The sequence below is a fragment of the Protopterus annectens genome, chromosome 3.part1 (assembly GCF_019279795.1).
Source record: "Protopterus annectens isolate FY-2018-M chromosome 3.part1, PAN1.0, whole genome shotgun sequence".
In the NCBI taxonomy this organism is placed as follows: Eukaryota; Metazoa; Chordata; order Ceratodontiformes; family Protopteridae; genus Protopterus; species Protopterus annectens.
In genome coordinates this window covers 250,951,473-251,239,830 of record NC_056732.1, presented here as the reverse complement: position 1 = coordinate 251,239,830, position 288,358 = coordinate 250,951,473, and positions in this window count along the sequence as shown.

Below are 288,358 nucleotides of genomic sequence, written 5' to 3'. Positions count from 1 at the left end.
AATTGATAGTAAATATGACACTCAGAGTATTTAAGACAAGGAGAACATTAAATGAAAGAAGACAGCTTAGAACCTATCTACAACTATTTACAAAATAGATGCCACATTATTTGTTACTACCAATAGTAAGGCCAACTCTTTTCCCCTTTATTTTCTCTTTTCCTTTTCCTTCTCCCCCTTTTTTCTTTTTCTTTTTTCTTCTTCCTTTTCTTTAGAATGGTCTTCATCTATAATTCAGGTATATATTAAGCATAGGTAAAAGTTTTGTCTTTTAGGATAGCGTCTAAGATGTAATGCCATTAGCTTGGAAGCATGACCTTTTGTTAGGGTTTTTAGTTACCAATTTATGAGAGGATATAAGTTTTATTGCCATTATTTTAAAGTTTTCCCAGGATATTTTGGATTTATCCAACCAATTTATTTTGCAATAAAATGTTTAATTAGTGCACAGACTGTAATTAAGGTCCAGGTTGGACTAATTTCAACACAAAAATAGTGGTATACATTGCTGTGTGTGGTACTTGCTCTGCATTCTATGTAGGAAAAAACACCCGTAGGTTATGGGATAGAATGGCAGAATACCTTAGGGATATTAGAAACAGAAAAACCACTAACACATTATATTGTCACAGCGAAATATGAGATCATTTTAACAAATTTTTCTTCATTATCAATAGGGTTAAACACAATGATAGGGGGTGATGAGAAAACTACACTTGAGATTAGGGAGGAACTATGGCAATTGAGATTAAATGCCACAGTGCCCCCGGGTATTAATGATAACTGTTCCATGGCCGGTGTATTGAAACTAAGGGCAACATGCATTTTACACAGTTTTTATATGTATTGTTAATATTTTTATCATATAACAAAGCAAAATAACATAGCCGAAATGAATAAACTGATGGTGAACAGCAATGAAACCAAAACAAGAATGCTAATGGAATAAAACACAACTCAAAGGGGCATAAAAAGTGCTTAAAAATACAGCATTTAATAGACAGTAATCACTTTCACAAATGCTTCATCAGACCATAAAAATAAACAAAAAACTCATCCACAGATCTATATAAAGGAAACATTAATCAGTCATCAGCCAATCAAATTCCTGATATCACCAGACCTGAGATGTGGTCTATCTTGCATTTTTTACACTATGGTGTGCATTCTATATAGGAAAAACAGATAGGGTTCTTAAAGGTAGGATTAGGAAACATCTGTACAACATATGATGTGCCTCTGTCAATAATGCACTTTCAAAACATGTAATTGCTATTAATCTACAGCACGCTTTCAGATTCATGGTCATGGACAGGATACAGCCTAGTCGATATCAGGAATTTTACTGAAACCAGGGAGGTCAAGTGGAGGATCAGACTACAGTCTGATCAAGGGAGTGGATTGAATGAAAAGGTACCCCTTAGACCCATTTTAAAAGGACGAGGACTCAGACGATGATAACAATTTTACATATTTTCTGAAGTGTTTATATTTTTAAATATATATATATATACATATATTTTTTTTTTCATGTTTATACTACATGTTATAAAAGCATTTCGCAATGATTTTTTGTTTTTTAGAAGTATCACTGAATGCTTTTATCCTTGTTATACTTTTTATGGGCACATTTTACTTTAAAGTAATAACTGATGTCTGAATTTGATTGGTTGATGACTGATTAGTGTTTCCTTTTTATAGATCTGTGGATGAGTTTTTTGTATATTTTTATGGTCTGATGAAGCATTTGTGAAAGTGCTTACCATCTATTAAACACTGTACTTTTAAGCACTTTTTATGCACCTTTGAGTTGTACTTTATTCTGTTGGCATTCTTGTTTTGGTTTCATTTTTTAATATTTGATTACTTTTTTGATGTTTTCAAGTATTGTGAATATTTTAATGATGTGATATTATTAGTTTTTGTACAACTGGTTAAGTCTTATAAGTCTGATGGTAGGCAGCCTGTGTAATGTTTCTTTAAAAGTGATTGCTTTGAAGTACTTATTCCTGATTGGTGTCTTGTTACTATATTAAATAGAGTTCATGCCAAGAACAATGACTCTGATGATGCTTGTATGAAACAGGCGAAAGCGTTAAGTCTTGTTGGGAATCGTGTTTTAATAAACATCCACTTCTCTTGGAATTTGACATGGTGGTGACTTTTTTATTTTTTATTTTGTAATTATAATGTGTTTATGCATACCAGTCAGAAATTTACTAGTTATATGTAGAATTGTTGTTTCCCATGAGAAAGTAGTCTTCTCGTATCCCAATTTTTAAGTTTAATTTTAAGGGAACTCCATCATTTATAGATTTTCTTACAGCTCCAAAAGATATGCAATATATCAGCATTTTCCTGGGGACAGAAGGGGCACATTAGGGTTTTTTATATCCAAAGTATTTTAGGACAGCAGGAGTATGGTATGCATTATTATTGATCATGAGCTGCATATATGTTAATTTTTTAAAATGAGTTAAATTTAATGTATTTTGTAGAGCTTGGTATTTTTGGTCTCTAGAGATATTATTATTTTTCTCTTCCCTGTATTTGGAGTAAAGTAGTGAAGATTGGAATTTAATTGCAGATATTAGTTTATAGGCATTGGCGATCCTTTTTGTTTTGTAGGATAGAGTTTTGAGAATTTATTGGGTTACTTTAATGTTTTGTTCCTCTGTTTTTATTTTTGAGAACTTGACATTGAGAAGCAATTTAATTTGTCTAAGCATAGTGTCATATTTGCATGTTACTCCTAAGTGGGATCTTAGATCAGATAAGTTTAAATTATGTAGATGATATATTTGCCAGACCATTATATTTTTAATTTATGGATAATTTGTGAGGACTATCATTTTGTTATTTAATTTCAAGTTTGGGTTAAGGTGTATTGGTTGCAGTAAATCAATTGTGTTTTTGGGTGGAGTGATGATATTAGATTTTGAAAATATTTATTTTATTCTTGATCATGGGATGAATTTTGGCACAACAAATTTTCTTAAGTTGAATGTAGGGAAGGGTTTTTGGGTTAGTATTGAGTGATCTTATTTTATTATACCAGATTTTAATCCAGAGTGGATACCAGTTTTGGCTGTATGGATCATGATTCAAGATTTGAATAATTGTACTAGCACCAATGATATCATAGTAAAGTTTAAAGTAGGGTAATCCTAGACCTCTTTTTTCCTTTGGTAGTACTAGTTTATCATAACAGAGTCTTGTAATTTTAGGGTACTACATGAAGTTTGAGAGGGCTAATTTCATTTTACAAAATATTTTTTTTTTTGGATATTTAGATTTATGGTATTTAGTTGATATAGGACTCTCGGTAAACAATAATTTTGATGATGGCTGCTTTCAATAAAGGAGAAAGGTTTATATTTTTCCACCTAGATATGTCCTGTCTGACTTTTTCCCATGTTTTATGTAAATTAGTTTTCATTAGGTCTTTATGCAAGTGTATAAAGTTAATATCCAAATATTTTATTGAGTGCTTTACTGCGATTGGAATTATAGGGGAATATTGTTCATTATGCTTATAAGTGTTAATAGGGAATATAAAAGATTTCAGGGGGTTAATTTCATAATTAGTTAAGGCTGAGAAGTTTATGAATTTATTATCTAAGTCTGAGTGGACTTATTTCTGGGAGTTATATATATTGTTATATATTTCAACAAATTAGTTTATTATATCTGAGTCATTACTTAACAATTTACCATTGTAGTTTAATTCTGTTATTTTAGGGAGACCGTTTATTATATTTATTAGTCTGGCTAACGTTTTGGAAGGTATCTGGGCCCATTCAGCATAGCTGTATAGTAGTCTAAGTTCAGTAAAAGACTGATTTTGTAGATGTAAGGCATAGAGGGTTTATTTATTTATTCTGTGAATTAAGCAAATTCTCTTCTAGCTCAGGGGAGTATTTGTTTAGTCATTTCGCTTCTACATCTTTTCGTTGTTTTTCCAATTGTGATTTTGCCACTTTTTGTTGTCTTTTAAGGATTGATGCTTTCTGTATGAGTATCCCTCCTTTGTGGCACCCCATTGTATGTCACAGGGCATATAATTTAAGGTTAGGTCTTGTTCTAGTCATTTTAGGATTAAATTTATTTCTTGCACTAAATCTTTCTTATTTGTGAAGTTTGCATTGAATGACAAATTAGAGTAGTTATAGTTTTTGTTTTTTTGTGGTGGTAGTGTTGATACTAGTTGAGATTTCTGAGTGGTCAGATAATGATCTAACGTCAGCTTTGTAGTCTGTATTTGCTCTTGTTAAGGCATCAGAGAGCAAAAAAATAAATAAATAAATTCTTGACCATGTTTTGTGAGATGAAGAGAAATATGTGTATTTATTTGATGAATTATGCTGATATAGTGAGTGGAGGTCAATTAAATCAAAAGTATTAATTAGTTCTTCTAATGCTAGCATAGTTTGGGGTGATTGTTTTCTATTTTTATGAGATCCATCTTTAGAAGGGTTGATGAGGATATTCCATTCTCCACCTATGATATAGTAATGGTTAGGGAATTTTATTAGTAAGTCATAGATGTCAAATATAAAGTGGTGTTAATTTGAGCATGGTCCATATACATTGAGAAGAATTATAGATTTATTGATTTGGGGGTAGGAACTAATAAAGTAGCATAATCTACCATTTATATCTGAAATGGAGTTTGCATTTTCTCCTAAGAAGTATTTTTAATTGTAATTGCAGTCCCTTTGGATGTTGTGTCATTTCCAGCTGTTATGATTTCTTTAATCCAATTTCTTGTTCTGTCTTTGTCCCACTGGTCATTTGTCATATGTGTTTCTTGAAGATAGATAATACTTGATTTATTTTGGTAAATAAGATGCATAAGTACATTCTTCTTTTTATCTTGAAGACCATTTATGTTCCATGAGTCGAGTTTAATCAGTTTGTATAGGCTTTATTATTTAATTTTTATTTTTTTGTGGATTGGAAGAGTTGTGTAGATTATTAAAGTTGGAGTCTAGTGGGGTGAAGCTGTAGATTTGTGTGGCATCTGTTTCTCTTAAGTAAACCTTTGTGCCTAACCACCTATCCCTCTGAGATGAGATAGGATAATATATAGCAATGACATGGTATTTACACTCTAATTTCCTTGCAAGGTTTTTGGTGTGTTGCAGAGGGATGTATATCAACACATTTGTGTCTTCCCAAGTCTCTACAGTCATTGCTTATGTCACACCGATAGCTACCCGTAAAATATGGGATTGTAAGCAGCAGTTAGATCTATTCATCAGAGCATACTTTTTATAGTAATCATTCCAGGTTTTGGTAATTCTAGAGCAACATAAAAACCAGCAAGGAAATCATGAGAAATAACCGTCTTAGATTCCTTCTTTAAAGTGTATAATTCACTATTTGCAAAGGGTATATCAACTCCCTAACATAACCAACATTGAAAAGAGAAAGAAAAAAAGAAGAAAAAACATTATATATTCTGGCTTTGGCTCTGCTGTTTTGTCTTTTGAGATAAGTCAGTCAAACATATAAAGCTGCAGTAGGGCTTCTATCAGTGACAAGACTATAATCCATGACAACCATGTGATGGACTGATAATGGACCCACTATGATACGCATATCCTGTACCCTCTGAAGAGATTTTGCGCAAAACACATTAACTAACCAAAAATCCAATCAGCTAGTAATCTCTTTGGCTGTAAAGATATATTTAAAATCCAAAGGGTGGAAGATCCTCTGAACATCCACTAATTGTATACCTTCCATTATGCCTTTAATTTCTTAAACCACAAAAGGAAATATAATGCATCTAGAGAGTACCATATTCATGTATAGGTGAACTACCATATTTAAGTCACCCCATTAATCAGCAAGTAACACTTTTTATGTACTTCATTAAGTACTTCCTGAAGTCTTTCCACCAAAACTTGGTCATCTTCACTAGGTCCAAAATAATTGACTACAGTCACTAATCTGAATGTGGACTGAAGAATGACCACTATCCAATGGCCTAGAGCGTACTTCACTACCTTATGTATTCCCCGTGTCATCTGGTAATGTATCAGTATGGCCAACCCTCATTGTGGAAGCAGCAATTGGAAAATAATTGTGGCCATTCCCTTTTGTAAAAGACTTTCTCACCTATGTTCTTTTATGTTTTGGTTCCAGTATTGCAATAATATGGGTCTCCATTTTGTGTAACATGGACAAAATGACTTTAGCATTAATACTAGTAGAAATTTCTTTTATGTTGCAAGATATAGATTTAATCATGCTTCTCTGTAAAGCATTAGAGGAGGCTTATCTAGTCTGCACAGTCTCAGAAAATTAGAGTGAATCTGTACAGTACTTGCGCTTGCCTCTTCAACATTGCTAGAGTGTTCAGCACTCATGGCCATTAAGGTAGTAAAACAAAGATTGGATTATAGACTATGGATTACTCAGCCCTCATGCTCACCTACCAAACTGCCATCTTCCACTGTGAAACAAAACAGACTTTTAACAACATTGATACCCAGCTCATTTTAAGTAAACCAATCAAACCTGACCCAGACATTACTGCTGAGAATAACACCTTTACTTTGTTAGGTCATCAGATTTCATAGCATATACCAAGTGCTCAAGGCTTTACCAGCACAGACATGCCACATGTGTTCTTAGTACTCAAGCATTTGACATTATAAGTTATGCCCTCACTATTAAATATAATATGTCCTAATCAGGACATGAGTGTATTACCCAACATGTCTTACATACCGTGTCAATATTAAGTATTTTCAGACCGGGCACACATCCATCCAGAGGCATATACCCAACAAAACCTATAAGTAAGATATGCAGGTCTAAAAGATCAAACAGCACATGTGTGTAACTATAAATAGACCATTGAAAATGCATAGTTATAAGTTTTTATGAATGTAACTAATCAACAGAGAAGCTATTTTATGAACCTTAGGTTTTGCTTAAGTTACTACCTGTAAAATATTTTTTTATTATTGTATTTACTATGGTGCTGCTTACTGCAATGGATTTAAAGTCTTCTTAAGACACTGAGTCTTGCTGGCTGGATTCTGCTGAAATCAAAGTCTGGCTATAATTGCATTCACAGTCTGTTGCATACAGAAGCTTGCAGATTATACACTAATGAGAGAATATACTTTGCAGCATCAACTTAGAGCAGTAACAAATAACTTTTTATAATAAACCACATGGACTAAAGTTACCACTTCAGGTACTGTTCTACTTTACATCTCATATAGTACAGATGATGTGAGAGATATAACAATTACCTCGGGACAAATGTGTCCCTACCAATACCCCTAACATAACTGGATTTAATACAGACTTTATGTATAATTTTAGTTAAACACACACACTCTAGGTTTTGGAAAGATACTGCCTTGATGATGCAAATGCTGACACATCTGTTCTTGTGCAAATACTGATAAGTGTGGAAAAGCCTACTTTTAAGGAAATGCCTTGTGGATAAACTTTCTTAGAAAAGCATATTTTTAAACTTTCTTAGAAAAGCATATTTTTCAAGAAAACGCCTTGTGGATAAACACATGTCCTGTTGTCCATTCTTTAAAGAAAGCAGATTAGTTTTTTTCTGAAATATCCTGTTTTTTTACATTCTTGCCAAGTCTGTAAGAAGTCAGCTTCCTTGATGTGTGTGTAATACACTCATAAGCAAGTTCCTTATTTTTTTAAGCCACAGTCATTTAGTATGGATGCTAATCTCATATTGCTAAACTCTATTTCTACATTTAAGTGCGCTTTATCAAATTCCTTATTTATGTTGCATATTTATAGCAAAGTTACTTTCAACCTTAGTATATTGTTGAGCGCACTCTAAGAATTCCCTCTTTTTTATTTTAAACCAGGGAAATAAATTCAGCATTATTTGATAATACCTTTTCATTATGACAATTAACATCAGTAGCTTGACTAGCTTTTGCTAAGCAGATTTTAATATATGTAAATAATATGCAACCAAACACTACAGTAACAATAAAAGAAATTAAAAATACAGTGATTTTTCCTGTCCATCCTGTAAATAGATTACTAAACCATTCACTCCAATCATCATTCCAGTTTTTTTCTAGTATGTTGAAACACTTGTGCAATCACTTCTAAATGTGCTTTTACAGATTCTGTTTTGTCTGGAATAAATGCACAACATTATTCATAGGTTCATAGGTTCATAGGTTCATACTAGGCTATCTGCCCTAGGGCATTTATAAGCCTAGCCAGAGTGTGTGTGGCTTTCACCACCCCTTAGGATGAGAATACTATACCCATTAGTTTGCTGTGCCTCTGTCCAGCAGTGATACAGAGATGATTCCCGGGGTAAACCTACGATCTCCCATCCACTCGTCAAGATTTCTCTTGAACAGAGTCAGTGAGGGGCTCTGCCTCACATGGACTGGGATTCTGTTCCATAGTGTAGGGAGTCTCTGGGTGATGAATCTGTCCCTCCAGCACGTCCTATTTATATCCGTGTTGAGGTTTAAGTCTCTTGCTCTCGTGGCTCTGGTGGATTTGGATTTTTGAGGTGGAGCATGTCCATTAATTCCGGGTTGGACATGGCCTTGTATGTCAGGCACAGATCACCTCTGAGCAGGCGGTATGCGACTGAATAGAGCTGGAGTTTCTTCAGTCGGGCATCGTATGACATATGTTTGAGCCTTTATCCTTTTGGTGAGGAACATTTGGGGTCTTTCCAACTGCTGCAGGTGTCAGGTAAGGTACATTCGAATGGGGCATTGTACTCAATCATTGGTCTGATAAGTGAAGAGTACAGGGGTACAATGACCTCTCCTGATCTGGATGTGAATCCTTCATGATCAGGTGGGCAATGTAGAAGGTCTTCCTAACCACTTTGGCAATGTGAGTGTCAAAAGAGAGGTTACTGTCAACTTGGGTCCCCAGGTCCCTGATAACTTCTTCCGTGTTTAATGGATTACCACCTATGTGGTAATTAGGGGTTACCTTGTTTTTCCCAAAGGGTATGACTATACATTTTTTGGCATTTAGCTTAAGGCCATGGCTCTGGCACCAGTTATCCATTTCTATGAGACCTCTCTGGAGGATGTCTGCGTCTGATGGAGTGTCAATTATGGTGCCCAGTTTGCAGTCATCTGCAAATTTTGTCAACCACAATCCCCCTATGTTTGCCTGCACTTCAGAAAAATAAATGCCAAACAAGAGGGGGCCCAGGACTGAGCCCTGTGGGACACCGCTCGTGACCAGCTTAGAGTCTGACATGGCACCAGCAACTCTAACCCTGTGTGTTCTGTCCTTGAGCCAGTTTGCAACCCATCTTGTGACATATGGGTTTACATCTAAGCTGGTGAGCTTTTCTATGATGCCCGAGTGGGGTATTGTGTCGAACGCTTTTGCTAGGTCAAGGTAGGCTGTGTGAACTGCCTTACCCTCATCAATGGCCTTAGTGACTGTTTCGAAAAAGTCGACCAAGTTCAAGAGGCAGGATTTGCCCTTGACAAAGCCAAATTGGGTAGGATCTAGTGTCTGTAGGTCCCCAATGTCTTTATTTATGAGTTCCATTATGATCCTCTCCATAGCTTTGCAGACAAGGCTCGTCAAGCTTATGGGGCGGTAATTTCCAGGGTCCGTAGAAGCACCGCCTTTGTGGAGTGGGACTATCTTTGGGTACGTATCCTGTAGTAAGGCTAAGATTAAACAGCAGCCTTATGTGTGGGTTTAGTTCCTCATTGAGTTCGTGTAGCACACAGCCTGGGACACCGTCCGGTCCCATTGATGCTGTGTTTTTTGCTTTAGAGAGAGCAGCTCTCACCTGGGCATCTGAGATGTTTGGGAGGCTAGACTCTGGTGGGATAGATATTTCTCCTTTTGGGGGAGGGAGAAGAAATTTGCACTGAACCTGTCTGCCAGTATGTTGGCAATGTCTGTGGGTTCAGTGATTTTTTTATCATTTTGGACTAATTCTGAGTATATCTGGGAGTTTCCACCCAGGTTGCTAACATAGCTAAAGAAGGCTTTATGATTGTCTTTTGTGTCATTAGCGATTTTTCTCTCAAAGTTGGCCTTGGATGATTTTATGAGTGATCGTAGTTTTTTGCTAGTATTGATCAGAGATGCCTTCCCTTTTAGGGATTTTGCTCTGTCATGTAGTAGCTTTCTCCTCTTGTTGTAGAGTTTGTTTATGGCTGGGGTCCACCAGACCGGGCGCCTGCCTTTGGTGGAAAGGGTCTTGATTTTATTAGGGATTGCTTGATCCATACATTCCTGGAGGTGCTCGTAGAAAGCATTTGTAAGGGTTTCAGCAGCGTGGGTTGTGGTTTCCACTGGCTCGGGGGCCTTGAAGGATACCACTCCAGTCTTAAGAGGTGTGAAGTTTGCTTTTGAGAAGTTCTTCACTGTGGTCTTTTTTGCTGGGGGTGGGGGCGGGATGTGGATCTCCAGTGAGATTAATTTATGGTCTGATCTCACCAATGAGGGATATACTTCTGGTGTGGAGCATTTTGTCCCCATGTTTGTGATGATCAGGTCTAGTATATTTTCTCCTCTTGTGGGAATGGTGACTAGTTGTTCCATAGCATTTGAGTTTATGAACTCAAGGAACCTTTGGGCTAGGGTGTTGGGGCTTGAGTAATGCTCCCAGTCTATGTTTGGGTAGTTGAAGTCACCCAATATGATGGTGTTTGGAGAGACATTCATATTCTCCTATTAAAGCACATGTACCCCCTTGGGATGGTAATATGTAATCTAATGCCATTCGATTTTGCAAAACCATAGCTCGTATAGCTGTCATTTCGACAGTAATGTCAAGGACTGCATTGAAAGAGGCATTTGCCAATACCTCAACTAGTTTAGATAGTTTTCTTAGCTCCCAGATGGCTTTTGCAGCCCCGTACCAAGGGAAAATACCTGCTCCAGAGATTACATCATCTCCTAAATCCATATCTTTCAATTTAATATAATCAAGATTTTGATGATATACATGTGATGTATCTAAGGTGTCTACTGGATTTTCTGGACTTTCAATCACAGGCAAGATATCCCTTTTCTTTTTTGAATTTCTAATGCTTCCTTTCGGTAACTCTTTTACATGGTGCATTGCTGGTACCACTAATCCTATATAACAGGTGCTATCTCATCCCTTTGGTAACCATTTATAAGCATATTTACCACAAATGTAATATAACCCATCTGATAGAGCAACACTGCTGTTCACCAGACTGCCATTTACTTGCCCCATAGTAGGAGTTTTATCATGTACAACTGTAAAGCTTTTATCTGTTTTACTTCGCCAACATGTAATATTGGTTTTACACTCATTTTTATAATTTTGTGAAAAATTAAATACTGCTGTGTCACTTAATATTAACTGACCCTTAATTGGTATTAAAATAGGAAAACCATGAGAAAATACTCCACATATTGGCATGTGGTTGTGAAAATTTATGATTTCAATTGTTTGAATACAATGGCTATTAGCCACTGGAACAGTTCCATTTTGTTGAAAACATGTGATCCCCTGCACTATAGCAGATAACTGTACTCTTACTTTACATAATTGTACATTTATGATTTGATCTCCTGTTTCATTTATTAATACCCTCCAACTACTATGAGAATTTAGTGGAATACGTATTAAAGGCATTACCCCTGTTATTTTTGGTATTAAACTACATACCCAACAATTAGAAATATCCATGCTTTTTGCATACCAATATTGTCTTGCAAAAAAAGTGTTAAAAGATGGTGACCAATCTTGTTCATTTTTCCACATTTCTTTACTCTCTCTCTTATGTAACTTTACAGCTTGATAAACAGGTTGTAAGTATAATTTAATATGAAGCAATACAATAATAGTTAGTATGATAGCTATTATCAATTTAAAAAAACATCTTTTAAATAGAAATTCCATTGCTGAATCATTTTGCCTTTGGTCATCCGAAAATGGATTTCCAAAAGGATGCACTTTAAAGCATGTCAATTTCATTATGGTTTTGTCTGATGGAAATCTACAAGAGAGTACATTTAATCAGATTTACATTACTCACTATTTTTGATCATTCTTAGTTGATCTTTATGTACCAGCATTGTTCTGTTTTGCCTTTTTCCTTTGATTTTGTACACTAATGGTCCAATTTGTTCCACTACTTCAAAAGGGCCTTGCCAATTGCTAGCCCATGGTCCTTCCATTTGGAATGTTTTTACCAATACTTTGGTTCCACAGGGAAGGTTTTCTTCAGCTGGTAATATTGGCACCTTTTTCCTTAGATGGAATGTTTGCTCTCTTGCATTATAGTTACATATACTAGTAAGTTGTTTTAGCCATTCCTGATGTTTGCTGATTTCTAGCATGGGCTTACCATTAGGTAAATCTGGGTCAAATGGTAATTGTATAGGTATTTTATGGCCTGTCATTATTTCATATGGGGAAATACATGTTTTGCTGTTTGGTGTTGCTCGAATACCCATTAAAATACCAGGCAAATGATGTACCCATCAATTGCCCTTTTCCAAGCATGCCTTTTTTAGATGTTCTTTTAACGTCCGATTCATACATTCTACAATGCCATTAGATTGTGGATGGTATGGTACATGAAACCTTTGCTGTATGCCTAACAAATTACACATTTGTTTAATGAGATCACTAATAAACTGTAGGCCATTGTCTGACTCTATGACCCGTGGCCATCCCCAGTGACAGAAAATATTTTTCCATAAGGCTTCTGCTGTTGCCTTTGCTGTCATGGTTTTGGTAGGAATTGCTTCTACCCATTTTGAAAAGATGTCCACTACTACTAGTAGATACCTGTAACTTCCCTTTGTTGCTGGTAATGGACCTGCACAATCTATTTGAACTGTATACCATGGCCCATCTGCTGGCTGTACTCGATGTAACTGAGGCTTTTTGCTTTTAGCATTCACCTGCAAACAGATTAAACAATCTTCTACAATCAGCTTGCAGATCTTTTTTATATTTGGGTTCCAATACTTTTCTTTTACAACTGCCCATAACTTATCAGTTTCTATATGACCCAGTATTTGGTGATTTAACTTGACCAACTGGCGTGCCAACTGAAATGGTACATATGGCAACTGTAACCCTTTGGAAGTGGTGTATACATAGTACTCCTTTGGTGGTATACCTGCTAATCTGCATTGATCAGTTTCTTCTTTTAAGCCCTGTTGTTTTTGTATATTTACAAGGTATTTTTCTATTTACTCTTCATCTAACTCTTTTAAGGCACTAACTTCTACACTGGCATACTCATATTCTGGAAGTTCTTTTCCATTTTGTGCTGCTTGTTTTGCCAAAGTATCAGCTATCACATTTAACCTGCAGTTTCACTGGTTGGCTTTTGATGTGCTTTTACTTTTAAGATGCTGTACTGTCCTTGTTGTTTTGACATTATTATAACTTTATATATGTCTTTTAATACTTCAGCATGCTGTAATGGTTTACCTACACTATCCACAAATCCTCGCCTTACCCAGGTTTCCATATGCAGTCTTAAAGAATTTACTACATAAGCACTATCTGAAAAAATGTTAACAGGATTGTAATACTTTAGCACATACAATACTGCCTCCAGTTCAGTTCTTTGAGCTGACATATGCCCTGGTAACTTGATTAGTTCAGGAGAACCCAGCTGTGGATTCTCTGGAACTATGGCAAATCCCGTCCAGTATCTGCCTTGGTCCCATTGTCTTGCTCCATCCACAAAGATGGATGGCTTAAAGTGATCAAAATCAGATGCTAAAAATTGCACATCAGGTGGCATTATCTTTTCTAAACAGTTATGCTGTATTCCTTCATACTCCATGTGGTTTGACAAATAGTATTTGTCCCCTGTTTGTATAGTAATAGTTTTCATTCCAAAAAGTGCCATCCATTTTGCAAAGACTGCCTGACTAATACCATCTGTAATTTTATTCATTTCAAAATTGTCTATCAGAGCTTTTACTGCTTGATGTGGTGTTTGTACTATAATGCTAGAAAATACGGTCAAATATTCAGTTTGTTTAATACCCCAGTAAATGGCTAATAATTGCTGTATACATGGATGGTAGCCCAGTTCCACTGGAGTCATCTTCCTGATAAAGAAAGTGATTGGGCGTAATGTTTTTTCCATTCTGTTGTCGCTTCCATGTGGCCATTCCTGTAAGTACCACATACAGTGTTTTTTTTTTCCTGCTGCTGCTTGTAGCACAAACGGTAACCTTGGTGTAGGTGCTATTAATTCTGTATCTTGTGCTAGTTTTACTTTTATTTGTGAAAATGCCTCCTCTTTATGAGATCCCCACTCTAAAAAGGTGGAGTTCTTTTGTTCCTGTAACATTTTGTATAGGGGAGCAGCTACGGCTGCATAATCCTCTATAAATTCCCTAGTGTAATTCATGATTCCCATGAATTTATGTAAGTCTGCTATAGTCAATGGCTTTTCCATTGGTAAAATGCCTTGTGCATGTATAGGGCAAGGAGACCTTCCTGTAGGTTTTATAATAGTACCTAGAAACTTGACTTCTTGTGACATAAACTGAAATTTTTCACTTTTAACCTTAAACCCTGCTTGCTGTAGCATATGAACAACTCTCTTAAGAAGCTGTACATGCTCCTCTACTGTTTCTGACTGAATTAAAATATCATCAATGTAATGTATTACTGAATCATCCTTTTCCAAATGTTGCAGAATGGATCCTACTGTCTGATGAAAAATAACTGGACTATTTTGAAACCCTTGTGGTAACCTTGTCATGACATATTGCTGGTTTTTAAATGTAAAGGCAAGTCTTGGCCAATCATTTTCCCTGAGTGGTACTGCAAAAAAGCCATTTGCTAAATCTATTTCTGCAAACCACTTACTTTGTGGCTTAATATGTGCAGCCAACTCTGGGATTCCTGGAATCAAATGTGCTCTAGGAGTAGTATATTGATTAACCTTCCGTAAATCAATAACAAGATGATAACTACCATCTTTTTTCTTAACTGCCCAGATTGGTGAATTTGTAGGACTGTGCATTTTTGTATAATCCCTTCTTTTTCCCATTCTGCAATACATTTTTCCATATGTTCTTCTGCTTCCCTAGGAATAGGATATTGTTTTTGAAAAGGTGGTGTTTAGTCCTGATCACTTCCTACCCCTACTGGGCTTTCTAGTTTCCCACAATCACTGGGACCCTTGGACCACAGATTTGTGAATTGCTGTTGTAAATGCTTCCATACATCCTCACTGCCTGTATTTACTTAGCCTGTAGGTTTGTCAGGTAGAGAGATTGCATAGCAACCTGTACTTTGCTCTTCCTCTCTTTGTTGTTTGTCTCCCATCCACAGAATTTCATTAGGCAAATCAATTACTATGCCCAAAGGCCCTAGACTATCAATACCAATAATGGTATTTGAGCAAGATGGATGCATTAAAAATGCACCCTTCCATGTTTGTCCCTCTTGACATTTTGGCTACTCACTGCATAGCATCCTGTGCCATTAAATGCTAAAATGCAAACCTTTTTTTATAGGATTTGCTGGTAACTGTCTGTGACAGATACTGCTACTCCTGTGTCTATTAAGACATTTTTCCTCAATGACCCCTCTACCAAATATCAATCAGTGGTCGTCCATCTCTACCTTTTTTAAAGGTAGTCAGGAAAAATACCAGAGCGGGGGGGGGGGGGGGCACATCCTTATTGTAAGGAAATCCACTCATCCTCTCCTTTATTATCAAATGCAATATGACACACCTCATGTTTTTTCTTGTCATCTTCCTCTGTGTCTAAATTATTTACATATTTAGGTTTTTTAATCTCTTTTTTAACTGTTGCCTAGCTATTTCTTCTGCCTGTTCTATCGAATGTTTTGGATTTACAGGCAAAATTGTTTGAAAATCTACAGGGCATACTTCCCCTTTTCCTGTATATTGATGGCTCGTATAACTGTCTTTACCAATATTGTAAGGTTTTTGTACATAATCTTGCTTTTCTGACTTTTATTGTAAATGTTGTGCTCTCTTTTTGGAAACATTCCCTGTTCTTCCTTCTTTTTGCACCAGGCTTTGTAATGATCACAATTTTACTTAACATGTCCTATTTTTTTTTTACAAAAGAAACATGTTGGTGTGTCTTTTGCTCATTACCTGTGCTTGATCCTGGTACTACAGACATAGAGGCAGGAACTGGTGGTGCTGATGCAGCTCTTTCTGCTGGTGGTTGATCACACCACCTTTGCCTTCCACTATTTTTTACCTCACCAATTATTTCAAATGGCTCACTATTATCTTCAGATGCGAAGGTATGGTGCGAGTATAATGTCCCATCATCGGCCATAATCCGTCCCCTCATTAGTTTTTGTACAAAATCAGTGAGGGTATCAGAATTTTCTTCATAGATACATTTAATATCCCCTGGAACCCCTTTAACTTGTTCTAAGAAGCAATGTATTAGCTGGTTTTGTATTTCTCTTTTTCCCATGTCTCTTGTCTGTTTTTTGATATATGATTTGAAAGGCAAGCCTAAAATGTTCACTTTGTTTCATTAATTTATCTGTGATAGCAATTTTAAAATTATCTAATAATTTGGCTGTGGGAGGCTGCCCTTGTGTGAATGCCATTAAAATGGCTGTCATACGTCTTACTTTAGTGTTTAACTGATAATCATCTTGTTTTAATTGAATGAAAATTTTAAAACATTTGGGAATGAAAATCCAGAAACATCTAAGTAATGCATCTGTCCAAATATCAGATCCTGCTGTATATGCCACCCATTCTTCAAATGCAAGCAAGTTATAATATATTTTTTTATCATTCCACTGTGGTAAACTCTGTAATAATCTAGACTGTGTATATAAATCTGTAGTGGTTCCCTTTCCTTGTTCTATAATTTGGACTGGTTTTGTGTTTTTTAACTCTTCCTTAAGCTGGAATATCAAAATAGTATTTTGGAGGTTAGTCTCTGTTAATTCATCTAATTCTTCTTCCGTTTCTTTCAGATGCTGTTTAAGGTCTGTCATTTCTACCTGTAATAGTTTAAGGGAGGTATGATACCTGATATTAGATTCATCTGTTGACTGCAGGGCTCCTATACACTTTTGACAGAGATCTTGGATGTCATTTCTGAAATTTTTAAACTGACTTGTTTTTCTTTTAAAAATGTATTAAATTCTTCTGTCAATGTATCATAAACTTTGTTTCTGTCCTCATCTGTATGTGTAGCTTGTACATAATTTTTAAAGGGAGTTACAAGATCTACAGGGGACTCTGTCAATAACAGATTTGACTGCTGTTGTAATTTATAGATTAATATACTGACAGTACATAACTGCTTTACATCTGGATATAATGAAAACTCTTTAGCCTTAGTTAATTCTATATCAGGAACAGATCTGTCTTCACAGTCTAACTTTTTAGCAATATCATGCAATACTTTTTATGGCATAATACACAAAATGCAGTTTCTCTTGAATCACACAATAAACATTTACTATGATATACTTCATTTTTTTGTTGCAAATACCAATCAAATGTTACAATCCACTAACATAATGCCTGTATGTCAACCTGCCCTAATAAGGTTTTATACTTACTAATGTGTTGTATATACCAACATTGCAATTTACTCCATATTTTATCTGGTTGTTCTGTTACATTAAGAGTAAAACTTGATTTACATTTGCTGGAATTCTGTATAAACAGCAACCATGCTAAAAATGTGACACAGAAAAAAGTCTTACCAGTGAGCAAGAAAACAGGTGATCAGGCTGTTATTGCAAATGGCTGGAAATTTTTCAAAGTCACTTGAGAAGCTGATGAAGCACAACAGGCAGTGGACTGCTGTGAAAGTAGATGCCCACCTTATCTTAGAGAATTTATGGCACTGCGACTTTCCTGGACTTCAGGCTCAATCTGGATTCAGACGTCTGAAAAACTTTACTGCTGCAAGCTGCATAAACTGGAGTATTTCTGTTTAAGATTCAGACATATGTACAAATGTTAGTTACTGCAATTTGACTGAAGTAACCATCTGCAGGGCTTACCACTCCCTCTGTGTTCGAATGCAGGCTAGCTTGCCATTGTAAAATTAATTTTTGTTATTGTATTTACTATGGTGCTACTTACTGTGATGGATTTGAAGTCTTCTTAAGACACTCAGTCTTGCTGGCTGGATTCTGCTGAAATCAAAGTCTGGTTATAGTTGCATTCACAGTCTGTTGCAAACAGAAACTTGCAGAATATGCACTGATGAGAGAATATACTTTGCAGCATCAACTTAGAGCAGTAACCAATAACTTTTTATAATAAATCACATGGACTAACGTTGCTGCTTCAGGTACTGTTTTACTTTACTTCTCATATAGTACAGATGATGTGAGAGATATAACATTTACCTCAGAACAAATGTGTCCCTACCAATACTCATAACATAACTGGATTTAATACAGACTTTATATATATTTTTAGTTAAACACACACCCTCTTGATTTTGGAAAGATACTGCCTTGATGATGCAAATGTTGACACATCTATTCTTGTGCAAATGCTGATAAGTGCAGAAAAGCATATTTTTAAGGAAACGCCTTGTGGATAAACTTTCTTAGAAAAGCATATTTTTAAACTTTCTTAGAAAAGCATATTTTTCAAGGAAACACCTTGTGGATAAACACATGTCCTGTTGTCCATTCTTTAAATAAAGCAGATTAGGTTTTTTTCTGATATATACTGTTTTTTTTTACATTCTTGCCAAGTCTGTAAGAAGTCAGCTTCCTTGATGTGTGTGTAATACACTCATAAGCAAGTTCCTTATTTTTTTAAGCCACAGTCATTTATTATGGATGCTTATCACATATTGCTAAACTTTATTTCTACATTTAAGCAAGCTTTATCTTATTCCTCATTTATGTTGCATATTTATAGCAAAGTTACTTTCGACCTTAGTATATTGTTGAGCACACTCTAAAATGGATATTTTATTGACCCCGGTAAATTTACACAATAGAGGGTGTTAAACTATTTTGTTACAGCTTCATATAAGGAGGATAAGGTGTCCAACCTATAAAGAAGAAAGCACTTCAGTAGTCTGGAGGTGTATTATTGCACAGTATATAATTGGATAATGTCTAATGTAATGCTATGCCATGGTCTGGGTATTGATATGGGTCCTTCCAAAACAGTACATCACAACAAATGTTTGCAAACCTGTACATAAGTCCAATGGTGACATTAGCTGATTGATGGCTTAAGATAATTATACAGTTATAGCTGGTTTTGATATGCTTGTTTTAACTGTTGAAAAAGTAGAGTACATACATTCATACTAGGTGACTTCAATTACCCTAATATAGACTGGGAACACTACTCAAGCCCAAACACCCTAGCCCAAAAGTTCCTGGAATTCATAAACTCAAATGCCATGGAACAACTAGTCACCATCCCCACAAGAGGAGATAACATACTTGATCTCATCATCACGAACATGGGAGCACAATGTTCAACACCGGAAGTATACCCCTCACTGGTGAGATCAGATCACAAACTAATCTCGCTGGAGGTCCTCATCCCACCCCCACCTGAAATAAAAAGACCACAGTAAAGAACTTCTCAAAAGCCGACTTCACACTTCTAAAGACTAGTGTGGTCTCCTTTAAGGCCCCCGAGCCGGCGGAAAACAGTACTCAAGCCGCTGAATCACTTACAAATACCTTCTACCAGCACCTGCAGGACTGCATGGATAAGGCAATCCCAAGCAAAACAAAGACTCTTTGTACCAAAGGCAAGCGTCCACTCTGGTGGACCCCAGCCATAAACAAACTCTACAACAAAAGGAGGAAGCTACTACAAGATAGAGCAAAATCCTTAAAAGGTAAGACACCCTTGATCACTATAAGTAAAAAACTAAGAGCTCTCATAAAATCATCCAAAGCAAATTTCGAGAGAAAAATAGCTAAAGACTCAAAAGACAATCATAAGGCCTTCTTTAGCTATGTTAGAAACCTAGGAGGAAACTCCCAGATATGCTCAGAACTAGTTCAAAATGATGTGAAGATTACTGATCCTACAGACATTGCCAACATACTGGCTGACAGGTTCAGTGCAAACTTCTCCCCTCCCCTCAAAGGAGATATCTATACCAAACGATTGCAGCCCCAAACATCTCCAGCGCCCAAGTGAGAACTGCTCTCTCCAAAGCAAAAACACAGCATCCATGGGACCTGATGGTGTCCCGGCTGTGTGCTCCATGAACTCAATGAGGAATTAAACCCACAGCTAGGACAGCTGTTTAATCAAAGTCTTACCTCTGGATACGTACCCAGGGAGTGGCACACTGCAACTGTGGTCCCACTTCACAAAGGCGGTGCCTCCACCGACCCTGGAAATTACCGGCCCATTAGCTTGACAAGCCTTATCTGCAAAGCCATGGAGAGGATCATAATGGACCTCATAAATAAAGACATAGGGAATTTGCAGACTTTGGATCCAACCCAGTTTGGCTTTGTCAAAGGCAGATCATGCCTTTTAAACTTGGTTGACTTTTTCGAAACAGTCACCAAAGCCATTGACGAGGGAAAGGCAGTCCATACAGCCTACCTCGATCTGGCTAAGGCCTTCGATACAATACCCCACTCGGGTATCATTGAAAAACTCATCAGCTTAAATGTTAACCCATACATCACAAGATGGGTTGCAAACTGGCTGAGTGACAGAACCCACAGGGTCAGAGTTGCTGGCGCCATGTCAGACTCAAAGCCTGTCACAAGTGGTGTCCCACAGGGCTCAGTCCTGGGCCCACTCTTGTTTGGCATCTACTTTTCCGAAGTACAAGCAAACACAGGAGGGTTATGGCTGACAAAGTTTGCAGATGACTGCAAACTGGGCCATAGTAGAAAACACATCTGACACAGATATCCTTCAGAAGGGTCTCACAGAAATGGATAACTGGTGCCAGAGCCACGGCCTGAAGTTAAATGCCAAAAAATGCATAGTCATACCCTTTGGGAAAAACAAGGTTACCCCTAGCTACCAAATAGGTGGCAATCCACTGAGCACAGAAGAAATTATCAGGGACCTGGGGACCCAGGTTGATAGTAGTCTGTCATTCGACACCCATGTAGCTAAAGTAGTTAGGAAGACCTTCTACATTGCCCACCTTATCATGAAGGGATTCTCATCTAGATCAAGGGAGGTCATAGTCTCCCTTTACTCATCACTCATCAGACCAATGATTGAGTACAATGCCCCATTCGGGATGTATCTGACCCGACACTTGCAGCAGCTGGAGAGGCCACAAAAGTTCCTCACCAAAAGGATAAAGGGTCTCAAAATCTGTCCTATGCTGCCCGACTGAAAGAACTCCAGCTCTATTCAGTCGCTTACCGCTTGCTCAGAGGTGACCTTTGCCTAACATACAAGGCCATGTCAAACCCAGATTTGATGAATATGCTTCACCTCAAAAAATCTAGATCCATCAGAGCCACAAGGGCGGGAGACTTAAACCTCGACACGGCTATTAATAGGACGTGCTGGAGGGATAGATTCATCACCCAAAGACTCCCTATGCTGTGGAACAAAATCCCGGTACATGTGAGGCAGAGCACCTCGCTGGCCTTGTTCAAGAGAAATCTTGACCAATGGATGGGAGATCGCAGATATACCCCAGGGATTACCTCAGTGGCACTGCTCGACAGAGGCACAGCAAAATAATGGGTATAGTTCCCCATACTAAAGGGGTGGCGTAAGCCACAAAACGATGGGCTAGGCTTGTAAATGCCCTCGGGCAGATAGCCTAGTATGAACCTATGAACCTATGAACCTATGAATTGGTTCTCTGAGGTTTTTATTCTTATGTTCAGCTTGTTCTTGTTTCAGTGCACCTTTGAAGAGGATTTGTGCATAATGGTTTATTGTTTTTCTTATTGTTCAGCAGACATGAAGTTTTACAATGTTCCAATCATTTTTTTCTTTTTTTTCCCTCTCTTTTCCTTGTTTCCTGTCATTCTTTTCTCCCCTTTCTTTTTTTTACTGCTCCTTTCAATGCTGAATGAGTTGTAGAGGAAGAGGTATGTAATGTCATCAATACAGAAGCTTTTTAGGAACTTCTTGGGTCATTGGAATTCCATGATGGCAGGGTTGGGGGTATCTTTCTTTTCCCTTTCTCCTGGTATTTAGTTTTAATGTCATTATTTCCATTTTACATTTATCGAAAGCTGATGCTGAAGGCTCCAAGAGTAAAATCAGTCTTTCATTTATTAGGGACTTTCTTAAAATCTTTGAGAAACGCAGATTTGGCCTCATCTATATTGGAGATGATATTTGTGATCATATGTTGAAAGGACAATAGAGCAGGGTATTTCATTTGAAAGTGCATTTTTTTTCATTTAAGTCGGCACAACAACTAGACAAAGCTTGTCTCTGTTGTTTTATGGAGAGCAGAAGGTCTTGCATTATTGGGTTTTGGTGACCTCTCCAAGTAATGTTTCTTTTCTGTTTAGCAGCTGATAAAATGTTAGAAACATGAGAGGCATATAATATTCTGGCATATATTTGTGGTGGAGTATCAAGGTATTGACTTTTATGAAGAGAGTGATGTGCTCTTTCGATGATGATTTCCTGGACAGTGGTTTTGTTTTCCAGTAGAGTATCAAGGATTTCTTTTAATATGGATAGCAATTGAGTATGATCAAATTTCTCTGGAACACATCAAACTAGTATATTATTTCTTTGACTTTGATCCTCAAGGTTATTTAATTTCTGTTGAATTTCAGTTATAGTGTTGTTGTTAGCTTTCATGTTTCTTTGTATTTCTTCAATTTTACCTTCATTTTCCAGTATTTTTTCTTTGTTTTGTTTTATTTGTGTTACTATTTGGTCTAAGTTGTTTCCAAATGAGGAGAGTTTAACTGAAAAGTTTTGAATTTTTCATTGAAGAGGCTGGAGGGGTGTTTTCAATTCCTCCGTAGAAAACAATGATTCTATTTTGGATCTTAAGGCCAGCTTAGTGGTGTCTTGCTGTGTTTAAGTAGTTTTCTGTCACTTAGAGGTTGTGTCCTTTTCAGGGGAGGCAATTAGTGATAGTTTAGTTTAAATTGTTTGTGCCTCCATTTATTCAGGTTGATTAGACCTTGTCTTTTAAATTGTTTTATTCTTCCTCTTGCTTAGGTCTCGATCTACCGGGAAAGCCAGGAAACACTTGGCTAGTGCTTTCTATTCAGCTACAAACTTTTCAAAGTCTGTTATTAGATGCTGATTGTCAGAAATAACACCATTTGAGCAGTTTGTATTAATTTTTTGGCAAATTATTTGTTTTCTGACTGGTTTTGTCACTCACTGTTGGGTTTAATGGAAAGATTTGTGAAGTTTATTTGATTTTAAATGAAAGCACTTATCAGTTACCTTTATTTTATGTTGTTACTAAAGTACTAAAGTTGGTTTTGCAGTACTTTAGAACCCTTTTTTTGGATAGATAGTATTGTTGGGAGTTTGGAGCAGCACTAAGTATGTGTTCAGTGACCAGCCACAGTCTTAGAAACCCCATTATTCCTTAGAATTACTTTTGTCAGTATGACTGTGAATGTGCACATAGGTAGCAATGTTGCCACACAGTTATCTGCTGTATGCATGTATAGCTGAGGATTCCTATTACAAGAATATATGCTCATTTTTCACACAGAAATGCTTTATTTGATAATGATTATGTCATTTAGATAAAGTATGGCTTTCCTAACAGAACTAGTAAGGTTTTTCTTGTGGTGTGAGGAAGTGAGACAATGTTCTGTATGATGCTGCCTTAGTAAGGCATGTGTTTAAATTTGTGATTGTCAACACATTGTGCATTACTGCCATTCTCACATCACAGTGACAAATGTATAATGTATCACGTGCGTTTGGGTATACCTAGCAGCAGGTAATATTGTTTGAGAAATAGACATATAGCAACTATATTTTAAAGAAATTACAGGCATACATATCCCTTGCAGCAATAACATGATGCCACAACTTCAAGTACCCAAATATCTCACAATTTTAGCAACACTTGTACTGTGGCACTTTCATTCTTCACAATGTCAAGTAGCTTCTGCCTCATAGTTAGGTGTTCAAAAAACCCACTGACTATAAACATTGTGTGTCCTTATGCTGATATTAATGAATGGCATGCATAAGTTTTAGAATGTGTACAGTTACAGTGGGAGGAGCCCAAATTCATTTCAACATAATCATATGATATAATTACATTACATAGATGTGGAGACTCACAGCTGGGTTAAGACTCCCACTATGGCACATATGATTCATACACATGGCCTTAGCTGATGGACTAACATAGCTTAATGCTCAATTCTAGCAAAGGGCAATAGTATATGAATACACTAATGTTACACAAACAACACTGCGTGATGTTATTGTTATTCATTTTTACTTTGGGAAAAGAAATATAAATTAATTTTGTAATTTCCTGACAGTGAAACAGTTGTTTTGTGACTGCCATGGTGTGAGTGCTCCTGCAGCATATGCATTCAGTAATGACTTGCATAGTATATCTATACAGATAGAGTGTGGCTCAGTTCTGGGAGAGCATGTGTACACACCAACTGAAACAGCTTCCTTGGCCAAGAAGCATTGATATTGCACCGCTCACCATTGTGTGAACATTAACATAGTTACCTCCTTGTTATCATTATGAAAAAATAATATTGTACAAGTTCTCATCAAATGTCCATTCTTGCTTCACGCATTCATTTCAGTTATTTGTGACAAGCTCCATTACTATGTCATGTGACACACACAGTCAATTTACAGCATTGTAAAGTGTGTAGTATAATATGCAGGGAGTTGAATCTGGTAGCATCTGCTGTCAGATAACAGTGTCAGACAGGAGTGGATTAGGCAAGGAAAGTATATTTATGACAAACTCAAAGGAACACATTTTTAAGGTATCACCCTCCAAGGTAGAGGTAAGCTTTTCAAGTATATTTGTCATGACACACAAAGTATGCCTATTTCTGTGGTATCAAAGGTTGATATGCATCTTTCTGATATAAGTCCAGGCATGTGCTCGAATCTGGCAAGATGCAACTGTTGAGTTTGTCACTGATTGTTCATAAGCATTATTTAATGTCCAAATAAGAATGTACTACATTACATGTCATCGTCCAAGCATTTATGCATTACTGTAATTCTTTTCTTCACACTGTGCAGCTTTATAAGATATCAGGACTTACATAACATTTCTTACTGTGTGGCATTATGCAAGGGCATCATAAAGTGTGATTGGGCCTGTGTTAGGACACTTTCTTGTGTGCATTTGTTGTTTACATCCTATGGCAATGTTTGCTGTAATTTCTTGTAAACATGTTCAGTGTAATCATGTAGCAGATGCTCTCATTTTACAGAAGGAGACCTTGAACTACTGAACTGTCATCAGATCTGTGTTATTTGTCAGTTGTGAATTTTGAGTGTTATTATATTACTGTTTAAGATGTACATGAATATATGACACGTCTTTGTCTAATACATATTTCAAGGATGTATGCCCCCTTTCTATGGTTGCCAAATGATAACAAATGGCAAAACATGTGCCTTTCTGATGTGCATGACACAACAACTATAGAGCTAATTTCTTCCTATTTATACATAACAAAGTGGAAAATACAGCAGTATGTCAGTTATCACACATACATTCTCTGTATATATATATATATATATATATATATATATATATATATATATATATATATATATATATATATATATATATATATATATATATATATGTGTGTGTGTGTGTGTGTGTGTGTTGTATTCAATAACTGCTATTTATGCAAATAGTCCTACTTGTATCCACTGTCCTAGCTAACTTGTATCTCAACTCAGCATGTTATGAACATTAATATCACATTTACTTCCCTTAGTTACACTGTTGCTTTGTGTCCCTCTCACATCCTTTGTTGCCATGCCTGTTTTTATTGGTGTACACAGTTCAAGAATTGTGAAATGGATTAATTGTTATTACATCAATATAAAATTATTTATATTTAAAATGATTCTTTGTGACATAACCACATTTGACTGCAATATATGAGTACATTTCCCCCTTTTACCCTCCCTTCTTACTTATGCCTGCACTATTACCATTGTATTCTGTGTACATATTCCCCATTTAATGTCCTCTGCATTTTAATTCCTGTACTCTACGTGCCCTTACTTCATATAAACTGTCCTCGCATGCTCACGTAATAGGTTTGCTTATAGGCAAGACGTTTTGTTTACGTTGTGTACTCATTCTTCCCTGCACCTTTTCTGGCAGCCAGCACTTCTGCTGGCCAAAAAAGGGTGCTTATACATGTGTAAGCATGATGAACAGCATGCATGGTCAATGCGCACTGCTGCACGTCATGCTAATGCACTTCAATCATGCAGGCTCCACATACACGATTGTTAATGAAACTTAAGGGTTATCTTTTTGTTTCTTTAAAATACAAGGAGCTATTACAATGCTAATTAGATTCTGGATATAAAAATAGTGCCAAGCACATGGCTGGTACGGATTTTTCTAGACCACATGCTTAAACCATAGGCATTCACAATATTTCAGAAATTTTACTTTTCCATTCCAAAGTTGTCAAATATTTCAGTAAGGCAAATATTTGTCATTTGTTTGAATAATGGTATTATCAAAGAAAAGTATAAACTTTATATGAAAAGTTAGACATTTATAATTTGTTCCAATAATGACAATATAAGAGGTGATTATATAAAATAGCTGTAGGTATGGAGTACCCCTCTCATATGGGATTCATATAAGCTAGCCTTCTGCATAAAACACTAATTTCAGAGAAATACCTACTCTCAGTATTTGAATTTTAGTTTGTGCAAACTCAGATATGTTTAACACTGTATTTAAGGCCTGGACTGGAAGCACCAGCTATTCACCAAAATTGAAACTAGAAGCTTTTGCTCAGATGAATGGCTGCCCAAAATATAATTTCTCTGGAATAGCAACATTAATATTATGTTTAGTTGATTATCCATACTATTGATGAAAAGCTGAATTAGTTAGATGTGGCATTTACCCTTCCTGGTACACATTACTTTGAAGGCAGGGAAGAGGTGGTTACAGGCAAGCCATATCCATCAATTTAGTTGGAAAGTAAAAGCACTGTGCTACTACAGAGAATTAAATTTGTGGCTGAAAAATTATTAAAAATAAACTACCAAACATAATTAGCAATACTGATGTAGGTATATTGAACAGAAATAAGCAATTATGTTTTGAAAAAGATGGTGGATTTATAATGACAACTAATATAGATCTACAGAATTAGTAATTAGTCTCATTCCTCCTGATGCACTGAATTACATTTCCATTACTTACATAAAATGAATGTTCATGAGATAAGAATAACATGCAAACATGGAAAAAAGGACTGGGAGAGATGAAAGCAATGTAAGAGAAATATGAAGTTATGTCAAATGTTCAAAAATAAATTCTGAGTAAGTCTCAGCTAAAGCATGGGTCTGAAATAATAGTTATGAAAAGCCCATGTGCACAAATGTAGTATACTATCTTTAAATCTGCCGCATTAACTTAGTAATTTGCCTACTTAACTATGTTTGTATTACAAATCTAAATATTAAGTTTAGCAGAATGACACATTAAATTGCAGAAATCTAATTTCATATATTACTAAAATGCTATTTGTTTTAACCATATTAAAAACAATTATAACATAATAGGATGACATTTAAACAGGTCCTATGAGCAATGTTCAGGTGCAGAATGTTCCCACCTATAGAATAGTAATTTAGGTTTATTACTGTACACATTTTTCCCATTTCTGACAGGTTTATGTCGATTGAAAATATAATACTACATTATTTTACCATAAACAGCATTTGTTTATACCACAATTTGCTTAAGCATGAGTACTAATATAATCTTGACCATAATATAGCAGAGACAGTCTAACAAGCTCTTTGATGAATAACCATGTGCGTTTTAAAGTATCTAATGACAGACTGAATTATATCTATTAATATAGCAATGCATGGAGAATCATTAGTCCTTCTTAGTTTTGTAAAAATCTGCTGTTCCAATTTAACACACACACACACACACACACACACACACACACACACACACACACACACACACACACACACACACACACACACACACACACACACACACACACACACACACACACACACACACACACACACACACACACTATGCATACATGCACACACAAAATAATAGTCCTCAACCTATTACCTCCAAAATGAGGGGCAAGTGTAGAAATAATCACTGAAGTTCAGGCAAACTGTTTTAAATATTAGTTCTATTAACTTGAAAAGGTGCAGAGTGAGTGGATGTGAATTAACTTGTATTTTAAATAAAATAAGTCTATAACTCAGGTTATTGTTATTTGTTAAGTATAATCCATGACATTTTCTCCCCAAATCATTGCTTTTTGGAGGGATTAAGAGGGTCAGTGCATCAGCATGTTCATCCAAAGACTTAATCATATTTTTAGATGAAAGTAATTAATTAAGATAAACAAAGCTGGATTATCTAAGTAAAATAGGAAGCCTCAGACTTTTCTTGTTTTTTTGTTTTTGTTTTTGAGTGGGAACTAAGTGACGATATAATATTTGCCTAGTTAGCTCTTCTGCATTTACTTTATTTTGACCTACAAGATCTGTATTAACAGGTTGTATACCTAAGTATCAAAAAGGATATTATTTCCCACCATTAAAGTGCTAACGAGACTGAGATCAAGGTAATAAACAACTTGGAGATGCACCCTTTTCTTGATGTTTTATGGTTATACCTGCTTAGCAGCACTATTGTATGTGGTAAGTGAGAAGGGGCATACAGAAGTCATCTTACATGGACCTCTTATTGTGCGATATATAGGATTATGAGTGGTTTTCCAATGCTAAATGCATTATTATGTGCTTGAGACATGGATTCCAAGGAATTCACCTAGAGAGAGAGAGAGAGAAGCTTGAGAGATGAATCTTGGCATCCATGTTGAGAACATATAAAATTTGTTTATCATTGGTTAACCTCTCATAATTCTTTGTAGTGCATAAAGCTTTATCTGCTTCACAAGTTACAATAAAAAACAAAAAAAAAAAACATTAATTGTTTTATGGCTTTCAAAGCTGTAAAACACTATACAAGCGCTTTCAGAAAGGTAGTGTAGCACTGTCTCATATGTTTGCACTCATATTCCATGCCTGTAGATTATCCAGATTTTTGCTAAATGTCCAGATTTTTCTTCATATGTTGGGTGTGTTCCTCATGATGTCTGTGTTTTTTGGACAAATTATTGAGGACTGAAGACACTAAATGATGGTACACATCTAGGTTTCAGACTTTGTACCCTTTAGTAAATCAGGTGAACACACATCCTGTTATTTTAGTAACTTTCTAGGTTTAGGACAGGAAGTTGGGGACATGTTATCAGTGGACAGCAGAATGAAGCAAATCTTTTATTCTGCTGTTGTCATTTGTACTGGCAGATTTTACTGGCTAGATTGGGACCGGATCTTAACAACTTTAACAGGGGGGGTACTTAACATTTGTTAAGGTCAGGTCTTGCACCACTCCAGTGCTTAACTTGTCTTTTACTGAATATCGAAGAGTAATTAGCATGCTCCATTCACTACATAAAATTTATTACAGACTGTACATACAAGAGTATAAAGGATGAAAATGCTGTTACAATTATCCCTGTATGACTACTGATAATGTACCAAATAACTTTCACATGGGACAATTCAGCAGAGAATAACAATCTCCTTAATTGCACAGAAAAACAAATACATGGAATACTAAGAAATCAAGATACAATCTCCTCAAACTACAAGAATCATAGTATTTTATACATTGTTTCTTTAAAAGTAACATTATCATAACAATCATAAGACTGCCACTGACCAAAGAGAATTAAAATTACAACATTAATTTTGCTATTTAAGATCTTCCGACCACTTGTTTATGACACTCTGTATTAGACACGAGCCCTGGATTCCATGCTAGAACTTTCTGCTCAGAATAAATCTTAGACTTTTCTAATATTTTTCCAATCCTGTCAGCACTTGCTAATATTGGACAGGAAGCAAATCAATAGTTACATAATGATGGATACTGAAGATTTCTTTCTGCTATAAAAGCATATTAGAAATGAAATGCCTGCACTAACATTATTCCTGTGTCTGTATTTCTCACCCTTCATGGTACAGTAACTAGTGACCATAGGGTCAAAGTGTATTTATGGTGCCTACATACACGCACACACACACACACACACACACACACACACACACACACATATATATATATATATATATATATATATATATATATTATATCGGCACCACTTTATAAATAGCAGAGGCAAAGGTTATTTTTTCTTTTTCTATATTTAACCCATTAAAACCTGAAAATTCCCCTACATCTTTCAAGGAGTAATTTCAAATTGTCCCCTCTCTTACCAGTGAATTTTGGTACATCACCCAGCTACTTCATTAAATCTGCATGACCTTGTAATAGCATGAAGAATATTTTTTTAGGCAGATAAAATTAAGAGCAGATTTTCTACCTGGTTTACATTTTAATATTAATAGTGTACTCAAGTTATATCCAGTGAGAAAATGAAACATTTTTAAATCAGTATATTGAAAAGTTTGTAGTTATACAATGCATGTTTAAATAACATTGTTTTTCATGGTTATGTGAATGAATGCTTTAAAAGGAATTGGATTTGTGAGTTTCTCTGTTATGAAAAAGTCCTTAGAGTTGGATGGAAGTACTAAGATGAGGTGATAAAAGGTCTTTGGGTGGGATTCAGAAAGGACCACTGCCAGCAGAAATCCATAACATGGGCTGCTTCTGCTGCTGGGGAGCCTTTCTGATTCAGAGACAGGCTAACAGCAGTGATCCTACACAGTGTGTAGGATCACTGCAGTCAGCTGGCTACTTGGCTGTGCTAAATGCTAGGCAGGCATTCCATGGGAGCAGCCTATGCTAATTAGCCATGTGCTTTCCCCTGAATATGCATGCAGTAAGGCATTGATCATCTGAGAGATTCAGAGAATCACTCAACTGTGTAAGTTAGCATGGCCTGATGAGTTAATTAAATCAGCCAAAAGTTTGCATTCATGCATCACTTTCACTGGCTGAGAGCTCATTAGAGATACGTGCTGGAGATTTTAGCAGACAGATAGTGCTGGGAGGTACACATATATGTGTGTGCATGCATGTGTGAGTGGCTGCATTTGTGAGTGTATACAGAGGCAATATTGTCTTAAAGTGAGAGAGAGAGAAAGAGAGAGAGAGAGAGTTTGTGTATGAGTTTTTTTGGGGGGTTGCCATTCTACTAAATTCCCCGACACTAATGAACAAAAACTGCAGTTGTGAGGGAAACACTAGACACGTTGGAATGAATTTTAAATAGTACCCTTAACTCATTTACAAAGTTAATTGAACATAATATGGGCCTGGAGAACACTAAAACCAGGGAATTATTATAAATGTTAGTCTTCATCATTTTAAAAGTTAATAGGACAAGGTTTGGCATTAAATATATATATATATATATATAAAAGAGAGTAGACACCAGGGATAGTCATTACTGTTACCCTCATAAATTAAAAAGTTATATGAGCAACAGGTTTTGCAGCATGAAAGATATCAGGCATATTGGGGGAAAACAGTGAATATCAGGAACACTCTAAGTTACTTGACAAATTTCATAGAGAACCATGTTTGGGAAAACAAAAAAGATATTTGAACTCCATACCCTTTAAGAGAAAACAGTTCATACACAATCTAGAGCCTTATTCACAGACAACCTAGTAGAGGAATAAGTCTTTCATTGAGATATGTATTCTGGGCAGGCTTGTTCAGAAAATGCCTCACAATTTAGGACTCGGTACTCTATTTGATCTTCTATTATAATACAAAGAACTAAAGCTCAGATTTGTTTATGACCTCCTTTCTGTGTCAAGGGTACCTGTCAAAGGCCATGCTCAGGACTTCTGCATTAAGCCAGAAGGAGTACTAGATGATACCTGGCAGAATTTTAGAATCTTGCTCTGAGTAACTTATAAGGTTAATAGAGCTACAGGCTTAGCACCACTATACAGTTTCTGAACAATAAGAATGAAACTATATTGTCTAACTTTATTGACTGATGATAATCATCTATGAATTACAAGGGGCAGGAAATAAATAAGAATCTACTTCTGGGATATTTTGCAATCTAAAAAGAAGTATGGTGGTATGTCCATACATGCTTGTGTGTGTGTGTGTGTGTGTGTGTGTGTGTGTGTGTGTGTGTGTGTGTGTGTGTGTATGTGTGTGGGGGTGCCTGTGCCAACACAATTCACAGACCACCAGAGATTATTTCCACAAGGAAATGTTAATTGGTTTGTTTGTTTGTGTCTTTCAGCTTTTACCGGTTAGGGGTCGCCACAGCGGAATTCCGGTCCACTAATGATTGGTAGTGGATTTTTATGTACCGGGTTACCAGCCCTGATGCACAACCTTCAATGAAGGCCCACCTCATTCACGTATGCCTCCACACAGAAGACGGCCTAGCTGAGAATCGAATGGGAAAACGTCTTGCTATGAGGCGACAACGCTACCGCAGCACCACTAGTAGTAATACCAAGTGATTTAGAGACATGTACATTACCTGATAATGAGGTATTTCCTCATTATGATTAATGTGTCTCAGAACTCCATGTTCTGAGATTATAGAAACAGATCCTTTTTGTTACAGCTCAAGTGCCTTTGGTAGGTTTTCTTATGATTCCCAGGGTTTGTATATGTAAAGAAATATGTTTTCCCTGTCTCTTTCTTTGTTTGGATTACTGGTCATTTGTATTTCATTGGATATGAGTGCCCATTTCTATTTCACTTTTTTTTTAAGTTGAAATTTTTTGTTGGATAATTAAAGCTGGGCAAAAATGCAGCTCATTTTATGAAACCCAGAGTTTTTTGTATCAGGTTCTTCCAATAGTATTATGAATATTTTTAAAGGAGGTGGTAATATTGCTAACCTTGGAGTTATCAGTCCCAAAGATATAAAGACTGTGTTGAGGAAACCAGAAGATCATTTTGACAGTATGGTGGTACATGTCATCCTGAAAATGACTTTTTTCTTGAGTGACAGTATACAAGCTTCAAAGAGGACATTTATAAGCACAAATCTCTGATTGGGGTAATTTAATTTTTTGAATTTTGCATCTAAGTTAAAAGAGCACCTAAGGGACTTCTGATGTGATGTATAAGTTCCTTAATGGTAGAAGTTTACTGTGATTTCTATGCATGTGTGTGTGTACATATATATATATATATATATATATATATATATATATATATATATATATATATATATATATAGGTTCATAGGTTCATAGGTTCATAGGTTTATACTAGGCTATCTGCCCTAAGGCATTTATAAGCCTAGCCCAAATTTTTGTGGCTTACGCCACCCCTTATATGAAAAAATACTGTGCCCATTAGTTTGTTGTGCCTCTGTCCAGCAGTGACACAGAGATGATTCCCGGGGTAAACCTACGATCTCCCATCCACAGGTCTAGATTTCTCTTGAACAGAGTCAGCAAGGTGCTCTGCCTCACATGGACCGGGATTTTATTCCACAGCATAGGGAGTCTCTGAGTGATAAAGCTATCCCTCCAGCACGTCCTATTTATATCCGTGCTAAGGTTTAAGTCGCTTGCTCTAGTGGTTTTGGTGGATTTGGATTTTTTGAGGTGGCGCATGTCCATTAATTCCGGGTTGGACATGGCCTTGTATGTCAGGCACATGTCACCTCTGAGCAGACGGTATACGACTGAATAGTGCTGGAGTTTCTTCAATCTGGCAGCATATGATAGATTTTGGAGTCCCTTTATCTTTTTGGTGAGGAACTTTTGGGGTCTCTCCAATTGCTGCAGATGTCGGGTGAGATACATCCCGAATGGGGCATTGTACTCGATCATTGGTCTGATAAGTGAAGAGTACAGGGGAACAAAGACCTCACTAGATCTGGATGTGAATCCCTTCATGATCAGGTGGGCAATGTAGAAGGTCTTTCTAACCACTTTAGCAACGTGAGTGTCAAAAGAAAGGCCACTGTCAACCTGGGTCCCCAGGTCCCTGATAACCTCTTCTGTGCTTAGTGGATTGCCACCTATATGGTAGCTTGGGGTTACCTTGTTTTTCCCGAAGGGTATGACTATACATTTTTTGGCGTTTACCTTCAGGCCATGGCTCTGGCACCAGCTATCTGTTTCCGTGAGTCCCTTCTGAAGGATATCCGTGTCCGATGCACTTTCCACTATGGCGCCCAGTTTGCAGTCGTCTGCAAACTTTGTCAGCCAAAGTCCTCCCATGTGTGTGTGTGTGTGTGTGTGTGTGTGTGTGTGTGTGTGTATGTATGTGTCTCTCTCTCTCTCTCTCTATATATATATATATATATATATATATATATATATTTTTTTTTTTTATTTTATTTATTTTACACTTGTTTAACAAGGAAGTCTGACTAGACACAGGTCTGTTTTCAGTGGTGGCCTTGGGGAGAAAAGTTCCAGACATTGACACAGTTAAAGGAGAAAATCTCCAGACATTGATACAGTTAAAGGAGATACAACAGTCACATATAGTGAAACATAGTGCAATACATGTTAAAAATACATTAAAATACATTCCAATTGAGCATAGGTAGGTCTGGGGAGAGAAGGTCCCAACACTAATCAAAATACATTCCAATTGAGCATAGGTAGGTCTGGGGAGAGAAGCTCCCAACACTAATCAAGTTCGAATGAGACAGAAATAGTACCAAATAAGAAAACAGCACCATACATGTTCAGCATATATAAGAATATGGATAAAAGTGATTGACAGTGTCTAAATTTCTGGTGGCAAGCTAATACCCATGTATAATTATTGTACAAGTGGGACTTGGGGAGCAATATTTTGGTGTTAGCAGAATCCTAGCAACAGTGCAGTGGTAAGGACTAGCCTGGGGAGTAGCATGAGCAATGCCAATTATTATTGTAGTGGGTTTTGAAAAGCTTTTTAAATTGTGAGGTAGATGTGGTGGAAGTAAAGTGGCAAGGAAGTGAATTTCAGGTTCTGGCAATGGAGATGGCATAGGGAGAGTTACCAGCTTAATTTTTATGTTTGCTGACATTTATATGATTCTGAGAACTAGATCTTAAGTTTCTAGTGGTGGTGTAGGGGTGAATTAGATTCGGAAGTGCAGGGGTTTTGTTGGGAAGGTAGTACAGCTTGTGAGTTGAGAGTTGGTTGAGTAGGAGTAGCTGGGGTAGCTCAAGCCAGTTAAGTTGCTTGAGGGCTAGGCAATGATGGGATCTTTGAGAAGCGTTGGTAGCAAACGTGGCAATTTTGTTGTAGCAGGATTCAAATTTGTTTAGTTCAGTGTGGCGAAGGTTAGTTAAGATAGGGGAGGCATAAAGGAGAATGGATAAGAGGTGAGTCCTTGCTAAGGTGGCTTTGGTAGGTTTAGTAATGAATTGTCTGCTCCTGTATAGGAGACCAAGCTTTTTGTTGACTTTCTTAACTGTTTGGGCTCTGCGTAAGTCAAATCTTAGATTATTATCAATTTCAATACCTAATAGTTTTGTGTGTGTTGTTAGGGTGATTTGTATGTTATCTTTAGATGTTATGGTAAAGTCATTATTTAGTGGGGATCTACCAGGGCTAAAGAGAATGAGTTTGCTTTTTTGGGATTGAGAATAAGTTTTATGTTAGTGCACCATGCTTCTGCTACGGAAAAGTTTTTCTGGGTTATGTGTTTTAGCTCCTGTAGGGTGGGAGAGGCACATATAATAGTGGTATCATCTGCATATTGCACTACTGAGGCAGAGAGTGAGGATGAAGCTATCTGTTTAGTGAACAGTAAGAATAGCAAAGGCCCTAGTATGGACCCTTGTGGGACACCTATGCCTACAGGTAGTAGGGGAGACAGTTGTTCTTGCCATAGAACAGCCTGCTGCCAATTTGATAAGTTGTTATTGTACCAGGATATGGTGGAGGGGCTTATGTTAAGGGAAGATAGAGTTTCTAGCAGCATGCTATGGTTCACCATATCAAAGTTTTTTGATAAGTCTAAAAATATTGAGGATACAAATAGTCCATTATTTCTATGGTAGTTGACAATGTTGGTAAAGGAGAGTAGTGCTGTAGTAGTGTTATGGGAGGGACAGAAGCCATGCTGGGATGTGGATAGTAGGTCATAGTTAAGGAGGTACTGCATTAGTTGGGAATGAACTACTCTTTCTAGTATTTTCAATAGGGGTGATAGAATTGCAATAGAGCGGTAGTTGGTAAGCTCAAGGGACTTACCCCCTTTGTGGAGTGGTATAATATGAGATATTTTCCAGGAGCCAGGTACTTTACATTCTCATATTGACCTATTTATAAGAATGGAAACTGGATAGACTATAGCTTCAGCTGTTATTTAAAAGAAGTCTGCAGGTAGGTTGTCAGCTGCTAGAGTGGTTGGTTTTAATTTTCTGAGGAGTTTTGCAATTGTATTAGAGGGGCCTGAGTCCAGAGAAAAAGTGGAGAAGTTATATGATGTCCTGATGTTGGGAGGGGTCTCTGTAGGTAAGGGGCTAGTAGTAGTATTCTGAGTGTTGGCTAGGGCTTGGACTGTTTCAGTAAAGAATTTGTTAAATTGGGTGGGTATATTGTCATGGATGTTTGGTATTACAGGGGTAGGAGTGGTTGATTTACCTGGGTGCAGTAAGTTATTTATAGCGGCCCAAAAATTTTGATGGCTGTGAGCATATTTTTCTTGTATGCTTGTATGGTAATTAGCTTTGTCACATTTTATTAACTTTTTAGCTTTGTTGCGGAGCTCAAGATAAGTCTGTCTCAAGGTGGGATTTTTTTGTTTGTGCAATTGTGCCCAGGCTTTGTCCCTTTCTTTCATTATGGTTTTAATCTCTTTTGTTAGCCATGTGGTGTGGTTAGCTTTGATTCTAATGGTTCTGGGGGTGCATGGCAGTTTAGGATTTCAAGGAAGGTTGAGTTGAAGTACTGCACAGCATCTTTTAGTGCTAGTTGTCTTAAAGGGGACCATTTGCAGCATTTTAGTGAGTTGATTAGATCTTTAGCTCTGAAGTTCTTTTTATTACTCTTAGGATGGGTTGTTTATTGTGGTGGGATTAATTCCTAATTAAGTAGGTCACTTGATGGTCACTCAGACTGTCAGGAAGACAGCCTGATAGTTGAGTCAATGTGGGGTCTGATAGCAGAATCCAGTCTAAGATGGACTGGTGTTTGGAGGTTTTGTCAACTGTTGTGGGGGCAGTTATAATTTGGTTAAACCCATGGAGGTTAATATGGGTAGTGGGATTTTTGGCTGGAACAGTCAGACCAGTCAATGTTAAAGTCTCCTAAAATTATCGTTTCATGTGGGAGGGAAGATAATAACCAGTTTAGTAGGTTTTCCAGTACGATAGTATTGTTACCTGGTGGGATATATCCACCTGCAGTTATTATTTATTTGTTGGAGTTAACTTTTAATTTGGCTAGAATTAGTTCTATGTCTTTTACTTCTTGGGAACTGCACTCAAATTGTTTGATGGTGAGGTAGTTTTGGAACAGTATAGCAACACCGCCACCTTTTTGTACCAGGTCTGTCTCTACATATAATATTGTACCCAGGGGCAGTAATTTCATTATCGTGGTGTTCAGGTTTGAGCCATGTTTCAGTTAGGACCACAACTTCTGGCTTGTATAGAGCTCATAGGGCATGAAGGTCCTTGGCTTTATTAAGAATACTTCTAGCATTAATATTTAGAAGGAGGAGAGATGAGGATGGTCATTGATATAGAGGATTTAGTTGTTCCAAGGTACCGTGGATCGAATTGTTCGGTCCTGGATTAGGGTGGATGTCCCCACAGCAAGTTAGTTTCTGATGTAGGTATAGATAGAGTTTGTTTAGTTTGTCTAATATTTTAGTTTGTTTCTGGGAGTGTGGAGGGCTAGTATTATATTTAAGAGTATTATATACAGAGGAAAAAGATTGGGTAGAGGAAAGGTATCAAGATGACATATGGTAATGTCTTTCTTTTCTATGACTGCTTGTGGATTCAGTTTGCCATGGTGGTGGGGAGGTGATGTTAAGCTGAGTGTGATAGGAGGAAAGAATTGACAGTAGAAGGAGAGATAAGATAGCTAATGAGGTACATAATACCTTTAGTAGGTGGGTGTGATATATATAGGACATTATGTTGAGTTGTAGGTGTAGTTTGATTGGTAAGGGCGTGATAGTAGTAGCTATCTTAGTCAGATAGGGATGTGTTGGAGCTTTCTAATGTGGGGTATGATGGGTGAAGCTTGATTGGTCAGTGGGGACTGAGAATGTGCTGAGAAAGTGTTTTTTTAACTACAAATGTAATTAATATGGGGTGGGTGGGAATGGGGGTAGGGTAGGGGAGCAAAGTGAGTGAAGCAAATGGAGCGGGACAGCACCTTCCTGTAGGTTCAGCAGTCAACAAGGGAAAAAGAAACAATCAGTGAGGAGGTCAGATACTTCAGCTAAGGGGAGAGTATACCTTATTTAATATGGATTGTGTTGAGCACAAACTAAGCAGAGGAACTTACAGTCACTCTGCTGGGAGCGGGGCTCTGGAGGTGAATGAAAAGAGACTAAGGAAGGGAAGGTTCAGAGAGGGGCTTCTATGTGGAAGACAGAGGCCAAAAGGAGACTAGGTGGGAAGAGCAAGGGGAGAGGGTGGAAACAAATAGGAGGTAGGTAGAGATTTGGGGGCCTGTATCAGTAGGTAGAGATGAGTGTAGAAGGAAAGAGGTAGCAGAGGAAGTGGATGGGTGTATGGTTGTGTGGGTGGAGAGCGATTTAAAGCCTAGAGAGTACAGGTGTATTGAATAGGTGACTGACTTAAAGCCTAGAGAGAGCAGGGGTAGTGGGGTGGGGAAACAGGGAGTGGTATAGCTAACCAGGGGCAGCACTTTAATGAGGCACACAGGATGCACAGAGTTATATACTAGATCCAGTGGGACTAGATTGTTAGGATTACAAAATGCACAGTTTAACATACGTTGTTAATTCCCTGCACTGTTGTTCGATAGGATTTCCACCTAAGGAACTACACTCTTACAGGGAGTATGTGGTCTTCAAACCTGACTGGGGTTAGCACTGTCCTTAAATGTTTGGTGACATGGACCTGAAAAACAAACAGAGAGAGAGAGGATAAGTATGAGATGAATAACAGCAGGATATAGATGCAGCAAGGTAGGAGTATGTTCTAGTAGAGGAATAGGCTAAGTACTGCTATGAATAAAGGAGGAAAAGAGGGGGGAGGAAGAAATTATTAGTACAGAGCAGGAGTATTGTAGGGACAGAGAAATAAAGTAATGAGAGGAGTAGGATGAAGATGTCAGTTTGGGATAGAAGTCTTATGGGGACAGACAGTAGAGAAAGGTAGCAGGTTAGGTGAGCTTAGAGACTAATTAAAGTAAGGAGCTGTCAGCATAGGGAGTAAAATACCAGCATAAGGATTAAAATACAGTTAGTAAAACCATTTAAAATGACATTCAGTAATATGCATTTTATATGTAGTAATTTAGCAAAACAGTAGATCTGACCTGCAGCTCAGTGAAGGCTAGGGTATCACAGTCTTATTGAGGATGTTTAGCAGGTAAAATATAACTTTAACAGTCACCAAGATATATTAAGGCTTTACAGTCTTTTTGCTTACAAACTAATGCCAGGGGACAGCTAACATATAGGCAAGATAACCCCCATGTGCAACCACTTCACAGTTAAATGCAGTCGCTTAATGAAGGCCACTTATACGATCAGTAGACTCTGACTCATAGCAAGCCCTAATGCTGCAGTCTTTACTGACTGCCTCAAGTATCATAAATTGCAAATAACAGGTCTCAGTGTCCACAGAGTCAACTATAATCAGCAAATTAATGTTTCCAAAACCTTGAATCACACTAAGTTAGCTAAAACATTGTAATCTAGGTAGTTAGAGTGGAAAGTGATCTGTAGTCACTGTTGTATGGTAAGCACTAACGGTGCAGTCATTACCGACAGCTCCAAGGATCAAAAAGGCAAAAACCAGTCACTACTGACCTCCTCAAGTATCAGAAAAGGCAACAACAGGTCTCTATGAACTCAAAGTTAGCTATTAATAGCAAATAATGAGCAACTACTTTTCAAAAAACCTTAAATTGTCAACTATTAACAGCAAATAATGAGAAAAAACTGTTCCCAAAAACCTTGTATCTCACTAAGATTAAACAGACAGTGTAAAATAGGCAGTTAGAGAGAAAAAATGCATAACGAGCAGAACACAGTTCACAAAATCTTATACGCTATTGAGATGGCCTAATAATCTTGTTGAATAAGCAGTTTCAGTGAGGAATGCCTTAGAGGCCATGTGCATACTGTTTGCAATGTGGTGAATGCTATTAATTGGTCCTACAAGGCCCAGTCCTTACCAGAAGCCCATAGCTTTGGAAAGTACATTAACAGGGCATAAACTATAACTGTTCACAATTATCATCAGAGCGAGCCAGGATAATGGCTCACTGAAGCCTCTACAGTATATGGCATATGATACAGCCTAATTAAGTATGCTGCATAATAGAACAATGCCAGAAGGCGCTTGAAGAACTCTGAAGCCTCTACAGTGTATGGCGTATGATACAGTCCAGTTAAGTATGCTGTATCATAAAAAAACACCAGAAGGCTGTTGAAGAACTCTAAGCAATTGTAACAACTATGTGGTTGTTTGGCCACTTAAAGCAGTATATACATTTGTAATTGAAAAACATTACATACAAAAGAAGGCAGTTCCCTCCAAAAACATTACATACAGAGAAGCCAGTTCCTTCCAACATTGATAGAGAGATGCCAGAAGGCAAATAACACAGTTCACTCCAAAAACATTACATACAAAGAGGCAGTTCACTCCAGCAATCATAGAAGAAGCTCCAGACTGCAAATAGCACACACTGTGCAATTTAAATGACTATATGGTAGAATGGCAAGTTAAGGCAGTATATACAGTTGTTATTCCAAAAACATTACCTACAAAGAAAGCAGTACAATTCTAGACATGGCTGTACCTGATCAGCTTAACACACCGCCACACTATGGGGCAGGCAGGATGAGAAAGAGATGGCGCTGGAGTCAAAGTGTGTGTTTTAAGAAACACAATGCATTATGGGAGGGGGATGGTGAAGTATTTTCCTTAGAGATGGGATAAGTGGTTAATAGCTGAGCCAGTAGGTGGCAGAGCACCTTCCTGTAGGTTCAGCAGTCAAGAAGGGAAAAAGAAATAATCAGTGAGGAGGTCGGATACTTCAGCTCAGGGCAAAGTATACCTTATTTAATGACCCTAGTTCCTGATATGGATTGTGTTGAGCACAAAACTAAGCAGAGGAACTTACAGTCACTAGGTTGGGAGTGGGGCTCTGAATGTGAATAAAAAGAGACTAAGGAAGGGAAGGGTCAGAGAGGGGATTCTGTGTGGGAGGCAGAGGCCAAAAGGAGACTATGTGGGAAGAGCGGGGGCAGAGGGAGGAAACAAACAGGAGGTAGGTAGAGATATGGGGGCCTGTATCAGTAGGTAGAGATGAGAGTAGAGGGAAAGAGCTAGCATATATAAGTATGTATATGTGTGTATATTTATAACGTATGCATATTTTGATGAAATATAATAAAAGAAAAGATAGCAGCGTTGGCAGCTGAAACTGAAGAATAAAATGAACATATAACAAAGGGGTTGACTTTTCATGGTTTTACTGCAGAATATGACAGGGTATTCACAGCAGCTGAGATGACTATCAAATAAGATGACAATGACTATCAAATAAATAAATAAAATAAGACACTGAAATGAGTTAAGAAAACATATGAAACTATTGTGGCATAATCATTTTGATGGGTCAGTAATTATTTTCATAATCAATAATTCTTTTTCATAAGACCCCTCAAACAATTACCTGGAAAACACCAGTGAGAGAAACAGAGCCAAAATTACAGTTGCTTAGGAGAGGAAGTTCTCCACTACAAAAATGAAGGTAAAATCAATTAGCAGATATGGTTTGGAGACAAAGCCAGGGAGGTGAGATTGCATTGGTTTGGAAATGTGCTGAGGAGGGATGGGGGTATACTGGGAAAAAGATGCTAAGGATGGAGCTGCCAGGTAAGAGAAAAAGAGGATGGCCTAAGTTAAGGTTTATGGATGTGGTGAGAGAGAACATGTAGGTTGTTGGTGTGACAGTACAAGATGCAGAGGAAGGGAAGAAATGGAAACAGATGATCCCCTGTGGTGACCCCTAATGGGAACAGCTGAAAGAGAAAAAGAAGAAGAGAAGCCAAGAGAAGGCTTCAAAGACACAGGACCAGATAGGGAAGGTAACAATGAGCATGCAGTCACAGGGATGTAAGAACTTATGTAAAGATGCCCCAAGAGGTCATCTGCCACAGAATCTAAACAACAAGAAGAAGGGACTACAACTGGCATTCTACCATAAGAACAAAGCAATAATTATACAGAACAGAACAAGTACAACAACAGAAGCCATCATGGATAAAAAGAGCTGTGAGTAAAGTTATTAAATTAAGTACTGTGACTTTTACTGAGTCTGTGCTTAATCTGTTAGAAAATATTTTCTGCTTATTCCCTGTAGGAGTTCAGATGTCAGTGACAATGTATTGAGCTTAAAATTATATTTTTTTAGAGAACTGAATCGTAAATGTTCATTTTATGACAGTGTCATAAAGAGTATGATTTAATCAGGTTAACAAAGAACAGTACTTTCAATGCACCATTGACACTGACATTAACAGTGATAGGGTGGTTATATCAGCAGTATATTAGAGAATGACGTAGGGTCCCAATACAGAAAAAGAGATCATGTCAAGTAAAAAAGGGCTTTATAATGTTAAAGTATAAACAGATTGATTTGTCATACAAAGGATGACAAAACTGGCTCAACTATCATAACAGATTTAGTTCAATATAAAAATAAAGTAAGCATTGTGTTAAATGATAATCCCCAGGATTCATTAAATGTTTTATTCCATGCAGGAACAGTGTAGCTGCTCCTGCATGGAATATGGCCACCAAATGATTCAGCAAACAGCTGCAAATAGAAAAACAGTGGCAGGACAGCTCAAATAAAAGCATGTATTATCAACTTTAGGCATGCCAATGGCCAAATATATGGTAAATCAAGGTATATTTTTTTTGGCTGATCTTAGCCATTTAAACATAGGGCAGCGGTGCACAAATAGGATAGTGCCAAAAAAATGTAAAAACTCAATTTTAGGGGATATTTGCATTTTGCTATATAGTCAATGACATGCAGAATTACCAGGGAACAGTGCTTGTTAAGGAGAAAGGCTCTAGGGTAGTGCAGTAACTATGGACTAAGGCAGTGGTATATGCAAATGAGGGGAAATTTACTGAATCACAAAATATTCTAAGTCCACACACTGCACCTAACCATGTAGGTGCTAGAACAGGAGTGTAGGCAGGAGGATCAGCTAACATGGAAAGGGGGTGTTTCATGCTTGCTGTAAGCACACTGGAGCCCTGGTTTACACTTAGGTAAACCCAGCTATGCAAGGGGGTGTGTCTGAGGCTGTAATGTCTTACACCATGAAATGGAGAGCATATTTACATCCAGGGAGGGCCATTTCTGCTTAAATGTGTTTACCTTAGCTAAACAGGTGTGCACAGCATGCACTGGGACTTAAACAAACAAAAAAAAAAACAGAAATAGCAGCACTGTTCACATTTAGGTAGCAGGTTTGAGCGCCCCACCTCGGGGCTTAAAAGGGCAGAGATGGGAAGGAGTGAAAGGAAAAAAAATGGGAAATAGCATAATACAGCCACTCAAAAGCAAATAAAATAGCTGGCAGGTGGAATGTCTCAAAATCTGCCAATCACACAGGCAACATCTGCAGCACACCACTATAAACTATGCAAACACCTTCCAGTCTGTTTTTTCCCACAAACTCTTCACCATAGGTGTACACATACAGTGGAATTTTAACTGACAAAACTAGGAAAAAATGTTAAGGGCTGCTGTTGCATTGATCTATCAGTATGTGGAAGAGGCTGAGGGCACTCAGGAGGATAATTCTGACAACCAACTTAGACTGAAGAGGAGGAGAAAAGTGTTCAGATCCAGGGAAACCTACCAGGGGTTACATCATCTGGAAATAGTAGAGCATTACAGGGTGGATACGGACACACTTCAGCAACATGTTGAGCTGTGCTGGCCTCGCCTCAGACCCAGAACCAACAGAGGGGACCCCATCCCAGTGGATACCAAGGTATGTGTAGCCTTAAGAATACTAGCTACAGGTACCTTCCAAAGACCAACTGGGGATATCATGGGGGTCTCATAGGTATCTGTGTCCAGGATACTCCATCAGTTCCTGGATGCCATGCGCCCACATGCCACTGAGCACATTCACTTCCCCAGCACCTGTGAGGAGAGGACCAGCAATATGTGTCTCTTCTACCATGTAGCAGAATACTCGGAGATACTGGGTGCCATAGACTGTACGCACATTTACATCAAAGCACCACCCAGTGACCAGGGAAGGGTCTACCTAAATCACAAGGGGTTCCACTCCATCAAATGCCAGGTCATGTGTGATGCCCAGGGCATTATCATGAATGTGTGTGCTGGCAGCCCTGGAAGATATTACTACTCCCACATGTGGCATTCATCACAGCTGCACCAGGCATTTGCCAGTGGGAACATCCCATATCGCCATCTGGTGGGGGATGCTGGCTATGCACTGGAGCTGTGGCTGATGACGCCCATCAGAAATGCACACACACCCACACAAGAATGTCATAATGAGGCACACGCACAAACCAGGATTATTATAGACCATGTGTTTGGGATGCTCAAGTCATGGTTCTGCTGCCTTGACATATCTGTTGGAGCCTTGCAATACTGTACAGCCACATGTGTACACATATTCATTGTATGTGCCATGCTACACAATATGATCATGGGGAAACAGCTGCACCAGGAACAAAATAGGGAAGGGCCACACAGCCCCTCCAGCATTGCCAAGGTCTCCACAGCCACAGAGGGACTCAGACGAGGAACATCCTGAGTCTGCCCCTGTAGGCAGATGAAGGCATGCTCAGTATGCCCTGTCCTTGGCAAAGAGGCAATGCATAGCACTTATACTGATACTGTAGGGCCCAAGGGACTTTTCTCTCTCTTTGACTCGCACACACAGTAAAATGGATGCCAAACACCACACACCCTATACCTTACCATGTATAGGCAGTGTAGTGCATGCATCCAACATAGTCAGCCCTGAAGCACCATCCTCACAACTGCCTCAGGCACAAGGTAAGTCAGTATCCTTAACAATAAATGAATGGAGTAGAATGTACTGATAGCATATCTATGGTATTGATGCAAACATGCAAGGGTATGGAATGGCTTACTGTGATAGCAGCAGACAACTGACAGATCTGTGGGAGAGCAAGAAGTGACTCTGGACATTCTGTGATACTCTGTACAGTCGATAGGCAGGGCTAGGGGTCTAAACATGGGAATGCACTCACTGCAGGCAGTCTTAACCCTGGAAGATGGTGACATGTCTGCACCCACAGAACCCTGGCCCACAGTCATGGGGAGTAACACACTCTTCCCTGATCACTCATCCTATGCAACATCCTGACCCCAAAATGTGGCCATCCAAGCAAAATGAGGGGGGCCATACATATATGTGAGACACACACACTCCTCCAGGCTGGTCAAACAGTCTGACACAAGGCCCTCCAAGTGCAGGCAACCTTTGAGAAGACCCTTATGCAAAGTACTGGTAGCTATAGGCCAAATATCTGACCCAGGACACACACACATATCTTATCCCCTACAAATCTATCTGGAGTCTGCCTGTCACCCTGATCCTGCCCGACTTATATTACCCAACCGTGGACTGGAAATCAGACCATGCCAGAACAGAAATGCACAGAGATTCCACCATTGTAATATATCACCAAGGTGCTGGACTATTTCTACAGCTCCAGCAGTCAACTGGTCTTAGGCACACCTCTCAACAGGTTGGATTGTGCAAGAATATGTAGCATTTGGCCCATAATATTGGTGTGTGCATCATCCATCCTGTATTCCTCTGGTAAATCACTGTGATGATCTGAGGAGGTATGTCATGAGGTACTGAAACAATATATGACAGTGTCAAATGTCATATATGTCAGATGTCTGCTAAAACAAGCCCGGTAACCCTAGCAACCCATAAATTACTGAGAGAAATAGTCACAATCACTGTATGGCCCATTGTCTCCCCATTTTGATAGGCTATCTCCAGATATCCTTCACCAACAGGTTGAGAGGTATGGCTGTAGCACAAAACAAACCAGGCTGGTGTACAGCAATCCCTCAAATGGAGTCCCACATTTACTATAGAAGGTCACACTGGGCATGCTCATACACTAGAGAATTGTCAGTAGGATCTAGGAATTAACAGGCCTTCCCCACCCAGTGCACATCCCATTGCCCTACTTTAGCAGTCCTGAAGATGTCTTTCACCATACAAGTACCTTTTGTCAGGTCTCAGCCTGATAAGCTTTGTGGTGCATGCGATAACTGTGTGACACTATAGTATAAATAACTAGTTAGGTAGAAGTTTTAATCTCACTCCTGGAAAATGTAAAAGTGTGTGTGTGTTTATAAGTTAAAGCTTTTGGGTCCATTCAAACCCAGTACACTTCCCCTTTCCCTACTTTAGCAGTCCTAAAGATGTCAGTCACCTTAGAAGTCCCTTTCGTCAAGCATCAGTCCCCATAAGCTCTATGGCACATGTGATAACTGTGTAACATTATAGTATAAATAACTAGTTAGGTAGAAGTTTTAATCTCCTTCCTGGCAAATGTAAAAGTGTGTCTGTTTATAAGTTAAAGCTTTTGGGTCCATTCAAACTCAGTACAATTCCCCTCCCCCTACTTTAGTATTCCTGCAGATAGCTGTCACCTCAGAAGTCCCTTTCATCAGACCTTAGCCCTATAAGCTCTGTGGTGTGTGTGATAACTGTGTAATACTAAAATACAAATAGCTAGTTAGGTAGGAGTTTTAATCTCAGTTCTGGCAAATGTAAAAGTGTGTGTGTGTGTATTTGTAAGTTAAAGCTTTTGGCTCCATTCCAACCCATTACACTTCCCCTTTCCCTATTTTAGCAGTCCTGCAAATATCAGTCATCTTAGAAGTCCCTTTCATCAGGCTTCAGCCCCATAAGATATGTGACACATGTGATAACTGCGTAACACTGTAGTACAAATAACTAGTTAGGTGGAGTTTTAATCCCTAATACCAGGTCTAGAAAATGTGTGTGTGTGAGTGTGTATATGTATAGTATAAAGCATTTTGTGGCCTCTCTCACCCAATACATCATCCATTCCCATAATTTACAAGGGCTGGTGATGTTCCTCACCTTAGAAGTACCTTTGGACAACCTTCACCCTATTAGCTCCATGGTGCATGCGATAATTGCATAATACTGTAGTAGCAATAAATAGATCTAATCTCAATCCTGGCAAGTGTGTGTAAGAACAGTATATTGTGTGCGGGGGGGGGGGTTGTTGTGTTTGTGTGAGAACCATATCCACTGGGAGGTAGGTTTTGCTACTTTTTGCTGTTACCCACCCAGTACATGTCCACATTACAAGGCCCACAGTTGTCATCCACTGTGGAGAAACCTGTAGACACTCTGGAGCCCTATAAGCATTGTACCATGTGCAATAACTATGTGAAAATATGGAATAGATAACAAGATAGGCAGCCCATCTAATCCTTGGATATCACTCCTCACTCAGGAATCATAAACAACTCACTCAGGTAGGCAGCAACCCCTACATCAGTAGGTGGCCTGCAAACCGGCTCACAGATAGAACCCACAGTGTGAAAGCAGCAGACTCCATGTCAGACTGCTGAACAGTCATGAGTGGAGTCCCACAATTTGTGGACCTGGGTCCCCTCATGTTTGGGATCTACACTTCTGTGGACAAGCCCAATACAAAGGGACCCTGGCTGACAATGTTTGCAGATGACTACAAGGTGGGTGCTATTAGTACCCCCCCCACATGAGGTTGACATCCTTCACAAAGGCCTCTCTTAGACCCATGACTGTTGTCAGAACCCTGGACATAAGCTCAATGCCAGATGATGTGCCGCAGTCCCCTTTGGGTATGACATGGTTCCCATAAAGTAATATATTGATGATAGTCCACTGACCATTGATGTTGGTAAATTTGAAACTTTGAATACAGGTTAACAGTGAGCTCTATGGTGACCACTACAGTAACACTGTCTTCCAAATGTCCTTCCATGTGTCACTTCTACTGACTAAAGGTGTTGAATCCAGCAAGTAAAAAGACAGTGTTTCCCTGAACACTCCCCTCAGTAGGCCAATCGATGTGTACTATGGCCCATTTGCCATGTACCCTACTGGACACCAGAAACAACAGTAGAGGCTGCAAATGTACCTCACAAAGAGGATCTTATGTACTCTATACTTGCCCCATATGGACAGACTCCAACTGCAATGAATCTCTGTCTCATATTGGCTACTTAGGTGCAATCTCTGCCTGACATACACAGCCATGTCTGACCCAAATCTGTCAGGAATGATACATCTGAAGAAATCAATCTGTCCACACAACATGCCACAGATACCGCAACCCCATCCTCACAGTCAACAGGACATGCTGGAGGGACAGGTTCACAACCCAGGGACTGGCCATGCTATGGACTAGATGCCACACACATGTCAAGCCAAGCACATCACTGGCCCTCTTCAAGAGAAATCAAGAGGAGTGGATGGGGAATAGAATACCATCACTCCAGTGACTATACTCAGTAGACACACTGGGGAGTATCACCAGGTGGCATGATGCCAGTGCATTCCCATGGATTAGCCTTGTAAAACCTCCATGGCCATTTGCCACATGCACACCTATGAATCTTTGAACCTATAGATCTCATTACTGTCAAATGTATGCGTGTGCATTAGTGTGTATAAACGTGTTTGTGAGTGTGTAAACATGTAGGTGAAAGACGTTGGTGGCACATCTCACCCAGTACAACTACCATTGCCATACCTTACAAGTGCTGTAGATGTTATTCACTATATAGGTACCTTGGGACACTCCACAACCTATAAGCTCTGTGGTGTGTGCAGTAACTGCATAACACTATAATAACAATAACCACATAGCTAGGGGTTCTAATATGAGTCCTGGTAAAAATGTGTCTGTGTGTGTGTGTGTGTGTGTGTGTGTGTGTGTGTGTGTGTGTGTGTGTGTGTGTGTGTGTGTGTGTGTGTGTGTGTGTGTGTGTGTGTGTGTGTGTGTGTGTGTGTGTGTGTGTGTGTATTACTGTGTGTAAGTGTATATATGTGTAGGTTACAGTATTTTGTAGCCTCTCTCACCCAGTACATCACCCATTGTGATAATTTGTAAAAGATAAGTAGGGGTTCTAATCTCAGTCCTGACAAAATGTGTGTGAGAGAAGAGTATCTTGTGTGGGTGTGCATCGAATTGGTTGCGAGTGTATAGAGTTGTATGTGACACTGTTATGAGTACTCTCACACCCAGTACAGCCACCATTGCCATACCCCACAAGGCCAAGTGATGTTATTCATCTTACAGGTACCTTGTAACACTCATCACACTAGCAGTCCTGTGCCACCTGCAATAACCACATAATAGTGTGGTACCACAACTTGATGGGTAGGTGTTCCAAACACAACACTGACAACTGCGATCCTCTACATGCATGTGTGTGTGTGTGTGTGTGTGTGTGTGTGTGTGTGTGTGTGTGTGTGTGTGTGTGTGAGCAGTATTCTCTGTGTATTTGGTCGACACAGTATCCTCTGGGGTTGAGAGCCTTAGCAATCTGAGGTGTGTTCCACCCACCACACTTACCATTGTTCACTATACAGAGCTGATGTCAACCACCATAGACTGAGATACAACCTCTCAGCCCTATATGTCATGAGGCACATGCAAGAACTGTTACACAGACCAGAGAAATGAGTGCAGATAAAGCTGTATCTCAACAATGACATAGTTGATGTGTTACATCACTGTCATACCCCTCGTTGGTGATGTATTGCTGTTATACAGTTGAAGTAATGCTAGTTTGACAGGGTTTGTATGGATATGGCTGCTCTGTGTGCATTTAAGTCTGATAGTGTTATGTGTTTGACAAAACTCTCAACTGTAGTGCAATCTGCAGATTGGCCAGAGTTTCATCTCTTATATTTGGTGCGCTACTCTCACTTTTTTGGCCTTCGAAATTCAGTAGCATACTCTGATGACTGCAGTCAGTAAATGGTACCATCCATGTGTGCTTATGACTTCATATCCCTCAGGACACATATGTTACAACAACCCTGTTACACCAGCAATTTTCTCAGTTTATAACAGCAATATGTCAATAATACCCCTGTGTTTGTGCCTCTGCCCCCAAGTATGTCAGGCTTTGTCCAGATGTAATGCTGTAAGAGGTAGATAGGTATCATATATCATTATGCAGCGACTTCAATCCTGATATCAACCCAGTGATGTATCAGACTGCCAGACATGTTATGTGTAGGAGACCTTATATATGAAGACAAAGCCTAGATGTTCTGTGGGACTCTATACAGTTGAAAAGACTGCATATTTCTGGCAATTGTTGACAGACTGTCAGGACTGTGTAGCAGTGTATTGTGCGTGTTTTATTTGGACTCTGTAGGGAGGGGGTAGATATAAGTGTTATGGGTCCTTTTCTATCTTACTTTGTATGCTGCTACAGTTTTTGGTGCTCTATCTGCTGTATATGTTTGTAGGAACAGACTGACACATGTCCCATACCACAGTCAGGCATCAGACATCGCTGTGAATTGGGCCAGTTTATGTAGGCGTATTGTGTGAGTGGCAAACATACTGATGATTTTCTTCACACAGTCCATATACTCTACTGTTCATTTGGCTTACCAGTATGCCAGTTTGAATGCAGTGAGATTGGTTATGGGTATGCACTTTCACACTGGTGTCTGTTTGTCAGTGCTGTTACATCCCTGTATTGCCTGATATACTTGCAATTGCATGTGTATTCAACCATAGCAAATTTGGGTTAGTGTTGTGTCAGTCTGCCTGTAGTTTGGACAGTGCTTGGTGACATCCCTAGCAGCTCAGTGTAGTTTCTCTACTGTGATGTTAAGTCCAGATATATATCAGATGTTCTGTTGCCTGGCCCCCATATATGTTGTGTATTTATGACACATCAGTGGGATGATGTGAGGATTTATGTCAGTAACTAGTGAGGAGTAATGTGGTTTTGGACTTGGGTTATTCCAGTCAATATATGTTACAACAGACAGGAGGGTGTTACTGCATCAACTGTGTCACCTTATCTACTGCAGTATTTGGGATATGTTCCCAGGTTAATGGCTTTACCCTCCCACCTTTGTCAGGTCTGGTCCAGACTTATTGCACTAAGGGTTTCTGAGCATACCTCTCAGCTGGCCAGATTGTTTCAGACTGTCCAAGTTTATTGGTAATATTTCTGGTTATTTCTACAGAATCATTATAATAATTTCTGTGGTAAATCACTGTGAGGATCTGAGGATTTCTGACAGTAAATAATGAAATACACTTCAGTTTCAGAATGCACATCCTTCTGAACATGCATGCTGACACAAATCCTGTTACTGTAGCAACATTTTACATTTACAATTGAAGTACATACATTATGTCCCTGGTCTTGGCCCATTGTCCCCCCATGTTGACAGCCTTTGTCCAGAATTCTTGCACTAAGAGGTGGAGAGGTTTTATACACATATATATATATATATATATATATATATATATATATATATATATATATATATATATATATATGTGTGTGTGTGTGTGTGTGTGTGTGTATATATATATATATATATATATATATGTGTGTGTGTGTGTGTGTGTGTGTGTGTGTGTGTGTGTGTGTATATATATATATATATATATATATATATATATATATATATATATGCATACAATATATATATATATATATATATATATATATATATATATATATATATATTCCTTTTCTGATATCTATACATATATTTATATAACAATATATATGTACATATTCTATATCTATTTGTTTTAAATGTATAATGTATATACTTTTTCTGTATGTATATATTTATATATACTACTCATGACTGATTCCACAGTGCTTGTTCCCTACTATTCTATACCTGTACTGAATGATATATTTGAACAAACAGCATTCATTATTGCAGCACAGATGGTGTAGTGGAACATTGCTCTGAATATGGTGTACAGGGTCCTGGGTTAAAGTTTGGCCAGTACTGATTATTTTGTTGCTGGGCAGAACAGTGGCTGATGGAGGCAGGGTGATTAAGGCAGTTTTAAGCAGTTGTAAGTGGGTTTGTGCAATGCCAACAGAAAGTTAAATGGGATACTGCTTAATCTGTGTAGGCATCGCTTAGCATCATTCAAACTCGCTTAATGCCACTTACTGCTGCTTATTGCAGCTTAGTCCACATTATCCCCATGCTAAGTTCTTTAAAAGAAAAGAAAAAAGGGGTGATAGGAAAGTGGTGATAATGGGGGCACACAGAGAGAAAAAATATGAAAGATGGCTAGGGATTGGCGGGACAGGTGTAGGAAAGGTCCATAGCTGTCTATTTCTGATACAGCAAAACCTGTGCATTTGTACAGAATTTGGAGGTGAGTTTGGACACTCAAATCCCTGAGAGTGGGGTCAGGACAGCAGTAATGTATTATTAAGCCTATTAGACAAGCTTACATGTGTTCAGTGAACATGTGTGTGACATGGACAGCTATGCATGGGGTCGACTTTTTTTTGGGAACAGATTGCCCTTTTCTTTTTCTTAATAAGGTAAGAGTGGGATGTTGGGGAAGGACAGTGGGAACATTTGGGTAGGTAAGTTGGGTAGAAAGACAGACAAGACAGCTGACGGGTGGTATACGACACATGTGGGGAGTAAACACCTTGGATGGGGAGGGTGGATGGAAATCAGAAGCACATGAGCCCCCATATGGATACAGTGTGACTGAGGTCCCCACCCATGGGCATTCACCACTGCACCTTCATGGTCCCAAAGGTGGCTGTGCTCAGGGCTGTACAGGAGAGGCAGGCTGACCCTCAAGATGCACCAGGCATCCCTCAAGCCGGTGCAGCTGATCACCGTACTCTGAATGGAGGATGCTGCGCACCAATCGCCGGACTTAACTGAGGGTGATGGTCCCCTGTCTGTGTCCGCTCTCAGTTGAGAACGAGCGCCATCCCCTGAGGTGGTTTCACTCACAGATGGTGCAGGACCAATGGAAGAAGAAGGCCCGGGTTGGGTCCCAGATGTGCTGCTGCCTGGTGCCATGGCCAGATGAGGCAGGACAGGTGGATCCGCCAGGATCTGCCTTCTCAGATGTGCTATGGTGTTTCAGTTTAAAATAAATGGTGGTTGGTCTGAGCATTTTTTATTAACTTTGGAACTTATTTGAACTGTTTTTTGAATTCTAATACTGTTTGCACTTTAATCATTTTTAAGTGTTTTTCAGTTGTTGAACTGTTGAGGGCTACACACTCAAGTGTGATAGCCATTTTTCTGTTTTAAAAGTGTTTGTTTTACTGTATCTGTTTTAATTAAAAAATATCCTATATCTCTACTTATTTCCCACCTTTCTATAGCCAGTAGAGTCTGGTTTTCAGATTTTGCTGAATTCTGGGTTGTTTTGTAGTTTCTGTGCTGCCCAGACCTTAATAAGATAGAAGGAAGCTACTCTGTTCATCAGTGAGAATGGTGAGCTTTGAGCAGTCTATCTGTCACTGGAGGAGTGGTTTCAGCTCAGAATCTGTAGTTTTACTGGCCATTTTGGGCTATTTCTATCCCTTTCATCTTTCTGTTTAAAAACACATGTTTGCACGATTTTGTGTATTGCACAGCACCGTTTAACTAGGGTTAAACTATTCCTGGTGCCAGAACGTCTGCTCTTCTAATTTTCCCTTAAAACTAGTGAGTTTTCTAGTTTTAGCACTCAAAACTGTTTCCTTGTTCTCAGTACTTGTTCAAAACTTGTTGCAAGTACTAAATAATCTACAAATTATTGCAGGACTCAACTTTCCTCACTTGTTAGGAAGAAAACAGTTGTTAGTACTTAAATTAATAAGCACCTATCCAGGCATGTCTAAGGGTCAGCTCCTAGTATTTTCCCTCTCCACCTAATGGATCTGGGCATCCTGGGGTAATGTAGCATTTGCCTCATGTACACTGACAACCCTCTCCTCCTACCACCCAACACTACAACCTGTGAGAGATGCACTTATATAGCCAAACTGGAAGCCAAGTTCTCTCCAGCCAAGACTGTACTAGACAGTCAAGAGGAGAAGGTAAACACCTGCACCACACCACACTCAACACATAGTCCATCAAAGCCTAAATCACCTAAACCCAGTCATAGTAACACAAAACACACACCTACATTCATGGGGGCTCTCAATAAAAATCTGCCCAAACGACAGAGACCTCCAAAGCTGAAATGCAAGCAACCACCACCCCCACTACGACCCAAATGACACATAGCCCACAAAATCAGTGTGCCACTCAAACTCAGCCCATAAGGCAAACAACGTACCCAACACACTAGTCATTGGTGACTCTATAGTCAGGCACACTGATGTCCCACTCATCAGGTTAAACAAGGAAAAAGTTACTTTCAGCTGTCTGTCAGGTGCCAGGATCTACCACATAATGCAAGCACTCAGGTCACTCCACAACAAGTACAAATATGACTCTGTCATTGTCCATGCTGGTGTGAATGACCTGAGATGTACCTCCCTGGACTACATGAAAAGAGACATGAAGGAGCTCTTGTATCATGTAGCCCAGGCAGGTACGATGCTAGCCCTGAGTAGCATCCTGCCATCGTCCAGAATGATACCACAATACAAGGACAAAATGTTTGACTTCAACAATTGGCTAAGCTTCTGGTGTCATTCTAAGGGGATCCAGTGTCTGTCTGCCTGGGACAACATGATCAACAGACCCCAATGCTTTGCCAGAGATGGCCTGCACCTGTCACCCCTGGAATTCTGGATATTGGCTAAGGCTCTTGTCACCCCTATAGTGCCTTTTTTAGGCAAGGTTCAAATGAAAAACTCACCACCGTAGTAGGTATAAAAAAGCAAAATCTGAGGGTAATGCTACTCAATGCTAGTAGTCTAAACCTCAAAATGCACTCACTCAATGCACTCCTTAAAATGGAGAACATGGACATCTGTGCAGTGACAGAGACCTGGTTCAAGGCTCCAGACAGCACCCCTGCATTACCAGGCTATAACTTATACCACACCTTTCGGTCACCTAACCTGGACCGAAACACTAAAGGAGGAGGCGTGTCCATATTCATTAAGGATATCCATACCTCCAGGCTAGTTGCGCAACATAATGCATCCAAAATTATTCAAGTGCAATTAACACTGGGCAATACTGCAGTCCAGGTTGTAGCTTGTTACAGATCCCTTCGCCATGACCCAGGATGCCCACTCCACATTTTTTGATATACTGGGTAATATTAAGGTACAGCCCAATACCTTAATAATGGGTGATTTCAACTACTCCACCATCAACTGGGAAAACTATTCATGTACTAACTCATTTGCTCTACGCTTTCTGGAATTCATAAATTCCAATGCCCTGGATCAGCTTATCCATACCCCCATGAGGGGCAGCAATATCCTGGACCTGGTCATTACTAATATGGGCAACCGATGTTCCATGCCAGAGGCCAACTCCTCGCTGGTCAGATCTGACCACAAGATAATCACACTAGACATCAATATCCTGCCCCCGTTTTCCACCCCCCATTAAGGAAACTACTGTAAAAAACTTATCAAAAGCCAACTTCATGCTTCTTAAGACAGAAGTGGCAAGCTTCATGACACCCATACAGATGTAAAATAGAGGTACGACTGCTGAATCCTATACAAATGCACAGTATAACCATATACACGAGTGCATGGATTGTGCCATCCACAACAGAACCAAGATGCTATCCTCCAAAAAAAGGAAGCCAATCTGGTGGTCCCCTGCCATAAACAAACTCTACAGCAGAAGGAAGAAGCTGTTGCAAAAAAAAAGAGTAAAATCCCTTGATTGCAGGAACTCCCAGGTCAGCCTCAGAAAGAAGGTGAGATCCCTCATAAAATCCTCCAAAGCTAGTTATGAAAATAAAATTGCCACTGATTCTAAAGACAAGCACAAAGCATTCTACAGCTATGCCAAAAATCTCAATGGTGATACTCAGATCTGCTCTGAGCTACAACACAATGGCACTAAATATACAGAACCAACTGATATTGCCAACATCCTGGCAAATAGGATCAGTGCAAACTTCACCCCCTCTCACCCCCAAAAGGGCCCATCACTATACCGGAAGAATGCAAAGCCCCTGTAATCATGGCTGCACAAGTAAAGACCGCACTCTCCAAAGCCAAAAACACAGCATCCATGGGACCTGGCAACATCCCAAGCTGCGTTCTGCATGAACTACAGAACAAACTGGCACTACACCTACGTACCATGTTCAGTCATAGCCTCACTTTAGGCTTTGTGCCTACTGAATGGCACACAGTGACGGTTATCCCACTCCACAAAGGGGGCACCACCATGGACCCCGGGAACTACCGCCTCATTTGCCTGACAAGCCTGGTCTACAAGGCCATGGAATGTATCATCTTGGAGCTTAAAAACAAGGACATAGGTAACCTTCAAACTCTGGACCCCACTCAGTTTGGGTTTGTAAAAGGTAGGTCATGTCTCCTAAACCTGATTGACTTCTTTGAAGCAGTCACCAGAGCAGTGGATGAGGGTAAGCTGGTGCACACAGCCTATCTTGATCTCGCCAAGGCTTTTGACACCATCCCCCACTCTGGAATTATAGATAAACTCACTAGACTGGGCATAAATCCATATGTCACAAGATGGGTGGCCACCTGGCTCACTGACATAACCCACACAGTGAAAGTAGCTGTCTCCAAATCCAACTTCAGACCAGTGTGACAAGTGGAGTGCCACAGGGCTCAGTCCTGGATCCTCTCCTTTTTGATATCTACTTTTCAGAAGTTCAGGCTAATACAGCAGGTCTTTGGCTAATGAAGTTTGCAGATAACTGAAAACTAGGTACCATAATAGAATTGCCTAATGATGTGGACATTCTACAAAGGGGCCTCACTGAGACTGATGCTTGGTGTCCAAATCATAGCCTCAAGCTCAATGCCAAGAAGTGCATTGTCATCCCCTTTGGGGAAAACACTGTACCCATGAACTACCACATAGGTGGTAGGCTACTAAACACCAAAAGTGTGATAAGAGACCTTGGGACACAGGTGGATAGTAGCCTCTCTTTTGATAATCACATCACCACAGTAGTCAGGAAATCCTTTTACGTGGTGCATCTCATCATTGTGCCTCACTGAGACTGATGCTTGGTGTCCAAGTCATAGTCTCAAGCTCAATGCCAAGAAGTGCATTGTCATCCCCTTTTGGAAAAACACTGTACCCATGAACTACCACATAGGTGGTAGGCTACTAAACACCAAAAGTGTGATAAGAGACCTTGGGACACAGGTGGAAAGTAGTCTCTCTTTTGATAATCACATCACCACAGTAGTCAGGAAATCCTTTTACGTGGTGCACCTCATCACAAAAGGGGTTCACTTCCAGAAAAAAAGAGGTCATTGTTCCCCTCCACTTATCCCTCATCAAACCCATTATAGAGTACAATGCCCAGTTTGGCATGTAGCTTGCAAGACATCTACAACAACTAGAAAAGCCACAGAAATACCTCACTAAGAGGATTACCAGCCTCAAACAGATGCTATATGCAGAATGTCTCAAAAACCTCCATCTCTTCTCCATCTCTTATCACCTACTCAGAGGCGACCTCTGCCTAACATACAAAGTCATGTCAAACCTAGATCTCTTGGACATGCTACACTTAAAGAAACCCCAATCCCTCCAAGCCACATGCTCCTGGGACCTAAACCTTGCCACCACAATAAACAGTATATGTTGGAGGGATAGATTTCTGTCCCGGAGACTTCCCATGCTTTGGAACAGACTACCCATTCATGTCAAGCAAAGCTCCTCATTAGCCCTCTTTAAGAAGAATCTCAACAATTAGATGGGAAATAGGAAATTCACCCTGGGGATCACTTCTGTGGCTCTGCTAGACAGGTGGACAGGAAAATAACTTTCTTGGGTGGCAAAAGCCAGGTAACCTTTTTGGCTAGGCTTATATAGACCCCAGGACTGACAGCCTAGTACCTACTTATGAACAACACATTTCAGGATTAGTTATAACAGCAAGCATGGGTGTTCCAATTGACACCATAAAACAGGATTGAAACAGTTGCATAGCAAACAGAACACATGCATATATGGAACCACAGTAGGCATTATAACAGCATGCAAGTTACATTGATAGCAAAAGGCCAACAATTATAGTATTTGAACAGGGAACATTAAAATTCAAAGAGTTCAATATTTGTATAACAATAGGACACATGCTCCAACAGTAGGTTTGGAAATGAACATACCCATTTAATGTGTATCAGGTTGTTATTGTGTCTTTCGGCTTTTCCCGGTTAGGGGTCACCAGAGCGGAACTCCAGTCTGCTAATAATTGGCAGTAGATTTTTACATGCCGAGTTGCCGGCCCTGATGCACAACCTTCAATGAAGGTATGACCATTCATGCATGTCTCCACACAGAAGACGCTGTAGCTGAGAATCAAACAGGACATCATCTTACTGTGAGGCGATCACCACTGTATGCATATTAGGTGGGGGAGAGAGAGAGAGAAGTCAATTCATAACTGTCTAGGCTTCAATTTTCAACAACTGTACAGATCATTACTCTACACATTACTCTCCATGGCTGAACTCACTGTATATCTACCTATGGCCTGGGGTTGGACAGTGGGATTTTTGTACACAGTGTATTGGTTAAGCCTTCTTACAGTTAATATACACATTTCCTTACCTGGCAGACCTGTTGAAGAAATATGTGTTAACACTACCTGACTGTTTCTACACATATTCACATCTTCACAGTTACATATGTGACACTGACAGGAGGGCCCAGAACTCATGCTTTGGGGTTGAGGTACTGACATATTCCACCGGGGTTTCTATCTGTCTCCCTGGTTATTATCAGCAGTGACCACTAGCCGTGGCAGTGTGACACCTGAGGGAAATGTATCGAAACAAAGTGATTGGTGTATGTACTTATCTTGCTGTCATTTGCAGCCTTGAGGTTGGACAGTGAATATGTTGAACACAGATTGTGTTGGTAAATTCTTCTTACAGCTATTACAAACATTTCCTTACATTACAGACCTGTGGAAGTAATTTATGTTAATACTATCTGACTGTTTATACAAATATTCACATATTCTTGTTTGACAATATGCATTTAGCATACTACCACTGCCAGGATTCAAACCATTCCTGTTTGTGCAAAAATGTAAACCACAGATGTGTTTCATCAGATTGAGCTACTAACAAACTGCTGACTCATGTTTGACTTTTGTCTCCCTAGTCATCTCTGGTTTGCACAATCTGACCTTGTAGTTAGACAAATAACCTAGGTAATGACAACTGTACTGCAATTTTCAGACAACAGATATGTGTTAGGTTTTCATTAATAGTTGCATGAAACAGTTATTTTCTCCCAGAAACACAAACCTATGCAGAACTTGTACACATTTATCTTCCCACTACAACATGACAAAGTAAACACAACTGTTTGTGGAGTTTATTTTTATTCACTGTTACAGAGACCTTTCTTCACCAGATGACAGTCCTTTATTCATTGCACACAGTACACAATTTACCTACTAGTTGTTGACAATCTACTAATTTCTATTTATTTACCCTGAATAATGCAAGCTAGATATTTACTCACCAGCCTCCTGGTGCAGATTTAGCAGCCTGCTGGCATGTGCATCTATATCTGCAGCCCTCTCATCTGGAGCTGTACAGGAGATAAATAAACATTTATGCTTACCTATTGATTACATACTCAGGCTGGACTTTGCAGAACACTAATTGATACTGATACTTACACCCTTCAGGGACATTCCATGACTGTGCATCTTGGATCCACTGGTGCAAGAGATCCCTCTTCCTGTGCTTCACATCAGCATAATGGTGCCGGACCTGCTCATCAGTCCGAGGGATACCAGTAGCACTGGTGAGGTCACGTGCAAGGTGGTCCCAAGCTTCTGCTTTGTATTGGGAGCTCTGGTACTGGTCCTGCAGCAGTCTCAGTTGATGGTCTTTTACAAGGAGTCCAACCATTACCCTGGAATCCTGAATGCCCCAACGTTGATCCCGACAATGCACACCCTCACCAAAGCCAGCCATAGTGCCTGCAGTGATCAGCTACAACTGGTTATGGGCTGTATTCCTGCCTGCGAGGTTTAAATAGGGCTGGATTCCCACCCTTTGCTGTGATTGGACAATTTTGAATATGCTGAGCTAAGCTAAGCAATGGGCAAACCCGCTTAGCACAGATAAGCATTGCTTAAAGCGATAGATGTTAAGCACTGCTTACCAGTGTGCAAATCCACTTAGCTGCATTAATTATTGCTAAGCATTCAAATTTAAGCAATGTTTACACCAACTAAGCATAGCTGCACACAGTTTACTGTTGTTCAGCTTTTATTTTATGAACTATCAGGATTGTGGGGTTGATTCTTTCTTAATGACATCTTATGATATGTATGTTTCCCTTCCATAACATCTCCCCATGTGCTTTCATTAATTATATTCTTTTGTGGCTATACTATATGGGAAATTTGTGTTTATATCGGGGTTTCACACCTGTACAACACTGGCACCTTACATTTGGACCTGCTATACCACCCTGGTTAACAAATATATATACTATTCACTACCTATTTATAAAAAAAAAGATACTTTTCATGTTGTTTTCACATATAAAACAGAATAGACTGTATTGGGGCTCAAACCATGAATGACTGCATGGTAAGCAAAAGCTTGAACCACTGCATTATTTCATTTTGACTACTTTGGCTGTATATTTCTATTTAGCTCCTTCGGATGTTAAAGCTATGCTATACACAGCTGCATGATGCACACACCTGCTCAGCTACACTTAAAGTTTAGTGGGGATGGAAAAAATATATATAATTATTTGTTTTATTTTTCTTAATTTAGGGATGTGCACATAACTAGCAGTCATACCTCTCCACCTCTTACAGCATACAGTCTTGTCACAGCCTAACATGATGAGGGGGCAAAGAGGACAGAATTTAAATATTGCTCTTACAAATTAAGAAGTTAATGAATAATAGGTTTTGCATTAGCATGACTTACTTGAAGGATGTGGAGTCTTACACTCAAATGTTTTTCATTATTTAATGACTTCAAGCCTCAGCTCTTTGCCAGGACAGTAGGAGGAATGCACCTGATATATGAGGCACACATTTGGACATTCTGCTGATATCTGTTCAGTTGGGGGCATGCTGACAGTGTCTGTGGACACTGTTTTTGTTTTCAAAGTACCGTATGGCACTTTCTGAATGCAGGGGGCATGTTTACTGTGCGAGCAATGCTCGGATACGCCCCTTGCACTCGTTCACACATAGGGCCTGTGTATTATACAGCAGCGTGCCTTCATCAATATGCAAGATGCAGTGCTGTACTGCATGGACACGATCTGCTCCATGCAGGAATATCGGTATTCCTGCACGGAGTTTAATGAATCCTGGGGGATGGGTTTTATGAAGATGACATTGCTAAGGGTATAATTTTATCTTAGCAGTATATTCATTTAGTGCTGATGGAAATGTTTCATAATGATCTTACCAATACTGATATTTACAATTTTCTTGCAGGAAAATTTCCTAAGTCTGCTATGTACTTTGCTATCCCTAAATTACATAAAAATCCTTTGGATCCCTCATTGCAATAGAAAGTATCCAAGAAATGGGATAAAATTGAAAACAATGGTATTGTTTTATTCTCTGCATTAAATAAAGCTGTATAAAGTACCAGTTCATATACTAAACAATTAAGTGATTTGTTAATAAGATTAAAGAATGTAGAATACACATTAAAAACATGAGGGGATTTAATAAAGCCTACATGGTCTGTTTTACCATGTAGGCATTGCGTCATGCTGCTTATATGAAATTAAGCAGGTTTTAGATTCAGTAAGCAGTGCTGGGTGGCATGTATGCATACGCCAACATGGGAAGTTCCGTGGCATGCAAATCACCTCATAAGCAGGTGAATATCATGCAAATGAGGCAAGTAGAGTAATCCAGCAAGCAGATAGGCAGCTATGCAGATCCTGTGTCAGTGTCTGTAGTGTACGTGGAAAAATTCCATGTACAGGAATGTAGACAAGAAAAAAGAGCTGTAAAAATGTAGATAGATGGACAGAAATGGCATACCACATACAGATATGAGTGAAACTATCCTTTGTGTGTCTGAAAAATTAATAATTTTTTTTTTTTAATAATTTGGTCACGTTTGCAGAGTGTGCTGCAGTGTGCAACCATGCTTTATAAAAAAAAAAATGGAAAAAAACAAAATTAATATTATGTGACAGAAATGTATTACAGGATGCTGCATAGAGTATCTACAGTGGTATACTGGTGCTGCTGCTAATATAGTAGGCTATGAAGAATGTAGTTTCCAGGCTGTGAGCACAGACCCTATGCAAATGTGGTGGAGTTACTGAATAGCATAAAGAGATAATTGTGTCTGCATATCCTCTCTATGTAGGCAGAAAACTATGTTCGTGTTTACAGAGAAGGTAGCTGACAGCAGGGCAGGGTGTGTCCAATGACTTCTAAGCTTATTTCAGCTTAGATGCTCCTGTTTGCATGGCGCGCCACCATGTTGAGTGTATCTTTGGGGGGGGGGGGTGCACTAACTTCTAAGCCTTGTTTTCCTACAGGGCATACGTTTGTGTGGCATGCTGCAGTGCAGAGTTATCGAAAAGGCCATTGACATATTAATTAATCTTAATCCCTGTTTAACTTAAACTAGTGCCATTAAATGATGTTAATGATATACCAGGCAGGTACAATGCATCATAGGTAGCCAATCACACAGTCAGGACCTACAGCAGAGCACTATAAATTATGCATACACCCTACAATCTGATCCCCCCCCCCCAATACTCTGCACCATTGGAGTACAGACTTGGGAATTTTAACTGAGAGAATGCCAGGGGCTGCTGCAGGTCTGCTATATCTGTATATAGTCAGTGCTGTTGCTGCTGCTGACAATAGGCCTAGCCAGAGAAGGAGAAGAGTGTTCAGGCCCAGGGTAACCTTCCAGGTGCTACATGAGCTGGAGATTGTAGAGCACTACAAGGTTTGTATGGACATACTACAAGAACTCACTGAGCTCTGCCACCCTCAACTCAGACCCAAAGCCAACAGATGAAACCCGTCCCAGTGAAACCAAAGGTATGTGAAGCCCTTAGGATACTAGCTACAGATACTTTCCAAAGGGTCTATATTATAACAATGAAGAGGTGTTTAAGCGAATGCCTCTTCGTCGGCACGTAAAGACTGATCACACAAAAGTGTGAACGGTCAAAACAGTGAATTGTTTCCTTGGGAAAGAATTAATTCGCTCAAACACACACACACACACACACACACACACACACACACACACACATACACACACATGCACACTTACAAACATAACTATGTGGGGGGCACCTTAACTAAATATACCAACTCCGACATCGCACTACAGTGGAGAAAGAGGCAACAGTGTAGTTGGCCAACTACACCTTTGCCCTGTAAAGTATTCATTGAATCGATAAAATTCATTTTGATGAATATGTGTCACTCATTTGGTGCTCAATATTACATTTCAACATTGTAATATAGACCCCTTTCCAAAGACCAACTGGGGACATGATGGAGGTCTCACAGGCATCAGCATCTAGTGTATTCCACCAGCTCCTGGATGCCATGTTACCACATGCTGGTGAGAATATATCTTTTCCCCTCACCTCTGAAATGGGAGCCAGCAATATGCAACACTTATACCATGTTACACACTACCCTGAGATACTGGGTGCCATAAAGTGCACTCATGTACACATCAAAGCACCACCTGGTGAAAAGGGTAGAATCTTTGTCAACTGCAAAGGGTACCAGTCCATCAACTGCTAGGTTGTTTGCAATGTTCAGGGATTTATCATGAATGTGAGTGCTGGCAGCCCTGTCAGCTATCATGACGCCAATATCTGCCATGCATCACAGCTGTACCAGATGTTTGCTAGGGGGGACATCCCACACGGCCATTTATTGGAGGATGCTGGCTATGCACTGGAACCGTGGATGATGACACCCATCAGTAATGCATACGCACACATGGAATAATGCCATAATGAGGCACATGCACAAACTAGGAAGATCATAGTGTGTGTGTTTGGGCTTCTAAAGTCATGGCTCTGCTGCCTGGATATATCTGGAGGACCCCTGCATTATACTCCAGCCACATGTGCACAGATATTCACAGTATGTGCCATGCTGCACAATATGATCCTGTGGAAACAGCTGCAGCAGGATCAGCAAAGGGAAGTGATACACAGCCCCTCCTACCAGTGCCTAGGTCACCACAGCAGCACTCACAGGATGACTTGGATGAGGAACCCCCTAATGATGTCCCTGTAGGCAGACATAGGTGTGCCCAGTATGCCCTGGCTTTGGCTAAGTGACAACAAACACCACATTCACTGACAACCTAGGGCCTTAGGCACTGACACCTTACTCCTACTCACATACATATATTAAAATTGTTGATGCCAGGCAAACCACACAACATGTACCTAACCATGTACTGGCTGTGCACTGCTTGCATCACACAGAGTCAGCCCTGAACTACACTTCTGTCAACTGCTGCATTCGCAAGGTAAGTCTCTAACCTACATACTACTTATAAGGATTTATATAATATGGTATCATATGTATGGATCTGTTACAGTTATGCAAGGAAATATAGTGAGCTATGTGGACAGAAGTAACATCCACATGGGACTACAGATACCCAGCACAATATTATGTGTTCCCTAATAATCACTAGGTCTCATGGTTGGAATATTCTCTACATCAGTGAAGAGAGATGTGAAACAGTAGGGTCACATAATATGTGGACTGCTGTCTACCTCAGCAGATCCCATACAACTGCTTTAACAGTAAGTCAGCAATGGTATATCAGCAGACGAGGCAATCTCAGGGCTGTAACATAGAACCAGATTGCATAGTGTATGTCTCCCATAATGCAGGAATAATAATGTACATATGTATGCTATTGATTGTGTGATGAATGATTCCATTCTATCTGGCAGCCTGTGTGGCTCAGTGGACTAGTGAAGTTATCATGGGTGATGGTGCTGATAGTTCGAAAGTTCTGGAAGTAGGTACATCTTTTGCATGTGAGGTATTATTATGTTGGTGTTTTCACAGACTCATACATCTCAACCTCTAAGTGCAAGAAATCAGAATGGGGAGACAAAGGCCCAAAAATAGGGATAGAATTTAAATATTGTTCCTATAAACCTAGAAATTTGCTAGAATAAAAGGATTTGCATTATTACATATTTTCTGAAGGATATAAAGTCTGAAGCTCAAATGTTTGTCCTTATTTAGTGTTATTTAGTGACTTCAATATTCAATAATTTAGCAGAAAACCACAAATGTATGAGAAACAGACCAAGAATATGAGGCAAAAATCTGGACATTCTGCAAAAATCTGTACAGTTGGGAGGTATGCGACTATCAATCCGTGTGTGGTGTAACATTATGAACTTCAGTCACATATTAAGTACAGCAGACAGCTAGGGAAAGCCATGGACATTTTGAGTGAAGTGCAGTACTACAGAAAGAGGGCAGATGTTAATGTCTGTAACACACAAAATCTTGGACTGGAGTACAGGTAGTTGTGGCCTAAAGTTATAAGTACTGGCAGTCCCACTGGACATGTGCATACACTTAGTTAAAATGAGTGTAATTCTATTTTTCCTTTATCAAAATGACCTGTTCTGTATAAATATGTCTATACATACAGGCATATACATATACATATACATTTCCATCTGTCGCTATTTCTCTCTGTCACATACATAGTATATCTATCGCTATGTAGTGTCAAATAGACATAGGTTCATAAGTTCATAGGTAGGTCCTAGGCTATCTGCCCAAAGGCATTTATATGCTTAGCTGGAAAGTGTTGGCTTTCGCCGGCCCCTTAGATCTGTCCAGCAGAGACATTGAAGTGATCCCCAGGGTATACTTTCGGTTTCCCATCAACTCATCAAGGTTTCTCTTGAAGAGGGTTAGTGAGGAGCTCTGCCTAATGTAGATTGGAATTCTGTTTCTGAGTATGGAAGTCTCTGGGACAGGAATATATCCGTCCAGCACATCCTATTTATTGTTGTGGTAAGGTTTAGATCCATCAATTATTTATATGTTTGTGTTTGACATGTTCTTCCCATCTTCAGGATCACAAATAGCAGTTTTTAGAAGATTTAAAGAATACTGGAAACTTCTTGACTTGAATGCATACGCACCACTGGTTAAGGAAAGTAGAGGTAATGGATGCCTGTTAGACCATGAGAAACACTGGCTAACTGAGAACCGAAGTGAGGTTGTTGCACTACTGCAAGACAAGCTGACGTGTGAAGCACAGCCTCGTGATGACTGCTTTGAATTTCTCAAGCTGTCACTGCTCATCCTGTATGACAAACCAAAAGGTGAAGCACTTGCTTTCAGTCTACCTGGTGCATACCATTGTATTTTAGTGTGTTTCATGCATATATGCAAAAAAAAAACATTTTTTTTTGATTTTCTGTTCCATACCCCCTGATTTTATGAGGATTGGTAGGACAAAGAACCATGTAAAATTTAAAGCCTTAAACTCTAAGTTAAGTGACAGGTCAGTGCACTTTAATTCTGAGATTTGTAAATTTTTTTTCCAAATTGCGCCAATAGAAATGAAATATATTCACAAATCAGTACACAAATGGCAAATATCAGTTTCATGCTGCATCTGAAATGTCTGTTTGTAATTCTGAGTAACACAAATGTCAAACAGTTTAGGAAAAAATAAGCCTAGTAAAAATTAACATAGGTAGTAAGCTCAAGTTTACATCAGTTCATTCATAGTACTATCGTGTCTTTTAAGTGGTTCTGTGACTTTCTGCCGATAGCGTCCAATTATCTGATATACCAACTTTCGCTGTTCCTCGTTGTGAGTCAGCACTTGTCAGAAGTCAGTTGTTAATTTGACTGCTTGTTCGGCACAGTCGTGAACAACTCACAAAGCTGTAACAGTTTGTTTCACAATGATAAAGTCAGGCATATCACTCCATGCTGCAGGATCAGCTGTTAGGAAAGATGGGTTTATGTTGACAGCAGTGAACAGATTCATTGATCATTCTGTTGCAAAGTCAGATAAGGTCATGACCTGGAAACTGGCAACAGCTTTTGCATTGACTTTTCTTAGAACTTCCTTACTGGGTGTCTTTTTCAAGGCTTCAATAATGTGCTGTTTCTCTTCATCCCACACTCGATCTGAGAACAAGGACAGTGCTATGAGATCTTCGCTCAAATACTAAAGGTGCCCCTTGAGCTTTTGCAAAGCAGTTTGAGCCATCTGTTTGTCTATGACTGTAAACAACTCTAGTGTCTGCAACAGGCAAAGATCATTGAGTGAAGCATTGCAAGTGTCAGTAGCTGAAAACCATGCCTTAACATACACTGTCACTCTGAAGAGGCAGATTCGGGGAAAAGCCTGAATTTCATGTGCAATTAATCTGAACTGCTCACAGGAGTAGATTTTAAGGCAGTATATGCCTTTTGCCATGCATCTGGCACTATGGTATACACCAGGTGGGCTGAAAGCAAATGCTTCACCATGTGGTTTGTCATAGAGGATAAGCAGTGACAACTTGAGAAATTCAAGGTAGTCATCACGAGGCTGTGCTTCAAACATCAGCTTGTCTCACAGTAGTGCAACAACCTCACTTCAGTTCTCAGCTAGCCAGTGTTTCTCACACTCTAACAGGCATCCATTACCTCTAATTTCCTTAACCAGTGGTGCGTATCCATTCAAGTCAAGAAGTTTCCAGTATTCTTTAAATCTTCTAAAAACTGCTGTTTGTGGTCCTGAAGATGGGAAGAACATATCAAACATGAACGTATAAATAATTTCTAAAATGCGATGTCTGCATGGTAAAAACAAGAGTCTTTTCTCAAATGCTCACTGAATCACTGTGATGGCATTTGTGTGCACACCAGTATTGGCACTGGTAGTATCAAAGCACAAACTGGCTAGCCATTCTGGAACACCTGGCCAGCTATGGAATGTCTGTACCACTGCTTGTCCCATCAGCCCAGCAGTGCTTGATGGAAGTTGGGGTATGTCCAGCAGTGTTTCAGTATTTCGACCTGTAACAACAATTGGCATGTAATCAGCAAATTCTCCATCACCTTGAGGTAACAGCTCCTCATCAAAATGTGCTACAAGGGGTGTTGATGGTTGAAACAGCTTCTTTAGTTTCTCAGCAATGGATTGTCATGCAGCTTGCCTTGCTCTGTGTATTTAACTTTAGGACATGACCAGATTATTTACATCAATGCCAGCTGCTTATAGCATACCACAAAACGACAGACCAGCTCTCTAAGTTGGAACAAAAGTATTTAATCCGCCAGTGACACCAAAAAGTGCCAAAAACAAAGAGTTCATACAAATTCTTAAAAGACTTTAAAGCGCTTTTCGTTTGTCATACCTAAAATCCACAAAGATGAAAAAAATCCCCCCATGAGACCTCTCATTGATGGGCGTGGTTCCCCTACTTATGCCATTTCAAAAGTAGTGGATGTTATCCTGCAAAAATACGTGGCCCTTGAGTCTCAGATTTGTAAAGACTCTTGGTCTTTCTTGTCCAAGATCAATGAGTTAACTTTTAATAGTGACCTTAATTTTTTGACAATCGACGTTAAAGATCTCTATACCTGTATCCCTCATGACATTGCTATGGATTGGGTGGCTGATTTAATGAAAAAGCATGGAGCTTCATCATCTGATATTTCTTTAATTTCTGAAATGCTTGATTTAATTTTAACTAATAATTATTTTATGTACGACAGCAAGTTTTTTCTTCAAAAAATTGGTTTAGCCATGGGCTCTCCATGTGGTGCCAGTGTGGCAAATTTGGTTATGGCCCAATGGGAGTCCCAGTTTGTTTTTTCATCGACTTACAGATCGGATGTCATCATTTATTACACCCGATTTCTTGACGACATCTTTATTCTTTTGAATGGTGACGAATCTTTGGCTACGGAAATTGTTAACTATTTCAATTCTTCCACTAACTTTTTACAGTTTACTTTTACATTTAATGTCAACTCTATTGCCTATTTGGATATTTTGTTAGTTAAAAATTCGAACTTGTGTTGTTTTACTGCTCAGGTTTATAGAAAACCAACTTACTCCAACTCTTTCTTACACTTTTCGAGTTGCCACCCATTCCAACAAAAAAGATCGGTCGTAAAGGGTCAATTAGTGAGGGCCTCACGTATTTGTAGTTTACAACACGACTTTATTAATGAATGCAATCTTTTGAAACACATGTTTCTACATCGTGGCTATCCGGAGCTGTTAGTCAATTCACTTATTGAAGAAGTTAAACTTAAAAGATTATCTAATCAATTTCAACCACTGTTAAACTCAAATCAGTTGTTGATGGATGAAGTACCTTTTGTTGAACAAGGTACTACCCTTCACGAGGTTTCTAGTTTGGATATTGAACAAACTTTCCAGTGTTCATTTATAACAACATTCAATTCTCAATCAAAATCTATTACTGGAATCTTATTAAAAAACTGGGAACTGTTTAGGAGTAACCCATCAATTTTTGTTTTTTTTTTTGGGTTCAAAACCACATTTTGTTTAGTAAGGGCAAAAATATTAAAAACTTTATTGAGAGTGGTAATAAGCCTGTCCCTAGAACAACGGGAATGTTTAAGTGTGAGAACTGTAACTATTGTAGACACATAGATTGTACTAATCAATTTACTATTAATGGTATCCATTACAAGTTGAAATCAAAATTCAACTGTAACAGTAAATTTTTAGTCTACTTAGCCAAATGCTCTGACTGTTTTGCATTTTACATAGGCAAAACTGAGCGTCGGCTCAGGGACAGAGTCTATGAGCATCAATATGCAATGTCTCACAATAAACTTGACAATGCTTTGGCTAAACATCTCCACTCATTTCCTGGACATAAATTGGTCATAGATCAATACACCCAGGATGTAAGAGGTGGCCCTGCTTCGTTCAAACTGGAGGAATTGGAACTGTTGTGGCAGATCAAATTGAACGCTTTCAACTTTCCGGGTTTGAACGAGGCTTGTTCCATCTCTTGCATACTTAAATTGAACAGTTTACATAGATAATTTTTTTAACATTTATATAAAATAATTTTTTATATACACATATCTTTATGTTTAATACAGTATGTTCCTTGATATATAGGTTATTAAGGGTGAATAGATTTTTTTATTTATTCATGATTTATTTACATGGTTTACAACTTAAACAAGGTTTTTAAAATGATGTTTAATTTAATGCTTGTTAGTTTTATTTAGTATGTGTGTATACCTGAGTTTACCTTTTACTTTCTGAGGAAGGTTGTCTATGACAAACAAAAAGCACTTTAAAGTCTTTTAAGAATTTGTATGAACTCTTTGTTTTTGGCACTTTTTGGTGTCACTGGCGGATTAAACACTTTTGTTCCAACTTAGAGAGCTGGTCTGTCGTTTTGTGGTATACTTATTAGTTCTAGTGCCGTTTTTTTTTGCCAGCTGCTTATAGTGTCGGTGCAACAATATGCTCCGGTTGATGAGAAGTTATTTCTGTGTGGTCCAAGCTGGCAACAAAAAGAGGATCATCCACCAGTTGTTATTTTTTGGTTACCAATTCAGGTGATCCTGTATCTACTGTACTCACTTCTTTGACAGGCTGTCTACCAGTTACTAAATTCTGGTAGTATTTTGACATGTTTGCAGCTGCATCATTTTCATGTTCACTACTGTCATCTCCCTCTGTCAGCTCTCCAGTTTCTCTGACTGTTTCTTTCAGCGGTTCTTTATCTTTGCATTTCATTTCTTCCTGTAGTCATTTTTCCTTTCTGTCTATTCATTTTTTAAATTCAATGTCCTCTCCACCAATTATCATTTTTCTGTCTGTACATTGATCTTGTAGAAAATCCCAGTCTTCTTGCGTCTTTATCAACAATTCTGCATCAACATGCTTCACATCAAAAAGCTTCAACAGTGCATTGCTAAAATCTGTTTCTAACTGAGACTGTGTATCTGACTGGTGCGTCTTATTTTTCCTGATTCTAGAATGCTTCTCATGCAGACTTTTGAGTTTTGCCACTGCATTTGGCCTCTCTGTTGTAGTTATGCTAGCTAACTGCCATAACTGCAGAACTTCATCAACAGCATTTGAACAACTCGATGAAAGTGTTAACTTGTTGGTTTAAAGATCATAGAACAGTCTGCGTAAAATGTGAGTTTTGGTTGGAAACTGATTTGAGCATGTTGAAATAGTAAGGGCAGGTAACTGCTGGCCAACAAGCCAGACATCAGTAGCAGCTCTGATTGACTTTCTCACTGAGCTCATGGTTCACCATTAGGGGGACTGGGCTTTATCAATTAACATTAACACTGCCAGCCACATGTGCAGAAACTATATGAATTGATAAATCATAAAAAAGTAAATAAATACAATATTTCACTCTGCACAGTGGGCGGCCACGGTGGTGCAGTGGTTAGCATTGCTGCCTCACAGCAAGAAGTTTTCCGGTTCGATCCTCGGCTGGGGTGCCTTCTGTGTGGAATCTGCATGTCCTCCCTGTGGTCGCATAGGTTTCCTCCGGGTGCTCCGGTTTCCTCCCACATCCCAAAGACATGCTGTAGGTGGATTGAACACTCTAAACTGGCCCTAGGTGTGTGTGTGTGTGTGTGTGTGTGTGTGTGTGTGTGTGTGTGTGTGTGTGTGTGTGTGTGTGTGTGTGTGTGTGTGCCTTCTGTGGAAGGTTAGGCACTGGGCTGGCAACTTGACACTGTAAAACTCCACTGCCAATCATGAGTGGACAGGTGATCCACTGTGGTGACCCCTAACTGGGAAAAGCTGAAAAAAGATTTCACTCTGCACAGTTTAAACAGGAAACAGCATATAATTTTGAACAATGAAAATACAATTAAATAGTGCACAAGGCTTTAAATAAGTAAAGTAGGTTGCAGGAGGTTATGGAAGCTCAAGTAAAACTGCCTGGAGATAGATAAATACAACTCTGGAATGCAATTAGCAGTACTGGAAACAGTGTGATTTTTTACATGCTGTGAGCTATCAATTAACAAAGTCAGACAATTCTAATGTTTTGCATACATACACAACTCACCAAATCTCACATTTTAGAAACCTATGCAAAATGATAAGAGAAAATCAATTTTTTTGAAATACCCTAATATACATAACACATATACATATCATACATACACAGCTACATTTATATATATACATCCCTGTTATATACAGAAATATATGTGTGGATGTCTGTATTGTCCTACATACTCTAATAATGGTAAATAAATTTGCACTATCACACATCCATACAGTTGCTCAAAGGATCCAAACTAAATGTACAACAGTACATAATCCACTTACCTGCAGATCCCTGCGCCTCCTGGATGTCATAAACAGACACAGGTGAGCAGGTGGTATAATGTATAATGTTCTCAATGCACACATGGACAGGGCACATTGTTACTGCCCACAGGTTTGCCTGTCTAACTACAGGCAGCCACACATGGCCATACTGGTAACTGTACATACATAGCTAGGATAATAACAGTTATCTCACTGCTAGTAGATGCAGATAACAGTATGAAGCAATATCACTCTGCAGGACACAGATGCTGTTCAACACAAACCTACTTTGTGTAATCCACAGGTACTTTGCCTGCAATTACATATACAACAGATTTAATCTGTGGCAAATAAAATAAGTACTATGATCTATAGTGTATAACACTAGAGGTAGGGATTCTAATCTCACCCCAGCCCACTTGGTGCATATCTGTCTGTGTGGATATCTCCCTGCAAAGCAATTGACGTGCCCTGATGGGCTATCAATCTGCAATGGTTATGCACTTTTTGGCCTTGTAACTTGCTGCTGGCTTCCAAACTGACCTTTTCTACAAGGCCTCATGATGTCATCCACCTTAATACTACCAGCTGACAGTGTAGTATCAGACTTAAGCTGCTGCATGTGTGATAAGTACTGTGTTCTATAGTGTGTAATACTAAATAGGTAGGGGTTCTAATCCCACTCCAGTCCACTTGGTGCATGTATGTGTATATCCCCCTGCAAAACAACAGACATGCCCTCATGGGCTATCCACCTGTAATGGTTATGCACTTTTTGGCCTTATAACTTAATGATGGATTCCGAACTGCCCTTTTTCTACAAGGCCTGATGATGTCATCCACCTTAAAATTACCAGCTGACAGTATAGTATCAAACTTAAGCTGTGGCATGTGTGATAAGTACTGTGATCTGTAGTGTATAAGACTAGATAGGTAGGGGATATAATCTCACTCCAACCCACTTGGTGCATGTGTATATATCCATGTGGCATAAATATGATAACCTTTGTAATTTAGAAATAGGTAGGGTTTTGCAGTGTTCATTTGTAGTGGGTGATGTGGCCCCCAAAGGACTGACTGCAACAAGGCCCGCTTTTGTCAGCAAGCATAATATGTCCTAAACTGATAGTACTAGCAGACATGAGTTGTGTTGTATGCAACACGTACTGTTATCTGTAGTGTGCATCATTACATAGCTAAGTGTTCGCATCTACATACAGCCAACTTGCACTACATGCATGCCTTGGCATGTTCTATATGCAGTGATTGGAAGTGGTGCTAGCCTCAATGTAGCCATATTTGTGTATGAGTCTGTTAGAGAATTTTACATCATGTTGTGAAACCATAGGATGCTTGAACTTAACTAACATAATGACCATACAACCCTCACAATCATAGACATCTTTATACCCATAGTTACAGGATCAGCACTTATTGCCCCAGTCCAAAAGGGACACAGGCAGATGACCTGTGTTGAGATGTTGGTCAGCCAGCCAATCATACAGATGACATGTGCTGAGGTGTACTGAGGTGGTCTGTGTGCCATTAGGCAGGGTTTTGTTCCAACTGGGTGTTTAAGTCTGCTAGACACATCTCTCCTACAAGCATGTTGTACTAGCATCACATACTATGTTAATGTCCTTATAGTGAGTCATCCATCTACTATGCTTCATACAGATAGGCAACATATGCAATAAAGCAGAGTCACACATTGCCCTGTATGCAAGGCACAGATCATCTCTGAGTAGTCTATATGCCACAGGTGACAATGACACTCATTGCAGATGATCCCCACTGAACACATACTGAGCATGTGAACTGTCCTTGTGAAGGACCATGCTGTTATCTGCAATTGCCACTACTGCTTGGAAAGGTATGTCAACAAATGGCCATTGCACTCAGATATTGGCATGCTGAGGGAAGAGTACATGGAGGTTATGGGTATGTCGCTTACTGGTGACTGTGGCCTCAGCTATGCCATATGAGTCCTGCCATATCACTGTAGAGACATGGTGATCTGAGGCACATTATTTGTAAAACTGTGTGGCCAGGTCTGTGTGCCAGCTTCTTTCACCCCTGAGTATGTATATCACATGTTGCGGCTGATGTGCTGCTTACTAGGTACATAGGTTTAACTGTGGGAAATGATGCTACATATATATTTGCTTGGAGTTTATGGTCATTAGTATGTCAACAGTCATGTCTTCACAATACATTCTTGCAGGATAGTGACATGCCACAGAGACTCTATGAGTTTTCACAATGTGCAGGCATCAGCCAACATTGTTAGCCACAGTCAGTCAGTAGCTGTGTGTATTGTGGTTGAATGGATTCCAAGTAGTAGAAGACCTAGGACTGTGCCCTGTTGAGCATTGCTGCTTACAGATCAGCTATTGGAGGTGGATGTCCCTATGTTGTGTATGTATGTCATCGATGGGCTGCTTAGTGACCCCTAGAGTGACTGTCTTGTGGATGCCTGAGTGCTTTGTAAATGTTTCCTGACTGGGGGACATACTCAGACAGCATGGGTCAGTCTTGGGGGTTTACGCCCTGATGTACCCTCACCCAAGTCCTTGGTCACTGCCTTGGAAATGTCCACCACGGGTAACAGTCATGCTCCCCATGTCACACATCCAAACCGTGTACAGTCAACTGTGTGTTGAACATATATATGTGTGCTGATCAGCTCCATGATGATGCCCCTATGGGCATACAGATATGGATACTTAGATAAAGAGGTGTACAGTGGATGCACCACCTCTGTGTAAGGGTATAACAGTTGTCGTTGTCCACTCAGCTGATGTGCAACCAGTAGTGTCAGTCTGATTGCAAAGATTTCCCAGTGGTGCTAGCAGTGCTTGTTAGATCACATGTGGGATGCTGCCTGGATTGTTAGCATGTGCAATAGATGCTGCGTATCTGCAAATGAGAGGCCAGTTATGAACGCTCTGTAAATATGGAAGTTATAGGACAGATTGTAGGAATGTCATGTGTCACATGCAGTGGGGACAAGGTTGTGTAGTTGACCATACAATGTGGGAGTAACAGTTAGGTTTGAGTACAGACCCATCATATGTGGCATCATGATGTATGAGGTCACTGACAATCTGAGCCTATACTTTGAGGTCACACATGTAACTACACTATGTGTTGTGGTTCTACTTTGTGTGACTGGCTACTTTTGTCACTTACCATGTCTACTAAACATCACAGCAACACTATGTGCTTCTGTAAGTTGAGAAGGTAGTGCCTCCATGTTGTGGGGACCCTCACCCCAACTGTCACAAAGCACTGTCCACCTGTTATTATACAGTCTGCTAGTGGCAATTGTCCACCAGTCAGGTTTGCTTAGCCATGACAAGCCTGCATCGCTCCTGTCACATACAGGCAAGTTCATGAAGTTGTAATGCTGCTGACATAATACATGAGTGTAGAGTTCTGCATACTTGCCTGTCCCATCTGAATGGGGAGGTGCAGTCACACTATGTCAACCATCCCACTGGGGATAATAAATGGCTTTCCTGACATATATGTCTGTATTGTCTGCAAAGGGGAGTATGTGTCAGAAATTCTAAGGAGACTAACCTGTAGCCAGTTCCCATCAAGGAGGTCCTCACATTGGGGGGAGGCTGTACAGGTCACCCATAGTGGTAAACACATGATGCAGTACGTTGGTTCCCCATGGGTGATGTCACCTCACTGCTGCAGGGCATTGTAAGTATGGACCTGGACCATGCTTTGGGCAAGGGAGCCACAGCACAAGTAAGGAGCACAGTGTGTACATATTACAATTCCCTGACATGTATGTTTGTGGTCTGTACAGACACCCTGCATGACTCTTCTTGTAACATGCTGGAAGTAACTATAATACTTATTTGCACAGAAGACAACTAGCATGTAGTGCCAAGCAGAGTCCCCAGATCTCTAAGTTATGTTAGCTGAAATACCATAGTAGGAGTTAGCATGGATCCGAGCACTGACACTGTCATACAGACTCACACTGGACCAAACATTGTTATTTTTGCTCAAAGCCAGATCATGCCTAGCGACTGTAACCAGAGGAGCTCATTGAATGTTACACTATGCAGTTGATGTTGGATATATGTCTCACTCCACCAACCCCGGTCTGACAAGTTGTATGACAATATTAGGCCAGCAGGCCTGGCTGGAAACTGTGTATGTCATATACAGAGTGTTATGTCAGCTGGTGGATAGGTGAGTGTCTGACAGTCATACTTTGGGAAGATAGCATTGGGAGACCTACACTGCAATGATACCAGTCACCAGTGGAGTTCACCATCCTCAATTACTGGCATACCCCATCTACCTATTCCCTCTCTGCAGTGACAGACACTGCTAGTGATCTCTAACTGAGTACATTAGCAGGTGTTTCTATATTGGGAGCTGTCACAGAATACCACACCGAACCAACAATTATCCAGGATGGCCTAAGACACAGACAGTTGTTCTCTGAGTCACTGACAAAGACTAACTGCCAATGACTACACAATACTATCCTGTTGGAAATCATCCACCCATGCAAAATACTGTAGTTTCTGTGCACTACTCACAATTGAGCCATTGTACATGGGCTTATGGACAAATAGAGTAATGTAGCCTTTGACTTTACTGGTCGGTAAGATGTCGGGATGCAGTCAGTGTTGTACAACCTATTCTGATAGGTTTGGGATGTAAATCCCAGACTGTCAATACTGAATGTGGCAGTCATCACACCTATTACTGTGTGCAATGGCACCCTTGCTATGTCACTACACAGATATATTGTACAACTGCAGCAGCCACACAGGTTCCATGGAACACCAATACACAGTGTAGATAACTTCTTCTATGGAGTCTGTGTCATGACTGTACACGTGTAGTCTGTCTCCTAAATGCTTTGGAGGGAATGTTTATGGTACAAACAGGGAGGTGCCAGATCCACTGTGTATTTCCCACATATCCATGACAGGACTAACTATGTCTCACCTGTTCTACAAGCCTGCATTGCTGTGGCATACATAGTACATGCTGGAGAGACAGGTATCTTACACAGACAGTGCACCCTACATGAAACAGGACCCCCATGCATGTGAAATACACATCTGCTGTGGATGGCATAGTGGTGCAGTGGTTGCATTGTCACCTCACAGCAAGAGGTTCTCTGATTCAATTCTTGGCTGGGGTGTTTTCTGTGCAAGTTTGCATGTCCTCTCTGCATTTATGTGGGTTTCCTCCGGGTGTTCTGGTTTCCTCCCACATTACAAAGACATGCATCTGGACCATTTCTCCCTGGACCTCCACTGAAACATGCCTTCATTCAAAGTCAGACTTTCCTGGTAAACAAATGCTAAATAAATACACGTGCAGGTTACAAAATGGGATGCAGAACATAACAATCATAACTGGTGTCGGGCAACTGTCTGTACTGGACACAGAATATTTGTAGATGGGTCATCTCCATCATCACAGCTTGTAGATGTGTGAGGTCACAAAACCCTGGTGACATTTATCAAGGGTAACAAAACTGTTCACTGATTAGAGATGCATGAGAATACTGAATGCTGCCATTGGTCTTGTTAGCCTGTTATACACATATGAACTTATGGAGCCATGCACTCATAGTGCTGTACCTTGCAGAAGACATATTTCTGCTGTGCTGACATGCCACCCTGTGCTGCTTTATTTCCACTGTGCATCCATAGGTTATCCAAACAAACTCCTGAAACAGAAACAGAAACAGGTCTGTGACACACCTGTCATTGTGTAACTATACATTACAACATCATACAACATAAGGTACAAAAAAGTATGCAGTGTACTCATGACAAATGCCAGCATACACTATCTGTCATTAACCACTACAAGTGGCATGATACAACAACACTGCTTTACACAAGTACATGTTAAGTAGTACAGTCACCCTGTGCATCAGACACATGACTTCATTTCCCTGCATCTATGGTGAAGATGACAGGGATGTGGTACATGTAGCATCACTTGCACAGGGTGTTCTGGGGGGGTGTAGGAGGCCTATGTTGACCCAAATGGTTGATGGCATGTGTATGACTCAGGAAGGGAAGCAGGTAAGATGGGCCATGGAAAGATGCCTTTTTGTGTCTGTAGGTGGCCTGCATTTGAGAGTGGTGTGTGAGTGTGTGTGAGTACACAGTCAAGCTCAGTGCTAGCCTTATATGTTTGAATGTTGGACAGCTTTGGACCATACATGGTACAGTTGACAGTTCACTATCTCTGGCTCGGAACACGGGAACTGGTTCTGCCAGGAGTTGCACTGGCACCTCCATGCCTAAGGTCAGAAGTGGTGCTAATACCTGATGGTGACTACTGTCTGCTGGGACTGTGTCCCTCATTAGAATGCCCAGGACCATAAGCCCCTGTCCTGTCATATTGTGATGTGGACAGCACACTCCCCTCTGTAGCTCTGGATATACTGCCACTATGGGAGCGTGATTGTGCACGGCCACATGAAGTCTCAACAGATGGGGTTGCTGACCTACATCCATGAGTCCGATGTTCAACTCCAACCACATATTCCAGCACAGACAATGTGCAGTCCAAGACAGAGTGTCTCAGCCCACTTCTGTCCAGTGTATCAGTGAACCGATCCTGGGTGTCCCCAATGAGGTGGAGGCAGTAATGGATATCAGACTATGCTACACCCCTAACCCTAAGCATACATCTGGTGTTCCATTCAGAACATGCCTGTGCCTCCATGATGGCCTGAAACATGGATCAAGTGATCCCTGATGTGACACTTGCAACTGCTGGTGGACAAACAGCAGGCCTCCTACAAGCACCTATGTCAATCCGCATGTGTGGTATCTTGCCAGCTCTCTAGCTATGGCCAGTGTCTATATTCACTGGAGCCATAATTGCCCCACACTTTCCTGTTCAATGTCCCCACCCTCTGACTGTCTAATATCTGTAGCCTCCAGGGACAGGGTATGTGCGGGCATACTGACTGTGTGCGGTGACAATAAGTGCAGAAGAGGAATGTCAACCTCTGGAACAGATTCATCCCTAGAAACCCCCATCTATGCCACACTGTGGCCACCATCATCATCACAGTCTGAGGAGACACTGACATCAGGTTGTGTAGGTGACAGAGACCAACCCCCCAGTTGTCTGTTATAAGAAAGGAAAAAGCAGTACAATAATACCTGTACTGTTATGCTCTACAGTACTATGTTGTGATATATGTCAGGCTCTATACACTGTTGTCACTATGACAGACCTGTTAAAAACCCAACCTCCTGTAGTATGACATGAGGACAGTACTCTTCCCACTAACAACTGTAGTTACTTGAAAATAACATCTCATTACACTGCAATCTCACCAGCAACATTGAGGTACACTGTTGACATTTGTGTACATTCTGCACAGTTGATAAATATGACACTCTGTAGTTTCCTGATAATACCATCATATCTATCAGTGTAGTCACACCTACAAGGTATAGATATGAGTCTAACATGTGTACAGTCAGAATATATGTGTGTGCAGTTGGCAATCATGCCAACAGTACAGCAATGCAGGCAGCAGGCATGGGATGACAGTCTAGGGATTACAATGTCATAAACCTACATCTATAAAAAAACAATGTCATGCTTACCAGGAGCAGGACCACAGGCTTGGCCATTACCTGATGGACCTGTGAAAAGTTGAGGGAGATGTAATGTTAGTACCACAGCTTGTTCCACCATCACATGTTAATACATCCATATATCTCACATTTAAAGTAGTTACCGTGTTAATTGTTATACTGGTCAAAATCTCAGCATGACAGTCAAACTGCAATGAAACCTTTCTTCCTCTCCCAAAAGCAGACAGACCTGATACCCATGTAAGACTATGTACACCCTGACACACTGAATGCTTGTGTTGCAATGCTGATCAAACTAAGTTTGCCTGCATGCTCCTCTGCAGTCGATACTGCGGCAGCCATATCCACGATGTAGAGTGTGATGGATGCCTGGGAGCTGGCATGTGTACCTAGATTTGCCAAGAATTCCTTAGTGGCTGAGAATGGTTGTTCTACTGCACACCCTCCACCAGTGATGTCATGATCCCTGGCTACATCTCCTGCTCTTCTGCATGCGGCACTGATCATGTCCATTGCATGGTGTTTTACCTGCTCATATGTCCTTCTCTGATGACCAGTGCATTGACATCATGGACAAGGTCAGCCTACAATGCTTCCCACTGTTTTCTGGTGTGCCTACCCCTGGACAATAGGACTTCATGGTGTTGAAGAGTGCTTCCACTTTTAACTCATTCTCTGTATCCATGAAAGTTGCACAGCATCTTGCATACATGTCCCCCCGAAAGACAACAACATAGGAACACATGTCAGGATCAAATATGTGAAAGTACACCATGTAGAGATACAGCAAGGACAGAATGGCTGGGAGTAGCCACTGCTTGATCACAAATATCATATCCCACAGTGTACAAGCATACTAAGCATGTGGCTACAACTAGGATACTGGTGATAGTCAGGTAGTCCCATGTGTGGCATGACAGATACTGCTGTATGTTCATACAGCCAACACTGGAGTCTATTGTAGTGTGTCCCCAAGGGGCAACCCCCCCTGATAATATGTCAAACCAACTGTGCCAAACAAAGAGCAGTGTGCTCTCACAACCACTGTAAAGGGAAAGTTCCACAAGCCCAGTGTTCCACATTGACAATATACAGTCCACCCTTCATGTTTCGCACATCCTCTGTATGTGTAAAAAAATTTTAAATCATTGACATGTCATTATCACACTTTTAAGAAAGGCTTATTTCTGTAATCACTATTCCCTTATGTAAAGTCATAAATTTGCATCCTGATGTAAACAAGATAGTTACATACTTGATGGAGGGCAATATTCCTCTGTTGATTTTCGCTGATAGTTAATAATTTGCATACATGTGGTCTGTGTGAGGAAAGTCTCATATAGAATGGTTCCCTATAGCCAGTGGGTTGCCCTTATTACATGCTTTTCATCAGCAGGTGATTGCCTCTTAACCAATCTGTGGTTCTGAAATGCTAATTGCAGCCAACACAGCTTATTTGCACTATCATCAGCCAATAACATGTATCCGCAGTACAATATATAAGGCCTTTGTGTAGATTACGGGCCCTTTCTGATATGTTATGCTGAACATTACTGGGGTGAAGAGACTACTTCATCACATAGGCTAGGTCTGTAGCAGCAACTTTTACATAGAGATGGGTGTGCTACAGGCTGCAGCTGCTGCTGTAGATAAGAAGCATAGGCAGAGAGTGTGAACACTTTGGAGGACAACAACCTGTTGGAGTAACTGTGGGAGCTGTGTCAGCCTTGTTGTAGAGACAGAGTCAGAGTGAGGCTACCCTTTCCAGTCCAATTAAGGCATGTGTTTAAGGTAAGTATGTTAGGCAACAGTGTCACTAACAAAATACTAGGCTGCATGTTTGTTGTGCCCTTGAGCAACATGGAGGATTGGTGACAATATGTCCACCATTTGGGCAACTTTCAGGCCATGTGTTACAGTCTGGTAGTAATTTGGAGCATGTATGAGGGCAGTCTATGTTACAAGCAGGTACTTCAGATATGTATGTTACGTGTTCAACTGTGCTAATCTGCACTGTGGATTTGAAAGTATTGTGTGGTGCACTCTGATATTAGTGGCCCCCATTTGCAGTACCTGAGTTGAATTTCTTTGTGAATGCATATAAATGCATGACGTGACATTTTATGCACTTATACTTTTGCTATAGGGATAAGTGAAGTGTGTTTATATCTGCAGGCCTGTGACTTCCATCAGTGAAATGCAGACATTTAATTTGATATGCATTGTGTGGATAAAGAGTGCATGACGCAGTCATGATTTGCTGGTCTCACAATACTATAATTCCATTGTTGCACACCATTGGAATTGAACCAAGGACTGCGTGTGGCAAAATATACTGTTGGCAAGGCATTTAACAGACTGAGCTACTGAGTAATTGCTACAGCAGGTGTATTTGCAAGAAATATGTGCACACATACAGGGAGTGACAAACATTTTCTACATCCATTAGTATGTGCACGGCTTTATATGGATGTATTTCTGCACCAGGGTCCCGGTTGAACATGTATTTTGTCATTAATGCCTTAGCAGGTATCTTTCTACATGTTGCTGATAAAAGGGCACATTTAGCAGCTATCACAGGCCTCACATCCATTACTATGTCTTTGGTTTTCTAGTAGGATACTATTGCAACAGAGTCCAAGGTAAACTCCCATTTTTTCCATTACTTTTTAATCAAGTTTGCACAGCACTGTGTGGCATGCAGCTCTGCTGAAACATGCTTAATGACTGTAACTGGCAATTACTATGTTTTGTTTAAACCACCTGCGTTAATTAAGAGTTGTGTGGCATGGCAGGTTAATCCAGTAGTCTGCAGGTGTGAGGGTCTTGAATTTGAAGTATGGGACATGTGTTTATTTTGTAAGTGTGTATTACAATTTTAAAGATACATATAGTCAATGTAGCTCAATGCTAAAAAATATAAAGAAAAGAAAAAAATGGGGAGATAGGAAAGTTGTGAAATGGTGTGCAAGCAGGGGGAAAATATAGTGAAAAACAGGGGTGTGCAGGAAGGGTGTAGGAAAGAACCATTGCTATCCATTTCTTGTGCAGCAACAACTGTGCACTTTGACAGAATTTGTACATGACTTTGAACTTTCACTCCCAGAGAGAGAGGGGTGAGGACAGCATAACTGTGTTGCCAAGCCAATTGGACCAAATTACATGTGTCCAGTGGACATGTGTGCAAAATGGAGAGCTATGTATGGGGCAATATTTTTTGGGGGGGAGAGGTGACCATTTTCTTTTACGGTGAGAGTGGAATGTTGAGGAAGGGACATAGGTATGTGTGGGGAGGTAAGTTGAGTAGGTGAGGATGCATTTGCAGACAGACAAGACAAACAAGACTAGCAGACAGGTGTGGTGTGTGGCACATGAGGGGATGAACACCTTGGATAGAGAGGGTGTTTTGGAATCCAAGTCCCATGTGCCTCCACAAGGCAACAGTGTGACTCACATCCTAACCTATTGGACTGTCTGCCTTGCTCCGTCACTGCCCCGGGGTTGGCAGTGATGGAAGCCTGGCACTGGGGTGAGGCTGCTCCACTAGGTTGGCCAGCATGTCCTCAATCCAGCACAGGTTGTGGTCAAACCCACAGTAGACTATCCTGTGCACCAAAACCGGCAGCTCAACCTAAGTGATGATTTCCTCTCCACCACCGCTCCCAGAGGGAGCCTGGCCCCATTCCGTGGGTTGGAACTACCTGATGCCACAGGTAGTGCAGGGGCAGCAGAGAGGGCACCGCCGGCTGAGTCCCAGATGTGCTGGGACCTGGTGCCATGGCCAGATGAGGCAAGGTAGGCAGATCAGCTGGAACCAACCTACCTTGATGTGCTGTGGTAAATGAGGTATAGCAATAAGTTAAGGTTAGTAACAACCAAACCATTATTAGTATTAACAGAATGGAACATTGTATTTATCAATCCAAATACATATTAATGTGTATTATATGTAACACAACATTAAGTAACATAACAGTCAGTATGTTAACAGCATGCCAGTATGAAGTAAACCATAAGGGCAACAAAACAGTTATTTTAACAAAACATGTTAATATTGACTCATAAAAAAAAAATCACATTTTATGAAAATATAGTTAATTTAACAAAATATGTTTATATTAAATCATAATAATAAATAATAAATAAATGAAGATAAGGGGTGAGTAGAAAGAGCAACATCCTATTACTGACAATGCAGACTATATCCCTGAAAACATTGATAATAAATACTCTATAGGTATGTAGCATCAGTTTTGAGTATAGTGACTGAAATTCTCCTATAGTTGATGTAGTATGTATATACCTCTTAAGCTGTTAACATGGGTCAGTATGGGCCAAGCAATAATAAAGGCAGGTACACAACTACACAGAACTTTCACATAATGTGGACTTATATAACTACTGAGGTGTTTTTTAAGTGGATTTGGCAATACATTGCATTTCACATACTCAATTTTCTGGTAATCCTGTGACAGATGGATTAGGCAGATTTAATTACATTATGAGAAACTGTGACACTTGAGAGGCATGTTTGTCTACAGTACATAAACTAGACATCTGTCATGCCTCAGTTGGCAGACATGGGAATAGAATCCTGCTCATCATTTTATATAGGAAACACTAATTTAAAACTAAAGCAAATAATGTGTTCTCATATAGTGGAGATTAGGAGAGGTATTGATACTAATGCATCATTTAAACATATTCAAATAAAAGGAGATACTCATAAGTTTAAGTTCCGAGTTATTCAGGTAGTAGGTATAACAAAACGTGGAAGTGATATTAAGCTTACTAATGAATTGGAAGAGTATAAGTGGATAGATTTTTTAGAGCATCTGTTAGTCCTGGATTAAATAGTCAGAATAGATTGAAACTTTTTTAAAAATTAAAATATGAATATATTTGATTTTATATTCCTGGGTTGATTATGCATTTCTTTTTTATATGTATACATATATTTATGGACATTATGCTTTTTTATCCATGTTTTTATTTGTCAGACAGTTTTTAGTTTTTTTGTGAGTTCTGTTTGAATGATCATTTGACCTAATTTGTATTTCATTGGTTAACTTGAATTATAAATGAGCTCACAGAGTTGCCATTGAGAAAGACCTTTGCTCGAAAGCTTTGCTGTTCATTTTTTATATTGGTGTCTGAATAAACTCAACGGTGTGTTCCTTAGTTTGTTGCTTTATTCACTGTTGCTTTTAGTGTTAATGAATAGTTCAGTTCTCATACAATTTTTTTTAGCTAACACTATAGTAGACATAACTAGATAGGCAGGAGTCCTCACCCCAATAGTGACAACTGTGCATGTGTGAAAAAATCATATTTTGTGTGGGTTATGCCATTTTTGACTTGTGTACTACCCTTTACACTTCCCCTCACTCTAATTTAGAAGTCATTTTGATGTAATTCACCTTAGAAGTACCTTTGGACAAGATGAAATTGTATAAACTCCGTGGTGTATCTGACAACTGTGTAACACTATAGTACACATAATTAGATATGCAGGAGTTCTCATCCCATTACTGGCAACTGTGGGTGCATATGCATGAGAGAATCATGTACTGCGTGGGTTTTACCATTTTTGACTTATGTACCACCCTTTACACTTCCCCTCACTCCAATTTAGAAGTCCTGTTGATGTCAATCACCTTAGAGGTACCTTTGGACAAGATGAAATTGTATAAGCTTCATGGCATGTCTGACAACTGCATAACACTATAGTAGACATAACTAGATAGGCAGGAGTTTTGATCCCAATACTAGAAAGTAAGTGTGTGTGTGTGTGTGTGTGTGTGTGTGTGTGTGTGTGTGTGTGTGTGTGTGTGTGTGTGTGTGTGTGTGTGTGTGTGTGTGTGTGTGTGTGTGTGTGCCATACATGGCAGGTGGCCACCTCCTGATGCCATTACTTTATATAGTTTGGTAATGGCATCTGTCTCACATGCAGCATGTGAAATCATTGTACAGGCCATACCAGTTCTTTGTACAGATGCGTCTAGAACATCCAGATGTTTGCAACATATTAGTGCTCTGTCTGCCTTAACAATGCCCATGTATGTGATATAGTTGCCAAGTAGGCCACAGTGAGTGTACTGTCACATATGGCACCATCAGGCATCATACCTGACTGACACAGCATACTGATACAATGTTTGCTACCCTCACACTTGTCCAGGCTTGTAGGTATAATACATGAGTCCAGATGCTTGGTTTTACAAGTGAATTGTTCATGTCATGGATCACATTAAAAGTAGGGAAAGGTGTGGACTGACATACTGTGGTCTCAATCAGTATATTTCAGAAACAAATGGCATCTTAACAGGTGTGTGTATACATTTTATATCCACTGTATAGCAGTAATGTTTCACACATGTTCCTACCTTAGTCTGTTTATCCAACACATTTTGCTGGTGTCTGTCCAGACATCTTGCACTGACAGGTTGTGAGGTATGCTACAGGAATGTTACATTCTCTTCAGATAGGCCCCTGTGGTGACCACTGTGATGCAATACAACTAACCCCACCACAAGTTAACTTGCACATAAAGCAATATGGCTATTAGTCATAGTTGTGTGCATGGTAACTTGCATGCCCTCCACATGCCTGGGGTATTTCCAAAGCACAACTGAACAATTCCATACCCACCAGCTTCAGGCTGCTGTCCCATATGCAGACCACATTGACCTATGTAGTTGTGGGACAGAGGTATTGTCAGCAGACTCACATGTGTCCTTGGAAAAGGATGGATGCAGCATGTCTGCTACAACATCAAATACTACACAGTTTGCTGTCCTTCACCATAGATTTGCATTTCTGTGCATTAGAAATCTCCATCCACAACTGCAATCAGGCCTGGCACATGCATGTAGATACTGTACAGATACAAGTATGTCTCATACCGTAGTCTACTACTCCCCACTGGAACCTTACCTGCATGCTCCTTGTCCATTGTGTGTGTGCCACCCACCTCCAGAAAGTGTTTTTTTTTACCCTAGTGTTGTACAGTGATGAGTGGCCCAAGTTTGGCAAGGAGCTCCTCATTTGGTGTTAGCGGGGGCTGCATGGCTGGCCTCCCAACTGTGGCTGTGGGGTCCATGGCTACGGCAGCAGTGCTTTGCCAGGCATGCTGTATGCGGTTGGTGGCATGATGCTTCACCTGCTCATATGTACGTGTGTGTAGGCCTACCTAATTTATCCTGTGGACAGGGTCATCCCACAGGGTGGTCCTCTACTGCAGATGTTGCTGGCTTTGGCCCAGCAGTACTGTGTGATTCTGTATTATGGCTTCCATTATCAGGTTTCATTCCACTGGTAAAAAAGTCTCCCGCTGGTGATGTGACATTGCACCTGGTAGACATTAACAGGGAAACACATCACAGGACCCCATACATTTGGCAACAGTATCTCCATTACCTGCACATGCACCTTGAATACCAGTAGCCAACACTCGCAACCATACCACTAGCTACCACTCACAACCACAGCATACCCCTGTAATCTATCAGCACACTATCAGCTTGCATTGCACTCCTGGTCCTGATGATTCATATTACCCACAGTGAGGGCAAGTTGTTTGCATAATCTGTCATTCCTCATTCAGGTCTGTGCAAATGGATGACATTAGCCATCTTCCATGTGGATGGTGTGCGGATGGTGCTGCGGCTTGATGTGACTACAGTATGTAATAAAGCTGGGAGCATTTGCCTTAGTACATGTAGGATGCAGACAGGGATGATATGATGTCCCATGGATACTTAGATTTGTTGCCTTTCAGTAGGCAATATGTACCTGCTCACGGGTGATGAGGGGTGGGGTGTGGCAGCAGTACATATTCACTTATAGTGATGCTGAGGTGGGGGGGGGATGTTTGCCCTAACCCAAATGGCATCAGGTTGCCTGTAGCTATGCTGTGTGTGTATGTGATCTGATCGGTCACCATTACAGGTTGGGTTGTTATCTTGCCTCCAAGATTGCAGACATATGGGAAGATGGCCTTGTGATTGCCCCTGGTGGATGTTTCCAATTTGTACTCATAGTTGGCCTTACAATAATCCCCCTGTGACCCTATATGCCTGTTCAGACAATGGCTGGCTTGATTCCAGGTCGGTTCCTACCCCTACTTTGGCCTGTACAGTCACTATAGGGACCAAGTATGTGGTTTGTGTAATGCTGCTGTCCAGCAAAGGGGTTTACTCTACATTGGTGGAGGTAGGCATGACAAGTAAGGTATTGCTGAGTCCATACTGCCATGTATGTGTTCAATCAGTTGTTTGTAGTGGGCGTGGCTACAAAGCCTTAACACAGTTGGACACCTCTCCAATTTAGTCATGATAATCATACTTACTCTACTAACCATGGCTGTGTCAGAGCAATGCAACAACCAGTAGCTGTAGAAATGTCACACTTGTGGGTGCACAGTAACTAGGAATGTACACATGTACAACATGTACAGCTGTTTTAACTGACATTTTGTATCTCTTTGTGGACACATACACCTACTCATACTGACATGTGCATAGCTAATACCTTACATACATGTCTATTCTATGTCAGTATGGCACACTAATTTCACACTCTTGCTGTACAGTTATCCCTCTCAACCTGTTACAGCATGAAATCTGTAGGATACCATGCATGCATGGGTGCAATGGGACAAAATCAGTGACAGTGTCTCAATATTGCTGTTACATACTTGAGTCATTCAATAGCACAGTAGCCTTTGCACTGACAGGCATCCCCTGGAGGATGTCCAACAGTCATATGGCAGGAAGAGAGGGGAAAGGCCAGAAGGGTGGCACTGAGGGTAAGACTTGTTAATGTTGTCAGTATGAGTGTTATAGGGACCAGGCTAGCTGATATAATGGCCAAGCGATGGTTGATATATATTGTGTGTGCAAGCGACCACATGGAAGGGGATCATGGCTGGGTGTATGGTAGGCAGGTCACACTTGTGTTATCAAGGTGTGGACTGGAGGTGGAAGGGGGTAGGGCTTTTGCTGAAAGAACAGTATGCCAAGAGTGTTGTGGAGGATGACATAAGTGTCTGATAGAGTGATGCTTCTGAAGCTGTAAGCTGATGGTGTACTGATGACTGTTGTTAGAGCATATGTTATGCAAGTTGGTTGTGCGATGGATGAGAAAGAGAAATGTAACATCAGTTGGATGACATGGTGATGACTATACCCAAGGGTGACTGACTGGACATTGCAGCAGATGTCAATGGGCATGTTGGTGAAAGGAATGGAGGGGATGGGGAATTGATGGGTATGTATGGTATTAAAAGGAGTGGAGATGGTGAGATGGTAGTGGATTTCACCAAAAGGATGGACATGGCTGTGGTGAATACGCACTATAACATGAGGGAGGAGCAGAGGGTGACATACAAGAGTGGAGTAAGATGCACACAGGTGGAAAATATCAATGTAGGAGGGCCAGTTTGAAGGAGATTGGAGACTGTAAAGTGTTGACCAGGGTAAGTGTATTTAGGCAGCAGAGAATGTTGGTATGTGAGATGATGCTGATGATCGAGATGAGGAGTGTGCGGGCAGCGCCAAGGATCAAATGGTATGAATTGGAAAAGCGTGCTTGTAAGGTGGAGTTCAGGGAAGAGTTGAGACAGGCACTGGGTGGAGGTGACAGTCTAACAAATATCTGGTTAAACACAGCAGAGCTGGTAATGGAGACAGCTAGACGGGTGCTTGGGGTGACATGTGGATGGAGGAAGCAGTATAAGGCCACCTGTTGGTGGACTGAGGAAGTACTAGACAGTATACACAGACAGAGGTTGAGGGAGAAGGAGTGGGATTGTCAGAGAGATGAAGAAAGTAGGCAGGAGTATGAGGAGATGATGTGCATATCAAACAGAGAGGTAGCAAAGGATGAGGATGGGCATATGAAGAGTTCTATGATAGGTTGGACACTAAGGAGGGATGACAGGAATTGTACCAATTGGCTGGACGGATGCAGTGAGCTAGGAAAGATGTGCAGCAAATAAGGGTGATAAAGGATAATGAGGTATATGTACTCACAAGCGAGGAGAGTGTGTTGAGAATATGGACAGTGTACTTTGAGAGACTGATGAATGAAGAAAATGAAACAGAGAAGGTTGGATGATGTGGGTATGGTGAATCAGGAAGTGCAATGGCTTAACAAGGAGGATGTACTGGCAAGTCTGTTTGTCCATATTACACACCTGTGAAAGCACGGGGTTGTTTAGGGGAAATGGCAGTGGTGTGCTAACCAGACTGTTAACTGATATCTTGGGAAGTGTGAGGTTGCATGAAGAATGGAGAGAAAGTGCTTGGGTACGGGGTTAAGAATGAGGCTGATGTGCAAAGCTGTGATAACTACAGAGGGATAACATTGCCCAGTCACAGCATGAAGATATGGGTAAGAATAGTGGAATCTAGGTTACACAGGGAGGTGAGGAGTACTGGTCAGCAGTATGGTTTCATGCGTGGAAAGGGCACTACTAATGTGATGTTTGCTCTGAGACTGTTACTGGTGAAATACAGGGAAGGTCAGGAGTTGCTCTGTGTCTCTCTTGCAATAAATGCATACTACTATATGCAGTAAACTAGCTAGGTAGGGGTTAGAATCTCGGTCCTGGCAAATTGAAAAGTGTGTCTGTTTGTGTGTGAGTGTGTGTGTGCTTGTAGGTTAATGATTTTGAGGCCATTCACAGTCAGTCCACTTCTCATTGCCCTACTTTAGCACTGCTGCTGATGTCACAAACCTTGAAAGATCCCTTTGAGCAGCCTCCGACCCTATAAGCTCCGTGGTGCTTGCGATGAATGCGTAATACTATAGTGCAGCACACTAGTTAGATGGGAGTTCTAATTTTGGTCCAAGCAAATGTAAAAGTGTCTGTTTGTATGAGAATGTGTGCTTGTAGAGACATAATTTTGAGGCCATTCCCACTTACTACACTTCCCTTTCTCCTCCTTTAGTACTGCTGCTGATGTCACTCACCTTTAAAGATACCTTTGGATAACTGTTAAGCATATAAGCTCTGTATTGCATCTGATAAATGCATAACACTGTAGCAGCAATAACTCGATAGGTAGGGGTTTGAATCTCATTCCTGGCAAGTGTGTGTCTCTGTCTATTTTTGTGTTGTCAACATTGTGATCCATATCCATTGGGGGGTGGGTTTTACAACACTTTTGTGTGGTCACCCAGTACACTACCAGATGTCCACTGTACAGGGCCACTATTGTGGTAGCTGTGGACACTATGTAGTCCTATAATCAGTTTGTCATGTGAAATAACTATGTGACAGTATGGAGTCCAAAACAAGATATGTGGCCTTTGTAGTCCTGTGACACAGTCCCACACTCAGGCATCATAGGCAAACACGCTCATCTATTCATTAATCCCTATGTCACTAAGTGATCTGCAAACTGGCTCATGGATGGAACCCACAATGTGAAAGCTGTGAACTCCATGTCAGACTGCAAAACAGTCATGAGTGGAGTACCGCAGGGTCTTGTCCTGGGTCTGCTCTTGTTTGTTATATGTGCCTCTGACATCTAGCCCAACATGAATGAACTGTGGCTAACAATGTTTGTAGACAATTGCTAATTGGGGGCTATGTTTACATCCCCAGAATGTGTTTACATCCTGCATAAAGTTGCCACTGACACCTCCAACTGTTGTCAGAATACTGGCCTTAGTGTCAGTGTCAAGAAATATGTCCCAATACCCTGTTGAATCTATTTGCTGTCCACAAATGACCACATCGGTGGGAGTCCAATGGACACAGATGTCCTTGTAGGAGGTGTGCAAACACAGCTTGACAGCAAACTCTCTTCTGACCACCACATTGCCACTGTGAACAGAAAGTCCTTCCATGTGGCACATTGCATAATTAAGGGTGTGTCATCCAGGAATGAAGAGGTCAATGTCTTCCTCTACTCCCACTCATTAGGCCAATCAGCAGGTACAATGACCCATTTGCCATGTAACTGAAGAGACACCTTCAGCAACTGGGTAGGCTGCAAGTGTCTCTCACATGTAGGCTACCAGGCATGTCCGATATGGACAGAGGCCCAAACATCTAAGTGTTCCCAGTCACATCCTGGCTACTTACAGGCAATCCCTGCTTGACTGACAATGCCATGTCTGGCCAGCTGTGTTACAAATGCCACAGTTAGGAAACCCCACATGCAATGGATACCTCAACCGCATTACCACATTCAACAGAACATGCTTGGGGACAGGTTCATAACACAGACACTGGCCAAATTATGCAATATATGTCACATACATGTCAATTGAAGCACCTCACTGGCCCTCTTCAAGAGAAATTCAGATGATTGTATGGTGAATATAACTGTTATCCTGGAGATCACTCACAGGGCAGTATTTGATAGCTGCACTGCTGACAAATGTCAGGTGGCATGATGCCAGGGTTCTCCCATGGGCTAGGCTTGTAATGACTCCATGGCCATTAGTGTGGTACACACATATGTACACATAGACCCTTGACACTCAGTACTGGCAAATATTTGTATGTGCATTACTGTGTATACAACTGTTTGTGAGCATTTAAACCTGCAGGTGACATTACATCGTGGCCCTTCTAGCGACTCCACCTCCCATTGCCATACTTTGCAGTGCTGGTGATGTTATTCACTGTAAGGGTACCTTGTGACACTCTTCACCATATAGGCTCCATGGAGCATGATGTAACTGCATTACACAATACTAACAATGACTACGTAGGTGGGGGTTCCACCCTGAGTCCTGGGAAATGTATGCGTGTGTGTATGTGTGTGCGAGTCTCTGAACGTGAGCATATTTGTATGAGACAGCATTTTGAGGACTTATTCTCCACACACACACTGCACATTGCCATACTGTACAAGGGCTAGTGATGTTGGCCACATTACAGGAGCCATAGAACAGTCATCACCTTACAATCTGTGTTGTGTGCAGTAAATTTGTGCACTGTAGTAGCAATAACTACATAGCCAGGGGTTCTAATCTGAGGAAGGCCAAATCTGTGAACATTTGGTGTGTCAGTACAGTATTCTGTGTTTGAGTGAGTACTATGTTCACTTGGAGGGTGGCTCTTACATTTTAGACAGTGGTGCTCCCACTACATGTCCCAAGGCCCACTGTATGTGGTCTGCTGTCTCCATCAACCTTACAATTATCTAACAACAATCTTCAGACCAATAAGGCCTGTGCTATGTGCATGAGCTATGTAGCAGTATGCCCTTACTGACAAGATAGTCAGGGCTGCTAAACCCAGATCTGTCAAATGTGTCTATGACTGTATACATTTGTCAATGTGTGTATGTCAGCATGTTATACTATGTTGTATCCATTCACACCCAGTACATCCCCCATTGCCATACTGTACAAGGCCTGGTGATGTTGTTCATTTTATAGGAACCTCGGAACATACTTCACCCTACATGTTCTGTAGCATGTGCAATTAAGGCAGAACACATTAATAGCAATAACTACATAGGTAGGGGATCTAATCTCAGTGTTGGCAAGTATGCGTGTGTATGTGAAGGGATCTAATTCAATTCACTGAAAAAACATTTCACAGGAGTTCATTTTACTGAGACCAAATTTACAAAAGCTAAAATTTTGTGGAAATTCATTTCACTAAAACTAGTAGTGGCAGTGTAAATGCCCTTTTCCCCCACTGTACAGTGATACTGGAGTTAGTATATATAGTTGGGGTGGTTGTTGGGGGACAGGCCCCCACACAGAGAGTTGTGTTGTGCATAGCCCCCTGCATAGCATGCTGTTATATTGTCCAGTTTATGTTAAGATGGTAAATGGTTGTTAATCAAACTAGGTGTGGGGCTACACCACCCCACACCCTCTAATGTGGGGGGCTGTGCTCCTCACACCCCCCATAACTATATATACCAGCTCCAGGATTGCACTGCAGTGGGGAAAATGACATACCCTGCCACTACTATTTTTAGTGAAATGAAATTTGGCGTACTAATTATTTTATGATTTGAGGTTTTGGCAATTTGGTCTTGGTGGAATTACATTTGCACAAATGAGTTCTCTGCAAAGTGAAGTACATCCATGTGAACAGTACTCTGTGTGTTGCATCAACACAAAACCCTCTGTGTGTGTTATTCCCAACCTTTTGTGTGTGCCATCCAATACACTTACCATTGTCCACTGTACAACAGCTGCTTACATCAGCCACCATGCACTTACCTGTATATACCCCTCAGACCTATCAGCCATGTGGCACATGCAATAGCTGTTATACAAACCTGTTACTTGTGTTTAGCTGTAACCTGGATATGACACAGTCAATGTGTTACCACACTGCCACACCCCTTGTAGGAAAGGACAGCAGGCCAACATCCTCCTGACACAGAGACACCTAGAACACAAACAGAATACATTATGGAGACCACATTCGGTCAGTGTTTATAACAGCAATAATGCATCATGGCTGGACAGATGCACACTGTGATGTGTAAGCATTAGACATGCCAGCTGACAACACTTTAAACAGCATTACATTGCTAAACTGTAGTACATTCACTCTGCATCGATGGTATGGCTGACAGGTATATGGCACAGGTATCATCATATGCACAGGGTGTGGCGTGAGTTTGCCAGAGGCCTAGGCTGAGCAATTTGGTTGACATCATGTGTGTGGGTTAGGGGTTTGTTTATTCAATGGGCCATGCAGAGGTAGTGTGTGTAAGTATGGAGGTGCCCTAGCTGTGATGGCTGTGTGTGTGTGTGTGTGTGTGTGTGTGTGTGTGTGTGTGTGTGTGTGTGTGTGTGTGTGTGTGTGTGTGTGTATGGATGCACACAATTCCACCATGTGGCTGCCCTATACAGGGGTATGTTGGACAGCTGCGGACCGTACATGGCAGGGTGTACAGTTCACTGTGTCTGGCCACGGACACAGGAACTGTGCCTGCCAGGGGTTCCACTGGTACCACCTGGCCAAAGCCAAAATATGGTACTCTCCTCTGATGACAATTGTCTGCTGGATCTACCTCCCTGTTGGGACCAGCCAGGACCACATGCCCATGGCCTGCTGCATTGTGGTGTAGACAGCACCCCCCTGCAGTGTTGCTGCTGGTAATGCCACTACGGGAGCGGGAGCAAGATGTTGCACAGCCATATAGACCTTCTGGTGTTTGTGGGGATGTCCTACGTCCACATGGCTGATGGTCTACTCCCACCACATGCTCTACTACAGACATCCCACAGTTGAGGATTTCTACTATCTCATCCAACTGGCTATCCATGACCTCTGCATAATAACAGTGGGCATCTGTAAGATCACGGATGTTATCACATACAGCAGGAAGAGTAGCCCCCTGGAGCCTCAGACCATCTCTGATGTAACATTCAATACGTGCCTGTGCCTCCATGATGGTCGAAAACATGCATCTGGTGACACCTGCTGTGGCAGTTGTGGCAGGGCATGATGGGCAGCTGTCTTCCTATGAGCACCCCTGTCCATCTGCCTGTGTGGGACCTCGCTTGTTATCCAGCTATGGCTGGTGTCTACAGACACACTTGCCATAGTCACTACACTTTCCTGTTCCATGCCACTACCTGCCAACTGTCCCTCATCTGTGGGCACTGGTGATGGGGTATGTGTAGGCATTGTGACTTTGTGCGGGGATGGGGTGGAAAAAAGTGGGATACTAACCAATGGCACAGATTCAGCCACTGACAATCCTGTCTGTGCCTCACTCTGCCTATCATCATTGTCAGAGTCTGCAGAGACCCTGACATCAGTTTCCACGTGGGAGGGACCTCCACCCCCATCGCCACCTTTGAGGGGAAGACAATACATGTAAATTAATACCTGTATGTTATGGTTTACTCACACACACACACACACACACACACACACACACACACACTTACAGGTGAGGTGGCACAAGGATATTACACAGACCTCACATTACCCAACAGTTGTCATGCATGATGCATGGCACTCAACATCATGCATTGCAGCCATTCTTAATCCTTGTTGCCAGCAATATAGATCTCTGGGATGCATTAGTTGTGTTAGTAGGAGATATCCCTTCCTCTGGAACAAACTGCACCCATGTACACATTATTGATGTGCATCTGTGTAGCACACTGGCATCTACTGTAGACTATATCTCACAATGGTACAAATCATTGCTGAATGTGTAGATGTCTGGCAGTTATGTTTGCTCTGTTCCTCAAAACCCCTATTCTGTCTGACACATAGCTGGGATGATATGAGGACTGATGTCACTATTTAATGACTGACATTTGATTTGCAGATGTCATCAGCAGCAGTGCATGCATGTGCAATACAATCCAGTTACACCAATGACCTTCAACGCTGAATGTGGATATGAGGAGTGTGCATACCCCTGTTGACATGCCAGCCTCTTCTATGATATAAAATGGGACCACACTACTGCATTTGAAAACATTACATAAACCAAATATGTGACATATGGCATGTGCAATCCAATCAAGAATCAAATAAATGTGTTAGTTGTGAAGATACTGAATGAGATGCATACAATATGGTGGTTGCATAAGTGTGAACACTCTTAAACCAATGGTTTGTTGAAGCATCTGTTAAGTGAACTACAGCAGTCACTATTCTTGGGAATGGATATAGTAGCATGGCACATCTTTACTTGGCATTATTTGGTCTGTCCTCCCTACAAAGGTACCCCAACTCTGTCAGATTGCAAGGACAGCTCTTGTGCACAGCCCTTGGAGGTCACACAGGGGCTTTACTATTGCTGTTGAGTCTGGTTTATGTCTGCCCAAATTCATAACCTTGTATGTGTTCAGATAGAGCCATTCTTATCTAGCTGTGGATGTATGCTTCAGTTCACTGTTGTGTTTGAAGCTGAAGCCCCTCCCTATCCTCAGCCTTATTGCAGATGCTTGATAACTGTGGGCCACACGTATGTGCTATTTTGAAGTGTTCCAAATTTCCTCCACCATGTCTACAGGCCTAGTTTCAGATAATGAACAGCAACCCCAATGCTGTATACTGGCAACAGCAAGCTTCAAACTGGGGATGGCGGGCCTGAGGTGAAGTGAGGTTTTGCTTGTGCACCCGATGCATCTTTATGAATGTCTGTAGGTTTGAACCTTGGACTCATGACACCATTACACATTTCAACACATGCCTTTGGGAGACTTGATGTTATGCTTTTGCTACCTGTACACAGCCCTGGATGGTGTTTCTTGTGGGAAAATGTGTCCTCCTAAGTACCCTACACCATAGGCCACACTGATACAGAATCCAGCCAATTGCTGCCACAGGTTCTACACAGGCATTACCTGCTAGATATTCCTGCAACTCCCTCAGTGTTGCTGCATGTCTCCTGGCAGCCTCCCTGACCAGTTTTCAACATGTTTTGTTATCTGCTTTGGATGGGCTTCTGGTTCTTTTCAACATCACTGTTGTCCCACATGTAATACACCTCTAGATCACTGTCTGGACTGTTTTCCATGGTATATGCAATGGTGAGGTAATGTTTTTTCCCATATTCCTGACTGCTACCTATCAGATATGGGATCCCTTTGATGCTTTGTAAGATGTGTGCAAGCCATGGCTGCTTCTGTTGCAGGCAGCTGAGCAAATGTCATGCACATATGTCTCGGAAAGTAGACCATTATTTGGTGTAACAGTGAGGCCCTGTACTTGATGGCAGGTGTGTAATCAAGTAAAGTGAATGCTGTCAGTACATCACAAGCTGCCTCCACAATATGTTATTTAGAGTCTGTGCACACATATGCATCCAGTGTTTTGTAAGGTTTGTATACCCCATATGTGTTGCCCTAACATATATTTCTATTTTATATGTTAATTGTTCATGTTAGGATCACATTACAGGTCATAAAAGGTGTGGAATTTATTATCATGGTCTGTCGTTGTATATATCAGAAACAATTGCCATCTTAATAGGGGTGTGTACACTGTTGTATCCACTGTGTAAGGGTAATGTTTCATACATGTCCCTACTGTAGCCCATTTGTCCCACAATTTTGTTTGTCTCTGTACACATATCTTGCTCTGACAGTTTCATAGGTAGGTACTAGGCTGTTGGCCCTAGAGCCTATATAAGCCTAGCCAAATGGTACCCTGGCTTTCACCACCCAAGAAAATTATTTTCCTGTGCCCATCGAGCAGAGCCACAGAAGTGATCCCCGTGGTGAATTTCTTATCTCCCATCCAATCATCAAGAATTTTCTTGAAGAGTGCTAATGAGGAGATTTGTTTGATATAGATAGGTAGTTAGGTATACTGCAGGAATTTTACATATCCTTCCGATATGCCCCCATGTTGACCATTGTGATGCACTGCAGTTAACACCAACAAAACTGAACATGTACATTGTGCATTATGGGTAGGTGTGATAAATTTGTGCATGGCAAATAGCATGGCCAGTGTATTGGCAAACCTCAACAAAACAATTCCATACACACCAGCTACAGGCTGCTGCCCCAATTGTATAGAAGAAGGACATAAATAGCTGTGGAAGAGAGGTAATGTCAGTAGCCCCTCATGTGGCATTGTTATGGGGTGGAAGCAGCATTTTAGCACATTAACAGTACAACCCCCAGTACTACAAAATATGCTGGCCATCATCATAGATGTGCACATCTGTGTATTACTAAACACCAGCAACACCTACTATCTTATCTGAAATATGCATGTAGATACTATACAGATACAAATAGATATGCAACAGTGTTCTAGTAATGTGCACTGGGGCCTTACCCGCATGGTCCTCATCCATTGTGTGGGTGAAACTCACCTCATCAATGCTTTCCTCAGGTTCATATGTGATGCATTGGGCAGGTGCCCCAAGGTTGGCGAGGAGATCCTCAGTGGGTGTCAGTGGGGGTCGAATGGCTGATCCCCCACCTTTGGCTAGCCAGTCCCTCACTATGGCAGCAGCCCTTTGACTGGCATGGTGGATGAGGTTGCTGGCACAGTGCAGCACCTGGTCTTATGTTCTGCCCTACAGACCAATATCATTTACCCTGTGGACAAGATTGTTCCACAGGGCTGTCCTCTCCTGCAGATCTTGTGCTCTCCTGCCAAATAGTAAAGTATAATGTTGTATGACTGCTTGTGTGATTATCTCTGTTTCAGCCTCTGTAAATGCTGGAAGACCAGGCTTCTGCATTGCACCTGGAAGACATAAACAGGAAAAAAGGTCACAGGACCTCATACGGTTGTCAAATTGCACATCAACAATGAATATTACTGGCAAATTATCCAAACTACAACATAACCCTCTAATCTATCATGGCTATATCAGCTTGCATTGCACTCCTGGCCCTGAGGTGTCATATTCCTCCCAATGTTGGTCACTTAATTGCATAATCCTCTATTCTCTATTCATTTCTATGTAAAGGGATGACAGTGGCCATCTTCCATGTGGATAGTGTGCGGATGATGGCAAGTCTGTATTTGACTGTAGTGTGTGATGGAGCTGTGAGCACATGCCTGAGTTCATGTAGGAGGCAGACAGTAATGTTATGATGCCCCATGGAGACTTGCTGTTATTGCCATCAGTAGGCAATATGTACATGCTCACCATTGATGAGGGAAGGAATGTAGTTGATGTGTATATCCCCCTATACAAATGGGGTGACCTGTCTGATGCAGGTTGCCTATACCCATAGCATGTGTGTATGAGGTGTGCTTTACCACCAATACAGGGTGATTTGTGTTGCTGCCTCTGAGACTGACAACATATGTGGAGACACTGTTGCAATTGGCCTTGGTGGTGTTGGTATGTCTGATTTGTAGTCATAGTCAGCCTTACAGGGAGTCACCTGTGAACTTACATGCTAGCTCAAATAGAGGTGAACTTGCTTCCAAGTTGTTGCCTACACCTATGTGTCTCTGTACAGCCAATATGGCAACCTATTATGTGGTTTGTGTATTGCTGCTGTCCACCAAAGGGAATTAGTCTACCTTTGTGTACACTGGTTTTACAGGTCAGGTATTGCTGAGTCCATACATCTACAGTGGATATAAAGTGTACACACCCATGTTACAATGCATGGTATTTGTGCAATTGAAACATGACACTACAATAACTCATTTCAAAACAATTCACACCTTTAATGTAACCTAGATCCTGTAAAATTCAATTAGAAACATAACAATCTGTTTTGCAAAACATATGGAAATAATAATCAGTACAATAAGTCAGTTGAATGAGTGTGCACACCTTTAAACTGATATGTTGTGTAAACACCTGTTGAGATGATTACAGCTTTCATTCATATTGGTTTGGACTCTAACATCATGGCACATCTTCACTTGGCAATAGTTTCTCACCTTCCATGAAGCAGTTTTATTTTTTTTAATAGAATTGTACAGGTTATGGGTCACATTCCAGATGAGAAACATTTTGAAATGATTTTCTGTAGTCTCATTGTCATAAAGCACACAAACCTGGCATTCCAACAGGAGTGTGTACACTTTTGATATCCACTGTATATAGGTGTTTACATAGCTGTTAATGGTAGACATGGGCAGAGGGTCAGAACACAGTTGGACACTTCTCTGATTACTACCTGATAATCATGCCTATTCTAGTACCCATATCAGTGTCAGAGCAATGTAACAACCAGTAATTGTACTCATTTATGTCTGTGTATGCACTGACACTATTACACACGTGCAACATGCACAATCTATCTTCCTGACTGCTTGCAACCCATGTTATTAGTTTTGTCCCTTCCAGCTGAACATACACATATATACATGTGCTCAGGGGATACCTGGTATGCATTTCTGTTCTATGGTAGTGTGCCATACTGTATTTACAGTCATGCTGCTCAATCATACTTCTCAACCTGTTATAGCAGGAATTCTGGACAATGGCACACATAAATGGGTAACAAAGGGGGATATCAGTATTGATACTGTATTAATATCGCTGCACTATACATTAGTAAGTTGATTGCACAGTAGGTTTGACATCACCTGGAAGATGTCCAACAGTCATAAGTAGGCTATTATGTTATGATGTCATTGCTCACAGACTTGCCAATGGTTTGGCTGACATAACACAAGTATACGTGTATGTGATTTCAGATATCGGTCACAAATGTGCTTATTGTCCAGTAGAACACTGTACAGTTGAATGTTATTAATTCAATATATCATATGCAGTTCAACACACATGTCTGCAACAGTACTTTAATATGCACATGTCCTATATAGGTCTGTTAGATTTACAAGACAAACATGTATCATACTCATATTCATAGGCAGCATACGGATATGAACAACATCCCATTAACTGACCTAGCAGTGGCACAGTCACTACTGTTTGACAGATACTCCAGTGGTGTTCATATGTGAGCTGTCCTTTTCCAGGGTGAGTCTGGCTCCTGAGGTGTGATCCTACCTCTCAACCTCTTAGAGCATCACATCTGGACAAAGCCTAAAGTGATGAGGGGAAAAATAGGACAGATTTTAAATATTCCTGTTACAAACTTAGGATATTAGTAGAATAATACATTTTAAATTACCATGACTTTCTAGAGGATGTGAAGTCTTAAACTCAAGTTTTTGTCAATACTTAATGACTTCAATCCTCAGCTATTTGCTTGAAAAGTACAGATTTCAGGAGGAGCAGACCAAAAACTATGATGGTAAAATCTGGACTTTCTGTGAAGATCTGCACAGTTGAGAGGAATGGCTGTGATCTCTCCCACTGCAGAGAGTGCCAGATGCTATGGCCATAGCAGTTGTTCAGCAGGACATCAGTACAGCAAGTCTTGTTGGGACATACATTCTTTCAAAATCATATTTTGCATTATTACAGACCAACTACTACTTTCAATTACATGCTTACATGTTTCGCATACCTTTTCTTTTGTTCTTCTCTTTTCTGTTTTCTGTTTTCTCTTTCTCTCTCTCTCTTACCTACAGGGATAGAGCTGGTCTGATTAGGTGGCAGTATGGCTTTTGTAGGTGATGTTTATGACCAAGTGATGGCCTGTGCACCAATTGGTGTTCCCCACTTGCTAACTGCATGCAGAGTAGCTGTGTAGTTCTTCCAATAGCCAATGTCATGGCAACCCACTCCTATAATTGTCTACTTCATGTGGGCATTGTCCCTTTACCCTGGCTCTGTGGAAGACATCCTTGAGGTGTGTGAGCAGCAGTGTTACAGACAACAGGTGGGAATACCTCTTACAACAAGACTTGTGGAAACAGGTCAACTAAATGTTTTTAGAAGGTTCCAGACTTAGGGACAGAATGTGAGTATTGCTGTAAAATGCTTTGAATACTGATAGTTTTTGCAGTGTTTGTGTGTACATGCTAGTTCTACATGGATTTCAGTCTGTCAAAGTTATGTGTCTGCATAGCTCTCAACTGTAGGGCTATCCACATAATGGCCAGAGGTTTGCCTGTTATGTTTATCACTAGTATACTGACCATCTACCACCCAAACTGGCAACTTAGATCTGAAAATAAACTACTACTAAATGTCAACAAACCTAAGCTTTCCGCTGGTCATATGTTATAGTCCTTTGCTGTCTCCAAAGTATGGAATAATCTTCCCCCTGCACTCAGAGCAATCACTAATCCAGTTACCTTTAAAAACTCACTTAAATCTCATCTCAACACACAATGGATATGTTCCTGTACCTCTACCAACAACCCTAAAATCTGACCCCCCCCAACATACTATTTCTGCTTCCCCTATACCACTCTGCCATATATTTCTACTTCTCTCCCTTCCTATCCTTTCTCTATTCTAACTATCACTATTTCAGAATGTCAGCCTTTCTCACTGCCTTTCACCTCTTGAGATCTCTTACTCTCACTTCATTGTATAAAATATACATAGTTGCTATGTCCCAAAATGTCTATTATTATTATCTGTATCATTTATAATGTTGATTATATGATTACTGTACTGTCTTTAAAATTTCTGTAGATTGTAAAACTACAATCCACTCTGCTACAGGCCCCATGAAGGCTCAGTGTCTCTCCAACCTAACACCACTCAAGTATTCAACTGCGGTACCACCTTTAACATTCCTATAAGAAAAGTGCAGTCCGGGTCTGAACTGTCTGCAAACAGCTACAGTTAACTTTGAACCTAACACCACTCTTAAGTATTCAACTGCGGTACCACCTTTAACATTCCTAGAAGAAAAGTGCAGTCTGGGTCTGAACTGTCTGCAAACAGCTACAGTTAACTTTGAACCTAACACCACTCTTAAGTATTCAACTGCAGTACCACCTTTAACATTCCTAGAAGAAAAGTGCAGTCCGGGTCTGAGCTGTCTGCAAACAGCTACAGTTAACTTTGAACCTAACACCATTCTTAAGTATTCAACTGTGGTACCACCTTTAACATTCCTATAAGAAAAGTGCAGTCCGGGTCTGAACTGTCTGCAAACAGCTACAGTTAACTTTGAACCTAACACCACTCTTAAGTATTCAACTGCAGTACCACCTTTAACATTCCTATAAGAAAAGTGCAGTCCGGGTCTGAACTGTCTGCAAACAGCTACAGTTAACTTTGAACCTAACACCATTCTTAAGTATTCAACTGTGGTACCACCTTTAACATTCCTATAAGAAAAGTGCAGTCCGGGTCTGAACTGTCTGCAAACAGCTACAGTTAACTTTGAACCTAACACCATTCTTAAGTATTCAACTGTGGTACCACCGGTCTGAACTGTCTGCAAACAGCTACAGTTAACTTTGAACCAGAAAAGTGCAGTCCGGGTCTGAACTGTCTGCAAACAGCTACAGTTAACTTTGAACCTAACACCACTCTTAAGTATTCAACTGCGGTACCACCTTTAACATTCCTAGAAGAAAAGTGCAGTCCGGGTCTGAACTGTCTGCAAACAGCTACAGTTAACTTTGAACCTAACACCATTCTTAAGTATTCAACTGTGGTACCACCTTTAACATTCCTATAAGAAAAGTGCAGTCCGGGTCTGAACTGTCTGCAAACAGCTACAGTTAACTTTGAACCTAACACCACTCTTAAGTATTCAACTGCAGTACCACCTTTAACATTCCTATAAGAAAAGTGCAGTCCGGGTCTGAACTGTCGGCAAACAACTACAGTTAACTTTGAGTATGTGTCTAACTGTTTGAGCCAATCTTCATTTTCCCCTGGAGAGCACTGTGCTTTGGCTGTAAGCAGCCCCCCCCACCACCACCACCACCACCACCACACACATCTTCCACTTTCTCTTATTCCCTTCTGTTAGCAAATAGTATCCATAACTGATCAATACTGTGTGTTTGTTTATTTAAATTATACCACAGTAGCCTACTGATACAAGGTTATCCTGGTTTTCCACCTGAGAAATTAAGACAAGACTTACAGTTTCAGAGCAGTCCTTGGTCAATTGTGATTGTTCTTAACACATACTTGTCTTGCTTTGGCTCATTAGCAGCAGTACAAAGAACTGCCTGCTCACACCCTTGTTCTCCCCTCCTTCCCTGTTTATTACCTTAAGACAATCCCAGAGTTAATAAATATTACCTGTGGCAGGCACCATTTGTAAAACTACAATCCCCTCTGCTACAGGCCCCATGAAGGCTCAGTGTCTCTCCAGTAAGTGTTTTACAACTGTAAATGCCTATTTATGTTGAATTGTATTAGACATTTTACAACTGTATATGTTTATGTTGAATTGTGTTAGACATCTAATATGTTTTATGCTTTATTTTTGATGTTACTATGGCATGCACCAAGTTGTTACTAGTATAATAGTATGTATGGTCTATTTGCATAGCTGCACCTTGTTCACTGATGTTATTCATGTAATAGTGTTGTGTGTAGACAGCTCATACTAGTGTCTACATTATTTCTATAAGTTTGTGCTGTTACTGGTGGATAGAGTCACATTAGAGAACCACGACAGATTGCTGCTCGCTATATTTTTATCTGTGGCTGCATGACTGTCTGTTTTTTGTTTTCTAATGTTCTTCCAATTGGCTCAGTATCTGCATATACTAAGTAGTGGTTCAGGACATTGCATGTGGTAGCTATTTGCTCAGTGTGTTTTTTGTAATCTTTATAATATATATTTACCATCTCAAAAGTGCTTACTCCTCTCTGTACTCTTCTTTTCTAGACCTAACACCACTCTTAAGTATTCAACTGCGGTACCACCTTTAACATTCCTATAAGAAAAGTGCAGTCTGGGTCTGAACTGTCTGCAAACAGCTACAGTTAACTTTGAGTATGTGTCTAACTGTTTGAGCCAATCTTCATTTTCCCCTGGAGAGCACTGTGCTTTGGCTGTAAGCAGCCCCCCCACCACCACCACCACCACCACCACCACACACATCTTCCACTTTCTCTTATTCCCTTCTGTTAGCAAATAATATCCATAACTGATCAATACTGTGTGTTTGTTTATTTAAATTATACCACAGTAGCCTACTGATACAAGGTTATCCTGGCTTTCCACCTGAGAAATTAAGACAAGACTTAGTCCTTGGTCAATTGTGATTGTTCTTAACACATACTTGTCTTGCTTTGTGATTGTTTCCAGCCCCTCATACAAGAACCTAACAGGGTCTCTATCCGCTTCGCTCCCCGCCCTTATTCCTCCGCCCCAGTGGTCCCACCTTTATTGCACTCAAACCCCTCCCATCTTTCCAATAGCCAACCACAGCGCTAACCCAACACTACCTCCTCCATATTCCCTCTACTATCACACCTCCTCAACTAACATGTACAAGCATACCTTTCCTTTGCTCACTGCATGCACTCTCCTTGCATATCTTACATCCTACCAAAGCTCCATCATTACCCACTCAACCACTACCACTGTGCTACTACTCACACCACCACCCATGTCTCACCCATATTCAGCCCCCCCACCAGCTCAAGAACCATCCCTATGCACCCCCCACATATTCTACCAACTATATTACTCAAACGTAAAGCATCCCTACAACTTAACATAGTAACCCTCCCACCCTACCTATTACCCACAGAGAACAATCATAAAATTTCCCTTATAAACAAACACATTCAAAAACTGAGAAAACTAATAATCTCATGCATATCAAAACTAGCCCTAAGTGGAGACATCCACCCCAACCCTGGCCCTACCATCTCCAACCCCAATCCTCATAATCAGACTAGAAACCACAACTTCTCCCATATTACAGCCAATAGAAAGCCAAGTGACTTCCTTCTACTAAGCCTAAATATTAGAAGTATATCCAACAAAGTCCATGAAATCCATGCCACCATAGACTTATACTCCCCAGATATAGTCGTCCTGACAGAAACCTGGCTAAAACCTCACATTACCAGTGAGCAAATACTCCCTACAGGTTACGGCATACTAAGAGTAGACTGGCTAAACAAAAAAGGAAGTGGTGTAGCTGTAATATTTAAACAACATCTAAACATCCAGATCTTAAAATCATCAGCTCCACAAATAGGCAATCAAGAAATAATATATACCAACCTCAAAATTAACCGAAACAAAACCATCAACATAATTAGATGCTACTTCCCACCTGGCCAAAACATCCCTCCACTAGAAAACCTCCTCAGCTGGTCTACCCACCATCTCCCCCAAGAAACTATCATCTTAGGTGATTTCAATATTGACTGGCAATCCTGTTCTGGCAACAATCCAACCCATCATGTACACCTTCATGGCTTCACCCAACTAGTCCAGTCACCAACAAGGATAAATAAAAACTCCAGCAAGCACTCTACCCTGGATTGGATACTAGTCAGTAAGAACCCCCAGTCATATATAACAGGCTGCTTATCAGATAGCCTCAGTGATCACTCCCCAACATTCCTACTCAAAAAATACCTGTACCAAGCTAAACCTGTCATCTATCATCAAATACGTAAATAAAAAAAACTTTAACCCACTCACATTCATCTCATCCCTCAAAGAATGTAACTGGCATGCTCTAAAGTACCTCACTCTAGATGACGCAGTTGAATCTTTTAATACTACCTTCCTGAACATCCTTAATTACCATGCCCCCATAAGATTTTCCAGAACCAAAGCACAACCCTCCCCATGGCTACAGAAAACCACTAAGTCAGAAAGGAAAAACAGGGATAAAGCCTGGGAGCACTGGCACAAAACCAAAACCCCCGCAGCTAGACAGAAATTCCTAGAACTACGCAATAGAGTCAAAAAGCTAATAAAATGGGACAAATTCCAATACTACCAGTCTGCCCTAGACTCCTCAGAACACAGCCCCAAACAATTCTGGTCCTCCATAAACTCCATCCTCCACCCAGGTAAAGTCAGTACCCCTCCTCCAAACATCCTTCACTCCTCAGAAAATATTGCTACCTCATTCAACACACACTTCACCCAAACCATACTATCACTAGCTAAACAACACAACCCCCCTCCCCTCCAACCCACACCTTCAACTAGTAATCTCCCCACTGCCTTCTCTTTTTCTCCTGTACCTACCTCCAACATAAAAAAACTCTTAACTAAACTTAAACCCACCAAATTAGCAGCAGACAACCTCCCAAGTGAATACCTACAAATCGCAGCTGAAGCTCTGGCCTACCCAGTATCCATCTTGATTAACCAATCTCTGTCAGAAAGTTATGTTCCCACATTGTGGAAAGTCTCACATATAATTCCCCCCCACAAAGGCGGACCCTCTGCAGAACTAACCAATTACCGCCCCATAGCTATTCTCTCTCCACTCTCCAAAATACTAGAGAGATGCATACACTCTCAGGTCTCACACTACCTCCTTACTAACAACCTCCTTTCCAGTACTCAGCATGGTTTCTGACCAAACCATAGCACCACCACTGCCTTAATCTCCTTTACAAACACTATCCTTCAGCATAAAAACAATGGCTATCTCTCCTCTGCTACTTTCCTAGACCTATCTAAAGCATTTGACATGGTCCCACACAAACAACTTATCTCTGTCCTCAATAAATGATCAAATAAATAACAAAATGATCAGCTTTAATAATTGGCTTAATTACTGGTGTCATTCTAAGGGGATCCAATGTCTGTCTGCCTGGGATGACATGCTTGATAAGCCATGCTGCTTTGCAAGGGACGGCTTGCACCTGTCACCCCTGGGCTTCCGGATATTGGCAAAGGCTCTTGCCACCCCCATAGTGCCTTTTTTAGGCAAGGCTCAAATGATAAACCTACCACCCTAGAAAACAAAAATGGAAAAAAACTAAGGGTAATACTGCTCAATGCCAGAAGTCTAAACCTCAAGATGCACGCCCTCAAAGCCCTCCTCAGTATGGAGAACATCGATGTCTGTGCTGTGACTGAAACCTGGTTCAAGGCTCCTGAGAGCACCCCAGCACTATCAGGTTATACCTCATATCATGCGTTCCGGCCCCAAAATCCGGACCGAACCACAAAAGGAGGGGGAGTATCCATATTCATAAAGGATACCCACACCTCCAGGTTAGTGGCAATCGAAGCATCAGAGACCATCCAGGTGCAATTAACCATAGGTAAAACTGCCCTACAGTTTGTAGCATGCTACAGACCACCCTCTCAAACTCAGGAAACCCACACAGCCTTCCTGAAGACACTAGAGAGTATGAATGTCTCTCCAAACACCATCATATTAGGTGACTTCAACTACCCAAACATAGACTGGGAACATTACTCAAGCCCCAACACCCTAGCTCAAAGGTTCCTGGAGTTCATAAACTCAAATGCTATGGAACAACTAGTCACCATTCCCACAAGAGGAGAAAATATACTAGCGCTGATCATCACAAACATGGGGACAAAATGCTCCACACCGGAAGTATATCCCTCATTGGTGAGATCAGACCATAAATTAATCTCACTGGAGATCCACATCCCATCCCCAACCCCAGCAAAAAAGACCACAGTGAAGAACTTCTCAAAAGCAAACTTCACACTTCTTAAGACTGGAGTGGTATCCTTCAAGGCCCCAGAGCCAGTGGAAACCACAACCCACGCTGCTGAAACCCTTACAAATGCCTTCTACGAGCACCTCCAGGAATGTATGGATTAAGCAATCCCTAATAAAATCAAGACCCTTTCCACCAAAGGCAGGCGCCCGGTCTGTTGGACCCCAGCCATAAACAAACTCTACAACAAGAGGAGAAAGCTACTACATGACAGAGCAAAATCCCTAAAAGGGAAGGTATCTCTGATCAATACTAGCAAAAAACTACGATCACTCATAAAATCATCCAAGGCCAACTTTGAGAGAAAAATCGCTAAAGACACAAAAGACAATCATAAGGCCTTCTTTAGCTATGTTAGAAACCTGGGTGGAAACTCCCAGATATGCTCAGAATTAGTCCAAAATTATACAAAAATCACTGAACCCACAGACATTGCCAACATACTGGCAGACAGGTTCAGTGCAAATCCCCCCCCCCCCCCAAAAAGGAGAAATATATATCCCACCAGAGTCTAGCCTCACAAACATCTCAGATGCCCAGGTGAGAGCTGCTCTCTCTAAAGCAAAAAACACAGCATCAATGGGACCGGACGGTGTCCCTGGCTGTGTGCTACACGAACTCAGTGAGGAACTAAACCCACACATAAGGCTGCTGTTTAATCTTAGCCTTACTACAGGATATGTACCCAAAGAATGGCGTACGGCAACTGTGGTCCCACTCCACAAAGGCGGTGCTTCAACGGACCCTGGAAATTACTGCCCCATAAGCTTGACGAGCCTTGTCTGCAAGGCTATGGAGAGGATCATAATAGAACTCATAAATAAAGACATTGGGGACCTACAGACACTGGATCCTACCCAATTTGGCTTTGTCAAGGGCAGATCCTGCCTCTTGAACTTGATCGACTTTTTCGAAACAGTCACTAAGGCCATTGATGAGGGTAAGGCAGTTCACACAGCCTACCTTGACCTAGCAAAAGCGTTCGACATAATACCCCACTCGTGCATCATAGAAAAGCTCACCAGCTTAGATGTAAACCCATATGTCACAAGATGGGTTGCAAACTGGCTCAAGGACAGAACCCACAGGGTTAGAGTTGCTGGTGCCATGTCAGACTCTAAGCCGGTCACGAGCAGTGTCCCACAGGGCTAAGTCCTGGGCCCCCTCTTGTTCGGCATTTATTTTTCTGAAGTGCAGGCAAACATAGGGGGATTGTGGCTGACAAAATTTGCAGATGACTGCAAACTGGGCATCATAATTAACACTCCATCAGACACAGACATCCCCCAGAGAGGTCTCATAGAAATGGATAACTGGTGCCAGAGCCATGGCCTTAAGCTAAATGCCAAAAAATGTATAGTCATACCCTTTGGGAAAAACAAGGTAACCCCTAATTACCACATAGGTGGTAATCCATTAAACACGGAAGAAGTTATCAGGGACCTGGGGACCCAAGTTGACAGTAATCTCTCTTTTGACACTCACATTGCCAAAGTGGTTAGGAAGACCTTCTACATTGCCCACCTGATCATGAAGGGATTCACATCCAGATCAGGAGAGGTCATTGTACCCCTGTACTCTTCACTTATCAGATCAATGATTGAGTACAATGCCCCATTCGGAATGTACCTTACCCGACACCTGCAGCAGTTGGAAAGAACCCATAAGTTCCTCACCAAAAGGATAAAGGGGCTCAAACATATGTCATACGCTGCCTGACTGAAGAAACTCCAGCTCTATTCAGTCACATACCGTCTGCTCAGAGGTGATCTGTGCCTGACATACAAGGCCATGTCCAACCCGGAATTAATGGACATGCTCCACCTCAAAAAATCCAAATCCACCAGAGCCACGAGAGCAAGAGACTTAAACCTCAACACGGATATAAATAGGATGTGCTGGAGGGACAGATTCATCACCCAGAGACTCCCTACACTATAGAACAGAATCCCAGTCCATGTGAGGCAGAGCCCCTCACTGACTCTGTTCAAGAGAAATCTTGACGAGTGGATGGGAGATCGTAGGTTTACCCCAGGAATCATCTCTGTGTCACTGCTGGACAGAGGCACTGCAAACTAATGGGTATAGTATTCTCATCCTAAGGGGTGGTGAAAGCCACACATACTCTGGCTAGGCTTATAAATGCCCTAGGGCAGATAGCCTAGTATGAACCTATGAACCTATGAACCTATAACCTATCCTTCTCACAATCAGTCACCAACTGGTTTCAGAGTTACCTGTCTGACCGCCAACAATCCGTTGTATGGCAGAATGACATATCTCCCCAACTACCTGTCTCCATAGGGGTTCCCCAAGGATCCATCCTTGGACCCCTACTTTTCTCTGTTTACACCAATAATCTAGCCTCTGTCACCAAACATGGCACACTCATCCAATACGCAGATGACTCTACCATCATCTGCTCAGCCCAGTCCCTACCCAAACTGCAAAAAGTCACACAGGAATCTTTTTCCTCTGTTGAAACATGGTTATCCAATGCCCAATTAATACTCAACCCAAACAAAACTAAACTACTCATCTTCCAACCCACCAAACATACTCAAAACAACTCTCACTTTAACATCACAGCAAAAGACAACACCACTATATACCCAACTGAACACACCAAATTGCTAGGAGTGGAAATAGACAATAAACTAAAATTTGACATTCACATATCCATGACCATAAATAAAGTCCACAAAAAACTAGGAGCATTATACAGAAATAAACAATTTCTCACCAAAGCAGCAAAGATTTCAATAGCAAATTCCCACCTTATCTCCACCCTACTTTATGCCTCTCCAGTATATACCAACCTAAGGCAATGTGATCTAAACAAGCTAGAGACCTGCTACAACAAAATCGCAAAGTTCGCCACAGGGGCATCCTACCATAGTCAGCACTGTCTCTCACTTGCTGAACTGGGCTGGCTTGAACTCCCTCACCTCCTTCAGTGGTATCAACTCTCACTCACCCACAAACTAGTAAACCATCCACTAAATGTCCCATCCCTCCAGAATCTACTCCAACCCTATCGCACCACCAGACCACTAAGATCCAGCAACAAAAATCACTTGCAGATCACTAAAGCCAATAACTCTGCTGGTGAAGAACTATTCTCTTGCGCCATAGCCAAATTATGGAACTCACTCCCACCAACAATTACCTCCATACCATCATGCACCAACTTCAAAACTTTATTAAAAGCGCACCTAAAAACATGCTGGCTATGCCCTTGCAACTCCCACTCTAATATCATCCACCCCATCCAACTACTACCTTTCTTTCACCTCCACTAACTACCTTGATGATAGCAAGCTCAGATGCTCATAAGCCTAGTACTTATTATACAGCAGAAACTTCTCATTGTTACATTTGTTAATGCCTGTTATGTACTTCACAGATAAAGATTCTAGTTGTCTACTGATGTACTATGTTCTTCATCTGTAAATATGTTGTAAGTAATTTCTATGTTAAATTGTTAATCACTACGTAATCCAATGCAACTACTGTCTGTTTATTTTACTGTGGAGCTTTTCTCCCCGGGCCTCCGCTGAAAATGGACCCACGTCTAGTCGGACACTCCCGGTCAACAAATTTAAATAAATAAATAAATAAATAAATAAAATATTTAAAGTCCACCAGTATAAGGCTATTGGGTTGTACCTTAATATTTTCCAGGGTTTTTAGGAATGTGGAGTGGTAGTCTTGGGACATGGTGTGGGATGTTTTGCAGGCTACAACATGGATTGCAGTCTTGCCCAGTGTTAGTTGTACCTGATGTATCTCTGATACTCTATTTTGGGCTACTACTCTAGAGGTGTGCATATCCTTTATGAATATCAGGTCACCACCACCTTTAGGACTTCGGTCCAGGTTTTTGGACCAAAAGGTATGGTATGAGGTATAGCCTGATAGCAGAGGGGTGTTCTCTGGAGGCTTAAACCTGGTCTCTGTTGCTGCACAGATGTCAGTGTTCTTCATTATAAGGAGTGGTTCGAGAGAGTGCATTCTGAGATTTAGACATGTGGCGTCGAGTAGCATAATCCTCAGACTGCATTTGCTTGTATTCATTATGGTGGCAATTTTGTCTTTAGGACATTGCATAAAAATGCACTAAGGTGATATTTCTGTTAGTATATGTTAGCAGTAATAGTGTTAGTACAACAACCTTCTCAGCTTATCTACTCACGTAATTTGTGTATGTCTCAATTGTCATGCCTTTACCCCCCCACTTTGTCTGGCTTGTTCCAGAATCATTGCATTAAACGGTTGTGAGCATACCTCTCCACTGCCAGGCTGTTTGCAGACTGTCCAGGTGTTTGACCCACTCTTTGTTTCCATTCCACAGTTTATTTGTATTTGTCTGGGAAATACTGTTATGATCCAAGGATTTATGCCATTGAATAATGGCATACATGTGAGTTCCCATCCTCATATCATTCTGACGGTTCTGCTGATACACACCCTGTAGATCTGTTCAGTTATGACAGCAGTATTCTGATTATGTCCATATATGTGGGCCACTTCCCACCTTTTGTACAGCCTTTGTTCATTACTGTTGCACTAAGAGGTCGATAGGTATGGTTCTGAGGTATGGCTGCACTGCATTAACTATATATATATATATATATATATATATATATATATATATATATATATATATGTGTGTGTGTATATATATATATATATATATATATATATATATATATATCTCCCTCAGTTCATATATTTTATATATATATATATATATATATATATATATATATATATATATATATATATATATATATATATATATATATATATGAACTGATATATATATATATATATATATATATATATATATATATATGTGTATGTATATATATATATATATATATATATATATATATATATATATATATATATATATATATATATATTATAATGTATATGTATATATATATATATATATATATATATATATATATATTTTTTTTTTTTTATGTACACAGATATATCTGTATGCATTGATTTACTTTTCTATCTATACATGTATATCTATACGTATATATTTCACATGTATAGCTATACATATATTATGTATTTATTTGCCCATATGTGTATGCATCTCCATACACATATACATTTGTGTATATATATATATATATATATATATATATATTTTTTTTTTTTTTTTTTTTTTTTACAAATTTTGAGTAATTCTACAGAATCTTTTCCCTGCTGTTGAATGACTCTACTTAATAATATGTTTGATAAACATCCCACATGTCTACAGCTCAGATGGCTTAGTGGTAGATTGCTGTGGCTATAGTGCCCAGGGTCCTGGGTTAAAGACTTGCAGGGGCTGATTAATTTGTTGCTGGTCAGAACAATGGCTGTTGGACACAGAGTGATTAAGGTAGTTTTAAGCAGTTGTAAGCGGGTTTGTGTAGGCTTGCACAGAGCTAACCAATGCTAACTGATGGTGAACCATGCTTACACAGTTATCCCTACAAGTGCTTAATCTGAGTTAGCTTCGCTTAGCACTTCACAACCATGCTTACTCCTGTTTACTGCTGTTTATAACCACTTACACCCATGCTAATTTTTTTAAAAGAAAAGAAAAAAGAGGTGATTGGAAATTGATAAAAAAGGGGGCACGCAGAAGGAAAAACAATATGAAAGATAGCTAGGGATGTGCAGGACAGGGGTAGGGAAGATCTATAGCTATCCATTTTTTCTACAGCAACAGCTGTGCATATATACAGAATTCAGAGGTAAATTTGAATACTCAAACCCCTGAGAGAGGGGTGAGGTCAATAATAATATGCTGTGAAGCCAATTAGACTAGATTACATGTGTCAAATGGACACTTGTGTGAAATGGACAGCTATGTATGGGGCAATATTTTTTTGTGGGAAAAGATTGCCCTTTTTTTTAAGGTGAGAGTGGGATGTTGTGGGAAGGATAGTAGGTATATTTGGGGAGGTAGGTTGGGAAGGGAGACAGACAAGAGAGCAGACAGGGTCAGTATATAACACATGCGTGGGGTAAACACCTTGGATGGGGAGGGGTGGTTGGGAATGGGATGCTCATTAGCCCACAAATGGATACAGTGGCAATGTGGACCCCACTCATGGGCAGTCACCACTGTACCTTCACGCTCTCAAAGGTGACTGCACTGGGGGCTGAGCAGGAGTGGCAGACTGACCATCTAGATGCACCATGCGGCCCTCAAGCTGGAGTAGCAGATCTCCGAACTCCTTTCAAAGCCTGCTACGCACTAATTCCTGGACCTGGCTTCTAGTGACAGGATCCTGTCTATGCCTGCACCCGGGGGAGGGGGGGCAAGCCCCATCCCCTGAGGCAGTTTCACCCAAATGTGGTACAGGACCAGTGGACAAGGAGGTCCCAGGTTGGGTTACAGATGTACTGGGGCCTGGTGCCATGGCCAGTTTAGGCAGGACAGGCGGATCTGCTGGGATCGGCCTTCCCAAATGTGCTATGGTGTTGCAGTTTTACAACATGTGTTGGTTAGTCATGAAAAAACACATTCCAGGATTAGTTATAACAGCATGCTTAGGTATACCCATTAACCCAAAATTGCAGATTTGGAACAGTTGCATAGCAAACAGAATGCATGCATATATGGGACCATAGTGGGCATTATAACGGCATGCAGGTTACATTGATAGCAACAGGCCACCAATGATAGTATTTGAACAGGGAACATTAATAGAAAAATATTTCAATATTTGTAGAACAATAGGACACATGTCCCATCACTAGGTTTAGTGAAAAACATACCCATTGATTTATGTGTTTTTAGATTATTGGTGCAGATAAGGTGGGGGACAGAGAAATGTCAATTAACAACTGTATATGCTTGAAGTGCTCACAACTTTAATGATCATTGTTATAATCATTACTCTACAGGTATTACCTCACTTTACAACAACCTATGGCATTGCGTTGGGCAGTGGTATGTTTGTACATAGTGGATAATTACAGTTTTCTTATAGCTACTTTATACCTTTTCTTACCTGGCAGACCTGTGGAGGACATTTCTGTTAATGCTACTTGACTGTTTCTACCCATATTCACATAGTCAGGGTTATATATGTGCACCCATAACTGCCTTAATTTCTATTGGTCACCCAGGTTGTTAGCAGCAGTGACCAATAGCTGTGACAGCATGACACTTAAGGAACATTTCTTGGGGGAGACTACTTGGTGTATGTACTTATCTTGCTGCCATTTGCAGCCCTGGGGTTGGACAGTGGGTGTTGGATGCAGTATAACTACAGCCTGCTTATAGCTACTTTATACCTTTTTTTCTCTAGCAGACCTTTGGAGGAAATTTCTGTTAACACTACCTGACTGTTTTTACACATATTCACAAAATCCTCGGAGAAATTATGCATACAGCTTACTATCACTCCCAGGATTCGAACCATGTCTGTTTGTGCCAACAATACAACAGATCTGTGTTTCATCAGAACACGCTATTGAGGAACTGCTGTTTCTTTGTTGACTCTTTTCTGTCTAATACTCTCTTGGTTGTACACTCTGAAGTTGTAATTCTGACATTCCACACAATCCGTTCCAATAAATCTCCTCAAAGCACCAGCACACCACAAATCCAATGATGTAGAAACGATAAAAGTTTAATGATTTTACAAATAAACAGTTATTTGTAAAATCATTAAACTTTTATCGTTTCTACATCGTTGGATTTGTGGTGTGCTGGTGCTTTGAGGAGATTTATTGGAACGGATTGTGTGGTTTGCCAGTATTACTTGTTGACTGTTCCAGTGTATTTGGTCAATTCTGACATTCATGCATAGCACATATGTCTTATATAGCACAGTGTAGAAAACACTGGTTAACACATTACTATTCAGATATCAGATCTTGGTGCATGCAATATTTCATGTAGTTAATCTCCTGTTTTATAACTCCACAATCTTTGTCAGATGAGCCTTGGTTGTTTAATGCTTTCAGAGCTATAGTTGTTATGCGTAAACTGTACACATTTCATTTCATACAATACCAGAGTAAACACAACCAGTCTGGGTTTTGACTTTTATTGACAAGTACTTACAATTTTATTGATATATGACCTGGATTTCAGTATTACTCTCCTTCGAGCTTGTTTATTCAGTACAGATCATACCCATTTTAAAATACTGTAAGGTGACATAATACTCAGTTTTATTTATTTGCTCTGAATACTATAAGCTAGATTGTTAGTCATCAGCCTCGCGACACTGCCTTAGCAGCATGCTGGCATGGGCGTCCAAGTTGGCAGCCCTCTCATCTGCAGCTTTACAGGTGATAAGAAAAACATTTATGCATACCTATCCATCACATACACAGGCTGAACTTTGAAAAACAGTTATTGTGACTGATACTTACATGCCTGGAGCATTCCCTGCCTGGGCATCTTGGACCCACTGGTCCAAGAGTTCCCTCTTCCTCATCTTCAAGTCGGCAAAGTGGTGCCAGACCTGCTCACCAGTCTGAGGGATGTCTGAAACTGCATTGTCTGTCATTATTTTCCAGTTTCACTCTTTAATGATTTTCCACTATTTTGCCAGCCATCCATCTCATATGTGGAGTGTACCACACTTATGAGACTAAAATCTGGCATTCTGTGAATATCTGTATGTTTGAGGGGTATGTGTGTGCATTTGCACACATTTCCTGCTTTTGCAGCATGCAGAAGTGCCGTTTAGCTTTAGCAATACAGGGGGTGTGTCTTACAAGCTGTGACATATGCCCTGTATTGTTTCCTCTTGTCATTTTCATTTTCAGTGTCCATGGACACTGACAATTTTTACATGTCAATGTCTGCAGACACTGAATATTGGCATAATATTAGAGCTAAGCTCTAATATTATGCCAGTACAGCATAGAAAGTGCCGTACAGCACTTTCTGAGCCCAGGGGCCGTGGTTAGTGTACGTGCACTGCTCAGATACACCCCCTGTGCTCCTACACGTATCATGTCTGTGTAGAGAGTACAGCAGTGCACCTTCATGAATATGCAAGGCACACTGCTGCTCTACACAAACACAGAACACTCCATGCAAGAGTAGCTTATTCTTGAATAGGTGACAGTCTCATTTCTTTATTTCATAATTCATATCAACCACTGTGTTTGGTACAGAATTCTGGATTCAGTATTTGTATGTGCAGATTCTAAAAACTTTATTTTGTCGATCTGGAATGACCAGCTGAGTGTACATATTTTTGTAGAAGAGGCGTGTGGGAAAATCACCTGCAAAAACAGTTGAGATATTTAAAGGTAAATAGACATTATTAAGTGAATACGCATACTGATAAATTCATAGCATTTTCTCCATTTATGACCTTTGCTGCAAGTCTACCAACATTGAACTGGAACTGTCCCTGTATTTTAGACACCTGTGTATTGAGAAGGCATGTGCATCATTAATTGGCAAAAGCATTTTAATGACAAGTAAAAGCGTTTTCTTATATAGTATGCATCTGACAAGGGATCAAACTTTCAAGCCACTTAGGCTGTCATTTAGAAAATTGGTGAGTGGATTTAGGCAGGTATAGAAGAAGCACACATGACTTGCTACAAGACACACACAAACACACACACACACACACACACACACACACACACACACACACACACACACACACACGTAAAAATTAAACATGCCCATTGTAGACATTTCAAATTGATTACAAAGGGCACACAGACAAAAAGTAGGATTCACAAAGCTTCCGTGTAAGAGTTACAAATCTTACACGGAGGCTGCAGTTAAACGGTGTGATGTCAGCATGCCATGCATATTCATGAGGGCATGCTGACTCACACCCAAGGCTAACACGGTCCGTGTAAGAAAGTAGGGGGAGTGTCCGTAGGGTGAGCCCTGAAAACGGACACGCCCCTGGAAGAGTAACAGTCCCGAAAGTAAACCCCCATGACAGAGTCCGCGTAAATGTCAATAAACACAACACAACACATGCCCCCCACAGACTATAAACATAAAATGTAAAAATGAATATGTTATATTTGTTTTTATAAGTTTTAAAGATGTTTGCCCGTGATTGCGCTCGTTTGCGCGGGCATGCCCGTCACTTAGCCACAGTTAGCAGTCAGTGGAAAAGCATATCAGATCTAAATATGAAAAGTAAGCCAAGAAGCAATAGCGTAGCGGTAGAGACGTCGGCTGAAGAGGAGGCAGTCATGCTTCAAGCCCCCACAACATCAATTTTTATTTTTAGTGAAATAAGCACGAAACAATTCCCTGACATATATGTACATATATAAAATTATTTTTATGTAAAATGTAATGAAAGGGGCCATGTATTATGAAGAAATGTGCGATAATAAAAAAAAAAAAATGTCAGAAGTGCCTATAGCTGAGCTACACTCTAACAAGCTGAGTATATCTGCCCGTAGGTGAGCAGTGGTTTATCAGGTGTAAAATGAGTGCCCGGGGTTAAGCAGCATTTTAACACACTGAAACTGTGTGCCCGTAGCTGAGCTGAGCATAATATGCGTGCTGACAGCCAAACAATACGTAAACCAGCATAACCCGTTTGCGTGGAGCTGCGCATCGCGCCAACAAGCTAACCGGTGGGCAACGTTGAGCAAGCTGTATCAAAACTGCCTTTACACAGACACACCTCCTAGCCTGTGTAGACAGTCGTAAAATATAAAAAGCAATGGCCAGGCTCGAACTCAGGATACCATGCACCATAGTCAAAGTACTGAACCACTAAGCCATGACAGTTGCTCTTAGAAATGCAGTAATAGCATATATGTAGGAATGAATGGAAAGAGAAGCATGACAAAGCAGGTTTTGTGAAGCTGATACATTTCCAAAATGGCCAATAACAGATAAGTGTGGAAAAACGGCATATATAAGCCCCATAGGCGGAAATACACAGCATAACTGATTGTGGAACCGATTTGCAGTCAGGATGGCAGGTGTAGGAGAGGGTAGTTGCTTCTGAGCACAGAGGTGGGGCGTTGAGGAGTCCAAATATATGGTTTGGCTCCTCGTCCACGATCATGAGGTCCAACTCATGCAGGTCCAGGTCCTGTGGGAAGTATACAAGGCTGAGGCATGGGACCGGTTGGCACATGATCTCACCAGTGCCACAGGAATACCAAGGACTGGTGAACAGGTCCGTCACCACCATGTGGACCTGAAGAGACGGAAGTAGGACCAACTGAACCGTTGGATCCAGGAGGCCCGGCAAATGCCCAAAGCCCCACTAGTGAGTAAGTTACATGTAATTATTTATGTAGAAAGTTAACCTAGCTGATATTATGGAGATGTGTATTCCAATATTACTTTATTTATATTACAGCTGCAGGTGCCCGTTCTGCGAATCGTCGAGCCTATGCCGATAGGCTTGTGCGGTTTCACCACCAGGCAGGTTAGTAATTCTCTCCCTGTAACTGTTAAAAAATATAAGTATGACAGCTTGCAAAATAGTGCAGTGTAGTCACCTATTAATATAAAGTGCAAGTAACAGTGTAAGAGAGATTCTGCTAGTACTGTGTGATTACATACGTGTGATGCAGCCTGTAATCCAAAAATAAAAATGAAACGAGTCTGAAATAAAGATGTTCCACCTGTAATATAATAGGACATAACCTGCAGCAGGCTGTAAATTACAGCTACACAAGCTGAGTAAAACACATGTCCCCGTTTAAATTCTGAAACATGACACAAGTGAGACTGTTGGAAAGGATTGTTTTAACCAAGTAAAACATGTCAATAAAGCCTAGAATTAAGTACCATCCTGAATTGTAAAAATAAAACAACTGAGAGTGTGAGAAAGAGGTATGAATCCACCAATAAAGTTGTAATAACTCCTGAATAAAGTATACTGCAGTCAGCACAGAATGAAATGAATGTGACAGGCACAACCAAACAGCGAAATGTGTGTAATAAAGTACTGAAGCTGGAATGTGTGTCCCACAATTTGGATATGTTGCTGTAAGTTTGCAATATGCAGATAGTATGGTTGTATGAAATACCAAACATCCACAGTTGTCTAGAGCCATATAAAGCAAATGTAGCAGGATGCTGTAGCTGAACAGAGCCAGATATGAATGTGCATGAATAAAAATGAAATGCATATTAAGGTAGCAGTAACATTCCTATCACCAACATGCATAGGTTTACACATCGGAAACTGTAGTCAGACCTGTAGTGTGTATATATCTGCAGCTAGTAGAAATGTACAGCATATGTATAGGTATTTGAATGTGTTAATGAAATATTTCTTCACCCTACCCTATAACCACAAATAATCCATTCCACATGAAATGGGTATGTGTCTTTACAATTAACTCCCCTGGACATTTGTCCTGTTGGTTCATACATATTTGCATGTACGTTGATGCATGTGCCCTGTTCATACATCCAAACCTGATGGCCTGTTGCCATCAATCAACCCTGCATGTTGTTGGATTGTGTATTGTTGTTCAAATTATGCATGTGTTATGCTTCCTGTTCAATGGCTTGAATTTATGGGTGTTTGGTTAATGGGAATACTAATGCATGCTGTTACAACTAATTGTGAATGGTATTGTACATTACTAACCCAAACTGTCATAAAATAATGCAAAACATAGGAAGACAGGGAAGGCAGGTTCCAGCGGACCCACCTCTCCCACCTCAGCTGGTAAGTGCAACTGGCAGTAGTGCCCAGGCCGGACCCTCCTCTGGTGGCCCTGTGCCACCTGCGGGTGGAAGTGCTGCAGGGGATGGGGCTCATCCCCCCTCTGCAAGCATGGCCAGAGGAGAACATCCACTCACCCTCCGTAGTGTCCGGACTGTGGTGTGTAGGGAGATCAGGCATGCTGTGCTTGGACCCCTACGCCAGCTTGAGGCACTGGTGGCACAACTCATGGGTGTGCCTGCTGCCCATCCTACACAGCCCCCAGCACAGCCCCGTCCTGGGCAGTGAAGGCTCAGTGTCAACTGCCCATGGGTGGGGATCTCAGTTCCACTGTTGCCATCTGTGGGCTCATGGGCTCGAGATATCTAAACATCCGTCCACGTCAATTGTGTATCCCCCCACATGTGTCATACACCACCCCTGTATGCGTCTTGTTTGTCTTGTCTGTTAACCTCCCCTACCTACCGCCCCAGCTATACCGACTTCCTGTACCTCACATACCACTCTCACCTGAAAAAAAAAAAGGGCACTCTGTACCCACAAAAAAATTATGCCCATACATAGCTGCCCATTTTGCACACATGTCTGCTGGACATGTAAACTGGCAATTGCAATTGGCTGTACAACAAATATTGTTGTCCTCACACCTCTCTCAGGGGTGGAAGGTTTCAAATTTTACACCAAATTGCAAACATATGCACAGCTGTTGCTGATTAAGAAATGGGCAGCTATGGGCCTTTCCTACATCCCTCCTGCAAAACCCGAGCTTGTTTTCCTACTGTCCTACCCTCTTTGTGCCCCCTTTTTCACCACTTTCCTATCTCCCCATTTTCTTTTCTTTAAAAGAAAATAGCGCAGCTGTGCGCGAGAGTAAGCACTTTTAAGCAGTAGTAAGAGGGATTGCGCTTCTGTGTGCTTAGCTAAGCGTGTGTGCGCGAAGCTAAGCGGCAGTGCGCATGCATGACCTCCGCGCAAACCAGCGCTAACCCGCTTACAACTGCTTAAAAGCGCCTTAGTCACTCTGAATGACAAGGCCTGCAGTTTTCTCAGCAGCAAAGTAAAATACCTCTATCAGTCTCGAACCCAGGACCTTGAAAACACTAGTCTGCATGACTTACCACTAAGCCATGACTGCTATACAAGAACATTGTGCTGAAAGAAATATATCATGAAATAGTAGGAATTAATGTAAAGGGAATATAGCATGTCTAGTACACAAAGCATGTCATGTATATTTACTGTCAAATCTAGTGAATTTGTAAAATAGTACTGTGTGAAGAGAAACAGCCATGCTCGTTGGTAGCTAGTAGGTAATAATGTCACAGTAGCATCTGGCAAGCCACACACATACTCAGAGCAGGATAAACACTGCCATAGTTGAATAGTTAAGAGCCCAGACATAGCAACTGTGACTGAGTTAAAGGGATGTCCCTGATGTGAAAACAAATGTCAACTGTGCCCCACTGACACCCTGTGAAATGTACTAACAGTAGGCAGAAAGGTGTTACTACACATGCAATGGTAACTATGAATTACTGAAAGTATGCACCACTTGCACATCACAAATGGTGTAGTAATACATATGCTCGAAATAACCCACAGTCACAACTGCAAAATATCAGAATATTTCATTGGAGTATCCCACTGATATGTACCATTCCATGAGGCTGATAAAAGATGCACCTGAGAGTATCTGAGGCCTGCTCAGCAGCATGATCAAATACCCTTGTAAGGGTCAAGGCCCACACCATGGCCAGACCACACTGCATGCAGTCACACTCTACCACAACAAACACATAGGGAATTGTTGCCCAAACAGGTATAGAAATCATTACAAGCTGTGAATGTAAATGGAAAATAGGAAAGCCATAGCAACACATTACAGTAAAGACACCAAACAGGCATACAAGGAGTGAATGTAAAGGGCAAATACTGAAGCCATAGCAACAGATTGCAAGAGCCACTGCTATATACCAGTTACACCACAATTCCCACAGGAAAGCACACACACCCATATACACAGTATTACTAGTCGTAGGTGTCAGTTTACATACACACGGAGAAGAGGAAACTGGAGGAAGGAATACTCAGCTTACAGTACAACATGCATTGCAGTGTCTACAACACAGCCTGAAATATGAGAGACATACCAACCCTTACACTCACAGAGCAGTGTCCACAGCAAACCAGCATGGTCCCCACCCTGATAATCTGAAAGGGCTACGCCTACCTAACAGACCTTTTTATAGCACTGTCCTGAAATCACAGTGAGAACTGCAATCACTACACAACAGGCTGCATGAAATTAGTAAATGCTGGCTAACAATTGGTGCAGAGACCATCACATGGACATGTGCAGATACCTACAAAAGCATCCTGTACTCCCAGTCCACACATGCAATACTTTCATTGCACCTTCTGGAGGTAGAGACAGAGAGAGAGAAAGACAAAGAGAGAAAGAGAAAGAAAGAAAGAAAAAAAATTTAAAAAAAAGTAACAACAAAACAAACAAGTTGACAGCAGGCCAGCTAACTGAAAGCCTACGCAAACAGCTGCAACGAACACAGGTAATGTAAAGTAGTAATATAATAGTCTACATACTGTGAACCCTCCATATGTGTTATTGGTCTGTATCTATGTATATGAAGATGTGCATAGGGCAGGGGACATACTGCAACTGTCACGGAAGGCTCTACATACATATGTATGTGAAGGTAGCTATCTGCACATAGCAATGTAGGTTGTAGTGCGATGTACAAGTAGGTTGTACAGTAATGGATGTTCATCAGTACGTTAGTGTGTGTATATATATATGTGGAACTAAAAAGGAGTATATATATATATATATATATATATATATATATATATATATATATATATATATATATATATATATCTATGTATATGTATGTATGTATATATATATATATATATATATATATATATATATATATATAATATGCATATATGTATACATAGATAGAGAGGGATGTAGAAATACATAGACATATATAGTTTCACAGTGTCATAGTTTAGTACTAGGCTATCTGCATACAGTGTACAGAATAGATTTAGAAAACTGTGCCTCTGTCTAGTAGTGACACAGTGAAGACCCCCTTACATAATTGAATTAGTTTACTGTGCCTCTGTCTAGTAGTGACACAAAGATGACCCCTGGTGTAAACCTATGATCTCCCATCCACTCGTCAAGAATTCACATGAAGAGAGTCAGTGAGGGGCTCAGCCTAACATGAACTGGGATTCTGTTACAGAGTATGGGAAGCCTCTGAGTTATGAATCTGTCCCTACAGCATGCCCTATTCATATTTGTGCTGAGGTTTAAATCTTTAGCTCTTGTGGTTCTGACGGATTTGGATTTTACGAGGTAGAACATGTCCATCAATTCCTGATTGGACATGGCCTTGTACCTCAGGCACAGATCACCTCTAAGTAGGCGGTATGCTATGGAATAGAGCTGGAGTTTCTTTAGTCTGGCAGCATATGACATTTGTTGGAGACCCTTGATCCTCTTGGTGAGGTACTTATGGGGTCTTTCTAGCTGTTGCAAGTGCCAGGTGAGGTACATACCAAATGGGGCATAGTACACATTCATGGGCCTGATACGAGAGGAGTATAGGGGTACAATGACCTCCTTTGATCTGGATGTGAATCCCTTCATGATAAGGTGGGCAAGGTAGGAAGTCTTTCCAACCACTTTGGCAACGTGAGTGTCAAATGAGAGGTCAGTATCAATTTGTGTCCCCAGGTCTCTGATTACTTTGTCTGTACTCAGTGGGTTACTGTCTATGTGATAATACGTGGATACTTTGTTTTTCCCAAAGGGGATGACTATACATTATTTGGCATTCAGTTTAAGGCCATGACTCCGGCACCAGTTGTCCATTTCAGTGAGGCCTTTCTGTAGGATGTATGTGTCAGCTGGTGTATCGACTATGGTGCCTAGTATGCAGTCATCTTTGAACTTTGTCAGCCACTACCCTCCCACGTTTGCTTCCACATCTGAGAAATAAATGCCGAACATGAGGGGTCCCAGGACAGAGCACTGTGGGACACCACTTGTGACTGGCTCTGAGTCTGACATGGCACCAGTGATTTTGACTTTATGGTTTCTATCCTTTAGCCGGTTTGCAACCCATCTTGTGATATATGGATTTACATTTAAGCTGTTGAGCTTGTCTATGATGCCAGAGTGGGGTATTGTGTCGAAAGCTTTAGCCAAGTCCAGGTAGGCTGTATGAACTGCTGTGCCCTCGTCAGTGGCTCTAGTGACTGTCTTGAAAAGGTCAACCAGGTTCAAAAGGCAGGATCTGCCCTTTACAAAGCCGAACTGGGTGGGGTCAAGTGTCTGTAAGTCCCCAATGTCTCTGTGTATGAGTTTCATACTGAGTCTTTCCATAGCTTTGCAGACCAGGCTGGTTAAGCTTATGGGATGGTAGTTACCAGGGTCTGTAGAGGTGCCTCCTTTGTAGAGTGGGACTACTGTTGCTGTATGCCAGTATTCAGGTACATATGCTGTAGTACGGCTACGGTTAAATAGCATTTTATGTGCGGGTTTAGCTCCTCTTTGAGTTCACGTAGCATGCAACCTGGGATACCACCGGGTCCCATTCATGCTGTGTTTATAGCTTTGCTGAGGGTGGTTCTCAGCTGGACATCTGAGATGACAGGGAGGTTACATTCAGCTGGGATAAGTAATTCCTCTTTTGGGGGTGAGGGCGGGGAGAAATTTGCACTGAACCTGTCTGCCAGAATGTTTGCCATACCTGTGTGTTCAGTGTAGTTTTTGTCACTGTGAACTAACTCTGAACATATCTGAGGATTTCCACCCAGGTTTCTAACATAGCAGAAGAAGGCCTTGTGGTTATCTTTAGTGTCCATAGCGATTTTCCTCTCAAAGTTGGCCTTGCATGTTTGTATGAGAGAATGTAGCTTTCTACTAGTGCTGATCAGAGATGCCTTATCTTTATGGGATTTTGCTCTGTCGTGCAGTAGCTTACTTCTTTTGTTATACAACTTGTTCATGGCTGGGGTCCACCAGACAGGACGCCTGCCCTTGGTGGAGAGGGTCTTGGTTTTATTTGGGATTGCATGATCCATGCATTCTTGGAGATGTCCATAGAAAGCATTTGTGAAGGATTCTGCATTGTGGGATGTGGTTTCCACTGGCCCAGTGGGCTTAAAGGATACCAACTCAGTTTTAAGAAATGTAAAGTCGGCTTTTGAGAGGTTTCTCACTGTAGTCTTTTGTGTTGTGGGTGGAGATGGGATATGTATATCCAGGGTGATTAGTTTGTGGTCAGATGTGACTAGTGAGGGGTATAATTCTGGTGTGTAGCACATTGTCCCCATGTTTGTGATGATCAGGTCTAGTATATTATCTCCCCTTGTGGGAGAGGTGACTAGCTGTTCCATTGCATTTGAATTTATGAATTCCAGGAACCTTTGGGCTAGGGTGTTTGGGCTAGAATAATGCACCCAGTGTATGTTAGGGTAGTTGAAGTCTCCCAATATGATGGTGTTTGGTGGGACATTCATATCCTCCAATGTCTTCAGGAAGGCTGAATGGGCTTCCTGAGATTAAGAGGGTGGTCTGTAACATGCTACCAGTTGTATAGCAGTTTTGCCTATGGTTAGTTGCACCTGGATGGTCTCTGATGCTTCATGTGTTGCCACTAACCTGGAGGTGTGGGTGTCTTTGATGAATATGGACACTCCCCCTCCCTTTTTGTCTTGGCCTGAGTTTTGGGGCCAAAAAGCATGATACGAGGTACAGCATGTACCGCTGGTGTGCTCTCAGGAGCCTTGAACCAGGTTTCACTTACTGCACAGACATCGAGATTGATAGAATATGTACATACAGATATATGTAATACACACATACATATATAGATATATGTAGATACATATACATATACAGACAGATCTGACTGACAACAGATATGTCTGTATATGACTATATCTCTCTCTCTGTCTCACCCCCTCTCACTCTCTCTCTCTCCCTCTGTGTCTCTCTCTCCCTCCCCCTCTCTCCCCACATCTATATGTATATTCTATATCTATATATATATATATATATCTATATTCTATATATATATATATATATATATATATATAAACCTTTTTATTTACACACACATATATATATATATATATATATATATATAGATATATATATATATATATATATATATATATATATATATATATATATATATATATATATATCTATATATGTATATATATATATATATATATATATATATATATATATATATATATATATATATATATATATATATATATATATATGTATACTGAGTGAGGCACATGTGTGCAGATGTATTGCAATAGGTGCCTGGTGACAAAGGCATGGAGTGAACACCAGTGCGGATACTGGAGTACCATACCCCATTCCAAAACACTGACACCAGTAACCACCACATATGTGCATGCCTGCCCACCACTGCATGTGTCAGGGGGGAACAGGGGCAACAAGTGTACAATAGGCTCCCCATTGATATACACAGTGGCACACTAGTCCTGTAATACCTGTACATGGAATGTGTCAGCAGACATGGTGTGTCAGCTATGGGCAAGTAGGTCACTGTACCCCTCTACACCCCACAATGTCCTACATGGTATGTACCTCCCATGACAGCTACAGATATGGAGAAGGACACAGACATATGTAAGTAACTGTGTCAATGCACTCAAACACATTACCTATGCAGAGTGACTGACAAGACCACAGAGCGCACCCAGACTACCAACATAGAGGTTACCACTGCTGGATATACATAGTTAGGTCACAACCATGACAGTTGTCCAGCAACCATGGTAACACCTCCAACATCCACAACCCAAATTACCTGTGTCTGTCGTCCTTGTCACCGCAGTATAGAGCACATGGTGGAGGTACAGGTCCCAACCCACAGATACAATATACCCTGGAGTAAACCACACAGAATTAAGAAGCAAGGCTCCCCATGAGTAGATGTCAGACATACCCCTGCTGAATGTTATGCAGATAGGTAATATGCCATATGAGTCACTCTGTGTAACGGTTTGACAGGAGCAGGTACGATTATATCACATGTGTCACAAGGGGCAGGGTAGCATAACAGTATGCTGCTGTAGGCCCAGGGCCAATAGCATACTACCTACCTAAGACACAATGCACACCCATGAACCCATTGCAAATCAAATATGTGAGGTGGAATGAGTGTGCCAGTGACTGGCTGCATGTTATGTACTGGTGTGATTGCTCACCATGATTGTCTGTCTGTCATGGTAGTGTGTGTCCTTGGTGTGAGGCCAGAGACAGATGTGTGAGGTATTGTGATCAACACATACTACATTGCCATATGTTGTGCTGTGTTACCCTGTATGTGACTGCGGTGTAGGTAGGGTTATGACAAGTAAGAGTAGTGTGCATTACCAGTGAAATATGTAACGTGCATTGCATGCAGTGCATGGGTTGATAATGTTCCCCATACAGTACCTTGATACAAACCCCCAGTGTGAGGTTGTGCATTGGACCTGAACCAGTGTGCTGACTGCTGCAGTATACTAGTCTGTCGTATGGAGTGTGCCAGGTACTGTTGCACAGTTGTCAGCTGAGCACTGATATCTGGTCATTTACATGTGTATCCCCCAACAGACAGACAGATGCTATATATGGGGGTTAAGTTATATCACTACAGTCGAGTATTATGTGTATTATGTGTGCCATAGTTTGCTGACATATATTGCTGACATATTTTCCTTCTCCTTTTCAGGGCTATGGTTCACCAGCAAAACCCTGTGTACTCCGCTGCGGAGGAGGAAGAGATACACCAGAGCCTGGTGCAGGATTTCACAATACTCTTTTCCCACACCAGCCAGAGCCAGCAGGAGAGGGCTGCACTGTGGCAAGACTTGGTCCGCCGGGTAAATGACATAGGCACACATAACCAAACATATGAGCAGGTACGCCATCACTGCAGTGATTTAATTAGAAATGTCCATCAGCGTGCGTCGGATATCCACAGGCAGCAGCTTGCCACAGGTGGTGGGGTGGCTAGACATCCCCCCCCTCACCAGACTGGAGGGACTACTCCTAAGTGTTGTGGCTCCAGCCAAACAGCAACAGCAGCAGCACATGCGTAATGATGGAGGCTGGAGCCACCCAGTAGCAGGACACGGAGCATGCAGGTAACATGCCATGTGTATAGTTGACTGTTCTGTACACTGTTAGTTTATGCATGTGTGAGGTTTGTCTTCGGTTTGTAGCTGTAATCTTGGTAATTCTTGTGCAAGAGTGATATTCTCAATATCAGCAGTAGACCTGTGGAAGCCAACTGTTGCACTACTGAACTGTATCATACTCACAGTATCAATGGCACAGTTGTGCCTACTGACAATAAATATCTCATTTCTGCATGTCCCTCTGGTGTAACAGCAAGGCAGCCTATCCATGTTGGTGAGTGTGTAATAACAATACCTTCAATACTCTTGATACTAATAGTAATAATAGGCTGAAGCAGTAGTGCTATGTGTTTGATTGCAGGTGTGTTTGTGTCTGTGTGTTGATATCTCATATACTGAGGAGTGTGCATGTGTGCATGTGTGCATGCGTGCACGTGCCCTGTGTGCATGTGTGCATGTGCCCTGTGTGCATGTGTGCATGTGCCCTGTGTGCATGTGTGCATGTGTGCATGTGCCCTGTGTGCATGTGTGTATCAGAGGTGACATTGTGTACACATTGTAAACTGTGTTTCCTGTCTTACTCCCACAGGTTCTGGTGCTGCTCTGGTGTTGTGCAGCAGGGAACCTGAATCAGCTGCCGTGGATAGTGATAATGATGATACCTGTGTAATGGCACAGGGAGGTGTGCCAGGGTCCTTCATTGGTCAGCCAATTGACAGTACACAGCTGTCGACCCCATCAATGCACACAGTCATCCTGCCAATACATCCTTTGTCACCAATGTCCCTAGGTGATGGACAGGATACAGTGGGCATTGACCAGGGTAATGTGGTATCGGTGGCACATGCATCCCCACACAGCAGCCATGGCCAGGGTCCTGACATGGTACCACACAGGCAGACGTCCAGGGGTTCTCGTGGGAGCATCCGTGGGCATATCACCCCTGTCAGACCTGCCCACAGAGGTCTTTCAACCTCAGCTATGTTTCGGGCTGTAATGCAGGCACAGTCACGTATGGAACGGTACACCAGACAGGGTCTGAGGGAGCTGAGAGCATGTCGCACAGCTATGAATGACAGTATGCGTGATGTTGCGGTTGCCATCCGTAACTTCACCGAGGTCATTGACAGGCATTGGGGGGACACATTAGATCTGTTCCACAACTACATGTCCATGAGCCAGGGCAATGGTGGACGGTTGAGGCTCGACGTGGCCGTTTGCCAGCAACAGCAGCAGCTGGCAGCCGTCGCGGATGACAACAGGCCTGCAGCCGCTGCCATAGTGCCAGCAGCAGCCCCAGCAATACTGGGTTTGTGCTTTCATCAGACCACCCCAGGAGACCACGTGCACGTGGCTCTGGACAGTCCCAACAGGGACCTGTCTCCAGTCACCAAACACCTGCTTCTGATGACAGTACCCAGTCTGGCTTAGTACCTGATACTGTCCATAGCACCTCTGCCAGGCACAGGTACCATGTCCGTGGCCACAGACAGTGATCCGTATGACCTGGCAGGTACAGTTTGTGGCTGTCCACAAACACCTGCATATGGCAGCCATGAGGTGGGACTGTGTGCATGCATACACACATGCAAATTGATAACACCTAGGGCTACCGCATACATGCACACACTGCATCAACATTGCCCCATCTTGTACTGCTATCCCTCACCAACACACACACACAGACATGTCAATTGGTTGTATCAGTGGCAGACTCAGGCATACCAAGTACACACTCTGTGCATATGATGAAACTGTGCCACCTCCTGCAATCTGTAACATCGGTGCAGGAACAGGTTAACATGGTGCTGATGCACAGGGTGACTACATAGAAGTGTAGTAATAGTATAATGTTGACAACAGTACAGTGTAATGATATAATTGTGGGTATATCCCAGCATGCCTGATGCAGTTACAGTATGAATGTCATTGTGTTGTTTTGTACACCCATAGTAATTACCATAGTGTACTGTCTGCACATCTTTGCATACTGGTGGTGAGGCTGTCAAGAGATGGCCACCTACATAGGTAGCATAGGGGATACGAAAATGTACATATTGATACTCAGTGATGGTCATGTCAACTGCAAGTTGCATTCTGTCCACACTTGACTCTGCAATGAGGATGTTTATATCTGTGCAGTAATACACAACAGGTTCAAGACTCACAAGAGCACACTAGCACTACAAGGTCACACCTCATGCCATGCATGACAGCCCCAAAACACAGAACTAACTATGACAGGAGGGAGAGTCTCCATACATATTAAGGAGACTGTGGTGCCAGAACAGGTAGCATGCATCCTACTAAGTCTGGAACTGCTGAGTGAGGGCTCAGTGTCTGTTATTCGAAATGTGTATTATTACAGGTATGAGCACTTGGGTTTCAGGCCAGTTATTCTACATTACGAAGGTACATGGTCTGTACACTTCTGGGGGGTGGGGCTGGACCCAGCCCGTCTGACCTGTGAATGTCTGGGTACAGGCTTATAGTGCCTGCATATATGCACTGTTACCTACTGGAAGTCGTACACCTTGTTTGTTGTAGCATAGTCTACATACAGGCCTGCTGACTGTAGCTTTGTTTGTATGCATGTTTGCTTGTTATGTCCCTGAAACACTGATTCCACCTAAAATGCAGATTTACAGCACCTCTGTGGATCCCTAGTGACATCTGTATTGCTTACTGTACTGATGTCCATGTCTCACTTGTCAGAACATCACTGTTTGTCCTGTTTGCATGTAAGTTGCCTGTAACACATTGCATATGGCTTACCTCACATTTGCTCAAGACAGCATTTATATAAGCCAGCACTAACAAATCAGGAGCACTACACCCTCACATACTCACCTTGAGTATCTTGTTCCCCATTGGCCCTATGTGTCATTAATTAATATGGGATTCACAATGCTATGGTAGCATGTGCAAAGGTCACCTGTCAATCTACTCTCTGGTCCAGTTGGTGAATCTGTGAGTCATGTGGCAATGTTACAGCTGCCTCATGTACACAGACAACCCTCTCCCCTTCCCATACACTTACAACACATGTGAGAGATGCAACCACATAGCCAAACTGGGGGCTAAGTTGTTTTAACTCAGTACTGGCATACCCTGTCAGGTGGAGTGGGATACTACAGTGAATACAATACCAGTCTCACATAGACCTGCCACGACAGCAATCCAATCACAGAAACACACAGGTACATTCTTGGACTCTCAGAATAGCATCCTGCCTGAGCAGCTGACACCTGCAAAGCAGACACACAAGCAAATGTTACGCCAGAGCAGAGCACGTGCAACACATAGCTCACAAAGCCTGTGTACCAAACAGTCACAGCCCATACGGCTTAACAACACACCTGCTACAGTTGTAATAGGTACCTCTATCGTCAGGTACACTGAGGTCCTGCTCACCAGGCTGAACAAGGTTAAGGTCATGCTGAGATGCCCATCAGGCACTATGATCCACCACATAACACAAGCATACAGGTCACTCTAAGGCATGTACAAATATGACTCAGTCATTGTCTGTGCCAGTGCATATGACCTGTGATGCACCTCCCTGGACTACATGTTAGGGGACATAGAGGGGCTCTCTGAGCTTGTGGCACAGGCTGGTATGACCCTGACCTTGAGTATCATCTTACCCTCACCAAGAATGCTGCCACAATATGTAGACAGGATGATCAGTTTCTACAATTACCGTATGTTTCGGTGACATTCAAAGGGGATCCAATGCCTTTCAGCTTGGGATTACATGCTGGACAAGCCACGTTGCTTTGTGCACCTGTCACCCATGGGCCGTTGTATATTGGCAGAGGCTCTTGCTACACACATAGCGCCTTTGTATGCAAGGCTGACATTACATAGCCACCTACACAGGTATCACACGGGATAGGACACTAATAGTAATGCTACTCAACACCAGCAGTGTAAACCTCAAGATGCATGCAGTGGAAACTGTCCTTAGCATGAGAAACAGCAATATCCATGCAGTAACAGACTCCTGGTACAAGGCTCCCAGGTGCACCCCATCACTGCCAGGTCATACCTCATACCATGCTTGTCGTCCCCTACACATGCATCAAACCAGAACAGGGGGGGGTGTATCCAAAGGCACCTCAGATACACACCCCCCAGGTTGATGGCACAGCACAAAGCATCCGAGCCTATCCATATGTAACTAACAGTGGGTTAGACTGCCTTCAGGTTCAGAGCCTGGCACACACTCCCATACCCAGGAAACCCACTTGGCCTTCCTGACAACACTGGGAATATGACTGTATCTACAAACACCATTATATGGGTGGACTGCAACTACCCAAACATAGAGTGTGAGCATTACTCTAGCTCCAAGACCCTAGCTGAAAGGTTCCTAGCATTCATTCCCTGCATTGCTATGGAACAACTTATTACCACTCCCACAAGAGGTGAAAACATGCTGCACCTGTTCATCACCAACATGTGGACTATATGCTCCAGACCAGTCGTGTATCCCTCGCTGGTAGGATGACACCATCTACAGCACACACTGTATATTCACATACCACATGCAGCCCCTGCACAGAACACCACAGTCATACAGTTGTCTAATGCAAATTCCATGTATTCACATGAGGCAGGCTTCAGACATGGGAACTATTGAAGGTCACAGGTACATATGTGTATGTGGCACACATATACATCATGTGTGCATTGACATTACTGATATAATGTATGTCGTGCAATATTGGAAACAACACCTCACACACATGGCGTTTGTAGGATACAAACCCCTACCTAACTATGTTATGACACTAGTGGGAGACATAGTAGCAGAGCATGCTATTTGCATTACTGGGAAGCTTGCTTTCACCTGCTGTACTTATAGGGTGCTGAAATCATTAGTGCTTAGACAGTGAAATATGCAGCATGAGTTGTGTTGTACTAGTTGCCAAAAGGGACATTTCTTTTACATATGGAATTGCACACACAGTACTCTGCCTCACACACACACACTGCGCACTTGCAGGATTCAACCCCCTACCTAACTATGTTATGACACTTGTCAGAGACGCAGTCATAGAGCGCGCTATTTGCATTACTGGGAGGTTTGCTTTCTCCTGCTGTACTTATAGGGTGCTGACATCATCAGTGTTTAGACAGTGGAATATGCAGCATGTGTTGTGTTGTACTAGTTGCCAAAAGAGACATTTCTCTTACACATGGAATTGCACACACACTACTCCTCTCCACACACACACTGAGCACTTGCAGGATTCAAACCCCTACCTAACTATGTTATGACACTTGTGAGAGACCCTGTAGCAGAGCGCGCTATTTGCATTACTGGGAGGCGTGCTTTCTCCTGCTGTACTTATAGGGTGCTGACATCATCAGTGTTTAGACAGTGGAATATGCAGCATGTGTTGTGTTGTACTAGTTGCCAAAAAGGACATTTCTCTTACACATGGAATTGCACACACACTACTCCCTCCCACACATTCACTGAGCACTTGCAGGATTCAAACCCCGACCTAGCTATGTTATGACATTTGTGAGAAACAGAGTAGCAGAGTGTGCAATTTGCATTACTGGGAAGCTTGCTTTCTCCTGCTCTACTTATAGGGTGCTGACATCATCAGTGTTTAGACAGTGGAATATGCAGCATGTGTTGTATTGTACTAGTTGCCAAAAGGGACATTTCTCTTACACATAGAATTGCACACACACTACTTCCCCCCTATTGTATTGTACTAGTTGCCAAAAGGGACATTTCTCTTACACATAGAATTGCACACACACTACCCCCCCACACACACACACATTCAAACACACACTGAGTACTTGCAGGATTCAAACTCCTACCTAATTATGTTATGACACTTGTGAGAGACACAATAGCAGAGTATGTTATTTGCATTACTGGGAGGCTTGTTTTCTCCTGCTGTACTTATAGGATGCTGACATCATCAGTGTTTAGACAGTGGAATATGCAGCATGTGTTGTGTTGTACTAGTTGCCAAAAGGGACATTTTTCTTACACATGGAATTGCACACCCACTACTCTCTTCCACCCATTCACACACACACTGAGCACTTGCAGGATTCAAACTCCTACCTAGCTATGTTATGATATTTGTGAGAGATGCAGTAGCAGAGTGCACTATTTGCATTAAAAGAGGCTTGCTTTCTCCTGCTGTACTTACAGGGTGCTGACATCATCAGTGTTTAGACAGTGGAATATGCAGCATGAGTTGTATTGTACTAGTTGCCAAAAGGGACATTTCTCTTACACATAGAATTGCACACACACTACTCCCCCCACACACATTTAAATACACACTGAGTACTTGCAGGATTCAAATTCCTACCTAACTATGTTATGATATTTGTGAAAGATGCAGCAGCAGAGTGCGCTATTTGCATTACTGGGAGGCTTGTTTTCTCCTGCTGCACTTATAGGGTGCTGACATCATCAGTCTTTAGACAGTGGAATATACAGCATGTGTTATGTTGTACTACTTGCCAAATAGGGACAGTTCTCTTACACATAGAATTGCACACACACTACTCTCTCCCCCCCATTCATACACACACTGAGCACTTGCAGGATTCAAACTCCTACCTAGCTATGTTATGACATTTGTGAGAGATGCAGTAGCAGAGTGCGCTATTTGCATTACTGGGAGGCTTGCTTTCTCCTGCTGTACTTATAGGGTGCTGACATGATCAGTGTTTAGACAGAGGAATATGCAGCATGTGTTGTATTGTACTAGTTGCCAAAAGGGACATTTCTCTTACACATAGAATTGCTCACACATTACTTCGCCCCCCTGTTGCATTGTACTAGTTGCCAAAAGGGACATTTTTCTTACACATAGAATTGCACACACACTACTCCCACCCCACACATTCAAAAACACACTGAGTACTTGCAGGATTCAAACCCCTACCTAATTATGTTATGACACTTGTGAGAGATGCAATAGCAGAGTATGCGATTTGCATTACTGGGAGGCTTATTTCCTCCTGCTGTACTTATAGGGTGCTGACAACATCAATGTTTAGACAGTGAAATATGCCGCTTGTGTTGTGTTGTACTAGTTGCCAAAAGGGACATTTCTCTTACACATGGAATTGCACACACACTACTCCTTCTCACACATTCACACACACTCACTGAGTACTTGCAGGATTCAACCCCTTACCTAGCTATGTTATGACATTTGTGAGAGATGCAGTAGCAGAGTACACTATTTGCATTACTGGGAGGCTTGCTTTCTCCTGCTGTACTTATAGGGTGCTGACATCATCAGTGTTTAGACAGTGGAATATGCAGCATGTGTTGTATTGTACTAGTTGCCAAAAGGGACATTTCTCTTACACATAGAATTGCACACACATTACTTCGCCCCCCTGTTGCATTGTACTAGTTGCCAAAAGGGACATTTTTCTTACACATAGAATTGCACACACACTACTCCCACCCCACACATTCAAAAACACACTGAGTACTTGCAGGATTCAAACCCCTACCTAATTATGTTATGACACTTGTGAGAGATGCAATAGCAGAGTATGCGATTTGCATTACTGGGAGGCTTATTTCCTCCTGCTGTACTTATAGGGTGCTGACAACATCAGTGTTTAGACAGTGAAATATGCAGCATGTGTTGTGTTGTACTAGTTGCCAAAAGGGACATTTCTCTTACACATGGAATTGCACACACACTACTCCTTCTCACACATTCACACACACTCACTGAGTACTTGCAGGATTCAACCCCTTACCTAGCTATGTTATGACATTTGTGAGAGATGCAGTAGCAGAGTACACTATTTGCATTACTGGGAGGCTTGCTTTCTCCTGCTGTACTTATAGGGTGCTGACATCATCAGTGTTTAGACAGTGGAATATGCAGCATGTGTTGTATTGTACTAGTTGCCAAAAGGGACATTTCTCTTACACATAGAATTGCACACACACACTACTCCCCCCCCTGTTGTGTTGTACTAGTTGCCAAAAGGGACATTTCTCTTGCACATAGAATTGCACACACACTACTCCCCCCACACACACACACATTCAAACACACACTGAGTACTTGCAGAGATTCAAACCCCTTCCTAATTATGTTATGACGCTTGTGAGAGACGCAATAGCAGAGTATGTTATTTGCATTACTGGGAGGCTTGTTTTCTCCTGCTGTACTTATAGGGTGCTGACATCATCAGTGTTTAGACAGTGGAATATGCAGCATGTGTTGTGTTGTATAGTTGCCAAAAGGGACATTTCTCTTACACATGGAATTGCACAAACACTACTCCCTCTCACACATTCACACACACACACTGAGCACTTGCAGGATTCAACGCCTTACCTAGCTATGTTATGACATTTGCGAGAGATGCAGTAGCAGAGTGCACTATTTGCATTATTGGGAGGCTTGCTTTCTCCTGCTGTACTTATAGGGTGCTGACATCATCAGTGTTTAGACAGTGGAATATGCAGCGTGTGTTGTATTGTACTAGTTGCCAAACGGGACATTTCTCTTACACATAGAATTGCACACACACTACTTCTCCCCCCCTGTTATGTTGTACTAGTTGCCAAAAGGGACATTTCTCTTACACATAGAATCGCACACACACTACTCCCCCCCCCCACACATTCAAACACACACTGAGTACTTGCAGGATTCAAATCCCTACCTAATTATGTTATGACACTTGTGAGAGACACAATAGCAGAGTATGTTATTTGCATTACTGGGAGGCTTGATTTCTCCTGCTGTACTTATAGGGTGCTGACATCATCAGTGTTTAGACAGTGGAATATGCAGCATGTGTTGTGTTGTACTAGTTGCCAAAAGGGACATTTCTCTTACACATGGAATATCTTACACACTACTTTCCCCCACACATTCAGCATTTGCAGGATTCAAACCTCTACCTAATTATGTTATGACACTTGTGAGAGACGCAATAGCAGAGTATGCGATTTGCATTACTGGGAGGCTTATTTCCTCCTGCTGTACTTATAGGGTGCTGACAACATCAGTGTTTAGACAGTGAAATATGCAGCATGTGTTGTGTTGTACTAGTTGCCAAAAGGGACATTTCTCTTACACATGGAATTGCACACACACTACTACTTCTCACACATTCACACACACTCACTGAGTACTTGCAGGATTCAACCCCCTACCTAGCTATGTTATGACATTTGTGAGAGATGCAGTAGCAGAGTGCACTATTTGCATTACTGGGAGGCTTGTTTTCTCCTGCTTTACTTATAGGGTGCTGACATCATCAGTGTTTAGACAGTGGAATATGCAGCGTGTGTTGTATTGTACTAGTTGCCAAAAGGGACATTTCTCTTACACATAGAATTGCACACACACTACTCCCCCCCCCTGTTGTGTTGTACTAGTTGCCAAAAGGGACATTTCTCTTACACATAGAATCGCACACACACTACCCCCCCCCCCAACGCATTCAAACACACACTGAGTACTTGCAGGATTCAAACCTCTACCTAATTATGTTAAGACACTTGTGAGAGACGCAATAGCAGAGTATGCGATTTGCATTACTGGGAGGCTTATTTCCTCCTGCTGTACTTATAGGGTGCTGACATCATCAGTGTTTAGACAGTGGAATATGCAGCATGTGTTGTGTTGTACTAGTTGCCAAAAGGGACATTTTTCTTACACATGGAATTGCACAAACACTACTCTCTCCCACCCATTCACACACACACGGAGCACTTGCAGGATTCAAACTCCTACCTAGCTATGTTATGACATTTGTGAGAGATGCAGTAGCAGAGTGCGCTATTTGCATTACTGGGAGGCTTTCTTTCTCCTGCTGTACTTATAGGGTGCTGAAATCATCAGTGTTTAGACAGTGGAATATGCAGCATGTGTTGTATTGTACTATTTGCCAAAATGGTCATTTCTCTTACACATAGAATTGCACACACACTACTCCCCCCCCTCCCGTTGTATTGTACTAGTTGCCAAAAGGGACATTTCTCTTACACATAGAATTGCACACACACTACTCCCCCCCCACACATTCAAACACACACTGAGTACTTGCAGAGATTCAAACCCCTACTTAATTATGTTATGACACTTGTGAGAGATGCAACAGCAGAGTATGTTATTTGCATTACTGGGAGGCTTGTTTTCTCCTGCTGTACTTATAGGGTGCTGACATCATCAGTGTTTGACAGTGGAATATGCAGCATGTGTTGTGTTGTACTAGTTGCCAAAAGGGACATTTCTCTTACACATGGAATTGCACACACACTACTCCCTCTCACACATTCACACACACACTGAGCACTTGCAGGATTCAACCCCCTACCTAGCTATGTTATGACATTTGTGAGAGATGCAGTAGCAGAGTGCACTATTTGCATTACTGGGAGGCTTCTTTTCTCCTGCTGTACTTATAGGGTGCTGACATCATCAGTGTTTAGACAGTGGAATATGCAGCATGTGTTGTATTGTACTAGTTGCCAAAAGGGACATTTCTCTTACACATAGAATTGCACACACACTACTCCCCCCCCCCCCCGTTGTGTTGTACTAGTTGCCAAAAGGGACATTTCTCTTACACATAGAATCGCACACACACTACTCCCCCCCACACATTCAAACACACACTGAGTACTTGCAGTATTCAAATCCCTACCTAATTATGTTATGACACTTGTGAGAGACACAATAGCAGAGTATGTTATTTGCATTACTGGGAGCCTTGTTTTCTCCTGCTGTACTTATAGGGTGCTGACATCATCAGTGTTTAGACAGTGGAATATGCAGCATGTGTTGTGTTGTACTAGTTGCCAAAAGGGACATTTCTCTTACACATGGAGTATCTTTCACACTACCTCCCCCCCCCCCACACATTCAGCATTTGCAGGTTTCAAACCTCTACCTAATTATGTTATGACACTTGTGAGAGACGCAGTAGCAGAGCATGCTATTTGCATTACTGGGAGGCTTGTTTTCTCCTGCTGTACTTATAGGGTGCTGACATCATCAGTGTTTAGACAGTGGAATATGCAGCATGTGTTGTGTTGTACTAGTCGCCAAAACGGACATTTGTCTTACACATGGAATTGCACACACACTACTTCCCCCCCACAGTCACACACACTGAACACTTGCAGTATTCAAACCCCTACCTAACTATACTATGACATTTGTGGAAGACACAGTAGCTGAGCGCGCCATTCAAATTATTGGGTATCATTTGTGCTCCTGACATATGTATAGTGTGCTGACATCATTATGTATGAAGAGGTATGTACATTTTTTACTATCCATCAGTACGGGGGAGAGCATATCTATGCATTAACTTTGCACAGGCACAGTGGCCTACTGTACTGCGGAGGCAGATGCCAAATACACTGTGGATAGCCTTCTGTATTCCCTAGGGACAACAGCCTAGTATTGCACTCTACGGCCATATGTTTACCTGTCAGATGCAAGTATCTGTTTCTCATATACTGTTTGTGGGTCTTTATTGCCATAGCTTTCCCTATCTCTATGAACAACTTGTGTACTGTGGCAGATGTTTGCATGTGAGTGGGATCCAGTGCTTTACTTATGTCTCTGTTGTAATTTCACTGTGTGCACTGGGCAGATTTCTGTACTGTGGGAGGTTCCTGTGTTAACACATACAAATGCCAGATATGTGTGTTCAACTGCTGAACTGTGACATGGCCTAAGTGTGTGAGCATGCCCAGTTCACAGTTTCTATGGCTTCTTGAGTGACACGTCTCATTTATCTAAGTGTGCGAGCATGCCCAGTGTGAACTTTCCTTATGTTGGGATCTGTGGTCCACCACATTTGTGTTTGTGTGTGGACTTCATCTATATTTCACATGTACAGTTGGGTGTTGGACGTCAGGTTGTGTTCTTACTGCCCAACTGCTTTGTGTATGAAACTAACAGGCATTATGCTGTGCCTGCAGGGTTGCCATGGGATAGTTTGCATACAGTTGTCAACATCCTTTCATACTGACCAAACAGTGTATTGTTGTATAGTGTACTGGTTCAGTACTTTCACTGTGGTGGACAGTATCATCGGTTTCAGTCCTATCACTGCTTGTAATATTTATAGTGAGCACACCAGACTGGTTGAGGGCCAGTTGTGCAGATATGACCATGTTGCATTTTGTTCAGATATGGACAGCATAGAACATGATTGTCCGACATTGTTAATGTATTCCACAACTTGTGTGGACAGTAACAAACAATGGCCATGTGCCCTAGGCCATTTGTAATGTTAGTCAGAGAGTGTTTGTCCTTCAACACACATTTACTGGTGTTTTCCATGACATATGTCAAGGTTAGTGTGCTGTGCCTCTGTCTACCCGTGACATACAGGTGATATCCAGGGTACACCTACCATCTCCCATCCAGTCATCATGATTCCTCTGGATGACAGTCAATGAGGGACTCCCTGGATAACCTGTGCTGGGAGTTTAGTCATGAGTGGAGTGAGCTTCTGGGTTATGGACCAATTGGTACAGCATGTCCTGTTTATGTCTGTGCTGGGGTTCAGGCCTGTCATCTGCATAGGTCACCAGCATTCAGATTTTACATGGTGCCAAATGTCCATTGATACCAGCTTGGTCATGGCTCTATACATCAGCACAGATCACCTCCCGCCAGGTGGTATAGCACTGTGTGGAGCTGCAGTTTGTTTAATCAGGCAACACATGGCATCTGTTACAGCTCTGTGATCCTCCTGGTGAGGTATTTGTGGGGTCTTTCCAGTTGATACAGGTGTCTGCTAAGGTACATCCCTCAAGGGCCATTGTACACAATTGTGAGGCTGCTGATGGATGACTGGAGAGGCACATTGACCTACCCTGACCTAGCTGTGCTTACCTTCATGATTAGGTGAGTATATGGTATGTTTCTGTAACCACTACAGACACATGGTTGTCACATGCAGGATATATATCACCTTGTGTCCCCAGGTCTCTTATTGCTCCTGATGTACTTACTGGGTTAACACCTATGTGGTAATTTCTGGCCATGTACTGTGTTTCCACAGGGGATGACTATACACTATTCTGCATTTAGCTTGTTGACATGGCTGTGGCACCACTTGTCTATTTCTATGTGTGCCTTTTGAAGGATGCTTGTGTCAGCTGGAGGGTCCGATATGGTGGGCAGTTTGTAGTCTTCTGCGAACCTGCTCAGACAGAGTCCTTCCATGTTGGCCTGTACCTATGTGACATATATAGCATACATGAGAGGTCCCAGTACCATGCCTTGTGGGATGCCAGTTGTAGCTGGTTTGCAGTCTGACATGGCTGCAGCATGTCTGACCAGGTCAGTTCTGTCCTTGAGCTGGTTTGCAACCCATCTACTTGAATAGGGGTTTATAGTTAGGCTGGTGAGCTTATCTGTACTGACCAACTAGGGTATGTATGGAAGGGTTTAGCAAGGTCCAGATAGGCTGTGAGAACCACATTCCCCACATCAATGGCCTTGGTGCGCGTTTCACATGAGTCAGACATGTTTAAGGGGCAGGATCTGCCCTATGAAAGCCACACTGGGTAGGGTCCAATGTCTGTAGGTACCCAATCTTGTTATTCCTGGGATCCATGATCATCCTCTCCATTACTTTGCCAACCTAGATAGTCAGCATTGAGGGTTGATAGTTTGCAGTATCCATTCAGGCACCACCTTTGTGGTGAGGGACCACTGTTGCTGTACACTGCCCTTTGGGTACATATCCTGTGGTAAGACTGTGAGTGCACAGTAGTGCTATTTGGTGTTCCATTCTTCTTACAGTACTTGTTGGACACAACCCAGGACACCATCTGGTACCATTGATGCTGTGTGGTGTACTTTGTAGATGCTGGCTGTTACCTCAGCATCTGCAATGTCAAGGGGCCAGCACTCTTCTGGGATAGATATTTGGCAGTATGGTGCTGGTGGGGAGTTTGCAAAGAATCTGTTAGGTTGGATGTTGGCAATGTGTGTGGGTTTGGTGTAATGTTTGTGATATTTGAGTACTGCAGAGCACATCTGTGGATTATCACCATGGTTCCTACCATCAGTTAGGGCAGATGTGTGATAATCCTTTGTGTCCTGCACAATTTGTATCATCATAGGTTCATAGGTTCATACTAGGCTATCTGCCCTGACCGTGTTTGAGCATGGACAGACTGTGTGTGAGTTTTGACACCCCTTGCAATGTGCATATTATGCCCATTTAGGGTTTACTTTACTAGATGTGACACAGGGATGGCCCCCAATGTACACCTACTATCTCCCATGCACTTCACCAGATTTCTCTTGTTGAGTATAAGTGTGGAGCTCAGCCTATTATGGACTGGGATTCTGTTCCAGAGTGTAAGGAGCCTCTGGGTTATGGATCTGTCCCTCCAGCACATCCTATTTATCTATGTCTGGAGGTTCAGATATCTCACTGTGGTGTCTCTGCTGGATTTGGGGTTTCTGCAGTGGAGCATGTCCATTCATTCTGAATTGGACATGGCCTTGTACATCAGGCATACATCGCCTCTGACTGGGCAGTATGCTTGTGAATTGGGCTGTGGTTTCTTCAGCCAGGCAGCAGATGACAAATGTTTGGACCCTTTATCCTTTTGGTGTAGTACATTTGGGGTCCTTCTAACTGCTGCAGGTGTAAGGTAAGATACATCCAAACTGGGGCATTGTTTTCACGTATGGGCCTGATAAGGGAAGAGTATGGTGCTGGTGGGGAGTTTGCAAAGAATCTGTTAGGTTGGATGTTGGCAATGTGTGTGGTTTTGGTGTATTGTTTGTGATATTTGAGTACTGCAGAGCACATCTGTGGATTATCACCATGGTTCCTACCATCAGTTAGGACAGATGTGTGATAATCCTTTGTGTCCTGCACAATTTGTATCATCATAGGTTCATACTAGGCTATCTGCCCTGACCGTGTTTGAGCATGGACAGACTGTGTGTGAGTTTTGACACCCCTTGCAATGTGCATATTATGCCCATTTAGGGTTTACTTTACTAGATGTGACACAGGGATGGCCCCCAATGTACACCTACTATCTCCCATGCACTTCACCAGATTTCTCTTGTTGAGTATGAGTGTGGAGCTCAGCCTATCATGGACTGAGATTCTGTTCCAGAGTGTAAGGAGCTTCTGGGTTATGGATCTGTCCCTCCAGCACATCCTATTTAATTATGTCTGGAGGTTCAGATATCTCACTGTGGTGTCTCTGCTGGATTTGGGGTTTCTGCAGTGGAGCATGTCCATTCATTCTGGATTGGACATGGCCTTGTACATCAGGCATACATCGCCTCTGACTGGGCAGTATGCTTGTGAATTGGGCTGTGGTTTCTTCAGCCAGGCAGCAGATGACAAATGTTTGGACCCTTTATCCTCTTGGTGAGGTACATTTGGGGTCCTTCTAACTGCTGCAGGTGTAAGGTAAGGTACATCCGAACTGGGGCATTGTTGTCACGTATGGGCCTGATAAGGGAAGAGTATGGTACTGGTGGGGAGTTTGCAAAGAATCTGTTAGGTTGGATGTTGGCAATGTGTGTGGGTTTGGTGTATTGTTTGTGATATTTGAGTACTGCAGAGCACATCTGTGGATTATCACCATGGTTCCTACCATCAGTTAGGACAGATGTGTGATAATCCTTTGTGTCCTGCACAATTTGTATCATCATAGGTTCATAGGTTCATACTAGGCTATCTGCCCTGACCGTATTTGAGCATGGACAGACTGTGTGTGAGTTTTGACACCCCTTGCAATGTGCATATTATGCCCATTTAGGGTTTACTTTACTAGATGTGACACAGGGATGGCCCCCAATGTACACCTACTATCTCCCATGCACTTCACTAGATTTCTCTTTTTGAGTATGAGTGTGGAGCTCAGCCTATCATGGACTGGAATTCTGTTCCAGAGTGTAAGGAGCCTCTGGGTTATGGATCTGTCCCTCCAGCACATCCTATTTATCTATGTCTGGAGGTTCAGATATCTCACTGTGGTGTCTCTGCTGGATTTGGGGTTTCTGCAGTGGAGCATGTCCATTCATTCTGGATTGGACATGGCCTTGTACATCAGGCATACATCGCCTCTGACTGGGCAGTATGCTTGTGAATTGGGCTGTGGTTTCTTCAGCCAGGCAGCAGATGACAAATGTTTGGACCCTTTATCCTCTTGGTAAGGTACATTTGGGGTCCTTCTAACTGCTGCAGGTGTAAGGTAAGGTACATCCGAACTGGGGCATTGTTGTCACGTATGGGCCTGATAAGGGAAGAGTATGGGGGCACAGTGACCTCTCTTGATCTACATGTGCATCCTTTCATATTAAGGTGGGCAATATAGTAGGTCTTCCTGGCCACCTTGGCAATGTGAGTGTCACATGATGGGTTACCGTCCACTTGTGTCCCTAGGTCCCTGATTACTTCTTCCGTACATAATGGATTGCCACCTATGTCATACTTTGTGTGTGCCTTGTTTCGTATTTGTTGAGACATTCATACTCTGCAGTGTCTTCCGGAAGGCTGGCTGGGGTTCCTGGGTTTGTGAGTGTGGCCTGTAGCAGGCTGCAAACAGGGAGGCAGTTTGAGCCACTGTTACTTGCCCGTGGATAGTCCATGCTGCTTCTTGATGTGGTACCAACCTGGGGGTGTGGTTATCCTTGACAATTACTGATAGCCACACTCCTATTGTAGTGTGTTCCATGTTTTGGAGCTGTAGAGCATGGTATGAGGCATAACCTGGTAGTATTAGGGTGCTCTTCTGGGCCTTGACCCAGGTTTCTGTTACAGAACAGATATTACCATTCTCCATGCTGTGGTGGGTTTGGTCTGCATGCACCTTGCAGGTTAGACTTCTGGTGTTGGGTAGCATTACTTCCAGGTTGTTATCCCTTGTGCTACCTATGGTGGTGGGTTTGTGTTTCCAGCCTTACCTATTCAAGGCACAGTGGGGGTGACAACAGCCTTTGCCAGTATCCACACAGCCAGGTCTGCTGGGTGCATGCCATCCCTAGCAGGTGGGGCATCATGTCTTGCTCAGCATGTCATCCCAGGCTGTCAGCCATTTGTTCCCCCTTGCTAACAGCAATACTTCAGCCAATTATTGTACTTGGTCTTGTTGTCTTCATAGTGTGGCATCATGCTTGGTGAGGGTGAGATGTTAGGCAGAGTCTTCATGTTTGCATATACTAGATGGTGTTACATTGCTTAACACATGGCAATCATGCCTCAGGTGGTGCTGCAGGGCTACCTCTGTCGGATGCACACACTACACTCCCTGTACATGTTTGAGAGCAGGTTGTGTCATGTTAGGCATCCCTGTTACTATATGAGTGAGTCAGAGAGGGGTATCATTCCCAGGGATCCTACTGAGCCTGTGTATGTGCTATACGTTGCCTCTTTGCCAAGGCCAGGGCATACTGGGCATGCCTCCTTCTGCCTACTGGGGCAGGCTCAGGTTGTTCCTCCTCTGAGTCACGCTCTGCCTGTGATGGCCTTGGCAATAGTGGGGGGCTGTTAGTCCCGGCCCTATGCTGGTCCTGCTGCTGTTTTCGCAGAATCATATTATGTAGCATAGTACATACCATGACAATTTGGGTACATGTAGTTGGTGAGTACTGCAAGGCTCCACCAGATGTGTCCAGGCACCGGAACCGTGACTTGAGCAGCCCAAACACATGCTCTATTACACTTCGTGTTTGTGTGCGTGCCTCATTATGGCATTCTTGTTCAGGTGTGTGTGCATTTCTGACGGGTGTCATCAGCCACGGCTTCAGTGCATATCCAGCATCCCCCACTAGGTGACCATGTGGGATGTCCCCACTGGCAAATGTCTGGTACAGCTACGTCAAATGCCAGATATGGGAATCATGGTAGCTCCCAGGGCAGTCAGCACACACATTCATTATTATGCCCTAGGCATCACACATGACCTCGCAGTTGATGGAGGGGAAGCCCTTGCGGTTAATGTAGGCCCTACCCTGCTCACCAGCTGGTGCTTTGATGCGTATGTGCATGCAGTCTATTGCACCCAATACCTCAGGGTATTCCGCTATTTAATGGAAGAGACACATATTGCTGGCCAATACCTCACGGAAATTGGGGAAATATACATGCTCACCGACATGTGCTGACATGGCATCCAGGAACTGGTGCAGTACCCTGGAGGCTGATGCCTGTGATATCCTCATCATATCACCAGTTGGTCTCTGGAAGGTACCTGTTGCTAGTATTCTTTGGCCAACCCATACCTTGGTTCATTGGGATGGGTTCCCCTCTGTTGGTTCTGTGTGTGAGGCGTGGCCTGCACAGCTCAACAATTTGCTGCAGGAGGTCTCTGTCCACTCTATAGCACTCCACTATCACCAGCTCATGTAACCCCTGGTAGGTGACCCTGGGCCTGTACACTCTTCTCCGTCTCCTCACTGTGAGTTGTCTGCCAGCATTTGCATTGTCACCACCCTCAGCAAGTCTCCTATGTCTCCTTATAACAGCTATGGCAGCCCCTAGCATGTTTGGTCTGAGTGCAGCTTTTTCAGTTTTCACTTCTAATAGCTTACTCCTGTCTTGCAGTGTTTCTTGAAAGAAACATACTGCAATGCTGTTTGCAGTGTTTTAAGTGCTGGACTGGGCTAGTATTCTGCCTGTGTAATTGCCTGCTTCTAATTGTTTTCACCTGCTAGCTCTACCAGTATTCCCTGCTTGCTTCCTACTATTTCTTCTGCTTCCTTTTTCCTGTCTGTTTCCTCAGGGGGGAGCAGCGCGCATACCAGCAAAAACACGTTCACAGTGGCTACCACGCGTGCACACATGCTTACACGGACTAGAATCTGCTTATTTGGGTTAAAACGTGCGCACACCAGCGCAAACAGGTTTACAGATCTTTAAACAGGCTCCTACATGCTTACTCTGCCTTACACGCGTGCACTATGTCTTACTCATGCCTCCCAGCGTGCACACACGCACATGCACGCACAGCAAGAAACTTTGGTGTTAGCCACAGTGTACACCTTCCATTTCTTGACTTTCCCATGCTTATCTGTTGACACTCCACTTTCTATGCAGTGTGACTGACATCTTTCCCATACCACTTTGCTCCAATGAGCTTGATTTCTTTCTGACATTCCCCCCTGTGATGTCACCTATCTCCTACTCTGTTACTCCCCCTTATCTAACTCTTACACTACACGGAATGTTCTCATTTGCTTTGTGACAGTGTGATTCACTATCCTACCACTCATTTACATAGGATTGCCTACTAATGCTTAGTTACGTGTCTTACACTCAGCTTCCCCCCTTAGCAACCACTAAACGGTGGCCATGTTGTTTTCGGTCTGCTAGTCCCTGCATTGCAAATCCATGCATTGCATAAAACCCACATTTGTGGGTTTCAAACCTTTATTTTTATGTCTTATTTAGCGCAGCCCATTTGCGCGTGGCTCCGCTGTGTTTAAACCTCACCGATCGCCGAAAAAAAAATTATTTTATTTCATGTTTGCCTCAGTTTACCGTGCCAATGGCCACATATTTGGCCATTGGCATGCTGCCTGATACATATGCACACTTTATTTGGAGCTGTCATGGCTCCATTGTGTTATTTGCAGTAACGTACTCAGTTGTCAACTGAGTACATTTCTGCACCTAACACGACTCTTACACGGGCTGGTTTCAGCTTCGTGGATCGCTAATCTACCTCATTTGCATGCCTTTCAGCTGCAAGTGAGGTAATTAGCATATCCACGCCCTGCCCATGTAAGAGACATTTTAGCTGGTCTCTTACATGGTATTTCGGGCTGTTCCTGGATCGCGATGGCTGCGTGGAGTCTTACACGACTCTTAGACTCCATGCAAGCCATCGTGAATCCTGCCCATATTGTTTACGCCTTATATTTGTTTTTTGTAAGGAATCTCTGTGAGCATTCCAGCTGTTCCATGTGTCTGGATAAATACATACCAAAGAAAACATTATAGTCAATGACTGGCCTAATGAGGAATGAGTAAAGAGAAATAATGACATTTTTACATCGAGCTGAGCCAAACATTAGTCAATACTGATCAGTGCACTACCCCAGCAAACAAATATAAATAAATAAATAGGTACAATCCTTTTGTTTATAAGCTGCACAATGTAAAAGGACTTTCTTATGACAGCAGACACATGGTTGAAAGTCAGGTCACTGTTCACACAAGTTCTCAAATCACAAACTGGGTCAACATTTAGGGGTGTAGTGTCAATATGGTAGGTTCTTGGGGCAACTGACTTCCCAAAAGATATGATAACGCATATTTTGATACTTAGTTTCTGTCTAAGATTTTGGAACCAATTGTTTGTTTTGTACACATCTTTCTGCTGAATGGGTAAGTCACTTGGGAATTCCATGACTGCTCCTAGCTTGCAGTCATCAGCAAACTAAGTCAGGCAATGCTTTTTAGTATTGACTTTTACTTCAGAGAAGTAAATGCCAAACAGGAGAGATCCCAGCACTGAACCACTGAACTGTTGACTGGTCTCTGCTAATGTAGATTCCCTTCTTTTGATCTCCTTTGTTCTCTCTGTTAGCCAGATGGCAATCCAGGGGGTGACATAGGGGTCTATTCTCAGCTTATTTACCTTTTCTACTATGCCTGAGTTGAGCATTGTATCAAAAGCTTTAGCCAGGTCAAGCTATGCAGTGTGCACAACTTTACGTTAATCCATTGATTTGGTGATTTTTTTCAAAAAGTCCTTCAAACCCACCACATTGAGTAAGCAAGATCTGCCCTTAATGAATCCAAACTGAGACAAGTCCAGAGTTTGGAGGCTCCCTGTGTCCTGATTGATTAGTTCCATGATACGTTTTTCCATAGCTTTGTATATAAGGCTGGTTATTCTTATGGGTCATTAAATTTCCTGGGTCTGTGGAAGGTTCTCCTTTATGAAGAGGAATGATTGTAGATCAGAGGTACTACAGTCAAGTGCTACATAGAGTTACGGGTAGTACAAGGCAGAAGAATGACGAAGAAGCTGTAAAGTAAGTGCTACAAAACAGTAGTGTTACCATTGCTTATGTATCTCACAGAAACCTGATCAATGAAGGGACAGCAGCTAAGGAAGCTTGAGGTGATGAAGATAAAGCGATTAAGATGGATAGCAGAATGCACTCTGTGGGAAAGATGAAGAAAGAGGGACCTCATAGTACAAGACAAAGTTGCCCCAATATAGAGAAGGTTAAGGATATCAGATTATAATGGTTTAGTCACACGTGCAGGAATGCAGAAGGTAATTTGGTAAAGTGGATTTGGGAGAGACAGAAAGTAGGCAAGGGAAGAAGAAAATGCCAAGCAAAGAGATGGATGGATTCCATGGGGGAAGCAATACAACAGGCAAGCATGACTGTTGAAGAAGGTAGAAGAGTGGTTCTAAAGTGAGAGAGGTAGAGACACTTGAAATGATACCCCACCCTCAAGTGACATGTGAAAAGGGGGTAATAATAATGATGATGATGATAATAATGGTATCAAGGAGTTTTATCTAGTATACTTTTGCAACAGACATTAATAAAAATAATAAAACCTTCAAAATAACCCTAAATATAAAGATTCATTTTGCACTTCACCAAAATATAGCCTCTAGCCTGTCTCATGAATGTGGTTTCCAAGCCCACTTATACAGCTTAGCTAGAAATGAGACACTTACCCCTATCAATTTAAAATAAGATTTGATTATTCAGTTTGTGGTTCTTCCTTTCTCATTTCAAGGATTCTCGGCTAGAAACTTTGTACCTCATGAAATATTGAGTTATGCTGTAATGTAATATATATATATATATATATATATATATATATATATATATATATATATATATATACAGAGAGAGAGAGAGATAAAGATACAGACACATACACACACACACACACACACACACACACACACACACACACACAAAGAAATAGGGAGAGAAAAGGAGAAAGAGATTTACATATGTAGATAGATAAAACACGTAGATTAGATCGATAGACAGATAAACAGGGATGTAAAAAATGGAAATAATTTAACTGCTTGATGATCTATGCATTAATGATACATAGTGAAAGGGGGATATAGCGATATAGCTGTGGAACAGTGTACCACAGTAAAAGGGGGGTATACCTCCGTCGTAGAGCATTTGACTTCAGATCAGGAGGTTTCACAATTCATATCTGGGTGCCCCTACTGGGGTAGCTTTTGTATGGCATAGTAGTTCATTAATGATGTCTTTCCTTTATAGGTCCAGGATTTGAGGTTCAATCCTAATTCTGTCTGGAAGTTAGTGCAGAGGATTAAGGATATGAGTTGTTAAGCTGCTTCCAGTATTCAAGGTTTGAGTCTCTCAGGCTCCATTTTTCTTACTGTGTGACTCTAAGAAAGTCACTTGACCAAACAGTGCTCTTTGGCAGTTGGGAAATTTTGCTCAAGCTTTTCAGTGCTGTCCTGGGCTGCATGCATAGTAACTATCTGTGACCTTATGGATACTTTCTACCATTTTCTATGCTTAGATTTACCAGTTCTACCACCACTTAGTAGTATTACTAGTATGTGTTTTATATGTATTTTATTGTAAGCTGATTTATTAACTCTTATTCTCTCAGTGGTTAAACACACTGTAAAGTTGTCTTTGTCCTGGGTTATGGCGGAAAGAGGTCCTCAGATCAGTGCAACCAACAATAAGTTCCACGGAGGCAATACTATATCTGACAAAATATTTGCACATCTGACTTCCGTATGTGGGTACTGATTCAATCCAAGAAAGAAAGGAAGGAGACAAACATTATCAGAAGACTGCTCTGCAGATGACACAGGATGTAAATGCCACATACTGTAAGATGTTTGAGGTCAGACAACTTGTCATTCCTGCATTTGCTTCTTCATAAATGCATTGCACAGTCAATACACAATAATAACACTTGTGATAATATATTCAATAGATTTCTGTGATCAAAATGCCTTTATTTCACTTTTTGGATCATGTACCTGCAGAGCAGAAAAACAACTGCTGGAAAGCCAATGATTTTGCCTTATAAAGTACTTGATAGAATGTAAACTTTTTTTTTCTTTTGGCTTTTCCTGGTTAGGGATTACCACAGCAGAACACCTGTCTACTCATGATTGGCAGTGGAGTTTTATGGTGTCAAGTTGCCAGCCTGGCACCCAACCTTCCACAGAAGGCACACACTCATACCTAGGGCCAATTTAGAGTGTTCAATCCACCTACAGCATGTATTTGGGAAGAAACCAGAGCACCCAGAGGAAACCCACATGACCACAGGGAGGACATGCAGACTGCACAGAAGGCACCCCAGCCAAGGATTGAACTGGAGAACCTCTTGCTGTGAGGTGACAACACTAACCGCTGCACCACCGTGGTTACCCACTTGTTAGAATGCAAACTACAGGCCCTAAACAAATAAGGAATGCAGCATGCATTCTGTATAAGTCTGATTTCTCAACTGCAATATAAAATTAAGCAGATGTTGCTTTCAGAAAGTAAGCTGCCAGATAATATCTAAAAAGCATTATCTGGAGTTGACAGTCTTTCTTTCCCTGTATTTCTGTCATCTATTGTATTGTTGCCACCATACCAGTATGTGTGTGTACAGCTAGGTGGTCTTTCAATGGAATAGCCTTGCATCAGAATACATTTAGTGAAAGCTTGCTCACTGGACTTTAACTTACATGTCTCCATGAAGACACTTAAGTCAGTCTGAATCATATACTAAAGAGCATTCACCCTGCAATGACCATATATGTTTTGTGCTAAAAATGATTTCTGCAATGAATGGCAGATGTGGTCAAGGATTACAGATGCAACTTGTTGATTGTTGACAGCTATTGTCCATCTTACATAGTGAGCTTAAGTAATAAAAGCTTAATACTAGAGAGTGTATAATTGTCTTAAATCAAAGTATACATCATGCAGCTTGCATCAGACATGCAGAAAAAGATAATATGATAAATGTTATGTTAGCATGCAAGCAAAATAGTGATGTGTTCATTACTGTAGAGGTGTGTAACTTAGAAATATTGTTTATTGCACATATGGCTGCTAGTTTGGTTCCTTCTCTTAATTTCTTTAACCTTTACAATGGATGAAGAAATCTGTGGCCACTGTAGTAACTAAAAAAGGTGATTTTTGGATGTTGTAGATTTAGTTGTTACATCCCCATAACAGTTGAACAGTATGCTTCCTGAGGTATGAACTTTTGTTTTAAAGTCCTCACTCAACAATTCTGAGAAAATTGTGTGTTAACAGATGCCAATGTGTACAGTTGTATGAACTACAAAGCTATTTCATTCAGATGGCTTAGATGAATTTCATGCTATATTTTCCTTATTGTTTGATGGGTTTATATAACTCCATGCAAACAAATAGACTTACATTAATGAAATAAGTCAGGAGATGCTATCATGAATTTAATTTTAAGTTTGTGATAGCAAACTAACCTACAAATGACTTGGTTGAATTTTTTTGTCAAGTAGCTTACAGACTATTCCCGGGATTCAATAATGCGTACACTAAGTATACACTAACCCCCGGATTCATGAAGCTCGGCGCAAGGCCGGTGTAAGGCCTGCGCCGGCCGTGCGGCGTGTAAATGGTGTAGTAGTGCCATATGCATATTAATGAAGGTGCGCCGCTACCACATCCACATGCATAGGACACGTGCGCGAGTGCATGGGGCGTTACTAAGCTGCACCCGGAGGCGTGTCAATGTCGGCTGGCAATGAGCAACCTAAACTGCTGAATATTATAGCCTGCCTGCAATAGTAATCGCACCTATCAGTGTCTGTGGATAATGAAATGTATGCAAAGCATGCAAGACAGTTCCCGGCCACACAAAATGGAGAACCAAACAGAAATGCACGCAACATAATATGAGTTACCATCCATGGAACAAATGATATTTAAAATCGTGTGTCCGTAATGTACTGCACTGTCAGACGTTATACCCAGTGGAAGTGAAGCACATCATGTCAGCGCGCCACCAATACACACGTCTAGTCCCATGGGTATGGTCACCAGCAGTCCCACAGTGGTAGTTATAGTACACAGCTGGGCAGTTGTGGCTATATAACAACCGTAAAGAAACCTGACAGTCCAAATTGTATACCAAACACACACAAACATATGTATATTAAAATGTGCTATACACATGAACGTAACCGTGACATACACATAGGATGCCATATGCGGAACCGGGATATCCAAAAGCAGAACCCATGCATGCAAATGCAATGCGCAACAACCCCTGTACAGCACATAACCTGCACCCATGTCTGAATGTCCACCAAATCCAGCTACCAGCCTTGTGCATCCGTACACCTACACATAGCGAGTATTCCCCATATGTAGTAGGAAGTATCATCCTAGGCAGTGTCAGGATTGCAAATATGTATCCCACATTCGTAAACATCCCCATCACAGGTACGTAAATCCAAAAACCCGCGCGTTAATGTTCCGTCAAAATGTGTGTACATCCCTCGTTGGATAAGTAACCTGTTGAAACCTCAGAGTTGTTTACACGCCACTGTGTCCATTACTGTACACATCTGGACAAAACATGTATGTGTAGTCACGATATTGTTAATTTTCCACACAGACATGCAAAACATACTACGCAGGATGGAACAGCTGTCCACCATGCAGCTCACCCCACTAGGGTTGCCACCTGTTCAGATGGCCAGGGTGGGACATCCCTTGTAGAAATGTGAGAATGTGCAGGATAAAACATACCCCCGGCCAGTGCAAAGGACAGAATTACACGTGTATGCCAAGATAAAAGCTTATTCCACAGCATTTGAATAGCTTATGCTATCCCAAATAATAGTTATGTGTACCAGATACAAAATACCTGTATCATGCAACTAGTAAAGAAAATAAGAAATATATTACTGTCTTAAAATCACAGGACAGTTGCCATGTCTTAGGTGTCATCGCAGGACACAACTGTCCAAAGTGGGACCTCCCCTCGCAAAGAGGAACATGTGGTAACCCTACTCCCCACTGAATTATCGACAGTATATATTCAACTCAATCACATACCGACACCACCTCTCAACCTATTACAGCAACAAAACCTGGACAAAGCCTAAAAGGATGGGTGGACAAATAGGGACAGATGTAATTACTGCTCTCAAAAACTTCGAACGTTCACTGAATAATAGTATGTACATAAGCATGAAATGTTGTGAAGGATGTGGGGTAGTCCCCAGTATTACAGAGGTCCGTACATTTATACTGTAACATAATATGAGTTACCGTCTATGTTGACTGTACTACTGCATACCCGTAGTTAATTCATAGTTAAGTCATGTGCAAAATAATAACCCTCATAAGAATGAATACAGGAAGTAGTCAAATGTGAATGGGAACACCACTCACCATGGATTATGTATTGTAACCACCCCCACCCATACTATGTATTGCCAACATCATAAGCTGCTGACAGGTGCCCAAACACCTGTGTCTGTAAACACAGATAGAATGTTTAAAATGGACAAACCCTGTCCATGTGCTTTGTCTGACATTTGAACATGGTCAGGGCATTTCCGTTCACCAGGCAGACAAGCCTAAACCCAGATCACCACATGAACACCCTGACAATTAAAGGCCTGTATGTGTCAGGACTATAAGCCTTTGGGTTCTGAATATCCCTGCAGTGATTAAATATGCAGCTTGGGTCCAGAGCAGTAGGGAATAGGGAATGTGTAACATGTAGTACCGCATTTTTCCCAGCAGGAGAATGTATGCCTGTGACGTAAGTGAAGCGGGGAGGCATATGTTAATGTAGCTATGTACTATGGGTATGCATATAAATGAGCCAGAACACCAAACGTATAGTGGTTACAGCATCTGGCCAACGTGAATTTAGTCCCGGTTCAACTATTACTACAGCACATATAATGTTAAAGTGTAATGAATGCATCTGTGCTGTACAGACATTTAAATATGTAAAGGTGAACGTGCGTTTCGCATATGTCCATTAACCGGATTAAAGATATTTTACTGGTACTGTCAAAAGTAATAAAGCCCACATAAGCACAAAGACTTAGTAAACATATGTAACCCACAATAAGGATATGCATGTGCGCCTGCGCGTAACCCACAATAAGGAAATGCAAGTGCGCCTGTGCGCCTGTGCGTGTGTAATCCGCTCACAGCATAGCAAATGAATGCTGGTTTCTACACGTAATGTCTATATATGGATATATACATTTGTGTATAGATATATATATCCACAGACTTAAACTAAATAAATATATGAAATAAAGAATGTACAGATATATATATATATATATATATATATATATATATATATATATATATATATATAAATATATACATACATATATATATATATATATATATATATATATATATATATATATACACTCAAACACATACATCAATTGATATATACCTAACAAACATATAAACAAATGTCCTCGTAGATATAACACATGTACATAAATAGGTTACACCATAGCTAGTATGGATACACATAACAGACATGCAATTAAGGTAAATACACTGCTGCTTCCAAAACTACTGGCTGGAAAGTATCAGTGTGCCAGATCTGTAAGTTCTACTCTTTAAACATGGATATAGGTGTCCTTTGCAGGACTCCAAAAATAGTGAATTTATAAATGCACAGCCCTGTAATGATTGCCGCAAAGAAGTGTCACCCTCAACTACAATATAGCTGTACATGCAACAGTAGCTTGTGCAAGTGTAATAACACATGGGTTGACAGAATGTAAGACATATGTACTGACATGCGGAGAGTGGATAGTGCTTAGACGTGTCATCATAATTTATTATCGCTCACATTAAATATGTGTTATGACTACTGTGGAGGGGTGTCAGGTCTGGGAATCATGGGTATGCAATAATGGGCCTAGGTGCCTAGGTGTTGGTTGGCACAGATTTATGAGGTCCACCCCATGGAGTGATTAATATACCTATGTGGCTATAGCAGACGCCTCTAACTTCCTAAAATGAAGAACCCATCTACCGGATATCGTGTAAACTATTGGGGGAAGATGTAGGGAGTTATATTAGTGTCGTGTAAGTGATTATTAAGGACGTACATGCGTATGAATAAGATGGTAACCATACCTCTCAATCAGAATAAGACATCTGGACAAAGGCATTTTAAAATAAGTACACATAGAGAATATCTCAAATATTCCTCTTACAAAGTCAGAACGTGGATAGAATAATGGATCAGTCAATAGTATGAATGTTTTGAAGGTTATTAATTGTAAATAACAAATGTCTGTCATTATTGTCTAATCCCACAGTCCCAAATGACTTCCCACTAAATTACCAGAAAGGCATTGCACAATATTACTAAAAAAGGAACAAAATCAGACATCTATGTTAGGGACATTTACCCAAAATTTGTACAGTTGAGAGGTATGAAGGTAACCCTGACCTAAATAAATGTACAGAACTAGTGCGATTATGACAAATGACAAAACATGTATAAGTCAAAAGCATGTACCCCGACAAATCTGGATGAATACTAATTCCCTGTGATAGTCAATGTGGAAGGTTAATAGAAACAACATAAAGGTGTCCCTCAGGGTGCTATGCAGTGTCCCCGAGACAGTGTTCAGTCTCCCACACACGCATGTGAGCTCTGCCACTGATGGAAAGCGCAAATACCTGCAAACACATAAGGTAGATGATAGCAGAATATGTTTTGATCAGCACCTGTTGGCGTTTGTGAGGAACACAACACTCTGGGCGGGTGTGTCCCACAAAAGGAATGTAATGGCATCTGGCCTGTGAATTCTCCATATATTGTGTGTAGTGGTGTAATAAAATGACATATCTTGTATCAGAAACAGATACATGTTATAGGAAACAGTATCATCGACTATACCACTACAAGACAAATCTGAAGGTATGAAAAGTGCTAAAGTAGTCAGTTTAGTATTGACCGCAGGCATGTGTGGACTTGTCAAATGTCACAGCTGTACATATAGTCCCTATAGGGCTGTCACCTCTACAAATGATGAAAGTGGGAGGTACTCTGTATAAATGACAGACGTAGAAGGTCAAAACATATCTACAGCCATGCCTACCCCACAAATAGACATATTAGCACACATCAAAGCTTAGGCCAGGATTCAGGAAGCTTTGGTCGGTGTACGAGTAGAGTAAGAGTAGAGCAAGGCAAGATGTCCGCCGAGCTATTCAGCAATATCCTGTAGGGGCGTGTAACACAGCCCCTCAAATGAACGTTGCACGGACAATGTTAGGATATGCAAATTACCCCATTTGTAGGTGAAAGCTATGCAAATGATTTAAAATATGCGATACATGAAACAGTAAGCTGTCTGTGCAAGAGTAGAGGTATGTGCAGAAATGTACACGGATGTTAACCAAGTAACGTTCTGCAAGTAGCTAAACAGAGCAATGTCATCTGCAAATAAAGGATGGTTTAGTTGAAGAAGCATGCCAATGTCCAAATATAATGCCAGTGGCATGTATTCCCATTGGAAATTAATAAAACTCCACTTGTCCTCCCCCGATCTCCGAGTACGCGCTGTGCATGCAAAACAAGACAAATATGTAAAATATACATACAAATTGTAATGTCAGTTAAAAGTTATTGCATCATGCAGGGGAATGGCAAGCTGAAGACAACATGGCTACTGAGTAGTGGTTGCTATGTGTGGAAGCGCACACTCAGAGATGTAACCAAGCATTAGTAGGCAATCCTATGCAATTGACGCTGAGGATAGTGAAGCACAATTTGTCATGCCATATGGGCCAAGCCCCTACAGTGTAAGAGTAGGTGAAGGGGACTATCATAGTAGAAGATAGGTGACATCATGAGTGTGTATGTATAAAACACTGTAATCTTATTGGAGCAGTGTGTCACATGTCTGCTGTCAGTGACTCATCAGTGGAAGAGGCGTGTTATGATTTATCCTAGGTAAAGTCAGTAAACTGATGGTGTACACCACGGATATCACTGAAGTTCCTTGCAAACCTGGTGAAGTGTGTTTGTGCCCGTGCAAGCCTGTAAGCCCGAGTATGCATGTGTGCATGTGTGTCAGCCTGTGTGTGCGACTTGAAGAACGAGTAAGCTACTGTAAGATTGTTGAAGCCAGTGTAATGTTGTGTAAGCCAGTGTAAGTGTTTGTACTCATGTATAAGCCTGTGTGCGCACGTGGAAGTGGATATGCACTTCACTGTGCTCCTATGCACGGTGCCACTCACTGTGGACACAAACAGTGGAAAGGAAGGTAAACAAATAGCAGTAAGTTAACCAAGGAGAACTACCACAGCTAGCAGGTGGAAACAATCATACTGAGTATATTACACAGCCAGTACAGTAGGCCAGCACAGCACAGCACGTACAACTCTACAAACAGTAGTCCACCATGTTATTCTCAGACACACTGCAACACTGTAGTATAGTAAGAGAAGTGCAAACTGTAAAAGCTTAACTGAGACAAGATAATGTTAGGGGCTGCCATTGCTATTATACGTCAACATATGCAACATGTGGACGGTTGTGCCAATGTGAATGCCGCTCAGCATCACACAGTGAGTAGACGGAGAGGAGTGTGCAGGCACTGGGTAAACTACCAGGGGCTACATGAGCTGGAGATAGTAGAGCGCTATAGAATGGACAGAGACCTCCTGCAGAAGATTGTGGATCTGTGCAGGCCATGTCTCACACACAGACCCAACAGAGGGAAATCTATCCCAGTGGAAACCAAGGTATGTGTTGCCCTAAGGATACCAGCAACAAGTACCTTCCAGAGATCAACTGGTGATATGACGTGGATTTTACAAACATCAGCATCCAGGGTACTGCACCAGGTCATGAATGCCATGTCAGCACATGTCAGTGATGATGTATATATCCCCAATTCCCATAAGGTATTGGGCAGCAATATGTGTCGTTTCCACACAATAGTGGAATACCCTAAGTACTGTGTGCAATACACTGCACGCACATATGCATCAAAGCAGCAGCCAGTAAGTGTGGCAGGGCTTACATCATCCACAAGGGCTTCCCCTCCATGAAGTGGCGGTTTGTGTGTGATGGCCAGCCCGTAATAATGAATGTGTGTGCTGGATGCCCTGGAAGCTGCAATGCATCCAATATGTGGCATCTGACGCAGCTGTACAAAACATTTGGCAATGGGGACAACCCTCATGGTCATCTAGTGGGGGATGCCGGATGTGCAGTTCAACTGTGGCTGATGACACACATCAGAAATGCACACACACATGAACAGGAATGCCATAATGAGGCACACGCACATACAGAAACCTTACTCTAGCATTTGTATGTGTCGCCAATTCACAGTTCTGGTGCCTGGACACATCTGGTGGAGCATTACTGCACTTGTCAACTACATGTATCAGAACTGTCTGTGGCCTAGGTCATCTGTGACACACACACACACACACACACGACAGTTTACATACATAGTGTGAGTGACTGTTCATGTATGTGTAATACTGCAGAATAGTTCAAACACAGCAAAGTATGTCAATAATGGACATTCATCATAGTTGTACAACCACCTTGGAGGATATGCATGCAGAACTCTCATTGCATATGTGATACAGTGATGTACTTCACAATACCATTGTAAATGCAAATATCAAATGACAAATGACATAGCACATATCTATATGTACACATTGTTACCCATTATACATATTGGGGTGTAATACCTATGTGTTACTGTTAGTATGTGTAGTAAATGTGGATAACTGACTCTGTTTAGCCTTATAGGTGTAGAGCATGGGTTGGATAACACGTATCTGTCTGTATGATACCTTTGTGTAGACTAACTGTGTCATGTGCAGAATGCATTCTAGGCCACAGTATGAATTCCCAGATGTGGACAGGAATATCCCTATTGTCTTTGCTTGTAACTAACATGGCTACATGTCAAACAGTAATGGTCCCAGCAATGTGTGGCGGTCAATACCAGTGCGAACTGGTATAGTATAGTATAGTGCATGTAGGATCCACATGCTACTGTGTGTCCTACATGTGTGGGACTGTTGTGAAGATATCATATATCAATTGGTAATTCAGACTGTTGAGGTCGTGTCAACTACCATAATGCAAAACTATGACAGATAGCAACAGTATCACCCACAGCACCATGTAAAACCATAGCAATCACACATGTGTAGACAAGTACAACAATATGTGTAGTATAATGCATACTGGCCACCAATAGAAAGTATGACGTGTTAACAGTGTGAAATACAGGGCATGTCACCATTCCAATGTGTCCACTAAACATGTAGATGCAGACAGTGCACCCTCACCATGTTCACATATAGATACATGTGAAACTGTACTACACACATCTCACACGTACTGCACACTGTGAAACACATGCTGCCAATACTACACACATCAGTCAAATGGCACATGGATGGATAATACATCTTCAGAATTAACAGTGCTGTACACTATACTACATTGATGATCATAGCTGGAATATATCATGCCTGCTTACATACACCTAGAAGGTAATCACACTTTGTGTTAACAACATTGTAACATTATTACAGTGCTATGAAGCCACCCTGTGCATCAGCACCATGTTAGTCCGTACCTGCATCAATGTTACATATTACAAGAGGTGGCACAGGTGTCATCATATGCACAGGATATGTAGTTTCATTTCCAGAGCCTGTCAGTGAACCAGCCAATCAACATGTATGCATTTGTGTGTGTGTGAGGGACAACAGGTTTTGCATGGCCCAATGTTGATGCAATGTGTGTGTGTGTGTGTGTTATGTGTTATCCATAGCTGCTTGTTTTATGTGTGTCTCTGCATGTACACTGTTTCAGCATGTGTCAGCCATATACTGGAGGTTGTGGGACAGTCACAGACAGTACCTGCCAGGCTGTACAGATCACCATTCCTGGCCATGGACACCCCACCATGCATTCAACCATAGTGCAGTCCTGCACCTGGTAATGTATACACATACATACATGGGATATGTAACACAACCTTTGGATAAACAGGTGTCAGTAATGTTAACCTGATTTGCATAGCATTGCCATGTAATGCATAGGTATATGAGCCATAGTCATCCTCCAATGTAATAACCACTGCTGACTGCTGCTGAGATGTGCACATGACCGGTTAAAGGTGCTGTATTGTTTTCAATGTCCCTGGTAATACCCAGCAACAAAATAACTGGTCACTACACAACTATAACCCAGGATCACTACAGCACACAGTATGTGCACTATCACAGAGCCATAGCACATGCAGATACATCCAAGGTGAACATGTACAGACAATGCAGCACATTCAAAAGTGCTAATATCCACATACATATTACAAAGATATATATAGATACACACACACACACACTTGGAAGGGCCGGGAGTTGAACATACACCTACCTACTCTAACACACTACAGCATTATGCATCTACAGAACGCGCTACCGAGATTACTGAACACAGCATTCCCAGAGGCGTACTTCTAGGTGGGTATCATCATCCGCAAAGGCAAAGACGCCGATAGGGAATGTATGTGTTGTGAGGCATCTAAAAGCATTACTGTGTCCCCAGGCAGCTGGAAACACACACACACACACACACACTTGGAAGAGCCTGGAGTTGAACATACACCTACTTACTCTAACACACTACAGCATTATGCATTTACAGAATGCGCTACCGAGATTACTGAACACAGCACTCCCAGAGGCGTACCTCTAGGTGGGTGTCATCATCCGCAAAGGCAAAGACGCCGATAGGGAATGTATGTGTTGTGAGGCATCTAAAAGCATTACTGTGTCCCCAGGCAGCTGGAAACACACACACACACACACACACACACACACACACACACACACACACTTGGAAGGGCTGGGAGTTGAACATACACCTACCTACTCTAACACACTACAGCATTATGCATTTACAGAACACGCTACCAAGATTACTGAACACAGCACACCCAGAGGCATACTTCTAGGTGGGTGTCATCATCCGCAAAGGAAAATACGCTGATAGGGAATGTATGTGTTGTGAGGCATCTAAAAGCATTACTGTGTTCCCAGGCAGCTGGAAACACACACACACACACACTTGGAAGGGCCGGGAGTTGAACATACACCTACCTACTCTAACACACTACAGCATTACACATTTACAGAATGCGCTACCGAGATTACTGAACACAGCACACCCAGAGGCGTACCTCTAGGTGGGTGTCATCATCCGCAAAGGCAAAGACGCCGATAGGGAATGTATGTGTTGTGAGGCATCTAAAAGCATTACTGTGTTCCCAGGCAGCTGGAAACACACACACACACACACTTGGAAGGGCCGGGAGTTGAACATACACCTACCTACTCTAACACACTACAGCATTACGCATTTACAGAATGCGCTACCGAGATTACTGAACACAGCACTCCCAGCGGCATACTTCTAGGTGGGTGACATCATCCGCAAAGGCAAAGATGCCGATAGGGAATGTTTAGAGAGTGAGCGGTCTGAAAGCATATTACCGTCACAAGGTAGACGTACACAAACACGCCGGTGCTGTCTTCGGGCCAACTAAATATCTACAGAGCACAACAACACTAAATAGATAGGGATGCGCCACAGACAGTACACTCTTCGAGAGAGCAACAAGTGTGTTCAATGTAGGCATCCATCGTGACACTGAAATTGGACATCTGGTCCCTGGATGACCACCATGGCTATACAGGATGTCAATGGCCATGCCCACACGCTTAGTATCACACGTCTGTTTGGAATATACTGTGTGTCCATCTACACAATGGTGTACTGGGCATGCTCACACACTTAGCTGTTGCAAAGGGCCATCTTGCATGCACATGGAGTCTAATCACGGAAGGACGCAGTGTGGAATGTACTGTGTGTCCATCTACACAATGGCGTACTGGGCATGCTCACACACTTAGCTGTTGCAAAGGGCCATCTTGCATGCACACGGAGTCTAATCATGGAAGGGCGCAGAGTGGAATGTACTGTGTGTCCATCTACACAACGGCGTACTGGGCATGCACACACACTTAGCAGTCGCAAAGGGCAATCTTGCATGCAGATGGAGTGTACACACAAAAGGGCACAGTAAGGTATAACTGCCCTCACACACAGGGCGGTCACACATGCAGTGACCTGTACACACACAGCTGCCATCACAGCTGTCACAGGTGCAGGTCACACACGTACACACTGCAGTGTACACTGTAGCTGTCAAGTCAGTACCATGTCGTTGGTGCAGCACTACACAGCCTTACGGTCCCACAACACCATGTGACACATGACCACTGGGCTGTACAGTGGTGTACACCAGCTGTGCAGAGTACACACATACCAACAGGAATCCAACAGGTGTTATGCATTGCAATGATACCAGTATACATGAACAGTTCGGCTCAAGACATACCATGGCCCTTACACAGCTGTGACACCTGACTGTTGGTGTACACCAATGAACACACGTCTGGGTATGTCATACATGTGATTGTGTGGATGTGTGCATGGACTGCACACACAACACATACATACATTGCCTTTGATGTACCTCATGCATAACACTGGCCTAATCAATGCTACACACGCTAATTGAAGGTGGGCCCATGTCTGTTGAATGCTCACACTACAGGGGGTAGCAGTGTTGACTGGGACACATACCCTTGTACTGGTCGCCTGTGACACCCGTGATATCATACCGCAGTCCATGTGTTATGTATGTCAACACACATGTCCAACAATAGCAATGCATACAAACATGGCAACAGGAGACAAATGTGACATCTGTACTGTGCATGCAGCAAACATGCATGTGCAGTGGCCGATGTCCGTAACATAGTTGCACCTACCTACGACATGCAGACACAATGCAGACCCAACATTGACATCTGTATACGGTGACATACAAACAGCACGTATGGAGGGATGTGTGTACATAATGTGGTGAACAACCTGTCTAGATGTATGGGTGCAGGGGGTGGCTCACAGTTGTGTCACACACCATCCTATCATGCCATGTGCTAACTGTACGCTATGTCGCTGTTACGTGACGGTGCTGACATAATGCATACACAGTGGTCAGGTGTTAACAACTATATGTCATATGGCACCTGTAACACCTACAACCTCCCGTGTGTATATAGCAGCACATTTGCCAGATATAGCGTTGGTACACATAATGCAATCAATACCGCTGCATGTCCATCAAACGTGTCATCATATGGCAGGTGTATCATTCCCAGCACTGCCATGTGTGTCCGAATGTGTGACCAGGGATGCCACATATCACAGAGAATATGTCCCAGTTGCTACATGTCCCTGCACACCATTGTAGAGATCTGTACATACGTCAGTGTGGGAAGCATAACGTTCGCCGGTGAGGTGCATCACACACATCGGCTGTCCGTATACACATGTGTGGTCACCACAGTGTGTGTGTGTGTCTGTTTGTATATCTGGTGCTTGGTGTGAGTGTGTATGCTAATATACGGTGGGAAATTATCACTGGCCTCACGTGTTGACTAACCAGTAATGGTGATGCATTGCACAACCCTGTTGATGCCATAGGTCCCAGCCATACTGGATACCTGTGCATGTCCCTTCTCTGTGGCACGTCATGTGGGTGCATAGTACTGTGAGGGTGATGACCACACAGGCAAGGGTCCCCAGCTGTACACTATGGGGTGTGCGTTATAGTGGTGTACACCCCGTGAATGCGGCCATGTTCACGTATTGTTACAGGGTCCTACTGCTGCACAGTGTGGACTCCAGCTACCAAGTGACACCTCACATCATCTTTGGCCAGGCCACTGTGTACAACCCCTGAACCATGTCACCATACCTGTAATGTGTCCTGCTATGTATGTCACGTCTCTGTCCAGTGTAGCCTTTGGCACCGACCACATGCGTCAGGTGCAGTATATGTGCGGACATCTGTGTCATGTTTGTGTGTGCAACAGTCAGGATGAGGGTACATGTAGCATGCTGATATTGCCAGACATGCCTGTGTGTACTCCACAGTTACATGTGGGGGACTGCAAACACTGCTACCTGTAGGCACATGCAAGTACACCATAGGAGGGAACCAGGGTATCACAACCAACATGATGCTACAGATGTAACCGAGACACATACCATGAACACATCACAATGCATGCTGCATCTGCACTACATGGTGTGACTGGTGCATGTTGACAGTACACAACCTATGTCACATACACAACTCAGTATTCACACACAACCACTGCAACATACACATCCCTCACTATGCATACACAGGTATTATATACACCCCTCACTATGCTGTTCACCCTGTGCATCAGAATATTTGTGCATAACCCTGCACCGATGGTGTGGATGACAGGGATGTGGCACAGGCTTCATCATATGTACAGGGTGATATATTTGCCAGGGGCATAGGCTGCACACAACCACTGCAACATACACATCCCTCACTATGCATACACAGGTATTACATACACCTCCCACTATGTTGTTCACCCTGTGCATCAGAATATATGTGCATAACCCTGCACCAATGGTGTGGATGACAGGGATGCGGCACAGGTTTCATCATATGCACAGGGTGATATGTTTGCCAGGGGCATAGGCTGCACCAATGGATAACATCATGTTCATAGGTTCATAGGTTCATACTAGGCTATCTGCCCTAGGGCATTTATAAGCCTAGCCAGAGTGTGTTTGGCTTTCGCCACCCATTTTAAATTAATTTTGCTATGCCTTTTTTTGAGGTTAGTATACTGTGCCTCTGTCTAACAGTGACACAGAAGTGATAGCGGTAAACCTCGATCTCCCATCCACTCATCAAGATTCCTCTTGAAGAGAGTCAATGTGGGACTCTGCCTAACCTGGACTGGGATTTTATTCCAGAGTGAAGGGAGCCTCTGGGTTATGAATCTGTCCCTCCAGCATGTCCTATTTATTTCAGTGCTGAGGTTCAAGTCTCTCGAGCGCGTAGCTCGATGGTATTTGGATTTTCTGAGGTGCAGCATGTCCATTAATTCTGGGTTGGACATGGATTTATATGTCAGGCACAGATCGCCTCTGAGCAGGCGGTATGCCACTGAGTAGAGCTGGAGTTTCTTTAACCGGGCAGCATATGGCATCTGTTTGAGCCCTTTGATCCTCTTGGTGAGGTACTTTTGGGGTCTTTCCAGTTGCTGCAGGTGTCTGGTAAGGTACATCCCAAAAGGGGCATTGTACTCAATTATGGGCCTGATGAGGGATGAGTAAAGAGGTGCGATGACCTCCCCTGATCTAGATGTGAATCCCTTCATGATTAGGTGGGCTATATAAAATGTTTTACTAACCACTTTGGCCACGTGGTTGTCAAATGAGAGATTGCTATCAACTTGGGTCCCCAGGTCCCTAATAACTTCTTCTGTACTTAATGGATTACCACCTATGTGGTAATTTGTGGGCACTTTGTTTTGCAAAGGGATGACTATACACTTTTTGGCATTTAGCTTGAGGCCATGGCTCTGGCACCAGTTGTCTGTTTCTATGAGGCCCTTTTGGAGGATGCTTGTGTCGGCTGGAGAGTTGATTATAGCGCCCAGTTTGCAGTCATCTGCGAACTTGGTCAGCCACAGTCCTTCCGTGTTGGCCTGTACCACCGAGAAATATATACCGAACAAGAGAGGTCCCAGGACTGAGCCTTGTGGGATGCCACTTGTAACTAGTTTGGAGTCTGACATGGCTCCAGCAATTCTAACCATGTGGGTTCTGTCCTTGAGCCAGTTTGCAACCCATCTAGTGACATAGGGGTTTATATTTAAGCTGGTGAGCTTATCTATAATTGTATCGAAGGCTTTTGCGAGGTCCAGGTAGGCTGTGTGGACCACCTTCCCCTCGTCAATGGCCTTGGTGACTGTTTCAAATAAATTGACCAGGTTTAAGAGGCAGGATCTGCCCTTATCAAAGCTAAACTGGGTAGGATCCAGTGTCTGTAGGTCCCCAATATCTTTATTTATGAGGTCCATGATGATCCTTTCCATAGCTTTGCAGACCAAGCTAGTCAGGCTTATGAGGCGATAGTTTCCAGGATCCGTTGAGGCACCACCTTTGTGGAGAGGGACCACTGTTGCTGTACGCCACTCTTTGGGTACATATCCTGTAGTAATGCTAAGATTGAACAATAGTTTTATGTTTGGGTTTAGCTCTTCTTGGAGTTCATGTAGGATGCAGCTCGGGACACCATCTGGTCCCACAGATGCTGTGTTTTTTGCTTTGGAGAGGGCGGCTCTTTCCTGAGCATCTGAGATGTCAGGCGGGCAGCACTCTGTTGGGATAGATATTTGCCCTTTTGGTGGGGAGAGGGGGGAGAAGTTTGCACTGAACCTGTCAGCTAGGATGTTGGCAATGTCTGTGGGCTCAGTGTATTTTTTGTCATTTTGGACTAATTCTGAGCATATCTGGGAATTCCCACCCAGGTTCCTAACATAAATAAAGAAAGCCTTGTGATTATCCTTAGTGTCCTTTGCAATTTTTCCTCTCAAAGCTAGCCTTAGACGATTTTATGAGCGCCCGTAGTTTTTTGCTAATACTGATCAGAGATGCCTTCCCTTTTTGGGATTTTGCTCTATCATGTAGTAGCTTCCTCCTTCTATTGTACAGTTTGTTTATGGCTGGGGTCCACCAGACAGGACGTCTGCCTTTGGAGGATTGGGTCTTGGTTTTATTTGGGATTGCATGATCCATGCATTCCTGAAGGTGTTCATAGAATGCGTTTATAAAGGATTCTGCGGTCTGGGCCGTATTTTCCACAGGCCAGGGGGCTTTGAAGGATTTCGCCTCGGTTTTGAGGCGTGTGAAATTTGCTTTAGAGAAGTTTTTCACTGTGTTTTTTTGGGCAGGGGGTGGGGTCGGGATGTGAATATCCAGTGAGATTAGTTTATGATCTGATCTTACCAGTGAGGGATACACTTCTGGTCTGGAGCATAGTGTCCCCATGTTGGTGATGATCAGGTCCAGTATTGTTTTCCCCTCTTGTGGGAGTGGTAACAAGTTGTTCCATAGCATTTGAGTTTATAAATTCTAGGAACCTTTGGGCTAGGGTGTTGGAGCTAGAGTAATGCTCCCAGTCTATGTTTGGGTAGTTGAAGTCGCTCAATATAATGGTGTTTGGAGAGACCTTCATATTTTACAGTATTCTCAGGAAGGCCAAGTGGGGTTCCTGTGTTTGGGAGTGTGGTCTGTAGCAGGCTATAAACTGGAAGGCAGTTTTACCCACAGTTAGTTGCACATGGATAGTCTCTGATGCTTCGTGCTGTGTCACCAACCTGGAGGTGTGGGTATCTTTGACGAATATTGATTCTCCCCCTCCTCTTCTGGTTCGGTCCAAGTTTTGGGGCTGAAAAGCATGGTATGAGGTATAACCTGGTAGTGCTGGGGTGCTCTCGGGAGCCTTGAACCAGGTTTCTGTTACTGCACAGATATCGATGTTCTCCATGCTAAGGAGAGTTTAGAGTGCATGCATCTTGAGGTTTAGACTTCTGGCGTTGAGTAGCATTACTCTTAGTTTCTTATCCCTTGTGATACTTATGGAGGTGGGTTTGTCTTTTGAGCCTTGCCTAAAAAAGGCACTATGGGGGTAGCAAGAGCCTTTGCCAATATCCAAAAGCCCAGGGGTGACAGGGGCACGTCCCTAGTGAAGCATCGTGGCTTGTTGAGCATGTCATCCCAGGCTGACAGGCATTGGATCCCCTTTGAATGACACCAACACTTAAGCCAATTGTTGAAATTGATCATCTTGTCTTCATATTGTGGCATCATTCTTGGTGAGGGTAAGATGCTACTCAAGGTCAGGGTCATACCGGCCTGGGCTACATGCTCAGAGAGCTCCTCTATGTCTCTTTTCATGTAGTCCAGGGAGGTACGTCTCAGGTCATTCACACCAGCATGGACAATGACTGAGTCATATTTGTACTTGCCTTGGAGTGACCTGAGTGCTTGTGTTATGTGGCAGATCCTAGTGCCCGACAGGCAGCTCACCATCACCTTCTCCTTGTTCAGCCTGGTGAGCGGGATGTCAGTGTGCCTGACGATAGAGTCACCTATTACAAGTGTATCAGGTGTGCTGTTTAGCCTTAAGGGCTGTGACTGTTTGGCACACTGGCTTTGTGAGCGATGTGTTGCACGTGTTTTGTTTTGGGGTAGTGGTTGCTTGGTTGTCTGCTTTGGAAGTCTCTGCTGCTTAGGCAGATTTTTATTTAGAGCCTCCGAGTATGTTTTTGTGTGTTTATGTGTTTGGTTTGTTGTCGTGGTAGGTCTATGTGAGACTGGAATTGTAGTGAGTGTGGCTTCCTTCTCCTCCTGACTGGTTACGCCAGTACTGAGTTGAGAGAGCTTAGCCTCCAGTTTGGCTATATGGTTGCATCTCTCACATGTGTTGGAATTTGTTGGGAGGAGGAGAGGGTTGTCTGTGTACATGAGGCAGTTGTAACATTGCCTCAAGATCCCCAGATTCATCAGCTGGACCGAAGAGGAGATTGACAACTGACCTTTGGACATGCTAGAATAGTATTGGGAATTCCTTTATAATTGAAAAAAAGGGCCAATGGGGAACAAGGTACTCAAGGGGAGTTTGTGAGGGTGTAGTGCTTTTAATTTTTTAGAGCTGACTTATATAATTGCTTTAGTGAGCAAGTGCCAGGTAACTTAAATTCAATGTGTTACAGGTAACTTAAATGCAAAAACAACAAACAGTAACTTTCTTTCAAGTGAAACAAGGAAATAAATACAGTAAGCAATGCAGATATCACTAGCGATCCACAGAAGTGCTAAAAGGCCGTGTTTTAGGTGGAATTAGCATTTCAGGGAAATAAATAAACAACAAGCATACAAATAAAGCTAGATTCAGCAGGCCTGGATCTAGTCTATGCTACAGCAAACAAGGTGTACCAATTTCAGTAAGAAACAGTTAGAATATGCAGGCACTATAAGCCTCTAACCAGAAATTCCCTGCTCAGAAGGGCAGAGTCCAGCCTCTCCTCCCACAAGAGTGCAGACCGCAATCCTTCTTAACATAAAATAACTGGCCTGAAGCCCAAGTGCTTAAACCAGAACTAATACACTTTTAGAATAACTGACACTGAGCTCTCAATCAGCAGTTCCCAACTTAGAAGGATGTAAGCTACCTGTCCTGCCACCACAGTGCAGGCCACAAAACTTCCTAATGTAAAACAACTGGTCTGAAGCCCAAGTGCTTAATCCAAAAGACTTAGAAATGATAGCTACACTTTAATCAAGTTACTACCAGCAGTAATAAATACAACTGAATACTTTAAAGAATGCCTGGATTAGTGCTCAAGTTATACAAACAAAGCTAGATTCAGCAGGCCTGGATCTAGTCTATGCTGCAGCAAACGAGGTGTACCAATTTCAGTAAGAAGCAGTTCAAATATGCAGGCACTATAAGCTTTAACCAGAAATTCCCAGGTCAGAAGGACTGAGTCCAGCCTCTCCTCCCACAAGAGTGCAGAACATGAACCCTCTTAATGTAAAATAACTGGCCTCAAGCCCAAGTGCTTAAACCAGAACTAATACACTTTTAGAATAAAAGACTCTGAGCCCTCAATCAGCAGTTCCCAACTTAGAAGGATGTAAGCTACCTGTTCTGCCACTACAGTGCAGACCACAAACCTTCCTAATGTAAAACTGTGTGTGTGTAAGGGCCAGTGAGTTGACTGGACATGTCTGTGCAGAATGCATGTGGATGTTGTGGAGCCCTACAGTTGTGTTTGCTCTGTGCGTGTATGTGTGTACACAGTTCTGCCATTTGTGATGCCTACACGGGGTATAATTGACAGCCCCAGATTGTACAGTGCATGTTGTACAGCTAACTGTGTCCGTCCACGGCCATGTGACCTGTGCCTGCCTGGGGTTGCACGGGCACTACCAGGTGGAGGTACAGAGTGGCTACTGTCCAACGACACATGTTCACTGGAAACGTGTCCCCGCTGAGACCGTCCAGGGCCACGTCCATGTGGCCTGCTGTGTCCTGGTGTTGACAGCACAGCAGCAGCTGCACTGCTACTGCTACCGGCACTATGGGAGCGGGCATGTGAGGTGGCACGCTTACGTCGACCTACACTAGGTGGTGTTGCTGGCCTACGTCCACGTGGCCTATGCCTCACTCCTACCAGGTGTTCCAGCACAGACAGCTCCCGCTCATGGATTGCCATGCCTCGGTCAAGGATTGTGGCCATTTCACCTAGTCGCCTATCCAGAACATTAGCAATCTGCTGTTGAGCATTTGCCAATGCCTGGATGTTGTCATTTAGGGTATGGATAGCAGCCCTCTGCAGCCTCTGCCCTTCTCTGTTCTGCCGTTCAGCACGTGCCTGTGCCGCCATTACAGTCTGGAACATGCGTCTGGTGATACCAGCTGCTGCGCTCTGTCCTGCAGGTGCATGTCTGCCAGAGGTCCTCCTATGAGCAGCACCGGCCACATGCCTGTGTGGCACATCTGCAGTCATTACACTGACACTATGGTGTGTAGACACACCTTCTGTAGCCACCACACGTTCCTGTTCCACGCCAACAGACATTGACTGTCCTTCCACTATGGCCACCGGTGATGCGGTATGTGTTGGCAGCAGAACTGTGTGCGGGGAAGAGGGGGACATAGCTGGGATGGTAACCATTGGCACAGATTCAGCCCCCGACAACCCTGCCTGTACCTCATGCATATGTTCATCACCGCTAGTATCTGTGGGGACACTAACATCAGATGGACCGCAGGAGGGTAACGCACCTACATCACCTGTGAATGCAAAGAAATACTGTCAAGTACAATAGACACAGACACACACACAGATACACACACAGACACACACACAGATACACACACAGACACACACACAGACACACACACAGACACACACAGACACACCATGCATGTGATTTGTCAGATGGCATGCAGCATGCCTGCGATAGAGCAGAGGGCATGCAGCTCAGACATTAATAGTGTTAGTAAGCATACCTCCCTGGGGTGCACACTACAGCAAGCAGGTGTCATATCAGTAGGCATGCAGTTCACACAATCATGGTAGTATGCATGCATCCCCGTGATACACCATGTGGCCAAGAACAGGATAACAGTACACATGGCTGATGTGACCTTGACATGTAATTTGCTGACATGTGCATTAACATGCATACATGTTTGACACAATGGTGTCCTGACACATGTACAGCATCATAATGGGCTTCACATTGCAGTGTTGTGTGTATGCCCTACAGATAGAAAGCATGTTTAGCAAATGTGCATGAGCATGGGAGGGTAGTGTGAGCCGTCTACATTGCTATACAGTGTGAAGTACAGACACTGTGCCATTGCATGGCAACATGAGGCATGTATGTTGCTGTAGAATGCATAATATGTAGACATTGCATAGCCATAACTGCAACACAGTCGTGATGTTCGACAGATCGTATATGGTAGACTTCAGTGACACCTCCAGTAGCTGTGCACAGGCTTTTAGGTTGTCCACTGTACCACATCAATTGTATAATCGGTCAACTAAGGCTATAATTGGACCATGTGTGGACAATGTGCAACAGGGTGTATACACATCCCATGTACTGTGTGGCTACATGTCTCTGGCCATCCCCCATGGCCATGTGTGCACATGTGGTGGCCAATTGTGTGTGATGGGCATCTTCTCCACATGTCTGTGTGGTCCCACATGATATACACCCATACATGTCAGATATGTCACATTCCACAGGTCTATGCAGACAACGGGTTGTATGGGGTATAGGTCATGTGATAGTGTGACAATATTGCAGACAGAAAACTACATGTCTGGGACATGTCAGGTGGCACATCACAATGTGTGCACCCGATGCAGGGGCATATGATACAATGGTGACACTTGTGGGCTGCCCATGTCACAGCTCACTGTGTTGTACTGTGTGCATACTACACATGTTGTTCCAATGCATACTACATATGCCTCCATTGTAGAACACCTCCACCATTGTATGCACAGCTGACCACACATGTCACAATGACAAGTACTGTGGTTTCAAGTCTGTGTATCATTACTTGTGAATATATTGCACATGGGTGGCGTGTGTGAATGCACGGTGGTGTGACCTGCATATCATGACTGGAACAAACATCAGGTGTGCAAGTGTTAACTGGCCACATGGCAAATAGATCTACACTGTAACATGCCTGATACTGATGACAGTCTCACCTGCAACGGACCCATGTCTGTGCGGCACGCCAGAGGTACCTGTATAGGGGTGACACACCAGTATGAACATTATCCATGACTGTATGACAGCCACAGGTTGCACTGTGCATGTGCACACATTCACCTGTGTAATAGCATATAATATGCACATGTGTGCATACACAACGTAGCATACTGTAGTATGCAGCATGTGTGTCTACATATTTGGCATATGTTGTTACTTTACATTATGTACAGTGACACATGCAACTACATGGGATATAATAGCCATATGTGCATTACTGACTTACCAGGCAACTCCAGGCTCATTGGTTGGGAGACACCCACCTCCACTATGGCAGCTAGTGTTTCTGGATGCTGCTCCCTGGGTGTCCCCAGACTGGCCAGTAGCTCCTCGGTGTGTGAGTGGGGGCTGGGTTGGTGGCCCACCACCTGTTCCACCTTGTTCCCTGGCGATTGCAGTGGCACACTGTTTTGCATGTCATATCAGGTCCATGCAGTGTCTGTGCACCTGCTAGTAGGTGCGGTTATGGCCACCCACATCATTCACCCTCCTGCGTAGATCCTGTCATAGGTCATCCCGCTGCTGGGCATGCTGTGGCACATGGCTGAACAACAAGTCATAGTTGTCATGGAGCTGTGGGATGAGGACATCATCCTCCTGGTGGGTGTATGCTGGGAGGCGTGTACGGGGCATTATCTGTAAAACATAATGATGGTGACAGGTCACAGTTTCAGAGATGTACAGAGATACTGCTGAACATACATTTCTATGACATCTACTGCATCTGCACAGTTATCTTTGCAAAGCACCATGACACTGACATGACTGACGTGCTTGTGTCACACATGTCACACCCATTATGCATTGGATATAATCACCATATATGTGTGTCACCTCATTACAGTGTTCATACTCCATGTAAATGCTGTCTTGCTGCGGGCATGTCTATTTGCCTGCACTTGTGTTCTTACCTATCTGCACATGCCTCGATGTGTCCACGGTACTACTGTTGACCTGGATGCTGTGCATTTGTCACATATCAACACAGACACAGCCGGAATGGACTTGAGCAGTGACAATGCACACATACGCATGGACACCTGTACATGCATGTGCTTTGCCATATACATCTACACAGCACTGTACAACTGTTCAACATCCTGACACGGATCACCTGTATTACACATGTGATAGACATGGGACAATGGATAGTCAGATGACATTCGCAGGGATGGTCATCAACCATAGCATGTGCGGGCATGGTTTCCATGCTGTTACAGATGGCCATTGTGCCACCGCAAGCTGCATCAGTGCCACATTACTGATGCAGTCAGTTGATAGTACATCTACCATGCGGCCATTACACCATGTATGACTGGGATGACATCTGCAGCTTTGATAGACAGGGTTGCATGTTATGGTGGGAGTATGTCACATATATGGCACAGGGATCTGTCCAGCCTGTGGCGATCCTAGTAATAGGATGGTGGCTGTCCATGACATATGTCATATAGATCAGGATATGGACATGTAGTATGTCCATTATCATGGTGTAGCAAATGTCCTTCTGCAAGGTAGACGGCATGCTGCATAGTGCAGGTGTGGATTGTGAAGGCTGTTATCGCACATCCATGCATAGCCATTACCCCTTACAGGTGGTATGTGATCCAATATTGGTCACCACAGTGCTGCATATGCCTGGCCACTGATCTCCGTGCTCATGGATGGCACCCTGACATGACATGGGTACCTCAGATGACTACCTAAGGGGCCTGGAGACGTCACCATGTCGGGGGTGCACTGCACAGCACCATCCCTTACACAGTGTCCATAATGTTGACCACAGCCTAGGTAGCAGTTTATGGGTACAGGGATGTTTACCTAGCGGTGACACTGCTGGTATCATCCATCAGACTGTGCACATATGTCACACACCTCACACACACAGCCCATTCTGTATGTTGTGCACAACACTGACACAGCTCAGCTGATAGGTCATGGCCATTCACAGCCTTACATACACAGATGCCTAACATTTGTGTGTGTGGTATGGGCTACAATGAGGGTGGAGTACAACACATTAACCCTGTTCTACTGTATCTGGCACAGATGTGCTGTGCACATGTCACTCTTGCACCTTTTGTAGTTGTGGGTTTGTCAACAGGCCACTGGTGGAACACACCTGTGACATGCAAAGGTATTTGTAATAAAATATCTGTGCTATCTTGTACATCTGTACTGCTAACATCTACAGTGCTAATGGTTCATGGACATGCACACCATACTCAGCAGGGTTATAGTGCGGTGCCACCCTAAATGACTGTCATCACCACTTGTGGGTTGATATTATCCAACACCCTATCTGTATTGTATGGTCATGCTAGGCACTTGTTCAGAACATGTGAGCATGTCATGAGCTAATGATTACTATAGCGCCCATTGCACACCATTTCCCACAGGTACACTGGCTGTCCCACACTTCCCAGTTTGCTTAAGGTACGACAACTGTTGTACACACGTAACGCACATATCCTGTGGGACATTGTTGTATATGCAGGCATGTCCAACTGTCATGTACCAGTGCTACTGCCTGTCTATATGAGGGATATGTCGTACATGTGGCAATAGAACAATTGTCTCGTGTACACATTCAATGCTCACTTCCCAACATACGGCACTACAGCCTGTGGGGGATGCACGTCTACAGCCGTGCTGGGCCCATAGCTCTCAGGTGTACCTCATTACGGGAACGACCTCATTTGGGGTTCTAAAGGTGCATGTTCCTCAAGGTTCCACATTGGAAGGGTCTGTCACACATTCATTGTTGTACATAGTTTACCTGCTAGCCATGGCTAGATAGATGAGAATCATAGTAATTCATTGGAATATCTGTTTTATACGTAAGACCAGCCTATTTTAGCCATCATATGCCCTTCCTAGTTGATGCTGTTAGTAAGCCAGTTGTAAGTGTTCCACATTTCGCCCATTTGTCACACTGTATGAGGGCTAATGTTCCTCATTTTGGGGACAGGAGGCTGACAGTTATGGCTGGGGGTAATGCTGTCACCAACCCTGACTGCACCTGACAGTTATTTGGGGATGTGTAACATTCGCAACGTACCCCACCCATCACATAGTCTCACATAATCTACACCACTGGCCACACCTACGAGGACAACCTGTGCAGTACGTCTCCATACTCACTGTAGGCACCAGAGGTAGCCCCCATCATGGAAGACAACATCACTAGCTTATAGCCCACAGACTCATGTGTGCCCACCACATACAGCCAATAGTGTGTTATAACATTCACAACACACCAGTCATAGCTGACTCTGTAGGGTGTCACACTGCAGTTCCACACAGCAGGCTACACAAGGCGTTAGTCGCTTACATCTTGCTGTCGGGTAACTGCTTCTGCAACCTAACCTATGCACCCATGCCACACCTCACCAGGTATGATATATCTGTCATTCGCCATGTTAGTGTGACTGCCCTGTGATGCCACTTCACAGACTATGTGTGCAGGGACATGCAATAGCTCACCAGTCTTATAGCCCTGAGGGTGTGGGCCTAGCCCTGGGGAGCATTTTGCATTCATCCAGACATGATACCACTGTACAATGACCGATTGTGTCACTTCAACAGTTGCCTATGCTCCTATTGTCATTCCACAGGCATGTGGTATCTGTCCGCTATGACTGTCCTGGTCAAACACAATGCTGTGGCACAGATGACTTGCACCTGTCAGCCCTGGGAGTACAGCTCACTTGCTAGGCTCTTGCTGCTGCTATACTGCCTGTCCTGCACAGTTTCCAATAACTGTCACCAGCAGGGCGGTAACTGGCATGCACGACATAGGGTCATGTGACACATTGCTTGCATCTTCCCCTGTGATGCACGCAGGCAAGGCACACCTTATAATGCACCACTCCAACATCTCTGCAGTGACTGGGACCTGCCTGTAGGCTCTGCAGAGCACACCTGCAATGACAGGTTATAGGCGGACCATACCTTCCAGGCACATACCTGGACCGGCACACCCACAGCTGAGGGGTTCCCATATCCCACTATGTTTTGCACACATCCTGGCAAGTTGCTTAGCACAATGCATCAGAGGTGCTCCACTTGCAACTAACTGTGTCCAGGACCGCTATACACATTGTAACAAGCGACAGAGTCAACATCATACCCCACGGGTAACATACCTTCTATGGTGGTATAGTGGACAGTGGGCCTCAGCTACTTCTGATGTGTGACTGACACTACCCCACACTTCACTGGGATAGCCACTCATGTACCAACACATCCATGAGTCATACCCTCCACGCTGCTGGATCAACACATACACACCACCTCCAAGACCTACATTACCCTTGGCATGAACACTACCACCATGTGACTGGTGTTACACACCTGGGGTTATCCCCTCATTGGTGGATTCCAAACATATGCTAATCTACCTTGTTAGCCACATCCCGGCAACACACCCATCACAGCATACACAGTACTTGTGTACTACTACACCTACTACAGACGTCTGCTGACAGCGGTTGTTAACATCATGACACCCATGCAGATGGACAATGCACATACAAATGCTGACACATACCCCAGTGCACTTACTTAGCATGTACACAACTGCATGGATCATGCTATTCCACACAGAGCCATGGTGGTGCACACCAGATAACAGACGCCACTCTGGTGGTCATGTTCCACGGACATATGATGTACAACAACAGGTGTAGGCTGTTGCACAGTAGTGTACATTTCCATGTGTGGGGTGGCTCACTGGTCAGCCATGGTGGGGCCACAGGGTCCCTCATCACATACTCCAAGACTAGCTACGTAAACATGACTGCCACACATTCCAGGGTGTACCACCAGGCATTATGGTGGTATGTCAGTATTCGATGGCAACACCCACATCTGCTGTCACATAAAACAGTCACTCAGGAACACTGCAGACCTAGGTATTGTTGGCAACATGCTGGAGGATGGATTCAATGCTGGCAGTACACCCTCTCACTCACTACAGGGCCGCAATCCATACATGAACATTGTGGTGTCCCTGTGGTCACACCTACACAGTACTGACCTACACTCTATGTGTCCTGGGACACTGGCCCCATGTCACCTTCCAACATCCCAGGCTGTGATGTCCACAAACCTCTGAATTACTTGTCTCCCCACTAGGCCACCATATTCATTAATAGCCTTGTTTCAGACATTGTAGACCCTGAATGGCACACACCAGCATTTATCACACTACACACAGGTGGCATCACATTGCACGAGTGGGACTATAGTCCTACACACCTGACTGGACTGCTCTGCGTGGCTATGGGGCACATCATCAAGGACGTCATTCTCAGAGACATTGTTGGTCTCCCGTCCTCTGCTGCCACCCAGGTTGGGCTTGTTAAGGCCAGAGCATGGCCCCTACACATGGTGGACTCCTTTCATACAGTTACCAGGGCAGTTGCTGATGGTACGGGAGTCCACACATCCTACATTGTCCTCTCATTGCCTTTCAGCACCATTCCCCATTCTGGTATTGACAACATACACATCCACCTGCACATCGTACCCTGTGTCTCAGGATGTTATGCTATGTGGCTCATGGACAGGACACACAGTGAGGCCAGCATACCATAGTACCTACTACATGTCAGGTACTTTGGCATACCACAGTCCTCAGTCACAGGGCCCCTCATGTTAAGTATATGCTTCCCTGTGGAACAGGCTGGCACAGGGGACTTTCCCTGCCTAGCTTTAGAACCCCTACATATCAAGCGCCATGATTGCTCCACCAGCTGATACTGACTCCAACCATACGGGTGTCGCTGTGACAGATACATAATATGACTATCATGGCATCAAGCTGCATGACACAAGGTGCATGCACATCACCTTTGCATTACACCATTCACCCACTGACTATCACATGGATGGTAGTCCCCTACATACATATCACATTGTACATGTTTGCAGTGCACACATATATCGCACCCACTCCTGTGGTTACCGTATTGCCACTGTCGCATGGATATCCTCCTACGTGGCCACACCTATCTGTACTGGGTGTGTAACTGGTACATAGGCACCCATTGTACCTCTGAACTCAAGACATCTACACACATTCAAGGGTACACCACCCCATTTAGGGTGTACCTTACACAAAAGCTACAGCTTTACATGCCACAACATTAACACGCCATGACGTTTACTGAGCTCTGACAGTTTAAATATGCGGCTGCACTACGGACACCACATCTGTACACATTTGCATACTACATACTCAGGGGTGACCTCTGCTGATCAGACAGGGCCCATGTCCACAACATTATTGATGGATATACTCCTCATACGCAAGATAAGCAGAGGCCACTGTGAGCAACATGCTCATGGATATGTGCACACACGCCACAATGAGTGGGATGTGCTTCTGGGTTACATTCCCAAACAGGACACTCACCATGCTGTGGAACATAAGTCCTCTGTACATCACGCAGGGACACTCAGTAGCACTGTTCATGTGATACCTCCCTTGGTGGTTGGGAGACACATGCAGCCCTGAGATCACTGCAGTGGCTCTACTGTGCAGTGGTGCAGGTGACACCTCACTCTGCTCTTCACAGGACACTACCCTGGAGAGGTGCCACTAGTGTGAACACTGTAGTTGTGCTTACACATGGACTTGACAGACTGCATAGTACCCCACTATGCACCTGTGCAGCTATTACATCTCCTTTTTGCATGGTTACTTGGTAGCCCTTCCATTTAGATTAGCTATCATGCTATTACTATGTCCCATACCTACAGGCCATATGTATCCTGTTATTGTACATACCAATAGATGGTACCTGTGGTATGCATGATATGCCTGTTATGCTGTGTAGAATATCTGTCATATCTATCTATAATACTATACATTACACATATTTCACATAGTATCCCATAACGCAAAGCATACTTGCTCAGCGGGACCACCTTACATATGTCATTAATGTTATTTACCCATACACATGCGTGCTGTGACAGTATATCAACATATACTATCCCCTGCTATGGCACGTCCTTGTTGGACATACTCTACCACTGACGGCGGGTTGTATGGCATTGTTCTGTTTAATGGCCTCATGTAGCATCCCTTCTGGTGTCTGTGCTGTGTACCTTGTGTCCCACTGCTGGACGCACAGATTCTACAAGCGTTAGTATGCTCAGCAAGACATCACTACATCAATACCTTTCCCCACTTTATGCATTGCGGACACGTTTAATTAATGCAAACCAGGCTATACATACAGTAAAACTAATTAATACAGATCATGCTATACATAAACCTACATATCGGGCGTTCTACATACCTTGTTGTCGTTACGGCGTTTTGTTTCTATCTCTCTCACAGTGTTTCAACTGTTTTTCGGTATGAGCATACGGTTTGAATGTCTGGCAAGTCATCCTTATATACGTCGATACCTGAAACATGTGGATTCTTCCCACCAATTGGTGTTCCTGAGTGACTAATTACTTGCATATCAGCTGTGCAGCTACTCCATTCGCCAATTACGCGGCGACAATGGGGTATAATTTGATTCTCCACTTGGGCGTTGTCTATTTGCCCTACCTTCGGGGAGACGGTCTGTATTGTGTTTTGTTATGAGTAACTGCAACTGCTATGCATGGAGACAAGTATAGTTTGGATTCATGTCCCCCGTGGATTGTGTGTGACAGGTAGAGTATTTGGTTCAACATGTGGGTGTACCTGTCATCCCGACATCTGTTAACGGAGTATTGCAATCAATACCTGTAACATGGCTGTTTGTTCCATTATACAACGCCTGCAATATTGCATGTCGCCTTTAATTGTGTCTCTCACACGGTTTGTTGAGTGTTCTGCAGATGTAATTGACTGACTGGATGTTTGTGCTGCTATTACAGTTTGTATTGATTCAGTTTCTAGTGTGGGGGATGTTGGTGGTTGTACGTAACATATACGGTTTGTGGGCCTTGCATTTCTACATAATCCGTATATATGTGTGTGGGCTCCGTCCCTGATTAGAGAGCTAACAGTTAGTAGACTTGTGTTACGGGATTGTACATTGGGCCGTTGTTAATTGGTTTCTATATCATCTGCAGGTGAGCTTGCTCCGTAATTGCAGCGATATATCAGGGGATATGTGTAGGTGACAGCTATCCCTTGTATTTCTGTCCCAGATATTTGCAGTCATTGTGGTTGTGTTGTTAAAAGAGCCAGTTTGCCATGGGTTGCCAACTTATCATATGGTCATTGTTGGACACTTATGGGACACAAAGCAGTGTTTACAGGCCAACACGTAGCCACGGTCAGTACACAGGTAGCACATACTTTTATCCTCACTACATACCTATTGTTGTGACTTTGGATACTTATCATATTGCATGTAACATTTAAGTTTCGTACATACAGGCATAACTATTAAATACGACTGTTACATTATATATGGGACATAATTATGTCCTACCATCTCGGACATTTGCCCTTTGTACTGTTTTATGTCAGGACATGCCTGCCCAGGGTGGGGATGTCCCTCCTACTGTGGTACAGGTAGTAACCGTATGCCTACGGCAAGCTATACCCACACCTACCATACTGGTCCGCCTTTGACTTGGCACCAACATACACATGTTGCGGACACACACACACATTACAGTCACACAGAAATGCACACGGCACCCTCAATGCACACTTACACAGACTATGGCACTCACAGACACAGTTGAACACAGTACCTACGTGGACCGCGACACCGTCAGCGGTGACTAACCGTCCCTTCATATCATCATACTATTACTCGCGGATGTACTGTTCCGGTACTGTGTTCTATCGGTCTTTCAGCCTTGTGGTTACGCCTGTTGGTATGTTACACATTCCATGGTTGGTGGTATCCTATTTATTTGTACCTCCAAGATGTTATGAATGTCGTTGAATTATCTATCATATTTGCAGATATTGCTGAATCCATCTATATCACCATATATCCCTCTATTGCCCTTTCTATCTGTATTATATATATGCATATGTGTACATATATATATATAAATATACATATATATATATGTATATATATATATATATATATATATATATATATATATATATATATATATATAGATATATATATATATATATATCTGGCGGGGAACGTGACAGGCACACAGCACCACCATATGCTGTAAGACTCATGTACTGTTCAGGTGTTGGCATTTCGTGTTGCACTGGCTGTTGTGTTTACAATGTTTGAGGGCTGCCTATGTAGGAGTCACACATTGGGCCACCTATACATTACAATTTACAGGTGGTCATGTCTGTGTGCCATCCATTTTACTGTGTGTGCAGGTGGAGAGGTGTCAGTCCATAGGGGCCTACACGGTCAGTGTATGTGCTATACGTTCCCTCTTTGCCAAGGTGTAGGTATATTGGGCACGCCTACGTCTGCCTACTGGGGCTGGCACAGTGTGTTCATGGTCTGAATCCCTCTGTGCCTGTACTGGCCTTGGCAATTGTGGTGGGCTATGAGGGCCTTCAACATTTTGTCCCTGCTGCAGCTGCTTCCGCAGGATCATATTATGTAGCATGGCACATACTATGACTATGTGGGCACACGTGCCTGGAGAGTACTGCAAGGCTCCACCAGATGTATCCAAGCACCGGAACTGTGATTTCAGCATCCCGAACACATGCTCTATGATGATTCTGGTTTGTGCGTGTGCCTCATTATGGCGTTCTTGCATGGGTGTGTGTGCATTTCTGATGGGAGTCATCATCCACGGATCCAGAGCATAGCAAGAATCCCGCACGAGATGGCCATGTGGGATGTCCCCCCTGACAAATACCTGATACAGCTGTGTGGCATGCCAGATATGGGAGTCATGGTAGCTTCCAGGGCTGCCAGCACACACATCCATAATAATGCCCTGGACATTGCACATGACCTGGCAGTTGATGGAGTGGAATCCCTTGCGGTTTATGTAGCGCATACCCTGCTCACTGGGTGGTGACTTGATTTGTATGTGCGTGCAGTCTATCACACCCAGTACCTCCGGGTATTGTGCCACACGGTGGAAGTGACGCATATTGCTGGCCAACTCCTCCTGAGTTCTGGGGAAGTATATCTGCTCATTGGCATATGGTAACATGGCATCCAGGAACTGGTGTAGTACCCTGGATGCTGATGCCTGTGAGATACCCATTATATCTCCAGTTGGCCTTTGAAAGGTGCCTGTGGCCAGTATTCGCAGGCTTACACATACATTCGTGTCCACTGGTATGGGTTCCCCTCTGTTGTTTCTGGTTCTCAGGCGTGGCCGGCACAGCTCCACTATTTGCTGTAAGATGTCTCTGTCCACCCTGTAACGCTCTACTATCTTCAGGTCATGTAGCCCCTGGTAGGTTACCCTTGGTCTGAACACTCTCCTTCTCCTCCGAGGCCTGCGGTGGTTGTCGGCATCATCCTCCACAACACCGTCAGTCTCTAACACATGCTGATGAATCACAGCTATGGCAGCTCCCAACATGTACATTTTAAAAGTTACCCATGTGTTTACACCTATGGTGCGGTGTTTGGGAATACACAGGTGTGTGTTGGGTGCTTACACACTTAATACTATTGTGCTGTGAACACCGATGATGTAATGAGGTGTGTATGTACGTTCGTAGCTACAGGTTATTTTATGTGTTTTACTGCCGGAACTCCTATTGTGGTGCCCTTGGTGTTGAATTACATTTGCCTGCCATGGATTACCTCTTGACCTTCCCTTTACATTTCTGCGCGTTGCACCCACCATTTTCTGGCGTGCATCCTGCAGCCTACTTTCATTTGTGCTTTCCTGGACCTGACGTATCTTGCGTTATGTGTGCTACTGCCGGTCTGCTGTCGGTTTGCTTTGCTCTGCTGTGTCAGGTCTCCTATCTTTGCAATCCAGTACCTCCCCTCCTTTCTTTGCATTCACATGCCTTCCATATCCTGTTTTGCAGGTTTCTGCAAGTGGACCTGTCAGCTGCCGTCGATTGGCCTTCGTGGGATGATTGGTGTTGATTGCTCATTAGTACACCAATTATCCTACTTCCGCATTTCCTTTCCTTCCCCTGACCTTCCTGTTTCTGCTATTGTTTGCGGCGCGTGCGTCCAATTACTGGGTTTCAGGCATGTTTTCATCCTCATACACATGTGCTTTTGGCCACCATGTGTGCTCTCAGCTAAACGATTCCTCCCCACCCCTATCCTGCAGCTTTGCTTAGCAATGGACAGGCCAGATTTGCAATGCTCCAATGTGCTTAGTGCTACAGTGGCACACCCCTCTGCTGATGTCATGTATCTCCTCTGAGCCACTCATCGGTGTTATACCACTGCGCCGTATGGTACAACCTTCCTCCAGTGGAACATTTGCGATTCAGTATTATCTGCCTCATTTGCATGGCATTGACTACTAATTCATAGTTACCGCGCCGAACTCTATCGCAAGCCCTTAGCAACCCTTGCACCTTGGTTGTGGTGTTCCATGCCTACCATTGTGTGTTATGCTGTAAACCTGATTTCTATTACGTTGCGATTTTATGACATTTTTATATTATTTCTTTATGTTACAGCTTCTGCACACATGCCCTGCGGTTCTGCTGTGCGTTACTGTGGACATGACATTAAATGTTGTTATTTACGTGTTGTGCATCTTTTCTTATGCCATTGGCTGTGTATTTCGCCATTGGCATATGTTCACGTTGTGATACCTGGGTCTGGCCCTCTTCCATAGCTCCGATGTTATGTTTGGGAAAATGTAAACCGTGTTTTTTGGTTTACATTTCCGTGGGCTTACGCTACGCTTGCACCACTTCATGACTCGCTATATGCCTTCATTTGCATGGTGCAACACTGCACATGGGGTGATTTGCATACCTACGCTGGGAGCTGCGCAGATCTGGTGTACGCCAGTAGTGCACGTGGAATTAGATCATACCTGAATCGCTTGGCGGCCATATTTGGCATTATAACGCCTACGCTATGCGTGCGCCTGGCGCAAGCTTCATGAATCCCGGGGTAAGTGTACACCGTTCTGAGTGAGCAGACATCACAGGCATAACTCACACCTTCTTCAGCCTAATTTTAGTTTTCCTACTGATTTTCTTGCATTAAATATCACCAGGGATGCGTAAAGGTTACCAGAAAATGTAGACTACATTTACATTTAGTGGAATCTTTCTAAGTGACTAGAAAGCACAAAAAATGTGGTTGGGATGCTCTTGAATACATATCATGTACACTTAGTGTACACTTGATGTAGGTGTTAATGAATCTGGCCTATCTACTAAACAAATGTACTTATTTATAGTTGCACTTGCTGCAAATGATGAATGGTGTACTTCATTAATTTATCATTAACACCTTTTGTGCAATAGGACAAAAAGGTATTAATATGTAATTGTATGATTGTATTTTGTGGATGGTTTAGCAGATTGTGATGTAGTAAAGTAATTGATATGAGTTATGTATAGTTTAGATGGAAGAACTGGTAGAGCTGATTAAGCAAAATATGCAAATTAATGTAGATTAGCTAGGCGATTTCTGTCAAAACCAAATGCTCTTTTTTTGGCCTTGATATTTGTGCTTTCTTTTTGTTTGTTTGCTTATCTTGGTGGGCTAAATTTGAAATGTAAAAATTCATGTTTGGTATTGCAAGTGCTATGGTTGTGTGTTGTGTTCTTTCAGACATATGTATGAAATAGATGATAACTGCATGAGACACAACATTATTTTTTGCTTGTATCCTGTTTTTTGACTGTTCTTATAAATGCCTGAAAATCTCAGGCAACATAATTCTGGATATTGCTAAGGTTACCTCATGGTATATTGTTTGCCACTGTTTTTATTTCATTTAAATGATTGTGTAACTATGATTGTCTTACTTGTTATAATTAAGGAAATTTTTGTAAAAATCTGGAGAGGTATTTTATGTGGTGATTGATGACAGAGATGAATTACTTTAGACTAGAACCCCAGGAAGTTTAATCTAGAACTTATCCAAACACTGTTGTCATTGTAATTATATGAGTAGAGTAGATAAGGTGCCTTTGTTTGGCCAGTCTGTACATTGTTGCTTTTGACATTTATTGTAATTTCTTTACAGACCATTGACTGAAGTAATAAATAGAATAATTCATAAGTGTAAAAGTTTGTAAGGCAGCAAACTATTTAGTGTGCATGATTTAATAGATCAGTATAACCCACAATACTAGGGCACCATCTATCTATACCAAAGTCATAAAGGGTGCACATACTTGCTAAAGTGTTCGTGTTTGTGTAGTGGTTCACAATACTTCCCACTGTTGAGCACAAACACAATGTATGTCATTAGTTGGACTTATGTAACCTCTGGGAATGGGCACCCAGGTGTGGTGTAGCAGGTTATCATCATATGGAACATCAGTACTAATGTGAATAGGCTTCTGTGGGACTGGATACTGTAATGTGTGACAGGAGATTATCACAGTGCCAAATTATCAAAACCATTGGACTGAGCTATTGTATCCAAATGATCGCTCATGCCCATAGAGTTCTGACCAATCACTGTACTGATTCCTGAAAGCCTGCCTTTTCAAAGCAACTGCAAACCATTCAGTAGCTTCAAGTTATTTTTAAGAGTAGTGATTCAGAATTCATAAGTCAACTTGTCACCTTATCAAGAGTTCAGTACTCAACATACCACACCAACAATGGCTGATGACTGTCAAGGTATAGAGATTTGGGTTTGTTTGGGCAACCCAAAGGTTATAAATTAAAGCAACAAGAAATGTATATATGTATTTATTTATGTGTGTGTGAATATATTCATATATATATATATATATATATATATATATATATATATATATATATATATATATATACACACACACACACACACACACACACACACACACACACACACACACACACACACACACACACACACACACACACACACACACACACACACACACACACACAAGTATCATTAAATAATTTTATTATATGTATTTCTGATTTCTTCTTTTCTGTAGTAATGATAGAGTCTGGTCACATTACAGGCTCATACTGGGATGTTCTGAAGGTGGAATAGTCTTTGCATACTTGTCCGTGCATGCATTTATCAGAACTGATACAACAGTAGTGATAACTCTGTATGGCTGCTGGTACAGTAGCCTGACTTTGTGTGCGTATGTGTGTGTGTGTGTGTGTGTGTGTGTGTGTGTGTGTGTGTGTGTGTGTCTGTGTGTGTGTGTGTATGTGTGTGTGTGTTCCTGCTCACATGTGTGAGTGTGTGTGGTAAAGAGGTGGCTCAAGTCTCTAGTTATAATATCTGATCTCCCTTAGTTACTCAGCAGTGTCTTTCCTGTTAATGTCACTTTTGTGCATGGTACAATTGCCTTTGATTTATATGAACATTGCTTTTTATACTGTATAGCTTATTCACATGTGCTTGCTGAGGATAAACTCTTCCACAGCTAAGCTATGCAGCTGTTTCTGAATTAGAAAATGTAGAAAAGGTCTATACGGAGTAAGTACACCCAGTAAAAAGCAGCAATAAAAGATAAAGTCAAACACAAATACCGGGTGTAGAGCGGAGCGAAATATCAACACTCCAACGCTTCTGTATAACAGTAGGTACAAACAGTTCTATTCAACGCCAGCATATAAAACACTCGGATACTTCCGTACGAAAGCAGATGCAAACAATTCTGTTCAATGCTAACATGTAAAGCAAGTGTTTGAAGAGCTGAAACTTCAGGATACCATCCACGAAATCCACAGAGTCCAATAAAAGATAAAAGATAAAATCTTTATTGCGTGCACATAAAACTGGTGAGCGCTTTCGCTAATAGCTTCATCAGACCAATAGCAGTTACAAAGGCAGATTTAAATACGGTCTGTGGCGGGAAGCAACACCCAACCCTTAAAGTGACATTTCTAAAAACACATATTGACGTTTAAAACCCATCATCATAACATCAATAAGGTCCACTCAATTCAAAGACCTTATAAATATATATAAATATATCAAAATATAAAAACGACATCTGACACTCTCGGTTACAAAGACCACATAAAGATGAGTACATAGCAGCATTGTCATTAGCACAGGAGGAGTCGAATTACTACAAACAGTACTACAACACAAAACAATTCTAACAAAATTGATCAGTATAATAAAACATAGAGATATTGTAGGCACAATAAAACACCAGTTATTTGCAAGCAATATCACATACACACACTAATCTTCTAAAGAAGATACATAAACTAAAATAAACTAGTGTGGTAACTACTGAGGCCTGGAGGGAGCTGTTGACAGTTAAATCTTGAGCCTCCTCATTCTCAAGAAGGGTTTAATGGGAACTTACCATTCAAGCCTGGTGGAACATCAGCTCTTAATTTAATAATCCAAGTACTTTCCTTGGACTCAGCTCCCTCCAGGCCTCAGTAGTTACCACACTAGTTTATTTTAGTTTATAATGTATCTTCTTTAGAAGATTAGTGTGTGTATGTGATATTGCTTGCAAATAACTGATGTTTTATTGTGCCTACAATATCTCTATGTTTTATTATATTGATCAATTTTGTTAGAATTGTTTTGTGCTGTAGTACTGTTTGTAGTAATTCGACTCCTCCTGTGCTAATGACAATGCTGCTATGTACTCATCTTTATGTGGTCTTTGTAACCGAGAGTGTCAGATGTCGTTTTTATATTTTGATATATTTATATATATTTATAAGGTCTTTGAATTGAGTGGACCTTATTGATGTTATGATGATGGGTTTTAAACGTCAATATGTGTTTTTAGAAATGTCACTTTAAGGGTTGGGTGTTGCTTCCCGCCACAGACCGTATTTAAATCTGCCTTTGTAACTGCTATTGGTCTGATGAAGCTATTAGCGAAAGCGCTCACCAGTTTTATGTGCACGCAATAAAGATTTTATCTTTTATCTTTTATTGGACTCTGTGGATTTCGTGGATGGTATCCTGAAGTTTCAGCTCTTCAAACACTTGCTTTACATGTTAGCATTGAACAGAATTGTTTGCATCTGCTTTCGTACGGAAGTATCCGAGTGTTTTATATGCTGGCGTTGAATAGAACTGTTTGTACCTACTGTTATACAGAAGCGTTGGAGTGTTGATATTTCGCTCCGCTCTACACCCGGTATTTGTGTTTGACTTTATCTGTTTCTGAATTAGGATTTGTATTTCCATACATTTTGCTTACACTGCACTGTCTAGTATGAATCATGGCTGGGAATATAAAATACTTACTGTGAAAGTTCAGCCATAGGATGGACATTTTGTGCCTCACCATAAGTCTTTCTGATTCTTAGACAGCCATATTGTTGGGGTGCTCATGGGGGCCTCATCATGGAGGTCTGATATATAGGCAGATCTGCATGAAAATACAGCATTCCAGGGGAGTGGCTTCTGTTACTTAGCCATGGGCTATGCCCAGACATGCCAGCAACTTAAAATTTCTCTTTTGAAGGAAAAATTGACCACCTTAAAAAAATGACAGCCACCCATTCACTCTTATGGAATACTCGGGATGCAGGTACGTTCAGTAAAGACATGGGAGTGGGTGGTTTTAATGTGTGCATATACGTATGTGTCTATGTGTGTGCTTGTCTGTTGGGGCTTGAATGAAGTTGCATGAATGTGTGCGTGTGTGTTTGCCTGGATAGTTGTTGTATGGAATCATAGAATCTCAGGTGAAGTATCAAAAGTATGAAAGTGTGTGTGTGTGTGTGTGTGTGTGTGTGTGTGTGTGTGTGTGTGTGTGTGTGTGTGTGTGTGTGTGTGTGTGTCTGTGCGTGTGTGTTTGTGTGTGAGTGTGTGTCTGCACATGCCTGCATGTATGTGGATGTGTGTGCGTTGTATCATATATGTGAGTGAATGTTGAGTTTCTTTGCCTGTGATTTAATTTGGGACCACTTGTTTGTTGATGTGAGTGTGTGTGTGTGTGTGTGTGTGTGTGTGTGTGTGTGTGTGTGTGTGTGTGTGTGTGTGTGGGTGGGTGTGTGTGTGCATGTGCCTGCATGTATGTGGATGTGTGTGTGTTGTATCATATATGTAGTCAATGTTGAGTTTCTTTGCCTGTGATTGAATTTGGGACTGCTTGTTTGTTGATGTGTGTGTGTGTGTGTGTGTGTGTGTGTGCGCGTGTGTGCGTGTGTGTGTGTGCGTGTGCATGTGCGTGCGCACGTGTGTGTGTGTGTGTGTGTGTGTGTGTGTGTGTGTGTGTGTGTGTGTGTGCTTGTGCATGTGAATATCTGTATATATAAATGTTAGTTTGTGTTTGTGTACATGTGTGTGGTGTGTGTACATGTGCACATGTGTGTGAATATCTGGGCCAGTGTGATCATGTGTGTGTGTTTGTGTGTGTGTGTGTGTGTGTGTGTGTGTGTGTGTGTGTGTGTGTGTGTGTGTGTGTGTGTGTGTGTGTGTGCACGTGTGTGTGTGTGTGTGTATGTGCAAGGTGGTGCCTTTGCCAACACAATGCATAGACCTCTAGGGAGAGCTCTAGTGCTGCCAGGTCTGACAGAGTTAGTGTTGGCTAGGGTGAGATTCAGAGACATGCTAATGAGACAGTAATTAGGTCTTTGTTGTTGCAGCCATAGCTGTCTCTGAATTGCATTTTCTCTCCATTGTGGGAATTGACTGACTTGTGTTGGGCAACTACAATGAGCAGTGAACCGTTTTCTAAATCCTAGGATATATTTCTACATTTTCTCTTTATTTAAATTTACCTACACAGGAAGGAATGGAAAGCCAGAGCAAAAGCCCCTCCCCGAACTGATGGGTTGCTTGCACATGCATGCAGGTAACCTGCTCAATAATAAATAAATGTCTAAGAAAAGCCAGTAGAAAATAGACAACATCATAATTAAACAATCTGCAAATTGCTGTAGTAAAAATGAAGTCACAGTTCCATGAACACAGAAAGAGACAAGGGACCAGAACTACAAATGACAGTGTTCTTAGTAAAATAAAAATGAGAAGGGTGCTTTCATTCCTAGGATTCATTTGCTTAACAACCATTGACAAGACTACTCTAGTAAATGAAGTAGAAATGCTGCAGTGCCTTCAGTCATCCCATATGCCAATCAAAGTAATGTCTTTCTTACTGTAGACTTCAGTGAATTCTTCATTTAGCAGTTTGTATATTCATACCTAAAATGTTAATAAAGATTATGTGGTCAGAAATATAACCATATGTATTTTAAATATGGAGTAGTGGCAAAAAAGTAAAACTCAGCAGCATATTCTTGTGTAAAAGGGCAAATAGTTATTATTGTATGTGCATTTCTGCATCTATGAAGGTTTTAAGGAGACTAAAGGAATTAAAGTACTAGAACACATTTGAGCTGATATACTTTGGTAATATTATGTTTAATTTACAAACTTGTGAATGAGTTTATGAGTTTTTTAATGGTGCCAGATATTCATATTAAATCGTCATACTCATCTGCTTAGAATGACTTTGGCAAGGTAGAATGGACCACTTGTAAGAAAACATTTTTCTGTTTAAATTATACAGTGAGCAGCCTTGACATGCTTAAGGCTATTAACCGTCACTTACTGTAACATTACACAGTTACAGTACTGAAGGAAACCACAACATGGCAGAATAAATGCAAGATGATTACTAAATTCTTGACAGAAGGCAGCTGTCGACACACACTGAGGAACTCGATTAGTATTTATGCACTTCTTAATAGGCACAATACTTCATGGAGGTCCAAATTATGAGACTTGTAAAATATATTATTGTTAAGACTTATGAAAACCAAAACAAAATACAGCTGTTACTGATTAAAGGGACCAAGACTCATTAATGTATTTCACATTATTTTGCCTGTACAAATTAAATAACATTTCTAATAGCATTTGCAACGTTTACACATGCTTATGGTTTTCAGAGAGGAAGTGCAGATTAAGTAGTTTTTCAGATGCACTTGAAGATGCATATAAGTTGAATGATGCAGTAAAATCAGAACATGAAAATAATGCCATATGAAGAATGGCCATTGCACTCCAGGGATGCTGTCAGAATGCCATATGCTGTGCAAACCGTCCAAAACAGTGGATCAGCTCTTTATTATTGTCTGGAGAAATTGTCTGCTAAAGCCATTTACCCTGCTGATCTGTGAGATGTCCGTTTATTTTAGGAATGCAGGCCAGCATGAGACAGATTTATTGTATTCTGTTGTTTATATTGCCTTGATTTGTGTGGCGTGCATCTATCATATTTAATTTATGAGTGGTTTATAGTAAGACATGTCTGCTAGTCTTGTTGCCTTACTATGGCTTGCATTCAACAATGTAAATTATTTTAGCATGGATGAGAGTATTTTATCTTACCCTATTAGATGGCATACATAGGTTCCACTAAAACAGTATTCAAGCCTAAATGTATGTGATGTATTAAATCACTTTTATAAGAAATACATGCCTGCACTAAATACTAGAAATTCATACTGCTGTAGGTAATTTTCATTTTCAGCTGCAAGTGGGTTATTTTTGTGCATATGGGTTTTTATTGAAATTTATGGCAGCAGAAAACGTTAATGGTTTTGTCAATGTTTTAAATATTTCCCATGGTATAAATAGGTCCATAGGTAATGCTAAGCTTGTGGTCCAGAGACTATTTAAAAGTCTATCCCAGTTTCCTAACTGTTCCCAGAGCACAGTCTGGTCAACAGACCTGTTCAGTGTCATAGAAAAGAAAAACTGAGAGTGAAGAAATCAGACCCTGGACTACAAGTATCAGCTCATAGCCTTCTTCCTCTGTGTCAACTGCCAGATGTGATATGCAGGAAACTGACTTTAGAAATCTGGAACAAGTTTACATGTTTTCCATCGCACAAACTTAGAAATATGCATGCAATGCATTTTAAAATAAATCACCTTATGTAGCAATCTTGCTAAAGCTTTTTCATAATGTCATATTTCAAGTAAGGTGCAACTTCTGTGTATTTGCTCTGACTAAAAACAAATGAAAATGTGCTTAAAACATGTATTACATTACCTTTACTCTGTGAAGGTGTTACCAGAGAGTTAGTAGAAGGGTGTTGAGACTTTTCAAAGAATGTTGACTTTCAAGGGAAGAGAAGTTTACTGTTTCTCATGTGGTCTGTTTTCAGTGTGTAACTTTTGTTTAGCAAATGGTCATAATCAGTATTTGTGCTATAAACGTTAAAAGAAGTGTTACTAGCACAGCAGGTAGCATACTTGCCTTTGGTGCAGAAGGTTGTGAATTCTACTTCCACCATTTAGATGAAGTGATGATATTGACATATCCCCTTTGAGAGGGGATGGGGTACTGCACCCCTGAGTGCGTCCTTTTATATGGATGACATACCTAGTAACTATGAATCTGTTGCTGGTTTGACAAGCATTTCCTATTGCAATATTATACTCCTGAGTGTGTCCTCCTTTGGATGAGATACCTAGTAACCGTGAACCTGTTGCTGGTTTGATAACCATTCCCTATTGCAGTATTACACTCCTGTGTGTGTTCTCCTTTGGATGAAATGCCTAGTAAATATGAACCTGTTACTGATCTCACAACCATTTCCTACTGCAATATTACCAGCTTGCCATTTGTATTTAATGTAACATGGGCAGTTTATTCTTCAAGGGCAGCAGGCACTGAATTTGTACATGAAACACTGAAATGTAAAGTTGTTTGCCAGCAGCAACCTCTTCATTAGTTACAGAATTTTAAAATGTGGAATTATTCAGATGACTTTTACTTCTGCAGAGATTGTGTATTTGACTGATATTGGTGGCTTGTAATGACAGAAGTTTGAGTGGCCTTTTGTGGTTGAAATGTTCTGTAATGGGTAGTTTTGTCATTATTGGTTCATACATTTTGTTTCATTGTTACTGGAAAAATGTTCAAATCTACAAATTTAAAACATGCTCTTACAAGTTTTGCTGTATTATACGTGGAATATAATTTAATACAATCAGGATGGTGCATTAAAGAACACATGCATGTATGCATGGTCCAAAAAATGTGTGTCAGGGACCTATGGTTTGAAAACAGTCCAAAGGTAAACTTAATGATTTAATCAATTGTCAGTAGATAAATAAATTAATTAATTAATTAATTAATCTGCCATTGGCCAGATGCATTTTCTTTGAAAGTGGGTTTCAACGCAGTTTCAATTAATGTAGTTTCAAGGGCAGAGAAGCTTACTATTCATGCCAAGTTTGTTTTCATTCTGAGACTATTGTTTTGTTAAGCAAATGGGCATCAGTGATTGTGCTATATAATCTAAAATAAATTGTAGAAGTAAAGGAGAAAATAATACGCACACTAACAGGTTTGAGCAGTGTTTGTGGTATCTGGGAAGAAATAGCCATGTAATGGGACACTGGAATGGCTGGAAAGGGGTGCTTCAAAGGGGTGGCTGATCCATTACCCTGTCTAGGGCCCCATTTGACCATGCTGTAGCTCTGGTTGAGACCACAGCCCCTCTAAACATAACTATCTTGCAATATAGCAGACTCAGTAGCTCAACAGCTAGTGCCATTATCTTTGAGGTTGAAGGTGATGGGTTCTATTCCCATGTCATGTAGTTAGGTTCATTTTTGCAATACTGATACTACAGTGCAGCATGGGGGGAGGAGTGTTGCCCTCCTGAGCATGCTGTCCCTTGGATAAGAAGTTAAACTTAGGCCGCATATGTCTGAGTTGGTAGTAGCTCAAGTGGATTTAAAATATCCCATGACATTTATCAAAAATAGTAGGGAAAGTTCCCTGGTGCCCTGGTCTGATTTCTCCTAGTCAGTATGAATATCACCTCTGGTGTTCACATACAATAGGCCATTGGCCTAGTGGAACTAACCTGGTCAACAAAGTATAGATAAATAAATTGTGGTGTATTAGTAGGTTCATAGGTTCATAGGTTCATAGGAGGTTACTAGGCTAGTGGCCCTAGCACCTTTACAAGCCTAGCCATGTTAATCCCAAGTATTCCCATTTGTTCATTTTGGGTAGTTCACCAAATTAATTTATGAACAGAGCAGGTATGTGATCAACACTGGCTACCCTTGTCCATGAGCTACATGGGTGCCACCCCAGCGGCAAATCTGTGGTCTCCCATCCAATTATCTAAGTTGGGTTTCAACAGGGTTAGTGAGAAGCTCTCTTTTACATGAATAGGAAGTCTATTCCAGAGAGGTGGCAGTCTCTGGGAGACATATCTGTCTCCCCAAAATGTTCTGTTAATGTCACAGGCTGGGTTGAGGTTCTTAGAGCAAGTGACTCTTGTACCATTTGATTTACAGATGTGCAGCATTTCTATTAGGGCAGGGTCGGAGATTGCCCTACAGGCCAGGCACTTTATATTTTTTTTCTTGGGAATGGTACAGCATATAGTGACAATCATCAGATTTGAACTGTTGCATTTTCATTTTATAACGTGAATTAATGAACATTCACAAATTTAGACTTAACTATTGAACATGTTATTACTTGATAATCAGACTTATGTTCTCCCCTCCCCCTACATCATGCCATCACATACACTACATAGCTGTGTAGGGCTAGACAGATGAGGCATAACAAACAAAGGGACCTGCTATAGACCTCAAGGCTAGATGTGATATTTGCAGCCTTGTTCATGTATAGCAGCGATGTAGCAACAAGCATGGCACCATGCATGAGCAGTAATCCAACCAGCATATATTTACAGTAATGGGTGGTTGTTCAGATACCTGGCTGATGGTATCATGGCTGTCTCTTGCTTGAAGCACATGGTCTACAGTACACTGAGTATGGATTTAAACATGCAGAGTTGATCTAAATATCTAGCCTGCTGCACACCTCGGTTGTGTATTGTAAACAGTGAGCATTGCAATGCCATCGGAAAGATGTATAGTGCCTAAGGAGAGACCTGCAGTGACTGCAGATTCATAAGTAATAATGAGATATGCAGTTAAGGAGATCATTAAGGAGCCTATCAATATTTCCAATTGCCCCATACCAATGTCTGGTTAACAGACTTGCTCAAGGTCACATAGTAGACAAATAAAGTTGGAAATATTCAAACCCTGTGCTCTTGGCATAGGGAGCAGATCATTAACAAGTCAGAGCTTTATTCCTCTGTGCCAAATGTCCAGCCCTTGCTTCACATCATTCCATATGTGTATTGCACAAGAGCTTCCTTTTAGCTGGTTGCATAGGCCTGCCATCCATGCACATCTAGAATTAACTATGCTAGAGAGGCATGCACATGGGCCACATACTACCTTCAAGTGCCATACAGCAAGCTCCTTTCCAAGCTAGATAGAACAGGGCCTGATTTGTGCACAGCTGTGCCCAGGATAGTGGGGTGCAGATGAGGGTTGTTGCACTGCATGGCCACTTTATGTGCACTACACTACACTACACTGCACACTGTAGAGGGTACACTGGTATGTGGTGGAGTCTGTACTCAGTTGCTCTGCCTACAGCCATGACTATTCCTTTTCATTGAGCAGCAGCATTGTGTGCCAGTCTGCACAATGCAGCAGGCAGTGTGCATGCAGCTAGAGACCACAGCTGTGCCTTCATTTCACTGTGTCCTCACCCACACTGACATCATCATAATCAGCCTGTGCTAGAGGCATGATTATGTGAGCTTCACTATGCATTTCTAATGTGCATATGTGTGTGTGTGTGCGTGCATGTGCGTGCATGTGTGTGTGTGTGTGTGTGTGCGTGTGTGCACCTCAAGAAAAACATTTGTATGGTCAATGCCATTGTTATCAAATGACCCAAGTGACAGGTATAATTCCTGTTCTAACATCCCACTTCCTCATCCAGAAATGTGAAGTCCATCTCCCAAAATAATATGTTTAATGTAGTTCAGAGGATTAAAGCTATGAACTGCTAATAAGCATCATACTGTAGTCATTGGTTTTATTCTCCCAGGCTCCATCTATCTACTGTTTATTCTTAGCAAATCTTTCAACCAGACAGTGTGCTGTTCTGAATCATCCCTGAAAAGCAAAAGTTGTGCATAGTGGAGTTACCTGATTAAATAATTAGTTACAAATAACAATAACAATGTATCCATATCTACAAGGCTGGTAGCAGGGAGCAATACTGCTATTAACAGATATCTTACCTCTGTGAGGATAAACAAAAAATGCATTCTATTTAGAAAAAAAATACATTGATTGTTTTAAATAGACTGCCATGGTGGGGGATTTTTCTATTCTTAATGTGTATAAGTGTATCTTTGCTGTACAAGTGAACAGTTTGTATAGATGCATAAAGTTTCTCAAACCTATAAAAAATGGCTGTGTAAAAAAAAAGAATTCACAAATTTGGTACAGTGAGAAGTGATCATCAAATGGCACATATTAGACAACAGCAGATGTTCCTGTGGATTCAGACATATTCTCCTGCTGACCTAGAGGTCAAATGTCACACTGATTATGTTATAATGAGGCAAGATGTTATGAAGAGAACAGCACACTGGTATACAAGGAGTACCTTCTGAGAAAACACTCACTGAGTACCATGTATTCCAAATGTGAATGCTCTGTTTCTTGGATATTGCATATGCACCTCACTGATTGCCAGCTACTAGGAGTAGCACAACCTTTTCCAGTAGGCTAAAGTGTACTACATGTCATGCCAGTACTAGAACCTGGAATATTTATTTATTTATTTATTTTATTTTACATTTGTTTACTGGGAAAGTGCGACTGGACATATATCCTTTTTCAGCGGAGGCCCAGAGAGAAAACATCCGCATTGAACATACAGAAATACAATATATCAGTGGTATACATAGGACAGGAAGTTAAAACACTAGCTTAGACACAGTTTGGACAAGCAGCCATACATAAAGACTAATTAATCAATTACTAAGTTAAGATAATACCCAATACGTTTTAATGAAATCAACAAGAATCAAAAGATTAAATAATAACTAGAGAGACATTACATCATTATACATTTCTGTGCTAATAAACAGAGAGACCAATATGCCATTATACAATTTCTGAATATAGTTTGCAAAGAACTTGAAATATCTAGTCTTGATATGTCATCAGCTCTACAGTGGTACTGTACTGTGTAATAGGCACAGGTAATAGAACAGACAGAGAGGGATGGTTTAGTCAGTAAGTACAGCAAAGGTGGTAGCATAGTCAGAGGGAGAGGTTAATCTGGAGCTGAGCAAGGACACAACCATTTATTGAATAAGTGGGATTTTAGCATTGTTTTAAACTGGGCTAGTGATGTAATAGTTGTAATGTTGTCCAGTAGTGCATTTCAGAATCTCCTGCTTGATTTTTGGTTGTAATGATTTTTATGTGGTGTTTGCTTTTGTTGCATAGGGTTCTGTTAGTGGCATATGGCTGAAGTAATATTTGTAGTGCAGGTGTTTTCTCAGTTTCATAGAGGATTTTATGAGCCTTGGTTAACTGGTTGTAGTGAAGGAGGTGGGGAGCTCTGGCCAGTTGACTTGCTTGAGTGCTATACAATGGTGAGCTCTAACTGGTAAGTTTGTAGCATATCTGTCAATTTTGTCATAGCAGGATTCAAGTTTTGCTATCTCTGATTTTTTTTTCAGATTTGTGAGTATGGGAGCTACATACAGCAGTGTAGAGATTAAGTAAGATTGGGCAATGGTAACTTTACTACTTTTAGTGAAGTAGTGTTTGTTCCTATACAACATTCTGAGTTTTTTGTGTACTTCTTTTACTTTTTGGGAAACATGAATATCAAATTTTAAGTTGGAATCAATTTTGACTCCTAAGAGTTTGGTGTGTGGTGATGGGGAGATGATGGTGTTGTTTAGTGATACAGTGTTGAAAATGTTAGTGGGTGAGGCTGATTTAGTGGGTTGGAAAATCGTAAGTTTGTTTTTCTGGGGGGGGGGGGTTAAAATGAGTCGAGAGTTTATAAGCCAGGTATCAATTGCTAGAAAGGATTGTTGTGTTAAATTTTGAAGTTGTTGAATAGAGGAAGCAGCATATATCATTGTCATGTTGTCTCCATATTGGATGAAAGAGGCTTGTGGGGTTGAGGTGTGGAGGTTATTTGTAAATACTGAAAATAGTAGTGGTCCTAAGACTGAGCCTTGAGGGACACCTAGAGTCACTGGTTGAAGGTGTGATAAAGATTGTTGCCAATAAACTGCTTGCTGGTATCCAGTAAGGTAATCCTGGAGCCAGGCAAGGGTAGATTGACAAACGTTTAGTTTGGAGTGAACGTCTAGATGTTTTCCATGAGAAATGATATTAAAGGCTTGTGATAGGTCAAGGAAGATAGAGGATACATACTTACTGTTGTTCCTGTGATAGCTGATATTATTGGTGAATGACATTAGAGCAGTTGATGCACTATGAAATGATCAAAAGCCGTGCTGGATGTTGGTTAGCGGTTTGTTAGTATGCAGGTAATAAGTAACTTGCATGTGAATGACCCTCTGCAGTATTTTAGACAGTGGTGATAATATTGGGATTGGACAGTAGTTAGATCTGTTGAACTACCTTCTTTATATAGAGGTATAACATGAGAGGCTTTCCAAATGGGAGGGACGTGCTGTTCTCCTATGGATCTATTGATAAGAATTGATATAGGATAGGCTATTCCACCTGCTGTTAGTTTTAGGAAATCATCAGGTAAGTTGTCTGCAGCTAATGTGGTGGCTTTTAGCCTTTTAAGCAGTTTTTTAATCATCTCTGTAGTTACATGTTGCAGGGAGAAGGTGGATTTAATATTGGAAGAGGTACTGATAGTTCTGATAGGTGAGGGGGTTTGATTGTTGGACAGTGCTAAGATAGTTTCCGCAAAGTATTTATTAAATTGAGTTGCAATATTGTCTGAATTATTAGTAGTGTTTGGAAGAGGTGTACTGACTTTGCCTGGTAGAAGTATATTGTTTATAGCTGTCCAGAATTTTTGTGGGTTATTGCAGTGCTTTGATTGGATTTCTTAGTAGTAGTTTATTTTGTATAGCAGCCATGGTGGTGCAGTGGTTAGTGTTGGCACCTCACAGCAAGAGGTTCTCCAGTTTGATCCTCAGCTGGGGTGCCTTCTGTGTGGAGTCTGCACACCTCCCTGTGGTCACATGCATTTTCTCTGGGTGCTCTAGTTTCATCCCCAAGACATGTTGTAGGTGGATTATACACTCTAAATTGGTCCTCAGTGTTATGCATGCATGTGTGCCCCTTCTGTGGAAGGTTGGGCACCAGGCTGGCAACTCGACACTGTAAAACCCCACTGCCAGTCATGGGTGGACAGGTGATCTGCTGTGGTGATCCCTAACTGGGAAAAGCCATAAGAAGACACAGTAGCTTAGTTTGCTGCTTTCCTTTATTTCTAAGTTCTCTATAGGTTTATTTATTTATTTATTTTACATTTGTTTGCCAGGATGGTCCGACTGGACACAGGTCCATTTTCAGCGGAGGCCTGGGGAGAAAAGCTCCACAATAAGTACAATTTTACACAATATGTTAAAATACACTATACAGAGAATTTTCAATGTTAAAATACAGTAAACAGCAGAAGACATAACAAGACCTATATATACAGGAAAAAATAGTTACACATGGTTAATAACAGAATAAGTATACAAATTCAATCAGCATTAGTTGAAGACCTAGACTGTAATATATATTACAGTAGGTATATTAGGAAGTGAGGTATATAAGTGGAATAATTTGAGGATTTATATAATACATGGGCATAGCCGCTTATTCTTTGTGTGTGTTCTAAGTGAGTTTATAAAGTGAGAAGAGGTAGGGGGAGAAATCAGAGCAGGAGGGAGATTATTCCAGGTTCTAGCTGTGAAGTGGGAGAACAGTGCTTTTCCTGTAGTATTGTTAGCCCTAGAGATACAGAGGAGGGGTTTGTTAGAAGATTGGAGAGGACGATTTGTAGTGGGTGAGAAGTTGGCCTAGTGCAGGGTTTTTTTCTGGATGTGTTACCATATTGCAGGCAATGACTAATTGTTGATAGGTTAGTAGCTGGGAAAGTTACACCCATTGCAGTTCCCTTAGAGCCTGGCAATGGTGGGTTCTAAAGGTGGAGTTGTTTGCAAACCTGGCGATTTTATTATAACATGATTCGAGTCTGTCAAGGTCAAGTTTTCTAAGCTGAGTAAGAATTGGAGCAGCATACATTAAGGTAGACAAGAGGTGAGTTTGGGCTAGGGTAATCCATGCTTGTTTCGAGAGGGATTTCCTGTGCCTATATAGTGTTCCCATTTTTTTATGGACTTTTTTGATAGTTTGTGAAATGTGGATGTTGAAGTGTAGATTTTTATCAATTTCAACACCCAGGAGTTTGGTATGGTCAGAGGGATACATAATAGTGCCATTTTTGGAGGAGATGGTGAAGGATAGAGTGGTGGAATGGTTTTGTTGGGGGTGAAAAGTAGTAAATTGGTTTTATTAGGGTTTAGGATAAGTTGGATCTGAGTGATCCAACTTTCCACAGAACTAAAGGATTCCTGGGTGAGTTGTTGTAGGGTAGGAAGTGATGGAGCTGAACAGATAAGAGTTGAATTGTCAGAGTATTGTATAAATGAAGCATGCTGTGTGGTGGTATGGAGATTATTGGTAAATATGGAGAAAAGAAGTAGGCCTAATATGGAGCCTTGTAATACACCTATGGCAGTTAGGAGTAAGGGGGATAGTACACTTTGCTATTGGACAGATTGTTACCTATTTGGCAGACAGCTTTTAAACCAGGCTTTAGCAGAAGGGGCAAAGGACAGGGATGTCAGGGTGTCTAGTGGTAAGGAACGTGAAACCATGTAAAAAGCTTTGGAGAGGACTAGAAATATTGCAGATACAAAGTTATTATTATTTCTGTATTGGTTGATCAGATTGGTGAAGGAAAGCAGAGTGGGGGTTGTGCTATGGTGTTGTCCGAAGCCGTGCTGTGTGGGGGAGAGGAGATGGTGGAAGTTTAGGAATTGTGTTACCTGAGAATGTATACATTTCTCTAATATTTTAGATAAGGGGGGTAGAATGGCAATGGGGTGATAATTTGAGTACTCGTAAGTTTCCACCTTTATGTATTGGAATAATGTATGCTACCTTCCATAGCTGTGGGACATATGCTTCTCGTATGGAGCAATTGATAAGACTAGAAATAGGGTAGGATAAGGATTCAGCAGCTATTTTTAGGAAGTTGGCTGGCAGATTGTCAGTGGTAAGGGTGGTAGGTTTCAGTTTTAGGAGGTGTTTTTTAATTGTTGAGGTGGGAACGGGTGAGAGTGTAAAGGATGGAATGTTGCCAGGGCATTTGGTTGGGTTATATGTAGGGCTGTTTTTAGGTAGTTGGGAGGATAGTGTTAAGATGGATTCTGTGAAGTGGTGATTGAATTGGGAGGCAATGTCCTTGGTGTCATTCATGGAGTTAGGAGTGGGAGTGGTAGTTTTTCCTGGTTTTATGAGAGAGTTAATTAGAGTTATAGAGTGGGTTGGGATTTTGTTTTCTTCCAGGTTGCCCAAGCCTTGTCTACAGATTTAAGTAGTGATTGTGTTTCATTTGTTAATCATGGGGCTTAGTTAGATTTAACATGTATAATTCTGCTGGGGACCTGATAGTTTAGTATAGCTAGGAAGGTAGAGTTGAAGTAATCAATTGCTTCCTGTAGGGGTAGACCCTATTGGACCATGTACTCGGACTGTGTACTAGTCATGTTTGTGAATCCAGAAAACATTCTGTGAGTTTGTCATAAAGAGTAGCTTGTTAAGTAGATTATGGTAAGTAAGGAGCACTGTCTAATGAATTATAGCCGTCTTTATTTATGGTAGTTAGGAGAGAAGAAACTATTCCTTAAAATTAGAAGAGACTATTGATAAAATAAAAAAGAACTGTTGATTGAAATCAGAAAAGAAGTCTTGAGAGCTTAGGGAAAATGAGTGGAGGAGTTCAAAAAAGTAAGGGATGTGGTGAAAAATTGTAAGAAAGTAAAATCGATGTGTTTCAGCCTCCATAATACTAAGTTATCAGAGTAAAAGTGAAAGATAAGAGTGGCAGAGTAACAATAAGGAGAGTGAGTAGAGCATTCTAGTGATTTACAACTGATGTTACTTAAGGGATTTACATTAAGTGTCTATTAAGGGATTTACATTAAGTGTCTATTATTTGTTATATTCAGTGTACCTTAAACTTTATATTCTTAGGTTAGATATTTTCATTTGTTAATAACATACATAGGCACTTGAAGGGCCATTTTTCACTGAAGTACACTTTGTGTAGGAGTGACTGAAATTATACCATTTATACTGGTGTATTTCCTGGGTGAGCTGAGGTAGAAAGGGTGATCAGGTACCTAGAAAGATAAGGTTAATTATGCAGTATACATTTGGGAAGGACAAAGGCATACAATGGAGGAATATATAAGTTAGAAGTGTATATAAAAGTAGAAAAGGAGACACTATTGAAATCCATAGGCATGCAGCATACATACAGTGCCAGGCAAGCAAAATGTACTACAAATCTAACACTGGTAAAGAGACAGTTTTTATAATGGACAGTCTAGAGACACCTAAACGAAATGCACCGAGTGTCTAATATCAACAATATGTTGCAGTAACAGTTGTGCATCATGTTAGTTACAGAAAGCATGACAATACAATAAAATTAGCTTACATTATCAGCAGTGCATATTAGGTAAATATAAGCAAAACCCTTATAAGTCAACCATCAATTGTTGGGTAAACCATATAAGTTTGGAACCTAACTTGGCTAACCGGCTTCAGCATTTAACAATGTAATAGAGAACACACAAAAATGACCCTCACTCCAGCCATAGTAACTATAATACAGATGATTAATATTTAGACATAAGTCTCAGCATATAGTGACTAGTGTTTACAATTTAAAATAGTAGTCATGGGTGATTCCACTATACAGCTAAACTAGATAATGCAACTTAAGCAAACAGAGATCAGCATCATTAGTTATGACAAGCGGCAAGGCAAAATAAAACACTGATGTCCATAAGATACTTCTTCTGGCTTTTCCAGGTTAGGGGTCACCACAGCAGATCACCTGTCTGTTCATGATTGGCAGTGGAGTTTTACAGTGTTGAGTTGCCAGCCTGGCACCCAACCTTCCACAGAAGGCACACACACTCACACCTAGGGCCAACTTAGAGTACCCAATCCACCTGCAGCATGTCTTTGGGATGAAACCAGAGCACCCAGAGGAAACCCAAGCAAACACAGGGAGGACATGCAGACTCCACACAGAAGGCACCCCAGCCGAGGATTGAACCGGAGAACCTCTTGCTGGGAAGTAACAATGCTAACCACTGCACCACTTTGGCTACACTGATGTCCATAAGACACTAACAGTGACAAATATCTGTCCGTGTAGATATGCACCTACATAACATGCTAAAGACCACGAGGACACAAGCTGTAAAATAACTGCCAAGGTAGGTAGTAAGTACAAAGAGATAGTGAAAAACCCAACTTACAACACAGCAGAGCAGAGATGAAAAACTTTAATTATCCCTTTGGTTGGCAGGGCACATCACCGGAGTGGTTAGTCACAAACAAAAAGTGAGAGAAGGAAAATGGTGCAGAACACCGAAAGTGTTATATGTAACTGGAAAAAACTACATCAGTATTATGTCATAGTCTCCTGCACCTATATACTGTATTCAGCATGGGTTTATCTGAAACAGTACAGGCAATGTTTATGTATGTATGTATGAATGTATGTTGGTATACAACCTTTAACTGTGTGGAAATTTGGTATTCATCTTCAGGGTCATCATTTGAGGAAAAATGCCAGCTATTGTCTGATGTTGTGCAGCTTCATTTGTAAATGTTCTGCAGTTGTTTTTATACATTGCATTTTGGGTCTAAGTTGGACTATTTAATGTCAAAGGTAGTAGTGGCACATAGATGGTGTGTTGAAATTTGAGCTAAAGTGTTAAGTTTTGACAGTGTTATGGCCATGATGTACTTTTTTCTTCACACTTCACTGGCTTCCTAATGGCACTCTCATGTAGCCTGTTTTTAAATGCATGTTAAGGGTTTTTTTTTACTTTTTTTATGTTTTATGAGCTTTCTAGTGGTGCCCTTGTCTGCATTTCTCTGGTAACATTTTTTTTTTACTTCTGTTCGCTATTTTCCTAATTTTTTTGAAGGTGTTTCCTGTTTACTCTATTAAGTTTATCTAGAAGTTGACTTCTTTCATTTCAGGCCAATTTTACTGTTGAGAGAAAAATATGGCAGCCATTGGCATTTTGAAGGCTGTGATGGAAAAGGGATAAGTGAATGAATGTGAGGTTTAGGTGACCTGCAGTTGTTTTTATTGATGAACAGGTAATTAATAATATGACATGTTGATATTAGTGCCAGAAAGCACTTCCCAGAATGCTTGCACAGGTCAGTGGGCCATCAGTAGCTGTGCAAAATGAGTGACTACTGACTGCACTGATTTCAGCAATTGCAGTCACCTGTGTCCACAGGCATTCATGGTGTATTTGTAATCTTTACCAACAGAAGCTTTGCAAGTACGGCAAGGTGTGATGGTCAGAAAACATAGTAAAGCAATGTCAAAATCTAGCCATCACTCAACAGGATCGTGAAGTTTACAGAAATTTATTCAAGAAATACCATTCTTCCAAAAGATGGTATAAAGCAAAACAGACCAATCTTGGCATCAACTGCCTTCATCAGTGATATGAAGCTGCATCCCATCAATGCATTTATATAATACAAGCTCCCTGTCCATTTCTTAATTATCAATGTTCATTTAACCCTGGTGTGAATAATGTCCCAACCCAATTATCCACGCTTTCTCTTTTTTTCTTTAAAATATCATGCTATCCAGCTTTATTCATTCTATTATACCCAATCTTATCAATAACAATGAAGGAAAATTTAGCAGTAGAATGTTTTAGAGTGTGTTTAAATAATGCATTAGAAAAACACTTGTTTCTTATATCATATGTTCTGTAATTCTAATCCTAACTAGGCATGATGTCTGTCCAACATAAAAAAAGAAAACACAGGCATGTAGCAAGATACGCAACCCAATCAGAGCTACAATTTCCAAAAACACAAATGTAAAAAAAAATTAGAAATATTTTTGGTGGTACTTTTTTTCATTTTAACTATAAATTTATACATTGAGCAATGCACACAAGGCTGAGAACCCTTAAGGACACCCCCATCTAAAGTAGTTTGCTGTCCATCTAATGCGTAAGGTTTCTTTTTATAATGATTTAATATATTACCTAATGTGGGACCTTTGCAATAAGAAAACAGACATCTAGATGGAATAATTTCACTCACTGTGGGACCTCTATAATAAGAAAATGAACATCTAAATGGTATAATTTTACTCAATGTATCTGTCAACAGTATAAACCAATGTTTCTGAATGATGTTCTAAAAAAGTGACATATTTTTCCCAAAACTAGTCATTAATCTCAGTGCATTATTAGATACCCTATTTACTCAATACTGCAAGACTTGTTCCCTAATTAGATGTTTAATTAAATCACAACCCTTAAACAGATTACTTCTATTGTATCTCCAATACAGAATCTATCAAGTAAATCAGACGTATTTATGGTTCTCAAACTCTGTATCAGATGACGACATTCTCATTATTCTTACAATTGTGATATAGGTATATCATGTATGATATGTCCAATGTGGCAACGCGTAGCATGCAATAACATACTAAATTGTGGGTATTTGTGACTCACACTACTTTCTCATGTCCCATCTCATAAAACCTTGGTATCTATATCAAGAAATGTAATTTGGTGTGATTATGATGCACAGTGAATGTGATTCCCCATTTATTTTCATTCAGATACTCCACAAACTCTTACAAATATATCAAATCTGACTTCCACACTAACCAGCAATCATCCAGGTACCTCTGCCAGGTATCATTTGCCTCTAAGAATATATTATTACTAGAATTGTATATAATATGTTCTTCTATATATTCCATAATAAAACCTGCATAGATAGGGGCAAAAGAAGTCCCATCACTGTACCCTTGAGTTGCAGATAACACTTTCCATTAAAATAAAAAACATTTTTTGCCAAAACATATTCTGTCAGTCATAGGAGAAAAGTGTTAAATGCTGAGCTATACAAAGAAATATTCATAATCTTCCCTATCTAAACAGATACATAATACAACCTCTAATGGCCTGTAGAATGACACCTGTTTAGCAATCTAAACAAACACTGGTGATATTATAGTTTATAGAGTTCAGCAATATTTTTTTCTTAATAGGTTTCCTACAAATGCTACTGCTTAAGGTATTGGCATCCAGTTTTCCAGTAACAATTTTGTTTTCTAAAATAAATCCACAACAGGAACAATTCATTCACAAAAAAGACCACCTTCTTGCCAAATGGCCTTTGTAAAAACTCACTCTCTTAAATATATTATTAATATTAATAACCTTCTTATATATGAATTTTGGAGACACAAAGATTAAGATATAATGTCTACATTGCTAGGTAGAATGTTTTAGTGCTAGAATAGTGTTGTTAATAACATGAGACTTAGCTATGCATTAGCTAGAAAGATAAATCCACAGATTAAAATGACACGGTAGAGTAACATTTTCCTGTTTAAAAAATGTGAAAAACGTCATTGCTTGCATTCATATACATCTTGATATATCTAACCATATATTGTCCAGTCTAACCCATTTCAAAATACTGAACTTTTAGCTCTTTGGATTTAGAAAAAAAATTATAGCAAGTCATCATGAGTAGTAGCAAGTACTGGAATTGAAATTAACTGTAATTTTTCTACATGCTTCTTCATAAAAAAGTGATTTATAAAGATGGATTTATGTAAGGATTCTTTTGAGTAGGTTTCTTGTTACTTAAGGCATTGGAAACTGTGAACTGAGATTGCTATTCTAGTGGTGGTAAAGTGGCCTGGTCAGTCTGAGGTGAAAAACACACAGGGAGGCTTAAAGTCAGATTGTTTCATCAGCCAGAGGGCTTTTTGCAGATGTTGTTTGGTGTTAATCTACACTTGAGAGTTACTTTTGCTGAGTTTTTTACCTTAAGAAGTTCCAGGATCATCAATTTTGTTGCAGAAGATATTTACCTGGTCTTTCTGAAATGGGAAGAATTCCAGGTAGCTCAAAGTGAAATTTTTATTGGCCAGAGGGGCATGGGAGTTAATTTTCAGCTTTCTTCCTTGTCTGCTATAAATTAGGTACTTTTTTGCAGAGCCGTTCACTGCACAGTGGTGGTTAGCAGTACCCTGTATAGTAACAAACCTATAAATCTAGAACTTAGGACTTTACCATGTAATACAGCAAAGCTTTGCATGGAGCTAGGCTTAGGCAGCTAGTTAGTGCAGCAAACAGCACTGATACTAGATCATAGCATTATCTAATATCCAGCCTAAACCATAGACTCCACTCAGGTGACCCCTGTAAAACCAAGTGCCTAAACCATAATAACCCAACCCTAATACAGGTCCTGACGACATAGATTTGCAATTTCTTAATGTCGCTGTGGCCACTTAGTAGATATGGGCATCCTGAGATAATGTAGCAATTGTCTCATATACGCAGGCAACCTTCTAATCCTTGAATAACTTAACACAGCATGTGAGAAATGTACATACTTAACTTTCTTAGAGGAAAATCTTGCTTACAAACAAGGTTGTCAAGAGCATACACAATACATCCTTAACATATACTGCTCACTAAACACATAGAGCTTCTTATACTAAGGTACTCTCTATATGCCTCAAAGACCTCTTAAGCCATAAAATGGCAACATGCATCCTCAACAACCACTAAAACACACACCAAAAGCTACACTTAACACCACATATAAGCCTACTTCCAACAATCCCCCAAGAACAAAGCCCATAGGGCAAGACAGCACTTTAACTAATACTCTTGTCATAGGAGATTCTATTGTACAACATACAAATACTCCTCTCACCAGGCTGGACAAGGAGAAGATAATGGTTAGTTGCCTATCTGGAGCCAGGATCTACAATATCATGCACACACTCAAGTCAATGCACCACATGTACCAATATGATTCTATCATAGTTCATGTGGATGTACATAACCTGAGACGTACCTCACAGAAATGTATGAGACATTATGGATCTCTCTGCATGTGTGTCACAGACAGGTACATGCTTGGCATTGTGCAGCATTCTACCTTCACCAAGGGTCCAGGGTGCTTCTGTTGACAAAGTCCAGGAAACATTGCACTTGTGAGTTAGAGGCAGTTTATGTTTCTACTTTCACCAAGGATTATGCCACAGCATGAACATAAAATGGTTGAGTTTAATAATTGGCTTAGCTTCTGGTGTCAGTCCAGCAGAATCCAATATCTGTCAGCATAGGAGGACATGATTAACAGACCACATTGCTTTGCCAAGGATGGTCTGCATCTATCCCTCCTGGGCTTTTGGCTAATGGCTAAAACTTTATCCACCCCATAGAGCCTTTTTATGCAATGTCAAAATAATAAAACTATTGACATAGCAAAAAAAAATAAATAAATAAAAAATTCAAAGTAACCTTAAGGTGCCATGGCTCAATGCTTGGAGCCTAAACAAGAAACTCAACATCCTACAAGCTCTCCTCATTGTAGAGAGTATAGACAATACTGCTGGCACTGAGAATGGGTATAAAGCCACAGAAGGTACTTCAGCAGTGGAAGCTTAAACAGTGTCTTCCACACATTTAGAGCAGCAGCAGCACAGACAGGGGCTAAAAGTGGAGGTGTCTCAATCTACATTAACAACAAATACAACTCCAGGTTGGTTAAACAGGATGATGCCCTGGAGTTCATCCATAGGATCATAGAAATGTACTATGCTAATGGCCCTAGGGCCTTTATAAGCCTAGTCATGTTACCCTTGTTTCCACGATCAGCACCTATTGCCCCTGTCCAAGAGAGAGACACAGGTGGAACTCCTGGGGTGAATTTACTGTTATCCATCCAATCATCCAATCGTCCAGATTGCATTTGTAGAGGGCCAATGAGATGCTCTGTTTGACATGAAGTGAGAGTCTGTTCCAAAGGTGTGGTAACCTCTGGGAGACACATTTATCCCTCCAGAAGGTTCTATTAATGTCAGATACTAAGTTAAGGTCTTTAGAGCAAGTAACCTGTGTGCCATTTCACTTGTGGATATGCAGCATTTCCAATAAAGCAGAGTTAGAGATTGCCCTATACACAAGGCAGAGATCACCGCTCAGTAGTCTGTATGAAACAGAATAAATTGACAGTGATTTCAGCCGATCCACATAAGAAAGATGCTGAAGACCTTGAATTTTCCTTGTGAGGAAACCTTGTGGTCTCTCCAATTGCTGCAGGTGTTTGGAAAGGTACATACCAAAAGGGGAAATGTACTAAATTATTTTCCTGATGAGGGAAGAGTACACGGAGATTATAATGTCTTTTTTTCTGGAAGCAATGCCCTTACTTATGAGATGAGCAATACAGAATATCCTTCTTATCAATGTGGAAACATGGTGATCAAAGGTAAGGTTGCTGTCAATCTGTGTGCCCAGGTCTCTCAAAATTGAGTGTGCACCTAGGGTGTTGCCATTGATGTGGTACTTAACAGTAACACAATAATACATGTTTTTCCATTGAGTTTAGAGTTGTAACTTTGGCACCAATCATTTGTTTGTGTAAGACTCTCTTGTAGGATGTTGACATTGTTTGGAGATTCTTTAACTACTCCCAGTTTGCAGTCTTCAGCAAACTGTCAGCCACAGATTTTTAATTTTTGGTTGTAGTTCTGAGAAATAGATTTTGAACAGTAGAGGTACCAGGATTGATCCCTGTAGAACACCACTACTTACGGGTCTATTGCTGGAGGTGGATTTCATTATTTTGACTGTATGTGTTCTATCATTGAGCCAGTTGGTGACCCACATAATGATATAAGGGTTGATACCAATCTGGGTGAGTTTGTTAATGAGTGGGGTATAGTGTCAAAAGCCAAGGGTAAGTCTAAGTAGGCTGTATGTATGATTTCCTCTCATCCAGGGCCATGGTGACTGTCTCAAAGAATTCCACCAGGTTTAACATGCATGATCTTCTTTTGACAAATCCAAACTGAGTAGGGTCAAGTGTTTGGAGATTACCTATATTTTTGTTGATAATGTCCATGATGATTTGCTCCATGGCCTTGCAGATAAGGCTATTCAGGTTAATAGGTCTATAGTTCCCAGGGTCAGTGGAAGCACCAGCTTTGTGCAAGGGGATAATGGTGCCTATTTTCCATTCAGCTGAGATGAAGCCTGTGATTAGACTATGATTGAAAAGAGTACTGAATGGTGTTGCTAATTTTTTTGGAGCATATGTAGGACACAGCCATGAATGTTATCAGGTTCCATAGATGCTGTGTTTTGGCCTTGGATAGGGCATTTACAACCTGCTCTTTAGAGATACAAGGTAGGGGAGAGGTGGTAGGGATGTCTTGGGGTACATGTGACAGGGACAGGGGATTGAAGTTTTCACAGAACCTGTCAGCTAACAGGTTAGCTATGTCCACAGGCTCAGTATATGTGGTATCATTAATTACCAGTTTGGCACAAATCTGGGCCTTTCCTTTTAGGTTACGATGTAACTAAAGAACACCTTATGACTGTCCTCAGTTGAGGAAGCTAATTTGTATTCATAATTTGCTTCACAACAACTCTTGTTTGCTTGTTTAAGCTGAAGAGGGAGTGCTTCCAGTTAAGGACCCACTCTCTCTTACTCTTAGGCAACCAATTTTTCCTCTTATTGTAAATCCTGTTAATGGCAGCTGTGCAACAGGTAGGTTTGCTCTTCCTTAAAGAACTTGTTTTGGTCCTATCTGGTATGGTCAAATCAGTGCAGTTATACAGGTGTTTGTATAAAGCATTGGTGTAGAACTCAGCATAGTTGCCAGTTCCATCTGAAGGGTGAGGTGCAGTGAAGCTATTTATACCATCCCTTAAGGTGTCATGTTCTGCTTTGTAGAAGTTTTTGTCTGCTGGGGGGGGGGGGGCAGGTGTGAGGGTTACTTCAAATGAGACTGATTTATAGTCAGATCTCACCATGAAAGACCTCACAGCACCCCCATATTGGTAAGCACAAGGTCCAGGATGTTGGTGCCCCTTGTGGGGGTGTCAACCAGCTGGTCCAGGGCATTGGAGATAATGAAGATAAGAAACCTTTAGGCAAGTGAGTTTGAGCACAAGTAATTTACCCAGTCAATGGCTGGGAAATTGAAGTCGGCCAAAACCATGGTATTCGGATGCACAGTAACTTGATAGACTCAAATAGATCCAAATAGGCAGAGCGGGTGCATTGATTCATGGAGGGGGTCTTGTAGCTGGCAATGACTTGAACAGGTGTTCTACCAAGAGTTAATTGTACCTGAAATATCTTTAGAGAACATAGCTGGCTTTAGGCACCAGCAAACCTTGCGGTTACTGGGGGCCCAATGATCCTGGGGGGGGGGGGCTCCCAACCACAGCACATTGGCTTATCTTGATATTTTGTAACATGTCAGTTAAACAACAAAACCTAGTGCAGCAGTCTTGTGTACTTAAACCAGGTGGTTAATAATGACTCTTATTTTTATTTCCTTTAAAAAGTTTAAGATATCTCTAGTTTTAGTAGCAGTGGTTTGTCAAGTATCAGGCTTCACAATTCCATTAAATGCTACACCTGACATTGTGCCCTGGCTTAGTTAAATTCTGCTGGTCGACATTCTCTTCACTAAAACAAACAACATAAGCTTAAGACACCTGTAATACCTGTGGCTGCATGGGGGCCCCTTCATCATCCTTGACTGTTTGGAGACCCCACAGATGCTACTGCTTGCTGGAAAAAAAAAGTGTAAAAATATGTATTAATTTTCTGAGTACACTCTTTAACCTGAACAGGACTGTGATATGATCCTGTTAGAATAAAGTTGATAATGAACATGAGCAAGGTAATCACTAGGGAGATCAGCAGCCCAGAGTGAATGATCTCACTGCAAACCTTCGATTTTAAGAAGAACTAAAACATCTAATCTTCAGGGATGTTTTTCTAAATCAGGGAGTTTTATTAATACTGGCAGAAGACCAGATAGTATAATTATCAACTTCTTTGCTCAAGAATTCTGGGTAAAGCCAAAAATAATTGTGAAATAAAGGCTCAAAATCAGGAACATATTTTAAATATTGCTTTAATTCACTTACAAAATTAATAGAATAAACATATTTTGCATCAACATGCATTTTGGACAATAGAAGTGTGGAACTCTAATGTCTGGATTTATTGACTGTCTGTAATCCTGAATGATTTACCAGCAAATCATACCTTTTACAAGGGACAGAACAAAATTATGATGTACAATTAGGCATGGTCTGTGAAATCAAGGACAGTGACAGGTATGCATTACTCCTCATTGAAGTAAATAAAAGTGACTTGCTGCTGCTGCTTGATAACTTAGGTTCATAGGTTTATAGGTTTTTACTAGGCTAACAACCACAAGGGCCTTTTTAAGCCTAGCCATGCATCCTAAATCTCTGACAAGTTCTGATACCCTTGATAAGTGTAAGCATGGGCCTGGGAGATGAACCATTTACAGGTTACCTGTTTGCATTGGAGATATAGGTGTCAAACTAGGGATGAATTTCTGGTTTCCCATCCAATTATCCAAGTTGCACTTGAATTGGGTTAGGGAGGAACTCTGCTTCACATGGATGGGGAGCCTGTTCCATAGACGGGGTAGTCTCTGGGATACATACCTATCTCTCCAGCAGGTCCTATTTATATCACAGGCAGGGTTTAAGTCTTTAGAACAGGTTATTCTGGTGCTGTTTGTTTTGTGGATATGCAGGAGGTCCATCAGAGTGGGGTCTGATAATGTCCTGTATCCCAGACATAGATCTCCCCTCAAAAGCCTTAGGAGACAGAATACAGTGATAGGGCCTTGAGGCAGTCAGCATAGAACATTTTACTTATGACCTGTACTCTTTTAGTGAGGAACTTCTGTGGATGTTCCAAATGTTGGATATGCCTGGGGCATTGTACTCAATAATAGGCCTGCTGAATGCCGAATACAGTGTAACAATGACTTCCTTGGACTTATACCTTTGTTTATAATTTGCGCAACATAGAATGATTTCCTCACCACTATAGACATGTGATGGTCAAAGGCTAGATTACTATGTGTGTGTCCCTAAGTCCCTCACTACTGGGTCAACTCTAAGGGGTGTGTTGTCAATATGATAATTACCAGGGATGGATAACTTCTCAAAGGATACTATTATGCATTTCTAGGCATGAAGTTCTAGTCCATGGTTCTGACACCAGTTGGTTGTCTGTGTCAGCCCCTCCTGGAAAACATTTGTGTCAGTGTGAAATTCAATGACAGCTCCTAATTTGCAGTCATCAGCAAATTTACTCAGCCGGAGACCATTGACATTGGCCTTAACTTCTGAAAAGTAAATGTCAAAAAGGAGCCATCTAAGGACTGATCCCTGATGGCCTACACTTGTGACTGGCCTCTTTGTAGAGGTGGGCCCCCAATTCTAACTTCCTGGGTCCTGTCTGTGATCCATTTGGCTCTCCACTGGGTGACACATAGGTTTGTACCTAACTTCTTGAGTTTGTCAACAATGCCCGCATGGGGTATTGTGTTAAATGCCTTGGCCAGGTCAAGGTAGGAAGTGTGAACCATTTTGCCCTCATCCATTGCTTTGGTGACTTTCTCAAAGAAGTCTACCAGGTTGAGTAGGCATGATCTGCCCTTGATGAAATCAAACTTGGATGGGTCCAGCGTGTGGAGGTTTACTATATCTCTATTGATCATTTCCATGATAATTCTTTCCATGGCTTTACATATAAGACTAGTGAACCTTATGGTTCTGTAGTTTCTAGGGTCTGTAGATGGCCCACATTTGTGCAGAGGGATGACTGTTGTCTTTCTCCATTCATGAGGCACGAAGCCTGTTTAGAGGCTACAGTTAAACAGTAATTCCAGAGGCCCTGATAGATCATGTTTCATGCTATTTAGAAGGCAGCCTATGATATTGTCTGGGCCCATTGATGCAGTGTTCTTGGTCTTAGAGAGAGCATTAAGGACCTGCTCCCTAGTGATAGTAGGGGAAGTTATATATAATAATATTTCCTGAGGGAAGGTTGAGGGGGAGACAGGGGTAAAGTTGGAGCTAAATTTATTGGCCAGGAGGCTTGCTATATCTTCTGGCTCAGTATAGGTGGCTCCATTTACAATTAGCTCTGCACACAATTGTGTATTGCCTTTTAGGTTGCGGACATAGCTAAAGAATGGTTTGTGGTTGTCCTTTGCCTTAGAGACCAAACTTACTCAAATTTGGCCTTGGTAAACTTTATTTGCCCTCTGAGTTGTTTGTTTAGTTTGATGAGAGTGCTTTTATCCTGATGGGTGCTGCACCTCCTAATTTTTGCCATGATTTTCTTCCTCCTGTTATACAGCCTATTGATTTTGTGATTCAACCAGGGTGGCTTGTTTTTTGAGTTAGTTATGTAGTTCTACCTGGTGGGTAAAGTTGCTTCTATGCAGCTATTAACATGCTTGTGCAGGGTTTCTGTGAACAGTTCTGCATGATCTCAGGGTTTATGGGGGCTTAAAACTTTGCCAGGTTCTCACTTAATAGCAGGAGGTTAGGCTTAGAATAGTTCCTGAATATTCCAATTTTAGCTGGTGGTCCAGGGTTTATTTTTACTACAAAGGACACCATTTTGTGGTCTGACCTTACCAGGGAAGGCAATGTAGTAGGGAGTTTGCAGCACTCTCCCATATTGGTGAGGACCAGATCCAGTATAGTTTCACCCTTGCACCCTTGGTTGGTGTATTGACTATCTGGTCCAGGGAGTTTGTGTTTACAAAATCCAGAAATCTTTGTGCATGTATGTTTGGTGTTGTGTAGGATTCCCAGTCAACAGTTGGGTATAGCTTACAAGGAAGTGGTATTGGATTTTGCCTATGGTGATTTGAACATTGAGCAGCTCATGTGCATTGTCCTGTTTGACCAGCCTTGATGTATATTTCTTTCTGATGTAAATAGAGACAGCTCCACCTTTAGTCCCTGCCTGTGAAGTAGCTGGTCTAAATGTGTAGAAGGCATTGTAACCTTGCACTGTTTGTGTGTTCTCCTCAGCTTTAAACCATGTCTCAATAACTGCACATATGTCAGCATTTTTTAGGGTAAAGAGAGCTTCTAGGGATTGGGGTTTTTTGTTTAGACTCCCAGCATTGAGCAGTAATACCTTTAGATTTTCTTGGTTTTGATTTGCTGTCAGAAGTACTTTCTGTTTGGCATTGCCTAAAAAAGGCACTATGGGGAAGGCAATGTTTTAGCTAATATTCAAAAGCCTAGGGAGGAGAAGTGCAGTCCATCCCTGGCAAAGTAGCGTGGTCTTTTGGCCATCTCCTTCCATGCTGACAAATATTGCACCCCCTTAGAATGACACTAGAAACTAATAAAATTATTAAAGTCAATCATCTTTTGTTCGCATTGTGGCATCATCCTTGGAGAAGGTAAAATGCTGCTCAATGCCAGGCTCATACCAGCCTGAGACATATATTCCAAGAGCTCTATGATGTATCTCTTCATATAGTCTAGGGAGGTACATTTCAGGTCATTTACTCCCAAATGGACTATGACTGAGTCTTATTGGTAATTGTGGTCCAATGATTTGAGTGTGTGTGTAATGTGATGGATCCTAACCCCTGATAATCAATTGACCTTGACTTTCTCCTTATTCAGTCTGGTGAGAGGGACATCAGTGTGTTTCATAATGAAGTCTCCAGTGACTAAATGTTGGATTGTGTGGTGGCTTGCCTTATGGTCTTAGCGGGAGAGGCTCCATGAGATGTAGCACTATGTGTTGATGTGGGTGTTGTTTTGAAAGAGCTCATTTGGGGCTGCTGAGGGTGTATTTATTATGCATACTTTATCTAGGAGGTCTTTGAGGTTTAGGAAGGTTACATTTAAGTACCTCGACATAGGTAGGTCTATATGTCTGATTTGAATTGTGCATGATGGGTGCAGCATGTGTACTACTGTCAACCTTATTGACATTAGGAGTACTTTTATGTGAGAGCCTTGCCTCCAGTGATATTGTATAAGTACATCTCTTACATACCATATCAGTTTGTTTGAGAATTAACTGGTTGTCAGTAAACATGAGGCAATTTCTGCATTGCCTCAGGATGCCCATATCCACCAAGCTAGTAATGGAAACAGTAGGAAAGGTCATATCCATGACAACTGACCCGTTTTATTGATTAGACAGTTGGAGTGTGAATATCAATCACTGTCAGGAATATTCAGTTTACAACTATGGGGACAGTGTTTGTCACTGCAAACTAGTTGTCCTATGTGCAACTAGGTATTGGAAAAATTTCAATTGTGCTTTTACAGGAAAAATGCCACTCAAGGTGTCTGAGTCTGTACAGAGCACTGCCAAACACTTGAGGGGAAAATAATACATAGACCCTGGAAATTTAAGATTGAAGTATTTAGGAAGATATTCTGATGTTCGAAACAAATCAAGCAGTACTTACTGAAAACAAAGAATTAGCTTGTCAAGAATGATGAAAAGAGGGGAGTTAGTTACATGAATGGCTACTGCCTGGCTACTACTAATGCTGGTCTCACCACAGCTTTACTCTGTTGGGATACAATGCTCCTTTGCTTCTTCTCTCACCAGAAGCAAAATGTTAGCACCAATCCCAAGATGCAAATCAGGCCACAGACTGTTTGATGATCCACAGCCTTGTCCAAGGTGAGGCAATGGTCAGTAGGCTTGTAGCCTTTCCCTGGTGGATGCCTTGAATAGCAACCAGACCAATCAGGAAAGTTAAGCACAGACACTCACTCTCCAACAGTCAGGAATCAATGCACTCTGCTCCTTCTGTCACCAGGACCAGAATATAAGCACAGATTCCAAGCTGTCATCTATAAAGCAGTTATTAGGCATTCTGGTTATCAAAAGTCTTCAGGAAATAATGTCCCTGTACTTCTTTTTTCACCAGGAGAAAACAGAAGCACTAATCCCAAGATGACTACTGAGATGCAGAATGTGGACTGGGCTCTCCAATAACCGGTAGTCTTGCAAGAGATGTTTAAAGGTAAGACGTTTAAAGTCACTGATCTGGTGTAGCAGTAGTAGTGTTGCCCCACTGTAGATTTGATCTAGGACACTCCCCCAGTCCCATCTCTTTACCGCATTCTACCTAATAAACCCTTTCTGCACTTGCTTTTAGTCCTTTTTAATTTCATTACATTTTTTCAAACTGTGTGTGGACTAATATTGCTACATACTCAAGTGTACCAGCTTGCACTGCATGTGAATTGTTTTTACTACTGTTTTTGCTACTTTTCTGAAAAAAAAATTGTAAGCCTGTTTTCTACCTTTCCTGTAATTAGTGTTCCAGATACAGATTTGCTGTATCCAGGACTATTTGTAAGCTTCTGAGCCCCCAAGCCTTTTTGTGTTGGAGGGAAGCCTTCTAGCTTATCAGTGGGAGTGGTAAGCACTAGGTAACCTGTCTACCACATAAGGAGTGGTTCTGGCCCAGAATTTGAAGTTATTGGCCGTTTGGGCGGTCTTCCATCTCTCTCAACTTTCTGATTTGAAGGCCTGCATTTGCACTTGTTTCTGTCCTGTAATTCCTGGGCCCATCTCACTTGCTCACTCAAAAAAAAAAAATCTGCTTTTACTGTATTTGTGTTTCTTCCTACTTTATTTTGCTTTTGCGTCATCTTAAAAGTACTCAATTGTATTTATTACTACTTGGTGTAACTCATTCTAAGCCTTTTAGTTTAATCTCTTGGGCTTCAGACCAGTTGTTTTACATTAGGAAGGTTTGTGGTCTGCACTGTGGTGGCAGGACAGGTAGCTTACATCCTTCTAAGGTGGGAACTGCTGATTGAGGGCTCAGTGTCTGTTATTCTAAAAGTGTATTAATTCTGTTTTAAGCACTTGGGCTTCAGGCCAGTTATCATACATTAAAAGGGTTTGTGGTCTGCACTCTTGTGGGAGGAGAGGCTGGGCTCTGCCCTTCTAGCTGGGAATTTCTGGTTAAAGGCTTATAGTGCCTGCATATCTAAACTGCTTCTTACTGAAATTGGTACACCTTGTTTGCTGTAGCATAGACTAGATCCAGACCTGCTGAATCTAGCTTTGTTTGTATAACCTGAGCACTAATCCAGACATTCTTTAAAGTATTCAATTGTATTTATTACTGCTTGGTAGTAACTTGATTAAAGTGTAGCTATCATTCTAAGTCTTTTGGATTATGCACTTGGGCTTCAGACCAGTTGCTTTACATTAGGAAGGTTTGTGGCCTGCACTGTGGTGTCAGGACAGGTAGCTTACATCCTTCTAAGTTGTGAACTGCTGATTGAGGGCTCAGTGTCTGTTATTCTAAAAGTGTATTCATTCTGGTTTAAGCACTTGCGCTTCATGCCAGTTATTTTACATTAAGAATGTTCGTGGTCTGCACTCTTGTGGGAGGAGAGGCTGGACTCTGCCCTTCTGAGCTGGGAATTTCTGGTTAAAGGCTTATAGGGCCTGCATATTTGAACTGTTCCTTACTGAAATTGGTACACCTTGTTTGCTGTAGCATAGACTAGATCCAGGCCTGCTGAATCTAGCTTTATAGGTATGCTGCTTGTTTGTTTGCTTGTTATTTCCCTGAAATGCTAATTCCACCTAAAACGTGGCTTTTCACGGCTTCTGTGGATCCCTAGTGATATCTGCATTGCTTACTGTACTTATTTCCTTGTTTCACTTGAAAGAAAGTTACTGTTTGTCGTTTTTGCATTTAAGTTACCTGGCACTTGCTCACTAAAGCAATTATATAAGTCAGCACTAAAATGTTAAAATCACTAGATCCTCACAAACACCCCTTGAGTACCTCGTTCCCCATTGGCCCTTTTTTTTCAATTATAAAGGAATTCCCAATACTATTCTAGCATGTCCAAAGGTCAGTTGTCAATCTCCTCTCCGGTCCAGCTGGTGAATCTGGGAATCTTGAGGCAATGTTACAACAGCTTCATGTACACAGACAACCCTCTCCTCCTCCCAACAAATTCCAACATGTGAGAGATGCAACCACATAGCCATACTGGAGGCTAAGCTCTCTCAACTCTGTACTGGTGAAACCAGTCAAGAGGAGAAGGAAACCACACTCATTATAATTCCAGTCTCACATAGACCTACCACGACAGCAAACCAAACACATAAACACAAAAACATACTCAGAGGCTCTAAATAAAAATCTGCCTAAGCAGCAGAGACCTCCAAAGCAGACACCCAAGCAACCGCTACCCCAAAACAAAACACGTGCAACACATAGCTCACAAAGCCAGTGTGCCGAACAGTCACAGCCCTTAAGGCTAAACAACACACCTGATACACTTGTATTAGGTGACTCTATCGTCAGGCACACTGACGTCCTGCTCACCAGGCTGAACAAGAAGAAGGTCACAGTGAGCTGCCTGTCGGGCACTAGGATCCGCCACATAACACAAGCACTCAGGTCACTCCAAGGCAAGTACAAATATGACTCAGTCATTGTCCATGCTGGTGTGAATGACCTGAGATGTACCTCCCTGGACTACATGAAAAGAGACATAGAGTAGCTATCTGAGCATGTAGCCCAGGCCGGTATGACCCTGACCTTGAGTAGCATCTTACCCTCACCAAGAATGATGCCACAATATGAAGACAAGATGATCAATTTCAACAATTGGCTTAAGTATTGGTGTCATTCAAAGGGGATCCAATGCCTGTCAGCCTGGGATGACATGCTCAACAAGCCACGATGCTTGGCTAGGGATGGCTTGCACCTGTCACCCCTGGGTATTTGGATATTGGCAAAGGCTCTTGCTACCCCTATAGTGCCTTTTTTAGGCAAGGCTCAAAAGACAAACTCACCTCCATAGGTATCACAAGGGATAAGAAACTAAGAGTAATGCTACTCAATGCCAGAAGTCTAAACCTCAAGATGCACGCACTCAAAACTCTCCTTAGCATGGAGAACATCGATATCTGTGCAGTAACAGAAACCTGGTTCAAGGCTCCCGAGAGCCCCCCAGCACTACCAGGTTATACCTCATACCATGCATTTCGGCCCCAAAACTTGGACCGTACCACAAAAGGAGGGGGAGTATCAATATTCGTCAAAGATACCCACACCTCCAGGTTGGTGGCACAGCACGAAGCATCAGAGACTATCCATGTGGGTAAAACTGCCTTCCAGTTTATAGCCTGCTACAGATCACCCTCCCAAACCCAGGAACCCCACTCGGCCTTCCTGAGAACACTGGAAAATATGAAGGTCTCTCCAAACACCATTATATTGGGTGACTTCAACTACCCAAACATAGACTGGGAGCATTACTCTAGCTCCAACACCCTAGCCCAAAGGTTCCTAAAATTTATAAACTCAAATGCTATGGAACAACTTGTTACCACTCCCACAAGAGGGGAAAACATACTGGACCTGATCATCACCAACATGGGGACTCTATGCTCCAGACCAGAAGTGTATCCCTCACTGGTAAGATCAGACCATAAACTAATCTCACTGGATATTCACATCCCGACTCCAACCTCTGCCCTGAAAACCACAGTGAAAAACTTCTCTAAAGCAAATTTCACACTCCTCAAAACCGAGGTGGAATCCTTCAAAGCCCCCGGGCCTGTGGAAAATACAGCCCAGACCGCAGAATCCTTTATCAACGCATTCTATGAACACCTTCAGGAATGCATGGATCATGCAATCCCAAATAAAACCAAGACCCAATCCTCCAAAGGCAGATGTCCTGTCTCGTGGACCCTAGCCATAAACAAACTATACAATAGAAGGAGGAAGCTACTACATGATAGAGCAAAATCCCAAAAAGGGAAGGCATCTCTGATCAGTATTAGCAAAAAAATTACGGGCACTCATAAAATCGCCTAAGGCCAGCTTCGAGAAAAAAATTGCACAGGACACTAAGAATAATCACAAGGCTTTCTTTAGTTATGTTAGGAACCTGGGTGGAAATTCCCAGATATGCTCAGAATTAGTCCAAAATGACAAAAAATACACTGAACCCACAGACATTGCCAACATCCTAGCTGACAGGTTCAGTGCAAACTCCCCCCCCCCCACACCAAAAGTGCAAATATTTATTCCAGCAGAGTGCTGCCCCCCCCCCCGACATCTCAGATGCTCAGGTAAGAGCTACCCTCTCCAAAGCAAAAAACACAGCATCAATGGGACCAGACGGTGTCCTGGGCTGCGTCCTACATGAACTCCAAGAAGAGCTAAACCCAAACATAAAACTACTGTTCAGTCTCAGCCTTACTACAGGATATGTACCCAAAGAGTGGCGTACAGCAACAGTGGTCCCTCTCCACAAAGGTGGTGCCTCAACGGATCCTGGAAACTATCGCCCCATAAGCCTGACTAGCTTGGTCTGCAAAGCTATGGAAAGGATCATCATGGACCTCATAAATAAAGATATTGGGGACCTACAGTTACTGGATCCTACCCAGTTCGGCTTTGTTAAGGGCAGATCCTGCCTCTTAAACCTGGTTGATTTCTTTGAAACAGTCACCAAGGCCATTGACGAGGGGAAGGTGGTCCACACAGCCTACCTGGACCTCGCAAAAGCCTTCGATACAATACCCCACTTGGGCATTATAGATAAGCTCACCAGCTTAAAAATAAACCTTATGTCACTAGATGGGTTGCAAACTGGCTCAAGGACAGAACCCACATGGTTAGAATTGCTGGAGCCATGTCAGACTCCAAACCAGTTACAAGTGGCGTCCCACAAGGCTCAGACCTCTCTTGTTCGTTATATATTTCTCGGAGGTACAGGCCAACACAGAAGGACTGTGGCTGACTAAGTTCGCAGATGACTGCAAACTGGGCATCATAATCGACTCTCCAGCCAACACAAGCATCCTCCAAAAGGGCCACATAGAAACAGACAACTGGTGCCAGAGCCAAAGCCTCAAGCTAAATGCCAAAAAGTGTATAGTCATCCCCTTTAGCAAAAACAAAGTGCCCACAAATTACCACATAGGTGGTGATCCATTAAGTACAGAAGAAGTAATTAGGGACCTGGGGACCCAAGTTGATAGCCATCTCTCATTTGACAACCACGTGGCCAAAGTGGTTAGAAAAACATTTTATATAGCCCGCCTAATCATGAAGGGATTCACATCTAGATCAGGGGAGGTCATCGTGCCTCTTTACTCATCCCTCATCAGGCCCATAATTGAGTACAATGCCCCTTTCGGGATGTACCTTACCAGACACCTGCAGCAAGTGGAAAGACCCCAAAAGTACCTCACCAAGAGGATCATAGGGCTCATCAGATGCCATATGCTGCCCAGTTAAAGAAACTCCAGCTCCACTCAGTGGCATACCACCTGCTCAGAGGTGATCTGTGCCTGACGTATAAAGCCATGTCCAACCCGGAATTAATGGACATGCTGCACCTCAGAAAATCCAAATCCCATCGAGCTACGTGCTCGAGAGACTTGAACCTCAGCACTGAAATAAATAGGACATGCTGGAGGGACAGATTCATAACCCAGAGGCTCCCTTCACTCTGGAATAAAATCCCAGTCTAGGTTAGGCAGAGTCCCTCATTGACTCTCTTCAAGAGGAATCTTGATGAGTGGATGGGAGATCATAGGTTTACCCCGGGTATCACTTCTGTGTCACTGTTAGACAGAGGCACATTATACTAACCTCGATAAAGGGCATAGCAAAATTAATTTAAAATGGGTGGCGAAAGCCAAACACACTCTGGCTAGGCTTATAAATGCCCTAGGGCAGATAGTCTAGTATGAACCTATGAACCTATGAACATATGAACAATGTATTGCTATTTGCTGAAAAAAATTGCAAAAGTAGTATTGCTGTGGCTTAAGAGCAGGCATGTGCCCATGCAGATGCACATTTACACTTGTGTGTGTGTGTGTGTGTGTGTGTGTGTGTGTGTGTGTGTGTGTGTGTGCGTGTGTGTGCGTGTGTGTGTGTCTGTGTGTTAGGGTGCCTGTGTGTGTGTGTGTGAAAAATCACTGATTTTTATCTATGCATACACCCAATAATGCCGATACCCATACATTACTTTTCAGGGTATCAGTAATCATGCAGTTAACAAGTAATTGTATTTCAAAAGTAAGGCACAAAACATATCACAGAACATTCAGTCATTTAGATCTTCTGGGAGTCTTGTGGCCCCCATACCCCAATCTGTATAAATGGATTTTGGCTTGGACTTAGTGGTGTATTCTGCTCTCAACCTCACCCATTCTAAAATCAGCCCTGCTCAGACGTGTGTGTACAGAAGGCTGCTGTAGGTTATGTGGGGAGCTGGAGATGGTGTGCTCATTACTTCTTTAATTTTCATCACAATCAAACCTTAGAGATGTACACAGAAGGTCATTATAGTTAGTGTTTGGGCTGGGGATAGTGTAGTCATTTTTTTTCTCACACACTTCAGAGGTATACAAGGAAGGTTACAATAGCTTGTGTAGGGCCAGTGTTCTGTCTAGAAGCAACATAGTAGAATACATTACTATAATCATTATTTTTTCACCTTCCACACTGTCATACATTAGACACATATATAGGTTGCTGCCTTTGGGGTTAAGGATGAGGAGTGAGGAGGCATGTTATGTATATGCATGACAGCAGTCACTTGAACTACATGACTATGGCCATTTGAGCCTTTGCTTTCATCCCAATCTAACACTATAGGGATGCACAAGGCAGTGACTGCCTTCTTTGGGGGTTAGGAAGGAAGGAAGTTTTGCCAAATATGATCTGTGTATCTTCACAACAATCTTGTTTATTGTGAGCTCCTATTTTGTCAGTTTTGAACATTAAGCCTTAACTTATGTCTTCCTTGAAAGAAAAAAATAAGACCGAAACTCTTTTCATACTCATGATTTTTGTTTAGGCCACTGTTGGATTAAAATGTTGGGAAAATGCTCTAAAATGAATCCCAGAGCATCTATAAACCCATGGCTTCTGGGAGCCCTGACTGATTGAGTTTATTGTGCTGTCTTGGTCAGGAAAGGTGTATTGAAAGCATGCAAGAAAATTAATTTGAAGAGCAGCATTGAATTGCTTTCCTTAATCATAATTTCTGTTCAAGCCATCACTGGATGAAGTGGTTTTATAAAAGAAAAAAAAACTTTAAAATGCACTTCAGAACAAGTTATGGCTTTCTGATAAAGCTAAAGAGTTGAGGCAAAATCTGAGAAAAGGAACAAAAACGTAATGTGGATGGTATGGGTAGCTCAAGATGGGGAGAAACAGAGGGAAGCATGGAGGATGTGTGTGAGTGTGTGCTGGGGAAGTAAAACAGTAGGTAGTACCTACTGCACCATTTCACCTAAGTCCAACCCTGTACATAGAGTTGCTGTAATGTATTATTGTAATGGGCCAACACAGTCTGGTACAAAGTCCTGTCATAATGTAAGAGCACTGTAGCTACAGGTCAGTCTGTGCGAATTACTCCTAAAAGTTTGCAACATGAACTAAAAGGTTGATTAGGAAGGGTGGCAGTGACAGGGTAATACTTAGGCTATAAGTGCTCAGGGGGCCCCCAACTTGATATTTGCCGGGGGGGCCCAAAATGCTTACACCAGCCCTGCCAGAGAATCATACTGTTTAACCAATCTGGAGGTGCATTTTTCTTTAATAAATATTGATGCACCACCGCCTTTAGTTTTCATGCCCACATTTTGTGGTCTGAATATGTGGAAGGAGGTGTAACCCGATATGGCTGGGGTGCTCTCCACAGCATTGAACCAGGTCTCTGTGACTGCAGAAATGTCTGCATCTTCCAAGGTGATGGCTGCTTCCAGTCAGTGCAGTTTCATGCTGAGACTCCTAGTGTTAAGCAGCATAACCTTAAGGTTGTTTTTTGATAAAATTTTTGCACTGGGAGTTTTGTCCTTGTGACTTTGCCTAAAAAAGGCACCATGGGGGTGGGGGTGGCAAGAGCCTTTGCCAGTAGCTGAAATCCCAGGAGTGACAGATGAAAACCATCTCTGGCAAATTATCAAGATCTATTGATCATGTCATCCGAGGCTAACAGAAACTGGATCCCAATCTCCACAGATAAGGTTCCTTACCATGTCCTGGCCAGCTACAGGTTGCTCTCTATTATACAAAGCTCACAATTCTTATCTAAACCTGATAGAAGCACTCACCATCCAGCCAAATACCTTATTCATTGGAGACTTTAACTACCCCTATATAGGGGGCAAAGCAATTCGGTCTATTAACCATGTCCTCCCATGCCGATAGATATTGGATTCTGCTGGACGAACACCAGAATCTAAGCCAATTATTAAACTCAGTCATTTTATGTTCATGCTGTGGCATCATCCTTGATGAAGTTAGAAACATGCACTGTCTCTAACTCACAAGAACAATGTTTCCTGACCAAGATAGTGTGCACTCTGACCAGAGGATCCCTGAGTACTGAAATCACTAAATGACATGCATTTGAGTTTCAGAATTCTTATCCTTCAGAAAGTGCATGCTAATGCAAAACCTGTAATTCCAGGACTTTATATGGTTATAAGAGCAGAATTTAAAATCCATCTATATTTTTGGGTCTTTGCCCCCCCCCCCCAGTTATTTTAGGCTTCATCTAGATTTCTTGTATTAAGAGGTTGAGATGTATGATACTCACCAACATGGGAGAGCATTACATATACACCCACACACACAAACACACCCGTGTCACATCCTCATTGGTGAAGTCAGACTACAAAGCCATCTCCTTTGAAATAAAAATAAACCCAGGAAAACCCAACTAAACATATAACAGACAGAAGCTATTCTAAAATAAACTACATCCTATTAAGTGACAGTTTGTCAAAATCACGGTTCTCCCAACCTCCAGCAACACAGATACCTATGCAGAATTATTTACAATAACTGTGTATAAATATTTAAAGGGCTGCATTGAGGCTACTGTATGTACCAGAAATAAGCCTAGATTTAACACCAAAACTAAATCCCCACTCATGGAATCCTTACTTTAACAGGGTATATAACAAAAGAAAGAATGTTACGGCTAAAATCAGAAAAAGCAACTCCCACAGAGACAAAAGCACTTTGATTCAAATAAACAGGAAATAAGAAGCCTAATAAACTCCAGCAAGGGCAATTAAGGTCAGGATATGCCTCCCAAACTAAGGACAATCAGAAAGCCTTCTTCGGGTATGTCAGCAAACTTAAAAGTAACACTCAGCAGTGTGCAGAACTGGTGGTGAATGACATCTCTTTCACTGACCAGAGTGACTCAGCAAATCTACTGGCCAATAAATTTAGCTCAGACTTCACCCCCCAATTCCCCCACTACCCCCTGTGAAATCCCTTCTAACATACCCCCCCCCCAACTATCAACAGAGAGAAGATCCTGGTGGCGGTCACTATAGTAAAAAAACATTGCTTCAATTGGCCCCAAAATGTTCTTGGTTGCCTTCTAAATAGTCTAAAACATGACCTAGCAGGACCATTTGAGGCGTTCTTCAACTACAACTTCAAAACAGGTTACATGCCTGATAAAAGGAGGGTCATAACAGTCATCCCTCTTCATAAGGGGGGACCATAAACCAACTCCAGGAACTATGTACCCATCAGTCTGACAAGTCTAATATGCAAAGTCATGGAAGGAATTATCATGGAAATGATCAACAAGGACAGTGGCAACCTGCAGAAAATGACCCCATCCCAGTTTGGCTTTGTTAAGGGAAGGTCTTGCCTACTCAACCTGGTAGACTTCTTTGAGAGGCTCACCAAGACTATGTATGAGCAGAAAATGGTGTATGCCATCTACATTGACCTGACCAAGGCATTTGATACAATAGTCCACTCAGGTTTACTTGGCAAACTCTCAGAACTAGACATGAATCCCTACATAATTCATTATATTGCCAGCTGGTTCACAGATAGGACCCAAGATGTCAGGATGGGTGAAACTACCTCCAATAGGAGATCAGTCACCAGTGGAGTACCCCAAGGCTCCTTGTTGGGCCCATTCCTGTTTGGCAGCTACTTCTCAGAAGTAAAGGCTAATGTCAAAGGCCTCCGGCTCACCAAGTTCATAGATGACTGTAAATTGGGAGCTATCATAGATTCCCCCCATGACAGTAATATCTCACAGGAGGGACTGACATAAACAAATGACACTGATCATAAATCCATGGATTAAAACTCAAAGCACAGAAATGCATTATAGTGTTCTTTGGGAAATCATCCACCCAAGCTAATTACTCCGACAATAAGACATCCCTAAGAGCTGACCCAATAGATAGGGATTTGGGAATGTATGTCAATAATAATCTGGCTTTCAACCAGCACATACCCATGATGGCAGGAAAACCATTCTGTGTTGCCCAACTCATAAGCAAGGGTATGGCATCTAGGTCCAAGGAAGTTATAGTATCACATAACTCAGCTGTTATCAGACCCATCACTGAGTACAATGCCCCCTTTGGCATGTACCTCACCAGACACTTGCAGTAGTTGGAAAGCCCTCAAAGGTTTCTCACCAGGAAAATCCAGAGTATGAATACTCTGTCCTACATATATTACTGTAAGACCCATCTCTGTACTCTGTATCCTACAGGTTACTGAGAGATAAGGCATATTCAGATCCAGCTCGAATGGATCTCTTGCACATCCACACAACAAACAGCACCAGAAACACTGGATCCCTGGACCTAAACTTTGCTTGTGATATAAATAGAACCTGCTGGTGAGACTGATATTTGTCTCAAAGGAGTCCTGCACTATGGAATGAGCTCCTCATCTATGTAAAACAGAGTCCATCCCTTTCACTATTCAAGAGAAATCTTTAACATTGGATGTGAAATCACAAATTTACCCCCGGTGTTGCCCCATGTCTCCGATGGAGGTTGGCACTAAGCAATTAATTCAACTAACATATCATTGCCAAATAACCCTTAGCTACCTCTTTTCTAACATAATCCACCATATAGGCATCCAAGTAACTCAGGGACAAAACTGGTTGGGTTGCACAGCTAGACTTGTAAAGACACTAGAAACAGTTAGCATAGTATAAACATATGAACCTATGAACCTATGAAGGAAAGAAAATTCTTACTAAAGTTTAAATAAAATGTAATATATGTTTTATCAAAGTCATGTAAGCCATCATTTTCTTAATGTTAAATTATTAAAATCAAGAAATGCCTTCATTGTTTTAGAAGGGTTAGATTATGCTTTATGCATCCAGGAGTTAAGAATCTTGCTAGGTCATTCCAGCAGATTGTTGCAAGATGGTAATCTTGAAGAACTGTTAAGACTTTTAAAATTCACTTCTTACACCACTGTTCTTTTATGCAATCAACTCTCAATTTGTATACGTAATTCTAACCAACTCCAACCCTGCCAAAAAAATGTGCTGAAAATGAATCATAAAAATAAACTCATTTAGCCCACAAAAAATCATAGCTGAGAGATACTTCTGCAACCTCCATAACTGTGCCTTTAAGCCAATTTAAAAGTCTTTGCTGAAATAACTACAATAAAACTAACTCAAGAAAATATAGAATGTATGATTTACCTATTAAAAATTAAGTAATAAAGATAAAAAACACTCTGCTTGGGTCTATCTAAGATCACAAGGAACACTAGCATACACACCCTCAATAGCAATAATCAGAAATTAATTTTTACCCACATTAATATCTGACTGTTTAATGAAGGTGTAAATGTAATAAGAGCATTTTCTGCATTCAAGATGAAGGTGGGAATTTTACAATAATGACTTTAACTGGATTCCAAATAAATAGCTATGGTTACCACAATATACATGTCCCTCACAATACCAGGCCTAAATGGGGGATGCATCTTCAGGAAACCAAACAGCACTAAGAGAATAGTGTCATCTCTGAGAAAATAAGCTTCTACGTCATGAGTAATACCACATGTGAAAATAAACTAATAGTTTCAGTTCTTAAACCACTTACTTCATTAAAGTCTATCTTTTGATATGCTTCCCTGTCAGGTAACACAGATAAAATGGAAAACAAGCACAAAATATAATTTGAAATAAGTGTTGCCTCTTTTACCTGACTACATGATCCTCACATTTTTTTAGCATGCAGATTACGTAAACTTGCTAGTTCTGACTGTTCTTCTTTACATGAATTAAAAAGTTAATAGCTCATCTCAAATTGAACACTTTCTGAAGGCCAACTTCATATGCAGTTTTAAAAATGTTTATTTATTGTTTTGTTTACCAGGTTAGTGCCACTAGGCTATTAACCTCTTTTCAAGGGAGACCTGAGGTGGTATTTATATTACTAGGAAAAATATGGTGAGGACATCAGGGAACTTCCCCTACTGTTGCAGGTAGGATGTGTTCATTATGTGCACTTCCTGCTTCCATTCCAGGTAAGGTGGCAGCCTGGAGAAGCAGGAGGACAACATGTTGGAACCTGAGAGAGAGAGAGAGAGAGAGAGAGAGAGAGAATACAGCAGTTTGGAAGCTGTTTATGTGGAGAATGTGCACTCAGAGTGCATTATAATAAGAAGCATGTCAATCATGCATGGTGCTGGAAATAATATTAAAGGAGGTGCCATTTTTATGGATTTGGGGATGTGTTTGTCAGTGGAAGAAAGGCAGGTGAGCCTCACACAGATTTGGACATGTTATTTCAGGAGCATTTGTTTAGTGAAGAAGCCGAGACAAGACAGGAGTGCACTGTAATAACCCTCTAGTTTGGAGGGTTGCAGGGTGATGTATTAAAAGGTTTATTTTCAAAAAGTGAACCAGAGAGTAGCAAAGATTTATCACGGGATGAAATAATAGAGAGAGGGCAGGATCCATCAGCAGGGAACAGAAACAAGGGAGAAACTTCTAACAGGAATAAAATGCACGTAGACATGGTAAGAAATAAGCAGACCATTAGTAATGACTGAAGACAACTAGATGTAAGAAACAAATTGTTTACTGTAAGAATTTTTAGCAATACAAAGAATTAAATGGACAGGCATAAAATATGGGATAATGTCTTTTTTTTCTCTAAGTGTAAAACAAGAGGAGATAAGGGCATTTATTCATATACATAAAGAGACATTTTGTGACATTATTTTTGAAATTGGGACAGGAATGTAGAAATTTTTAGGAGAATATGAAAATAAAAAATGGTCATCCTTGGAATTCTTATGTTTTAAAAGTATTTAACAGAGAAACTAAAAGAAAGTTTCAATTTAGTATAGATGTTGAAAGACAGACTTTAAAGAAACATTTGATTAAAATGTGCCTAGAAGATATGGACATAAATAAAGTTTATGAAGTAGAGATTTATGGACTGGGAGTTGGGAATGTAATGTATTGAAAATGAAAATTATATTGTGCATATTCCAAGTGTAATAAATATTGAAGTGGAAAAGTTTTTGGGAGGTAATGGAGTCAATCTAAGACCAGTTTCTACTGTGGAAAATCAGACCATTTAATTATTGGCTATAATAAAAAATGCTATATATGTGGTGAAATAGGACATGATGCAAAAAATGTTTATACAAATGTTTTATATGTGATAAAATGGATCATTTGTGTGTGCATTGTAAAGAGGGAAGAAAAGAGGGGGAGAGAAACAGTGTATGACATAACAAGAAATGATAAAAGAGGGTGAAGCTTCAGAAAATGTGATAAAAGAAAAAATAGATAAGAAGAATTATAAAGGAAGGAGGTGAAAGAAACACAGTTTGAAAAGGGAGAAGGTTCGGAAATAAGTGATGAGGATGATATCAATTGGACTGCTGTGAAAGATAAAAAATGACAGGTAAAAGAGTGAGAGAAAGGAAAAGAAACTTTATAGGAAGTGATATGAAAGTAAAGAAAAAGGGGACGGGATAATAAGAACAGTAGAATGAAACAAAGTTTATAGTAAATTTATTTTAAAGAGTAACATGTAAATGAGCAGCAGTCAGTGTAAATAGTTTGAAACATTTAACAAGGAGGATAGGTATCTTAGAATGGTGTACAAAGCTTAATCCAGATATAATAGTTCTAGAAGATATAAGATGTTTAACTATAATGGAAAGATTATAAACTGAGCACTTATGGGAAGGGGATATTGTCTGGAATATAGGAAAAGATATATGTTCAGAAATAGGAATATGATTAAAGAAAACAGTAAAAATACTAGATGTGACATTGGTAGAGAAGGGAAGAATAAACATTTTGGATATAAAGTGGATAGAACAGACATATAGGTTTGTAGCAATTTATGCTTATGTTAATTAAAAAAAGAGAAATTATGTTTCAGCATATTTTAGAGTATATAGCAATAAACATGGGCATTATAACTGAAGGAGATTTTAATTTTATCTTGAGAAATAGAAAGAGATAGGGAAGTGACATGGATAAAGGATTAGAAATAAAATATGATAACTCATATTTATGGAGATTCAATAGATGGACTTATAGAAGAGAGTACATAAAACACAAATAGATTATCCCCAGGATTCATGAAGCTCGGCGCAAGGCTGGCATTAGGCTTGCACTGACCGTGCAGCGTGCAGATGGTGCAGTCGCGCCATATGCATATTAATGAAGGTGTGCTGCTGCCACATCCACGTGCATAGGAAAAGAGCGCGAGTGCATGGGGCATGTTGAAGTGCCGCACGGAGGCATGGAAATGTCAGCTGTTGACGTGCAACCTAAAATGCAGAATATAACAGTCTGCCTGCAATAGTAATCACACCTGGCAGTGTCCGTGGATACTGAAACATATGCAAAGCATGCAAGACAGTTCTTGCGAACACAAAATTAAGAAGCAAACACAAATGCACGTTAACGAATATCAAGTCTCCATCCCATGACATTTAAAACCATGTGCCCGTATTCTAATGCAGTGTTGATAGTTATACCAAGTGGAAGTGAAATGCATCATGTTAGTATGCCGCCAATAGCTAAGTCTAGCCCAATGGTCAGGGTTACCACCTGTCCCACATTGTGAGGGACAGTACACAGCTGGGCAGTTGTGTCCATACCAAAACCATTATAAATGTAAAATATCCTGCGACCGTATGACATAATTATGTCCCACATCGCATGTAATAGTCACATACAATAGTTATTTCCATATGTAACATACCACATGTTACAAGAAATAGAATAAGCAAGTAAATGAAACAGAAGGAGCATATAAACTGCTACAACAATAAGCTAACATGTAGGCATAAAACAAAAGTATTATCCATTGTACTGACCGTGGGTATGTGTTGTCCTGTAGAATCTGATTTGTGTCCAGAATATATCCCATCCTGGCCATATGAAAAGGTGGCAACCCTACCAATGGTCAGAGCATTCGGCCAAAATCCGCCCATCTACGGTCCAAGCCTTTCTTGTCAGGATGTGTCAAAGTTGAATGGGTATTACCCAGGTGTACCTACCATTTCATGAAAGATAAGTATTTGCGTGTACCTATGTGCGTGATGTACAGCATGTGGAAGGTGAAAAATGCTAGGGTAGTCCTCACAACCATACAGGTACCTGAGATATGTAGTGTATGCAATGGGTTCCCTTGACCATGCAATGGGCCATCAACCAAAGAAGGGATGGATGGAGTGTGTGGAATATGTGTGTGGGGGGGATGGGTAATGTTATAATCCACAAAGGCGAGACTGTGCTGGATGCACAATAGGTGAACTGGAGGTGTATGAGGGAGCAGTGGGTGAATCAGAAAGAAACACAAAGAACAAACATACACATCCACAATACAACCTGACAGGCCATACTGTAGAACACAATCATACAAACATATGAATATTAAAATGTGCGATACACATGTGCAGAAACGTCACCTGCACATACCCACAGAATGGTCTGGACAGAACTGAGCCATCCAACTGCAATACACCTGGATGCATAATTGAATACCCATCATCCCCTCTACAGCACACAACCCACCCCCATTCCTGAACGTCCACCAAATCCAGCCATACTCGGGCTACTAGCTTGGTGCAGCCATATCTACACATAGTGAGTGCTTCTATCAGTCTATACTCATACGCAGTAGGCAGTGTCACCCTAGGCAGTGTCAGGATTCCAGACTATGTATCCCTTGCATGTAAAACCCTATCACATTTTCGTAAGTACAAAAAAATTGAAGGTCGTTTGCTTGTTCAATTTTTTGATATCCCTCATGGGATAGGTATCCTGTGTAAACATCAAACTTGGTATCACGACACGATGTCCAGTCCTGTAGACATCTGGACACAAGTTGTGTGTGCAGTAGTGGTTCACGAGACTGCTCAGCCTCCTGCCGGTCATGCAGAACCTACTACCTGGGATCAAACACCTGCCCGTGATGCACGTCTCCCCACATGAATTATTGAGAAAATATACTGTACACAGTCGCATAGTGGCACTTGGAAATAGGGTGATTAAGGCACTGACGTAAGCAGGGTACCTCCTGTCCCACTTTGTGAGGGACAGTCCCTGTTTGGGTAGGTGTGTCCTGACCAAGAATGATACAATGGCAAATGTCCTGTGATTGTAGGAAGTAACTATGTACCATATTTCATGTAACAGTTGCCTAAAACAGTTATGTCTGGATGTAAAATACGTAAATCGTACAAGAAACAGAATAAGCAACTAAAGTGCTACAGGAATAGGCTCTTATCTAGGGAATTAATTAATGTTCTAAACCCTGTACTGACCGTGGGTATGTGTTGGCCTAAACAATCTGGTGTGTCCAGAATATATCCCATCCTGGACATATGAAAATGTGGCAACCCTACCAATCGTCAGAGCATTCACACAATAATTGGCCAGCCTCTTAATCACTCATAAAACCAGTGTCCTTTGGAGGAAAGGTGTTGAATGACACTTGAATGAATAATGACAATAATTAAGAGTAATAGATGCTTTTTACTTCAGAAAATAAGTATTAATACATATGCTCTGAATCTCTCAACACGTTTCAAGTTTATAGTACTAATATTGTAGAATTGTCCATGATTGTTCCTGATTTGTCATTGCCTTGTCCCTGTCATTGTTGAAATTAATCCCTGAGTGTTTGAGAGGTCCGTATACATATGTACACCAACCAACTGTCATATTTGTTGACAGTACTATTGAATACCTGTAGTGAAGTCATAAGTGATTGCCATGTAAATAGGTATGTAGGTGTATGTACAGACAGACATATATATATATATATATATATATATATATATATATATATATATATATATATATATATATATATATATATATATATATATATAAATGAACATGGTCACAATAAAGCATTCGTAATGAATGTGAAGGGAAACACCAGTGGAAACACCCCCCACCCTGTATTATGTAGTGGAACCACCCCCACCCTATATTATGTAGTGCCAACATAATAATCTGGTCAGAGGTGCCCAAACCCCTGCATCTGTAAACACAGGTAGAATGTTAAAATTGGGACCAACTCTGTCCATGTGCTACGTCTGACATTTGAACAGGTACAGGGCAGTTCCGGTCACCAGTCGGACAAGTCTAAACCCGGATCACTACATGAACACCCTGACAATCAAACACATGTATGTGCCAGGACTATAAGCTTTGGAGTTCTGAATATCCTTGGAGTGAGTAAACATGCAGCATGGGTCCAGAGCAGTAGGGAATAGGGAATGTCGCATGTATAGTTCTGAGGTTTTCCCAGCAGGAGAATGGATGCCTGCTGTGTAAGTGAAGTGGTGAGGCATATGTTAGGGTAGCTATGAGCTATGGGTATACATATAAATGAAGCAGAACACCAATACTGTAGTGGTTAGAGCATCCGCCTAACGTACAGGCATTCCTGGTTCAAGTACAACTAAAGCACATATCATTTTCTTGTGTAATGAATGCCTCTGTGCTGTAAACCAACATTTAAACATGTAAAGGTGAATGTGTGTTTCGCATGGGGTCATTAACCGGATTCCTTTAATCAAAGTGGTACTGTCATAATGAATAAGGCACACGTAAGCACAAAGAAGTGGCAGTAAACATATGTAACTCACAATAAGCATATGCAAGTGTGCCTGCGCGGGTGTAAGCAGCTCCCAGCATAGCGAATGTATGTTGTTATGTACAGATGTAACTTATATATATATATATATATATATATATATATATATATATATATATATATTATTAACCAGAATTTTGTGGTTGCAAACTTCACATGCTGCAATGAATATCAGTGCGGGAAACACCGTAAGGTGCTATTTTATGTCCTTACTGATGAAAAATCAGTTTGGCTTACATTCAGGAAATGAAACAATCGTGCAAGTCTTCTTCCTGTTTTGCATGCATTACACATGCATGCTTCAATTGGCAGGACTGCTGACTTACTGAGGAAAAGAGTAGTTTAACTGGGAGGAAGGAATGCTGAGAAGAAAAACATAGACAACTGTTATTCCATTCCGTTAGAACTGCCCAATAACTTTACATTACAAATTGTTCCTGTTCCTAAAAGTAATGTAAAGTTTTTGGGCAGTTATAAGAAATTAAAATAACATTTTGAATAGTAATCAGGTCTGTCCTATCATTACTCATAGTTGGCATTTCTTCTGGACAAGGATATCAGTAATCGTCTGTTCATCTTCACTTTGCTGTTTGGGGAAACAATTTCGTTCCAGTTTTCATGCAGCCGCTTCCCTCAACAATCAAAATCCTGCAGTGGGTGCATATACACTGGTGAGAGAAACAGCATCTGAAAATGTATTAAATTCACCATCCAAACTGTGATATTAGACACTCGTATGAACTCATATTAGACACACTTAAGAACCCAATCAACAGGATGATATCAGCCATTATAACTCAAGCGTGCATCTGCAATGCACACAAGACAGGGAGAGGGTTTCTCAAATTGTCCCTGTTCCTAAAAGTAATGTGAAGTTTTTGTGTCATTGTAAGGAAGTAGAATAACAGTTGAAAGTGTTTCATGTACTTGGATTTGTGGATGTATGCACATATCGCTCTGGTTGCGATAATACGTAAGTACCAGATATATATATATATATATATATATATATATATATATATATATATATATGTGTGTGTGTGTGATTGTAGATATACACATGTACATAATTAAGTTACGTTACAGCAATTACGGGTAACATATGTTCAGACCAGGCATATGTTACTGGGGGTCCAATAAACAAACGTTTACCTCCCACACCACCCAGCTAGGCTGGTCAGACATACAGACATGGAATAAAGGTAAATGCACCGCTGCTTTCCAAACCACCAGCAGGAAAGTACCAGTGGGAGAGATCTGCAAGGTCTACACTTTAAACATGGATAACGGGGTCCCTTGCGGGACACCAAAAATTCACCATACAGGTGAACCAGTTATAATTGACATGAGCAGGATGTAGCTGTACACGGAACAGTAGGTTGTGCAAGTGTAATAACACATGGGTTGACAAAACGTACGACATGTGTCCCGAGATGGGGAGAGTGGGCAATGTGTAGGGGTGTGTTCATACCCCAGCTGTGCTCACAGTAAGTATTTGTCATGAGTGCTGTAGAGGGGTGTCAGGTAGGTGAATCATGGGTATGCAATAATGGGCCTAAGTGTGCAGGTGTTGGTTGGCAGAGATGTATTAGGCCCACCCAGTGGAAGTAATTAATATTCCTATGTGGGCACTGCTGACGCTCATACCTCCCAAACCTGAAGAGCATATCTACTGGATAGTCCGTAAACCATTGGGGGAACACATAGGGAATATATCAGTGCCCTGTACCCGATTATCATGGACGTCCGTGATTACGAATCAGAATCTAACGCAGTCCTAACTAAACCCTTCCAGAACTACTGATATTAGGTGGACAGGTGCCGGAATACACGTAATGACTAATGACAACATGTATGAGTCATAAACAGCATGCACCTTGACAAATGTGAATGAACACATATGCCCTGTGACTGTCAATGTGTCAGGTTAATAGAACCAATCATCTAAATGTGTCCCTGAGGGTGTTATGCAGTGTCCCTGATACAGTGTTCATTCTTCCCCATTCCTATGTGAGGTCTGCTAGCGATGGAAAGCGCATATTCCACCGACCACCTTGGGTAGATGATAGCATAATAGTTTGGGGTTACCACCTGTTCGTCTTTGTGAGGGACACTCCACTCTGGCCAGTTGTGTCCTGCAAAATGAATGTTATGGCACATGGCCTGTGATTTCTGGAAAAGAGTTCATATATTATTTGTAGTGGTTGCATAAAATGATTTTGTTGTATCTGAAACACCGAGATGTTATAAGAAACAGTATTAGCAACTATAATGCTACAAGAATAACCTTAACTAATGCAAACTGGTGAAGTAGTCAATTTTCTACTGGTAGTGGGTATGTGTTGCCTTGCCAAATCTGACATCTCTACATATAGGTCCTATAGGGCTGCCACCTTTCCAAATGGCCAAAGTGGGACCTGGTCCATAGAAATGTCAGACATACCAGGTCAGAACATACCTACAGCCATGCATAGTACAGAAATATACATATTAGCATAAATCAAAGCCTAGTCTAGCAGCAGTCAAGTTGCTTAAGCTTCTTCACATAACATATCGAAGTGTCATTTATACAATAACCGTTACATGCAACTATTAGAGAAACGTAGAATATAATATTGTCCTCTAATCAGGACAATCAGGATTATTCTCGCATGACACATATGCCTAATGAGGGACTGTCCCATGCAAAGTGGGAAAGGTGTTACTCCTAAAGTCTCACTTCGGCCAATTTAAAAGGTGGACAACCTACAACAGATATGTGGTAGCATGACCTGGCAGAAAGATGTGTTTCCCAAAACACATTTACATGTCTGCATTGCAGAGTATCGGTTCCCATGTATCAACCAGATGGGAGCAGATTGTATGAGGAACACACATATAATATCATTATGTCACTGGACAGGCCGCCGATTCCGTACAGTCAAACGCCTGCCGTCGCATAATGGTCAGCCATACCCGATACTGTAATCATGTAGTCCAATGTAATAGGCATCACAAGGGATCATGCCCACCCAGCGTGAGTGACAAATGCAAGCACCAATGTCGGTGCACATGCAAGTGAGGGAGCGAGTGGGTATAAGCGTGTTTGTCTACCAGTATGCGGGTATTGCACTGTTAAAGAAATGTGGAGTCTAAACAAGTATAAGAAGCTGTAACCAGAGGTCAGCAGTGCTTAACACCACACAAACCCACGCACAACCACTCCCAACTGCTGCAATGTGCCTTACCCACTCTGTATCCAAAGGCCTTGTTCTGGCCGCAAACAAAGAACCATCCTTTGCAAGTGTTGGTAGCAACACCCTGCGCACACAGCTGATCTGAATTACCAGTACACCATGGCATATATACAGACAATAGACAGTACCACACACATACCATACAGCACAGTCATCCAACAGTATAGCAATGTACTGGCAGATATGTCCGGACCACTGGTGTTTGCAGACCTGGCTGTCTTGTGTTTAAGTGTGTGAGCACACCCAGTATGACCGTTACGCTTGTTGTCGACTGACATTACCATCATACCTTCATGTGTTTGAGCATGCCCAGTGTGGTCAACTGGATCGCATATGTCACATGTCCAGATAGTCAGTACTGTGGTGCCGACCCCTGCATTGTACACTGACAGGTGGCATGCTGTGTCTGCAGGGTAGCCAATGGTCATGCGGCATTGACTGTTGCTACATTTCTGCACAGCGTGGGGGGACATCCAACTGTATCCACATTCCTACACAGCACCGGGGGTGGCGCACATGACTTTCACATGTGTATGTTGGAAGAGGGGCACAGCTGACAGTTGTACACTTTTGCTACTACTGTACTGGTATGCCAGGTACTCCATTTCAGTGTGTGGACCTACCTAATGTGCTGGCTAGAGGCATATCAGTGTACTTCAGGTCCTAGCTTTAATTACCAGCATAGTGATTTCAGGCGTCCTAGCCTTCACAGCCGAAATCCAACTGCCTGGCCTGCTGTAGTCTGTGTGTGTGTCTGTGGGGGTTGGGGTCATCCATTGGGCATATCCAGAGGCCATTGTATAACATTTGTCTGTATTGGTCTACACCTGTCCAGCTGTTTGAGACTTGTGTGGGCTGTATTGACACACATGATGTTCAGCCCATAACCTGCAGTGGGTTAGGACACCCTGTGTACTACTGGCTACTATTGTGACCCCGGTATGTGCTACGGATGTCATGGTGCCACTATGGACGTGTACTGTCTGCTGCCCTAACATTCGGCCACCAAATTCCCTTGTATGCTCACATCCATACCATAGCTACAGGTAAAAACACATTCTAATACAACTGCCAAGTGGTAGGTTGATTGACTTACCTTGAGGGTGTGCCAGACTTGAGGATGGTGCTGGAGGGCTGCCTATGTCGGATGCACACAGTGCACTTCCGATACATGGCTAAGCACAGGTAGTGCCATGTTTGGCATCCCTTTTACTGTCTGTGTGAGTCAGAGAGGGTGAAATTCCCTGGGTACCTACTGTGTCGGTGCATATGCCTTGCGTTGCCTCTTTGCCAAGGGCAGGTCATACTGTGCATGTCTCCTTCTACCTACTGGGTCCAGCTCAGGTAGTTCCTCCTCTGAGTCACACTGTGCCTGTACAGGCCTTGACATTGGAGGGGGCTGTGTGGCCCTGCCCCATGCTGTTCCTGCTGCAACTGTTTCTGCAGGATCATATTGTGTAGCATAGCACATACCATAACAATTTGTGTGCATGTAGCTGGTGAATACTGCAGGGCTCTGCCGGATGTGTCCAGACACCGGAACTGTGACCTGAGAATCCCAAACACACGGTCAATTATATGTCTTGCCTGTGTGTGTGCCTCATTATGGTGTAGTTGTTCAGGTGTGTGTGCATTGCTGATGGGTGTCATCAGCCATGACTCCAGTGGTTACCCAGCATCCCCCACTAGGCGACTGTAGGGGATGTCCATATTGGCAAAGGTGTGGTACAGCTGCATCAGATGCCATGTATTGGAATTATCATAGCTTCCAGGGCAGCCAGCACACACATTCAGTATAATGCCCTGGCCATCGCATACAACCTAGCTGTTGATGGAGGGTATGCCCCTGCTGTTAATGTAGGCCCTACCCCGCTCACCGGGTGGTACTTTGATGCATACCTGCATGCAGGCTATAGCACCCAGTACCCCAGGGTAGTCTGCCATTTGGTGGAAGAGATGCATATTGCTGGTCAACACCTCACGTGTGTTGAGGACATGGACGTGCTCACTGGCATGTGGTGACATCGCATCTAGGAACTGGTGCAATACTCTGGATGCAGATGCCTGCGAGATCCCCATGATATCCCCATTTGTGCTTTGGGAGGACCTGTGGCTAGTATACCTAGGCCTACACATACCTTGGTATCCACTGGGATGGGTTTCCCTCGGCCTGTTCGATGTGTCAGTTGTGGCCGACACAGCTCAACAAGCTCCTGTAGGAGGTCTCTGTCCACCCCATAGTGCTCCACTATCTCCAGCTCATGTAGCCCCTGGGAGGTTACCCTGGGTCTATAACGTCTTCTCTGTCTCCTCGCTAAGGGTTGTTCGGCAGCATTCACATCCTCACCACCCTCAGCCTCCTGCACATGTTAGTCTATGTTGCCTGCTGCAGCCCTTCTCATTTGGTTGGATTGTGTCGAGAAATGTCCCCGCATGTATAGACCAGTGGTATAGAGTGTGGAAGAAACCTGTGTGTATGGTGCTTGGTCACTTTACCGTAGTGTTCTGGGCTGGGCTGGGCATGTAATCTGCTGATTGTGCTAAGCTAATTATCACCTGTTTGCACAGCTTGTTCACCTTGACTACTCCATTATTGCTGTTGTCCCTCCCAATTTCACTAGGCAGGTATAGACACACCCCTAGCTTAGGCATGCTAAGCCAGGAGCAATCCCGAGGTACAGGTCTCCAATGTACGTACAGTATGCCTGACACCCCCCTCCCATGCTTTCACCTATATTCGAGTCCTGCACCCAGCTATCTATACACATACACTCTTGGGATCTGCATCACACCCTGGGGATAAACAGGATTCACTTTTTTCAACCTCATTTGCATAGTATTGTCTCCTAATGCATAGTTATATGACCCATACTGATCCTCAAAAATAACCACTGCTTACTGTCGCTCAGATACGCACACAACTGGTTAAAGGTGCCTTACTATCACCGTATTCGATGTCCCTTGTTCTTCCTAGCAACAAAATAACCGGTCTCTATGTGACTAGAACCCAGGACCCTGCACAGCACAGATGATGTGCTTTACCACTAAGCCATAGCAGATATACATACATCGGAGGTGATCACGTACAGATCATCCAGCACAGACATTCAATAGTATAGGACATGTATTCCATCATGTAGATTTATGTGTGCTAATGTCTACATATATATATATATATATATATATATATATATATATATATATATATATATATATACATACACACACACACAGACATACACACACACACACACACACACACACACACACACACACACACACATATACATATACACACACATACGTAGATATAGAATTTATATCACAACAGTGGACCACATGACACCAAAGCATTAGGCAAGCACATGTGCCATCTGCATTATGTAGTGGTGTTACTATCAAGGCAGGTGTGTTTCGTTGTGTCACACGGGTCAGACTGTATTAAGGGTAAGAGTAGGGCTGCTGACATTTACTCTCCAGACCTATTGGCGAATGTATGTGTATGTCTTGCCAACCCAGTCTCTTGGGCGATTATGACATTTGTGGACACTATATAGGAAAACAACAAAACACACTCAATACATCCTGGACCTAGCCACTCACAGATACCAACACATAGGATATGACTACCAAACACACACACCTGTCATGCCTTGGAATAGAACACCTATCTGTCTATTCTATCACACTACAGCATTACATAGTTACAGAACGCACTACAAAGATTAATGGACCACAGCACTCCCAGAGGCATACTTCTAGGTGGGTGACATCATCAGCAATGGAAAAGATGCCACTAGGGATTGTATGGAGAGTGAGCAGTCTAAAAGCATTACTCTGTCCCCAGGCAGAGGAAAACACACACAGACGGGGCAGGGTTGGGATTAGAACATAGACCTAACTATTTTATCACACTACAGTATTACGCAGTTACAGAACGCGCTACCGAGACTACTGGATCACTGCTCTCCCAGAGGCATATGTCTAGGTGGGTGACATCATCAGCAATGGAAAAGAAGCTGATAGGGATTGTATGGAGAGTGAGCAGTCTAAAAGCATTACTCTGTTCCCAGGCAGATGGAAACACACACACACACATGGCAGGGCTGGGATAAGAACATAGACTTAACTACCTTATCACACTACAGCATTACGATGTTACAGAACACGCTACCAAGATTACTGGATCACTGCACTCCCAGAGGCATACTTCTAGGTGGCTGACATCATCAGCAATGGAAAAGACGCCGATATGGATTGTATGGAGAGTGAGCAGTCTAAAAGCATTACTCTGTCCCCAGGCAGCTGGAAACACACACAGACAGACACTTGGCAAGGCTGGGATTAGAACATAGACTTAAATAATTTATCACACTACAGCATTACGCAGCGACAGAATGCGCTACCGGGATTACTGGATCACTGCATTCCCAGAGGCATACTTCTAGGTGGGTGACATCATCAGCAATGGAAAAGACACCGATAGGGATTGTATGAAGAGTTAGCAGTCTAAAAGCATTACTCTGTCCCCAGGCAGCTGGAAACACACACTTGGCAGGGCTGGGATTAGAACATAGACCTAACTACCTTATCACACTACAGCATTACACAATTACAGAACGTGCTACCGAGATTACTGGATCACCGCACTCCCAGAGGCATACTTCTAGGTGGGTGACATCATCAGCAATGGAAAAGATGCTGATAGGGATTGTATGGAGAGTGAGCAGTCTAAAAGCATATTACTGTCCCAAGGCAGATGAAGACAAACACACGCCAGTGGTGTGAGCAGGACAACTGCCTATCTATGGACCACTATTACAGCACTACATAGATACGAGACGTGCCACAGACACTACACCTTTCAAGGCAGTCAATATGACCTTCTAGGAATGCGGACATCGACATGGATGCTGGCAGTTATGGTGTACATACCTATGAACCAGTGTGTTCAATGTAGGAATCCATCCTGAAGTGGGGTATGGCCATCTGTTGCCTGGACGACCACTATCGCTATACAGGATTGCAGTGGTCATGTCCATATACATAGAGGCACATAACTGACACAAGGTGTCACTGGGCATGCTCACACACTTAGTAGCACACGTCTGTTTGGAATGCACTATGTGTCCATCTACACAATGGCGTACTGGGCATGCTCACACACTTAGTAGCGAAGGGCTGTCTTGTATGCACTCTGATTCTAAACACGGAAGGGCACAGTGTGTTGATAGTCAGCATTGTTAGCATGAACGCTGCACTACATATATCTGACACCGGTCTTCTACACAAGGTCTACTGCTGTCCATCACCTTAGCTGTACCAATCTAAACCTGGCACACTAATACCACCCATGGTGATGTCCTGCCAGGAGTGGCTACTTCGCCCATATAGTACCATTCATAGACGAATATCCTGAGACCAGATAAACACCCTGACACCTAGAGGACAACTGCATTGTATGTGCATGCTAAACAGTGCTAGATGTGTAGCATTCTTAATCACAGCTGCCAGTCTAGATCCAACAATGGAGAATACCAACATCTGTGCAGTGAAGAACACCTGGCATAAGGCTCAGTTGTGCACAATAGCACTACCACCGTATACCTCAGATACAGACATGTGGGCCATAACACCGTTACGGACCACTCCTGGTGGTAGTGTCCCCACGTACATGAAGGCACTCACATGTACTGACCAGTACACTCTCAAAAGCCATCACAGATTTTTCCGGTGCAGATCACAGTGTCAAAAGCTGCATTCTAGGATGTAGCCCTCAGGCATCACTATATCCTTGGACCAGCAACACACATCCATATGTTAGTACAACACCATGTTACTCATGACCAGTGGACTGTACCTAGCTCTACAGCAACTGTGCAGACTACCCATGTACTGACAGGGTTCCATCATGTGTTATGCAATGCAATGATACCACTGTTCATAACCAGGTTGGCTGTACACATAACAGGGGCCCTAGGTCATATACAGCTGTAACAGATAACTGTAGCTGTACACCAGTAAACACACTCATGTTTGGATATGACATACATGTACCTGCCGTGGATATGTACATGCACCACACACACACACAACACATATGTACATAGCATAGCTTTTGCTGTCCATCATGCAGACAAGTGGCTACAGCAATTACACACATGCACATGGAAGGTAGGTCCATGGCTGTTGAATGCTAACAGTACATAAGGTGTGATAGCAATGTTGACTGAGTTAACATTCCCTCTGTACTGGTGACCCATGACAACTATCATATCATACAACAGTCCATGTGTCATGTATGTCATCACACATGTCCACCAATTGCAATGCATACAAACATGGCTAAATGACAGGAATGTAGGACCTACACACATGTACATGTAGTGGTGTGCATTCAGCTACCATGCATGTGCAGTAGCTGATGTTTGCAGTTCATCTGTGTCATACTACAACATGCAGTTGCAATGCAGCCCCATCATTGACACCTGTATATGGTGAAATACTGATTACGGTAAGATGTACATCAGGTATGGCTGGATGTGTGTACATAAAGTGGGGGGCCAACTTTGCAGATGGATGTTTACTGAAGACAGCTCACAGGTGTGTCACAAGCCATCCTACCATAGCATATGCAAACACTAAGCTATGTTTCTGTTAATTGAAGATGAAGACATACAACCTACACAGCGGTCAGGGTGTCACTGACTGTAAATCACTTGACACCTGTAACACTTAAGTCCTCCTGTGTGCATATAGCAGCACAATTGCTGAAGGTAGCATCGGTACACATTGTAATGCAGGCAGTACTGCTGCATGTCTGTCATACATATCATAAGATAGCAGGTGTTTGATTCACAGTGCTGCCATGTGTGTTTGCTTGTGGGTCCATATATGCCACGTATGGTGGGGAATATATCCCAATTGTTACACACCCCTGTACACTGTTGTAGAGATCTGTACATACTGCAGTGTAGAAAGCAAGACATAGGCAGGGGTGGTGAGTGTATCACACACATGTTAGCTATCTGTATGTGCATGACATAGGTGAATTCAATTGTGGACTCCACAGTGTGTGTTTGTGTATGTATGTATGGCTGTCTGGTCCATGGAGTGAGGATGTATGCTACCATAGTGAACAGATAGGACCCCTAACCCCTCCAGGTGATGCAATCTACTACCCTGTTGATGCCGTTGGTCTTAGGCATTACTGACTACCTGTACATGTTCATTCTCTGTGTCGCGTCATGTGGGTGCACAGTACTGTAATGGTGATTACCACATAGGCAGAGGTCCTCACCTCAACACTATCAAGTGTGTGTGTGTGTGTTGACCCAGTGAGTGTGAGCGTGTTACTGTGTCTGAATACATGTGTGCGAATACATGTGTGTGTGTGTGTGTGTGTGTGTGTGTGTGTGTGTTTGTGTGTAGTTGTGTGTTCTCATCCTGTAATGTGAATGTGCATTACTGCTACACAGTGAGGCCTCATGCTATCAACTGGCCTCTACCCTTGACATCAGCTAGACCGCTGTGTAAACCCCCCGCACCATGTAACTGTACCTGTGATGTCACCCGGTATGGATGTCATGTCGCTAGCCACTGTAGCTTAGTACACAACTAACATGGTCCTGGATCAGTAGATGTGTAGACATCTTTGGAATGTCAGCCTTTCTAACAGTGAGGTTGAGGCTACGTATAGCATGCTGGTATTGCCATACATGCCTGTGAGTAGTCCACATTTACACATGGGAAACTGCAAACACTGGTAGTTAATGGCATATGCAATTAGATCTTAAGGAGGGAAGCAGGGCATCATTACCAACATGCTGTTACTGTTGTTACCAAGACACATACTGTGAACATAAAACAATGCATTCTAAACCTGTACTACATGGTATGTCTGCTGCATGTCAACAGTACACAACAATTGTAATATACACTTATCTCCCTATTCTGTTCATCCTGTGCATCAGACCATATGAGCATGTCCCTGCACCAATGGTGTGGATGACAGGGATGCGGCACAGGCATCATCATATGCACAGGGTGATAATGTTTGCCAGGGTACTAGGCTACACCAGTGGATGACATCATGTGTGTGGGTTAGGGCCTGTGATCTAATTGGCCATGTGTGGTTGTTATGCATGCGAGTGTTGCAGTGCCCTACAGATATTTCTGGTGTGTGCATGTATGTGTGCACACAGTTTTGCCATTTGTCCGGCCTACACAGGGGTATTATTGACAGCTCCAGATTGTACAGGCCAGGATTTACAGCTCACTGTTTCCAGCCACGGCCACGTGACCTGTGCCTGCCAGGGGTTGCACGGGCACTACCAGGCAGAGGTACAGATTGGGTACTGTCTGATGGCACATGTCCACTGGAACTGTGCCCCCACTGGGACTGTCCAGGGCCACGTCCACGTGGCCTGCTGTGTCCTGTTGTGGACAGTGCAGCACCAGCTGCACTGCTGCAGTTACCGGCACTATGGGAGCGGGCATGTGAGTTAGCTCATTCATGTAGACCTGCACCAGGTGGTGTAGCTGGCCTACGTCCACGTGCCCTATGCCTCACTCCTACCAGATGTTCCAGCACAGACAGCTCACGCTTGTGGATTGTCATGCCATGGTCAAGGATTCCAACCATGTCACCCAATCGTCTGTCCAAAACTTCAGCAATCTGCTGTTGAGCATTTGCCAATGCCTGGATGTTGTCATTTAAAGAACGGATAGCAGCCCTCTGAAGCCTCTGCCCTTCTCTGTTCTGCCATTCAGCACATGCCTGTGCCGCTATTACAGTCTGAAACATGCGTCTGGTGACACCAGCTGCTGCGCTCTGTCACGCAGGTGCATGTCGGCCAGAGGTCCTCCTACGAGCAGCACTGGTCACATGCCTGTGTGGCACATTTGCAGTCATTTGACTGACACCATGGTGTGAAGACACACCTTCCATAGCCACCACACATTCCTGTTCCAAGCTAACACACACTAACTGTCCTTCCTCTATGGCCACTGGTGATGGGGTATGTGTTGGCATGAGAACTGCGTGCGGAAAAGAGGGGGATAAAGGTGGAATGGCAACCAAAGGCACAAATTCAGCCCCTGACAACCCTGCCTGTACCTCAAGCATATGTTCATCATCACTGCTAGAGTCTGTGGGGACACTAACATCAGATGGACCGCAGGAGGGTAATGCACCTACATCACCTGTGAAGGCAAACAAAGACTCTACATTACAATAGAGACACACACACACACACACACACACACACACACACACACACACACACACACACACACACACACAGACGCACAGACACACAGGCACACACACAGACACACACTCACACAGACACACACACACAGACACAGACACACAGACACAGACACACACACCATGCATGTGATTTGAAGGAAGGCATGCAACATGCATGTGATACAGCAGACGGCATGCAGCTCAGACATTAATAGTGGTAGTTATCATACATCCCTGGGTTGCACACAACAGCAAGCATGTGTCATAGCAGAAGCCATGCATTTCACACAATCATGGTAGTAAGCATGCATCCCTATGATACACCATCTGGATCAGCACAGGTTAACAGTACACATGGCTGATGTGAGGCATATGTCCTTGACTTTAACATGTAGTATGACATGTAATTTGCTGATGTGTGCATTGACATGCATACATGTTTGACACAATGGTGTCCTGACACATGTACAGTGGTGCAATGGTGTCACATTGCAGTGTTGTCTGTACGCCCTACAGATAGAATGCACTTTTAGCAGATGTGCATGACCATTGAAGGGTATTATGAGGCGTCTATATTGCTATACAGTGTGAAGTACAGACACAGTGCCATTGCATGGAATCATGAGGTGTCTCTATTGCTATACAGTGTGGAATACACACACAGTGCATAGCCATGACTGTGTGCATACACAATGCATAAATACTGTGGATTGTGACCCACGTTGCTGAGGTGTATACACACTAAACCATGATGTGTCATGTGTGACAGGTCACTGAAAGACATACAGATGACACCCCTGCACAACTGCTAACATTTCTTAGCTGCCTGGCAACCGTGTACACACATGGCAGAATTGTCAATTCACCATGTCCCACATGACATTTATGTACCACACGCACGAGGTGCACGGCTGACTGTAATATCCAACAGCAGCAAGGGAAATGCATGGCATCTGTGGCCTGATGTGGTGTCTGTGTATGTATGTGGATGCTGTGCAGGTGACTACTGTCATGCTGTGACACAGTCATGATGTTCAACACATCTTATGTGGTCGAATTAAGTGACACCTCCACAAGCTGTAAACAGGCTTTTAGGATGTCCAGTGTTCCACATCTACTGTATAACCATTCAAAAAAGGATATAGTTGGACCATGTGTAGGCAATGTACAACAGGGTGTACACACATACACATCACATCTACTGTGTGTTGCAACATGTCTCTGGCCATCCTCCATGGCCATGTGTGAACATGTGTTGGCCAAATGTTTGTGATGGCCATCTATCTCACATGTCTGTGTTGTCCCATATGACATACACCCATAGATGTCAGACACTCCACTGTCCACAGGGTTATGCAGACAAATGGTTGTATGTTTGGTATGTGGGTTATGTTTTATGGGATAGTGAGACAATGTTGCAGCCGGACCAATACATATCATGGACATGTCAGATGGCACATCACAATGTGTGCACTCATTGCAGGGGCATATTCCACAATGGTGAATCCTGTGGGCTGCCCATACTCCAGCTCACTATGTAGTACCGTTTGCGTACCCCACATGTGTTGTTCTGATGTATAGTAAATATTCCTACATTGAACAACACCTCCACCGTTGTATGTACAGCTGTCAACACATCTAGCAATGACAGTTTCTGTGGTTTCATGTCGGTGTTTCATTTAGTTTGTATGTATTGCATATGGGTAGCCAGCGTGATTGATTAAAGATGCGACCTGTATATCGTGACTGGACCATACATTATGTGTACATGTGTTAACTGGCCACATGCCTGATACTGATAACTGTCTCACCTGAAATGGCTTGCTGTCTCTGCGGCACACCAGAGGTACCTATATAGGTGTGACACAGCAGTATGATTATTATCCATGACTGTATAACAGTTACAGGGTGCAATGTGCATGTTAACACATTCGTCAGTACAATAGGATATACTATGGAGTATGCACATATGTGCATACACAGGGTAGCATACTATAGTATGCAGCATGTGTGTAAACATACCTTGCATATGATGTTACATTACATATTGTACAGTGACACATGCAACTAAATGGGATATAATAGTTGTATGTGCAGTAGTGACTTGACTTACCAGGCAACTCCAGGCTCGGTGGTTGGGAGACACCCACCTCCACAATGGCAGCTAGAGTTTGTGGATGCTGTTCTGATGGTGTCCCCAGGCTGGCCAGTAGCTCCTTGGTAGGTGTGAGTGGGGGCTGGGTTGGTGGCCCACCACCTGTTGTACCTTGTTCCCTGGCGATTGCATTCACACGCTGTTTTGCATGTCTGATCAGGTCCATGCAGTGTCTGTGCACCTGCTGGTAGGTGCGGTTATGGCCACCCACATCATTAACTCTCCTGCAAAGTTCCTGCCACAGGTCATCATGCTACTGGGCATGCTGTGGCACATGGCTGAACAATACCTCATAGTTATCCTGGAGGTAAGGTATGAGAGCCTCATCCTCCAAGCGGCTATATGCTGGCAGTCTTGATCGAGGCATGTCTGGAAGACATAATGATGGAGACAGGTCACAGTATCTCAGAGATGCACAGAGATACAGCTGCACATACATGTGTATTACATTTAGTACATATGAACAGTTGTCTTTGCAAATCTTCATGACACTGACACCACTGACATGTTTGTGTCACACACATGTAACACCCGATGGGGATTGGATATTATCACCATATATGTGTGTCACCTCATTACATTGCTCATACTCCATGTGAATGCTGTCTTGATGTGGGCATGTCTGTTTGCCTGTACTGGTGTTCTTACCTATCAGCACATGCCTGGATGTGTCCATATTAATGCTGTTGACCTTGATACTGTGTATATGTCACATATCAACACATACACTGCCTTAACGGACATGACCTGTGACAATGCAGACATGTGCACAGAAACCTTTACATGCATGTGTTTTGCCATATACATCTACATAGCACTGTACAGCAGTTCAACATCCTGCCACGTATCGCCTGTGTTGCACATGTGATACACATGGGACAATGGCTAGCCGGATGGTATTTGCAGGAATGGTTATCAACTATAGCATGTACGGCCAAGGTCATATAGTAGTGTGTATGCCCTGGGCCATGTATGAGCATAGGATGTAAGGTTTTCTAGCTGTATCTGACAGCCATGTTCCTGCCGCCAGGTGAATCAGTGCCACATAACTGATCCAGACAGTTAATGATACATCTACCATGCGGTCATCACACCATGTCTGACAGAGATGAAATGTGCAGCTTTGCTGGACAGGGTTGCATAGTATGGCAGGAGTATGTAACGTGTATGGCACAGGGATCTGTCCAGCATGTGGCAATCCTTGTACTAGGAAGGTGGCTGTCCATGACGTATGTATTTCAGATCAGGATATGTACGTGTAGAATGTCCAACATCACAGTGCTGGACATGTCTTTATGTAGGGTAGGCAGCATGCTGCATAGTGGTGATGAGGATTGTGAAGGCTGGTGTTGCCCATCCAACCATGGCCAATATCCCTTAGAGGTGATATGTGATCTGATATTGGTCACATGAGTGATGAGTATGGCTGTACAATGATCTCCATGCTCATGGATGGCACACTGTCATGACTAGGATTGCCTCTTATGACTTCCTAATAGGCCTGGTAATGTCACTAGCTCAGGGAGGTAAACTGCACAGCACCATCCCTTACACACAGTGTCCATTATGTTGACCGCTGCCTAGGTGGTAGGTCATGGGTACAGGGTTATTAACCTAGCGGTGACAATGCAATATGCAACTGTCAGATTGTGCACATATGTCACGCACCTCACCCACAAAGCCCATTCTGTATGTTGTCCACAACACTGAGTCAGCTATTGCTTTTATGTCATGGCCATTCACATACATACATACGCAGATGCCTCCCATTTGTCTGTGTGGTATGGGCTACAATGAGGGGGGAGTACAAAACATTAACCCTGTTTTACTGTAGCTGCCACTGGTGTGATATGCACATGTCACTTAGACACCTTTTGTAGTGTTGGTTCTGTCAACAGGCCACTGGCAGAACACTCCTGTGACATACAAAGATACATCTAGTATACTGAGTGTAGGTGGAACACAGTATGGGTGATGATGTCCTATGACCTGTCACAGGAATGGTATGCAGTGTGAAATCATCCGTACTGTCATCTACATCTGTACTGCTAACAACACATACGTTGATTAAGGTTCATGGACTTTCAGACCATACTCAGCAGGGTAATAGTGCAGTGCCTCCCATTATGAGTGGTGTCTCCACTTTGTGGGTTGTGATAACTGTTGGTGTGCACCATTCAGTGTTTTCACAGACTGACATGAACCTATGTTTTACATGATGTGTATGTGTAGAGCAAACTGTTTTGCCATATGTGTATGATACAACCAGGGATGTGAACAGGTCACATGCAGCCTGAGTGCACCTTGTGCCATCATAGTTATGGTTACAGGGGCTCTGTAGTGTTCATGGATATGTGATTGTGTACCTGTTGGGGGGGGGGGCAGAAAGGCTCATCCGGACTCTGCTACACTTTGCTGTGAAGGAAAGGTTAGTTTGCTGTTATTTTTTGTATTTCTGTATTGCCTTTCTATATTTTGAATACTGTAGTTTGTTTTCTTTACCTTGTGTTTTGCTTGCATTCTGTTTAACAGCATATTAAAACTTCAAAAGAGACCACAGCTCTCTCTGTTCTGAGTCAGGCAGAATTTTTCCCCTCCCTCCCACCCATTTAAGTTGTCTTGTTAAATACCACTGTCTTTCTAGTTGCCCGCCTCTTATGTTAATCTGACCATATATCTCATTTCTTTCTACTTTCACTGGCTTATGTGAGTAATCACAAAACCATCACTTTTGAAATCCCACCCTTTCAATTATTTAAATTTATTGGCCATCCTACAGTATTTCATAGTACCAAAATACAAAAGTAACCACCCCTTTCAGTCCATCTTGCTGTTTTAAAATAGTAACTCTCCACTAAACCTTAACTTTTTAAACAGGTAAAACTCAAGTTACCTACTTTCATATCTAACTTCTCTAGTGCACACTGCAGAGTGCATTCTTTTCAATCTTACCTTTAAGCATCCCTGTTACTAGCACTTTCTCTAATACCTAAAAGATCATCTCTACTTGACTCCAAGTAGACTTTTCTCTATCTGTTAAACCTAGCACTTGCTCCTACAGTACTTATTACCTTGATACGGCACTCTTATAGATAGCACCCCAAAAGGCAAACCCCCATTTCTCGGTCACCACGTCCCGAATCTCTTTTAAAGTTTTTGTCTAGTCCTTCTAGCATGTCAAGGGATCAGTTGCTAGTGTCCTCTCCTGCTCAGCTGGTGAACCTGGGAATATTGAGGCAATGTTACAATTGCCTCATGTACACAGACAACCCTCTCCTCCTCCCACAAAACACAAATACATGCGAGAGATGCAACTATAAGGCCAAACTGGAGGCTGAGCTCTCTCAACATAGGACTGGCAAGACCAGTCAGGAGGAGAAGGTTACCACACACACTATAGACCCAGTCTCACATAGTACCATCACAACCTCAAATCATACACATAAACACACGAAGACATACTCATGGCTCTGATCAAAATCTACCAAAACAGCAGAGGCCACCAAAGCAGACACCCAAACAACCACCACCTCAGAACACAACACCTGCAACACATAGACCTCACAGTCAGAGTGTCAAACAGTCACAGCCCTTAAGGCCAAACACAATGCCAGACACACTAGTCATTGGTGACTCCATAGTCAGACACACTGACGTTCCGCTCACCAGACTGAGTAAGGAGAAGGTCACAGTAAGCTGCCTGTCGGGCTAGAATCCGCCACATAACGCAAGCACTCAGGTCTCTCAACAGCAGGTACAAATATGACTCAGTCATTGTCCACGCTGGTGTAAACGACCTGAGACGCACCTCCTGGACTACATGAAAAGAGACATTGAGGAGCTCTCTGATTATGTAGCCCAGGCAGGTATGACCCTGACCTTGAGCAGTATCCTACCTTCACCAAGAATGATGCCACAATACAGAGATAAGATGATCAGCTTTAACAATTGGCTTAAACTCTGGTGTCATTCAAAGGGGATCCAATGTCTGTCTGCCTGGGATGACATGCTGGACAAGCCACGCTGTTTCAAGGGACGGCTTGCACCTGTCACCCTGGGATTCCGGATATTGGCAAAGGCTCTTGCCACCCCATAGTGCCTTTTTAGGCAAGGCTCAAATTCTAAACCTACCACCCAAGAACACAAAAAGGAAAAACTAAGGGTAATGCTGCTCAATGCCAGAAGTCTAAATCTCAAAATGCACGCACTGAGGCCCTTCTCAGTATGGAGAACATCGATGTCTGTGCAGTGACAGAAACCTGGTTCAAGGCTCCTGAGAGCACCCCAGCACTATCAGGTTTTACCTCTTATCATGCGTTCCCCAAAATCCGGACAATACCAAGAAAGAGGGGGATCCATATTCATCAAAGACACCCACACCTCAAGACTGGTGGCAACGCGATGCATCGGAGACTATCCAGGTGCAATTAACCATAGGCAAGACTGCTCTGCAAATTGTAGCATGTTACAGGCCACCCTCACAAACTCAGGAACATCACATGGCCTTCCTGAAAACACTAGAGGGATAAATGTATCACCAAACACCATCATACTAGGTGACTTCAATTACCCTAATATAGACTGGGAACACTACTCAAGCCCAAACACCCTAGCCCAAAAGTTCCTGGAATTCATAAACTCAAATGCCATGGAACAACTAGTCACCATCCCCACAAGAGGAGAAAACATACTTGATCTCATCATCACGAACATGGGAGCACAATGTTCAACACCGAAGTATACCCCTCACTGGTGAGATCAGATCACAAACTAATCTCGCTGGAGGTCCTCATCCCACCCCCACCTGAAATAAAAAGACCACAGTAAAGAACTTCTCGAAAGCCGACTTCACACTTCTAAAGACTAGTGTGGTCTCCTTTAAGGCCCCGAGCCGACGGAAAACAGTACTCAAGCCGCTGAATCACTTACAAATGCCTTCTACCAGCACCTGCAGGACTGCATGGATAAGGCAATCCCAAGCAAAACAAAGACTCTTTGTACCAAAGGCAAGCGTCCACTCTGGTGGACCCCAGCCATAAACAAACTCTACAACAAAAGGAGGAAGCTACTACAAGATAGAGCAAAATCCTTAAAAGGTAAGACACCCTTGATCACTATAAGTAAAAAACTAAGAGCTCTCATAAAATCATCCAAAGCAAATTTTGAGAGAAAAATAGCTAAAGACTCAAAAGACAATCATAAGGCCTTCTTTAGCTATGTTAGAAACCTGGGAGGAAACTCCCAGATATGCTCAGAACTAGTTCAAAATGATGTGAAGATTACTGATCCTACAGACATTGCCAACATACTGGCTGACAGGTTCAGTGCAAACTTCTCCCCCCTTTCCCCCCCAAAAGGAGAGATATCTATATCAAGCGATTGGAGACCCCCAAACACCCCCAACGCCCAAGTGAGAACTGCTCTCTCCAAAGCAAAAAACACAGCATCCATGGGACCTGATGGTGTCCCCGGCTGTGTGCTCCACGAACTCAACGAGGAATTAAACCCACAGCTAGGACAGCTGTTTAATCATAGTCTTACCTCTGGATACGTACCCAGGAGTGGCACTGCAACTGTGGTCCCACTTCACAAAGGCGGTGCCTCCACCACCCTGGAAATTACCGCCCATTAGCTTGACAAGCCTTATCTGCAAAGCCATGGAGAGGATCATAATGGACCTCATAAATAAAGACATAGGGAATTTGCAGACTTTGGATCCATCCCAGTTTGGCTTTGTCAAAGGCAGATCATGCCTTCTAAACTTGGTTGACTTTTTCGAAACAGTCACCAATGCCATTGATGAGGGAAAGGCAGTCCATACAGCCTACCTCGATCTGGCGAAGGCCTTTGATACAATACCCCACTCGGGTATCATTGAAAAACTCATCAGCTTAAATGTTAACCCATACATCACAAGATGGGTTGCAAACTGGCTGAGTGACAGAACCCACAGGGTCAGAGTTGCTGGCGCCATGTCAGACTCAAAGCCTGTCACAAGTGGTGTACCACAGGGCTCAGTCCTGGGCCCACTCTTGTTTGGCATCTACTTTTCTGAAGTACAAGCAAACACAGGAGGGTTATGGCTGACAAAGTTTGCAGATGACTGCAAACTGGGCGCCATAGTAGAAAACACATCTGACACAGATATCCTTCAGAAGGGTCTCACAGAAATGGATAACTGGTGCCAGAGCCATGGCCTAAAGTTAAATGCCAAAAAATGCATAGTCATACCCTTCGGGGAAAAACAAGGTTACCCCTAGCTACCAAATAGGTGGCAATCCACTGAGTACAGAAGAAGTTATCAGGGACCTGGGGACCCAGGTTGATAGAAGTCTGTCATTCAACACCCATGTAGCTAAAGTAGTTAGGAAGACCTTCTACATTGCCCACCTTATCATGAAGGGATTCTCATCTAGATCAAGGGAGGTCATAGTCTCCCTATACTCATCACTCATCAGACCAATGATTGAGTACAATGCCCCATTCGGAATGTATCTGACCCGACACTTGTAGCAGCTGGAGAGGCCACAAAAGTTCCTCACCAAAAGGATAAAGGGTCTCAAACATCTGTCCTATGCTGCCCGACTGAAAGAACTCCAGCTCTATTCAGTCGCTTACCGCTTGCTCAGAGGTGACCTTTGCCTAACATACAAGGCCATGTCAAACCCAGATTTGATGAATATGCTTCACCTCAAAAATCTAGATCCGTCAGAGCCACAAGGGCGGAGACTTAAACCTCGACACGGCTATTAATAGGACGTGCTGGAGGGATAGATTCATCACCCAAAGACTCCCTATGCTGTGGAATAAAATCCCGGTATATGTGAGGCAGAGCACCTCGCTGGCCTTGTTCAAGAGAAATCTTGACCAATGGATGGGAGATCGCAGATATACCCCAGGGATTACCTCAGTGTCACTGCTCAACAGAGGCACAGCAAAATAATGGGTATAGTTCCCCATACTAAAGGGGTGGCGTAAGCCACAAAATTATGGGCTAGGCTTGTAAATGCCCTCGGGCAGATAGCCTAGTATGAACCTATGAACCTATGAACCTATGTTATCTGACACCCTATCTGTATTGCTTATTCATGCTCAGCACTTGTTCGGAACATGTAAGCACTTCATGAGCTACTAATTACTATAGCACTCAATCCTACTCATTTCCTACAGGTAAACACTGTTTGTACTTACATTTCCAGCTTGCTTAGAGTAAAACAGCTGTTGTACACACTTACCTCACATATCTAGTGAGAAATAGTTGAATATTCAGGCATGTCCAAGTGTCAATTCCCAGTGTTATCGCCTGTCTATGTGATGAATATGGGCATCATGAGGCAATATAGCAATTGTCTCATGTACACAGTCAATGCTCACCTCCTAACATACGACACTACAACCTGTGGGAGATGCACATATGTAGCCATGCCGGAGGTAATGCTCTCTCCAACCCAGACAGAACCTGACAATCATGTGGGGATGTTAAACGTTTGCACCACACCACACTCATCACATAGTCTCACTAGATCTCCACTACCACAGGCTGCACATAGTAAGACTACAACATTTGCGGAGCCTCTCAATACTACTCTGTGTAGGCAACAGAGGACTCTGAAGCAGAAATACAGGTAGCCCCCATCACCAAACATCTGCTCTAACATACAGCAGTTAGGCACAAACATTACAGAACCAACTGATATTGGCAACATCCTGGCAGATAGATTCAATGCTAACTTTACACCCCTCTCACACCCTAAAGGGCACAAGTCTATACAGGAACAATGCAGAGTCCCTGCGGTCACAACTAAGCAGTTCCAAGCTGCACTCTCTGAAGCCTGGAACACAGACTCCATGTGACCGTCCAACATCCCAGGCTGCGATTTACACAAACCTCAGAACGAAATGGCTCCCCACTTGGGCACCAAATTCACTAATAGCCTTGTATCAGGCATTGTGGCCCCTGAATGGCACACAGCAACAGTTATCACACCCCACAAAGGTGGCACCACAATGGACCAGAGGAACTATTGCCCTATACACCTGACTAGACTGTTCTGCAAGGCTATGGAGCACATCATCATGGAAGTCGTTCACAGACACATTGGTGGCCTCCAAACCTTTAATTCCACCCAGTTTGGATTTGTTAGGGCCAGACCATGACTCCTAAACCTGGTGGAGTTCTTTGAGACAGTTAACAAGGTAGTAGATGAGAGTAAGGAGGTCTACACAGCCTACCTTGTCCTCTCATTGGCTTTCAACACCATTCCCCATTCTGGTATTGTCAACATACACATCTACCTGCACATCAACCCCTACGTCATGAGATGTTATGCAAAGTGGCTCACGGACAGGATCCACACAGTGAGGGTAGCATGCCCTAGTTCCTACTGTAAATCAGTTACAATTGGCATACCCCAGTCCTCGGTCATAGGGCCCCTCATGTTCGGTATATGCTTCTCTGAGATACAGGCTAGCACAGAAGGACTTACCCTGAATATGTTTGCAGACGACTGCAAACTAGGGGCCATGACTGATTCACCAGCTGATACAGACACCTTCCATAAGGGTGTCACTGTGACGAATACCTGGTGTCGATAACATGGCCTCCAGCTGCATGCCACAAGGTGCATAGACATCCCGTTTGGATTACACCAATCATGCACTGACTATCACATAGGTGGTAGTCCCCCACATACATAAGACATTATAAGGGATCTTAGAACACAAGTAGATAGCACCCACTCCTTTGATAACCATATTGCCAAGGTAGCGTGGATATCCTTCTACGTGGCCACCCTAATCTGTAATGGGTTTGTAGCCGGAACAAAGGCAGCCATTGTACCTTTCTACTCCTGACTTATGAAACAAGTTCAAGGGTACAATACCCCATTTGGGGTGTACCTTATGAGACATCAGCAACGGCTTTAAATACCACAACATTAACACACCAAGAGGATTACTGACCTCGGAAGGATGACGTATGCAGCCCAACTACAGAAACCCCAGCTGTACTCATTTGCATACTGCATACTCAGAAGTGATCTCTGCTGAACATACAAGGCCCATGTCCAAAACAATACTGATGGATATGCTCCACATAAGCAACATAAGCAAAAGCCACTGAGAGCAACATGCTCTGGGATATGTACCCAAATGCAACGATGACTAGTACATGCTGGAGGCATACATTCCTGAACCGGACACTCACCATGCTTTGGAACATGATTCCTATGTACATCAGGCAGGGACCCTCACTAGCACTCTTCAAGATATACCTCGATGGGTGGATGGGAGACAGACATGAATGCCAGGGATCACTGCAGTGGCTCTACTGTACACAGGTGCAGGAAACAAATGGCTCTGCTGTTCACAGGCACAGGACAATAACCTAGGGAGGTGCCACAAGTGAAAACACTGTAGTTGGGCTTACGAATGGACTTGGCCAGACAGCATAGTACCTAACTATGAACCTATGAAGCTATTACATGTCCTTTGTGCATGGATAATTGAGTAGCTCTTCCATTTCAATTAGCTATCATGCTGTTACACTGTCTGGTGACTACAAGCCATATTTATCCTGTTATTATGTATTGTACATGCCAGTAGACATACCTGATGTTTGTATAATATAACAGTAATGCTATGTAAAACTTTTGACATATCTACCTACAATGCTGTACATTTCACATTTTTGCAACAATATCCCATAATGCAAAGCATAATTGCACAGCAGGACCACCTTAGACATGTTATTCTCAGTTATACGCCCATACATATGCCTACTGTTACAGTATATCAACATATACTATCCCCTGTTAAGGCACGTACTTGTTGGATAAACCCTGCCACTGACAGTGGCAGGAGTGGAATTGTTGTATTTAAAGCCCTTATGTAGCATCCCTTGTGGTGTATGAGGTGTTTACCTTGTGGCCTACAGCAGTGCACACAATTTCTACAAGCGTTACTATGCTCAACAAGACCTCACTACATAATAACCTTTCCCACTGTATGCATTGCGTACACTTTCATTAATACAGAACAGGCACTACATACACTAACATACTGAATGTTCTACATACCTTCTTAGTGGTCCGAGTTTACAAAAATATCTGTCTTACTCCTTTCCTATTTCAATGGTTTTATGGTATATGCATACAGTTTGAATGTATGGCAAGCCATCCTTTTATACGTAGATGCCTGTAACATGTGGTATCCTGCCACCAATTGGTGTTCCAGAGTAGATGATTACATGCACATCAGCTATGCAGCTACTCCATTAGCCAATTACACGGCAACAGTGGGGTATAATTGAATACTCCACTTGAGCGTTGTCCTTTTGCCCTACCTTCGAGGAAGACGGCCTGGATGTGTTGTTTGTGATGAATTTCAACTGCTATATGGAGAGACACAGATATTTTGACTTCATGTCCCCCGTGGGTTGTATGTGACAGCTAGAGAATGTAGTTCTACATGTGAGTGTAGCTGTTATCTCATCCGTCTGATACGAGACTATTGCAAACAAAACCTGTAACATCGGCATCTGTTCCATTGTACAACAGCAATGATTTCACATAGCGCCATTACAGTGTGTCTCCACAAGGTATGTTAAGGCTTCTGCAGATGTCATTGAGTGAGTGGATGTTTGTGATGTTATTACAGTCTGTATTGCAATTGTTTCCGGTGTGAGTGAGATGTAGGTGGGTGTACATAGCAGATAAAGGTTTGTGGGGACTGCATTTATACATATTCCATATGTGTGTGAGGGCTCTTTCCCTAATTGAAGACCTATCATTTAGTAGACTAATACTATGGTTATTGCAGGCTTATTCGTTAAGCCATTGTTAATTGGTTCCTATATAGCATGCAGGTGATGTTGATCCTTCAATCCCTCTGGAAATAAATCGATATGTAATGAAATGTTGCTACATGAAAGCTGTCTCGTGTATTTCTGTCACAGATATTTGCACTCATTGGAGTTGTGTTGGTGACTGAACCTCTTTGACTTGGGTTGCCACCTTTTCAAATGGCCATAGTGGGACATTTGCAGGATACACATTGGATTTTAGAGGCCGACACATACCCACGGTCAGTACAAAGGATAGAACTTAACTTTTTTTTCCTAAATAAAACCTTATTCTTGTAGCAGTTTAGTTGCTTATTATGTTTTTTTGTAACATTTAGGTATTTTAGATGCAGAAATAACTATTTTATGCAACTATTACATGAAATATGGGACATAATTATGTCCTACAATCTCAGGACATTTGCTCTTTTTAATATTTTTTGTCAGGACACAACTGCCCAGAGAGGGACTGTCCCTCTCAAAGTGGGACAGGTGGTAACCCTATGCCTAAGGCTGGCTATGACCACACCTACTGTAATAATCTACCTCTGAGTTAGCATGAACAGACACACGAAGCAAACACACACACACACACACACACACACACACACACACACACACACACACACACACGCACACACGTACACACATATACACACACACACATTACAGTCCCACGGAAACACACACCGCACTCAAAACACACACTTACTCACACTACAGCAATCAGAAACACACTTAAACACAATACCTACCTGGACCGCTGCACCAGCAGCAATAACTAAATGTCCCTTAACATCGTGATAATAGTACTCACAGTTCTAGTGTTCTGGTACTGTGGTCTTTCGGTCTTTAAGCCTCGTGATTATGCGTGTCGGTATGTAAAGCATTCGGTAGTTGGCAGTATCCTATTTATTTGTACCTCCATGGTTATGTACATGTTGTTAACCTATCTATATATTTGTAGATATATGTATATTCGTATATATCGACATATATCTCTCTATCACCCTTTCTATCTCTATATTATATATATATATATATATATATATATATATATATATATATATATATATATAAATATAAATATATAGAGAGAGAGAGGGAACACACCTTTCGTTGGGTACATGGCGGTGTATACTATTTCCTGAACTCCGCCCTTTTCTGTTTTAACCTGTCACAATACACACCTGCCATTGGTACATCTCAGGTAGCTTAGTGGTAGGTGATTGTGTAGATGGTTGCATGTTCTACTCCTGGCAGTGGTCGTTTTACCTCTCAGAGCAGGCACTATTAGTACAAGGGTGAATAACACAGATTTCAGCTGTTCTGGCCATCTTTGACCGTGATCTGCGCGATATTCAGCAAAGCTTAGACCTGTTTTGCGCATATCTGTGTAGTCATGTTTGAACGGCACTTACTGTCACTTGTAGGCGCATAAACCCACTAACATGTGCTTAAACGTGCTCTAATGACCTGCATCTAACATCCATTATTTGTGGCATCAGAATTACGTAACAGCCCTTGCAGGTCGTGGAACTGGGAACATGCACGACACAGTCAGTGGCTTTACCACTTGGGTATCTGGGATATGTACAAGTGTTATGGTGTTTTGTATGTGAACTGTACTACAGCTGTTCCTCCATACTGTGAACAAATGTGTAACTCAGTTAGTTTACATATGGATGATACCTATTAATGGTATGTCCAAGTGAAGTTTAGTGGATGTGCTTCAACTATGGGAATCCATGTCACAGTGAGCCACACACTGTAATGTGCGACACCTTGCCACAACCATAACTGGTAGATGCTGGGGTGACGGATACCTGTCATGGGTACTCCCCATGCTTTGGAACTACATCCCTGATTACATTATATGGAGCCCCTCATTAACACACCAGGGAATCCTTGCAGAGTGGGTGGGGAAAAGTGGTTACACCCAGGGATCCCGCAATTGGCTCTGCTTCACAGAGGGACAGTTAGTTAGTCGATGGGGTGGCGACAGCTGACACATTTTGCCTAGGCTGATGAATGGCCTCTGACAATCAGGCATGTACCTACCGATGTACCTAGGAACCTATACATACAGTATCAACACATGCTGTTAGCTTCGTTTACTGTTCAGGTGTTGACTTACCTTGTTACAATAGCTGTTGTGGGTGCAATAGTTGAGGACTGCCTATGTAGGATTTACACAGTACACCACCTATACATAACAATTTACAGGTGATCGTGTGTGTGTGCCATCCATTTTACTGTGTGTGCAGGTGGAGAAAAGTGTCAGTCCGTAGGGGCATACACTGTCAGTGTATTTGCTATACATTCCCTCTTTGCCAAGGCATGGGCATATTGGGCACGCCTCAGTCTGCATACTGGGACTAGCACAGGGTGTTCGTGGTCTGAATCCCTCTGTACCTGTGATGCCCTTGGCAATTGTGGTGGGCTGTGAGGGCCTTCACCATTATGTCCCTGCTGCAGGTGTTTCCACAGGATCATATTATGTAGCATGGCACATACTATGAAGATGTGGGCACACATGCCTGGAGAGTACTGCAAGGATCCACCAGATATGTCCAAGCAACGGAACTGTGATTTCAGCATCCCAAACACACGCTCTATGATGATTCTGGTTTGTGTGTGTGCCTCATTATGGCGTTCTTGCAAGGGTGTGTGTGCATTTCTGATGGGAGTCATCATCCACAGCTCCAGTGCATAGCCAGCATCCCCCACAAGGTGGCCATATGGGATGTACCCCCTGACAAATACTTGATACAGCTGTGAGGCATGCCAGATGTGGGAGTCATGGTAGCTTCCAGGGCTGCCAGCACATACATCTGTGATAATGCCCTTGGCATTGCAGACGACCTGCCAGTTGATGGAGTGGTATCCCTTGCGATTTATGTAGCGCCTACCATGCTCACTGAGTGGTGACTTGACATGTATGTGAGTGCAGTCTATTGCACCCAGTACCTCTGGGTAGTCTGCCACATGGTGGAAGAGACGCATATTGCTGGCCAACTCCTCCTGAGTTCGGGGAAAGTATATATGCTCATTGGCATGTGGTAACATGGCATCCAGGAACTGGTGGAGTACCCTGGATGCTGATGCCTGTGAGATCCCCATGATATCTTCAGTTGGCCTTTGAAAGGTACCTGTGGCTAGTATTCTCAAGCTTACACATACCTTCGTGTCCACTGGGATGGGCTCCCCTCTGTTGTTTCTGGATCTGAGGCGTGGCCGGCACAGCTCAACAATTTGCTGTATGATGTCCCTGTCCACCCTGTAATGCTCTACTATCTCCAGATCATGTAGCCCCTGGTAGGTTACCCTTGGTCTGAACACTCTTCTCCTCCTCCAGGGCCTGAGGTGGTTGTCAGCATCATCCTCCACACCACCTTCAGTCTCCAACACATGGTGATGAATCACAGCTATGGCAGCTCCCAACAAGTACATTGTAAAAGTTCCCCATCTGTTTATACCGATGGTGCAGTGTTTGGGAATACACGAGTGTGTGTGAGATGCCTTCACACTTTATACTATTGTGCTTTGAACACTGATGATGTCATAGGGTGTGTATGTACAATCAGAACTGCAGGGTATCTTATGTGTTTTACCACAGGTACTGCTATTGTGGTGCCTTTGGTGTTGAATTACATTTAGCTGCCATGGATCACCTCTTGCCCTTGCCTTCACTTTTCTTAACGATTCCCCTGCCATTGTCGGGCATGCATCCAGCAGCCTGCTTTCTTGTTTTGTACTTTCCCAAACCAGGACTGTGTTGCGAAATGTGTTTTATAACCGATCTACTGCAGGTTTGCTTTGCTCTGCGGTGACAGTTCTCTTTTCTTTGCAATCCGACACCTCCCCTATCCTGTTCTACAGGTTGCTACTAGCAGCCTTGTTAGCTGCCGTCAATGGCCCACTGTGAGTTAATAGGTGTTAATTACTCAGTTGTATTCCAATTACCCTACTGCAGCATTTCCTTATTGTCTTCCCGTAAACGTCCTGTTTGAGCTGTGGTGCGCGGCGCGTGTGGCCACTTACCGGGTTTTGGGCATGTTGTCATCCATGTGCACATGCGCTTTCGGGCACCATGTGTGCTCTCAGCTAAGCAAAGCATTACCTACATCCACACCCCTATCCTGCAGCTTTGCTTAGCAACGGACAACCCAGATTTGCATTGCTCCAATGTGCTTACAGCTATGGTGGCACACCCCACTGCTGATGTCATGTATACCTCCAGACCACTCCTCGGTGTTGTAGCGCTGCACCGTATGGTGCATCTTTAGGCCGGTGGGATGCTTGCGATTCAGTATTACTTGCCTCATTTGCATGGCATTGACTACTAATTCATAGTTACCGCACCGAACACTGTCACAGACCCATAGCAACCCTTGCAGCTTGGTTGTGGTGTAGCACGCATACCATTGACTATTATGGTGAAATCATCATTTGTGTTACATTGCACTTTTATGACATCTGTATATATTTTCCTTGTGTTCCCATTTGCGCACACATGCCCTGCGGTTGTACTTTGCATTAGTGTAGCCATGACATTAAATGTTATTTTTTATGTGTTGTGCATGTTTTTTTATGCCATTGGCTGTATATTTAGCCATTGGCATATGTTAACTTTGTTATACGTAAGTTTGGTCCGCTTTCATGGCTCCGATGTTCTGTTTGGAAAAATGTAAACCGTTTTTTTTTGTTTACATTTCTGTATGCTTACGCTACACCTGCACCACTTCATGAATCGCTATGTACCTTCATTTGCATGCTGCAGTACTGCACATGGGGTGATTAGCATACATGAGCTGAGAGCTGCGCAGATCTGGGGTATGCTGGTAGTGCACGTGGAATTGGATCGAAACCTGAATCGCTCAGCGGCCATATTTGGCATTATACCACCTATGCTACGCCTGCGCCTGGTGCAAGCTTCATGAATCCCAGAGTATGTTTTGCTATCTCAAGGAATAGAACAATTAAGGAAGGAGTATTAGAACAGCATTCTCAGATCATTTGGCTATTTGGATAGAAATAAAAAGATGTGAATGAAAAGATAGGAAAATGGATAAAAAGAATAAATGAGGTAAAATTGGATAAGAAAAAAATCTTTTTAGTGAGGTAATTTTGAAAAGATCATATAGATATGAGAAGATTGTCCCCAGGATTCACAAATCCTCTGTGTAAGACTAAATAAGTCTTACTCAGAAACTGCAGTTGAACAGTATGACATCAGCGTGCCATGCATATTCATGAAGGCACACTGACTCCACTCCAAGTCTAACACGGACTGTGCAGAAATTCAGGGGGTGTGTCTGACTGCCGAGCAGTCCAAAGGTCCACGCCCCTGCAAGTGTCTGAATTGTGAAATGTCAACACACATGAGCGAGTCCGCTCAAATGTCTACATACCCAACACTACACTCCCTCACATTGTAAACCCCCTGTACAGTTATAAAATGTAAAACTTTTAATTTTTTTTTATAATTCCCGATATAGCTGCCTGTATTTGCATGTGTTTGCGCGGGTGTGCCCATTGCTTAGCTGCAGTTAGCAATTTCGACATTGAAGAGCATAATAAGAAATGTTTATGCAAATTAAGCCAAATAGCAATAGCGTAGTGGTACAGCCTTCACACAAAGAGGAGGCATTCACGGTTTGAGTCCCACCACTCCCCTTTCTATTTTATGTTTTAAATTAGTATATGAAATAATTCTTGACATATTTGAATAAAATTTTACTAAAAAGCAGTAAAATGGCCTATGTATCAGTGAACAAAATGTATATATATAAATATAAGAAGGATCTTGACATATAATTGCCCGTAGCTAAGCAGCGCTTTACCCAGTGCAATATAGTTGCCCGTAGTTAAGCAGCGCTTTACCCAGCACAATATAGTTGCCCGTACTTAAGCAGTGCTTTACCCAGCGCAATATAGTTCCCCATAGCTAAGCAGCGCTTTACCCAGCACAATAGGTTAGCGCGGAGATGCGCACCGTGCTAACCAGTGCACCGTAGGGCAACGTGGAGCAACGTAGAGCAAAGTTGCCTAAACATGGCCACACCCCCTATCCTGTCTGGACAGTAGTAATAAAAATAAATAAAATAAAATAAAAAGCAATGACAAGGTTCGAACACAGGACATTGTGCACCATAATCAAAGTACTGAACCACTAAGCCATGACAGCTTAGGATAAACAGCCACTGTTAACATACATATACTTATAAATGGTAGATTAACCATTGCTAAGCAGGTCTGCAGTCGGCCGAGAATTTTCAAAAATTTATAACATTTATAGGTGTGTGTTTTTTCTCCTCTAGTTATAACATTTATAGGTGTGTGTTTTAAATGTTTAAATGGTCAAATTAATTATTTTTTATTGGTTAATTGATTTATAACCTATTCACTTTAATATAAATAAGGGATTTGAATGTATGGCATTTTATCTGAGGAAATCTATGCAAGAAGACAAAAACGCTGTGGTTAATTCACAACGCGTTAATGCTCTAACCTGCATGTGGATTTATTTTCTAAAATAAAATTGACTTTGGATGGTAACTGGATTCCTTTCCTCTGTTTTTTTGCACCTTGGATATTCAATTTTCAAAAATGGCCAATCACAAAAAAGTGCGGGAAATGCGGCATATTTAAGCTCCATAGGCAGGAATACTCACCATAACTGATTGTAGCTCCCATCTGCAGTTAGAATGGCTGGTGCTGGAGAGGGTACTCGCTTTTGAGTGCAACGCTGGGGCATCGAGGAGTCAAAATACATGGTTTGGCTCCTTGTCCACCATCATGAGTCAAGACTCCTGCAGGGCCAGTTCCAAGGGACAGAGTACAAAGCAGAGGCTTGGAACCAGTTAGCTCATGATCTCACCAATGCCATAGGCGTCCCTTGGACTGGTGAGCAGGTCCGTCACCACCATGCAGACCTGAAAAGACGGAAGCAGGACCTACTGAACCAATGGATACAGGAGGCCCATAACATGCAAGATGCCCCACTACTGAGTAGGTAGCCATGGAATGCAGTATGTAAGACATGCTAATTTAGTCTATATAATGGATAGGTATGTCTCAATATCCCTTCATTTACTTCACAGCTGCACGTGTCCATGCTGCGAATCAGCAAGCCTATGCAGATAGGCTGCTAAGGCTGCTCCACAAGGCAGGTTAGTAATTATTCTGCATGTATTGTTATATAAAATAGGTGAGAGACCCTGAAAAAAAGTGTTGTAGCCCAATAATACAGCCATAAAATGCCCTGAATAATTCCTTTGCATGTACTGTTATATAAAATAAGTCAGAGAGCCAGAAAAAGAGTGTAGTAACCCATTAATAAAGGTAAACTAAGTCCGGAATAATATCTCTGCATGTACTGTCATATAAAATAAGTGAGCAAGCCTGAAAAAGAGTACTGTAACCTATTAATAAAGGTATAATATGTCTTGAATATGTCTTCCGTATGCACTGTAATATCAAATAAAGGAGAGACCCTGTAGAAAAGTGTGTGATGTAATTAATAAAGGTATAATACTTGGAGTGTGTCTGTGTCACTTACTTTGAAATGTTGTTGTACCCTTGCATTATATAAATAGTACTGTTGTATTAAGTGCTGTCAACCCACAGTTGGGCAGTCCCATATAAAGTGGATGAAGGAAGTGCCAGTAGCTGTGAAGCATATATACAGTCCTCAACAGTCGGTTAATGGCAGGCATGCATAGGTAAATCTGGCACACGAGTAGCTTGTTAATGTGTTCCCCAGAAATGTGAGTGTGCTACATTAAATGTAGGGTTCTGTAGAAATTTAACTGAAAATGTCACGTGAACACATCCAGATATGTAGATATATAAATATAAATAAAATATATAACTATGTAGCAGTAACATCTGCATCTTGGACAGTTAGTATGTCAGATATAGCTTAGGTATATAATGAACTAGCCAAACCCATTACACAACCTAATGCATGTTGCCTAGTGTAATAATACATGTAGGGGATATACACCTGCAGTCAACAGGAATGTAGTGTAGACTAAAAGTACTTATAAGATGTTAATGGATGTTTCTTTTTACACCCTACTGTATGTGCATAAACAATGCAATTCCACACCTCAATGGGTATGTCTAATCTCAAAATATTTGTTGGGACATATGTTCTATTGTTCTATAAATATCTGCATTTACTTTGATGCATGTGCCCTGTTCAAACACCACAATCTTGATGGCCTGTTGCCACCAATCATCCCTGCATGCTGTTGTAATGTCCACTGTTGTTCAATATATGCATGTGTTATGCTTGCTGTTCAACTGCTGGAACCCTGGTGTGCTGGGTTAATGGGAATATTACTGCATGCTGTTACAACTAATTTGGGATGCTGTTGTCTATGTTGTAGTTAAACACACCTAATCACAGAATGTATGGGAAGTCCGGTCCCAGCGGACCCACCTGTCCCTCCTCAGCTGGCGATTGCACCTGGCACCAGTAGGTCCGGTGCCCAGCTCGGGCTCCCCTCCTCCACTGGTCCTGTGCCACCTTCGGGTGGAAGCACTGCAGGGGATGGGACTCATCCCCCCCGTTCAAGTGTGGGCGGAGAAGGGCCACCTGTCACCCTCCAAAGGGTCCAGGGTGTGGTGCGTAGGGAGATCCAACGTTCAGTCTCTGATCCCCTACGCCAGCTCAAGTCGAGAGTGGCATGACTCACGGGTGAGCCTGCCCCTCCTATGTACCCTGGGGGCTGTGAAGGTGCAGTGGTGACTGCCCATGGGTGGGGATCTCAGTTCCACTGTTACCATCTGTGGGCTCATGGGCTTGCAATTTCCAAACATCCATCCCCGTCAATTGTGTTCACCCACCCCATATGTCATACTCCGTCCATGTATGCATCTTGTTTGCCTTGTCTGTTTACCTCCCCAACCTACCTCCCCAAATATACCTACTTCCTCTACCTCACATTCCACTCTCACCTAAAAAAAAAAAAAGGGCAATCTGTTCCCACAAAAAAATTATGCCCCATACATAGCTGCCCATTTCGCACACATGTCCACTGGACATGTAAACTGATAATTATAATTGGCAGTAGATCATACTTTGTTGGCCTCACCCCTCTCTCAGGGGTGGAAAGTTTCAAATTTCACTCCAAATTTATTGCATATGCACAGCTGTTGCTGGTAAAGAAATGGGCAGCTATGGACCTTCCCTACACCCGTCCTGCACATCCCGAGCTGGTTTCCCTACTGTCTTTCCTTCTTTGTGCCCCCTTTTTCACCACTTTCCTATCTCTCCATTTTCTTTTCTTTCAAAGAAATTAGCACAGGGGTTAGCAGGAGTAAGCACTTTTAAGCAGTAGTTAGCAGGTTTGAGCGAGTGTGCGCATGTGTGCGCTTAGCTAAGTATTGCTAAGCATTGCGCAAACCCACGCAAACCCACTTACAACTGCTTAAAAGTGCCTTAGTCACTCTGTATGTCAGGGCCCTTGTTCTGCTCAGCAGCAAAATAAAACACCTCTGTCAGTCTCGAACCCCAGATCTTGGGCACACTAGACTGCATGAAGTACCACTAAGCCACAGCAGCTATACAATAACTTGGTGCTGAAATAAATATATCATGCAATACAATGAGTGAATGCAAAGGAAAAATAGGAAGGCCATAATACAAAGCTTGTTCTGTGGATCTTTACCAGCAATTGTTGTAGAATTGCATTACATGACTGTGATAAGAGAAGCAGCCAATCTAGCAGCAAATAATGTTATAGAGGCACTTTACAACCCCCACACAGTATCATAGCAGGACAAACACTGGCATATCTGATTAGGGCAGAGGCCATACTTCCTAACTGTGACTACTTTTCAGGGATGTCCCTGATTGTGAAAGATATTTTATCTGTGTCCCTCTGAATCTCTCTGTAAAGTACTGACGTTAGTCAGAAAGGTGGACAGACCACCTGCCTTGATAAACTAACAGGTACATACCAATCCTTTAAGTCCAGTAAGATAACATTCACACAATAATACATAATGCCCTCTGTATGTCTGTATCCCCCCCAAATGTTAAATATACGTGTGTGTTTAGGGTCTACCAAGGATGTAGGTAGGCATACTCAGTACTGGAATTGTCCAGTTTTCCTGAGAATCCTGTGCTAATGTCAACAATAAAAAACACAAACCCTGCAGAAGTGAGTACATTAATATGCACAGTATAACAGTTCACAAACAGTTCATGTGCCAAAGGAATACTTCTCAATAACTACTTTTGTATGGCAGTTAATTATATAAGTAGAAAAGAAACTACATACTCACATATATCTTGTGTAAGCACTTGTAAGTGTGAGTTAAACTCTACACTGATAGCGCTGTACTGGAAGTGGCAACAGTCAGGTCTAAGTACAACATGTACATCACTGTCTACACCTCTAGCTTCAGATATAAGAAGTATACCAACCTTCTGACTTAAACAACAGTCTCCACAGCAAACAAGCATGGGCCCCACTCTGGAAATCTGAAAGGGCTACGCCTACATAACTTAGAAATTTATAGCATTGGGTTGCTATGACAGTGAGTACTGCAATTACCACACAGCAGGCTGTATGCATTTACCAAATGCTGGGCACCAACTGGTGCAGAGGGCATCACATGCACATGTGTAGATACCTATAAAAGCAGACTGTACTTGCTATCCCCACATGCAATCATTACATTGCACGTGTTATAGCATCTGTAAACCTGGAGAGGAGTAAAAAAAATATTACTTAATAAAACAAAAATTTAATTAAGTAAAACAAATTTACTGAATTACTAACCAAAAATATTAATTAAGTAAAAAAAAAACTTAATTAATAACCAAAAAATTAAGTAAAAGTAAACTTTACTTAATTAATACCAAAACAAAAAATTGTCAATACATACACAGACGGACCTAACAGTGACAAACATGTATGTAACATATATGTGGTTACCGGCAAGTAGTAGATGTTTATGAAGAGTACTGTACATACTTTGAAACATGCATATGTGACAGCAGTAGGTATGTATGCACTGATGCCATGCATAGCTACTGCCATGGCCAAATTAGTGTGTAGCTGTGTGCAGTGGGACATAACTGTGACATATGTAGCTCAGCATTAACTGTCAAACATCTGATCATGTTATCTATGTTCTGTACAGTACTGTGTATAATGGCTGTTTGGGGGAGTAGTGCAAACAGCTATATAAACCTGGATATGACAGAGTAACACATGCATGATAGTAATATAATGTGTAGCTTAGCATTCGCAACTGCTGTACCAGGCTAGTATAGTAATGTAGCATTAGCAGCTATAAATAATCCCTGTAATATTACTGTTATGCACACATGTGACAAGTGTTCATGTTGTAGCAAGGCCCAACAGGTCATCTGTGAGGTCTACGGACTTACAACCGTGTGGACCTTGTGTGTGTATGGCACACACATATGGAGAGATATTTATGTGTCAGATATATTAGCATCTTAACATGTGCATAGAGCAAGGGACATACTGCAACTGTTTGTGAAGGGTGGACATATATATGTTGGTGAAGGTTGTTATGTGCGTATTTTTATGTAAGTTGTAGTGTGTGGCAAACAAGACAGCATACAGTGCTGGTATATGACATGTGGTGTTTAAACGCTGTGGGTATGATTTGGTAGGTTTTTAGTCTTCCAGACAGGGAGTCCTGCTAAAGATACATGGGCTGAGAATACCTTCAATGCATTCTGCACAACACTGTGCAATATTATTACATAACTGTATCCCTCTCAACATTTGCATATTTGATATTCCCACCATGAAAGGTGGACTGTATATGTGCCTATATGTAAATCTATATGTACACCAATGGATGTTTATATGTACGCTCAAGCTCAATGTTGTAAATGTATTGCCATCCCTTTTGTTAAAAACCCTGTACCCATGAACTACCACATAGGTGGTAGTCTACTCAACACCAAAAGTGTGATAAGAGACCACTGGACGCAGGTGGACAGTAGTGTCACTTTTGATAATCACAGTGCCACACTAGTCATGTAAACTGTGTACGGTCCACATGTCATCAGAAAAGGTGTGTCATCCATGGAAAAAGAGGTCAGTGTTCCACTCTACTCATCAATCATAAAACCCATCATAGAGTACAATGGCCCTTTTGGTATGTACCTCAGAAGACATCTACAGCAACTGTAGATGCCAGGCACATACCTCACAAAAAGTATTACCAGACTCAAACAGATGTCCTATGCAGACTGTCTTACAAAACCACAGCTACACTGTGTCGCATACCACCTACCCTGAGGCAACCTCTGCCTAACATACAAAGCTATGCCAAACCCACAGGTGTTGGACATGCTCCATGTAAACAGATCAAAATCCCTACAAGCTACACACTGTACTGATCTAAACCTTGTAACATCAAAAAGTAGAACATGCTGGGGTGGTACATTCTCATCTCAGACACATACCATACTCTGGAACTAACTACCTATCAATAGCAAAGAAAGGTCCTCATTAGCAGTCATCATGAATAATCATGATGAATGGATGTGAGATAGGAAATACAACCCAGGAATCACCTCTGTGGCTCTGCATGACAGGGGCACATGAACTTAAATTACATGGGTGTTGAAGGGCAGGGTACCATATGGCTAGGCTTCTATAAGCCCTACGGCTAATAGCCTATTAGCTACCTAGGACCCAATACACACACGCATGCACTTGTTGCATTGATTGCTATGTGAGGTTGACTGAGTGTGATGGTGAATGTGTAGGTGAATGTGTCAACATTGTGTATATGTGTGATAGTCTAGTGGGAAACTGTTTATATCTTGGCATGTAGTGTTCTAGCTCTGATCCCCGCAAAATATATGTATGCTATTGCTAGGCAGGAAAAGCAGTATAGCATACGGTGTGACATAGTCCCACGGTGTTGACTGGAGTGTGCCATTGTAGGCTAAAGCAGTACATGTATGCTTATTGATTGTTAACACTAGTGAATACAAATCCCGTATGAACTGTAGTACTACCTGAATCTGTAGGCCTACACAGCAGAGTATGGTGTATATCCACATTGCTTGGAAACACTGTTTTGTTTGTTACCTGTAGTCCTCACACATTACATACCTCAGGCATAAGGTTTTGTAAGTGCTGACACACAGTACTGTATGGTACACAGGTAAAGCTCATCTGGGTTGCCATACCTTTGTGTCTTGTAGGTATGTCTGATGTGTATGTGGGTATGCCTGTAACATGGCCTCGGTCGTATGTGTGTTACAGGATATAAGTGCATATCTAGCAACATGTATAGTGTAGTACAGCAGCATGCCACCTATATTGATGAATGTGCACATATGTTACTTAGGGGTTTGCTATCAACAAGTAGTGTGGTGTACTGGTAGTACTATAACTGTACTTTACAATCATTTCAATGGATGACATATTTCTGTATGCATTAGCTTCATATATACCTCCTGTGGCTAGGTGGTGCATTGTGTCACATACAGTGAGCCATGTACTGTTGTATAGTCTTACATACTGGTTTCACTTTGTTGCTGTGTAGAACATGGTTTAATATATAGAACGTGCCAGGCACTGTCAGGCAGTTGTGGGCTGAGCACTGATATGTGGTATTAAAAGTGTGCATCTACTGACAGCCAATAGGTTGCTATATATGGCATTTCATTGCTATCTGTACTTTAGAATGTTAAGTGTGCCACATGACTTGCTCACAATTATTGTTTTATTGTCTTCCAGGGACATGTCTCACCATCGCAACCCTGCATATTCCCCTGAAGAGGAGGAAATCATTATATCCACCCTAGTACAACATCACACCCTGCTGTTCTCCAGTACCAGCCAGGACCAGCATGAGCGCACTGCACTGTGGCAAGATGTTGTCCATCAGGTTAATGACGTAGGCATGCATAACCGGACTTATGAGCAGGTACGCCATCACTGCAGTGATTTAATTAGACATGTCCAGCAGCATGCCTCCGATGTCCGCAGACATCAGCTTGCCACAGGTGGTGGTGCAGCATTACATCCGCCCCTCACCAGAGTGGAAGTGCTGCTCCTCAACGTGGTGGCTCCTGGCCAACCACTACAACAGACATGTGTCATCATGGAGGCTGGAGTCACCCAGCAAGTTGACTCGGAGCGTGCAGGTAACATGGCATATCTGTAGACTACTGTTAGCTCGATTGTTAGAACATGCATATGTCAGATGTGTACTGTGTATTTAGAAGATGTGGAGCCTGGTGTTGTGCAATACTGATAATTTGGAACATAACCTGTATGCCTGTGACTGTCAACCATTGTACTAATGTAAAATTGCAAACTCACAGCAGCAATGCCATAGTTGTTGACACTGACAAACTGTCTCATATCCTTGTAGGTCCCTCTGGTGTGACAGCAAGACAGCAGACCCATGCTGGTGAGTGTTCTACATTTAATATAGCAAATAACATATGCATGTCATAGGTGAGTTGTAGGCCATATACACATGTAAAACACCTACACATAATGCATGCTCTGCATGTTTTCTGTGGGACTATGCATATCCCAGTAACACGAGTAGCTGCCTCAAACACATGCAATACACAGAGCATCCCAAACAATTGTGGTACACTGTAGTGGACATTGTATAGGCAGAGTCAATACACATGCACACAACATACACCACTTTGTCATATGCAGTATGTGTTAATATGATACACATGGCGTATTTAGACACCTGCTGCAAGGTCAGACTCCAGTATCCCAAATGTCATCCACACAGCCCACATACTATACCTGAGGGGTAGAGGCCTATCATGGGGTGGTGCAACACTCTTCAACACACAACACATTCATGTTAGGCAATGCTCCCTATTGAACACCTTACATACCCATGTAACAACTGCCTGTGAAATGGTTAATGTAGCCACAGTGCTGCAGTTCAGGTACAGCAAGATAGTTGCCAGTGTGGTACACATTAGTGGCCTTGGGTGACCACATGATGCTGCCTGATGATGGCTCATGGTACTACACTACATCCAGTTACAGTAACTACAGTACTACACATAGCATTCATTGCTATACACCTGACAGTTGTGTGCATCCAGCCTTGGTATGTATACCTGTGAGTGATGGTGCACAGGACATTGAAAAACATTTAATACTTTGACAGCAATGTTGTGTCCATGTACACATTGTGTTCCAGGGTGAGGCCAATCATTGAACAACACACATGCATCAAAGACATGTATACTGTTATTAACAAGGACTCTCTACACTCGCACTGCATGCTATTGAGCAACACACATCCTGTATGGTGACACATGTGATAGGACTCTTTGGTTTGTGATACTGTAATTCACCATCAACCACTAATGAGTATGTTCTTGATTGCTGTTGGTGTGTGTGTGTGTGTATGTGTGTGTGTGTGTGTGTCTACTTTAGTGAGTAGTGCATGTGTGTTCATGTGTGCATGAGTTCATGTGTGCATGTGTACATGTGTGCATGTGTTCATGTGAGCATTTGTTCATGTGTGCATGTGTTCATTTGTGCATGTATGCATGTGTGCATGTATGCATGTGTTCATGTGTTCATGTGTTCATGTGTATGTGTTCATGTGTTCATGTGTGCATGTGTGCATGTGTGCATGTGTTCATGTGTTCATGTGTGCATGTGTGCATGTGTGCTAACATCATGTACATATTGTAAAGTGTGTTTCCTGTCTTCCTCTCTCAGGTGCTGAGGTTGTGTTGGTTGAGTGCAGCAGGGAACCTGAAGTCACTGCCACAAATAGTGGAAATGATGATGCATGTGTTGTGTTACGGGCAGGTTTGACAGGGTCTATCATTGGGCCACAAATCGACAGTACACAGCTTTCCACCCCAGCTATGCACACATTCATACTGCCAATACATTCCTCATCACCAATGGCCTTAGCTGAGGGACAGCATGCAATAGGCATTGACCAGGATAGTGTGGTATCTATGGCACATGCATCTCCTCACAGCAGCCATACACAGATTCCTGGAACAGTACCACATAGGCAGATGCCCAGGGGTTCTCATGGGAGCACTGCTGATCTTAATGCCCCTGGCAGACGTGCCCCCACAGGTCTTAGACCCTCAGGTATGTTCCAGGCTGTAATGCAGGCACAGCACATATGGAACAGTACACCAGACAGGGACTAAGGGTGCAGAAGGCCCATAACACCGCTATCAATGACAGTATCCGTGACCTTGCTGGTGCCGTCCATAATTACACCAAGGTCATTGATAGACGTTGGGGGGAGACATTAGATGTCCTCCACAATGTCATGTCCATGTGCCAGGACAGTGCAAGATGGCTGGGACATCGACGTGGGCATATGCCAGCAACATCATCGGCTGGCAGTCGTCGTAGATGACACACAAGTCACAGCCGCTCCCGTAGTGGCAGTACCAGCCCCAGCAATGTTGGGGCTGGGCTGTCATTAGACCATCATAGAAGACCACATGCACGTGGCTCTGGCCAGTCCCAGCAGGGCCAAGGGTCCAGTCGACATCCCTCTACCTCTGATGATAGTACCCAGTCTGGCTTAGTACCCGATACTGTCTGTGGCACCCCTGCCAGGCACAGGTACTGTGTCCGTGGCCAGAGACGTGGCCAGAGACGGTGATCTGTACAGCTTGGCAGGTACAGTCTGTGGCTGTCCCACAACCTCCCGTATATGGCAGCTACATGGTGGAACTGTGTGCATGCAGACACACACACATAAACCAAACACCTAGGGCTAACACATACACACACATTACATCAACATTGACCCATGCTGTACTGTTGTCCCTCACACACATGCACACACACACACATACATGTCGACTGGATGGGTCAGTGTCGGGCTCTGGCAAACCAACAACACACCCTGTGCATATGATGAAACTGTGCCACTTCCTGTCATCTGTAACAGTGATGCAGGGAATAGGCTAACATGGTGCTGATGCACAGGGTGACTTTATAGCAGTGTAGCAATGTTAGCATGTTGTCAACAGTAAAGTGTAATGATATCCTTGTAGGTATATCTGAGCAGGCATGATGCATTAAAGCTATGATTATCAATGTAGTATTGTTTACACCAGTGTTAATTCCAAAAATGTATTGTCCGCCCATGTGCCACTTGGCTGATGTGTGTAGTTTTGCCAGCATGTGTTGGTGAGTGGACAGCACTTGTGTGATGTGTGCAGTACAGATTTGCAGGTGTACATTTGTGAACATGGTGGAGGTGCACTGTCTGCATGTACATGCATAGTGGACACATGGGAAGGGTGACATGCCCTGTATTACACAGTGTTAACACTTCATAGTTTCTATTGGTGGCCAGTATGCATTTTACTACACATATGTTTTAACTTGGGTACACATGTGTGTATGACATGGTTTGACACTATGCTGTGGGTGATACTGTTACTATATGTCATTGGTTTGCATTCTGGTAGTATACACAACCTCAACAACCTGACTATAACCAATCGTTAGATGATGTTTTGACAACTGACATACAGATGTAGGAAACTCAGTAGAATTTGGATCCTTCCTGTACTCTACTATACCAGTAACCAGTGGTATTGACTGCCACCCGTTCCTGGGACCACTCCTGTTTGGCATGTAGCCCTATTAGGTACAAGCAAACACACTAGGGATATGTCCGTCCACATCTGGAAATGCATACAGTGGCCTACAATACATTCTCCGGATGAGACACTTATCCTCCACAAGGGTATCATACAGACAGATACCTGTTGTCCAACCCATGCTGTAAAGCTATAAGCCAACTATAGCATAGTCATCCACATTTACTAAACATAGTATCCCGACAGTACCACATAGGTAGTAGCCTCCAACATGTAGAACGGCTACCGATGTGTACATACAGCCAAGTGTTATGTCATCTGTCCTTTGGTATTTACATTTCCAAAGGTATTCTGAAGTCCCTCTGTGTATCACATAAGCAATAAGGGGTCTGTACGCATATCCACAAAGTTGTTGTACACCTATAATGAATGTCCATTATTGACAGACTTTGTTATGTTTGAACATGTCTGAAATATACCCCAGGCATGAACCCTCACTCACACTATTCTATAGAAACTGTAATGGGTGTGTGTGACACAGGTGACCTAGGCCACAGATCACTACAGTGGCTGGCCCTGTCACAAACATACATATGTGACCTAAGGTCTGACAAGCAGCAGCACAATCTGTCAAAGGTAACAGATGTATTCATGTAGAAAGCAGGCTTCACACCTATGAACTAATTGAGGTCACATGTACATATATGTATTTGCCACACAGATACCTGAAGTGTGCAATGCACATACTGTTGTTATACTGATATGTCATACAGTAGTAAAAGCAACACCCACAACACATTGACCAACAGTGTCACACACACACTCAGCAATTGCAGGATTCAAACACCTACCTAACTGTGTTATGATAATAGGGAAGTACCCATTAACATGACGTGCTATATGCTTTATTAGGAGTTTGCATTTCCACTGCTATATTTGTGGGATGCTGACATCATCAGACTTGCCAAAGAGGAATATACCACTTTTAAGGTGTTTTCCTAGTTTCCAAAAAGGGCACTCTTCTCAAAGGAAATCACACGCAAACATACACCCCCACACACACACTCAGCAATTGCAGGATCTAAACCCCTACCTAACTATGTTATGATACTAGAGAGATACGCATTTACATGACACACTATATGCTTTACTGGGAGTTTTCATTTCCACTGCTATATTTGTGGGATGCTGACATCATCAGACTTGCCAAAGAGGAATATACCACTTTTAAGGTGTTTTCCTAGTCTCCAAAAAGGACACTCTTCTCAAAGGACATCACACACAAACAAACAACCCCCACACACACAGCAATTGCAGGATTCAAACACCTACCTAACAATGTTATGATACTAGAGAGATACACATTAACACAATGCGCTATAGGCTTTACTGGGAGTTTTCATTTCCACTGCTATATTTGTGGGATGCTGACATCATCAGACTTGCCAAAGAGGAATATACCACTTTTAAGGTGTTTTCCTAGTCTCCAAAAAGGGCACTCCTCTCAAAGGAAAGCACACAAACATACACCCACCCACACTCACCAATTGCTGGATTTAAACCCCTATCTAACTATGTTATAATACTAGAGATACACGCATTAACACGACATGCTATATGCTTTAATGGGAGTGTTCATTTCCACTGCTATATTTGTGGGATGCTGACATCATCACACTTGCCAAAGAGGAATATACCACTTTTAAGGTGTTTTCCTAGTCTCCAAAAAGGGCACTCCTCTCAAAGGACATCACACACAAACATAGACCCCCCCCCACACACACACACTCAGCAATTACAGGATTCAAACCCCTACCTAACTATGTTATGATACTAGAGAAACACGCATTAACACAACACGCTATATGCTTTACTGGGTGTTTTTATTTCTCCTGCTATATTTGTAGGATGCTGACATCATCAGACTAGACATGGTAATGTGTGTGCACTTTGTTTTATGCAATCCCAGGACTGAGCCATGGGGGACAGCAGGTGTTACCAGCTTGAACAGGAGTCCACAATTCTTACCTTGTGAGATCTATCTGTGACCCAGTTGCCAATCCATCAGATGACAATACATATTTATGCACAGGTTGTTGATTTTGTGGATACAACATGTGTCTGGAATGTTGGAAAAGGGCTATTCAAAGTCTATGTGGGATGTGTGTAGCTCATTTCAGTGATGTATGTCCTGGGTGGCTGCCTTGCAAACAGTCTAGCAGGTTTGGGAACCATGATCTGCCCATGACCAAACCAAAGTTGGTAGGGTTGTGTGTTTGTAGGCTTCCAATAGCTCTGTTTATGACTTCAATCATGATGGACTCCATGGCCTTGCAGATCAGACTTCATAGGCTTATAATACTATAGTTCCCATGGTCTGTTGTGCACCAACACTTGTGGAGTGTGCCATATGTTGCTGTAACCCATTCAACAGTTTCATATCCTGTAGAGAGAGTGAGGCTCAACAGACTGTTCAGGTGCAGGGTCTGTTTGTTCTGCAGTTCACTTATGACACATATAGGGAAACAATGTAATCCAACTAATGCCATGTTTTCAGCTTTGGAAGGAGCCGTTTACCCATTCTACATGTGATATCTCCTGGCATGATTATAGGGCCTTTTGTCAGTGGGAGGTGGGTATGTATGTATGGGCCTGTCTGACAGGATGTTGGCATTGTCAGTCATTTACAGTTGGCCCTGACTCAGGACATATATGAGTGTACATTGCTATTTATGACATAGCTGAAGGAAGTGTCATGGTTCTGTATGGACTCCTTCGCAGATAATCTTTCCATAACCTGGACTGGATAATGATTGGAGTGCACATTGTTTATTGATGATACTGATTGCAGGTTTTTTATCTTCTTTGCTTTTCCACTTTCTATGAACAACCTAAGTATCTGTAGTACATATTTGATTATGACAGGGTTCCAATATATTATATATGTGTCTGTTGTCATATAACTGTGTGCACAAGGCAGGTTTGGTGAATAGTGAGAGGTTCCTGGGTTAACACATGCAACTGCCAGATATGTGTGGCCCACTGCTGTACTCAGACATGGCCTAAGTGTGTGAGCATGCCCAGTTTGGCCTTTCAGTATGTTATTGCCTGACATTTTCCTCATTTATTCAAGTGTGTGAGCATGCCCAGTGTGATCTTTCAGTATGTTGCTGTCTGAAGTCCACTACATTTGTTGACATGTGTGAGCATGCCCAATATTAACATTTATACTATATGTATGTTGAAAATCAAGTTGTATTTTTACTGCGGGGCTCACCTTTGTGTCATAACAATACAGGGATTATGCTGTGCCTGCACGGTTTCCATGAGACACTTTGCATAGACTTATCAACTTTTCTTCATACAGGCTGACTAGTGCAACACTGTCATGGTTTAGTGGTGCAGTACTATGACTATAGTGCACAGTATTCTGGGTTCGATGACTGTCACTGCTTTATATTTTCATACTGGGCAGACCAGACTGCTTAAGGACCAGTAAAGCAAATATGAGCATGTTTACCTGCTTTTGCTCCACTATGCCCAACTTTGACCAAACTTGCCCAACATTGCTCAATGTTAACCAACATTGCTGAACATTGCCCAATATTGCTCAACATTGCCCAAAGTTGTGCTAGTTAGTGTGAGCAATTTTGTTTACATATACTAAATAGTGGTAAAAGCTGTCTAGCACTGCTTTATATTGCTTAAAACATGGCAATCATGCCTCAGGTGGTGCTGCAGGGCTGCCTATGTTGGATGCACATAGTACACTCCCTATACATGTTTGTAAACAGGTAGTGTCAAGTTAGGCATTCCTTTTACTATATGTGCGAGTCAGAGAGAGGTATCATTTCCAGGGTTCCTACTGAGCCAGTGTATGTGCTATGCGTTGCCTCTTTGCCAAGGCCAAAGCATACTGGGCACGCCTCCGTCTGCCTACTGTGGCAGGCTCAGGTTATTCCTCCTCCGAGTCACGCTCTGCCTGTGATGGCCTTGGCAATGGTGGGGGGGCTGTTTGGCCTGGCCCTATGCTGCTCCTGCTGCAGCTGTTTTCACAAGATCATATTATGTAGCATAGCACATACCATGACAATTTGGGTACATGTAGTTGGTGAGTACTGCAAGGCTCCACCAGATGTGTCTAGGCACCGGAACCTTGACTTGAGCAGCCCAAACACATGCTCGATTACATTTCGTGTTTGTGCGTGTGCCTCATTATGGCATTCCTGTTCAGGTGTGTATGCATTTCTGATGGGTGTCATCAGCCACGGCTCCAGTGCATATCCAGCATCCCCCACTAGGTGACCATGAGGGATGTCCCCATTGGCAAATGTCTGGTACAGCTGTGTCAGATGCCAGATATGGGAATCATGGTAGCTTCCAGGGCAGCCAGCACACACATTCAGTATTATGCCCTGGGCATCACACACAACCTGGCAGTTGATGGAGGGGAAGCCCTTGCAGTTAAAGTAGGCCCTACTCCGCTCACCAGCTGGTGCTTTGATGTGTATGTGCGTGCAGTCTATTGCACCCACCACCTCAGAGTATTCCGCTATTTGCTGGAAAAGACGCATATTTCTGGCCAATACCTCATGAGAATTGGGAAATATACATGATCACTGACATGTGCTGACATGGCATTCAGGAACTGGTGCAGTACCCTGGATGCTGATGGCTGTGAAATCCCCATCATATCACCAGTTGGTCTCTGGAAGGTACCTGTTGCTAGTATTCTTAAGCCAACACATACCTTGGTTTCCACTGGGATGGGTTCCCCTCTGTTGGCTCTGTGTGTGAGGCGTGGCCTGCACAGCTCAACAATTTGCTGCACGAGGTCTCTGTCCACTCTATAGCACTCCACTATCTCCAGCTCATGTAGCCCCTGGTGGGTTACCCTAGGCCTGTACACTCTTCTCCGTCTCCTCACTGTGGGTTGCTCAGCAGCATTCGCATTGTCACCACCCTCAGCATGTTGCATATGTTGCCTTATAACAGCAATGGCAATCCCTAACATTTCTTTGTCTCAGTAAAGCTTTTTAAGTTTTCACTTCTCTTAGTTTACTGCAGTGTTGCAGTGTCTCTGAGGAAAACATGGTGGAAAGTTGTTTGCAGAGTTTTAAGTGCTGGGCTGGTCTGAGCTAGTGTACTGCCTGTGTAATTGCCTGATTCTGATTGTTTTCACCTGCTAGCTCTGCTAGTTCTCCTTGGTTAACTTCCTACTATTTGTTGTGCTTCCTTTTCCCTTTCTGTTTCCACAGGGGGTAGCGCAAACATGCGCACACCAGCTCACATGCATGCACACGTGCTTACACGGCCTAACACTTGCTGACTCCTGCTTGCACGCGCGCACACAGGCGCAAATGCGCTTACACAGATTTCAACAACCTTACACATGCTTACTCCGGCTTAAACGTGCACACACAGGCGCACACATGCGCACACAGTCTTACTCGGATTTACAGGCATGCACTCACACGCAAACACGTTGCAGGCACTTCAACAAGAAACTTTAGTGCTATCCATGGCATACACCTTCAATTTATTGGCTTTAGTTAGGATACCTGTTGACACGCCTCTTCCAGTGATGAGTAACTGACAGCAAACACATGCCACTCTGCTCCAATGAGATTACATTCTTTCATACATACATACATTTCATCATACATTTCATACATACCCCCCTTATGATGTCACCTATCTTCTACTCTGATACTTCCCTTATCCTACTTTTACACTCCACAGACTTTGCTCATATGCCATGTAAAATTGGGATTCACTATCCTTACCCTCATTTGCATAGGATTGCCTACTAATGCTTGGTTATATGTCTTAGACTGAGCTTCCCCCATTAGCAACCTCTACTCAGTAGCCATGTTGTCTTCAGCCTGCCATTCACTTGCATGGCAGTTGAATATTTTGAATAAAATTCCTATTTGTGGCTTTTATTTTTTTTCATGGTTTTTAGAGCGCAGCACTTTTCCCCGGCGCTGCGCTACGCTTAAACTTCAGAGATCGAGATAAAAAAAAAATATTTATTTTTTTTATTTGCAATAGGAAAAATTGCCAATGGCCATATATTTGGCCATTGGCATGCTTCCTCAACTGGATGCATCCTTTATTTGGAGCTGTCATGGCTCTGTTTTGCTATTTGCAGAACGGTACTCAGTTGATAACGGAGTACATTTCTACAAATAACACTACTCTTACTCGGACAGGTTAGGGTTTCCTGGATCGCAAATGTACCTCATTTGCATAGCTTTCGGCAGCCAATGAGGTAATTTGCATAACCTAACCCTGTCCGTGTAAGAGTCGTTTTAGGAGCTCTCTTGCACACCCCTACCGGCTCTTCCTTGATCGCTCGGCAGACATGTTGGCTGCATGGAGTCTTACTCTACTCTTAGACTCCTTGCAAGCCTTCCTGAATCCGGCCCTTTATCTTGGACGGTCAGAATGCTGGATAGCCTTTAAAGAAAAATAATAAAATGTTATGTACAACGGGAGTTAGATTTAAGAAAAGAAAATAAGGAAAATTTTAAGA